Source organism: Triturus cristatus, chromosome 7, assembly GCF_964204655.1.
Source record: "Triturus cristatus chromosome 7, aTriCri1.1, whole genome shotgun sequence".
Taxonomy (NCBI): domain Eukaryota; kingdom Metazoa; phylum Chordata; class Amphibia; order Caudata; family Salamandridae; genus Triturus; species Triturus cristatus.
Window position 1 is genome coordinate 1,637,643,708 of NC_140590.1, and position 288,358 is coordinate 1,637,932,065.

General features: G+C 46.0%; 1 protein-coding gene across 1 annotated transcript; it reads left to right on the forward strand.

Annotated features, from left to right (window-relative positions):
* The first annotated feature begins 20,917 nt into the window (after window positions 1-20,917).
* Window positions 20,918-230,757, forward strand: OPRL1 (opioid related nociceptin receptor 1). The gene is made up of 4 exons (XM_085614608.1): window positions 20,918-21,026; window positions 105,182-105,433; window positions 210,790-211,145; window positions 228,467-230,757. Exons 2-4 carry the CDS (start codon window positions 105,207-105,209, stop codon window positions 228,988-228,990), a joined length of 1,107 nt encoding a protein of 368 aa, XP_085470734.1. The 5' UTR covers window positions 20,918-21,026; window positions 105,182-105,206; the 3' UTR covers window positions 228,991-230,757.
* The last annotated feature ends 57,601 nt before the right edge of the window (window positions 230,758-288,358 follow it).

Consider the following 288,358-nt stretch of genomic DNA (forward strand, 5'->3'; position numbering starts at 1 on the left):
GTTATTGGAATAAGCCTGACCTTTCACAAACATAGAGGATTTTGGATCATAGCAAGACACTGTGCAGGTTAAATCTCCATTGGACCATGGACCTGTGTAGATTGCCAGTGAGCCTGCAGAGCCGAAAAAACTATGAGGAATCTCATTGACCCACCCTGGGCTAAGTCATTGGTAATGGGGTACAGTAGCTACTGCAAACTGGGTTTTAGCATAGCACATTCCACTCACAAAAACGCACACACACACTCACAGCCAACAAAATGTGTAGGGGTGACCCTGTGAACTTTTTCTCCATTGGTTACGGCATGTCCAGGAGTCATTCCTGCCCACTACCCTGTGCCAGGCCTAAATGTGGCCCTTTCAGTCACCCACTTCAGAACACTGCTGAAGCCAAGGAACGACAGCAGAAAACTGCATCTGCTATCTGCAACCTGAAAGGACTGGACCTGCTCCCCCTTGTACCCAGGATAAAGAAGTGGACTCCAAGAGTCATATGGCTGGCCTCCTGTTCATGCTGCAGAGCTACACCAAGCCACAAGAGACCTTTCCTGCAACTTCCCAGCTGACCAGTGGCAAATGAACTGGGACTTGACCCTGCTGTTGGCCTCTGCCTTACACCCTGTGAGTCTCTATGTGCCCCCCCAAGGTGGGACTTTGGAAGTGTGCCTCTGTGATGGTTTGAGACTTAAAGGGCTGGACATATCTGATTGGTGTATCTGGCTCCATTGCGGTCAGCTGCAAATTGCATGTAGGTCCTGGTCTACTGCGACCGGTGATATTTTTGGTACTATTCTACTTTTAAAAAATTACATTCATATCTCCCATTCCCATATTGAATTTTTGTCATTGTGATCTCTTTTTGTTTTACTCTATTTGCCTAATTAAGTTTATGATTTTTATTGTTTGGCATTTTGATTTTATTACTGTTTTGGTAGTGCATAAATATGTTGTACATTGCCCTGAGTTAAGCCTGTCTGCACTGAGGTATAGCTATCAGGGAGGTGAGCTATTGTTAATTTAGTGACTTTGAAGATGCACCCTGACAAGGGTGTGATTGTTCTTTGAGCTGGGTTGTCGCCCACCCCAGATATTAATCCAATTTCTTGCAGGGCTAATAAAAGCCTGCATTATATTCTTTGAAACTCTTCTTGAAAAGTACCCAATCCCCATATACCCTGCCGGAGAGGCAAAGTACAGCCCTTGTGTTTCTAAGGTTTTGGGTGAATGAGAAAGGTGCTCAGCAGTCCATCAAACTGTCCCCAGCATCTGATGTTCTCCCAGGAGCTGCCAAACCATTTAGTTTGAATACACTGTTGCAGTGGGTAAAACACACGTGAATTTAATTTTTTTTGCTTAAAATCTGTGCATGGAAATGTGCTGTCAGAAACATAGGAATGTAAGATCATGAGAAAATAGTATTTAAATAGTAGGTCATTAGCACAATGAGAACCTTTGCTAGGAGCAGGACTAATAATCACTCGCACATATATAACTTCTTTGGAAGCATATTGTAAACATCATGAATTGACAAAACATTCATAACTTTGAAATTCAGTCAACTAAAACCATATCTTGCCACCATACCCGTAAGTAAGTGTCAAGTGTCAAAGGTCATAGATCATAATAACAGAGTAGTTACAGTTTGTTACACAAAGTGTAGGATGACCTGAATAAGTTCCCAGCCTGTGGGAAATAAAACTTCCACTGAAGGCATATTGAAATTATAGAAAAACCTCATTAGTGGAAGTGACAGCTAATTATGGCTGTGGAAAGACTTCCAGGGGTGAGTAGACAGAATGTCAGAATCAAAAATATCATGGGACAAATTTGGACCCAAAATTAACATGGGACAAAATATTGTGTCAAGAATATTGAGGGCAAAAATATTGTGAAGGTAAGTTTCTATAGGTAAGTAAAGTTTTTCTATATATAGCTTCACATACATGTACGTTGACAATAGATATATATATCTTCAAAGCACGTAGATGTGGAGTTAAGAATGGTAAATCTTTACTTAGCTATTTTCTGTTTCATTCTCGATATTCTGGTCCTCAGTATTTTTGACATGATATTTTGTCCACACAATAATTTTGGTTCTGATATTTTGTCAGTGATCTACTTCCATCTTTGAGGCTTGTGAGAGGGGAAAATGGGATATCATGTGTGTTTAGATTGGAATATCATTGCATGAAGGTATATACTAGGCCTGGGTTACATTTTAATTATGCTTGAGTAATTTGTGCAATTTCTGAAATGTTATGCCGTAGGGTGGTCTTCCCCCAAATGTTTTTCCGTACTCCTCCTGTTTTCCTGGACTCATTTTTGTGAGGCTTAGGACTTGGTCCCTGTACCACTGCTAACCAGTGCTAAAGTGTTTGTGCTCTCCCCTTTAAACATTGTGAAATTAGCTTACACCCAATTGGCTCATTTAATTTACTTGTAAGTTACTGATTAAAGTGATATGTCATGTACCCGGGGCCTTTAAATTAAAAGCTACTAGTGAGCCTGCAGCACTTATTGTGCCACTCACTTAGGTAGCCCTTTAAACATATGTCAGGCCTGCCATTGGAGCATGTGTGTGCAGTTTTAATCTTTTGCCACGCTTAAACCTTCCTATTTAATACATATGTCACACCTACAGTAGGCCCTAAACAGCACATACTGCAGAGTGCAGTATGTTTCAAACTGTGGACATGTACTTTTGACTGTCACATTTCCTGGTAGTGAAAAACTCTCAAATTCATGTTTCAATACTTCAAGGCATACCTCTACAACAGGATAACATTTAGTTACCTTATTACATTTAATAAGTGAGAACTTTAAATTGGGAGCAGGTAGGAAAGTTGAGTTTGCTCTCTAAGCAATTGTAATTTAAAACTCTTTGATGGTAAAGTTGGATTTTAAGTCATAATTCTGAAAATGCCACTTTTAGAAACTTTGCATTTTCTTGTCCCAACCCTTTGGTGTCTACAGCATGTATCCTGGGTCACATGACAAAGTGTAGCTGGCAGTAGGTCTTTTGTGTATTACTTGCAGACAGTGATACAAAGTGGGATTAGGTATTGGCAGACTGGGCCATCTCTGAATTGATAGGGGGCAGAGCCGTCACCTATTACACTTGCACATCACAAAGACTCTGCCACAACACACTCACAAAGGGTTTCACACGTCTTTTGGGCCCCCAGACAAGCTGGTGTAAGAGCATGTAGGCAAGAAATTCCAGATACCTCTGTAGGGGGAGGACTCCAGAAGCTTCTTCCATTTCAAAGTGGGCACCATGTATAAATATTCGACTCTCAGATCCAACTCTTTAGTACACCTCTGGAACTGTGAAAGGCTCAGAAGGACTCCTGTGCTGCTCTGCTGAAAGAAGCACTGCTACTGTGCCTCTCTGCTGCTCTTTTGCCCTGCTGCCTTAGTGAGAAGGACTGTCCCTACATCTTGATCACTAAAGTGACTCTGACAGCTATACCTAGCCCTCTCATAGAGCCTGATGGACAGAAATGGCTACAACCACCATGAACCTTGTACCTGGACTCTGCCTGCTGTGAGTCCTGCCCCCCAAGTAGTGCCACCCCCAGTCCTGAACCCTTGGAGGTGGCCTGAAGGTGCCCTGCCAGCCCAGCTGTGGTTCTAGCAGAACCAATGCAACGCAGCATATCACCTTGCTGCTCCGCATTGGAACCCCGGCTCCGCGATCCATCCCCGATGCTGGATCTCGCTGCTCATCAGAACCGCTACTGCACGACACATCCATGGCGCAAGACCCTGCATTACAGCCCGACGCTCCTTGGAACCACTGTTGTGGGGCACATCCTTGACACAGGACCTCACACCTGCTGCTGCGCTACGCATCCTCAAAGCAGGATCTCGCAAGGCTCTACAACCAGGATTTGAAGTACTTTGTTCTGCAGTCCTGACTTAGTCCCTCTATCTGGCACCCGCTTCATCGCGGTCAGCCTGAACTAGTGACTTTGTCCTGGTCCGGTGTGACCAGCTAACCACTGCTGGAGCTTTGTGCTTTTAATAACTATTTTTACCTAAAACCTTTAAACTTGTGAATCTCCGGTTCTACTAATTGCAATTTTATCATTTTGGTGTCAAATTATTTTTTTTAATTCATTTTACTCTGTTTTTATAAATTGGTGTTGTATTTTTCTTGTGTTGTGTTTTCACTTTACTACTATTTGAAGTGCTGTATAAATACTTTACATGTTGTCTATAAGTTAAGCCTGACTGTTTTTGTGCCAAGCTACCAGGGAGTTAAGACAGGAAAATTTGGGGTTTGCTTGTGTTTCACCTTGTAAAGAATTGAGGTTGCTACTTGAGTAGGGTTTCACCCTCCTCAACCAGTAACCCAATGTCCTACATGCTTGTGAGTGAAATTCATGAAATTACTTCATTATGCCACTTTGCCTAATTATGTGCCATTTGCAGTAAAAATGTATTGTAAATGGTCAATTCACTCTACCAATTTACTGCAAACACACGGGAACAACAGAACGTTAGAGACAGTGGTTTTCAGTAAGGGTGGGCGTAGTGGGCGTAGTGGGGCTACGTGAAGCAGCACGTAGTGTGCCAAAATCTACGCACACTACGTGCTTCGCGTAGCCCCACTACGCGCCACCCGCCTCCCGCCCGCCCTCCTTTTAAATCAAACCCCCGCATTTACAATAAATACTAAATTAAAGAAACTTACCTGAAACGCGGCGTCTCCGGGGCTCCCTCTTCCATTTCAAACTTCTTCTGACAAATGCGCATGCGCGGAAGCCCGCGCATGCGCATTTCTTGCGAGAAATGCGCATGCGCAGGCGTCCGCGCATGCGCATTAGTCAGAAGAAGTTTGAAATGGAAGAGGGAGCCCCGGAGACGCCGCGTTTCAGGTAAGTTTCTTTAATTTAGTATTTATTGAAATTGCGGGGGTTTGATTTAAAAGGAGGGCGGGCGGGAGGCGGGTGGCAGCGGCAGGCAGCTACGCTTCGCCCTGGGTGTGCGTAGCGCTAGCCTGCTTCGCCTACTTCGAAAACTGCGAAGCAGGCATCGCTACGTACACTACGTGGGCGAAGCGTAGTGTCTCGCCCAGGGTTAGTTTTCAGTGCATTTGTCTAAATGCGTCCCGCACCCAAAATTGATGTGAGGATGCACTTTTCGCTTTTTCAGTGCACATGATATTAATGAAAGGTTTACAGTGCTAAAATCACCATCTTCCCAGCTTTTAAGGAACAGGCAGGCTTTTGTCAGAAAAGCAATATTTTCTTCACATCTTTGGCATTTTACTGGGACATAGCCTTTGCCTATTTTTTTATGCTTTCAACTTCCTTACAGTTAGTGGTAGAAATGGGTGTGAAATCAGTAATAGATTCCAGGAAGCTATTTATTTCTGAAGAGTAGACAAAAGTCTGAATTCACTAAGGGGTCATTTGTGTAGATCCTTCCAGGTTTTCCTATAGAAATGAACAGTTGAAAAAAAAAGAATATTTAAATTGAGTTGAAAGTTTTCATATGTGACTTCTCCTAGGTATGACGGAGTTTTAAAAGCAATATACCGTTATGTCTGCTGAACCCTTCTGATTTCAGAGATATATAGGACTTGTAGGTTCACTAAGAACACGAGGTTTCCAGATACAATAAATGAGCTGCGTTTTGCAATGGTTTTTTCATTGTGTTCCAGGTATACAGCAATTCATTTGGCAAAATATAAAGAATGAAAAATAGGTATCAAGGAAACCTATGTATTTCCAAAATGGGCACATAATATGGAGTTTAGAAGCAGTGGTTATTTGCACATATCTGAATTTGTGGTTACCCATACCAGCATGTTCTACTATTCTGTGTTCCCCTAAGACTCCCGATAAAAATGGTACCTCACTTCTGTTGGTAGGCCTAGTGCCCATGACAGGAAATGGCTCAAAATGCAACGTGGACACATCACATTTTTCCTGTGAAACCTGACCGCTTTTTTCGCAATGTGCCTAGCTGTGAATTTTAGACTCTAGCTCAGACAGCACCTATGGAAATCTAGCAAACCTGTAGATTTTATAAAACTAAACACCCAGGAAAATCCAGGATGGGGTGACTTGTATGGCTCTCACCAGGTTGTGTTACCTAGAAACCCTCGCAAACTTAAAACTTTGTCAAAAAATCAAATTTTCCTCAATTATCTGTGATAAAAAGTTCTGGAATCCGTGGGGAGCTACAAACTTCCACACACCCAGCATTTCCCCAAGTATCTTGATAAAAACGGTACCTACCTCGTGTGTGTAGGCCTATTGCGGCGACAGGAAATGGCCCAAAACACAACGTGGACTCATCAAATTTTCCCAGTGAATACTGACCCTTTTTTGCAATGTGCCTAGCTGTGAATTTGGGACCCTAGGTTAGCCGGCATCTAGGAAAACCTAGAAAACCTGTATATTTTTTTGAAATAGACATTCATTAGAAATCCAGGTTTGGGTGACTTGTGTGGCTCTCACCTGTTATCCAGAGTCCCTTGCAAACATCAAACTTTGTCAAAATGATCCACATTTTCCTCACATTTCTGTGATGGAAAGCTCTGAAATTTGTAAGGAGCCAAATGCTTCCACAAACCTAGCAATCCCCCAAGTCTCCCATTTAAAACAATACCTCACTTGTGTGGGTAGGCCTAGTGCCCGCGACAGGAAACTGCCCAAAACTTAATGTGGACACCCGATTTTTCTAGCGCCCCTATTTTCGCAATGTGCCTAACTGTGGGTTTTGGATCCTAGCTCAGCCAGAACTTGGGGAAACCTAGCAAACCTGTAATTTTTAAAACTAGACACCCAGGGAAATCCAATACTGGGTGACTTGTGTGGCTCTCAAAAGGTTCTGATCCCCAGAGCCCCTTGCAAACTTCAAACTTTGTCAAAAAAACCCATTTCCTCAAAGTTCTGTGATGAAAAGTTATGGAATTTGCAGGGAGCCACAAACTTCCACCCATCCAGCATTCCTCCAAGTCTCCCAATAAAAATGGTACCTCACTTGTGTGGGTAGGCCTAGTGCCCGCAGCAAGAAACAGCCCAAATCGCAATGTGGACCAATAGGCCATGTTACAACGTGCATGTTTACAAAGCATGCCATTACAACGTAGTCATTACAACGACTGTATTGTTACATCACATACCATTACAACGCAAGTTGTTACAACGACTTGGTGTGAGGGGGCACTGGATTTTAGACTAGTATAATTTACTATTACAACTCCAGTGTGTGCATCAGTAGGGAAGGTGTTGGATTTAAAATCCAACACCTTCTGCCCCCTACAGCAAGTTGTTGTAACAACTTGCGTTGTAATGGTATGCGATGTAACAACGTAGACGTAATAATGACCGAGTTGTAATGGAATGCGTAGTATCGCATTTATTGTTAACTATGTTTACCATTTGGACACATCACATTTTTCCAGTGAAAACCGACCCCTTTTTCACAATTTGCCTAGCTGTGGATTTTAAACCCTAGCTCAGCCGGTACCTAGGGAATTCTATCAAACCTGTACATTTTTTAAAATTAGAAACCCAGGGGAATCCAGGATGGGGTGACTTTTTTGGCTCTCACCTGGTTCTGTTACCCAGAGTCCCTTGCAAACCTCAAACTTTGTCAAAGAGAACCACCTTTTCCTCACATTTCTGCGATGGAAAGTTCTGGAATCTGCGGGGAGCCAAAAGCTTCCACACACCCAGCATTACCCCAAGTATCCCATTTAAAATAGTACCTCGCTTGTGTGGGTAGGCCTAGAGTCTGCAACAGGAAACTGCTCAAAACGCAATGTGGACACCACATTTTTCCAGTGAAAACTGACCCCATTTTTTCAATGTGCCTAGCTGTGGATTTTGAACCCTAGCGACCGAAACCTAGCAAACCTGTACATTTTTTAGAACTAGACACCCAGGGGAATCCAGGATGGGGTGACTTTTTTGGCTCTCACCTGGTTCTGTTAACCAGAGTCCCTTGCAAATCTCAAACTTTGTCAAAAAGAACCACATTTTCCTCACATTTCTGTGATGGAAAATTCTGGAATCTGTGGGGAGCCAAAAGCTTCCACACACCCAGCATTACTCCAAGTCTCCCGTTTAAAATAGTACCTCTCTTGTGTTGGTAGGCCTAGAGCCCGCGACAGGAAACTGCCCATAAAGCAATGTGGACACATCACATTTTTCAAGTGAAAACTGGCCCTTTTTCGCAATATGCCTAGCTGTGGATTTCGAAACCTAGCTCAGCTGGTACCTAGGGAAACCTAGCAAACCTTTACATTTTTTAAACTAGACACCCAGGAAATCCAGAATGGGGTGACTTGTGTGGTTCTCACCAGGTTCTGTTACCAAGCATCCCTCAAATGTAGCCAAATAAAAATCATATTTTTCCTACATTTTTGAGTGGGAAAGTTGTGGGATCACCAGGCCTACACAAATGTCCTACCACCCAGCATTTCCCCAGGTCTCCCAATAAAAATGCTACCTCACTTGTGTGGGTGGGCCAAGTACCCGCAACAGGGAAGGGCCCGAAATGTATTGTGGAGACATCAGAATTATCCATCACAACATGACCTGGTTTTGCAAGTGGGGCACCTGCCGTTTTGGTCCCGGGCCCGGCGGCCTTTGAGGGAAACCAACCAAATCCAGACATTTCTGAAACCTACACACTCGGGGGAATCAGGAAGGTGTGGTTTGCATGGATTCCCCAATGTTTTCCTACACTCCCCTGCAAACCTCAAATTTAGTTTAAAAAATCACATTTTCCTTACATTTATTAATTTTATTTATTTTATCAATTTATAGGGCGCAACAGCTACCCAAAAAGGGTTTCCCGGCGCCTAGACACAGCAAGAAATGAGGACAGAAAAAGGAGGTGACTGTTAGGCGGTTATTGTTCATACAGCCAGGTTTTTACAAGCTTTCTGAACCTACAATAGTTTTCTTCCTTCCGGATACCTGGGGGAAGCGTGTTCCACAGGGAGGGTCCAAGATAGGCAAAAGATCTGCCCCCTGTTCTTGCACGTTTAAACCTTGGTATACAGAAGCAAGCTGCTGTCTGAGACCGAAGGTTTCTCTTGGGCGTATAGAGGCAGGCAAGGGATTGGAGGTATTTTGGTGCTACTCCTGTTTTTATTCTGAACATGAAGTTCAGGGCCTTGAAACGAATTCTGCTCTCTATCCTGAGCCAATGAAGATCCCGACGATGATTCGAGACTCCAGAGTTCTTTGGAATCTTGCATAGGAGTCTGACCGCAGCGTTTTGTGCTACCTGCAGTCGTCCGATGACAGATTTATTTGCGCCCAGATAGAGGATGTTGCCGTAGTCAAGCCTTGATGTGATAAGGGCATTGACTACGGTCTTTTGTGTTGACATTGGCAACATCCACAGGATCTTCCTCAGCCATTTAGCTATGGTGAGACACAGGCCGGTTACTTTACTGGCCTGTTTGTCCATGGATAAGGCATTGTCCAATACAAAGCCCAGGTTTCGAGCATGGGACACCGGGGTAGGAAAAGTGCCCATCTGGTCCGGCCAATGCGCAGGGTTCCAGAGAGCTTTATCCTTTCCCAAAATCAGTATTTCCGTCTTGTCACTGTTCAGTTTTAACTGGTTTGTTGTCATCCAGTTCAGTATTTTTAATAGTCCTTCCTTGAGTAACGACGGGGAGTGGGGACAAGATTCAGATAGGGAAAAAATGATTTGGGTGTCATCGGCATAGTTCATAAGCGTTAGACCTAGCTTTTCAACAAGTTCTGCCAGGGGTTTGAGATAGATATTAAAAAACAGAGGGCTCAGGATGGACCCCTGAGGCACTCCATGAGATGCAGGTAAGGTGTCTGACACGGCTTGTGCAGATGCGATCTGAAAGGTTCTGTTTGCCAGGAAGGATTTGATCCAATCCAGAGCCTTTCCTCTTACACCATTTATGTATAGCTCTTTAATAAGCGTTTCATGAGAGATGGTGTCGAACGCCACACTTAGGTCCAATAACACAAGTGCGACCGTCTGGCCTTGGTCAAGAAGTTTTCTGATATGTTCAGTGACACCTAATAGGGCGGTTTCCGTCGAGAAGCCAGCCCTAAAACCAGATTGCGAAGGATGGAGTAAGGAGTTTTCTTCTGCAAAAGTGGCTAAAGTAGAGTGTACGTGTCTCTCAAGACACTTTGAAAAAGCAGGAAGTAGAGATATAGGTCTATAATTGGCCAATATTTCTGGGTTTGCATTTGGCTTTTTCAAAAGGGGTGTCACCATGGCATGCTTCCATAAGGCTGGGACAGTGGCGAGATCGAGGGATGAGTTTAAGAGATTGGCAATGATATCCAAAGACTGGTCATCCAATTTTTTAATAATTTTAATAGGGATGGGGTCCCTAGGGGAGCCGGATTTGACAGTTTTTAGGATTCTTTTCAAATTCTCTAATGAAAGAGTCGGCCAGGATTCCAGTAAGCTTTCACCCAAAGCAGTGGGTTTAGGCAGAATAGGGTCAGAAGGAGGGGGTGGGTCGGAAATAGAAATTTTAATCTTGATGTCTGAGATAATTTTATCGATTTTCTCAGTAAAGAAACAAGCTAGCGCCTGACATTGTTGAGTGCTTAGGGGGGGTGCAGCAGCTGTGGTATGTGCGCCCGCCAATTCCTTAACTTTGAAGAAAAGAGTTTTAGGCATGTTAGTTGCTTCGATAATTGTTTTTGAGACGAAAGCAGCTCTTGCTTTTGTACAAGCAGCATGATAGTGATTTCTGGCTTCATGATAGCTTCTTTTGGCATTGAGGTCGTACTTTTTACGCCATTTGCGTTCTAATACTTTGCATTTTGATTTTTCAATTTTAAGGCTGTCGTTAAACCATGGGGCCGGGGGACGATGCCTACTCCCTTTGGTGCAAGTAGAGGGCAGACAGTTATTTGCTGCACTTGTTAGCCAGTTTTGTGTTTCAATTGCTGCGCGGTCCATGTTGGAGTTAAGGCTTGGAGGGTTTTGTTTAAGTGCCGCATTTAAAGCATCGATGTCGACTGACTTCCAATTTTTTCTGTAAGTGGCATCAGTATTTTGTTTCACACTGGGGGAGGGTGGGAAGGTAATGCTAAAATTAATGAGATGATGGTCGGACCAGCCAGAAGGTACGGTGGCGATGTACGTGAGTTCCCTGATGTTAGATATTATGGGGTCCAACAAATGGCCCGCTGAGTGAGTAGGGCTAGAGTTTATTATAGGCAAATTTAGTGCAGCTAGATCTTCCAACAGATTATAACATAAGGGGATGGTGGGATCTTCAAGGTGTAGAATTTCTGTCTGGGATCACCACACCGGCACAAATTTCCTACCACTCAGCATTCCCCTTAGTCTCTTGATAAAAATGACACCTCACTTGTATGGGTGTCTGTTAGAAATGGGATCTCTGGTTGGCTAAGGCTTGCACCAAAGCCAGGCAGAGTCCACCACTCTAGTCAGGGTGAGGGAGTTGCACGCCAAAGATAACCCCTGCTCACTCCCTTGGTAGCTTGGCACAAGCAGTCAGGCTTATCCCGGAGGCAATGTGTAAAGCGTTTACGCTAGGCCTGGGCGGTAAATTCCGTTCCGCTCGCGGAATTTGCGGAATTTATGTAATTTCGCGTTCCGCGGAGAACGCGAAATTGCCCAAAATTCTGCTTTCCGCAGCTTCGCGGAATTTTTGCTTGTTCGCGATCTCAAACTGCGTGTTCGCGAGATATTTCCCCCCGAGCACGCAAACAGCGGTCGCGAACAGGAAAAAAGCATCGCGAACAAGCAATTCCGCGTGTTCGCGGAATTTCTGCGTGTTCGCGGAGATTTTAAACCATTTCGCAGAGATTTGCGTAACGCGACTTCGCAAATTCCGCCCACCCCTAGTTTACGCACGCACACAGCAACAACATACCAGGCACACCACAAAAGGAACTCCACACAAGGTTATATCAAAAATAGCCTTTGTATTCTCATTACACATTAGAATAGTAATCACATAATATACATTGTGCCCTCTGTCATTAGGTAATATCTACGAGGGATTATATACACATGACAGGGCCAATTGGACCACTGTCAGAACCATCACTTAGTGAACTTAGTAAATGTAGGACATATCATAAACGTAGAACACAGCCAATAATCACTGGCAACCACTGTACTCAGCATCATCCTGTAACATAAACCATATTATGCACAGTATCACACTTAGGCGTGAATTACATTCTGTGCCAACCTCACCAGCATAAACACATTATGCAATCATCTCATAAGTCTAAACGCATTAGACCCTAACCTCCTAAGCATAACTCACATTAGGGGTAAAACTCACAGTAGGAAATAAGCTCACCAGCATAATCACATTATGCAAATAATCTCATACTCAAACACATTTAGAGGCATGAATCACAGTAGAGAATCACATTTCCTAACATTACATAAATCTCTGACCCCCCCTAGCCAACTGGCCCTCTCTAGGGCTCAAATGCCCTCTGTCCAGAATGTCAGGGCGCTAAGCTGCCACTTGCAGCTAAAGCAAAAAGTGCACCATTGCACAGACCTAAACGGTGCAGCTGACGCTAATTGCCGTACAGCTGGGATCATCACTGGCACTCATTGTGCCTTCCTGTCCCCCTCAGGGACTCTAAAACATATGGGCCAGAACTGTTGCAGCTGCCAGCGCTGGTGCGGCGCAGCTTGGAATAACTAAACCCTGGCACCCACGTACCACCTGGGCCCCTCTCTGAGCCTCTGTAAACAAAATTGTCCCCATTGTTGCAGTTGCCCAATGTCAAGCAGGGCAACTGTGAACGTGGCCAAAGCACCGGAAATGTGCCTCGAGAGGCACGGGCCCCTCTGCGCCTTCTAACAACAAGGAGCCCCCCCGTTGGGGCGGGCACCGACAATGTGTCCCGACGCAGTGCCTCGGACAGGCACCAACAACACTGATGAAGCCCTTACTCACCGGGCTTGGAGGTTCTCTTCCCGCTGGACTCTCCTCTCATGCGGGCTCTCGCTGGTCTCCTCAGGGCTGCTCCCGACTTCCACCATGCCCCCAAAGAGCTTCCACTCTCTTTGCCTCACTTCGCCCGGGCCCCCTCCTGGGACCGGGACCCCCTCCTGGGACCGGGACTTCGCTGAGTAGCCCACGAGGCTCCCGACGGCTTTCCAGGCCGCGACTTCCACCTTATGCCCCGCCCACAACCAGGCACGGCCGCCTGGCTTCCGGGTTGCTCCAGCGGCAGCTCCTTCGTCTTCTTTGGCGGCACCATGCGGGGTAGGCTCCCGTCATTTCAAGTAATGCACATGCGGGATGGGCACCCACCATCAAAGGTGCCTGAGAGCGGGGTGGGCTCCCGCTCCGGGTAAATAATGCGGGGCACCCGCCAAAGAGCGCACAAATGCGGGGTGGGTTCTCGCTCCTCCAGACACATGCGGTGTGGGCACCCGCCAACAGGCACCATAAGGCGGGATGGGCACCCGCCAGTTTCCACCTCTATCAAGTGGGGTAGGCTCCCGCTCATCCTCACAATGGGGGGTGGCACCCGCTTCTCTCCCCTCCATCAGGGGGATTCCCCACGTCAGGGTTCCCTCATGAAAGCTTGCAGCTCCGCGCTGCGCAGCCCTCGTGCTCCTTTTCCTGGGAGTAAATTTAAATAAATCGCTCACAAGGCGATAGAAGCAGCCCAAGCTCCTCTTGGGTCCTGGAGGATCACAAGCAAAGGAAAAGGTCCCAAAAGTCTTTAGAGATGCAGGGGCAATGCAGTGCCCAGGGAGGCAAGCCCTCATGGCAGCCCACCCTGGGCCCCAACAGCAGCATGCCCTAGCAGGATTCAGGAACAAAAACTGCCCACATCATAGGGTCACAGCCCCTCTACTTATACCACATAATCCTTTGTCTTAGTGCAGGACTGGGGGAACCAGATGTAACTGGTTAAGGGGGATTTGGAGCACTTTGTTTTGCAAGCTCCTCTTCACCTTTGTCAGGTGGGGACTAAGTGATCATACACACCACAGGGGCGGAGCCAGCATTCACTAGGGCAGGCACCATCCTATTCAGAGTCAGGGGATTACCCCTCCCACTACTCCCAGCCCAGATGTCCTATTCATCCCAGTGCTGACTCACCCTGCCCCTCCTGGAGCCACACACACCTCCCAGCCCCTGTCACTCACAGGCCAGACATGCAATTCACATCAGGCAGGCAGACACATAGCACACAGAAATGCCAACTTCTAAAAGTAGTATTTCCCAAGTAGTCATAATAAATCTGTGTACACCATTGCACAGCATTTATTCTCACAATTTCATACATTCTAGACTTGACCACACTGCTCCTCTCATACCAGGAATTACCACTGACACCCACTTAGCAGGAAATCCCCAATGCATTCCTATGGGAGGGCAGGCCAATCTCACTAATGTACACAGAGAGCGCATGCACTTTACAATGGACCACAGTGCTAAAGTGCCCAGAGGCCTAAAAGTGCCCAGAGGCCTAAAACCACCAACATCATGTCAGAACTTAAGGCAAAAAGTTTAGGGGTGACCTGCGAAAAAGGGCCAAGTCCAACAGTGTCCAATGCAGAGTCAGCCTGATATAAAAAATAAATATAGTGCTTAGAGCTCACTGTGCTATCCCCTCAATCTCAGAATGTTTTGCCCTTCCCATTCAGAGACCCTTGGCCCACCCACACAAGCGAGATATCATTTAAACTCAGGCGACTGAGGGGAACGCTGAGGGGTAGGAAATTTGTGCCAGCACAGGGATCCCCCAAGGAAATGTAAGAAAATTTAAATGTTTTCGCTATATTTGAGGTTTACAGGAGATTCTGGGTAAGAAAACGTTGGGGCATCCATGCAAGCCACACATTCTTGCACTCCCCCGGTGTCATCTTTTCAGAAATGTCTAGGTTTTGTAGGTTTCCCAAGATGGCCGAGGTACCCTCTTTTCAAAACCAGGCCGTTTTGTGATAGATAATTTTGATGTCTCCACAATATGTTTGGGCATTTCCCTGTCGCAGGCATGTGGCCCACCCATACAAGCAAGGTAGCATTTTTATCGTGAGACCTGAGGGAATGCTGGGTGGTAGGAAATTTGTGTCAGCCTGGTGATCCCACAACTTTCCCACACAGAAATGTGAGGAAAAGGTCATGTTTTATGCTAAATTTGATGTTTGCAGGGGATTATGGGTAAGAAAATGTTAGTGTATCCACACAAGCCACACCTCTTTGGACTCCCTTGGATGTCTAGTTTTCAGAAATGTCTGGGTTTGTAGGTTTCCCTCGATGGCTAATGAACCCGGGACCAAAAATGAAGGTGACCCCTTTGCAAAACTAGTTTGTTTTGTGATCATTTTGATGTCTCCACAATATGTTGTGGGCCCTTCCCTGTCGCAGGCATGTGGCCCATCCACACAAGTGAGGTACCATTTTTATCAGGTGATCTGGGGGAATGCTGGGTGGCGGAAATTTATGTCATCCAGATAATCCCACAACTTTCCTACACAGAAATGTTAGGAACATGTGCTGCTAAATTTGAGGTTTGCAGGGGAATTTGGGTAGGAAAACGTTGGGCGATCCATGCTAGTCATACCTCCCTAGACTTCCCCGGGTATCTAGTTTATATAAATGTCTGGGTTTGGTACACTTCCCTAGATGGCTGCCGAGCCCGGGACTAAAAAGCAGGAGCCTCCTTTGCAAAAACAGGTTGTTTTGTGATAGATAGGGGGGCACCTGAGCTGTTGTTCCCGAACTTGGCGGCCATCTAGGTAATCCTACCAAACCCGGACATTTATGAAAACTAGACACCTGGAGGAGTCCAGGGAGGTGTGGCTTGCCAGGGATCCCCCAATTTTTTCTTACCCAGAATCCCCTGCAAACGTCAAATTTAGCTAAACACATCAAATTTTCCTCACATTTCTGTGTGGGATCAGTGTGCCAACACAAATGTCCTACCACCCAGCGTTCCACTCTGTTTCCTGATAACAATTACACCTCACTTGTGTGGGTATCCAAAGTAGAGTCAGACATGTAAAAATAATATAAAATGAACAACTGAGGGGGAACCAAAGCGTATCCATAAGGCAAATTTTTTATACGTTTTAGGCGGAATCTGCTTTGGGCACCCACACATTTGAGGTATCATTTTTATCAGGAGTTCGAGGGGAATGATTTGTGGTAGGAAATTTCTGCTGGTGCAGTGATCCTTCAACTTTCCCACACATACATGTGAGGAAAATGTGACTTTTAGCTAAATTTGTGGTTTCCCGTGGATTCTGGGTAAGAAAACGCTGGGGATCCATGCAAGCCAAACCTCAAGCCAAGCAACAGTCCAACCACACTGCCAGCCAAGTGCCAGTCCACGCACACTGCCAGCCAAGCACCATCCAACACACTCTCCCAGTCAAGCGCCAGTCCACACACACTGCCAGGCAAGCGCTAGTCCACACACACTGCTTCCAAGCACTAGTCCACACACTTCGCCAGCCAAGAGCAAATCCACACACACCGCCAGCAAAAATGGCAGTACACACACAACCAGTCAAATGGCAGTACATGCATACTGCTAGCCAAACTACGGTTTACACACACAGAGAAACTTTCCCCGGTATTTAGTGGTGTTCTGCGCCCCTTGGGGGCAGATGAGCATAAGCGTATTGCTGATCTGCCCCCAAGGGGGGCAGAAACTGCTAAAATGTGTGCCTAAAAAAGGTGGAGTGACCCTTGACTATGGGGCCGCTCCGTAACATGCCCATAAACATATTGCTGGTGCCTAGTGGGCTTTCTCCCCCACCCAGGGAGGGCAGATTGGGTGTAATAACCACCATTAGTCCACGGGTGCAGAGACACTGTGCCAATTGTTTTGGGGAGGTAGGGCATCGGCATGCCCATTCTGGGTAGCCCCACCCCTGCACAAAGTAAACTTATTCCCTGGTGTCTAGTGGGCTTTCTGCCCCCCCCCCCAGGGAGCAGAGCCGGGCTGTTGTTCATATCTTCCCCCAGGGAACAGAAAGACTGTGCCCTATTTTTGGGGGGTAAGGGAATCGGCATGCCCCTTCAGTGAAGCCCCCGCACAAGGAAAAAATAGTCCTGGTGCCTAGTGAGCTTTCTGCTCCCTAGCAGGGTAGATCTGGGGGTATTGCCATGATATGCCCCCAGGGGGAGCAAAAAAACTGTGCCCAATGTTTATGGCAGGGTGGGGGCATTGGCATGCCCATTCTGGGCAGACCCAACCCCTACACTAAGAAAAGATAATAGTTCCTGGTACCTTGTGGGCTTCCTGACCCCCCAAAGAGCAGATCGGGAGCTATTGCCCCCATATGCAGCCAGAGGGCACAAAGTATTTTCCCATTTTTGTTGGGGGTGGGGACATTGGCATGCCCATTCTGGACAGTCCCCATTCCTCTTTTATTAAACAATAAATCCATGGTGTCTAGTAGGCTTTCTGCCCCTCCCTTCCTGGGGGGGGCAGATTGGGGGTAATAACACCCCTCTGCCCCTCAGACTTCTGAAAGACTGTCCCTTTTTGTGTTCGGAGGAGGGAGCACTGTCATGCCCATTTTGGTAAGCCCCACCCTCTTTTATAAAAATAAACCCAATAATCCCTGATGCCTAGTGGGCTTTCTGCACCCCCCACAAGGCCACATCGGGGTAATAACCCCTATCTGCCCCCACCCCCAGGGCAAAAAGACTGCTGTTATGCTGTTATTAGGGTCTGGGGGTGGGAGCATTGGCATGCCCATTGTGGGCAGCCCCAGCCCTCTTTTATATAAGAAAATCAAAAATCCCTGGAGCCTAGTGGGCTTTCTGACCCCCAGGGAGACAGATCATGGGTAATAACCCCATCTGCCTCCCAGGGCAGGTGGGGGCATTGGCATGCCCATTTTGGGCAGCCCCCACTGCTATATTTAAAACAACAAAAAATCCCTGGGGCCTAGTGGGTTTCAGATCAGGCGTAATAACCCCCATCTGTTTTTTAGGGGTTGTGGGCATTGGCATCTCCATTTTGGGCAGCCCCCCCACACCTATGTGTACAAATAATAATAATCCCTGGGGCCTAGTGGGTTTTCAACCCCCCCCCCCCGGGCATATCGGGGGCTATTGCCCCCATTTGCCCCCAGGGGAGCAGAAAGACTGAACATGCCTACACTTATTGGGGGAGCAAAGGACCTTGCCTAAGGGGCCGCTTCCCCCTCCCTAGTGTCTAGTGGTGGATCCCTGTTTGGGGATCACCCTCCTGCAGCTATCCCCAAGCAGGGATCCACTATGGAAGGGTACCATTGTTAAGTGGAGATTCTCCCCTTTCCAATGATACCTCTACTATCAGCCTACATGCTCTTAGGGCTGAGATAGCCCCATGAGCACATAGGCACACAGATAATCATTACACTGGAAACAGAGGCCTCAGGAGGTTGGGAAAGCTCTTCCCCAGCTCCCGAGGCTCAAAAACAAAAACAGAAATCCCTCTGCTATTTACAACAGAGGGATTTGGTGCTCGTGTGCAGAGGACGGAATGGTTCCGTCCTCCGCACACGAGCACCGTGGCGCATGATGGAACCATTCCGTCATGTGCACACAATGGGTTAAATATGGGGGGAGATCACAAAACATTTTTGACTGTGGCTATTTTGTGTCTTTGGTGATAAGTTAAGGCAGCTTTCAGTTCAAATACCTTTTACCAGCACATTATAAAAGGAGATTTTGGTGGTTGTAACGTCTGATAAGAATGTTTGTGGAAATTTGTTGTGTAGCATTTTCCTGTGGTGATTTGTTCTGTTATTGTGCTGCTCTGTTTTTATGTGGAATTATTGCACTGATGTTGTTGTCCTGTACCATGGTTGATGTGTTTTGACTGCATTTGTGTGCCCTGTTGTATTTTAATTCTGTTGTGTTGCTTTGAGTATGATATACCATTAAGTTATGTTGTTTACTTTACATATGTCAACAAATGCTGATAGATTTCCAGTTGAAAGCAACAAGTGCCTTCAAAGTTCCTGTGACAAGCAACTATTTCCCACTGTCTAAAGTGGTAAAATATTGTGGCTCGTGCTTTCCAGCTAGTTAAGACACCTTTTAGACAAAAACTGGGTCAGAGGCTTGTCTGAGCACTTTTGATGCTCACTTTATGAGATACAACAAAAACTTTCCTGGAGGGATTATTTCAGTAACACTTCTGAGTCTTGTTGGCCCATGAATCCAAAAATGTATGTATGAACGCATCAATATAAAAAGACTGTCGCAGCCCACATGATCCAATGACACAATTTATCCAATGTTTCTTTAAGGATCACAGGAAAGCAATAAACCCTCCTAACCAAGACTGTTCAAAGAAACAGAGTCCAGTGTAATTATTCATACAGAGTCCCAATATGCAGCTGGACTAACCCAGTAACAGGACATAACCTGTTTTGAACTGTGTCCTGATGACGGTCTCAGGGATATAGTGACCATGCTAGACCGAAACATCGACGACCCTCCCTTTCTAACATCATTTGGCTTATTGCTACATCAATTAGTCTGGCTGCACACTAAGGTGGCATAGTGAGCAAAATAACAATGGAGAGGGATGCAGCCCTAGCAAATTAACAATGGCTGAGTTTAATGCAAGCATTCCATCCAACACTTTTTTGTATTATGTAGTGTGTCACCCTAAGGGGGGCGGGTGGGTATGCCCAGATGTGGATCCGGTGCACACTATGCCATTGAAACCAAGCTCTACCTGGTTAATGAGCCCTTATCAGGGCAATATCCAGGTGTAACCCGTGCAGGTAAGAGCAGTGGGGTGGAGGGGGTGGGGGGAGAATCGACATACGATGAGAGGGAAACATTTTTTTTTTTTAAGCAAACCATTTTTAAAAAAAAAAAAGTTTCCCTCATCATTGTATGTCGAACCCCACCCTGCCCACCCACCCCACCACTGTTACCTGCACGAGCTACATCTGTCAATACTGATTCTCGATCACTTATCTTCCAGTTCTTGGAGGACCTGGCTTGGCAATTCAGGCTGAACTGTTCCCATTAGAGCAGAGTCAAGACTGATAGCTGGGTCCAAACTGAGTTGGCACTGTGTGCCAAATAATGATGGAGTGGGATGCAGCCCCCAGTAAATACCAGCGACTGAGAATAATCCAAGCATTCCACCCATCACTTTTTTGTATACTTTAGTGCGTGGCCCTAAGTGGGACTGGTCTGCCCAGCCGTTGGTCCTGTGCACACTGGAACCAAGTTATCCCTGGATGATGAGCACTGGCTATAATGTGGTCCCCTGCTCTGCACCCTTACTTTTTACCTGTTCACTGAATCAACCCGTGCATGTTCCTGTCTCTGTCTGCCACCTCCACTACATCCTTAGGAGACGTTGTCTCTGTTCATCCCTACTCCGTGCTCTCTGCCTAAGGCAGCCTCTGCGCCGCCGTCTCTCTGTATCTGCCTTCCCCATCAGTGACTGACTGCGTCCACCTCGCACACTGTCGGTGTGTCCGCTCAGCCCATCTTTGGAGTGCCTGCCTGTCCCTCCTTTCCTCTGCCTGTCTGTCCCTCCCTGTCTCGTCGTCTCGCTTGTCTCCATCGCACTGCCCCTTCTAGTGCTGCGCGAGCACTGGAACAGGGACAGCTGTGGGAGCGGGTCAGGCGCCGCCGCAGCATCAGCACCGCCGTCAGCTTCAGCAGCACTGCGAGGCCAGGAGCTGCCGCCTGTGCGCCAGGGTGAGGCTCGGCTGGGACTCCACTCCATCCCCCCTTCCCCCGCCCCTCTCGTCCCTGCTCTCGAGAACCTGGATCTGCCTGTATATGCCCCCGCCCAGTGCACACTGCTCAGTGCAGGTTCGCTGCCTGCCAGCACGTCTGCTTGTGCACATAGCGCCACAACGCGCCACCTGTGCGCTGGTACCGGTGCCACCTGCCTCTCCCGCCTAGGATCTTATTCGGGGGGGAATTGGTGGAGGGTGGGGGAGGAGCGGTGGAAAGGCACGAGATCACCGCTGCGGCACAGCTAACGTCTGCAGGGAAAGTACGAAGCGGGCAACCGGAGGAAGCGCGGACGCCATCTGCCCAGGTGGGTAAGCCCTCAGGGTCATTTTATGTACCTAAGTGGGTGGTGCACAGAGCAGCTTCGTGTGCCCGCTGGGTAGCGCACGGGCGGTGTGCACGCCCAAGTGAGCAAGGCGCAGTGTGATTTTCACGTCTAGCTGGATAGCGCGCAGTATTACGTGCACGCGCAGGTGGGTAGCGCGCAGTGTGATGTGCACGCCCTGGTGGTTAGCGCGTTCTTTGATTCGAAACTCTGGGTGGGTAGCGCGCAATGTGATGTGTACGCCCAAATGGGCAGCGCTGCGTGTTTTGCACGCCCACGTGGGTAGCGCGCGGTGGGATTCCGCACGCCCAGTTCGGTAAGTGCAGTATGACTAGTTTGCACGCCCAAGTGGGAAACGAGTGGAGAGATGTGTAGTCCGAAGTGGGAAGAGTGCAGTGTGATACGCACACCTCAGTGGGAACAGTACAATGTGCAGGACAAACGGGTAGCCCACACTTTTAATATTATTTTTGCCTCGTTGAGTAGTTCGCAAAGGCACTCTTTGGTAAGGTAGGGGAGGCGCATTGCCGCTGTTCACCTGGGTAATGAGAAGCGTGGTTTTATGCACACAGGTGGCCAGCACCAAAAGTTGTTTACTTTGTACTGGTGGGTGGACCGCACGGTAGTATTTTGCACCAGTTGGCGCTGCGTCGGTCTGTCCACCCAGGAGGCCAGCTCACAGCGTAATTTGGACCGCCCGGTGGGCTGAGCATCGTCTCCAACTTTCTGGCGCCGTTGCTACCCGCCCCCAGGGCCGCAGCGGCTCCACAGGGACCCTCGCTGGGGCGGCAGCGTGTCTTGTGGTTAAACCAAAAAACGTATTGGTTTGCGACGGACGTAGGCGAACCAGAGACCCCGAAGCGGCGCCTGCGAGCCCGTAGAGGGAGAGCAGACCCATAAAATAATAACAGCAAAGAACATGCGAAGGTGTGTGAAGCGGGCGGTTTGGGAAGCATCCGAGAAACACTGTCGCCTCAGCGATCATCTCTGCGCGCGTGTGCGTCCACAGAGGGAGCTCTGTGTGTTCGGGAGGCGCCTTGTCAGGGGTAGTAAGCGCTATATAAATGCAATTACGTGTGTGGTTGGTGTGGGTGTCTCAAATGTGGGTGGCCCCTTGTGTGTGTGTGTATATCGCCTGCGCCTGGCATGTATATGTGGTGTGTGAAAAGCGTTGTGTGCGCGATCGCGTTGTATTTCGTGGCCCCTTCATCTACCTATGAATAGAGTGTGGTGTTCTGTGCGGGTGATGCTTTTGTGTTTATATGGCACTAGGTGAGAATCCCTGCTTGTATATGGGTCACGTGTGCGTGTGTCTATGTGGTGTGGTGCCAATGTGTATGTTTGTATACGAGATGGGACGTGTGTGTTTGGCGTGATGTGTTTAGCGCGTGTTTTTGTGTTCAGTTCAGATTCTGAAGTGTGTGCCAGTACGCAGAGTGTGCTGTTGTGTGTTCACATGAATATACAGCGTGCGCTGCGTGTACGACCAAAAGGCGGTGTGTCGGTGCACAAGGGCTACTGCTCGCATACATAGACACGCACACGGTGCACTCCGTCGTTGAGAGAGTGCACAGCCGAGGCTGCACGCGTGAGCTGCTGGTGCAGCGCGTGCCTTTCTTTAGGTGTGCGGGTGGTGCGCGTCTTTGTGATGGATTCTGTTTGTGTACACCTGGTCCTCAGTGTCTCTGGTAGTCAGTGTTCTATAGCTGGCGTTCAGTGTACCTGTGCATAGTGTGCGAGTAGCTCTCTGTTTACTTTTCACAGCTGTCACTCAAGAGTTGACTCACCCCAAGGGTGTTGCTTCATCGCTCCAAGGAAGACATGAAGGTGTCTGAGACCGTGAGGGGGAGAGGAGGGAATCGGCGCTTGTGTATTGCATATGTGCATCAGCACAGTATAGTACACCGGCTTATCACAATAAAGGGGTGAGACTGCACTCAATAGCACGCGAGAATGCACTTTTCATGTTTGCGCGCACTGTAAACTGACATCGCCTCTAAGCGCTTGAGCATTACTGCTGTCAAAGAGGGAGGCTCGAGGGTGCCGAAACAGAACGTCTCCTGTCGGGTGTAGGCTCGTCCATGCAGCCTAACTCCAGTCCTAACCCAGTGTGCCTTTGTGCCCTCGCACCTCACCCCGTCTGCCCATCTGGCACAGCCCCTCCCTCAGTCTGCCCGTCTCTCATAGCTCCTCGTCTAGTCCATGCCTCTGTCCTCGTGCCTCAAGCGCCTCTTCCAGTCTGGGCATGCACCACTGCTCTCCACCCAGTCTGAGTGCACAGCTGTTCCTCCAGTCTGGCTGCCCAGCTCCGTCTCCGGTCTGCCCGCGTGCCACAGCTCGTCTTCCAACCTCGGTGCCTCTTCTCTGCCACGACATTTCAGCTAAGTGTCCACGTGTCCCAGCTCATCACCCAGCCGGCCCGTGTGCCCACCTCCTCACCTAGCCTGTCCGTGTGCCCTCGCTTCTAATCCAGCCTGTCCGTGTGCTATAGCTCCTCATCCAACCTCAGTGCCCCTTCTTTTCCCCGACATCTTAGCTAAGTGTCCACCTGCCCTAGATCCTCATCCAACCTGTCCACGTGCTGTCCCTTCTAACCCAGCCTGTCCGTGTACCCCAGCTCCTCATCCAGCCTGTCTGTGTAGCCCAGCTCCACCTCTTGCCTGTCCGTGTACCCCCAGCTCCTCACCCAGCCAGTGCTTAATTTGTAAAACTGTTTTAGTGCCAGGGCCCTCGACAGGAGGACACTAGAGCTTGCACTATCCGTTGCCCCTGTCAGCACAGCCAATGACCGCACCAACACACTACTAATCATCACACTCTTAAAAGTGTGACAATTGATACTATTACAGGCCCCCAAAGTTATAAGGATGGCTTTAGAGGCAAATACTAATAATTGGAAATTGAAATTGGAATAATAAACAGAAGTTGTTGTGCTCATACCTAAATTGGCAGACACCACTACCATGCGCAGATTGTCTTAAACCTCGGGGCTGGCAATTAAGTGCCGGTGCTGAGCCCCAGAAAGCACTGGCACAAATTAAGCACTGCACCCAGCCTGTCTGTGTACCCCAGCTCCTTATCCAGCCTGTCTGTGTACCCCAGCTCTACCTCTTGCTTGTCCATGTACCCCAGCTCCTCACCCAGCCTGTCCGTGTACCCCAGCTCCACCCCCAGCCTGTCCGTGTACTCCAGCTCCACCCTAGCCTGTCCCTGAACTCCAGCGCCACCCTAGCCTGTCAGTGTACCCCAGGTCCACCCCAGCCTGTCTGTGTACCAAAGCTCCACCCCAGCCTGTCCGTGTACCCAAGCTCCACCCCAGCCTGTCCGTGTACCCCAGCTCCTCACATCGCCTGTCGGTGTACACCTGCTCCACCTCCAGTCTGTCCGTGTACCCCAGCTCCACCTCCAGCCTGTCCTTGTACCCCAGCTCCACTTCCAGCCTGTCTGTGAGCCCCAGCTTCTCATCGAGCCTGTCCATGTGCCCACCTTCTCACCCAGCCTGTCCGTGTACTCCACCTCCACCCTAGCCTGTCCCTGAACTCCAGCGCCACCCTAGCCTATCAGTGTACCCCATGTGCACCCCCAGCCTGTCTGCGTACCCAAGCTCCACCCCAGCCTGTCTGTGTACCCCAGCTCCTCACATCACCTGTCTGTGTACCCCTGCTGCACCTCCAGCCTGTCCGTGTACCCCAGCTCCACCTCTAGCCTGTCCTTGTACCTCAGCTCCACCTCCAGCCGGTCCTTGTACCCCAGCTCTACCTCCAGCCTGTCTGTGAGCCCCAGCTCCTCATCGAGCCTGTCCATGTGCCCCACCTTCTCACCCAGCCTGTCCGTGTACCCCAGCTCCTCACCCAGCCTATCCGTGTGCCCCAGCTCCTGAGTGAGCCTGTCCGTGTACCCCAGCTCCTCACCCAGCCTGTCCATGTACCCTAGCTCTTGAGTGAGCCTGTCCGTGTACCCCAGCTCCTCACCCTGCAGGTCCGTGTACCCCAGCTCCTCACCCAGCCTGTCCATGTACCCCAGCTCCTCATCCAGAATGACCATGTACCAGGCCCGGCTCTAGCATTTTTTCTTTGGGAGGGCCGTAAAGAAGCATGGGTGGGCCATGAAGGTGAGTGGGAACTAGCCAAAAAACAACAACGTATTTAATCGATCTGATATCTTAGGTATTGGCATTTGTCCGCGTTTGACATTTTTAACACAATAATCAGCACTCAGAGAGCTACATACTTTGCTTTCTCTCATGTTCTCCCTGCTTTGGGGAAGGGGAGGGGCGCAGCTTGTCATATCTTTAAGCTGGAGAACTTTACGACTGCAGCCTGCTCCTGGTCATGTGCAGCAGCAGAAATGTTTCTGCCAACATACAGAGCCAGTTTACAGCTTGTCATGTTTTTAAAAAACTTTGGCAGCTTTTTACTTTGCCAACATTGAAGTTTAAACATATCATGCAGTAAGCCCAGGATCATAACTCATTGGTCAGGATATCCATGCTGGCCATTGGTGCATCATATCAGCTAATACATTCTACTGACTTTAGGCCTCTTCGCAGGACTGAAAGTATCCTGTGCCGATGGTGATAATCATTAAAATAAACAATATGGTAAAGCCCACGGGGTGCACGCCCCTGCGAAACGTTAGGATGAAAAACACTTGTTTTTCAGTTCTGAAGGGCCTTGGGTGGGCCAGGGTATTCCTTGGGTGGGCCTGGTCAACCCGGCCCAACCTCTAGAACCGGGCCTGCCGTGTACCCCAGCTCCGCCTCCAGCCAGTCCGTGTACCCCAGCTCATCACCCAGCCTGTCCGTGTACCCCAGTTCCCCCTCAAGCCTGTCCGTGTGTCCCAGCTCCTCATCCAGTATGCCCATGTGCCACAATGTTTGTGCTACTATGCCACCCTCTCAAAACTTCGCTGTCAGAAGGATGTTAAAATCTATCAGAGGCCAACCCCGAGGGCACCGTGACGTCATCTGGTACTGCCAGTAGCATCTACAGACCGCTCCATGATGACGGGTCCCTGTCCTTATGAAAGCCTAGACTAGATCACCCATAATGCATTTGGGATGCCTGTTCACAGGAAGTTATCTAGCACATTGGTTCTTAATCTGTGGTCCAAAAGGCCTAATCAGGGGTTCCACGGCTCTTTTACAAAATTAAAAAAATATTAAGATTAATAAAGCGTTTACAAATAAATAAACAACATTCAAATGTTGAAAACCTTTTCTATATTATGAATTAAAGAACAATATTTCAATATTGTAGCATTTTTTGGGTGTATACTAGTTTCTATATTTGTGTCTACTGTTTAGAGATTCAAATCATAGAAATTGCTTTGGCAAGGGGTCCCCTGGCTTCCAATAATGAGTCAGTGGTGATCCCCCAATTCAAGTAATGATTCGGGGGGGGGGGGGGGGTCCTCAGAAGCTAAAAGTTTAACTGCTGATATAGCATCCCTAGCCAACTGTGATGTTATCAATTGCTCCTCTGGTTCCGCAATATTGAAAGCTGTTACATCATCAAAGTCCGCTCTCGTTCCGTAGTACTTAACACAGTGATGTCATCAGGTGGTGACAGGCTGAGTAGCGGAGGCCATTGTAATGTAACCAGGCCCTTTTCGAGTTCTGCAGCTGAAAGCAAATTGAGGTAATCTAGCACAACTAGGGAAACATGTGATGTCACCAGATCCTGCTAGAGCTTTAAAACAGAGAACTTTGTGATGCCTTCAGGCACTTGGTTCTAAGTGCCCCATGCCATGTGGGACATGTCCTAACAACCATTCCTTAAACAGCAAAGCTCTGCATTGCTCAAAGTGTGAACTAATACATTATGTTTGAATTGGGGGTAGCAAGCATGTCCCTTGAGGTACCAGTGAACCCCTAGCCTTGTTCTGAATCTTTTTAAGGTGGGTGAGTTTGGAGTCCAGAAGGGCCACAGGAATGTTTGAGGGATGTCCAAGAGTCTTCTGCAGTTGAAAGAAGTACCACCTGGTTCTGAGACTGATATGCAAGTTCTGAATGGGGTTGCTGATGCTCACTGAGTCATACAAATGACGTCACAGGAAGTGACAGCTGGCCACACCTCTTTCTGGCATAAGCCTTAGACCAGGCTTCTCCAACGAGTAGCTCGTGAGCTTCTAGTAGCACTCCAGCTAACTGTAAGCAACTCCCCTCTGTTCAGCCCGTTAAGTTAGGAGCTTTTGCTTGGTTGAATTAACATACATATACCAAAAATGAGAGTGTATATTTGAGACGAAAATATCTTTATTTTCATAACTCGTGAGCTATTTGTAAAAAAATTGCTGAATTTCCCAAATATATTTAAATCTGCTATGTGATTGATAAATCATGTGGCACTGGGGAGACTTTTTACAAGTTTACTTACCTTGGGATCAGAGGCATTGCTGCTGTGGCTGCTATGTGTTACCCACGTAAAGGCATTCCTTTTTGGCAAAGCCTTTTTTGCTTCTGGGAACTATGCCTGATGCACTGAGGTGATCACTGGTAGTCATCTTACAAGTGGTGGCTTCTAATGTAATCTTGTCTCATGTGGTCACTATTACAACACTAATAATCCTAGTAGCTCTTGATGAGTTTCATTGAACGTAAGTAGCTTTCATTTCATAAAAGGTTGGAGACCCCTGCCAGACACTATGTCCTTTCTCCTCTGGCTTTTACCCTTGTGGTGGCAACACCAAAGGTGGGCCAGGCCTTTCACAATACCCATATAAGTTCTCTAACGTGCCTCAGCCCCCTGATTCAGCTTATTCTGGACAATGCACCCTATTCTTTTGATAACTTTGTTTTGTGAAAATCAAAGCCCACTATCATTGTGACATTTTGGGAAGAATTCATGCCTAGTCAGTTTTTTCCTTGCTCATCTGACATCTTGTGGTTAAAAATCCCCTTAAATATCTTCTCACACTGATCCTACCTTACTTTTTAATCCCTAACTAGATCTCAGAGTTATTACTGTCTTACTTGTTTTCAGACATGGGGGAAGGTAGACATTCTCCCATATGAAATCACACTGTTACACGAAACGTACTCAGTCCTCACGGGTCAATAAATCTAGTTTGGGCCTTATTATCTGTTGTCTCAGGGTTGTTTATTGTGAGAAACTAGCTGACCTAACATAGCCTTCTGAATCCCCTACCTATATGTCACACAGTAACAAATTTACCCAGCCCTCACTGCCTTAGACTTTCTTCAGATGTGCCAGAGGGAGAACCTCCAAAGTACCATTACTTTCCTCCTTGTGAATTTTCATGACCCTTTTAGACGTCAATGGATTTAGATGTGGTCTTTGATATATAGTTTCAATAGGGCCTGTTGGTTGAAACACAGAGGCTACTGTTCATTAATGAACAAACAGCTGTCTTCACTAAACCCTCTCTTACCTCATTCCTAAATTCTACCATTATAAAGCTCTGAACATCCTCACAGCCTTTGTTTCTGGACCACATGTGCTTTGACCCAGGAACTTGACTGCTACCTTTCAATACAGTTTTTCTTCAAAGATCAGTCCTCGGCATCTTTTACACTATGACCTCAATTCAGAACCCCATTTTCAGGCATTGCAGTATATATATAAGATCTTGAGCATGGGGGGCCTAACTATTATGGCACCTGCTTGCACTTGTAAACAACAGTCCTTCTATGTCCATCAATCCCTTCAGCCAGTGTTCCATGTCCCTATCCAGTTTGTCCATTTGCAAAGCTCCTCATCCAGTCTGCTTATATTCCACTGCCACTCATCACATGTTAATGCCCAGGTCCTTGGCAGTTCGGGCTGGACTGTTCCCATGAGGCACAGGGTCAGACTGATTTGCATATGGCCATGTCTGAACTGGTGTGGCAGAGTGGGCTAAAGAACGGTGATGGAGCAAACCCAGATCTGTTGACTGGGTGTGAGTGTTTGATTGGTTCTGATGCTCCGTCCAGCACCACCCCCTTTTGTACCGCAGGTCCTCTTCCCTTCTTCCCTCCTCCATCAACATTCTATTCTACAGGCAATATGGCCCTGTGGGTTATGTGGGATTTCCCTTTTGCATAGTGTAATATCCTAGTGCTATTGACTCATTTTTTTTGAAATTGTGAACTCTCCATGCAAGGTCAAGCCCCTGGGTAACCCTGGTTTATGGTGCGCGTGGACACCATAACCATAGGCAAGAGTAGGCCTCAGCATGTAGAACATTGATTTCCTTCCTCCTGTCTCTGTTTGAGATAGAGGACATGTTGGTCCTTTTGTTTGATGCTTAACTTTATTGTTTTCGACTTTATCAGATGGATCCAAGCCTCTGCCTTGGAATACAGACCCCACCTGCACAGTTTAAAGCCTGCACCGCAAGCAGCGTGGGTGGAAATGCACTACTCATTTTCAACCAACACAAACATTTACCTCTTGAGATTCATAAGTGCAGTAAAACCAGGACCTGCATCAAGGAATGATCACAAATATATCAGTCATTGTGAAATACCACTCAAAACCTTATCTGAAGTCTTGCCTATCTTTGCCCTTGAAGGCCCTCATGTGTCTGTTTTTGCACAGCTGCACTATGCTGAAATCCAACCCTTCCCATGTTATCCTTCACACTAAGGCGGGCCTAGGCACACCAAGGTGTATTTTTCACCTGTTTAGGAATTTCTGGCACTGTGAAAGCATGGAGAGATGAACCAGGATCAGCATTGAGACTCTGAAGATGTGGACCTCCCTAGCTGTAGAACACAATTCCCAGCCACAGGGGCATCTTAAGGATTTTGGGGGCCCTGGCCCAAACGTATTTTGGGGGCCCCTGCTCGGGATAGATTTGAATTCATGAACCAATTTCAGCTCTTTAATGCCCTCTTTGGTCAAGTCACTGAAAGTGCACAGGCACACTCCTCCAAATTCTAAATATGTTTACATCTAATATTCAGGGATAGTGACTTGTGCTTTCAATATTGTAACACAGCAGTTTGCTCGCTAATATTACTAGAAATAATCTCTGTGACACCCTCCCATTTTTCATATGTGAGGTCCTGTTTTGATCTAAAAGAAACTTCTTGAATGGATGTTGCATGAAAAACAAACAGATTTCTCTGCAAAATATCTGTAACAGACTCAAACACATCACCCACATTAAAAATAAATTAAAGCAAAACGGTATTTAAAACAATCTGTTAAAGAATTATTCAAGGTCATCAGGGCAAGACTCTTTGCAGAACAGAGCTGCCTATATCTGCCCCCCCCCCCCCAAATGGCTGGGGCCCTGGGTCAGAGCCCACTTTGCCCATGCCTTACAATGTCTCTGCCCATCCATAGCCTTCCCTAACCAGTCAGCTCCTCACAGAAATGACAATCTGCATGCGTTCAGGGCTTACATAAATAGGGGCATTGGATGCAGCAAGGCACATGTTTCCTTACTTTGCCCATATAATAAAACTTGTCACCTCACCATACATTTAAAGTGAAAGATTTGCACTTTATGCAGCTCAAATGTTCTACATCATCTGAGTAGATTCACTTATACTTCCCTATTTATTGGTTTTCAGGGGGTAGGCTGCTCGCTGGGGGTTGGGTGCAGGGTGGGTCAACCCCGGGCTGTGCACGGCAGAAGGACATACATGGTGTGGGGTTGGCGTCCTGTGGCTAACCCTATGCCGTGTGGTCACCATTTTGTAGTTGTAGTTAGGTCAGGTAAGGTTTCCATAGAAAGAATATTTTTTGTTTCACTAATAACTTAGGCGCAGTTTATTGAAGCTGCATGAAGCTTTTCAAAATGTCATCCACCTCAGGTCCTTCCTGAAAGGGTTCAGGGCAATCTGTAAAGGCGGGGCCTAGAAAAGTGGAGGGTTCATAAATGTTGAGTTCCCATGTTACTTCCCAATGGAAACTTTGCTGTCTGATACATAAAAAAAACCGCAGAGCTTAATTACACTAAATTTGACAGAAAGTTAGAACTTTCCTCTGAAAGAGTGGCTTCCATTATTTATAAACCTGTTCAGTAATTTTTGAGAATTGTCCATTAAAAGATCTGTTTGAGGTGAGCTTTAAGGGTTTAAAAAGTTAGGTAAATCTGGACATTTTGTCCCATGGTACAGTAATTCAAAAAATAGAGCCCTCTGATTGGCCGAGGGAGCTTTTATTACTGTTGTGTTTTAGTACTGAAGGGTTCGGACAGGTCTCGCAGCACAGAGCAATCTAATTGGACATCCACGACTCAGAAGAAAATGTTGCACCGACCATTACAGGACTCAGGGGCCCCACCAAAATGTAAAAAACACACAATGTGTGCGTCAGATACCGATGACTCCTGCAAGACCCAGCAGGGCCCAGTGAGGTACAGAGGCAGTAGTGGCTCCTGGAGAGAGTGCTGCGGGGCGGTGGGGCGGGGCGGGAGGAGCAGGGTGGGGGTAGTAAAGTACGGTGTATGGCTGAACGGAAGTAAGTAAACAAATAAATAGATGAAACAAATTTCATTGCGCGCGCTGCATCACCAAATGCGATGCAGCACGTGCAACTAAATTTGTTTTATTTATTTATTTGTTTACTTACCTCCGTTCGGCCGTATTCCCTAATTTACTACTCCCCACCCTGCGCCTCTCCCGCCCCGCCCCGCCCCACCGCCCTGCAGCACTCCCTCCAGGAGCCGCTACTGTACAGCGGTACTCTTGTGGGTACTCGTGTGGAAGTCACTGTTCAAGCTTCACGCCACAGTACAGCAGTACAGTGTAAACTTCCATGGATGGAAATTGCATTGCACTGTGGTACCAACATTAGAACACTAGTACTGCAGCAACCCTGCAGAACCCTAAAATAGAAAAAAATAATACAAATAAAATGTATGTTGGATGTCCGTACGGGAAAGGGTATCCACGGGTATAGACACAAGGCCTGGCCAAAGGTCGGGCCCTGCACCCAAACCTCTTCTGTGCATGGGCTTCAGTTCTGTGCAGCATGGGCGAGGGGGCTTTGGTTGCCTGAGTGGGAGTTGGGCCTAGGGCCCATCTGAGGCTGATGTGCATTGCTGCAGGCCATGTGCATAGAGCGGTTTGGCTACCTGTGGCAGGATTGGCCGTCTGCGGAGGGTTAAGTGCATGGCTGACCGCAAGCTAGGCCCTGTGGTCAACCACCCTCTGTGCACAGCTGAGGGCCCTGCACTGCAGGGGTTGGCCTTCCGTGGAAGATGGGTGGGGGCAGAGTCTGGCTCCAGGCCATGCTGTGCATCCAACTGGAGCTTTGCACTGCCAACGGCCATGTGCAGTGAGGTTTCACTGCCATTTGCAGGGCTGGGTGCAGGACCTTGCTGGAGACTGGAAGTAGGCCGGTTATGATGAGGTTGGCCCCTGCGTGGGGTTGGGGGAATGGCCTGGATGGAGTCCAAGCTCTGTGGCCAAACACCAGCTGTACACAACTAAAGGCCATACACAGCAGGGGTTGGCCGTCCGTAGTGGGGTTGGGTGCAGGTACTGCAGCCAACCACTCAATGCCAATTCTGAAGTCCTTGCACAGCTGGGTAGTTGGCTGTACATCAATCAATCAATCAATCAATCAATCAATCAATCAATCAATCAATCACGCAGGGGCTTATAAAGCATGGCTACTCACCTGTGAGTGTATCAAGGTGCCAAGGGCTGCTGATCCCTCTGGGGGTAAGATCATTTGAAAAGCCAGGTCTTGAGGACCTTCGTGAATTGGGTCAGCGACGTGGATTGCCTGAGGTGGAGGGGCAGGATGGTCCAGAACTTGGTGGCAAGGAAGGGGAAGGATCTTCCTCCGGTTCTGGTCTTGTGGATCCTGGGGACTGAGGCTAGGGTGAGTTGGGCGGAACTGAGTTGTCTGGGGGGCAGGTGGAATGTGAGGTGGTGGTTCAGGTATGCTGGTCCTTCATCGTGGAGAGCTTTGTAGGCATGTGTGAGGAGCTTGTAGGTGAACATTAACATGATTAAAAAGCACCGAAATTCACAGAAAGAAACAAAGGTTAAAGTGGCGATATTGTTAAGTATGGTAAAAAGAGTGTCTATTATGTTGAGACAAAACAGAATCCCACTAAAAAATAGAAAGATTAAAGCGACGTTATAGCTAACCATTGAAATAAGATAAAAATGATATTTAAAAACAAAACATTAACATTCACCAGTCATAGTTTACTAAACTCATTATAACTTGCACTCCACCCTGCATTACAGATGACCTCAATATTACATCACTCATGACATCTTAAATTACATATTTGATAACATCACTGATGATATCTAAAATGACAACATTGATGACATTATTTATGACACTATACAATCATTGTGACATCATCGTATAGGGTTTGTGGAGTGATTCAACACTAAACACTATGGAGAATTATCTGTCCACCTTAATGGGGTTCCCTGTTAATGACTTCACATGACCCACAATTTTGAGTCAAGAGGCTGACAGGTAGACGATACCTTCTCTCAGTCCCTAAGGACAACTCTCCATAGTTTAATAAAATACACTACACACATTTCTGAGATGGACATAATGGCATTAAACCTAGGAGGCATTCTTCCAAAAATAGTGTGAAATAAACCACTTCGAAATGAGTCACCCTTTCATTCTACACTATTCAATAATATGCAATGTCTCAAGGTCTTCAGCGAAGTTGTGGAACTTAACATCCACGCCTTATAAATCTCCTTAATACACAGAACTCCTCTATACCACATTATTACAACTATTTAACATATTCACATGCCCATATAGCCAATGGTGGTTAATATATTGTAAACAGAAAATGTTGCCTTTCTCACAGTTTTTTTTATATAGTCTTTGGTTTGAAGCCTCAACCTACATACAAACCTACTTTGGTGACTCACATAATATGCCCTCATCTTCTACCTTGTATAACACGGAGTAATATTTTGACCCCAAACTTTAGTAATTTGTAAACCATGCACCATATAATTTTCAATATGTACAATCTCACTTGCCTCCAAGGCTTACCCTACTTCCATGAAAGGACCCGCATGTCTACACTCAGTAGTTCTCTGCTTTATATGACTATGGTATTATCAGTAATTTTATTTGAGATGTCATCAGTGATATCATCAATGATGGCATTTAACAAGTTATTAGTGGTGTAATATGTGATGTCATTAGCAGTGCATGATGTGTGGCAATGCTTACTGTGTAAATATTAGGCGGCAAGTGCTTAGAAGTCGAAGGTCGGTGTTTTTGAATGATAGGGTGCCGAATACTGAAGGTGTCTAGTTGTGATTCCATCTCATGCCTCTTCGATCTGTCACTGTGCCTGTAGGTCACTCTTACAAGTTATTTTTCATACCTGCTTTCTCACCATATAACTGTATTTATGAATTTCTCTTCTTCCTTCTATTGTGTTTTTCTTTCTCTTGCTCTGGATCAAATTTGGTTGAGGAAAAATAAGAGTTGGTCCTCAAAAATGAGTGCCAGTGTGTCTCACCTGCAACCGCACACTCTAATTAAGTACTGGTGTGCCGACAGGCTATAGTTAGCTCAGTAAATTATAACTGGTGAATTTCAGTGATTTTTGTTTGTTTTTTAAATGTTAATTTTGTATATATATACCTATGCGACTGTATATAAATATGTAATATGTATATACACATCATTTATATCTATATTATATATCTTCATTTTTTTATTTTAGTATTCATTATTTCAGTATTTATACATATATTTATAGAGTTGATGAAGACGAGAAGCTGAAACGCGCCCTGAGAGACCGTTTTCTTGTTGGTGACTAGTGAAAAATAAATCCACTTGGAAATCAGCCCTGAGTGCCCCACCTCCTTTGTTTGATTGTTCTGTAGGATCGGAGCAATATATATGAACAAGGCTCGGACGAGCCGAAACGTTATGGCGACATACCGCACAAAATAAATTAAATAATTTGCACGTATTATTTGGTCCGTGTCCGTAAGTGCTCTGCTGCTGCTGCCGCTTGACTACGGAAAACCTTGCAAATTCACTTAAAAAAACATAGGTTTCACACACGTTATAGTTAGGAATTAGCATTTTAAAAATCTTGCAAATTCACTGAAAAAACCATAGGTTTCACACATGTTATAGTTAGCTGGACATTTCACTCGTAAAAAACCATTGAAATTCCCCCATTATAGTTAGTTCAGCTAAATATAACTCGCGCGACCGCAATCCACTGCTGATGACGTCACATATTACAGCACTCATGACAAAGTCAGTGACATCACTCATGACATCACTGATGACATCTCAAATGACATCACTGATGACATCACTGATGACATCATCCAGTGAATATGTGTCTTTCTGAAAAATAAATATTTTTTATATATGTATATCTAAAGGTTAATGGAAGAATAAATGGGTAAATAAGTGTCTAAATGGATGTTTTTTTTTGTAAAATTAATTGTATAACTGACTTATTAACAGTACCTTAGTGAATACAGTGATGTAATATGTGACATCATCAGCAGTGGATTGTGGTCGCGCAAGTTATATTTAGCTGAACTAACTATAACGGGGGAATTTCAATGTTTTTTTACGAGTGAAATGTCCAGCTAACTATAACATGTGTGAAACCTATGGTTTTTTCAGTGAATTTGCAAGGTTTTTAAAATGCTAATTCCTAACTATAACATGTGTGAAACCTATGGTTTTTTAAGTGAATTTGCAAGATTTTTTAAACGCTAATTTCTAACAATAACGTGTGTGAAACCTATGGTTTTTTAGTGAATTTGTAAGGTTTTTTAAATGCTAATTTATGTATGTGTTATTATATTTTTTATATATTTATTTTACAATAAACTACTTATGTATATAGTTATAGATTGACTGTATCCTGTAATATGGAATGACTCGTTTAACATTTTTTTTTTTTTAAGTGTTTTTCACCGTGCGCGCACGGTGCGTGCACCCCGCGATTTTTTGAAAGAAAAATAAAATGTTTTTTTCACCTTTCGGGGTCCTTCAGGGACCCCCTGACAAAGGCTAGGTGGTCAGGAACTCTCTCCCCTGCCCCCTTTTCACGTTCTCCACCTTTGTTTTTCACTGCCACACACAAAATGGCGTCCAACACTTCCTGATTTCGAGCGATTCGAATATTGACTGACATCTAACCACCAATCAGAAATACGCTCACGCACGGCACCGTGCGCGCACGGTGCGCGCACGGTGCGCGCATATAGATATTTATGTACTTTTAACTGCAATTTTCTCAGGAACTACTGAACGGATTGACACCATATATGCAAAAGGCACATCCCTGACCTGAGGACTACCTCTTTGCCAAATTTCAAGTAATTCTGTTCAGCCGTTCGGGCTGTACCTTCGACTAAAGGTCCTATGGGAAAATGCATGGGGAAAACGTGTTTTGGGACCCCCCTTTTTTCTCATCCCCCGTTTGATGAATCACCCCGAGACTTTCAGGGTAGGAGCTGAGCGGAGCACCCCATTAGTTTTGAAAATTTCACGAAGATTAGTCAACCGGCGCCAAAGTTTTTCAAAATAGACTTTTCAGATTTCCTATGGTAACTCGGTCCTAACTATAACTATCTACTGGCAACCGCCAGTAGATAATATATATATATATATATATAGCTATAATTTATGTGTATATACATATTATATATTTATATACAGTCACACAAGTATATAAATATAAATATATATATGTATATATATATATATATATTTACGCCCAGTAGAAGGCGGGAGATGAAAAGCTTCGGCCTGGGAGATTAATTTATTTGTTGGTTTTTGCACTTTAAACTATTGTTACTTCTTGGAACTATACAGAATGGTGATATAATAAAAAATTATCAATGACGTCATAGAAGATGTCATGAGTGTGCATTTTTCATGCTCCCACCCGCTGTAGCCGACTTAGGGCATCATTACGATGGCGGTCGGATACTCATCCGACCGGCACCGTAGTGGAAGCTGGACTGCCTGACAAGGCGTTGGTGGCCCGCTGCCCTTATTACAGTGCAACCGCATTCATGGCAGTTGAAAAGTGTATATTTTCCATTGTGGCTTGTGCTGCTGGTACAGCAAATGGCGCAATAGAAAATGTACACTTAAAAAATATCCCTGCACCATGTGGCCGGCGCCAAATACAATAAAAAGGGTATGGGGCCATGTGGCCCCATCCCCTAGCCTCATTAGGGTTGGGGGACCACACCAAACAGGGCCCTCTGCCTTTTAATAGGGAGGGGGGTCACATGGTCCACCTCCCCGAGCCTTAGTAGGCACTGGGGACCCCATCCCCTAGGGCATTTTTTTGTTAAAGGGAAGGGGGCCACGGGCTCTCCTTCCCAAACCATTATAGGGCCTGGAGAGTCCACTACTGGGGCTAAAACTTGCAAAAAAAGGTGGAGGGGCCACCCAACCCTTTTCCTACACCTTAAAAAGGCCCTGAGGACCCCATGCCCCAGGACCATGTATTTTTTTAAGTGGAGGGGAGCCGCGCCCTGGCAGTTTTTGTCTCCAGTGACCTTATCCCCCAGGGCCTGCATTATTTCAAAGTGGGTGTCCTGGTGCACACTCAAATGCCATCCCCCTCCCAGAGCCTTAAAAAGGCCCTGGTGGCCCCATCCCCTAGGGCCAGGCTTTTAATGGGGAGGGGGGCTTGTGGCCTCCTTACCCAAGCCTATTATGGCCCTGGGAAACCCATTCTCCAGGGCTATTTTTTATTTTAAAGGGGAGGGGGGCATGGACCTCTCTTCAGGAGCCATTATAGGCCCTTGGGAGCCCATCCCTGGGGTCAAAACTTTATAAAGAAAGGGAGGAGGCCACACAACCCTCTCCCCTTAAAAAGGCCCTTAGGACCACATCCCCCAGGGTAGTGCATTTTTTCAAGGGGAGGGGAGTCACGCGGAGCCCCCTGAACCATTTTCATCTCAAGTGACTTTGTCCACCGGATCCCGCAATATTTTAAGGTGGGTACCCTGCTGGTCACTCAGAGCACCCATAATCCACAATGCTGTGACTCAAAGGGAGATCCCCTGTGGCCCCAGCAGGCTCCATGCATGGTGTGGTAACCAGCATTGCTCTCGCCCACAGGGAGCATCTACTTAATGCTGTACTCTCCTGTGGGAGCTGGCTCTTGGTCTTTTGAAACAGGTCAAAAATCTGCTACCAGCAGGGAGAGCAGTTTCAAAGCTCCGGTCCGATGGGCGCAGACTTTGTGTTTGCTCCAGTGTGGTGGGAGATTAAAAAATGCTCCCCCAGGAAGGAGCAAACACAGGTTTACCTGCCCGTCTGATGCAGGCAGGGAAACTTCTGTGTCCAAGGGAGCGGGCTCCAGAAGTGGGGGCTGCACGCCTGAGAGCAGCCTGCGGAGGGCGGCAACATGCTCCCTCCCCATAAAATTAAATGTGGGCCCCAGGCGATGAGGTACCCGGGGATAAAAATGATCTGGTTAGGGGGTCCTTCGTGCCCCCTTACCTGAAAAATATGTTGGGGCCCTGGGGGATGGGGTCCCCAGGCCGAAAAAGGCCTGGAGAGGTGGGCCGCAAACCACCTCCCCTTAAGTAAGCAAACAAAATATGGACCAGGGCTGCCATTTTTTCCCAATCTCACAGGAGTTCCCCGGGATTGCGGCAGAAACTACTGAATCTTTGGTAGCCTCCAGGGGTGTCCCTCTGGGTTCCCCCAATGAGGCCTAGGGTGGCAGGGTAGCCCTACCCTTCACCCAAATATTTTTTTGAATTTCCTACTTTCCTACTTCGGGACAGGGTACTAAATCTGCAAGTCCTATAATGGCTGCAAGCAACATTTTTCTGATGTTGCCTGCAACCAATCAGAGTGCTCGCTCCAACTGGAGTCTAACTTCTGTGGGAGCAAATTGGCCCAAAGGAAAAATGCTCCCTGGGCTAGTCAGAATGCTCCATATTTAAATTGGCACAGTTTTGAGCCTCTCGCGGACCCAATCATCCAGATATACAGTTATTTATAAACCCTAATTTCTCAAAAACTATGGAACCAATTTATACCAAATCACCATCAGCACAATCTGTGGACCAAGATCTAGCTTCCGGCCAAATTTGGTGTAAATCTGTTCAGCAGTTTTTATGGTAGCCCTTCTTAAAGAAGTCTATAGAAAATGTACGGGGATTTTGTGTTGTGGGACCCCCTTTTTTTCTACGCCCACACTTAACAGATCACGCCAAAACTTTCCATGCACAAACTAGTCAAAAAGTAGCACCATTTTGGAAAGTTTCGTGGAGATTCGTCAAAGGGGGCCACAGTTATTAGCAACACAATAAATGTTTTTCCTATGGAACAGCTGACCTAACTATAACTTCCCATTGGCGACCACAACTATATATATATATATATATATATATATATATATATATATATATATATATATATATATATATATATATATTTTTTTTTATCCAATGGCCCACCCTTTTTAGAAGGCACTCAACAGCTCCCCCATTACTCAGCGGTACGATGTCTGATATTCAGCCCTACGCGTTTCGAGGCCATCCGCCTCTCTTCAGGGGATCGCTTCACAGTTCTGGCGCTTGCGACGTCTCTATGGTGCATGCAGTTTATTCAATTGATGACGTTAGTACGTTGTGAACTGTAGTTGCATGCTGGGACATGTGGTCCCTTAGAGATATATTGTTACCCTTAGTGGGCTCCATGCGCCAAACACGTTGAAGACACTTTCTTCCTATGTAGGAGCTCCTCCCGCTTTACGGCCCGGATCTGTTTCCACCTTTTGGGGCTTGGACGTTGGGGACCTGAGGGAGTCTGTGTCACTGCATTTACGGGGTCACCTGCCGCTACACGGCCCCCCCTTTGTGTGGTATTTTCAGCGCACATGCAAATAACTTTAATCCTGCTGTTTTACCAATACTATCTGGTGCATGCTGGGAGAAGTAGTCGTCTACTAGACTGCATCTGCCGGGACTACTGCAGGCTCAGCTGATCTCCCGCCAATGGGAGTACCCGAGCATATTCAAAGAGGGGAGGAGGTGACAGCCAGTAATGAACAGCATCTGAGGAAGGCGTAGGTGCCGAAATGCATTATGCTGTAATTACCTGTGAATAAAGTCTCCCGAAGTGATCCCCGCTGTGTCCCTGGATTACTTCGCAGCAAGTGGTCGGGTGGCATATTTTCCGCGTCTGCCAGGAACGCGGTACAGGGATCCGTTCAACAAGCGTCCAGGGACTTTTCTGGCAAGGAGAGAGTGTAATCAAGGTATTGATTGTTCCTCGGACCGCCTCGGAAATGGACCAGGCAAGAGGCCGCTGTCAGTGACAGACTGTGATTGCATGGGGAAGCGGGTTGAGCTCCTCCCGCTTTACGGCCCGGATCAGTTTCCACCTTTTGGGGCTTGGACGTTGGGGACCTGAGGGAGTCTGTGTCACTGCATTTATGGGGTCACCTGCAGCTACACGGCCCCCCCTTTGTGTGGTATTTTCAGCGCACATGCAAATAACTTTAATCCTGCTGTTTTACCAATACTATCTGGTGCATGCTGGGAGAAGTAGCCGTCTACTAGACTGCATCTGCCGGGACTACTGCAGGGTCAGCTGATCTCCCGCCAATGGGAGTACCCGAGCATATTCAAAGAGGGGAGGAGGTGACAGCCAGTAATGAACAGCATCTGAGGAAGGCGTAGGTGCCGAAATGCATTATGCTGTAATTACCTGTGAATAAAGTCTCCCGAAGTGATCCCCGCTGTGTCCCTGGATTACTTCGCAGCAAGTGGTCGGGTGGCATATTTTCCGCGTCTGCCAGGAACGCGGTACAGGGATCCGTTCAACAAGCGTCCAGGGACTTTTCTGGCAAGGAGAGAGTGTAATCAAGGTATTGATTGTTCCTCGGACCGCCTCGGAAATGGACCAGGCAAGAGGCCGCTGTCAGTGACAGACTGTGATTGCATGGGGAAGCGGGTTGAGCTCCTCCCGCTTTACGGCCCGGATCTGTTTCCACCTTTTGGGGCTTGGACGTTGGGGACCTGAGGGAGTCTGTGTCACTGCATTTACGGGGTCACCTGCCGCTACACGGCCCCCCCTTTGTGTGGTATTTTCAGCGCACATGCAAATAACTTTAATCCTGCTGTTTTACCAATACTATCTGGTGCATGCTGGGAGAAGTAGTCGTCTACTAGACTGCATCTGCCGGGACTACTGCAGGCTCAGCTGATCTCCCGCCCGTGGGAGTACCCGAGCATATTCAAAGAGGGGAGGAGGTGACAGCCAGTAATGAACAGCATCTGAGGAAGGCGTAGGTGCCGAAATGCATTATGCTGTAATTACCTGTGAATAAAGTCTCCCGAAGTGATCCCCGCTGTGTCCCTGGATTACATCGCAGCAAGTGGTCGGGTGGCATATTTTCCGTGTCTGCCAGGAACGCGGTACAGGGATCCGTTCAACAAGCGTCCAGGGACTTTTCTGGCAAGGAGAGAGTGTAATCAAGGTATTGATTGTTCCTCGGACCGCCTCGGAAATGGACCAGGCAAGAGGCCGCTGTCAGTGACAGACTGTGATTGCATGGGGAAGCGGGTTGAGCTCCTCCCGCTTTACGGCCCGGATCTGTTTCCACCTTTTGGGGCTTGGACGTTGGGGACCTGAGGGAGTCTGTGTCACTGCATTTACGGGGTCACCTGCCGCTACACGGCCCCCCCTTTGTGTGGTATTTTCAGCGCACATGCAAATAACTTTAATCCTGCTGTTTTACCAATACTATCTGGTGCATGCTGGGAGAAGTAGTCGTCTACTAGACTGCATCTGCCGGGACTACTGCAGGCTCAGCTGATCTCCCGCCAATGGGAGTACCCGAGCATATTCAAAGAGGGGAGGAGGTGACAGCCAGTAATGAACAGCATCTGAGGAAGGCGTAGGTGCCGAAATGCATTATGCTGTAATTACCTGTGAATAAAGTCTCCCGAAGTGATCCCCGCTGTGTCCCTGGATTACTTCGCAGCAAGTGGTCGGGTGGCAGATATATATATATATATATATATATATATATATATATATATATATATATATATATATATTCACTGAAAAAACCATAGGTTTCAGGGGTGTTATAGTTAGCTGGACTTTTCACTTGTACAAAACCATTGAAATTCCCCCGTTATAGTTAGTTCAGCTAACTATAACTCGCGCGCCCGCAATGCACTGCTGATGACGTCACATATTACATCACTCATGACATGGTCAGTGACATCACTCATGACATCACTGATGACATCTCAAATGACATCACTGATGACATCACTGATGACATCATCCAGTGAATGTGTGTTTTTCTGAAAATTAAATATGTTTTATATATGTATATCTCAAGGTCGATGGAAGAATAAATGGGTATATAAGTGTCTAAATGGATGATTTGTTTTTGAAAAATTGATTGTGTAACTGACTGATTAAGTGTATCATAGTGAATACATGGCTTAGTGAGTAATGTTTAAATATGTAAATATCTGTATCAGTCTCTCACTTTGTGTATAAGTGGCTGCATGGGTTGGTGAGTAGCTACATGGGTGTCTATATAGGTTATTAGTTGGTTTTTTGAGTATCAGTCTGAGTGGCTGCATGGTTCGGTGGGGGGTATTACGTAGTGCATAGGTGCATGAATGAGTGACTCACTGTTTGTATGTGTTGAACACAGCATGTGTGCAGGACTGTATGGGTGGATGAGTGTGTGTATGGGTGTGTTAGTGAGTGAATGACTGTCTCAATAGTGTCTTTATGAGTAACTACATATGTTTTAAACTAGTATATGTGACTATTGGTGTATATATGTGAGTATATGTGAGAGTGAGAGATTGAAAGAGTTCCTGTATGAATAAGTATGTGTTTCTATAAGTGATTGTTTAAAAGACTAAGTATGTGTAAGTTTCCGTAGAAGTAAGTGTGGTGGTGTGTGTATAACTATATATGCAAGTAAATATATGTTTGATTCTTTATTAGCATGAGTGACTATGTGTGTGAGTAACTCTAGGGATGAGTGGCATTGTGTAACAGGATGTATAGGTGTATGAGTACATATGATGAGTGAGTACATGTATGAGTGACTGTATAGGACTGTTGGTGAATGAGTGGATGTGTATGTGGATCTTAGAATTACTGAAGAGGTTGTTGTAACTGGTATTGGTATGTCCATTGTTTTGAAAATTTTAGTCTCTATTTTTGAATGTGTGTATCAAAGGTTATATTAGGGTGAGAGGAGGTCTGCCACTCTATCACAAGGATGATGTCATCAGTGATGTCATCAGTGATGTCATTTGAGATGTCATCAGTGATGTCATGAGTGATGTCACTGACCATGTCATGAGTGATGTAATATGTGACGTCATCAGCAGTGCATTGCGGGCGCGCGAGTTATAGTTAGCTGAACTAACTATAACGGGGGAATTTCAATGGTTTTGTACAAGTGAAAAGTCCAGCTAACTATAACACCCCTGAAACCTATGGTTTTTTCAGTGAATTTCTGAGGTTTTTTAAATGCCAATTCCTAACTATAACGTGCCTGAAACCTATGGTTTTTTCTGTGAATTTCAAAGGTTTTTTAAATGCTAATTTCTAACTATGCCTACAGAGATAGGACATGTGAAGAAAGAAGAAAAAATGCACCGAAAGAAACAAAAGAAGTGCAGAAAGAAGCAACAGAAGTCCTCAAATACGAAGATAAGTGCAGGAAGAAGGATAACGTGCAGAAAGAACAAAAAGAAGAGCAGAAAGAAGCCTTGTTGCAAAATCATCCTGTACCCTCAACTTTTTCAGACGGATACTGGTGGTAACTGACTCTGACTAACCAGTCCTAGAGCCAGTGCTATGTTAAAAGACACTTAGAATACAGTGAAAACACCTACATACACTAGGGAACATTATGCGTTGGGGTCCCCCTGTGATTAGCATGACCTCCTCTGTAAGCCCCTAGTATATAATAGGGCATGGGGATTAAAACTACCTCTTAAAACAGGCCACAGGGCGTTTTTGCACACGTTAACTCAGGCCCCGTTCCCTCCCTTCACCACTGTGTAAACACGCCCTGTGTCCAGTTTTAGTTGGGAGATTAAGTTCATTTGAATCCTGAGGGTCCCTAGGGTCCAACTAGCCCACTAGGTACCTTCAGTAAGTGCCACAGAGCTGCGTTGCAGAGAGGTGTAAAAAGTGGCACGGCCTGGACCACCTCTCTGCAATGCAGCTCAGTGGCGCTTACTGGAAGCACTTGGTGGGCTAGTTAGCCCCCAGGGGCCCTCAGTATTGAAGGGAAATTATATCCCCAATTTAAAACGTGCCATAGTGCGTGTTTGCACACGTCACCTCAGGCCCCATCCCCTCCCTTCACCACTGTGTAAACGCGCCCTGTGGCTGTTCTAAGTTGAGAGATTAAGTCCCCTTGAATCCTAAGGGTCCCTAGGGTCAAACTAGACCACTAGGTACCTCCAGTAAGCGCCACAGAGCTGCGTTGCAGAGAGGTGTAAAAAGGGGCTTGGCCTCAGAACACCTGGCTGCAGCGCAGCTCCCTGGCGCATACTGGAGATGCCTGTTGAGGGCGCGTTTGCAGAGTGCTGCACGGAGGGGGCATGGCCTCCGGCACGATGCCAGTCTTTTATTTATTTTAGTTTTTTAAGAAGGGGGGCTGTTTGGTTCCCCTTCTTATTCTAATTTATTGGCCCTGATGACCCCATCCCCCAGGGCCAGTCTCCTAATTATATTTTTTTGACCCCAATCCCCAGGGCCGGCCACTGTTTTTTATTATTTTAAAAAAATATATATTTATAGACACACCTAGGACATGCTGGACAAACCGTACGTACCTATCACCATGAAGATTTGCGTGATATTCATTAAAAGGCGACTATGCCTGCAATGAATCCACGTGGAATGTATTTACACCACTAGTGAAGCTCTGACATGTCTGATGCCCTACCGTGCCTAATCCCGGTAGACACCCTTGTTGTTTATTTATACAAACATGGGTAGCTATTGACGGGCACATTTAATACACATGCACACCAAGCCATTCAAAGGGGATTCGACAAAAATTCGACGAAAACTATGCAAGAAACCCCCCTCAGGGTTAATAAAACACACATCCACTGCCGGATGTGTAATACTTTTTATTTTACTCTCTGGAAAGGGGACGAACATCACTTGAGAGTCACAGCGCGCTCCTGACAGAGCCCAATGCTGTGTTACACCCACCATTGCCTGCCGAGTGCCACACACCTCTGTGTTGTATTCCACTAGCTAGTGCATATGCTATGACACTCTCTAGCCCATGTGCACTGTAACACCACCCCGTGAATATGTCATGCCACACTTGTCTTTGCACGGGTTATATTGCCCCATCTAACGTGCCTTTCTCGATGCCTATGTTATAACGCACAGTGCTATGCCATACATATTACAATCTGGGATCCATATCTTTGTCACAGTGCATATGCAACGTTACACTCCCCAGCACATATTTTATATTACAACTTTAGAGACTAGTTAGGTTACACAACACTGCCCTGTGCATATTACACTCCAAGGCGCATATCGCATAGCACGCGCTAGTGCCTGTGCTATCTCGCGCTCTCCAATGAATCTGTCATTGCACACAATGTATTGCATATTATATTTCACGCCCGGTTCATCTTATATCTCACTTTTTGGTGCATAGTTTATACCATACACTATATCTAGTTTTCATTTTTAATCGTGCTCTCAGGACTATGTTCTATATAACACTGCGTTCACCTACCCTTTTCACAGGCATTACATTTTGCGATAGGGGGTGGAGGGTCAGGGGGTGTTTCTGCCAAGTGAGCCCGGAGTCACAGTCACAAACGTCCTCTTCTTCCTGAATAAAAGTGAGATTATGCTGCATACTTGTTCATATTTTAAGTAGTTCGTACAGACACAATGTTTTAAAAACAATAAAGTTCCTAATACCCGCCTTCTCTGAACAGTTAGCTTGCTGCCCCATCCCCCTCCTCCCTATCCTCTGTTGTGTGAATCCATGGACTAGCCTCCTCCCTCCTGCCATGCATGGTCTGATGTGCTGCCACTGCCCTCAATTTAGTATGATGTACCAGTCCACTCCTCCTGCCCTCCATTGCCCAATTCTATGCCCCATCATTGACCTCCTGCTTAAACTCTGTGCTTAGCTTGCTGCCCCTATTCTCCTTCCCCCTGCCCTCCGATGTCTTTGTGCATGCCCCTGCTCCATCCTTTTTGCCCACCATGTCCCATGGACCTGCCACTCCTATCTACTCTGAGTGTTCTGTTGAGCTGCCACTCCCCTCCCACCTGCCTAGCATTGTCAGATGACTGTAACCTGTCCCTTCCACCTCCACCCTGCCTGTCCACATGCCATGCCCCTATCCTCTTCCTCCTGTCCTACATGGTCCATTGTACTGCCACACCCTTCTGCCCTCCCTGGTCTGTTGTGCTGCAACTGCTCCTCCTGCCTGCCCCGTGTGGTCTGTTGTGAGGTCCCTTCCCCTGAACTTTCTTGTCTGTGCACAGGTCCTGACCCCCCCTTCTATCCTCCATCGTCCTTTGTGCATGCCCCTCCACCCTCCTTCTTGCCCATCATAGCCATTGTGCTGCCACTAACCCTCCCACTTGCCATGCATGGTCTTCTGTGCTGCCATGGCCCCTCCCACCTTCCCTGTGTGGTCAGTTAGCTGCCCCTGACCCCCTCCCACCTTCCCTCCATGGTCTGTGTGTCTGCCATCACAGTCTCACTGTTGCTCTTCATGGTGTGTCATGCTTCTAGTGCCCATCCTGCCTGACCTCCATGGCTATCTTGCTGCTCCTGCCCTGCCCCCTTGCCCCCAGCCCTACTCCCTCCCTCCTGGCTTGTCTGTTCCATTGTAATGCCCCTGATCCGTCCCTCCTGCCCTTTATGGTCTGTTATGCTGCAGCTTTCTCTCCTGTCTGTCCATTATGGTCAGCTAGCTACCATTGCCTCTTGCCCCTCTGTTCTCTGTTGTCCATGTGCATGGTCCTGTCCCCTCCCTCTTGCTTTCTATGGATTGTTGTGCTGCACTCCCGTCCTGCATGCCCTGTGTGGTGTATTGTGCTGCTGCAAACCCTGATGCCTGCCCTGCAGGGTCAGTTTGGTGCACCTCTTCATGTCCCTCCTGTCCTCTGTTATCCAAGTCCATGTCCCTATCCCATTTCCTTCCATGATCCAATGTTCCATACTTGCGAACATTTTGAACTTGGTAACAGGGAGATTTTGAAAAAAAACTGGGGTATTGATTTTCCCCTTTGAGTTACATTGAAAAAGAGGATATTGTAGACAGGAGACAGATCAAATAAAGCCCATTTGAGCTTAAAAACATTGTAAATTGTAAATTGATACTTGTATAGCGCACTACTCACCCGCAAGGGTCTCAAGGCGCTTGTACGAATACCGCTGTGGAACCCATCCTGGCTTTCCCTGTGAGGCGTCCACTCCTGGGCACCCCCAAGGTGGAGGCCAGGCATCCTTAGCGTTGTGGGGGCCGTTGTGGAGATTAAGCAAGCTATTGCCCAGAGTTGCAGAGTGGGACTCCAGGATTAGAATGGCACCGAGGCGAGAATTATCAGGTCCGTGGAATTTTTGAGCCCAAGACCCGCCGAGGCGGGGAATTGAACCCTGGTCCCGGGCTAGACCTCTGCATCAGGGTCTGCCGCTCTAATCATTGAGCCACACTTCTCCACATTGGACGTTTCCTGGCTGAATCGGGTCTGTTGGCATGTATGGTTGTACTACCATTGCCTCTTCCTTCTGCCCACAATGGTCTATTACATTGCCACAGCCTTGAAGGAGGGTAGATTTTGTATCACAGGGGGCCCCTGGCCAGTTCTGTCCACACCTGAAGTATGAGACCCTAGTCCTTGCCCTGCCAGCTGCATTTGTAGGCCGTATTAAATTGACCGGCGGGTCCTGTGTTGCTATATAATTATCCTGAGACATCCTTACCACTCAGCCAGCATAAAACCCCTGTGTAGGCCCTTCTGTTCAATATGTAGGCCTCTTTGTTAAATTGACCATAGCTCTGCAATTTTAGTGTATAGCAGTCTGAAGGCAGGTCTGCGAGGCCTTCTGCTCCAAACTAGTAGCCCCCACCCTACCCGAGTGCTCCGTGCTTGGTATCAAAGTTCAACATCCCCCTGAAGCTGTCGACATACAGTAGGCTGCATCCTGGACTGGTACTTGCTTCCTGGGCAGGTTTCCCGCTTTTAAGGAAGTGGCAACCGCAGAGCGTCAAGTTAGGAGAACTGAGGAGATTTTATACATGAATATATTGAATTCCCGTACAATACCCATTATTTTCTGCTTGCTCTATGGAACTTACGATAAGCGATTGGCCTGAGAGACTGACCGTTTCACCCAGTCCATTGTCAGCATTAAGTGGGTAAATGACGAAATGTCTGGTAAAATCTGCAGACGAAGCTTTTGGGTAGCATACGTAGGTAGATGTAGCGTGCAAAGGAGCCCACAAAATGATATAAAAAGGGAGCACCCACAGATATCGACGGACTACCTCGCCGTCTGTATGTAGGTTAACAGGCAGTGCAGGTTTTCCCCAAGAGCTGGGAGCTCTTGTCTTCCTTTGCTTAAAATGTCTTGCTCTGCTTTGCTTGAAGTATCTTATTCTATTTTACCTATATGAAATGTCATGTTATGTTTAACCATTGTTCTCTTTACTTTTGCATTTAAAAGATTTTGTATTGTAATTGCAGGAATGCTTGCTCTAAGAGTAAACGTGAGTGTTCCTAGGTAACATTTTCCTTGGTGTAACTTGTTTCTCATGATGCATTTATAGATGTGTTTTCTCTCTCTCTCTGTCAGTACATTAATTGAGATACAGAGAATATCATGACAGCTGTATGATTATCTGGATTCTGTATTTTGTACTTTATGTCTCTATTCTGCGGTTTCTTTGAAGTTGCATCTTCTCATTAAACTGCCATTGTATTCTGCCTCCAATTCCATGTCTCATATGTCTGTTTTCTTCATTTTTGGAGCAAGCGTTCCTAGGCACCCCGGCTCAAATTAAGGTGCCCCTTTTGTCCCTGACTCACTCTCCTGCTCAGTTCTGTGGTGGCTCCCGGGGATCTGGGGACCGCCCCTAGCTTCCTTGACCCGTAATAGATCTTCCCTCCAACAGCCTCTCTTGCAAGTCCTGTATTGTTGGTTTGTTGCCCCTGCCCCCCTTTCCACTGCCCTCCATAGTCTGTTGTGCTTCCACGGCCCTTCCTGCCTGCTCAGTGTGGTTAAATTGTTGCCTTTGCACCCTCCTACCTGCCTTCAATTTTCAGAGTCCGTGCCCCTGGCCTCTGCCTCTCAACAGTATCCTAATGAACAACTAGATTGCTAACATTCTATATTTATTACAAAAGTGTGGAACGCCTGACATCATCTTGATGTAATCAAAACTGTAATACCTAGAGCATTTCCTTTAGATATTACATATATGAGAGGGTCTTATTGGCATCAAAATTATGGTTAGTGCTCTAAAAGACTAAAACAAGGACATATTTTCTGAGTTTTTAAATAGCGACAAAGCACTTTTAAATTATTTGTTATCTTTATGTTTTTTTATCCAGTTGACCACTTGATTAAATGTTGCACTTAGGGGAGAGGATGTGGTGTTACTTCCAGAACTGCAGACTTTGCAACTGGGGAACCAGGTTGAAGTTTCTGCTTCAGCTCGACATTCTGTGATTCTGGTCAAATCACTTAGTCTCCCCATGTCTACAACCAAAATGAATTTGTTCTTGTGTGATGTAACCAATGCTCATGTAAAGCACTCCAATACCTGACAAGTCTGCACTATATAACACTGCAAAAACACAAAATAATAAGTGTTTTGCACACTTCTGTCATTGGGCTATATTTGGGCTACATCTGGGTGATTTTGGGCTACATTTGGGCTCTTTTGTCTCCGGTGGCCATCTTGGGAGATTTATTTGTTATGAAGTTTCCTAATTTCCTCATGTACTGCAGTCTCCTCAGTAGGAAATGCTTTCAGTTTTTTACTTTGATTCCATTATGAAGGTATTCAGATATGTCACATATTTGCCATAAATTCTGAATGTTAGCACTCTAGTTGCTCATTAGATCACTGTAGTAAAACTACTGCACCATGGAAGTCTGCTCCTGGTATTAAAAGTGCATGTTTCAGTCTGCATGTCAGAATTTTTTAATGAAATAGAAGAGGATTTGAGAAGTCACTCAAAATGTGCCCTCATTTTCTTTCTTCAGCATTAATCATAATTTCTATGGCAAAATGAACCCCCTCATTGTGTTCCTTTTTAAATTAAATGTTTTAAGTGTTACCAGTTTATTCCAATCAAGATGGCTTCAGGTGTGCCATACTTTTGTCATAATGAAGACAGTAAGCGCTCTAGTTGTTTTTAAGAACATTCTGGGACATTCTGTCATTGGGCTATACTTGGGCTACATCTGGGTGATATTTGGGCTACATTTGGGCTCTTTTGTCTCTGGTGGCCATCTTGGGAGACTTATTTGTTATGAAGTTTCCTAATTTCCTCATTTACTGCAGTCTCCTCAGTAGGAAATACTTTCAGTTTTTTACTTTGATTCCATCAAGAAGGCATTCAGATGCGTCACACATTTCCCATAAATTCAGAATATTAGCACTCTTTTTGCACATTAGATCACTGTAGTAAAGCTACTGCTCACCAGGGAAAACTGCTGCTGGTATTGAAAGTGCATGTTTCAGTCTGCATGTCAGAATTTTTTAATGAAATAGAAGAGGATTTGAGAAGTCACTCAAAATGTGCCCTAATTTTTCTTTCTGCAGCACTAATCATACTTTTTATGGAAAAATGAACCCCCTCATTTTGTTCCTCTTTAAATTAAATGTTTTAAGAGTTACCACTTTAATCCAAGCAAGATGGCTTCAGGTGTGCCATACGTTTATCATAAGTAGGACTGTTAGCGCTCTAGTAGTTCTTTGGAACACTCGGGAAGCTGCAGTAGAACACAAAGGAATCAACTGACAGTCTCTGCCCTTGTTGGATGTACATGTTATACTGAGAATGTCAGACTTCATTCTCACATGACTGAGAAAGATAATGTGAATTTACAGAAAATAAGCTCTCAGTTTAGCCTATAGATCACCTTCCAAACCTCTGTGGTAAAAGCATGAGAAAATATTTTTCTCTCAATCATGATATCCCAGCAGAAGGCTTTTTCACATGGTGAAATCACCTTAGAACATACCACAATTGCTAAAATGAGTATGGTACCATCAACAAATGATTTATAATGTAACTAAAGTCTTAAAACCTTCTATTAACTGCAATGCTTTTTAATGAGGTGCTATCATGTATATTGGTCCCAAGATGGCTGCCAACACTTCTTGGATGAAGTGCTGACAGCCAATCAGATCTCAGGATGAGATGTGTGGTTAGGCTCCGCCCACATATATATATGCTTTTAAATGCTATTTTCTCAGGAAATACTGAACAGATTTACACCAGACCTACAAAAGGCACTTCCTTGACCTGATGACTACCTCTCTGCCAAATTTCAAGTTACTCTGTTCAGCCGTTCGGGCTGTAGCTGTGTCTAAAGGTCCTATGGAAAAATGCATGGGAAAAACGCGTTTTGGGACCCCCCTTTTTTCTCAGCCCCCGCTTGACGAATCCCCCCGAGACTTTCAGGGAAGGAGCAGAGCGTAGCGCCCCACCTATTTTGAAAACTTCGCGAGGATTCGTCGACCGGCGCAAAAGTTATTCCAAATAGAATGTTGCGCATTTCCTATGGAAACGTGGTCCTAACTATAACTACCTACTGGCGACCGCCAGTAGGTAATATATATATATATATACATATATATATATAATTTTTTTTTATCTAATGGCCCACCCTTTTTAGAAGGCACTCAACAGCTCCCCCATTACTCAGCGGTACGATGTCTGATATTCAGCCCTACGCGTTTCGAGGCCATCCGCCTCTCTTCAGGGGATCGCTTCACAGTTCTGGCGCCGTCTCTATGGTGCATGCAATTTATTCAATTGATGACGTTAGTACGTTGTGAACTGTAGTTGCATGCTGGGACATGTGGTCCCTTAGAGATATATTGTTACCCTTAGTGGGCTCCATGCGCCAAACACGTTGAAGACACTTTCTTCCTATGTAGGAGATCGTCTGCCGGTACACTATCCTTTAGTAGTTGGGCTCACTGTGCTGTTCGGTCGGGCTTTGTTCCCAGCCTCAGCCTCTTTGTGTTCAAGATGGTGCTCTTCTTCATGGCTGGACGGCCGTGTAGTATTTTTTATCCAATGGCCCACGCTTTTTAGAAGGCACTCAACAGCTCCCCCATTACTCAGCAGTACGATGTCTGATATTCAGCCCTACGCGTTTCGAGGCCATCCGCCTCTCTTCAGGGGCTCGCTTCACAGTTCTGGCGCTTGCGACATCTCTATGGTGCATGCAATTTATTCAATTAATGACGTCACGTTAGTACGTTGTGAACTGTAGTTGCATGCTGGGACATGTGGTCCCTTAGAGATATATTGTTACCCTTAGTGGGCTCCATGCGCCAAACACGTTGAAGACACTTTCTTCCTATGTAGGAGATCGTCTGCCGGTACACTTTCCTTTAGTAGTTGGGCTCACTGTGCTGTTCGGTCGGGCTTTGTTCCCAGCCTCAGCCTCTTTGTGTTCAAGATGGTGCTCTTCTTCACGGCTGGACGGCCGTGTAGTATTTTTATCCAATGGCCCACGCTTTTTAGAAGGCACTCAACAGCTCCCCCATTACTCAGCAGTACGATGTCTGATATTCAGCCCTACGCGTTTCGAGGCCATCCGCCTCTCTTCAGGGGCTCGCTTCACAGTTCTGGCGCTTGCGACGTCTCTATGGTGCATGCAACTTATTCAATTAATGACGTTAGTACGTTGTGAACTGTAGTTGCATGCTGGGACATGTGGTCCCTTAGAGATATATTGTTACCCTTAGTGGGCTCCATGCGCCAAACACGTTGAAGACACTTTCTTCCTATGTAGGAGATCGTCTGCCGGTACACTTTCCTTTAGTAGTTGGGCTCACTGTGCTGTTCGGTCGGGCTTTGTTCCCAGCCTCAGCCTCTTTGTGTTCAAGATGGTGCTCTTCTTCACGGCTAGACGGCCGTGTAGTATTTTTTATCCTATGGCCCACGCTTTTTAGAAGGCACTCAACAGCTCCCCCATTACTCAGCAGTACGATGTCTGATATTCAGCCCTACGCGTTTCGAGGCCATCCGCCTCTCTTCAGGGGCTCGCTTCACAGTTCTGGCACTTGCGACGTCTCTATGGTGCATGCAATTTATTCAATTAATGACGTTAGTACGTTGTGAACTGTAGTTGCATGCTGGGACATGTGGTCCCTTAGAGATATATTGTTACCCTTAGTGGGCTCCATGCGCCAAACACGTTGAAGACACTTTCTTCCTATGTAGGAGATCGTCTGCCGGTTCACTTTCCTTTAGTAGTTGGGCTCACTGTGCTGTTCGGTCGGGCTTTGTTCCCAGCCTCAGCCTCTTTGTGTTCAAGATGGTGCTCTTCTTCACGGCTGGACGGCCGTGTAGTATTTTTATCCAATGGCCCACGCTTTTTAGAAGGCACTCAACAGCTCCCCCATTACTCAGCGGTACGATGTCTGATATTCAGCCCTATGCGTTTCGAGGCCATCCGCCTCTCTTCAGGGGATCGCTTCACAGTTCTGGCGCCGTCTCTATGGTGCATGCAATTTATTCAATTGATGACGTTAGTACGTTGTGAACTGTAGTTGCATGCTGGGACATGTGGTCCCTTAGAGATATATTGTTACCCTTAGTGGGCTCCATGCGCCAAACACGTTGAAGACACTTTCTTCCTATGTAGGAGATCGTCTGCCGGTACACTATCCTTTAGTAGTTGGGCTCACTGTGCTGTTCGGTCGGGCTTTGTTCCCAGCCTCAGCCTCTTTGTGTTCAAGATGGTGCTCTTCTTCATGGCTGGACGGCCGTGTAGTATTTTTTATCCAATGGCCCACGCTTTTTAGAAGGCACTCAACAGCTCCCCCATTACTCAGCAGTACGATGTCTGATATTCAGCCCTACGCGTTTCGAGGCCATCCGCCTCTCTTCAGGGGCTCGCTTCACAGTTCTGGCGCTTGCGACATCTCTATGGTGCATGCAATTTATTCAATTAATGACGTCACGTTAGTACGTTGTGAACTGTAGTTGCATGCTGGGACATGTGGTCCCTTAGAGATATATTGTTACCCTTAGTGGGCTCCATGCGCCAAACACGTTGAAGACACTTTCTTCCTATGTAGGAGATCGTCTGCCGGTACACTTTCCTTTAGTAGTTGGGCTCACTGTGCTGTTCGGTCGGGCTTTGTTCCCAGCCTCAGCCTCTTTGTGTTCAAGATGGTGCTCTTCTTCACGGCTGGACGGCCGTGTAGTATTTTTATCCAATGGCCCACGCTTTTTAGAAGGCACTCAACAGCTCCCCCATTACTCAGCAGTACGATGTCTGATATTCAGCCCTACGCGTTTCGAGGCCATCCGCCTCTCTTCAGGGGCTCGCTTCACAGTTCTGGCGCTTGCGACGTCTCTATGGTGCATGCAACTTATTCAATTAATGACGTTAGTACGTTGTGAACTGTAGTTGCATGCTGGGACATGTGGTCCCTTAGAGATATATTGTTACCCTTAGTGGGCTCCATGCGCCAAACACGTTGAAGACACTTTCTTCCTATGTAGGAGATCGTCTGCCGGTACACTTTCCTTTAGTAGTTGGGCTCACTGTGCTGTTCGGTCGGGCTTTGTTCCCAGCCTCAGCCTCTTTGTGTTCAAGATGGTGCTCTTCTTCACGGCTAGACGGCCGTGTAGTATTTTTTATCCTATGGCCCACGCTTTTTAGAAGGCACTCAACAGCTCCCCCATTACTCAGCAGTACGATGTCTGATATTCAGCCCTACGCGTTTCGAGGCCATCCGCCTCTCTTCAGGGGCTCGCTTCACAGTTCTGGCACTTGCGACGTCTCTATGGTGCATGCAATTTATTCAATTAATGACGTTAGTACGTTGTGAACTGTAGTTGCATGCTGGGACATGTGGTCCCTTAGATATATATTGTTACCCTTAGTGGGCTCCATGCGCCAAACACGTTGAAGACACTTTCTTCCTATGTAGGAGATCGTCTGCCGGTTCACTTTCCTTTAGTAGTTGGGCTCACTGTGCTGTTCGGTCGGGCTTTGTTCCCAGCCTCAGCCTCTTTGTGTTCAAGATGGTGCTCTTCTTCACGGCTGGACGGCCGTGTAGTATTTTTATCCAATGGCCCACGCTTTTTAGAAGGCACTCAACAGCTCCCCCATTACTCAGCAGTACGATGTCTGATATTCAGCCCTACGCGTTTCGAGGCCATCCGCCTCTTTTCAGGGGCTCGCTTCACAGTTCTGGCGCTTGCGACGTCTCTATGGTGCATGCAACTTATTCAATTAATGACGTTAGTACGTTGTGAACTGTAGTTGCATGCTGGGACATGTGGTCCCTTAGAGATATATTGTTACCCTTAGTGGGCTCCATGCGCCAAACACGTTGAAGACACTTTCTTCCTATGTAGGAGATCGTCTGCCGGTACACTTTCCTTTAGTAGTTGGGCTCACTGTGCTGTTCGGTCGGGCTTTGTTCCCAGCCTCAGCCTCTTTGTGTTCAAGATGGTGCTCTTCTTCACGGCTGGACGGCCGTGTAGTATTTTTATCCAATGGCCCACGCTTTTTAGAAGGCACTCAACAGCTCCCCCATTACTCAGCAGTACGATGTCTGATATTCAGCCCTACGCGTTTCGAGGCCATCCGCCTCTCTTCAGGGCTCGCTTCACAGTTCTGGCGCTTGCGACGTCTCTATGGTGCATGCAACTTATTCAATTAATGACGTTAGTACGTTGTGAACTGTAGTTGCATGCTGGGACATGTGGTCCCTTAGAGATATATTGTTACCCTTAGTGGGCTCCATGCGCCAAACACGTTGAAGACACTTTCTTCCTATGTAGGAGATCGTCTGCCGGTACACTTTCCTTTAGTAGTTGGGCTCACTGTGCTGTTCGGTCGGGCTTTGTTCCCAGCCTCAGCCTCTTTGTGTTCAAGATGGTGCTCTTCTTCACGGCTAGACGGCCGTGTAGTATTTTTTATCCAATGGCCCACGCTTTTTAGAAGGCACTCAACAGCTCCCCCATTACTCAGCAGTACGATGTCTGATATTCAGCCCTACGCGTTTCGAGGCCATCCGCCTCTCTTCAGGGGCTCGCTTCACAGTTCTGGCGCTTGCGACGTCTCTATGGTGCATGCAATTTATTCAATTAATGACGTTAGTACGTTGTGAACTGTAGTTGCATGCTGGGACATGTGGTCCCTTAGAGATATATTGTTACCCTTAGTGGGCTCCATGCGCCAAACACGTTGAAGACACTTTCTTCCTATGTAGGAGATGGTCTGCCGGTACACTTTCCTTTAGTAGTTGGGCTCACTGTGCTGTTCGGTCGGGCTTTGTTCCCAGCCTCAGCCTCTTTGTGTTCAAGATGGTGCTCTTCTTCATGGCTGGACGGCCGTGTAGTATTTTTTATCCAATGGCCCACGCTTTTTAGAAGGCACTCAACAGCTCCCCAATTACTCAGCAGTACGATGTCTGATATTCAGCCCTACGCGTTTCGAGGCCATCCGCCTCTCTTCAGGGGCTCGCTTCACAGTTCTGGCGCTTGCGACGTCTCTATGGTGCATGCAATTTATTCAATTAATGACGTTAGTACGTTGTGAACTGTAGTTGCATGGTGGGACATGTGGTCCCTTAGAGATATATTGTTACCCTTAGTGGGCTCCATGCGCCAAACACGTTGAAGACACTTTCTTCCTATGTAGGAGATGGTCTGCCGGTACACTTTCCTTTAGTAGTTGGGCTCACTGTGCTGTTCGGTCGGGCTTTGTTCCCAGCCTCAGCCTCTTTGTGTTCAAGATGGTGCTCTGCTTCACGGCTGGACGGCCGTGTAGTATTTTTATCCAATGGCCCACGCTTTTTAGAAGGCACTCAACAGCTCCCCCATTACTCAGCAGTACGATGTCTGATATTCAGCCCTACCCGTTTCGAGGCCATCCGCCTCTCTTCAGGGGCTCGCTTCACAGTTCTGGCGCTTGCGACGTCTCTATGGTGCATGCAACTTATTCAATTAATGACGTTAGTACGTTGTGAACTGTAGTTGCATGCTGGGACATGTGGTCCCTTAGAGATATATTGTTACCCTTAGTGGGCTCCATGCGCCAAACACGTTGAAGACACTTTCTTCCTATGTAGGAGATCGTCTGCCGGTACACTTTCCTTTAGTAGTTGGGCTCACTGTGCTGTTCGGTCGGGCTTTGTTCCCAGCCTCAGCCTCTTTGTGTTCAAGATGGTGCTCTTCTTCACGGCTAGACGGCCGTGTAGTATTTTTTATCCAATGGCCCACGCTTTTTAGAAGGCACTCAACAGCTCCCCCATTACTCAGCAGTACGGTGTCTGATATTCAGCCCTACGCGTTTCGAGGCCATCCGCCTCTCTTCAGGGGCTTGCTTCACAGTTCTGGCGCTTGCGACATCTCTATGGTGCATGCAATTTATTCAATTAATCACGTTAGTACGTTGTGAACTGTAGTTGCATGCTGGGACATGTGGTCCCTTAGAGATATATTGTTACCCTTAGTGGGCTCCATGCGCCAAACACGTTGAAGACACTTTCTTCCTATGTAGGAGATCGTCTGCCGGTTCACTTTCCTTTAGTAGTTGGGCTCACTGTGCTGTTCGGTCGGGCTTTGTTCCCAGCCTCAGCCTCTTTGTGTTCAAGATGGGGCTCTTCTTCACGGCTGGACGGGCGTGTAGTATTTTTTATCCAATGGCCCACGCTTTATATATATATATTAGGGGTCAGCAGAACTCGCAGAGTATCATACTGAAGAATTTTGCAGAGTTACATAAAAACTCTGCGAGTATCCGCAAAGTTCTGCGAGTGGGCGGAATTTGGCACGTCGCCCTGCTTCCGCTGATTTTTAGCACCAGGAGCTTGTTCCACACTGTAAAAGCAGAGTGAATGGTACAACATAGTGCACTAGAGGGGGCTGGTTGTTTGTGCCACTCGGGTAGATTTTCTTCTTGAGCAGCAGCTTTCTCAACTCGCATGGTTGAAACCTGCTGCGACTGCCCACATTGAGGTATCTCTCCGGGAGGCGTTCTAGCACCCAAATATTGTGCTACAGGATTCAAATTCAAACCCGCGAGAAAAATGGCAGATTTTTGCCGGAACTCCACATTTCAAGTGAAGCACAAAGTGGGCAAAACTCTGCGAAATCTGCTTGCAGAGCAGAATTTGTCACCCATCCCTAATATATATGTATATATTGAAAGCAAATCACGTGAATTTCACAGGTAGGTAGACAGACAGACAGACAGACAGACAGACAGATAGATAGACAGACAGACAGACAGACAGACAGACAGACAGACAGACAGACAGACAGACAGATAGATAGATAGATAGATAGATAGATAGATAGATAGATAGATAGATAGATAGATAGATAGATAGATAGATAGATAGATAGATAGATAGATAGATTTTTACATAAGAAGGGTTGGTGATGGGGCTGTGGGTGGTAAGTTTTGAAGGGTTGATATTGGGTTTCTCGGTGAGAACTAGAATTTGGCCTCTTTCTATGGATCAAAACTCTTTATTGTGGGTTTTAGACTACAGCTACCAACACCTGCAACGCAGGGGCCAGGGAAAACTGAAAGAAAACAAAAAATAGAAAAACGCCCATTCTAGGGAGTTGGAGGGTGAGCCATACACATCACAGCTTTTCAATGTTTTCTGTTTTCTTTTTCTTAAAGTATGGCTTTGATGATCTGTTTCTTGGCTTTGCATTCTGCTTTGAGGTTCGCGAAGTTCTGTGGTGGTTTATATTTGCAGCAGATATATTCTAGTTCTGTTATATTTCTTTTGTTTTAGTTACGTTCTTGTTTGTACCCACAGCAGATTTTCTGTGTTCTGCTTGTTGGTGAGCTTGGGGGATTGCGGGCGTCAAGACAAGATTGAAAAAGGATGGGAGTCTGTTAAAGATACTTGTTGATAAAGAAAATCATTATTTAACACAGTTCGGATTCGCAGTTTCTGATGTCGCTTCTGGGATCTACAGAGAATGAGATATTAGGCTGCTGAGTCCAAAGGAATCTGGCCCAAGTTTGTGACAATGGACAATCTAGAGAAGGGAGGTATTAGTATATTTTCTTTGTAGTGTGTGGGTGTAGTGGAGTTGGAGTTGAGTAAGAGGGGATTGATGATGTCCATGAAGGTGTTTTGCATGGCTTTACTAGTGTGTGGCATGGGAGACGGAAGTCTCTAAAGAAGGAGCTTGAGGACAAAAGCCCTTGCAGTGCCATGGTGACTGTGCCATCCTTGCCTTATTCGCTTTATTTCTGTCCACCCCATGCTCAGTGAGACCACATACATGACCTCAGATTGGCTACAATGCCGAGCAGTGCCCTAGTCTTTGGGTTGTCTGACACGTGGCCTCTCAATAGACCATCAGAAGGGCTACTTGTGATTCCATCTAACCCAGCGGACATAGTACGGGAGAAGTCTGTAAAATGCTGCCTACACTGGTTAACCAAGAAGTTTGAGTCTGATGATTGTACACCTTCTGATTAGGCCGTGCTGTCTCATCAGAATTCCATAGGTGCTTCTCTGAAATTTGGAAGGAGGCACTTCAGCTGATGAGACGACATGTCAGAAGCTGAATACCCAACTGCTGGTCTTCGCATGCCTGATACCTCACAGAAGAGCCGAAGTGAAGGGGCAAATCGTATACCCTCGCTTGAAAGAAGATGAACTAGTCTTTGGAGAGTGTATAAAAGCTGCCCGATCAACAGGAGATAGAGCCTTCTCCAAGTTCATTGACACCTATGTTGAGAACCAATCGGAGGAGAATCTTCCCAGGGGCCAAGCGCATCCCATCAGGCCGAGGCCGAGACCAAACCTCAATCAAAAGCATCGCCATCACAAGAAAGTTGAGGCTGTTGACCTTTGCCCTTAACCCTTGCATTCCCACCCCAATGTCTTTAATATACATCCAGAGGGTGTGGACAGGGTCCATGACCCATAGGGAGACACTGATTATGCCATTAAAGAAGTTGCTGCAATACATAACTCTCCTAATTTATCCCACTGACCTGATATCCACTGGGAATTTCCAATATGAATTTTGGTTACCTTCAAAAGAATCACTTATTACAAAAATACGGGATTGCCTAGCATTTGTGAACACGCAATCATAAGGTACAGTGTCTTTTCTCAGTGCCCAATGGGATCTCAAAAAGTATAAGGTCCAGCTTGTGATCCAACTGGTTTTCCTGAACTCTCTCCAGACTCCCATCACTGGCGTGGGAATCCAGATGGTACTTATCTCTGTGATAAAGATGTCTTGAGAAGTCTGCTATGTCTGAGATAAGTGAGTTGTGCATGAGTCAAAAGGGTGCTGCAGAGAAGGGTGAGTGGTGGATGATGGCGGTTGTATGTGCACTAATTTTTTATGAGATGACTGCGAGTTGTGGTGTGTCCTTTGTGCTGCTTCACAGGTGGGTGTTTGTATTGGGGTTGCAGGACAAGTAAAAGTAAAACAGGATATTGCACGTCACCCAGAAGTTTTGTGCTGATATACATAAATAAGATTCCAGAACAATGTCCATCATATCTCTGAGATGGCCTTGGAAGAATTCATTTACAAACAAGGACTTGGCGCGTGACGAATGTGGCCTTTGAGTACACACTCCCATAACCCAACTGGGAAGAGCCAGTCTAAATGAGATTAGGAGTGAATCAGAGTGTGCATTCGAATCAGCCTGAAAACAGAGGCCAAGGACTGCTTGAGCGGGGAGTTGCAAATCCAGTACACCTCTCCTGCGCTCTCAGTGGGGGATAGTAGGGGGAGAAGCTGCTGCAGGTGGGCAGTAGAGTGGTTGTATTAAAGACGAGTACTGGTGAGCAAAGCAAGATTCTTGCCCTGGTGAACACCTGTGAACCTCGTACTGATGGGTTGTGTTGGAAGTTCTAACTGAAGGGCAAAGTGTGACACTCCCTGGTGGCCATTGTGTGGACATCACGTAAGTTACAGCGCTGACGCTTGCGCTGGTGGGCTAGTTTGATACTTGCACCATTGAGCAGTTATGACACTTGCACTAGTCGGCAGTTGTGAAGCGCAGTGCAAGGTGCATTTGTGAAGTGTGCGCAGGTGAGAAGTTTGAAGGTCAGAGTGGTGTATAATTTGTTAAGTGAATTCCCAGATGTGAAGCTTGCATTGGTATATTCTTGTGAAACTCATTCTGATGGGCAGTCGTGAAGCCTAAACTGGTTAAGTGTGACACGTTCTTACTGATGTGAAACAAAGAGCCCCACAACTAGGCCTGGGCTAAAATTCCGTTCCGCTAGCAGAAATTGCGATAATTTGACATTTTCGCGTTCCGCGGAGAGCGTGAAAATGTCAAAATTTCCGCAATCCGCATTTTACCGGAAATTTTTTGCTTGCTCACGCTGTAAAATAATACATTCTCGCGTGCGCGCGATCGCCTTACCTGAATCCCCGCGTTCGCCGACAAGTTTTCCCGATCCGGTCGCGTTCTCCACGAGATGTTGGATTGTTGGTAGCCATTTGCGCTGTCTCGCGACAGTTCGCGCCTGCAGTAACGTCATTCGTCGCGCGATCACGTCTTTCTTCTCGCGATCATGCACCGCGAGATAAGTGAAAACAAGATGGCCGCGCCCGCGAGCAACCGCATGGGTAAGTTGGCGAGCCGCGACCACGCAGAAAATACCGCGAACGGGCGGGAAAAAAACGTCCGCATCTTCGCGATATTACCGCGTGTATGCAGAGATTTTTAACATATTCGTGATAATTTACAAAAGTGAATTTCGCAAATTCCGCCCACCCCTACCCACAACTCCAAATATGGCCCCTTTAAGGCTTCAACTCCACACTCTGAAACGACCCATTGTTCTACAAATTGTTCAGATTGCATTCTGTGCAGAAAATAGAAAAGTGTTGCAACCTAAAACTAGCAGCCATGTACTTGCAATATAAAATGTAAATTTGACAATAACATCCAACCGTCTTATAACATTCGAAGAGAACAATAAAGGTGCTTCATATTTGGCAGGGGTACTTCCAACAGATATAAAACCCTTTTTGGTTCTAATGAACATCACCGGAAATTATGATTCGATTACTGCAAAGAAAAAGTACTATTGTCTTTCAATTACTGTAGTGCCATGGTGACTGTGCCATCCTTGCCTTCTTCGCTTTATTTCTGTCCACCCCATGCTCAGTGAGACCACATACATGACCTCAGATTGGCTACAATGCCGAGCAGTGCCCTAGTCTTTGGGTTGTCTGACACGTGGCCTCTCAATAGACCATCAGAAGGGCTACTTGTGATTCCATCTAACCCAGCGGACATAGTACGGGAGAAGTCTGTAAAATGCTGCCTACACTGGTTAACCAAGAAGTTTGAGTCTGATGATTGTACACCTTCTGATTAGGCCGTGCTGTCTCATCAGAATTCCATAGGTGCTTCTCTGAAATTTGGAAGGAGGCACTTCAGCTGATGAGACGACATGTCAGAAGCTGAATACCCAACTGCTGGTCTTCGCATGCCTGATACCTCACAGAAGAGCCGAAGTGAAGGGGCAAATCGTATACCCTCGCTTGAAAGAAGATGAACTAGTCTTTGGAGAGTGTATAAAAGCTGCCCGATCAACAGGAGATAGAGCCTTCTCCAAGTTCATTGACACCTATGTTGAGAACCAATCGGAGGAGAATCTTCCCAGGGGCCAAGCGCATCCCATCAGGCCGAGGCCGAGACCAAACCTCAATCAAAAGCATCGCCATCACAAGAAAGTTGAGGCTGTTGACCTTTGCCCTTAACCCTTGCATTCCCACCCCAATGTCTTTAATATACATCCAGAGGGTGTGGACAGGGTCCATGACCCATAGGGAGACACTGATTATGCCATTAAAGAAGTTGCTGCAATACATAACTCTCCTAATTTATCCCACTGACCTGATATCCACTGGGAATTTCCAATATGAATTTTGGTTACCTTCAAAAGAATCACTTATTACAAAAATACGGGATTGCCTAGCATTTGTGAACACGCAATCATAAGGTACAGTGTCTTTTCTCAGTGCCCAATGGGATCTCAAAAAGTATAAGGTCCAGCTTGTGATCCAACTGGTTTTCCTGAACTCTCTCCAGACTCCCATCACTGGCATGGGAATCCAGATGGTACTTATCTCTGTGATAAAGATGTCTTGAGAAGTCTGCTATGTCTGAGATAAGTGAGTTGTGCATGAGTCAAAAGGGTGCTGCAGAGAAGGGTGAGTGGTGGATGATGGCGGTTGTATGTGCACTAATTTTTTATGAGATGACTGCGAGTTGTGGTGTGTCCTTTGTGCTGCTTCACAGGTGGGTGTTTGTATTGGGGTTGCAGGACAAGTAAAAGTAAAACAGGATATTGCACGTCACCCAGAAGTTTTGTGCTGATATACATAAATAAGATTCCAGAACAATGTCCATCATATCTCTGAGATGGCCTTGGAAGAATTCATTTACAAACAAGGACTTGGCGCGTGACGAATGTGGCCTTTGAGTACACACTCCCATAACCCAACTGGGAAGAGCCAGTCTAAATGAGATTAGGAGTGAATCAGAGTGTGCATTCGAATCAGCCTGAAAACAGAGGCCAAGGACTGCTTGAGCGGGGAGTTGCAAATCCAGTACACCTCTCCTGCGCTCTCAGTGGGGGATAGTAGGGGGAGAAGCTGCTGCAGGTGGGCAGTAGAGTGGTTGTATTAAAGACGAGTACTGGTGAGCAAAGCAAGATTCTTGCCCTGGTGAACACCTGTGAACCTCGTACTGATGGGTTGTGTTGGAAGTTCTAACTGAAGGGCAAAGTGTGACACTCCCTGGTGGCCATTGTGTGGACATCACGTAAGTTACAGCGCTGACGCTTGCGCTGGTGGGCTAGTTTGATACTTGCACCATTGAGCAGTTATGACACTTGCACTAGTCGGCAGTTGTGAAGCGCAGTGCAAGGTGCATTTGTGAAGTGTGCGCAGGTGAGAAGTTTGAAGGTCAGAGTGGTGTATAATTTGTTAAGTGAATTCCCAGATGTGAAGCTTGCATTGGTATATTCTTGTGAAACTCATTCTGATGGGCAGTCGTGAAGCCTAAACTGGTTAAGTGTGACACGTTCTTACTGATGTGAAACAAAGAGCCCCACAACTAGGCCTGGGCTAAAATTCCGTTCCGCTAGCAGAAATTGCGATAATTTGACATTTTCGCGTTCCGCGGAGAGCGTGAAAATGTCAAAATTTCCGCAATCCGCATTTTACCGGAAATTTTTTGCTTGCTCACGCTGTAAAATAATACATTCTCGCGTGCGCGCGATCGCCTTACCTGAATCCCCGCGTTCGCCGACAAGTTTTCCCGATCCGGTCGCGTTCTCCACGAGATGTTGGATTGTTGGTAGCCATTTGCGCAGTCTCGCGACAGTTCGCGCCTGCAGTAACGTCATTCGTCGCGCGATCACGTCTTTCTTCTCGCGATCATGCACCGCGAGATAAGTGAAAACAAGATGGCCGCGCCCGCGAGCAACCGCATGGGTAAGTTGGCGAGCCGCGACCACGCAGAAAATACCGCGAACGGGCGGGAAAAAAACGTCCGCATCTTCGCGATATTACCGCGTGTATGCAGAGATTTTTAACATATTCGTGATAATTTACAAAAGTGAATTTCGCAAATTCCGCCCACCCCTACCCACAACTCCAAATATGGCCCCTTTAAGGCTTCAACTCCACACTCTGAAACGACCCATTGTTCTACAAATTGTTCAGATTGCATTCTGTGCAGAAAATAGAAAAGTGTTGCAACCTAAAACTAGCAGCCATGTACTTGCAATATAAAATGTAAATTTGACAATAACATCCAACCGTCTTATAACATTCGAAGAGAACAATAAAGGTGCTTCATATTTGGCAGGGGTACTTCCAACAGATATAAAACCCTTTTTGGTTCTAATGAACATCACCGGAAATTATGATTCGATTACTGCAAAGAAAAAGTACTATTGTCTTTCAATTACTGTAATCTGACTACATTGTTCAAAACCACATGGGTGATTTAGAAAACAAAAGATCTGAGGAAGAAAATAAAAAATAAAAAAGTCAAAGTAAAGAATTCGTCCTAGCACGGATATGCACTTCTTTCTACAAAAACACGAATAAGAAAAATACAACCATTTGCAATACAAGACAATGGATTGCTGGAGTGGGCTGTCCATTTGTCCCATGCTTGTGCAGAAGAAAAATGTGAATGACAGTTGAACTGACCAATGTATGAAGACCGTGGACCTAAAGCCTGCTATATATGTACTATGTTTATGTCATTTTTATTCATTTTGTGGGGATTACGGGGCATATCAGCAACACCCGGCGATAATTATCGCTCAGCGCTCTTAGCTTGAGGATAATTATCGCCGGGTAACGTGGATTGTTATCGCTGAGATAGCGTGCTTTTAGCAACGCTTATCTCCTCAGCGATAAAAATCCTCACGCTAACTGCCTAACGTGAGTTTATCGCTGGAAATCTCACGCAGTGTGGCGTTAGCTTGCTGATAGGGACTCACAAACTTAGCCATGATATCCACCTTCCATAGGATATCATGGCTAAGTCAGTCCTGAAGCAGGCGTAAGGAAAGTAGCGATAACAGGGGTTCTCGCTACTTTTCCTGCCGCTATGCTTCATAGCGTGGGGCTTGATGATAGGAGAAATGTCGCTTAGCGACATTTCTCCTGTCATGTTAGGTCAGGAATGCCCACTTTGCATCTCATTAGAGATGCAAAGCTGGGCGTTAGGAATCCCCACGCTAAAGCAAGGTTTCACGCGTTAGCGTGGCCTTGCTAATTAGGCGATAAAATTATCGCCGCTTTTACGGCCGAAAACGGCCGCAAAAGCGGCGATAATTTTTTATCGCCAGCTTGTAAATATGCCCCTGCATGGGGCTGGATGGCGAAACAGCTAGAGCTTCCTTAGAGCAGTCCTAAAAAAGCTCTCACACTTCTTTCATAGTGAGAGCGGAAGCAGGTCGTTAAATGCCACCTGAAAATAAAAAATCACCAACTCTTTTATGGATTCAATTTTATGATTCCTGCTCATAAAAGGTAAGTGGTGGATAATCACTTGGATTAACTAGCAGCAGTTTGACACCTTAAAGTGCTCGGCAATCCGAGAACGATTCTTAGAAAACATACCCAAGGCGAGCGGCACCATTGGCAGCCACTATGTGTTTTTTAAATAGATTTCCAGGTTTTTGGCATAGGAAAATGGAATTTTACACTCCTGGGAGTCACTTTACCTACACCGGTCCATTCAATCTCTTGGCAATACTAGCATGATTTTTATTTAAGACACAGATCCAGAGTTATCCTTGTAGTGCAGCGCATGCTTTAAATTTGGCCTGCGTTTAGCAATTTTTGTTTTAACTTTCCCATAATACAGGCATGCTTGCACGTCTCAAGTTGCCTACGACTTGGAGCCAGCAGAGACGTTTTAAGGCATGGGCAAAAAGGGAGATGGCCCAAGACCCCCATCTTTCAAGGGACCCCTGCAAAAGACATGGCATCTTCCTAAACACCCCCTCACAATGTGCGGGCTTCAATGGAATTGTATTCAGGGGTTTGCTTCTCTCCTGAACCAATGTTCAAAGCAAATCAAACTAAAAAAACACCTCAAAAGCAACACCAGTCTCACATGGAGTTCTCCAAGAATCTATCCTGTCTCCTGCCTCATTCAACCTCTATATGGAAGCCCTTGCCATTATCCTGAAACAAGCCAGAATCGCCTACCACCTCTACGCAGATAACACCCAACTCGACATTGAAATCTTGTCAGTTAAAGACATCCAGCACCTAAACAGCACTCTCTCCACAGTTCCATCCAGGCTGACCAGCAACCATCTTAAGCTCAACCCCAACAAAACCGAACTCCTCATCCAACCGAAAGAAAAGTCCTTTCCTTAAATATTTGGCTTGGTAACCTCGATGCATTAAACTGCAAACTTTCCATCTCCAACTCTGTCAAATCTCTGAGGATTACACTTGACTCAAACCTGAACATGAAAGAGCAAACCAATGCCTCAGCTAAAAGTGCCTTCTGCATGCCGAAACACCTAAAATATGTCAAACCCTTCATCCCCGTTGAACACGTAAAGATTGTTGTGCAATCCTTAGTCCTCTCCAAGCTGGACTATGGTAAAGCAACAATCCTGGGCGTCCCAAAGACACATGTAGCTTCTTTGAAAGCTACATTCCACGCAAACTACTGTTGCGGGAAAGTTGCTTTGACCACATCACTCCCGGTCTCAAAAACTCCACTGGCTACCAATCGAAGCAAGATGTATACTAAAAATGGCCTGCCTGACCCACAAAGCTCTCTACACAGAAAAAACAGTCTACCTCACAAACAAACTATCAAAAGCTGGCCAATAGAGACCTCTTCAAAGCTCAAACACTCTACTCTTGATTCCACCCAAATTCAGTTCTGGCTTTTCTGTGTGGCAAAATGATCCTGACCAACCAATTTGGTACCCAGTTCCTTCAAAATGTTGCAAATTCACTCTTGTGGAGTGGTGGAGGAAGTAGATGATTTTATTGAAATTCAGAGGATTGCAAGATTACTCATGGAAAGGAATGACAGTTGTAGTTTCTCAGAAATTGTTTTGGAATTTTTATTTTTTTCATGAATTCCAAGTAATTTAGCCTAAGATCATTTTATAAAGCAAAGGTTAAGCAGATACATATTGTGCCAAAGTGCAATTACATTTACTTACATTTAAAAAATAAAATAAAATATATAAATTTATATATATATCTGCAAACAAAACACCGTTTCCCATGCACAAACTCATTTTGCTACAACTGTGGCACCTTTAGAGCTGATTCCACCCCATTTCCACCCTGAAAACACATTTACTCATTCCCTCACATGAGTAAACCTTCAGCCATATCCACAATTATAATCTGTTTTCCAAAAATATATTTATTAATTGAGGCAGGCATTCTGGTTCATTAACTTCCCACCCAACTCCTGGTAGCAAATGTACCCTCATATAATATTAAAACCCCAAATGCACCATAGTGGCCTAATATTATGTCTAAGCAAGTCCATTTACAGATGTAAACTAATGCATTTTAATGTAAAAATGTTTATCTACATCTACTGCATGTTTGCAAAGGGAAATATGATTAAACAAGTACATTTTCCTTTCAGGAGCAGTTGATAGATATGTTGTGTTAAGTGAGTGCTACATTGTGCTGGATTTAAATCACTCTTAGGTTCGTCATTTACCAATACAGGAGCTTCCTAATTTTAAGTCAGAATGCCATTCGTACTCATCATAATTGATCTTTATGAATTTATGAGAATCCATCTGGACCCTTCCTATTTTATTGTACATTTTCGTGCTTATGGTTGTCTGCAAAGTTGCCAAATTCGTGGATCGAGCAACCTAAAAGCAGTGCCAAGATCGTTACCAACGTTGATTTTTTTGCTTTTTTTTTTTAGAAAATTGCAATATGCTTGGCGGTATACCGTCACTGTATCATGTGTTATTGTGCATTAATAAAATATCTGATTCATTATTCAACCTGACTACTACATTAATTGATAATGTAGGGAAGTTGATGTGGAGGTAGTTTAGTAATTGTATACTAATTTCAAATTCTATCACTCAGCACCCCTACAATAGTGACAGAACTCCCATGAGTCTCTTAATGTAAAGAGCGGATGTGAGTTTTATTTACATTTTACTCATGTAAAGTATAAAACAGTTAATCCATCCAAAATCCTTTTGATGAACAGTCAAGCTGAGAATTGGATTCATTATAAATCATTTCTTTTAATTTGATACTAACCACAGTGTTGTAGTGGTAGGCACTAAAGTGGATGTCATATCTTTGAAGGTTCATTTGTACCTCGATGTTGTGCTCTACAACTGAAGTGGCACCTTTTGCCTGCTTCTAGAAGCCCTCCATCAGAAGGGGACAAAATATATAGGGGCATATCAAAAAGGGCTTTATCTCTGCTTTTTTTGGATTTAAAAGCCAAAAAAGCAGAGATAAAACTATCAGCAACAGGGTGCTAACACGCAAATTCGCATGTTAGCACCCTTTACTCTACGCTTCCCCTTGCATCTCTAATGAGATGCAAAGGGGGCGTTCCAGAGTAAAATAATAGGAGAAATGTTGAATATCGCTAACCCTGTTAGCGATAAAAAAAAGCAGCGCTAACCGCAGTTAGCGCTGCTTTTTTACGTCTGGTATTTTTCTGACTTAGCCATGATATCCTATGTAAGGTGGATATCATAGCTAAGTATGTCTATCCCTATCAGCAAGCTATCGCCAAAACTTGTGGGATTATCGCTATATTTCCAGCTATAATCTCACAATTGGACGCTTGCGCTCTGAATTTTATCGCTTTGGAGATAAGCGTTGCTGATAGCACGCTATCTCCGCGATAAAATTCAGAGTTGGCCGGCGATAATTATCCTCATGTTAAGAGCGCTGAGCGATAATTATCGCCTGCCCTTGCTGATATGCCCCAGATTTTGTTAATAGAGTTTCACGAATTGTACAAATGTTATGCCTTGTGGTCACTTCAAAGTTTATCAGATTCAAAATACTTCACATGTGAATGAAAATTCCTGCAAATATAGTATTTATGGAAGAAACCTCCCTTTTTAGGAGAAGATTATATAACAGTTACTTTTTGCAGGTATTGATTTAACAAAACACATGTTTGCAGGATTTTTTCAAACAGAAGCATTATACTTTGCAACCTTTCTTAAAGTTTGCAAAGCTTATGAAGTTTTGGAAAACCTTCACTAAGTTTGCCAATGAAGAACTTTGCAACTTTTTCCATCCGTATTAGAGTAAAGCCTCAAATAGAGAGTTTAAGGGCTGTATTATGGAAGTTCCCTGGGGGTGGCAACAGATATTTTCACTAGGGGTGGGCGTAGCTCAGGCACTTACGTGTAGCATGATCATGTGGAACTACCTAAGAATTCCGCGAGATTACGCTTGGTCTACTAGAGAAGAGTTGTTCTGTGTTTAGCACTATTTCCTAGCGCAGAAATTCCCCCTCATAACCACAATGAATGCAAAGATACATTTTATGCTAAGAAATATTTCTAAATGCAAAAGGACATGAATAGTGAGTGTGTGCAGCCGCTCGTGCTCGCTAAATTTGCTCTTGGAGTATGATTTTCCCCAAAGTTACTACTGGCATTTAGCCCTGTTTTATGGATGGTCGGTTTCATTTTACCCTAAGAAACAGCGCTAAACGCTGCAGAACATGAATAGCGGCTGCTCGCATTCACTAAATGTGCTCTCGTGGTAGGATTTTATCTGCCAAATTACTCTTAATTACCTGATCAGGAGTAATTGCTTAATTATTGGTAATTCTGTGTCAAAGAGTAACGCTGAATTCCCGAATTTACTGTGATAACACCGGCATAGTCTAAATTATGCTAAGGCTCAATTTTCAAGTGCTTTTTGCCCCTTGAGACCTTCTATATTACAGGAAGAGAAACAGACTCTTGTGTGAGCTGTTCTGTAATACAGGTAGGTGGGTCATACATTTTGCACCTTTGCAATGTCATGAGGGTGTGCATTGCCCCAGGCCTCACACCTTATTTCCAACGAGGCAGATATGCAAACAGGCTGCCATGAGCCACTCTGAATGGCCCCAGATGGGAACTGTTTACAATCAGTGGGTGCCACTTGGAAATGGAAACAGGGGTTCCAGGAAACCCCCAGGCATTGAAAAGCAGGTGGCTCCTCTCACTAACTGCACCCTCCAGCAGGGGGACCTCTGTCCCCTCAAAGTCCCAATGGGCCCTCTCCATTTAAAGATGGACTTTCAGTTTCCAACCACTGTCTCTCTTTCAATTCTGTGCTTTCCCCGGTTCAGGAGTAGCGGTGGACGAGCCACTGAGGGCACAAGCATATGAGGATCAGACATGCCTAATCATCAATCAGTGACTTGGAGTCTACAAATAGATGTATGCAGCAGAAGTGGAATGTACATCAGCTATTCTACTGTGATCTAAGGCAGGACACATGCATAACTCTACCACAGAAGCATTGACCTTACCAACTCTACTAGAGGGTCATTGACGGAATACAAAAAGGATTCCAATAGTGATGTGTAACCTGCTTATCTATAGTGCTGGCTGGGTTGTTGGAAATTGTCAGTCACACTGTTTTTGTTTTGCACAAGATATCTTGACCATCTTGAAATTCAATGATACTGCCCTGGTGAGATACGGGCTTTCCTATTGGAGTGGCCGCCACCTGGGAGGATCCGGGTGGGTCAAAGTTTAAGGGTCACAGCAGGAAAGGCATTTTTTTATTTTTATGGTTCTCATGACAATTATATTGCTGCCCTAGGTCTTCCATTGGCAGTTAGAGCCAGACCAGACTCTTGGCTCTAACTCGACTCTTCCCATCAGTTCTGCAGGTCACCAACTCTATGCAGACGCAAGTTAGTTTATGCACCAGGGAGAGCTTATTTTGGTTGGGATATGCCGTGCTATCCTAATATGAGCCAAATTTAGGGTGTGCCTGTGATGACCGAGACAGCACCATTTTTGATAATTCAGCTCCAGGCATTATGGATACAATTGAGTTGCCTTATAACGACTTAAAATGGTCATGCATCCAGGAGGACAGGGGGAATTGAGTTTTCCATTCAGACATCATTGCCAGTAGCAGATCATATCTTCACAAACATAGCTGACACTGTGGAGCATGTATAGGAAACCCTTGTTCCTTTCGGGGACAGAGGCCTGTTAACTGGAATGGCAGGGAGAAGACACCTGCAGTAAACCATGGCTCTTTTCACTTTTAGGGGACCAAAGGTTCCCTCAACGTCATGTGCCCCATAGAATAATAAAGTAATGAGGTGGCCTTTCATGCATGCCCCTCTGCCCAAAAAACACTGAACTTTCAGGGTACATTTGTGATGCCATCTTTGAACTGGAGCAAACACAAGGAAATGATGGACGGAGTGCTGAAACTTTTCAGACACTCACCTCAGTCACAGATCTGGGTTGAATCCATCATCGTTCTTTAGCTCAGTTCGCCACCCCAGTTCATACCCAGCTATATGCAAATCAGTCTTGACCCTGTGCCTCATGGGAACAGTCCAGCCCCAACTGCCAAGCCAGGTCTTCCCTGGACTGGAAACAAGCATCCTGAGACCGGTTTCGGAGTAACACCCATCATCAGCCAGGCTTGCTTGAATCCAGTGGCAAAGTGTGCAAGGGACCCACGTCTGGGCATGTCCTGCCAACTTAAGGCAAACAAAGCAAATACAAGGAGATGATGGACGGAGAGCTGAAACATTTCAGACACTCACCACCAGTCATAGATCTGGGTTGAATCCATCATCGTTCTTTAGCTCACTTCGTCACAGTTCAGGGTATGCCCAGACGTGGGTCCCGTGCTCTCCATGCCACTGGAGTCAAGTTATCCTGGCTGATGAGGGGTGAAACCCCGAAACCGGTCCTAGGATGCTTGTTTCCAGTCCAGGGAGGACCTGGCCTGGCAGTCGGGTTGGACTGTTCCCATTGGGCGCAGGCACAAGACTGATTAACATATGGCTGGGTTCAAACTGGAATGGCATGGGGAGCAAAAAACCAATGGATTTAGGCCAAGATCTCTATACTGGGGTGAATGTATGACATTGTTCGGCATACTGTCCATCAATAGTTCTTTTTGTCTTTGACCTGGAGCTCTTTCCGGTTTGACACTCTAGTCTGAAAAGATTGCTGTCCTTACTTGGCTTTACGGATTGTCTAAAGCTGGTGGCTGGTTCTCTCTGTGAAATTCTACACAGAAAAGTGGAGGCGACCCCACAGTAATATTGGGAAGACTGGCTGAGAGGACTGCCTGCTTGCGCCCCACCCTCCTTCTTGACACCCAAGGGATGAGATGGCAGATTTCCCCCATGACTCATCGAAGCAGAGCCTGGTGCACCACAAACAAGGAACTCTTGGCAGCATTCATGGAAGAACCACTAAGGTGCAGCCTAGCAGCACTTAATTGTAAAAGAATGGGTGCCGGTGTCCAAAGCTCTGCTATTTAATGTGGGTGCGCCAAATACGAAGCCTGCTAGTATTGAATTCACCTGAAGTCTCTTTAATCCATTTCCAGATGCTTTCTGCCCCTGTTGGACTTGGCCCTTTTTGCAGGGTCATACCTGAACTTTTTGCCTTCCTCCTCTATTTTATCTGACCGGTTGTTGGCTGTTTTATGAGTCTGGGCACTTTACCACTGCTGACCAGTGCTAAAGTGCATGTGCTCTCCCTATGGTAAATGAATGTATGAATTAGTGATTCCATGATTGGTTGGTTTGGTTTACCTGTCAGACCCTAGTACAGTGCACCAGGAGTGCCCAGGGCTGGTAATCCAAATCCTGCTGGTGGGCTTGCAGCACTGGTTGTGCCACCCACAGAAGCAGCCTGTAAAAGAGTATCTAAGGCCTGCCATTGCAGAGCCTGCGTGCAGTCTGGTACTGTCATGCTGACTGGGCAAGGGCACCCACTTGCTAGTCCCTAAAACTTCCCTTTTCTTCATATTAGACACCCCTATGGTAGGCTCAATGGCAGGGTGCATTGTAAGGATAAGGTAGGACATGCCCTGGTGTGTGTGGCATCTTCTAATAGTGAATTACAGCCATTTTCGTTTTTCACTATTGCAAGGCTACCTGTTCTTCATAGGCCAGAATGGGCAGTTTGATTATTACATCCTATAATCCTAACTGACTCAGGGAACATGGTAGAAATTCGAATTTAGTATGCCTGAACTCAGAATGATAAAATACATCTTTTAGTGAAGTTTGGTTTTAACATTCTGTGTTTGAAAATACCACTTTTAGAAAGTAGGTACTTTCTTGTCTAACCATTTAAACCTGCCTCTGCTAGGCTGTGTATTCCTTGTCTGGAGTTTGAGTGACAGGGCTGGGGGATTCCAAGAGACAGGGTGGGTCAGCCCAGTGATGAATAGAGAGATCTGCATCTAGATGGGAGGGAGGAGTTGCACCTGGGACCTGAATAGGGCTGGGCCTTCCCTCCACAATGTTGGCTCCACCTTCTGTGGTGCGTCTGATGTCTCTGCCCTGCACTCTGAAAGGAAAGAAGGATTCATGTAAACAAAGTGCTCCAGGACTGACCAGAACTGGTTTGGACTACGCAAAGGCCTCTCTTCAGAGAACAAAGAGAAATTTGGTATAAATATTGGGACCCCAACCCAAGAACTTTAGATCACTTTGGGAACAAGAAGAAACCTTTGCTGAGGAGTGGAACCACAAGAAACTGAGGAGAGACTAACCCTAAGCTGAAGTCCTGCTTGGGGGATTGGCCTGCAGTGGTTGCCTGACTGCCAAAGAAAGGAGAAAGGACTTTGTGTGCATTTTAATTTAACTTGTGAAGGATCTCCAAGGGCTTGGAAAAGAGCTTGCCTCCTGCTGAAGTCTCAGGGACAACAGACTTCACCCACCAGCTCCCCATAAGCTCTCTTGAAAAGCCTGCAGTTGTGCTGGACTTCTTGAGGACTTGCGTGTCGCAAGGAGCTGGAAGCTTGACTCTAGAACAAGAAGCGTGTCGCCAAACTGCCGCTGCCGCTTCACAACACGAAGCGCCTCGCATCGCCGTAGAAGAGGATCGACGTCGCAGCAGACACTGCCGCATCACTGGGAAGCGTGTCGCAGGGCCTGTCGCGGCTCATCGCAGGAGAAGAGGATCGACATCGCTGCAGATGCCGCCGCATCTCCGAGAAGCGTGTCGCAGGGCCTGTCGCGGCTCATTGCCGGAGAAAAGGATCGATGTTGCCGCAGACGCCGCCGCATCACCGGGAAGAGTATCGCAGGGCCTGTTGAGGCTCGCATCATTGTGGAAGCAAATCGCATTGCCAGGGGAGAGGATCGACGTCGCCGCAGACGCTGCCACATCACTGGGAAGCATGTCGCAGGTCCGGTCGCGGCTCGCATCGTAAGGAAACATCTCACATCACCGGAGAAGAGGATCAACGTTGCATCAGTCACCGCCGCATCACCGGGAAGCGTGTCGCATCAAGAAGAAAGCGCCATCTTTGTTTATTTGCACCGGATCCTCAACGCATCACCGTCCCTGCAACACTTTTGTTGCCCTGCGTGTCGCATCTGAAGGTACATTGAACTCTGAGTGTCGCATTTACCATCCTAAGAGAACTAAGCTAAATTCTACCATTTTAAAGTAACAGTATTGTGGATTTTTGTCGTTTATGGTCTTGTGTTAAATCTATATAAAGAATACATATTTTTTATATAAAACCTGTGGTGTCCATCTGTTGTGTTGTCACTTGATTACTGTATGTGTTTACAAATGCTTTACACACTGCCTCTGAGATAAGCCTGTCTGCTTGTGCCAAGCTACCAAGGGGGTGAGCAGGGGTTATTTTAGGAGTGTACCCCCTTACCCTGACTAGAGGCAAGGGTCCCTATTTGTCACAAGTGCATACCTGTGCCAACTAGAGACCCCCAAATCAAACAGCCCCTTTATCTCACTCTTGCCGGTCTCTGCATTCTCCCTTTCTGATGTTTTTCCTCGCCATTTTTTCTCTTTCACGTTTGCGTGTTTTCCCTCTCATGTGCTCGGTCAATATCTAATGAGGAAAAATAACTGCTGGACCCCAAAAGTGAGTGCCGGTGGAGCCCACCAGCAACCACTGGCTCAAATTAAGACTGGGATTTTGAAATCTCAGTTTCCTTCAGGTGCAAAACACTTTGGTAGTGTATATTTTCCTGACAAGATGGTGCATCTGAGGGATTTGAAAGACCAGTAAGATGGGGGCAGAGTCAGTAACACTTGAAGTAGCATAACGCAACTATTCGAGCACGGAATAATTGTGATGTCATCGATGGGCGATGCTGCAATGTCACAGCTGGGCACTCCTAAGTATGACATCACAAGCAGTCAGTCCAATGGAAATAGAGGAGTTCATAGTCTAATGTTTAAAAAAAGAATTTGAAACACAACCAAGTGGAAGATTATTTTAGGAAAATGGACCCTTTATACGGAGAACAAAATCACCGTAAATATCTGAAATACCCACATGAAAAAGTTGCAAAATGGAGGACTTAAAATCAAGTATCTATTCGGGTAGGGACATTTATATAGCAAACATTTCATACTTAATTAAAAACCTATTCTTTGACTTATTTCAAACATAAGGCGCTTATTTCCTCCCACAATCTCGTGCCTAAAAGCACAACATGCTCATTTGCATGCAACAGATCAGAGGATGATAAAATATTTTGATTAAAAGCAGTCCTTGTCATCTTGCTGTTCCTGTCAGAAATCTGACACATGCTGTGCTGCAGGATGATATTCTGACAGGCTCGTCGCCGGGGAGCCGTGGTCATGTTCTGATAGATGTGTGTTGACACTTGATCACTGGGGTCTGAGATTGCGATATGCCTTAATCTTCACGCAGTGGCATAACATCAGCTCCCACAGCCTCCGTGGTGCAGGGGGGCTCCAGTGCTTGACTGGGAACTCAAAGCAGCCCGGGCAAATTTGGTCAGACCATCCCTCATATGGTGCGTAGCGAGCATGCGCAGTGAGCGAGCGAGCCTAACCACTTCAAGCAAAGTTTGAGGGCAGTTCTCCCCCCCAAAAAATGGGGAAACATATAACAAAAAACAGTGCATTCAACAGCACATTTTTCATTATATATTTAAATGTATTAACTTTTAGAGCAGAGTAAATGATGGCCTTACAGAGCACGAAGATCAAGATACCCAGTCATACCCACAGACATTCTTAAAGAGAACCCAAAAAAAGCAGACCATACAGAGCGCAGCGAGTTATCCAGACCACTGCAAGGGAGGTTCTCCCTCAAGAACATTTTGAAAAAAATGGCAAAAATTGAGTATTTTGAGACACAGTACTCATTCTATATTCAAAGACATTAAGGGGCATATTATCAAGACACGGCGTTAAAATTATCGCCGCTTTAGCGGCAGAAAACTGACGGTAAAGCGGCGATAATGGGCTTGATAATATGCCCTTGAGAACTCCCCTAGAAGCCCATGTTTTGGTGTCATCATTGGCTTCTATTGGAATTCTCTGCGGCATATTATGAAGCCCATTATCGCCGCTTTAGCGGCAGTTTTCTGCCACTAGAGCGGCGATAATTTTAACTCCGTCCTTGATAATACGGCCCTAACTTTTAAAGCATAGTAAATGATGACCTCACAGTGCACCAGGAAACCCACTGAACTCTGTTTTATTTAATCTATTAGAGCGTGTTTGTCAATGCTTCCTATTTTAAAACATTCGGTACTGCACCGAGCTGCAATCTAGGTACTGCACAAAACTGAACTGACAGGTCTCCCCGAGAAACCCTCTTGCCATCTATTATACATGAAGAACGAAAAGCACTGTTCTTGGGCAAGCCTTTTTAAATAAGGGTTCTCTTTAGTGTATAGTTATTTTTAAGAAAAGCCAACTTTGAGTAAGTATTTGAGATGTAAAAAAAGACCCCATTTAAAAAGAGTTTTGTTGCAGATTTATATCTATCATATGGTGGTGAAATCACCTCAGTAACCTACAAGTAATAGTGCTGAGCATCAGTAACGGCCGGCACAGGTCAGAGTGGTGGGCGGAGCGAGGGCTGGGGTCGGGTAAGTCGACATATCACGGGAGAAGTAAATTAAATAACAAAATAACAAAACCACTTACCTTGCACTCACTGCATCGCCGAGTCGGCAATGCGGCAAGCGAAAGGTAAGTGGTTTTTTAATTTTAATTTTACTACTCCTGTCGTATGTCGACTTACTCGACCCCCACCGCGCTCACCTGTGCCGCCACTGCTGAGCATCATCCAGGAGTCAAAGAAGCATTATTTCTAATAAAGTTGTTAGACGCAGAAGCTAAAAGGTAGCCATGATTAAAAGTAGCATTGAGAGTGTGGAGAATATGGGAGTTTCAGAGACATTATCATAAGGTAGAAATATCACAAACAGGATCATGTGCGCAGGAAGAGAAACCTTATCACAGGCAATATGGCCCAACAGGGAGCATTTAAGGCTAGCCATTGTGACCCGTCGGTTGCTCAGATGCAGTAGACGAGGTACACTGGCTGACCTACTATAAAGCTTTGAAGCAATTCCACCTCACATCCATCCCAATGAGAGCTCAGCCATAACGTATAAGACTTGAAATGTCACTCATAGGTACACAGAGTATAGACATGTCACTCTTATGTGAGCTGAGGTTGTCAGTTCGCAGAAGAGTAACATTTCTACACTTTCAGTTGGCAGCTCTGCATACACTTACCGTGGCTGTTGCTGACCTGTTTGCGTGGGGTTTGAACTAGGCCTGTATAACCATCTATGACTGCATGCACCACTGTCCATCTTTTATTCCTACTACATCAGTCATTGTGGAAATAAAAGACACACAACTGCGCTGGAAAATGACTCAGTGAGTGGGCTGCTGATTTTGTTACTGGAAGCCAGATTTGCAACACTGCTGCAAAATTGGCCCCCAGTAACAACACCACCCCCTCCCTTCCAGCCTCCTATGGAAACACCCAATGCCTGGTACTGCTAGTCTGGCAGTGCAAGACAAGAGCATTTGCCACCGAGCTGCATCTCAGGGAGTTCCAAATTCGACTCCTGGAGAGAAGCTACCTCTTCTCTTAAAAGGGAGACAGTATTGTGACATCTAGGGGCATATCAGCAACAACCGGCGATAATTATCTCTAAGCGCACTTAGCGCTAGGATAATTATCGCCGGCTAGCGTGAATTTTTATCGCTGAGATAGCGTGCAACGCTTATCTAAATAGCGATAAAAATCCTCACGCTAACAGGCTAACGTGAGATTATCGCTGCAAACCCGGCGATAATCTCACGTTACCTTGTTGATAGGGACAGGCAAACTTAGCCATGATATCCTCCTTCCATAGGATATCATGGCTAAGTCAGAAAAATACCAGACGTAAAAAAGCAGCGTTAACCGCGGTTAGCGCTGCTTTTTTTGTCTCTAACAGGGTTAGCGACATTCTTGATAATAGGAGAAATGTCACTTAGCGACATTTCTCATATAATTTTACTCTGCAACGCCCCCTTTGCATCTCATTAGAGATGCAAGGGGAAGCGTAGAGTATAAGGGTGCTAACATGCAAATTTGCATGTTAGCACCCTGTTGTTGATAGGGCGCTAGTTTTATCTCTCCTTTTTTGGCTTTTAAAGCCAAAAACGCAGAGATAAAGCCCTTGTTGATATGCCCCCATGTGTCTTGTATTTTTAGCATAATACAAGACAACCTAATTTTCCACAAGAAAAAAAGAATGTTAGGGTACCACAATAATTTAGCTTATATATCCTTGAAACCCACATGAGACGGATGAGAATTCGAAGCAGATACATAAACCATTGGTGGAACCAGCAGGTGTCAGGTTGGCTGAAGGGATGCCCCCAGCCGGGCAGATCTACCGCTCCCATCAAAGGCAGGTAATTACACTTGCTGTATAACCTGTGCTCACAATTAGGTAGGTTGGCTCTGAGTAGTCAGACTCACTACAGAGGAAACGTATAAAGCAAAGGCACAGCAGCCACTCGTGATAAATACACCGAGCATCACAAATGAGACTTCACACAGGATGTATGTAAAACGTTGATATTTAACACACATATTCAATCATTATAACATGACCATCATATACTTTTGGGCGTAAAACACATTCGGAAATAATACTAGCAGTACTTGGCCCACTTATATTGTTATGATATCTCTATTATGCACACTGTGGACAATTTCTGAACTAATCCTCCACCCAATTGAGAAAGAGCACCCTTATGGGGTGCATGACATCAAAATGATACACATACATGAAAACAGAACACTTATTAGCAGCACCACGAGCCGGAGCCACATAGGAAAAACCAATGTGAAAAGGGATTGTGCTTTTGGCAACTATCAACATATAATGCAGCACCGCCAGCCAGTGTTGTGAATCCCAGGTGGTCTACACATGATCACTCTCACTCGCGCATCCTCACTTCACACCACAACGCAGTACAAAAGGTATAAGCCAGTCTGTACCGAATGCTCCTACACACACATATGTACTCAGCACCCTAATGCAGTGCCACTGGTATCCAGCAGGTCAATGGTTCACCCTCTGCAGAATCCGTGTCCCAATCCTCCCTCCACCCCCTATTTCACCCCGATTGTCGTATACCCCCGGATGGAAGGTAACCAGCCCCGCCTCCCGGACACTGGGCCACACGTGGCTGAAGTCACACCGGCTGGGTCCTTGGAAAGCAGGTGGGAATATGCAACAGTTTTAAATTAGGAGGTAGATGTAAACAAGGGAGAGGTTAGCAGCCACTTGAGAATTTCACCCAAAACCCAAAGGAGTCATGCAGTCTCTTGACCCGCTTTCGAACTGTCTCAGAAGCATTTCTTCAACCCAGCTAATCTCTCTCCCTAATTTCTTGTGCCAAGACCTCTTTGGGAGGGGCCAGGTGTGGAGACGGCAGTTGATCCGCCGCGATTAAGGTTACAAAGAAACAACCGATGAAAAGGGAGTAAAACAGGGGAGCCTCACGATAGGATAAGGCGCCCCGATCGGTACACGATGATCCAGGCCATGCTCAGGCAATGTGGGCACAACACTTGGTGCTCGTTGGTATGAGTCACTCCAAGCAGATTTTAAACGCGATTAGTTGTAAATTCTGTGCCTCCCGGAATAGGAGGCACAATGACGGGGGCACATTGAGATAGATTGCACCAGACGAGTTCAGTCAGACACAGTGCAGGGATGCAATTCCATTCCTCCCTGGAAAGGAGGCACCACGTCCAGTGCACAATGACACAGCTGCACCAGGCCAGTCCAGTCACACACATAGGTGCAAGTTCAGCAGACTTACATGAGGTTGAATAAGGCTCTACTCTGGTACACCCCCACCTCTGAGGTTCGCAACCTGTGAATTAGATACAGCATGCAATGAGCATGCAGTCGGCATGTCACACAAGAGAGATGTGGCACAATCAAGTAAACAAGCCACATGAGGTCCCACAACCGGTGAATCCGCTAACCACCAACTAGACGCTTATGAGTGTCGGGGTCCCCGCAGTACAGGAACCGCCCATCTTAGATTAAGGTATGATTTATGGGGCTCCACACTAGACAATCCGGTCTCTAGACACAAGTCTTAGTTCCACGCTCACATCACACTACCAGTTGAAAATCAGTAGCCGAGGTGGGCACCTGAGAGGGCACAGCTCTCCAGATCTCACAGGTAGAGGGTGTAGGTCCCTTCACGGAAGAGCTTTGACGTCCCCGAGTTCCCGAAAGAACAGGAGGCCCGCAGTCAGGCCCTTGGAGATCACACTTCGGGGTGCCACACTTCATCAGGTCCTCGGCCCAGGCCAGCCTCTATTCAGACAGTTATCCTGCATGTGCAAAACAGAGTTCTCCGACAATGTGCACCCTGCAGTCTGGGTTCTCCTGTCCCACATCCCGACAAGCGTATCTCACCCTTTGCAGAAGGATGGCACCCGCAGTTATGCTGTTGTGAGTCTTTGAATTTCAGGGTGGTTTAGGGGTTCGCCCTTTGAACCACTGGTGTCTCCCTTAAATTGTAGGCCTATCCACCATGGGGCTGTGGAATGCAGATCTTAATCTCTAATGGGGCCATGATCCATCCCCTAGATGCTAAGTGTCACAACCTCTATCTTCAATCTATCCCTATCGTCCCTCAGATGGCAGAGTTCTGCCGTTCCCGTGGGATGCCCACTGGCTGTTGATTGGGAAATGCACAGATGTGCTCCCCCTGATCCCTGGTGTCTACTAGAGCCAGACACCATGGTCCCTGAGACTCCTGGAGCATAGAAATGGCCATATTCTATAAATGGCACTTCTAAGCGAGTCATGCCAAAAACCCCTTTGCCAATGGAAAGGGTTTGGCGCTGTAAGTTCACTGATGTGAAACATCATGAGACTGCTCTACTGCAATCCACTATTGTAGTCTGAAGTAATGTCAACCACTTCCCCATGTTAACCTATGGGACGAGCGGGCCTCATAGGTAGTGAAAACACACATAGATATTATTCACTGCTTGGGCACACATGCACTATTGTGCAAGCTGACCTGCGATGGAAGGAGAAAAACATAGTTCCCAGGACCAGTGGAGCAATTGCACCAGCCCGAGCTTGCACAGCAGACCAGACATGGGTTTAACTAATGCTTGTGTCTGTGTGCACGCACAAGCCTGTGTTGGCAGGCGGCACACGCAAACATGGGCACCATAGGTGTGGGTGCATACTCATGCTGCCCATAAGTTCCACTATAGATACCAGTCCGCACCCACCGGTCCGCAATGACAGATCGGACCAAGTTTCAGAACATGGAATCAGCACCACTTCCCAACATGGATAGGAAGGGCATGAGTGCTTTCACGTGGCACGGATAGGTCGGGCACATGGTTTACCCAGGTCATAGTACCTTTGGTGCAAGTGCACACACTCTGACCTGCTCGGACCAGCCAGACATGGATGGACCCCCTAACGGGTGCACCCGCGCACTCCAGGCCAGCGACGGCAGACAGGGCACTTTCCTTCTAGCAACATTGATGCAAATGTGCAGACCCAGGCCCGTACTGGCAGACTTGACCCAGAGGTTAGAACACCGGGATGCAGGTATACGCTCATCAGCCCGCGATGGCAGGCCGGGCACCTATCCAACATGCCATAGTTGCCATGGGGCATCCTTCAGCCTGCCACTGAAGGTGGAACATGTACTCGAAACAGCATCAGTTCATGGATAAGGGAGGTGCACTCAAAAAGAAGTCATTCAAATACACAAGTATAATCCATCAATCTTCTTTATTCAAATTGTCATTTTAAAACCGGCACATAGCCAAAACGTTTCGTTCCTTGAAGCCAAAGGAACTTCATTAGGGCTTAAAAGTAAAATGCAGATTAAATATTATGACGATCAATATATAAAATCTGTATCGTCCAGATAGTAACGTCACATGAAGGTAAAGATTATAACCAATAGTATTAAATCAGGCTTCAATTCTTAGGTGTATTTCGATTGCGTGTATACCATCCATATATTAATTCGACAATGGAAATCAAAAGAGTACCGAGATTCACTCACAGTCAAAGAGGAAAATATTTCAATTCCTACTGCGCAATTTGTACGACGCAGGAGGTACGAAGAGCAGCATGATAACGGAAACAGCATCAGGACTGGTGTGCACATTCCGGTCTGCATTGGCAGACCAGCCCTATCTGGAACAGTGTGTCAGAGCATCTTCCTAATCTGTGTAGGAAGGCGCATACACTTCCACATGGCCTTGACAGTGAGGATGTGTGCAGGGCCCTGAGGCCACTCCAGAGAATCAGCAACACCCCAGAAGTATTTATGGGTAGAACCAAACTCTAAGGCAGGCGAAAGCATATTTGTGGGGTTGCTCACTACCTGGGCAGGGCACAGCCATATGTCCCTGCCTGGCCTTCAGCCAACCACCCGACCTGGTGCTCCAAGGGCTTCCTTAGGGGGAGGACAGCATGGTATGGGTAGATCCACTCAGGGTTGGCGGAGGCATAAGCAATGCCAACCTAGGCAGTGGCTCAATGTCACCTCACAGACCTGTCATGGTAGACCCGATATAGGGTTGAGGGATATCCGGTGGGTGGCACACTCAGTGCTACATCCCACTACTAGCCAGGGCCTTACCCTCCCAGGGTATGTGGTGTACCTGTTACCAGGGCACACATAGGTACGGCACCTAAAGCCCATCGTATACGCACCCCTTGCCTTATGCGGGCAAGGCAGACATGTGCACCTTTCCTCTGCCGTACAGGGGGAAGGCATCCAGTTTCCTACGGTTAAGCAGAGAGAGTCAGGAAAGACCAGGAGGAAAAAGAGAAAGGTTTCGAGGTAATATAACCTAAGGAGGACATGTGCAACAACCATACAGGTCATCTCCATCCCACCTTTAGATCAGCAGTGGGTGGAATCACAATACAATAACCCGTATGAGGGCAACAGTAGTAATGTTCAACAGGACTCATGCAATAATCTCAGAAGGATGCAAAGGGGAATGGTAAAAAAACGTAAGAAAGAAACGGCTTACCTGAAGTCAATTCAGCAGTCACCCATTAAAGGTTGATTCACTCATATCTTCCTCAGAAGTTTCTTGAAAACATCACAGGCCCTCGTACCACCAGCATGACAATAGTCCAATACGGCCTGACTGCTCCACCTTTTTCTTCAACAGTGGCATAACAGAAACAGCGCAGAAAAGTTGTGTTGCCAATAACATATCGGGCTATATTCTGAGGATGAGCAGACCCCTACAGACTCTGAGACTGGATTAAACGATGCCTGTAAACAAGCGGGCTGTGCACTGCTACTCACCACTAAAATAAAATGAAAAGGACCATCCATCTACCCAGGGTGGGTCCAGGAAGACTCACTCAAAGCTGCAAGGCTCAGAGTGCCTCAAAGAGATCCGAAGCACCACGCATGCACCTCAATTGCCCTATGCCCAAATCCCTATTCAGGGAATACGAAAGGCCCATTCATAAAAAGTTGTTACATTCCCTTCTCAATTAATTATTTATTAAAGAGAGAGCTTTTTTTCATGGTGCTGGACTAACACAACATGTGTGTTTGCAAAGTGGACGCCCACTCCCAGGGTCTCTTGGAGATGAAACAACAGATGTCTATTGCTGCACCACTTAATGGTACTCACTTTATTGACTTTGCAAGCGTGAAAAGCTGAGTGGACCCTATGGAATAAAAATCAGGAACCATAAGATCACCCTCAAAAGAATGCATTAGTCTTCTGACCCACAGACAAGGGCTCCTTGGCTGAAAGATTATTTTACGGAAAATATAGAAATATACCTAATTACATAAGTTATAAATAGGGATCTCTCACCTGTCAATGACTTCCAGTTTATCACCAGGTGGGCCTCAGTAACCACCCATTCTACTGATCTCCATCAATAAGTACTAGAGCTAGAACAAGAAGCACCCATCACACACACTTTTCCCTACGTGGGCTACTTTACACAGAAGAGGAGACATTTCGGCTGCCTACCACAGGAAGCTAGGAGCAGCAACAAGTTGATTGAGGTCAAGACAAATAGCGCCCCCCTGCACTGACCACCGCAACAACAAAACAAAACAAGCATTTACAATGCAACGGTCTTGGCATTGTTAGAGTTAGAGCTATTGGCATTGCTCATGACATTATTTTTGTTTATGTTTTTGTTTTTAAAACATTTAAAGAAACGGCATTGTTATTTACAATGTCAATAGCTTAATCTCTCTCAAATGCGAGACCTATTGCATTTGCACCCACACACAGAGCCATACACAAAACCACCCACACACACAGAGCCACCCACACAGAGCCACCTACGCTAGCCGAGACCCAAAAAGGGCCACAGTCAACTCTTCCGAAATGCAACTTCACATACACGTAATAAAAATGTTCCATGCCGCTACTACCCAATTGGTGTATGTGTAAACCATATAAAGAGCGCTGGGACCTCACGGCGCTATAGAACTTCATTGCTACCCAAAGCCCGGAAGGATGAGCGGCTGAGAGGCCCCGTCAGGATTTCAATTCCCGGTGGATGCATTCGCCCACTGAGCTCCGTGCCCCCTCCGTAGATGAAGGCCCGTGCAGTAAAATGTAAATGCGCCTTCAAATTTTAACTAGCCCCCGAACTTCATCTACCCACTGAATACCAAGTTCACAACGTTAATGTCCTTTTATTAAGAAGTCTCCACTTGCAGATTTAGAATGAAGATTTTATTAATTGTGTATGTGCTGTTTCATGGCAGCTTAACGCAAACTAATAAACAGGTCAGTCCGAAAACAGGCCCAGGATTCCACCGGGAGCACCCCTATGTTTCATAGTAAAACTTCAGCGAGAAAATAGAATAAAGAGGGATTCATCGCGGATCTCTCGGCGCCAGCCTGACAGGAATGAGTAAACCCTTCCCAGACAAAACAAGAGGCGGGAGGGCGATTCACAAAAAAAACACAGCCACGCTCGAGTTGGCCAGCACATTTTCTGACTTGGACTAAAATATATATTAACACTCGCCACAACAGGTGCCAATCCAGTCAGAATTTTTAAAACTATTTAATTATTTACCTTTTACGGGTCCTTTTGCCTTGATTTTAATTCAAAATGCTTTACCGAGGCAGTAAATAAAGTTACAAAAATTACTTCCCAGCCTTCGCCTTCATTTCTCTATACTTTGTGATGTTTACTTTGTGCCTGAACACGCCCTTCTCAACACATGTTCAAGGGTAAATTTATGCTTGGTTAATCAGATATAAGTTGTGTGGTCTACTGTGTGTGTGTGTTTGGGTGGGGGCAACAACTCAGAAACGGTAAACGCATAAGGAGTGGGGAACAGGAAACACATGATCGCGACACAACAAACAGAAATGGGTCTCCGAAGACAGGAAGACAGGCACTGCAAACACACAAGAAAACCAGTCTGCGAGCAAACACCATTACCCAGGAAAAGCAAACACATGGACTCAAGCACACGAAGCACAGTTAAACTCAAGCACGGCAAAGACGAAGGGTCCAACGCACACACGTAAACGCACACGAAAACGACACAAATTAACCCAGGCATGGAAAATATAAACGCATAGGAACGGTAAATAGACACAGACTCGAAGAACAGCAAAAAACATGTTCAGCACAGCAACACCGAGGGACATGGGCAAAGCAAACATGAAGGACATGTATAAACGAAGGACTCTGGGGAAAGCAAAAGACACAAACCACAACATAACAAGCCTCATTATACACCATATGACGCCATGAACACCACCGCCTTTCTCCGAGGTCAAGCAGAAATGCCTCGGAGAAACGCAGCGGCATTTTCGGATTCGGGGGCGTGTTTTTCTTTATCTCCTCTTGCCATTGGCTGGAATGTTTACATTCCAGAGGAGAGAAAGAAAGTAAAAAACACACCCCCGAATCCGAAAAAGACGGGGCTTCTTTGGAGAGACAAAGCTCTTCTCCAATTGCTGACCAGCATTTAAGAGGCCAACCAATGGAGAAGAGGGGAGAAGAGGGGCGGGTTCAAGTCCCTCTTCTGAAAAACGTTAAATCTCGGAGCGAGACTGCGCATGCGCAGCCTTCGCAGCCGAGACCTTAAAATGAACTATCGGGGGTGTTGTCAAGTAGGCCTGTGTACGAGAAGAAAAACAAGAAAAATAAAGATACGCTGTTAAATTCATCCCACCGCCAGAACCTGCAGTGCCCACAAAATTCACAGATATGAGCTGCAGAACGAGTCTCAGGCAGACCTCTGCAACACGTCATGAAATAGGGTGAATACAGAGCCAGCACGTTGCCCACATGAACAGAGAGAGCCCCTGCCCACAATTATTTTTAGCATTAATCATAAAGTATAACAGACTGCCAAAGCAATACCCATTGTGCCTGAATTGGAAACAAAAAACTAACGACGCATCCGTGCAGCCCAAATGCCTTTTATTTTCATGACGACTCATGTTGTAGAAATAAAAGATGGACAACGGGGCTAAATTTAGCTTCTTTGGCTCGGACTTGGCATCCTCCTGCTAAGCCAGTCATGGCATCACGCCATACTCTGGGAGGCTGGAAGGTGACTCAGTGAGCGGTGGGCTGCTGATTTTATAACTGGGGCCGGCCAATCTTGAAACATTGCTGCAAAATCAGCCCCTAGTAACAAAATCTGTCCCGGCCCCCACTATTCCAGCCTCCCAGGGAATTACCCAGTGCCTGACACTGCCAGTTCAGTGATGGGGGGATCCTGAGGTCTAGGGAGCCTCCTTTGGCACTGTGCATGGGTGGCAGACACCTAGCCTGACAGCTTCTGAATGGGTCCGGGGGGCCCCCTCCATAAACTTTACAGGGGGTCCCCTCAGGTTTTGTTATGCCGCTGTCTTCACAGGGTATCTTTGGATAGGGAACTGAACACCTGAGCTGGTGTCTCACATGTTATTTCTGGAGGGTGGAGGGTGAGAAGGACTCGAAAGAGTTCACTGGTGCAGTGGGCATGGATCCCACATTTTGGGCCTCATTACGATGCTGGTCAGACTGACCATCCAACTGCTGTCTTTGCATGCGCTTTCCAACCACTGAGGTCGGGAAGTTTCCCCCCGCAGTATTACGATGCAGTTGCTGCTACAGCGGAGGTCGCAGCTATGATCGAGCACATATCCACGAATATGTTGCTGCAAATGTGTACAAAACTTACAGAAAGCATGTGAATTGTACACACATGCATGATATATGTAGGGATATGCTTTGTGCATCATGTACCCCATTGCTGGAGTGTGGCAGAAGGTACACAGTCCATTCAAAGGAGATACACACCGCAGAAGGACTTACCTGGATTCCGGTGCCCACAGAATGGTAGTCATCAGGGTTCCGCTGCCCAGGTGTAGGGGAAACCTGGAGGAAGAGATCCATGGTGGAGACTGCTGGAGAGGAGTGGATTGGGCTGAGCATGCACCCCAAATCCTTTGTGTCTGCCGACTGGAGGCAGCTGGTCAGACCACCATGGTCAGGTCGTTGGAAAGTCACATCGTGATCCAGACGGCAGTCAGAGATCCCTGTACTGTCTTATGGCTGCTGTTTGTCTCTGACCCCAATCTTGGCAGTCTTACAGCTGTCGGTCGGAGTACAGAATGCATGTATCATAATCTGGTGGTCATACCGACTGCTTCCGACAAAACCTTTGGCGGTCTGACTGCCTCCAACAGGACCAGGGAAGTCAGTCCAATTGGCATTGTAATGAGGCCCTATGTGTTGAAGTGAGTGGCTCCTGCCTGGCTCTCACTGTTAAAGCTCCATTTATGCAACAGGTATATAGTGAAATTGTATTCATTTTTTGCAGTTTTATATTGTGCACTCAACCCGAAGGTTCTGGAGCCCTTTACAGCAGCACCAGTTACATCACACGTTCATTTTTTGTAGACACAGGGAGATTTAGTGATTTGCCCAGAATCACAGGATGTTTAGCCAACACCGATACTCGTTCCTGGTTCCCCGCTCCAGAGTCAGTAGCTCTTGCCATTACACCTCACCCTGTCCCCAAAAAGCAAAAGAAGAGTTATTTACTACCTTTGCTATTTGTGCACCTTCAATAGTGCCCCCTCCTTATGTGGTATCTTACCTGGATTATACTATAAGGACATGCTCACTAGCTTGCTTAATCTCAGAAGGGAACATATGGAGGAAGTGTCATGACGTCCTCCAATAACAGCTGTGACTCGGGAGGTGTCATTCCACATGTGGCCAGTCAGGAAATATCTACTACAAGCTGCCCAAAAAAAATAGCCCGCTCAGCAACCACTTCACTAAAAGGAATTGTTCTAAAAAAGTCCTTGAGAAAGGCTCCTCTTAATGATGTCCTTCAGGGATAACCTTTTCTATAAACTATCTTTGCAAAAGTGTGCCACTACAAGCGTTGCTGCAGGCGGAAAAACTCCCTCAAGTTAGAAGACCCGTTTCCATCTCTCGTCTAAAAGGAACCACTATGAAGCTACCCTGTGATAGGCATCCTCTGCTATTGATCCCTCAGGAAAAACCCTTCTGGAAGCTCTCAGCTAAAAGGTGCACATCTGAAGTGGTCCTCGAGATAGTCTTTATATGCAAGATATCCCGCATGAAGAATCCTTCTACAAGCTCTTGTCTGAAAGGATCCACTCTGAAGTTGTCCTTGAGATGGGCCTCATATACAAGATATCCCTCAGGGAGAACCATTCTGCAAGCACTTGTTTAGTAGAAAACCCTCTAAAGATATACTTGAGCTAGGCCTTGACTTGTAGTCGTCGTGGGAAATAAGGAGTTGATGTTTTCCTATGCATGAGAGGTTCATCTGTGAGGCAATGTATGTTAAGGGTCCTTTCAGTATTGCATGCACTATAGTTGGCGTCCAAGGTCCTCAAAGTCTTCTTTTATGTTATTCTATGCTTGAAATGTTCAACTAAGATACAAGGGGCCAGATGTATCACTGTACTGATTGCAAAAACTGGTCACAATATTGCAAACCAACCTATGTACTAATAGGTCAGTTTGAAAAATTCAGAATCACAGTGGGTTGCAATCGGACCTTACTAATTAATAAGTATTAGTTAGATTGCAAATGTGTTTTACTTAAAGTTACTCTGAGAGTTAGCATTGTTCTCCTGGACTACTGCCCCTCCCCCCCAGAAGCTTTTTAAACCATTCACAAAAGTAAAGGGGTCCAAAGAGAATCCCTTCTCTTTTGTGAAAAAGTTACCACCCCAACTTAGAAGTTGGAAACTTTAATGGTTTGCAACTGGAAATCCTGCCATAAGCCAGTGATGCACTTGGTTCTGAATCAGTATTTGGAAAGGACAGCCAACACATGCGTCTTCCAAATATTGAATAGTATCCAGTCACAAAACCCATTGTAGTAGCCTGTAAAACTTTACCAACTTCTAAAATGGGAATGATACATGGACCGAACACTTGTTTACAGTCTCAAATCCAGAATTGGGATCCCAAAGAAAATGTGTACATCTTGCCCACGTTTAGTCAATTTAGATTCAGCAAAGTCGCTGTCCAACGTCCTGACACTCTGCCAAAACTTGGTTTGGAAATGTATGATTTCTCCTAACCATCAGAGGTTTTGCAGATGAGCCCACATCTCTCTGGACCGGAGGAGGGTTCCAATGGCATACTTTGGTTTTGAAGGGAATGAGGTGTTGAATAATTTCCACAATCTTCGGTGGTGACCCACTAACATGTATCTCTGAAGGGTTGTGTGCATGCCAAATTTTAGTACTGTTTTTAGTGGTCACACAAGGTTTGGATGTTTGGGTTATTGCTGAATTTCTAGTGGGGAAAGGTGTTAAACAAACCCCCCATCACACATCCTGGGTAACCGTTCTAATACTGTATGCACAAACTGATCTATTTCTACCTACAACCAAGTTGCTACCACACAGCCAGCGGCCCCAGAAAAGGCTAGTCAGTGTACCTCTTGCAGGCAGGAGCATCTGGTTGTCAATCAAATCAATACCACACGATAACAGACAAAAACTTTGCAAATGAGTTTGGGGAGATCAAATACACACCTGGAAGCTCTATGAATATCCCATGTCTGAATTGCCGGTCTCACAAATCCTACCTGAAATAGGTGTGTTTGGTTTTCTGGATCACTGATTAACCAAATATTTCTACAGGCAAAGTTTATCTCTATAGGATTTGTTCCTTCGCATAGCCATCCTTTCAGTGTCCACGCCAAGATTAGCTTTGCTCAATTTTGTTTTGATCTTGAAACGAATATTATGATATTATGGTCAGTCCATTAGGAGGGAAATTGTCACATGAGCTGATGCCTTGAAAGAGTCAGCAAGCTTAGAACTCAAGCTAGGTGCTGCTAGCTTTTCAGAGACCGATGTAAAAGTGACACTTCTGCAAGCTCCATTCATCCAGCAAATTGCTCAAGAGACCCTTTTTTAAGAAATTGGGTTGTTGGTTTGGGGGGAGTGAAACCCTCCTCAAGCAGGAACCACAATCCTTGACAGGGTGAAGCCACAAGCATACCCATCTTAACCTGTGCTCAACCCTCTGGTAGCTTGGCACAGTGCAGTCAGGCTTAACTTAGCGGCAATGTGTAAAGTATGTGCAACACTTCAAACAGTGATAAAATGAAAACACAGCACAAGAAGAATCCTACAGGATTAGAATAGAAAAATGGAGTAAGCTTTAATAAATAAAACAAGAGCAAAAAAACAAAAATCCAACCAGTGGAAGCGGAGATATGCAATTAAACAAACTTAAGTCAAAATAGCGCTAAAAAGCACAAAGCGCCAACTGTGGATACCTGGTTGTACCAAACTGGGACAAAGTCACGAGTTCAGGCCAACTGAGAAAGAGTGCGGGTCAGCTACAGGGACCCAGTTAGGCCCACTGAACAAGAGTACCTTAAATCCTGGTTTCAGGAAGCTGCAAGGTTCTGCATTGAGGATGCATCGCATAGTCGAGACAATGTGAGGTCCTGGTCCGAAATTCATTGCGAGGCTGCAATACGAGCTCTTGTGTCATCATTGAGGAGGCTGTCGATGAGGGGGAGCTTGCGATATGAAGTCCTGAGTCGAAGATGCATTGCACACCGGCTGATTGCTGAAAAACTGCAGAGTTTGCAATGCAAAGACCTGTGACATCATCAAGGCTGCCGTCGACAAGGGGCTTGTGATGAGAAGGCCTAGTTAGGGGATGCATATGCAGTAGTGGTTGCAATGAGGTTGCGGGCTGCTAGGTAGAGATGCGAAGTCCTAGCGCTGGAAGGATTCTTGCCTCAAAGGTGATGTGTTGGTTCTGTTTAGGGCTTGCACTGTGCAGCAGAGGAGATGCCTTGGTTCTGCTGGATCCCCAGATGGGCTGGAAAAGCACCTTCAGGCCAACTTCCTAGGGTCCAGAACTGCGGTGGCACCACTTGCAGAGTCCAGGTGCTGGTAGAAAGAGACTAGCTCTTGGAGTCACTCTGGTGGTCCTGGGTGAAGGTTGCAGGTCCAGTCCTTCTCAGCCAGGAAAGAAGGCAGCAGGTCAGCATAGCAGGCAGCAGTCCTTTAGGGCAGAAGTCTATCAGAGTGGTAGTCCTTTGGGAAGCACATTAGTCCTTCTTCCTGGAAGAGTCTTCCACATATCCAGAAGAGTACTTGAGAGTTGGTGTCTGAGGTCTAATATTTACACCTGATGCCTTCTTTGTGGTGGGACAAATTTCTAAAGGATTTCCTTTGAAGTGCTCAGGTTTCCTAGATTCCTTGCCCTGGCTCCAGACGAACTACAGAGGGTATGCAATCCTTTGTGTGAAAGCAGGACACAGCCTATTCAGGTGTAAGTAGGGCTGTGCCCAGCTCCACCCTCCCACCATGCCAGTAATGGCCCATCCAGGCAATACAATTCCAAGGACACCAAACAGCAACTGTTTTGTGTTCCCATTTGGAAGATATCCTTATTAACTGTAATAAGGTAACTCCAATGTTATCCCACTGGAGAGGTTGGTCTTGGAATAGTGAAAAACGAATTTAAAGTTTTTCTTTATCAGGACATGTAAAATGTTTTTTAAACATTTCCCTCTACCCCGTAGGTTATTTGGGGCGGACCCAAGGGGTGGCTTATATGTATTAAAAAAGAAGGTTTAGGCTTGGCAAAAGGTTTGTATTGCCAGGTTGAAATGGCATTTTAAAACCGCACACACAGGCTGCAATGGCAGCCTGAGACAGGTTTGCACGGCTATTTAAGTGGGTGGCACAACAAGTGCTGCAGGCCCATTAGACGATAACAATGGGAGTTAGGCCCAAGGGACAAGGCGCAGGCTGGGCCGTAAATACGTATTAAACAATTGGAGTGTGCCTGATCCTTACGTTATTTATAAACGTTATTCAATTCACGTTGGAGTCAAACACATAACTTTTGTTTGATCCGGTATTTTCTTTATACCTTTTTATTTGAATTTCTTTTTTGTTTTTAGTTATACATTTAAGCATGAAAAAGACAAGAGTCTAGTCATATCTAAGTTATATACATTCATAATTCAATCATTACAATTGCCTTTATGGAACTGAACACTTTGTGAACACACATAAATACAAAACATTACTGTAAAACATAAAATTACATTGAAAAACATCCGATACATTAATACTCTTGAACCAAGTGGTGTACTGTAATACTGATCCTAGACTGTCTAAAATGTCTATGTCAGGTATCCAAAATCACACAGGGAATACTGCATTGTCTATAACAAGGAAAATTCTCTTGGTTTGCAGACTGGAATTTCATTTTTCATTCCTCCGTGTTTATGTCTTATGCCAACGCGTTTCGAATCCGGGCATTTAGTAAGGGGACTCTCATCTTTTTCATGCCTAAATGTATAAGTAAAAACAAAAAAAAAATCTAATAAAAAGGTATACGGAATATACCGGATCAAACAAAAGTAATGTGTTTGACTCCAACGTGAATTGAATAACGTTTATAAATAACGTAAGGCTCAGGCTCTCTCCAATTGTTTAGAAACATTTAATATACCAGCCCTGGGTACATGCAGTACCTCTCTACTAGTGACTTGTAAGTAAATTAAATATACCATTTTGGAGGATAAGCCAATGATACCATGGTTTAAGGAGTAAGCACTCACACTTTAGCAATAGTTAGCAGTGGTAAAGAGTCATAAGAACAACAGAAACGAGATCAGAAAAATATGCAGGATTAGGGCAAAATCTTTGGGGAAGGAACACCCTAAGGCTGACAGAGCTAACACCCTTCCTTCACCTATGTCAAGTTATTAAGCGCAGCCAAGGCTGACAGCCAGTACCCTAGGCATGCCAGTTGGTATACCAACCACAGCGCTTTGTTCCCCTCATACCTGGATGAAGCAGGAGGATAAAGTCTCCAGAAATGTAAGAATTCTGTCTGTTCTCTCCTCTTTCCTCTCCTTGTCCCCCTCTAACCCCTCAGCAAGAGTTCAAAGGCTCTCAGGGTGGTAAGGGTGGGGCATGAGGTCCACCTTATGATGTTGCCAGGGGTCCAAAGTCTCATGATCTTACTGCCGCTGCACCTGGCAATTTGGTGAATCAGATTCCATGATATTACATTTTCTTAACCTTCCTGCAGCACAGTATCCTTCGCTCATTGACATCTTTTGAAAGCCTGGTGCACATAATTGACACCGAGCATCATGGACAATCTCAGGTGAATGTTTGTTGTACAAGGGTTTAGCATTGCATGAGTCCCAGTCGTTGGGTTTTCTTTTAGTTCACACCATTTTAGCGTTTTTTTCTCAACATTTTCACCCAATGGTGCATAACATACTTTGGGGGAATTGTGGAATTGCATGCGTTCTGCACCAGCAACGTTCACATAATGCCTATAGAAATGATATGGAAGATACATTGTGGGGGTATCTCGCAAGACTTTTGTATTCAAGGCTTTCCTGGCATCCAGTTCTTATACAGTTGATAACCAAGTTAAGACACAGGAAATAATTGCCAAATGCATAAGGGTGCTAGTCTTCGTTTCTGTTTCCTGTTGAAATTCAGTGCCTTTTAGCGGAGTTGTTTTAGAAATTTCACTGTATTAGTCTAGTGGTATATATATGCATTGATTCCACATTCCAAATGGAATCTTCACTCATGATGCTTTTTGAAAATTCAGCTATGTCAACTGTGCAGCCACAGAGCAAACCATCCTGTACTACCTGAGGAAGGCGGAAGCTGAAACATTGTAGAGGAAATATATTTTTGTTCTTTGGTGAATCTATCTGTTTGAGTCACTTCTTTCTTGGATAATATATATATATATGTATATATATATATATATATATACATATATCTATATGTCATAGGATTCGCCTCAAACAGCTGCTCAGCTGCTCCAATTCCTTGCAGGAAAGACGAAGAGCGGACCCAAGATTCTTGGTGCAATTTGAGTAAGTGTTTATTGAGTGCCGAGCATATCCGCCATGACGCGTTTCGACCCCAACTCGGGCCTTGATCACATGACGCGTTGCTTCGAAAGTGGTCAACATTTAAAGTGACAGTGCAGGAAGTAACGTGATTGACTAAGGTGAACAATGCATGGAAATTGAAGAGTTACTAAATTCCATATAGCAAGAGGTTCACTGAGTGCAAATACACATTGAAATAAATATCACAATAAATACATAAATGTATAAATATAGTAATAAACAATGCATATATACTCAAAATCATGGTATTAAAAATTCATATTGAAAAAAGGTAAACAACATTTAAAATCTATTACAACATACCAAAGTTGGTTTTGTAAAAAGCTAAAAATGCCTGCTGTACCAAATTGTATTAAAAAATCCAAATACCATCATGATTATTGCACTGAAATTCTAAAAAACAAATGGTGTACAATTCCAATTTCTTGAACGAAAGTATTAGTACACTTTTAGCGTGTCATGATGATACACTCCTTGCTGCTGTGTATAATCGAATATATATATATATATGTATGTATATATATACATGTATGTATGTATATATATATATATATATATATATATATATATATATATATATATATATATATATTCACTGAAAAAACCATAGGTTTCACACACGTTATAGTTAGGAATTAGCATTTAAAAAACCTTGCAAATTCACTGAAAAAACCATAGGTTTCACACATGTTATAGTTAGCGGAAATTTTACTGCTAAAAAACCAATGAAATTCCCCCGTTATAGTTAGTGCAGGAAACTTTAACTCACGCGACCGCAATCCTCTGCTGATGCTAATACTGTATTTAGACACTTATTTGCCCATGTCTTCTTCCATAAATTTTTAGCTATACATATATTACAAATATTTTTTTTCATAAAGACACATATGTCATCAGCAGAAGATTGCGGTCGCGTGAGTTATAGTTTCCTGCACTAACTATAACGGGGGAATTTCATTGGTTTTTTATCAGTAAAATTTCCGCTAACTATAACATGTGTGAAACCTATGGTTTTTTCAGTGAATTTGCAAGGTTTTTTAAATGCTAATTCCTAACTATAACGTGTGTGAAACCTATGTTTTTTTCAGTGAATTTGTACGTTTTTTTAAATGCTAAGTTACTTTACGCCATTCGTGGCGTGCGCGCCCACTTAACGCAGTTCTTTCCGTGCGCGCACGGTGCGCTTCGCGCACCGTGCGCGCACAGTGAGCACGCGGTGCGCTTCGCGCACCGCGCGCCCACTTTACGCAGTTAGTGCCATGCACGCACGGTGGGCACGCGGTGCGCTACGCGCACCGCGTGCCCACGTTACGCTAGATGGGCCATATACGCACGATGCGCTTCGCGCACCGTGCGCACATGGAGGACATATGATGCGCTTCGTTGTGAAAGGTAATATTTTACTTTTTCGAATATAAAATATGCCATGCACAAATAGTGCCCTTCGGGCACCATTTGCACATGGGGTGGGGAGAGTGTGGATACTTTTTTTTTTTTTAATAATTTTTTACCGTACGCGTACGGTAAGCTTAATCGGCGAAATTATCGAAAAAATTAAAATTACGTTTTTGGCCTTGGGGGATCTTTGGGGACTCCCTAATCATGGCTAGGTGCTTTGGAGCTGTCTAAACAGCCGCTTTACATGTTTTTGTCCTTTGTTTTTTATTCCACACTCTGCGTGCGAGAGAGAAAATGGCGGCCGCCGCTTCCTGGTTTCGACTGATTCGAATGTTTACTAAGATCTAACAGCCAATCAGAATCGCGCTCGCGCACGTCACCGTACGCGTACGGTAAGCGCACCGTAAGCGCACCGTAAGCTGGCTCAGATATATATATTGATTTAAAGGCTATTTTCTCAGAATCTACTGAACAGATTTACACCAAACCTACAAAAGGCACTTCCTTGACCTGAGGACTACCTCTCTGCCAAATTTCAAGTAATTCTGTTCAGCCGTTCGGGCTGTAGCTGTGTCTAAAGGTCCTATGGAAAAATGCATGGGAAAAACGCGTTTTGGGACCCCCCTTTTATCTCAGCCCCCGTTTGACGATTCCCCCCGAGACTTTCAGGGTAGGAGCGGAGCGTAGCGCCCCACCTATTTTGAAAAATTCGCAAGGATTCGTCGACCGGCGCAAAAGTTATTCAAAATAGAATGTTGCGGATTTCCTATGGAAACGTGGTCCTAACTATAACTACCTACTGGCGACCGCCAGTAGGTAATATATATATATATATATATATATATATACTGTACTATCTTGTGCCCGATAGGTCTGCTCAAAGTCTAATATTTTCACCTCCTGAGTCCGAGATCAACGCCTTACTCAAGAAACCCAAGGCGAATCCGAAGGACCTCAAGAACTTCCGGCCCATCTCCCTGCTGCCGTTCCCGGCGAAGGTCATCGAGAAGATCGTCAACAGACAACAGACCCGCTACCTCGAGGAGAACAACATCCTGGACCAATCCCAGTCCGGGTTCCACAGCATCCACAGTACCGAAACTGCCCTCATTGCCGCCACTGATGACATCAGAGCCGTGCCGGACAACGGCGAAACCCTCATCCTCCTGGCCCTATCAACCGCCTTCAACACTGTCTGCCACCACACCCTACGCACACGCCTCCACAACGCAGGGATCCGAGACAAGGCTCTGGAATGGACCACCTCCTTCCTTTCCGGCAGAACCCAGAGTGTCCGCTTCCCCATTTCCGTTCCGAAGCCTCCGAGATCATCTGCGGCGTACCCCAAGGATCATCCCTCAGCCCGACATTGTTCAACGTCAACATGGCACTGCTCGCCCACGTCGCCCGACTGCACGACCTCGACATCATCTCTTACGTCGACGACACCCAGCTGATCCTCTCCCTCACCAAGGACCCCATCACCGCCAAAACCAACCTCCACGAAGAAATGAAGGCCATCGCCGAGTGGATGAAGAACAGCCGTCTGAAGCTGAACTCGGACAAGACGGAGGTCCTCATCCTCGGCTCCACCCCCTCAGCCTGGGATGACTCCTGGTGGCCGACCGCACAGAGAGGAGCACCGACACCCACCGACCACCCACGCAACCTGGGGTTTATCCCCGACTCAACACTCTCCATGACCAAGCAAGTCAACGCCGTCTCCTCCTCCTGCTTCAACACCCTCCGCATGCTCTGCAAGATCTACAGGTGGATCCCCACCGAAACAAGAAGAGCGGTCACCCAGGCCCTCGTCAGCAGCAGGCTGGACTACGGAAACACCCTCTACGCAGGAGCCTCGGCCAAACAAAGGACTACAACGCATACAGAACGCCTCTGTACGCCTGATCCTCAACATCCCTCGCCACAGCCACATCACACCCCACCTGAGAGACCTGCACTGGCTTCCCGTCAACAAGAGGATCACCTTCAAGATCCTCACCCACGCACACAAGGCACTCCACAACACAGGACCAGCATACCGCAACAGATGACTCACCTTCTAAACCCCAAACCGCCAGCTCCGCTCCAGCCGACCTCACCCTCGCCACCGTCTGAAGAGCAACCACCGGCAGCAGATCGTTCTCCCACCTCGCCACCAAGACCTGGAACACCCTCCACATCCTCCTAAGGCAGACCCAGGACCTACTAACCTTCAGGAGGCTACTCAAGACCTGGCTATTCGAGCTGTAGCAGCACCCCCCTCCCCCCCCCCCGGCGCCTTGAGACCCTTACGGGTGAGTAGTGCCCTTTACAAATGTTCTGATTGATTGATTGAGTAACATACCTCCTGATTGTCTGACATAGGTTTATTAAATATTGGCCTGTCCCTTTAATATTATAAAACGATCAGTTTTAGTATTCATTTATTGTGTGTTTTATCTGCTTTTACGGCCTATGTTAGCCAAATAAAGTTTTCTTTGAATTGATTTGAGTACCCAAGTGTAGTTTGCATGTTTCCGTATTTTTCATAAAAATCACATTATGAGTATTTCGTGTGCCTGGTGACACTGCGCTATACAAGTGCTTTCTCAATCAATCAAAAAATTGAGCTGTTTCGCACACTCCTGTGAGCTATTTATTCAATGGACCCCTTTCCACAAATTATAAACAAAAAGCTGTCATTTCTTCCATACCCAGGCCACCTAAGGCCCCAAGGGAGGAGATGAGCAGCCCAAGGCCACAGCGGTTACCTTGGCAACCAAGTTCGAAGCCGCTAAAACAAACATTTGAAAAGTGCCTTATTGGCCTGTCATTTTCTCTTGTTGCTTTGTATCATCGATTTATTGACCAGATAATGTGCCAGCATCTACTCTCTTTCCAGATATGTTGACTTATATTATCTCCCTTAGGCCAGGAAGAACCCCTCCCAAGTGGTTATGAGTGTCATTTGATGAGGACGAATCTGGGAGAGCCATAGGGGCAGTCAGAGGTTTGCTTTCCTTCCCTTTGTCCTCTGTGCAAATCTCGTCATACACATTTATTGTTAGGGGAGTGACAGGTCCTAAATTAAGAAAGATTCTCACTACACCTTGATGCCACATGCCATGCAGGCTGAACATTCCTGAGTGATATAACCCAAAAAAAAGCAGTCTGTAAAATGATTTCTTTGTAATAGAAAATCCAAACTAGAGGTAAGGTTTTCTTGAGCAAAAGTCCATTCAATAGAATTAATTGTGTTCTTTTTCAGAGTTCTTTCTTTTTGCTCTTTCATAATGTTGGCAAGTCAACACCCCAGATAGCTGATGATCACTCCATATTTTACCAATACACCCAGCCACTGTGTTTCGTTACACTGGACCTTCAGGGCTCCTTTATCCAGCAAATGAATATGACTTCCATCTTTATATACGAAATCCATTCATCACGCTTTGTTATAAAATATATAATTATTGTGAAATCTTTACGGGCAAAGAAGCCAATGAGGGTGAGTGCCCTAATATTAGTATGTCACGCTATGCCAGCAATCACCATATACACGTCCATTGCGTTGTGATTTGATTAATGGATAACCTGGCTATTTTTTTATCTTCCTTAGCTGCCCCCTTCTTTTTGTTTTTTTCTTCCTTCTCTATTGTATCCGCTTAGCGCTGGCACACCACAGTTGGTGGTAGCCGCGCGCTCTATAAATGCAATGGAATATCATGCTTAAAGATGGAAGCCGTTTTGTTTGATTAACAATGGAGCCCTGACGAAGGTCCCTAGTGGAGCGAAACACGTTGGCTTGTAGTATTGCTAAAATAAATAATGATTATCTGCTATCTGGAGACTTGACTTGTCAATATTATGAAAGAGTAAATAGAAAATCTCTGAAGAAGAATGCTAATTCCATGGAATGGACTTTTGCTAAATAATAGTTTAGTCAAATGTACCTCTAATTTGATTGAATTTTCTATAATTAAACATTTGTTTTATATTTCTTTCTATAAGGAGCTCTTTTGACAGGCCTGGGTAGCAAGGAGTATTGCAGCTATTCCTTCTAACGTGCACCGAAGTGTTTGATTTACTTCTGAAAACCATTAGAGGGTACACTAAGAGCTGAGCTGTTCTCTATTTGTTGGGGTCTCTAAAATGAGTTCAGCTCTTAATCCACAATTGTGCCTGACAGCATGCAAGGTAGACCCTGTGTCTTCTATGGCTCCAGATCCTTTCGTCTGCTCAGCATTAAAAGAACATTAAACATTATGCTTTTGCAGCGCAATCATTGAAAAGTTCAATAGGATTTTTAAATACTGAGCGTGAAATGTGTATAGGGGACACACTCATTGTATAGCATAAGAACAGTCTTTTCAATAAGAGTGAGATTGTAAACCAGAAACAACAGGTGCCCATGCATTGATAGTACCCTGCCAGGCTGGCATTGGTATGCTGACATTAGTTTCTAGAGTTTGCCACAGAATGTTAGAGTAAAGGGGAAGTTGCAGCTAGGCCTAGATTTACTATATCCCAGCTCGGGCACTCTCGCAAAACATGGCCTGGCTTTGCAAAGTTGATCAACTTCACTTTGCAAAACCTTTTTTGTGCTGAAATTTGAAGACGCTCTGCACTAAAATCGTTTTGCACTTCTGTTTATGCAAAGGAACATAAGGAGTGTGAAAGCACAAACACCCAAGCGAGATCAACAAATATCGTGTGAAGTGGCTTTGCATGGAATACTAAGGCCACAGTAAACCTGGCGCAAACAAGGGCCAGGCGGAATATGGCTCTGTATTCTTCTTTTTAAGATCTGCAATTGCAAGAAAGCTCCATATAGTTCATGGCTTTGCTTTCCCTTTGGAGGTCCCCTTGCATTCAGATTTGCACTGGAGGGTTTATCTCGAGTATACATCTCTTGCAAGGCATGTGTGGATTGCCTTTGTGCCGCAGTGCGCTTCGTTGTGCTAAGGTTGTGCAAATACTCAAAGGTCCTACTTGTTGACAGGTCACATACACAACGCTTTTTTTGGGACAGACAAACTGCAAATACTCACCACTCTACCATGCATCTCTAGTAGGGGCCCTCTCGCTTTGCTTCACGCGCTCATACTCATACATCGCTGTCTTCTTTTGATGCCGTGACCTGCTTCAAGAATCTTCACCCCTCCCCCGTGAGCAGACATTGCAAGGTCCTCTTTACAAGATGCCCTGTGTTAGGATTCCTGGGTTGGACATACCCATCCTGTCAGTAGCTCTACCTCTAATTCAGCTTATCATGAGGTAGACTCCTCAGAATGGGGAATAACCAGTCAGATATATATCACCAGGTTCTTTTCCTAATGTTCTATCACATTTATCATCATCTCAGAGTAACAGTGATGTGGACTGTGGGGAGTGGTTCAGGGCAGGCTCTGGAGCTTCTGTGGGACGCTGCATGCTCCTCTGGCACTGGGGGGGGGAGGGGGTGTTGGGGCGGTGGGAGCACATGCTTATTACCTTTCTCCTAGAGCCCCAGTGATTTTACTGAACACATTTTTCCACCTCATAATGTTAGACCAGATACTTCCATTGCAATATCTCGGTGCAGGAATGCTGGGCCTCTCAAGATCACTGGGATGGTGTCCCCATTGGGATGATGGTTCATCTGACTCAAAATGGGAGGGCAAATCTCCCTGTCATATTTCGTCTCTGATCTTACAAATCCAATGCTCATGTGCAGTGGCGCCCTGAAGCCCCTGCTTTTGCAGCTCTAGCTGGGGAGGGCGGCTGTTGACACATGCAGTTATTTATAGCCTTTCCTCTCTGCAGCTCTCAAAACAAAAGCTCTTAAAAAACAAAAGTAAGTGAAAATGATAACACAAGATATGGATTCAAAGTTAATCACAGCTAAGAAATGAAGAGAAAAAGAGGGAGAAAGAGGGCTGGAAAGAAGAGTGAAAGAAAATACATGAAAATATGGAACAAACTGTGACAAGAAGGAAGGGTCAAAGGGATGAAAGGATGGATGCGGGGTGAAAAGAATGGTGGATGAAAGGGTCAACAGCAAGTCCATGAATGGACCAAAAGAAGTGGCTCAATGAATGGGTGGATAGATGAAAGGGCATCTGAATGGATGGATGAACAGATACATTGGTGGATTGATAAAAGGGGGGTGTATCTGTAGCTGGGTGAAAAATATTTGATGGATGGTTGGAAATGTGAGTATTAGGGTGGAAGGATGGATAGAAGCCTGTCATGATGAAAGGATGGATGGCTGGCATGGTGAAAGGATGAATGGATGGGTGGATAAAAAGACAGATGAATCCATGAAAAGGCTCAAAGGATGGAGAGGTAGATGGACAGAAGGTGCGAGGAAGGGACTATCTAAAGTGAATAGCGCTTACTCCGTTTATTCACCTGATCATATGGATCGAATTGGGGGGGGGGGGTTAACTTTCTAGCTACTCCATTGCTCATGTGTTCGTGAGTTTGTCGAGCAAGCAATGCTGAAAAGTAGAGAAACTCACACAGGTTCAGTCAAAGACATGGAAGAGAAACAAACGTTAATTTAAGCAGCATTTGCAATGTGGTACATACAACACAGGGGCAGATTTACAAGCCCCTTGCGCCATTTTTGCGCCGCTGTTGCGTCACTTTTTGTGACGCAGAAGCAGCGTAAAAATTAGGCCCATTTACAACGTGACACATCTAGGGAGATGCGTCATGTTGTAAAGCCCTGCGTCACATTATACCTGCATCAGGTATAATGTATGCAGGGTGGGCGTACCTACGCAGGAAAGCCTCGTAAACGTGACGCAGTGAAATCTACAAGATTTCACTGTGTCACTTTTAGGACGCCACTGCGTCAAATTCTTACGCCTGCTTGAAGCAGGTGTAAGGAGTGACACAGCACAATGAGGATAGGCCTCCTCCTGCATTGCTGGAGTTGCGTCGTGCTTGTGACACGACTCCAGCAATGCGTGACTTTTGCGTCAACAGATGTGTCCGAATTTCTGACGAATCTGTCAATCGTTGCGCCATGCTGCGCCATATTGTAAATACGGCGCATCCATAGTGGCGCAAGGGTTTCTAATGGTGGCGCAGGGAAAGTCATGCATCTTTACAGATGCGTCACTTTCTTGTAAATCTGCGCCACAAAACCTAATTCAGCAACACCGGCCTCATATTGTGCTACTGGTCGCTGGATGCTCTTATATGTGTATTACCTTGATTTTACTTCTTCCTAACCCTTGTTGGTGATTGAGAGGATTTCTTCAGCATATTTTTGCTGCATATGCGATATTACTATAAATACTATTAATTAAATGTGTGAAATCTCTGATATCTTTTTAATGGGAATGCATGTCGAAAACGTCACCCTCAGGAAGCCCGGAGGCATACTGCCAGAGGCAAGAGGTCTAAACATCCCAGACAGCTCATTAGAGCTAGGGTTTGCCTTTAGAAAAACCATTGGTGAGTTCTCTTACATTTATTCTGCATATTTCTAGAGGCAACAATTAGAGTATCATGTTGAGTTCTGGAGACCACATGTGCAAAAGATGCAGTTTAGCAGAAGGAGCATTAAGAGCTACTGAGATGTGCAACATTTTCTCACGAAAACGTATGCAACGTGCAAATATGTACTTTTGTATTCACTGAGAAAGTGTGAAAAAGTCAGGCATGATGCATTAACTTAAGAAATGCATACAGCATTTGGTGCACGGGCAAGGTGTCATGAAAGGAATTGTAATTGTATATGGGAATTGAACAGATGCAAGGCAGGGGTGGCAGATATAGAGTAAATGCTGAGTTTAAGATGAGTTGGATCAAAGAATGTGGCTGCATGGAGGAAAGAGAGCGGACTGGATGGGTCTTGGCAATATGTTGATTTGTCAACAGACAGAGATAACTCCCTGAAAGATGGTGAGGTTGTGGCAGAGTCAGGCAAATGGCAGACGTATTCCCTTCAAAAGTCCACATGACTGGTGCTGAGTCATTCCCAGGTCAGACCAGACCTGGTAGGCTATTCATTGCTGGATCCCTGACAGTCTTTCTAGGCAGTTGTGAAAGTGACCCATACATCCTCCTACTCACAATCTCACCGCCTCTTGTGTTCCAGGCGCTCCTGCCAAGCAGACCCCACGATGGACACCCATTTCCCCATTCCGTCTTTCGAGGCGTCCTACTTGAGCAATCTTCTGAACGACTCTTCGGCGATGAACCTGAGCGCCCTGCCGAGCGGCTGGTACTTCAACTCCACCTCCGACACCTTCCTGCCCCTTGGCATCAAGCTCACCATTGTGATCGTCTACCTCATTGTGTGTGTGCTGGGACTGGTGGGAAACTGCGCTGTCATGTTTGTCATCGTCAGGTAAGGCAAAGCAGCAAGCATCCTGCCCAAGAGATGCACATGTCAAAACTAAAGCATGTCTATAAGAGTTCATGATGGCTTTAGACTTGGTTCCATACGACAGCGGCACTATGTTTCCAGCCCTGGGATTTAATTGAAAAAACTGATGCAATCCCACAGCTAGACTTAAGTTGAACCAATAGGAACACAGTTAAAATTCTATGCAAAAATGAAATTGAAGGGCTCAAAGTATTGTGACTACCCGTCATGGAGTCATCTGTGACCATGGAGTCAGCTGTGATCATGGGGTTCATCTTTTACATGTGCCAGTTTCGAAAAATGGAAGCATCAGGTGCCTTTTAGTGTTCTTAAACTGACGAAAACAGCGAATGCACAGAAGATAAGGACATTTTGGGGCACGTGGACAGACAAGGTGCGGCAGATAGGGCAAAGAAAGTGTGAGGAACATTAGTTTGGGGGACAGAATGCAAAAGTTGTGTGTCTCACGAGCAGGCAGAGTGATAAGCTTGGGACAGGAGCACAGCAGAGTGGGGTAGGATTGGGACAATGGACCAGAAGTGGCTCCTCCATCTGAGCAGCGGAGCAGCGCCTCACAAGACCCCGAGTTGAAAAATAAAATGGTAAACTAAAAGCTTATTTCTTACCATTTTATTTTTCAACCACCCGTCACAAACTAGAGGTGGGGTCACTACTGCTGAATGGCAGCAGCGGGGAGTTGTGCACTTCAAAATGCGCTTGCCTCTTTGGCCGGCCATCTTGGGACGGCCAGCCAGAAATGCGCATTTTGAACTTCTCTAACCTAGCTGTTTTGGCAGCTAGGTTAGGGAAGGCGCAGGCCTCCAGTGCTCTTAGAAGCGCTGAGAGAGCCTGCTCTATCCAATCCTGGTGCGGCTCTCTTGCTGTGAGAGCAGCACCTGGATTGGGTAGTGCAGTTTCCTGCATCCGGAGCTTCCGGAAGACACAGAAGGGAGGAGGACATTGCGCTCTACGTTAGAACGGTAAGTCTGTATATTTATTTTTTGTGCCACCCCTGCCTCACTACTCTCGGTGCATGCCAGCCACCACTGACATGGACAGGCAGGATAAGGGGTGTAGACCTATGCTAGACAACATAATGAACTTAGGGCTCTCGGACAGACACTGTGAAAGTTTCAGGATACATGGATCAACACTGTTCAGCTGGGTGTGCATAAGGAGGCAATGTGAGGCACTTAGAGCAGATAGGCGATGTGAGTGGCTGAGGGATCACTGAGACAGTGGGAGGAGGGCATGCGTGGGAAGCTGAAGGCACATACAATGGGAAGAGCACCAGTCACATGACTAATGGGTCAGTAAGCTTTGGCCTCTTTGACTGAAATGTTAAAAATTTTAGCAAAAAGTTGCAGGAGTTAGCAGAACATGGACTAACAGTGTTAAGAGTTTGGGGCCAGCTGGTGTAAAGAGTTGAGGGTACATATGTAGAATTATTAGTGGCTTTGTGCACATGGATAGACGGTTTTGAGTCATTTTAGCTCATTGATAGAAGTGAGTAAATTGCAATTAAATGGCTGACTTAAAATATTAAATCATTAATATTATAAAAAATGATATAGTGTATAACCCTAACAAAGTTAGAGATATGCAGTATATCTCATTATTTTGCTTACTAGACGTCTCTCTAAAATACATATGAAAACAGTAACAATCACTACATAACACCCCCTGTGTCTAAAGAATTCTGAATTTCTACTCCAGACAAAAAATAAATGTAATTTTTCAGAAAACCAATGTCAATATGTTTCCGCTTAACTGATTACTTTATTCAATAACGTTTTTTGGCATGTAAACATTTCTAGCAATAAAAATGAGTTTTCTTTTATACCTTGAAGAGTAATGAAATAAGAATTTGTTTGTAAGATTTAAAAAAATAGGTAGTAATATGCGCAAAGAGTTTGCAGAACAGAGCATAATATTTAAATACTGGTCAACGATTAATTAAAACATGAACACTGATACGATTGCAAGTAATTTCACCATACTTGATACCTGATTTAGTTATCGGCGGTCGGGCCATTGTTCTATCAGGCCAGTGGAATAAATTGCTCTGTCGCCCTGGCAGCGGTCCCGACTTGCCAGATTTATAAATGACCGCCAAGCTGGTGGTCATTTATGAAGCATTGGCAGGCACCGCCATCATAGCAGTCCCTGTCAGTGCATTTCACTGTTTGGTGCTTGCACTAATCTGTTTTCTCTTTTTTTTTAATTCTCAAAAAGAATATCCTGAAATTGGATTTTCTTGTTGAAAATTAAAACGATAATGCCCCCCCTGACCATGGGAGTAATCTCCTATGCTGATGGGGGCATTATTTATTTTTTACTGTGCCTCGCCACCAGGGTTTGCCTGGCAGTGACGGACAGTGAAAGCAAAGACGGATATACGTTCCCCCATCCTAATTGGGTGGATGGGCGTAAAACCAATTCTCCAATGGCCCGACTCAGTTGGAGGGTCTAACCATGGCAGAGACACAGTAGCCATGGTTACACCAACGATCCACCTGTATATAAATCAGATGGGCGGACCATTATCTTGGCGATAAGGATACTTCATCGCCATTGCAATGGAGTATTCTTACCATCAAGATATAAATCAGACCCTATGTCAGTACATTGTATTACAAGTGATGTTAGAGATTACATTTTCCCAACAAGAAAATGTAAACAAATTCCAGTTTGACAATGTAACGTGGTGACCCTTGACCTTGTTGGTAGATCGCTCCCCCACCACACAGCTCCGCCTGTGTGTCCTGACCCTGCCCCAGCTGCCACTGCTGTAGAAGTTGAAGTTGAGGCCCTCCTCCACCCGCAGGCTACCACCTGCGCCTCATACCTGGTGGCCAGTGGTAGGCCTTAGGTTTGTATCTCTGTCGCTGTCTGTCTGTCTTCCTTGTACTGCCCATACTGTCTTCTGGTGTCTGTGACCGCTGTTGCCTGTCTCCCCCCTGTGCCTGCATTCTTATCTGTGCCCGTTTTGCTTGTTCCCCTTGTTACCTTCATTCTGTGTCCTCTTTTGCCTTCTGTTCCACCTCGCTGCCCCTGATTTGTGCTCGTTTTCTTGCCTTCTGTTCCCCTCGTTGCCCCTTCATTCTGTGCCATCTTTTGCCTTCTGTTCCCCCTCGCTGCCCCGATTTGTGCCCGTTTTGCTTGCCTTCTGCTCCCCTCGTTGCCCCTTCATTCTGTGCCATCTTTTGCCTTCTGTTCCCCCTCGCTGCCCCTGATTTGTGCCCGTTTTCTTGCCTTCTGCTCCCCTCGTTGCCCCTTCATTCTGTGCCATCTATTGCCTTCTGTTCCCCCTCTCTGCCCCTGATTTGTGCCCGTTTCCTTGCCTTCTGCTCCCCTCGTTGCCCCTTCATTCTGTGCCATCTTTTGCCTTTGGTTCCCCCTCGCTGCCCCTGATTTGTGCCCATTTTCTTGCCTTCTGCTCCCCTCGTTGCCCCTCCATTCTGTGCCATCTTTTGCCTTCTGTTCCCCCTCGCTGCCCCTGATTTGTGCCCATTTTCTTGCCTTCTGCTCCCCTCGTTGCCCCTTCTTTCTGTGCCCTCTTTTGCCTTCTGTTCCCCTCGCTGCCCCTGATTGTGCCAGTTTTGCTTGCCCTCTGGTCCCCTCATTGCCCCTTCATTCTGTGCCCTCCTTTGCCTTCTGTTCCCCCTCGCTGCCCCTGATTTGTGCCCGTTTTGCTTGCCTTCTGTTCCCCTCGTTGCCCCTTCATTCTATGCCATCTTTTGCCTTCTGTTCCCCCTCGCTGCCCCTGTTTGTGCCCGGTTGCCTTCAGTGCCCTCGCCGCTCCCGTTCCCGCCGCTGCGTCCCCTGCGGCCCCACCCCCTCACTGCCCATTCGCTGCCCCTGCCTCCCGCTTCCCAGCTGCTCCTCCCTCCCACATCCCCATATATGGTGGCCACTGCGCAGCCGCGCCGCTGACGCGGCCAAGGCATGATTAAGGCAAGCCTGTCTGCGCCCATCCGCACCTGGACCGCGCCCAGCGCCAGAACCCCTGGTCCCCGCACCCGCCACAACGACCACCACTGCCACGATGCCAGCACACTCCACGCTCTCAACCCCGGATGGACCCACACCTGCTTCAAGGCCACCCCAAAACGCACACACGGTCCCTTCACCTGCCAAAACTGCAGCTACACCAGCCTCAGAGCCCCGAACAACCCGCCAAGAAAGACCTCAACCACCTCCGATGCATCCTCCTGAACACCCGATCCGCACGCAAACACGCCGTCGAGCTCTGGGACCTGCTCGACACATCATCCCTGGATGTCGCCTTCCTGACAGAGACCTGGATGAATGACTCCTCCACACCCGACATCGCCATAGCCATCCCAGACGGCTACAAGATCAGCCGCAGAGACCGCACTAACGGAGTCGGAGGAGGAATCGCCATCATCCACAAGAATAGCATCAGACGACACTCTCAGCACCGCCGAACACATGCATTTCCAGATCCACACAGACCCCAACTCCACCCTCAGAGGCACCCTCGTCTACAGACCGCCCGGACCCTGACCGCAGTTCAGCGACTCCATCGCCGACTTCATCAGCATGCACGCCCTGACCTCCATGACTACATCCTCCTCGGAGACCTGAAATTTCACCTTGAGAACAACGACAGCAACTCGACAACCTTGATCGATAACCTCGCCAACCTTGGACTGAGGTACCTCGGCACAACGCCTACCCACTCCGCTTGACCCCATCTTCTCCGCAAGCCCCCACGTCTCCTTCAGCCACACCACGAACTCCTCTGGACCGACCACCACTGGTCCACTTCACCTTCCAGAAACCCACCACACACCACCGCACCCAACAGCTCCCTCGCCGCTGCTGGAGAAAAAATCACTGAAGACCAACTAAACGCAAACCTGGCTCTCAGCCCGCCCACCGAACCTTCCAACACCAACGACACTGCCCACAGCCTCAGACGCTGGATCGACGACTGCGCCAACACCCTCTCCCTGCTGTAGAAACCCCCCCACAGAGACACCAGCAAGAGGGCCAGCTGGTTCACTGCAGAACTCCTAGCCTCCAAGCGAGCCTGCCGGAAACTCGAGAAGAAATGGCACAGCGAACAGACTCCAGACAGCCACGCAGCCCACAAGGACGCCATCCGCAACCACCATCACCTCATCAGGACTGCCAAGAGGACCTCCTTCAAAGACCGCCTCGACAACAATGCACACAACAGCAAGGAGCTCTTCAACATCGTGAAGGAACTCTCCAACCCCAGCTCCAACACCAACGACATCCCGCTGTCACAAGCCCTGTGTGACTTCCTTGCCACTTTTTTCCACCGCAAGATAGCAGACATCCACATCCACGACAGCTTCAACACCCAGACAGCCCCAACAGACAGCAACACAACAGACTCTCCGCACACCATCGATTACGACCCCCTGCTTGCCTGGAACAGCGTGAGCATAGATTACACCATCAAGACCATGAGCACAATCCACTCCGGCCCCCCGTCAGACCCATTCCCGCACCACATCTTCAACAAAGTCAGCAGCTCCATCGCACCCCACCTGCGCAACGTCATCAATCTCTCCCTCGAGACCACGGCCTTCCCAGAGAGCTGGAAACACGCCGAGATCAACGCCCTACTCAAAAAACCCAAGGCAGACCCTAGAGACCTCAAGAACTTCCGGACCATCTCTCTGCTCCCGTTCCCGGCCAAGGTAATCGAGAAGATCGTTAACAGACAGCTAACCCGATACCTCGAAGAAAACAGAATCCTAGACCCTTCCCAGTCAGGGTTCCGCAGCAACCACAGCACCGAGACTGCCCTCATCGCCGCCACCGACGACATCAGTACCCTGCTGGACAACGGTGAGACCGCAGCCCTCGTCCTCCTGGACATCTCCGCTGCCTTCGACACCGTCTGCCACTGCACATGACGCGCACGCCTCCACACCGTAGGGATCCGAGACAAAGCCATGGAATGGACCACCTCCTTCATCTCCGGCAGAACCTAGAGCGTCCGCCTCCCCCCCATTCCGATCCGAAGCCTCCGAGATCATCTGCGGCATACCCCAGGGATCCACTCTCAGCCCGACACTGTTCAACATTTACATGGCCCCGCTCGCACATGTCCCCCGACAGCATGACCTCAACATAATCTACGCCAACGACACTCAACTGATCCTCTCCCTCACCAAGGACCCCATCACCGCCAAAACCAACCTCCATGAAGGAATGAAGGCCGTCGCCGTCTGGATGAAGATCAGCCAACTGAAGCTGAACATGGACAAAACGGAGGTCCTCATCCTCTGCTCCAACCCTTCAGCCTGGGATGACTCATGGTGGCTGACGGCACTGGGGGGATCCCCAACACCCACCAACCATGCACGCAACCTGGGAATCATCCTCGACTCAACGCTCTCCATGACCAAGCAAGTCAACGCCATCTCCTCCTCCTGCTTCAACACCCTCCGCATGCTCCGCAAGATCTACAGGTGGATCCCGACAGATACAAGAAGAACAGTCACCCAGGCCCTCGTCAGCAGCAGACTCGACTACGGAAACGCCCTTTACGCAGGAGCCCTGACCAAGCTCATCAAACGACTGCAATGCATCCAAAATGCCTCGGCATGACTGATCCTCGACGTACCACGCCACGAACACATCACCCCCCACTTGAGAAACCTGCACTGGCTGCCCGTCAACAAGAGGATATCCTTCAAGCTCCTCATCCACTCACACAAGACACTCCACAAGACCGGCCCAGCATACCTCAACAGACGACGTTCCTTCTACATCCCCAGCCGCCAGCTCCGCTTTGCCGACCTCGCACTCGCCACCGTCCCGCGCATTTGAAGAACAACCACCGGTGGAAGATCCTTCTTCCACCTCGCCTCCAAGACCTGGAACACCCTCCCACTGAGTCTACGACAGACCCAAGACCTGCTGACCTTCAGGAGGCTGCTCAAGACCTGGCTGTTCGATCAGTAGCCCCCCCCCCCCCAGCGCCTTGAGACCCTCACGGGTATATAGTGCTCTCTACAAATGTTTGATTGATTGATTGATAATAGTCACAGAGACGAAAGAGCCAAAAATAACTTTATAGGGCACCATTACTGAATGAATCCAGAATTGAGATAATCTTGCTCTTTGAATGTAATTGAATGAGTAATAGAATAAACTAATGTGCTATGAGTAGACCTAATCTATTATTGATTTACAGAATCTTCCGTTCTAAGCACTGCTCCCAATGCAGAATTGTTTGGCAATGCCTCTACTCAAATTCAGTGTAAAGCATTCTTAACAGGGTAGGAAGTTTCGACCCAATGCAAAAAACACAAGTAAATGACCTGTTGCCTACATTTTCTTATAAATATTCTGAAAACTACAGTTACAAGAGTAATTCAATTGTGTCAATGACTTCTTTGATGAGTTTTCTCCTAAAAGGTCCTGTTTATCCTGATAGGCAGATACCTAAAACCAACTTTTGTCTTCACCAACATAGGCTTGGACTTCTCTGAATCACTCCAAATTTCAGCTTCGAACCTCCACAATAACTCCATCCCAGAGTAGTGTGATAGAAAGAGAGCAATGACCGTGTCACTAAATTCAAAATAGTTATAGGGTTACATGGTAATACATATTAAAAGCTGAATTTTAGCAGAAGAAATGCAAAGCTCTACCAGGGAACAGCAACCTACTAAAGAGGGTGAAGAATGAACAGCGACAGTCACCAATGCCGGTCAATGCTGAATTTTGTAGCAAAAGTGGTAAAATTTACATAGTATGATATGATGATGAAAAATTTTTCTACATAAGTCTTTTGTCAGAATTTGGACACAATTCCTATAAATATGAAATGTGTGGGCATAAGTGAAAGTCCCATGAAAATAATCTAGAAATGCAAAATGTACAACCCTCTAAGGCTCTTCTTCTGAGTTGCCCACAAATCCTGATCCAAACGCCAACATCCCATTTGAACCCACATTAGCATTCCAACTCAGGTCATAGTCGCTTACTTGACTTTTTGCCTACACAATTTTTCACCAGGTAGAACCTGGACCAAAATTGCACGGGAATACAGAGCACTTTATGAGTTTCTAGGCTTCTCAGAATGAGGACTTGAACAGGAACTTACAATTTGAGCAGCAGAAAGGAACATAAAAGAGATGTTTAGAAGAGAAGCAGACTGGTAAGAATCAATTGTGTTTTTTTTTATAATTGTGCTAACATCCTTGAGTGAATGAAATCTAGAAATTAAATGCACAAGCCAAGAGCAAATTGATGGGCTTTTCCCCCAACCTACTGAAACCTGGGAGTGCAGAGAGGCAACTCATGTCAAGGTAATCCTCGTGTCTTTCCCTTAATGCATTGTGTATATTCTGCATAAGAGAAGGACATAAAACCATTAGATTCCACTCTGCAGCATCTTACTGAGACTGAAATGTGGTCCAGCTATCAGTCAGTTCTGAATTGGATCTCAAAGATGACTATGAGTTTTGTAAAGAAGTGGTGGGCCACAGTTATAAATCGTTATGCCAATGATGTGCAGTCATGCCAAAACCCAAAACATGCAAGAATAGGACCTAGATAACATTTCCCCTGGTATCCACCAGATCAGAAACGCAAACAAGTAGAAACTCGCATTGTAATCATTGTTGTGCCTACAATTGAAGAGAAACAATACTGGGCGATATGTACAATGAAGTGGCGGAGCGTGTTATTAGCCTCTTGGGCTCAACGACACACTCCGCCACTTTGGAAATGCAAGGCTGCACCATATTCACAAGAATGTAATGCAGCCTTGCGTTTCCCCCTGCGATGGCGCTAAGTTTAAGAACTTAGCGCCATCGCAGGCACCCTTGCACCAGTGTGCAAGGGTGTCTGCGTGCAGGGGAGGATTGTTTATGTGTAGGAAGGTGTCCCTTCCTGCACATAAATAATACTGAAATGCCATTTTGTAACTTTCATGTGTGCTGCTTTATGCAGCACACATGAAAGTTACAAAATGGCATTTTTTAAAAATGTTTGTTTATGTACAGGAAGGGACACCATACTGTACATAAACAAACCATGGCATATTGGTTTTTCCATGTGTGCGGCACAAGGCAGCACACATGGAAAAAAGCAAAAGTGAGGAGAAATAATGCATTTCTCCTCGTTTTGCCATCTTAAGACCAGGATTTTCCTGGTCTTAATGTTGGCGCTGCCTCCTATGTACGCCACCCTTGTACACAGGGGGCAGCGTCAAATGCAATGGGTGTTGCGGTGGAACACCCACTGCATGCCCCTTTCACGCTAAACATAGCGTGAAAGGGTGCCTTCTGTACAAGGCAGCGTTAAGCGGCTTAACCCTGCTTTGTACGTAAGGCAGGGCCCCTATCGCCACGGGAATGTCACAAAACGTGACGTTCCAGTGGCGATCGGGGCTTGTACATATGCCCCACTGTTTTTCCATGTGAAGAGCTCTGAATTCTTTTACAGTGCCCTCAGTGAAAATCCATCTTTGTTCGTTTAGAAGCAGGCCTGTGGGAAATTTTAATCACGCAGGAGTAATTGGTATAATTTTAGTAATTACGCATTACTGGCTATGTTAAATTACATTCATATTGTTTCATTTCCTTTAATTGTTTACAAATAAGGGACTTTTGATAGTTAATACATATCAGTGAATGATATTTTTCTTATTATATCTGCATAGTTCACCTATGGTAGAGCCGCACAAACCACATGGGCACTGTTAAAGTACACTGCACCCGTGGTTACACAATTTGTGTGGCTATATAATGTGTGCTCAAGTGTAAAGCTTTTGGTTTCAACTGTGGACGTACTGGACATGCTGTTGTGCTCTTAAAATGACTGACAATTAGAGGCATGCCATATAGGCTAATGCCACCGATTTTGGTGCAAGGTCAGGAACAACAGATTTTATCCTCACTGGAAAGAATTAATTAAATTAATTCCTAAATTGCTTTGAAAAATGGCGATTTTAAATGGCTTCTCTAAAATATCATGTAATTTTGTAGCAAAAACCTCATAATCGCCAACCAGCCTGCAATTGTGCTACAGTCTTACATGTTGCACAAAAGAAAATGTTCTTTACTTTGCATTGAAAAATTTGCAACAACAGAATTATCATGAAGGACATCCTCTTAATTTATAAAAAAAAAAAGCGTCACTTACTTCACTGGAAATCAATACGTTTAACAATTAAGCCAGCAAAAAGTGTGTTCATAATTAGGTATGGATCCTGAAATTCGACTCCAGGTTAGAATATCTGCAGTAGAATTATCGAGATATTGAGGGTAATATATCAGTGTTGATGTTTAAATTATTGTTAATTCAAATATTATAACTTTTACTGTATTCAACATTGTGTTTGTTAATGCGATGCAGTGTGTGTAAGGAAATTGTTTAAATTATTTAATTACTTACCTTACTATCGTCCGTTGTATGTCCATCGTATGTCGGACTCTACTACCCCCCAGCCTGCCCCCACCCTGCCCCTCCCCCGCCCCACTCCACCGCCCCACAGCACTCCCACGGCGAGCCACTACTGAAATTAGGTCGAATTTGGGAAGCTTGGCTGATTTATGCAGAGGGTAAGTTTTCTAGATGTGTCAAGAATTTGCATAATTTGGACGGTTTTCTTGCAATTTCATGAAATTTCAGGGGAGGAAAACCCATGAAAAATTATGCGTAATTACCTGAAAATCAAAACCAGTATTTGGCACTATATTTTACCACGAAATAAATATATATATATATATATATATATATATATATATATATATATATATATATATATATATATTCACTGAAAAAACCATAGGTTTCACACATGTTATAGTTAGCTGTACATTTCACTCGTAAAAAACCAATGAAATTCCCCCGTTATAGTTAGTGCAGGCAACTATAACTCACGCGACCGGAATCCTCTGCTGATGCTAATACTGTATTTAGACACTTATTTGCCCATGTCTTCTTCCATTAAATTTTAGCTATACATATATTACAAATATTTTTTTTTCATAAAGACACATATGTCATCAGCAGAAGATTGCGGTCGCGTGAGTTATAGTTGCCTGCACTAACTATAACGGGGGAATTTCATTGGTTTTTTACGAGTGAAATGTACAGCTAACTATAACATGTGTGAAACCTATGGTTTTTTCAGTGAATTTGCAAGGTTTTTTAAATGCTAATTCCTAACTATAACGTGTGTGAAACCTATGGTTTTTTCAGTGAATTTGTACGGTTTTTTAAATGCTAAGTTACTTTACGCCATTCGTGGCGTGCGCGCCCAGTTAACGCAGTTCGTTCCGTGCGCGCACGGTGCGCTTCGCCGTAGTGCCGTGCACGCACGGTGGTCACGCGCTGCGCGCACCTTGTGCCCACGTTATGCGGGATGGGCCATGTACGCACGATGCGCTTCGCGCACCGTGCGCACATTTGTTAATTTCATAGCTCTTATATGCCATGCACAAATGGTGCCCTTCGGGCACCATTTGCACACGGAGTGGGGAGAATGTGGATAATTTTTTTAAAAAAAATTTTTTACTGTACGCGTACGGTAAGCGTAATCGGCGATTTTCCGAATTTTTTTTTTTTTTTTTTTGGGCTTGGGGGTTGTTTGGGGACCCCTATATCAATGCTGGGTGGTTAGGATCTCAAGAAACTGCCTCTTTACACATTTTTGGGCTTCGTTTTTGCTGCCCAACTCAGAGAGCGAGAGAGAAAATGGCGGCCGCCGCTTCCTGGTTTCGACCGATTCGAATGTTTACTAAGAGCCAATCAAAATCGTGCTCGCGCACGCCACCGTACGCATACGGTAAGCTTACGGTAAGCGCACCGTAAGCTGCCACAGATATATATATTGATTTAAAGGCTATTTTCTCAGAATCTACTGAACAGATTTACACCAAACCTACAAAAGGCACTTCCTTGACCTGAGGACTACCTCTCTGCCAAATTTCAAGTAATTCTGTTCAGCCGTTCGGGCTGTAGCTGTGTCTAAAGGTCCTATGGAAAAATGCATGGGAAAAACGCGTTTTGGGACCCCCCTTTTATCTCAGCCCCCGCTTGACGAATCCCCCCGAGACTTTCAGGGTAGGAGCAGAGCGTAGCGCCCCACCTATTTTGAAAAATTCGCGAGGATTCGTCGACCGGCGCCAAAGTTATTCAAAATAGAATGTTGCGGATTTCCTATGGAAACGTGGTCCTAACTATAACTACCTACTGGCGACCGCCAGTAGGTAATATATATATATATATATAGATATATATATATATATCAAAACACAAGTTCCAAAAACTGCTCCTGCTTGAGTTATGTTCATTCACTTTGTTCCCATGTGCTCGCTCTACGTTTGTGCAGCAAACAGTATGTATTTACATATCATATACGTTTTGGTAGTTTCATGTCTTAAATTGCTAGAATTACATGAGATTACGCCAGCATAATGTAAATTTAACCCAGACCTAGAATTTAATTCTGACGCATCTGTTGGCGCAAAAGTCACGCATTGCTGGAGCCATGTGGCAAGCATGACGGAACTCCAGCAATGCATGGGTGGTCTATACTTATTGTGCTGTGTCACTTCTTACACCTGCTCCAAGCAGGTAAAAGGTTTTGACGCAGTGGTGTCCTAGAAGTGGGGCAGTGAAATCTTGTAGATTTTACTGCGTCACTTCTATGAGGCTTTCCTGCGGAGGAATGCCCACCCTACATGCATTATACATGACGCAGGCATAATGTGGGGCAGGGCTTTACAACGTGACGCACCTCCCTAGATGTGTCACGTTATAAATGGGCCACAACGTGGCACGTTGTTTACGCCGCCGCTGCGTCACAAAAAGTGACACAACAGTGGTGCAAAAGTGACAAGGGGCTTGTAAATCTGCCCATGTGTGGTTTAGCCAAGAGGTAAACAGATAGCTTGGATGAAAGAAGTCTGTACACCTCTGGTATACACTGTGCTCCGTTTTTGCTTAGAAACCCAACAAAAGGTGTGTTTATAACTGTACTTTTTTTCAACACTGATAGATTCATTATTAATTGAAATATATCTGAGGACCTGAATAGCATTGATTGCTGTGTGCAAATATGTTTACTCACCTTGAAAAATCAATGAAATACCACGGTGTAATTTAAAAAAGAGCAGCTGAGATCCCATCAACGACAGATTCAGAGAATATAATTAGTGCTATTGATTGGATATCTGTACTAGTGGTTCTTAATCTGTGGTCCACGAAACCTGCTCAGGGCATCCAGGACTGCTTAGAATATTAAATAACATTAACAGATTAATAAAATATGCATAAATAAAGAAGGAAAATGTGCACTTGAAAATTTTGAAATGTTTTGCAAACTTGAAGGATTTTGAACCTGGAAGGTAAAAATTAAGTTTGTATCCTCAGATTGTTCTAAGGGAGCAGTGCAAGTGCCTCAACCAAAATATAGGATGGGCGATGAGCGGCCTCAATTGAATTTAGAAAATCTCCAGCCTTCCCTTTAAAATTAAAATGTCAAGTTTTATAAACGTATATTTGATAATGAATTATAACAAATATTTAATCATTTGTATATTTATTTGATGATCTCTTGTTTCCATATTATTTGTTTATATATTTTGTCATTCAGAATGACTCAGTGGGGTTCTCCTGGTTCCAATTATGATTACAAGGGGGGGGGGGGGCGCTGGCTCTAACAATGATTAAGTGGGGGTCCACAGAAGTCAAAAGGTTAAGAACCATTGCACTATACAGAGAAGAGGGATCCTTCCTATAGAATCTATGCACACCACCAGTCCCCGCTAATCACATAATGGAATCTTTCCCCAAAAGTCCTCATTCGCCCCTTTTGCTTCACTACACACCACAGCACTGTGGGGGAAAAAACATGACAACATAACTCTAATTCTCACAAGGGGCATGATGTAGGCCCCTGTAGGGCCCTACAGACCCTGTAGTGCTTATGGATCCCAATCCATCAGGGGTGACATTCAAGCCAAGGGATATACTGTGAGAAATGGGGGGGGGGGCTTCATCACAATTGGCAGTGTGGCCCAATCCTTTTGCTTTATGCCACTGGTTGTCACACATGACATTACATCACTTTTCAGTAAGACCACGTGACAGGCACCATTGGAATCATAGCCTACCTCAAGGTCACATGCTACTCGTCCACAAACGTGCCTTGGCGCTGCAGCAGGGGTTTGAAGCGTTACATGAAGCCGCTATAAAACAAAATAATGTGCTTGTCTATCCCTTTCTCTGTCGGATGTGACTGGGGTGGGAATGGCCGAGCTGCCCTGGGGCAGACGGATTCCAAGCCATTATGCAAACCTGCTTTGGAATGGATTGCAAGGGACAGCTGAACACAGACATCCCGTTAAATGTCGACAGAGCTGCCTCTCAGCTTTAATGCCCTGTTATTTTCCTGGCAGAAATGCAGGTCGCTTGCTGTATTTATCACTCTCTGACATTTACCACGCGCGCCAACATGAAAGTTGTATACAGTATGTAATTCTTTTGAAGGGTTTTTTCCCTGTGAGCGTCTGGCACAACTTACTCACAACCTTCTTCAGCCGGAGGTGAGAGGAGAGGGGGCAAGCCCAGATTCTACCCTTTCAGGAAAAGGCTTAAAACTCATCTATTCAAAGAACTCTACATCGTGACGTCGTAGGAGACATCTTTCCCTCCAGTGACTCCCTACATCCCTCTCCCCTCCCTGTCAACATTATTGGATCGCCTTTCTGAGTGCATATAGTGCTCCGCTGCCTTTGTTACGGGGGTTATGTGGAGTTAAGAACAGCAAAGACAGACAGACAGACAGACAGGCAGGCAGGCAGGCAGGCAGGCAGGCAGGCAGACAGACAGACAGACAGACAGACAGACAGACAGACAGACAGACAGACAGACAGACAGACAGATAGATAGATAGATAGATAGATAGATAGATAGATAGATAGATAGATAGATAGATAGATAGATAGATAGACAGACTGACAGACAGACAGACAGACAGACAGACAGACAGACAGACAGACAGACAGACAGACAGACAGACAGACAGATAGATAGATAGATAGATAGATAGATAGATAGATAGAGAGAGAGCTAGCTAGCTAGCTAGCTAGCTAGCTAGATAGATAGATAGATAGATAGATAGATAGATAGATAGATAGATAGATAGATAGATAGATAGATAGATAGAGATAGATAGATAGATAGATAGATAGATAGATAGATAGATAGATAGATAGATAGATAGATAGATAGATAGATAGATAGATAGATAGATAGATAGATAGATAGATAGATAGATAGATAGATAGATAGATAGATAGATAGATGTTATTGTTTCATGTTATTCAACACCATCATAATATAACAAAAGCCTATAGGAAAAAAGTTAAAACAGCATGATGTCAGATCATACCTTGTTTAGCACAGTCATGCTTCTTTCAATCGAGTACATCCTAAAAGTGTGTGACTTTAAAATCAGATAAAAAAAAAATCCTACTTCTTGAAATGGACTGCCAATAACACGAGGATCCTTGGATACCATGGGCCGATGGTTACCCCTTCAAGTCATATGGAAACATAGGCCAGAGAATAAGGCAGCGGCTAAAACAAAAACTGAGCTTGATAGTACATAGTACATGTCTTTATCTCCAGATTTTATTTTTGCGATGTTGTCCAGCAATTTTGCAGTTACCTTCGGAAACAAATTTTGGGCGAAGATGTTCTGGGCTCCAAGAGATTCGATTGAGTTCCTCAGGCAGGGCTGCCACTGGAGTTTTTTTCTATCTTGGATGTCTTGTCCTATCATTTCTTTAATGGTCCTGTGGGGGCATCCTTGAGCTTTGCATAATATCCCAAGAAGCAAGCCTTCAGTATATGCGATTGTTTACAAAGGCTGAATTCCAGCCATATGTGGGACAATGGTGCAGCGTCCGGAAGGTTGAGCAGACGTCTATAGCATCTTGTTTGCGCTTTATTACGCTATGTGGAGATGGGGTCTTTAAATATCAATGAGCCATATGTGAGAGATGGCTTGAGATTGGCCTCGATTACTCTGCAGATGTCAGCAAAGTCTGGACCGTGCATCTTTTTTGCCAATTTTTTGAAGCTCACTGGCATTGACAGGTTGGTTCCTTGTAGTCTGGGGAGCTGTGTCACATGAGAACCACGCTGATTGAAGTAAATGCATAGATATTAAAGTTTTGACACTGTGCTCCAGAATCACGTTGTTCATAGAGAGTTTAAATTTGGCGGGGCGGTTGTTTCTAGCTCTGTATACCATGATTTTCATTTTGGTGTGATTAACAGCGAGTTTATTTTCCTCGCAATAGAGTATGAGTCCCTCCAAAGATCGCTGAAGCCCTACTGCCGTATGGTTGAATAATAGTATGTCTTCTGTGCACTGAAGGCAATAAATGTGTGTGCCAGCGAATTTTGGGTGGAAAGGTGTGGGCTTATGCCAGCAAGTTATTTGTATCCACCAGATAAAGGTTAAACAGAAGTGGGGCTAGGATGCATCCTTTTTTTACACCTGAGTTAGTCCAGATTCTTGTGGGTTGCGATTCTGTTGGCCGTGATTTTCACTTCACCAAAATCCAGGTGCATAGGCTCCTAATGACTCTCAGTAGGTTTTCCGGAATGCCCCAATTGGACAACTACTGACAAAGTCTCTGTCTGTCCACTTTATCGAATGCAGTGGAGAAGTTGATGTGACCTAAAGCGGCTGGGCATTTTTGGTGTATGGTCTCGCCTGAAACCAGATAGAGTGATGGGTATTAAGGCCTTGGTGTTAGACCATTCCTCTAGACCCTTGTTCAGAATGTTTGCGAAGCATTTGCACTCAACATCAAGGAGGGTGATAAGCCTAAAGTTGGCTGGATTGTTACTTGTTCCTTTTTAGTGGATTGGAGTTAATTTAGCACTTCTCCAGCTGCCCGGCACTTCATTCCCTCGAATGCAGTTCATGAAAAGCAGGCTTAGCATGGAGGCTCAGTCCCCAGGTGTTGTTTTAAATATTCTCGTAGGTAGGCCATTTTGTTTCAGGACCAATGCTGCTCGAAAAGAAAGAACAGCAAAGTATACGTCCTGTACATACTAGCCTTGACGATACTTCCTGTACGTACAAGCCTTGAAGATGCATCCTGTATGTTCTAGCCTTGAGAATACGTTCTGTGTATTCTAGCCGTGACGATACTTCCTGTATGTACTAGCTTTGACGATACTTCCTTATATTCTAGCCTTGACGATATTTCCTGTACGTACTAGCATTGATCATATTTCCTATATATTCTAGCCTGGATAATACTTCCTGTATGTACTAGCTTTAACGATACTTCCTTATATTCTAGCCTTGACGATATTTCCTGTACGTACTAGCCTTGACGATACTTCCTGTATGTACTAGCCTTGACGGTACTGCAGTATTAGCCAATATTGTTGTAGGTCGATATTGATGATCTTGATATTCTGACATGGACCCCTGTGGTGAGATGTGTTTTATACAAATGCATACAAACATATATGCATACTCTTTCATAACGTGGTATTCATAGGACAGAGAGCCACCTGCTGCTTCAGACCCCCCCATCCCGGAACCACAAATCAGCCACCGTCCACATCGGTGTGCCATCTGACGGAAACCTAACAATTTATAAATGAATTAGGAAATTGTTTAGCAACTTGATGCCCCAGTAGGACTAGCAGGCCCAAAGGAAGCAAAACTAAGTTTTAACAAGGGCTAATAGAAAGCAACATCAAATATTCCCCCATGTCAACTGTTCCCCAACCAGTATGGCATGTTTGCTGTGGGGGGACTATCCATGGAAGCCTTCCAGGCCCATGAGGACCCGACCGGAGCCCCGGCGACCTGTACCTGAAGGGTGGGTCTTCTGGAGTTTCGAGGATCGAGGTCTCCTGGTGCCAGCGGGGACACCGTGTACAGGCGCCACTTGTGGGGTCTCTACCGCTGGCCAGAGGAGCTCATCAGCGAGACGCTGCCTGCTTATACCAATCGACATCCAGGAGGACCCGACCGGAGCCCCTGCCACTGCACCAGAAGGGTGGACACTCCTCTTCCTCCCCCGGAGGATTGTCGCCCAATTTCTGCAGGGGGCAATGTCTACCGGGATCATTTGGCATCTGACGCCATTTTGATGCCTCAGGCACTGCTGCTGGCTGCCATAGTTCCGCATCCAGGACTTCCTCCTCCCCGCCTTTTCACCGAATTTCCCTGGCATCCAGTGTTCGGCGGATCCCATCGCAACGCTGCCCATGCCTCTGTATTTTCTCCGGTGGCCGCAGAGGAGCCGAACTGAGGCTCTCTCCCCCTGACCCTCCCCCCGCCTCTGGACCTGACTGCCGCTGCTTTTCCCTACTGTTAGCCCACCTGCCTCGCCTCCCGTATGACGTCTGGGACTATTTGGAGGTTTATTCATTTTATTTTGATTTGAGCGAAGGTAACAACTACTCTTTTGAATTCATATGCACCATGCCACTTTGGGACCATCAAGTAAAGACACTCTTGTCCTATCCACCATCTTAGCATCCTTGGTTCGTACCTCCGGTCCCGCCGGTCTCCAGCTGGGTGACCTTTTGGATCTATTCCTCGTTTGTGAATATTGCGGATGCCCCTGAACCCTTCACGTTGGGTCATTCCTACATCCCTTGAGTACCCTCGTGTTTTAATGCCATGGTTCTTACTGTGAAACATTGTATTTAACCTCTGTAACTCTGTGTAACTTGTTTCTTACCAATACTCTTGTAAAACACTCTGATACCTCCGGGTCCAGCCAATATCCCTGGTGATCCTGCCTATACCTGCCTGACCTCAAGATGGCGGACGAAATTTCCCCCGGTCCGCTTCTTCCCTTTTCTAACCCCAACATTTATTTCCAATGTTACTGCGGACTCCATAGTCTGCTAACGCTCTCTCCACTCTATGGCCACCAACATTGGCTGCATTGGGGCAGCGGCCTCCCAGGCTACTGAACCAGCGTCCAAACTCTCATTTCCACCAATCTGCAGTGAAAGTCTTTTCTCTACCAGCCCGACTGTCCATAAAATGGCCTCTATGAATGTGCTCCTTGCCAAAGCACTCCTTCTCCCCTTGTTGGGGAGGGATCCAGCATTTATGACCTGGAGTCTCAGAGACCCCTCTGAGAGAGTCCACACAGCGATAAGGGAGTCACACATAGCGGAGGATTGGTAATTGTTTCTGTAGCTCATGTATCTCATGTAACTACGCTCCAGAAACTGAAACTACCAGCCCGACTGTTCCTAAAATGTCCTCCCTGAATGTGCCCCTTGCCAAAGCACTCGTTCTCCCCTTGTTGGGGAGGGATCCAACATTTATGACCTGGAGTCTCAGAGACCCCTCTGAGAGAGTCCACAGCGATAAGGGAGTCACACATAGCGGAGGATTGGATATTGCTTCTGAAACTCATGTATCTCATGTAATTACGCTCCAGAAACTGATATAACGTTGTAACTATGCTTTGAAAGAATTGTCCTTCCTCATGTAAAGTGCTCTGATACCTCCGGGTCAAGCTGGCGCTATACAAAACTTGTCAAATAAATAAATAAATAAGCCTTCTCTCAGAACAATCTCTTCTCATGGAAGCCTCCTAAGATCCACGCTTTGGCTTGTTATAATCAGCTGTTACATGTGTAGCACTTTTTTGCAAAAGCACTTTGCATTTGATGTCTGTCAGTAGTGCTCAGGGATCCTATAAAGAAGAGCAAGAGCTCTGCAGATACTCCTGTCATGTTAATAGGTGTATTTTTTGTCTTTACAGGTATTAAATCGTTAACAGATGCAATTAACAACATATGCAGATATATTTTACTATCCATTCAATTCTTTATTTCGGTTATAATAACCATAAAAGAGTACCGTACAATATAAAAACAATCATTATGACAAAATGCAGCATTCTAATGGGTACAAATAATCCATACATAAATACAATATACAATATAAAAAGTTTTAAATATTAATTTGTACACAATATTGGTTTATCAACCATTTAAAATAAGGGTAAAAAATTTAAGAACCAGGGATAATGATAGTACCATTACATTTTTTGACCATTCCTTTTCCTAATTATCGCAACATTAAATAAAAAACGACTCAGGCTAAATACTATACTCTGTGATGTGTCGCCCTTAAATATTCTTTCCCCATCCTGGACACGCCGAAGACCCAAGTTTAAGCAGATAGGTTTGATCCATTTTATCCTTGCCCGCATATATGCAGGGCATATAAATAGGACATGGGTCTCATCCTCCTTTGCGTCCATATCGCACAATTTGCACAGGTCAGATTTATTATTGTTATTGTTGGGCGCCCACTTCGATGTTCTAAAATTAAGTTGCAAAATGCCATAGCGATACTTTAAATACAGTGATTTAGCCAAGGGGGGTTCAATTTCATCCATAAAGTATTCGAATTTGCTTCCACATTTAAAATTTAAAACTTTAAGGGTCAATGATCCAAGTTTGGGGTTATATAATACAGAATTATAAATATAGTCCCAATATGTGTCCTTCAGCAATTTTTTGGAAGAATTGGTAAGAGAATCAGGATCTGTCCAAAAGTTGCGTAAGCCCAACTTTGTGAACCAGTTTTCAATATACGCTAACCAAACCAGCCGAGTAGCATTCTTTATTTGAATTATTTCCTTCAATGCATCTCTGTAGTCTGCAAGCTCATCGGTTGACCACAGGCGCACCCAGTACAGTAATGGGCGTAAATGGGCTTGATCGTCCAAACGACGTATATTCAAATCCCAAAATAACGGGACAAGGGGGGTGCAGCCCGGGATCGCTAAAAGTTGCCTAAAAAAACTGTTTTCTTCGGCTGAGAAAGAATCACGTGATACATAGCCCCATAGTTCTGCCCCGTATAGGGTAGCTGATTGGACTTTGTATTTAAAAAGTTCAATAGCAGGTGATATTGCTTTAGTAGGGCTACTTTTAAACTTCCTGATTATAGGGGCTTTATTTTGTATTAATGTTAACCTTGATTTTTCTATTTGCGGTTTCCAGTTCATTTTAGTATCGAGGGTAATACCCAAATATTTAAAATTATTCACTTGTTCAATCTTTTCCTTATTTACATTGAAGACTTTATTAAACCCTCTATGGGGGTTAATCGTCATAACTTTCGTTTTGGAAGCATTAATTTCAAGGTTTTTATCCAAACAGTAGGCCCGAAATTTGTTCAGGAGATTTTGTAGTCCATTAGGCGTCTGGGAGATTAAAATCGTATCATCCGCAAATAATAAGGCCGGAACGGCTTGACCACACAACTTGGGAGAGTCATGCTCGCAGCCCAAGAGGGTGTCAGGGATGTCATTTACATAAAGAGAGAAAAGGGTTGGTGCCAAAACGCAACCTTGTCGGACACCTCTCTTTATATTTATTCTCTCCGATAGCTCTCCATTAGGGCCCCACCTTACTCTTGCATAATTACCCTCGTGTAGCCTAATCAATTGTTGGCAGATGTCCCCAGGGGCGCCCATATCCCTCAGCCTTTTCCATAACTGCCCCCTGGGAACCAAATCGAAGGCCGCTTTAAGGTCCACGAAGGCTACGTATAGATGGGATTTCCTTATATTAATATATTTCCATGTTAAACATAAAAATCTAAAAACCTGGTCTACTGTACTAATTCTGGCTCTAAAACCTGCCTGGTATTTGGTAAAAATAGAGTGATCCTCAATCCACATGTTCAATTTATTGAGAAGTTGGCGCGCATACATTTTTTGCAAGACATCTATCAAACTGATAGGTCTATAGTTTGATGGGTTGGATCTATCCCCCTTCTTAAAAATGGTCACAATTTCTGCACCCTGCCAGGTTTCTGGAATTGGGGCACCTCTTGCAATATCATTGCTTAGTAAATTAATATAGGGGGCCCACAAATTGTTCTCGTGTTTCCAGAGGTCCCCAGGGATTTTGTCTGGTCCTGGGGCTTTACCTTGTTTAACTGAATTAATGGCTAGTATGGTATCTGCCAGGCTAAATGTTAACGTTGTATCACAAGTGTTTTGCCCTAGGTATTCATTTGTTTTTCCTTCCTCCTCCCCTTCACATGAGTACAATGTGGAGAAGTGTTTGACCCAGACTTTTTCTTCTAGAAACCTATCTCTGGATTGCACACCTTCTTTGGTGCCCTTTGCTATAAGGTTCCAGAACAACGTTTGGTCTTTTAATTTACAAGCTTGGAGTAGATCTGCCCAGACTTGTTCGTCCCATAATCTTTTTGCTAATAAAATAGTATTTTTATAAAATGTTCTCTTTTCTCTCAGGATATTTATTTGCTTCCCTTTTATAGCCTTTATTAGTTCTAATTTAGCCTGCCGGCAGGCTTTGTTATACCAAGGTCCCTCCTTAGGCCGGTTAATCCGACAGGGTTGGCCTTTGTTGACCTCTTTTGAAAGGATTTTTCTAAGTTGCTGCATCAAATTCCTATGTACTAATGTTACCGAGTGTTCCTCAGTATTGATGTTGACTAAGGGCGACATAAGTTTTACATAAAGTACATAGATTTCTCTAATTGTTCCAACATTACCCATTACCGCAGGCCATTTTAGAGACCTGCAATTGTTGGACTCTAAGGGGTCATGAATGGAATTGTAATCACTAGGTATCGATACCTTAGGGAACATGAACAATGAGCCAATGATAGTCAAAAAAAGAGGGAAGTGGTCACTTTCAATACGGTTATCCACATTCAGATCTATGAGCATTGGCCATAAATTCAAGGAGACCAATATGTAATCGAGATGGCTAGTAGAACAACCTCTTTCAAAGGTCGGTTTGCTTGGGCAATCAGAAGGGAGTCGACCATTACAAGAGCGTAGGCCATGTTCCATAGTCAATCTTAGCATCTGCAATGAACCATTTGTGCAAGGTATTATATAATTTGCGTCAAGGCTTAGGGATTTCCAAATCTTGGGTTTTAAATAATTTTGGTTCCCTCCCTTTTTGTACCGCTTCTATTATTTTCCTCTTCGAAGCCCCACCAGTTCTTACTCGATTAGCAATACGTCTATTGATCGTTTTGGGCAGTGGGGTTTTGGTCGTTAAGGGTGACTCTTTATATGGCCTCATGTCATTGTGATTTGGGTGACTGATATTCCCATTTGCTAGCAAGGGTGGGGACCTATCTAAAGCAGTAAGGCTCCCACTCTTGTTCAATGACGCACAGGGGGAGAGGGCCAGGTCCTCCGTGGCCGCTGGTTCAGTTGCTAAACCATGTGTCTCTACAAATGTATCCTGGTGCTGTGCAATTGATATATGTGGCGCACTAGTTACACTTGTTGCAGAAAGAGACATTACGGGAGAAGGATTTTTTAAGAATGGGATATTGTGGCTTCCCTCAACTCCTGGAAGCCCTACATAAGAGTCCAGAAATGTGGATCCAGGTGAAACAATTGGCTGTTCATTAGAGGTAGGATTTAGCGAAGCAAGGCGCATGTTGGGGGGAAGTGATAAACGTCTCTCTGTGCTCTCTATAGCAGTTACAACAACACCTATGGTTTTCTGCAACATCCTATCGATCGCAGTCAGACTCGGCAAGGGGACCTTAGTATTTTTGGTCTGCAGATCCATAGATCGTTTCTTCGTGATGATTTTTTTCCCCATAATTCAAGTGCCGGGTCGGCCTCCTAGACGGTACAACAGTAATACCTTGTCAATAGGATACTGGGTGAGCAGGGATGCGCCTCGATAGACTTTAGGGAGTGGGCCCCAGCCCAGCCTCCTCCGGCCACAGACGGTCCCGCCCTTGTCCCGGGCTTCTCCCGGCGCTACCCGCACGCGATCCCGCGACGCGGGAGCAGCGCCGTGATTTTAAGCGCCTCCTGGCGCGCAACGCTCGGTCACGTGGTTCGTGACCGCTAGGGCACCTGGGTCTTGTGGTCTTGTGGTCCGGTCTCCCCACTGCGGCCGCGCGAGATGGAAATGCGGCGGCGGGAGACCGGAACGGCAACAGGCAACAGGGAAGCAATGGCAGACAGCGGGAACCACGGATTTTCCTCAGGGCCAAGATTTCGGCTTGCCAAGTAGGTGGAGACAGAATCATTATAATGACTGACACCGGAATTGTCATAGTTAAAATTTGGATTTTCGATATACCTTATATATATCCCTCAAACTGTGGTTTACTCATCAAAAAAGAAGATATGTCACATAGGTGGGAAAGTTAGACCGTTTTCACAGAAAAGTTTGTAAAGAAATATTATATCCCTGTTGAAATTGATACCATGTAGTGACGTGTGACAGCAACACATGGCGCATGTGCAATTCGTGGGAGGAGTTGAAAGGCTGAGGGGAGGCACTGGGTGTGTACGTGTCGTGGAAGGGGCTGACTGCTGTGAGGATGCGCGGAGCGTGTGCAAGTTGTGGGAGGTGCTAAGGGGAGGCACTGGGCGTGTGCAAGTTGTGGAAGGGGCTGACTGCTGTGAGGATGCGCGGAGCGTGTGCAAGTTGTGGGAGGTACTGAGGGGAGGCACTGGGCGTGTGTAAGTTGTGGAAGGGGCTGACTGCTGCAGGGATGCGTTGCGCGTGTGCAAGTCGTGGGAGGTGCTGAAAGCCTGAAGGGAGTCACTGGGCATGTGCGAGTCGTGAAAGGGGCTGATTCCTAAGGGGAGGCACTGACTTAGGTGGCTTAGCTCAGCTGCCAATAGGAGAACACTCCACCCTGCCTTTCCTTTCTAAGGGCCACTGACCTTGGTTATTTAGCATCGGGTGCTCAATCTGGTGTAAGGGGATACACTAAGTAAATAAATGATGGATGGAAATTATTAAATGAATCTCGACCGCTGGTGCATTTCAATCCATCATTTTTCGTTCTCTTTGCAGACAGTGTCAAACCATGTGTATACAGTGCTTAATTTGTAAAAAATGAAGTACCAGGGACCTTCTCAGAAGGCCACTGCATCCTGCACCACCAATATCCCGCCAGCGCTGCCAATGGCAGTGTCAACATAACATCTAACCATCGCACGCCTACAAGTGTGACAATTCAGACTATTTCAGGCCACATAAAGCTATAATAATGGCATGAGAGGCTGGTATTATTTATTTTCGATGTATATTAACTTAATAAACATGGTTGTAGTGCTCATTTCAAAATTATAAAAAGACAGCACCACCATGTGGTGGACTGTCGCTAGTGCTGACAATTAAGTGCCAGTGCCCAGCATCGGAAACCACCGGCACAAATTAAGCACTGTGTGTATATCAGTCTAGGCACTGCCCCAAAGGGACAGTACAGCAGAACTGCTAGACCACACTGCCTTTGAACGCCATCACCTATAACCCACGGTGCATTTAAGACAGATTTGCATGTGGATGGGCCCTGTTGATGGTACAGAGAAGCCAAAAATAAGGTAATGGATTTCACCTTGAAAATGTACCAGCGGTTCTCATTGATTCAGGCATTTTCATTCATTGTGTTTGCACTTAATACCAGTCAATAGGCAAGTACAGGGAGCTTCAAATAAACTCTCTTAGCACACTCATGTCAAATGAGCAGAATCAGCCGGACAAACAATTAATAAAAAAATATTTCTAAATAAAAATCATATACATTAAAATAGGTAGCCCGCAACGTATCGATGCAGATTGCAATTACAGCTAAAAGGGAAACTACATCATCAAGGGAAGTGTAAACGCAAAACATTATACCCCGCTCCCCATGGGGTAGAATCATATGCGGCGCTGGCGATGAACCAGTACATTAACTCAGGAAAAGCTTAAGGGCTACATGTGTGAGTGTTTGTATTTCCTATTAAATCCTGTGGTGACTTTAATGGAGCTGGGCTAATGAGGGCTTGAAAACATCATGACAAACAACATGGAACATGCGTCATCATGGAAACGACTGCGCCGGCAGCTTTCTTGCACAGGAGGGAGTACCCTCACGTGACGCTCATCCCACGGAACTCACAGTGAGGGTGTCAGTACTCTCACCCCTTCCACACACAGCCACAATGTGTCACATTTACTCTGACCACGCATGCGCGGCAAAGTCCTTTGCACTTGCTGTTCCAGGATGTGACATGGAGGAAGCAGGATATCAAAGGGGGAAGGGTGGAGGAGATGGCTGCAACCCTTGTGATCACCAGTAGGTACTGATCAGGGCAGGACTGTGCTGGTGACTCTGTCCGTTGTGGGTATGTTTGGCTGGAAGTTGGCATTTGAGGTGGGTGAGTGGGGTGTGTCAGGTGCACCAGTGCAGTTTTTCAAACCAAAAGGCACCTCAGTGAGGTGGACTTGGAATCTTGGACGTGTTTTGAGCTGGGGTCTGAATGTGGACAATAGCCACAGTTGATGCAGAAGGAGCACTACCTGTTGGCAACTAGGGGTGTGCCAAATTTGTGTAATTTACTTTTGTATAAATATGCGAAATTTCTGCAAAATTAGCTGAATTTACACATTAATTTAGCAAAATGCAAATCCATAATTTAGCACCACATTTTGGTGCAAAATGCTTTATTGTTTCATTTTTAGACAATGCATTTCAGACTAAATAAAAGTGCCAAAAAAAGAAAAGTCATGCAAACGATAGATTCTCTTTTTCTGTTCTTCCCATGGTTTTTCAGTACATTCTTAATGTGAATGGCATGTCATTATGCGATGTGGCATAATGCCATAATGACAGGAATTTTTCTGTAGGAAGCATAATGGAAAATTACAGAAATTGTACCAATTGCCAAGCATAATTTTCACACTGACGTCTGGACAGTTCTTGTCAGTTCAATGCTCTCAGACCTTGACGAGAACTCTTACCTGCACTGTTTGAGCAGAGGGATCACCCTGTAGGTTTCCACTGCTCTCGAAATTGGAGCACAATGCTCAGAATGAATCTTAGGCTTACCCTATCTCAGGTCTTACCTTTTTTAGAAGGATTCTAAGATCCTACAATTGACAATAATTCAGTTCATTTGACCTTGTTTCATTGTAATTGTCAATTTATTGTTGTCTGTTTATCAACATAAACAAATATGAATTCTATTACACGTATGTCCTATTTTACAGCTGCAAAGTCTGTACATGTAATGTTTTGCCTCATTTATGTATATGTACACATATATATGTTATGTGATGTTATGTTATTCGGATTTGTATAGCGCACAGGTGCCCCAGCAAAGGGGCGTCCTGGCGCTGCAGCACCATATGTGGTATTTCTATAGTGCAAACCTAGCCAAAAAAGTCAATGGAGTGCTGTACAGGGTCAAAGATAGCCTAAACCCAGCAAGTGATAGGTAGTCTGGGCTATGGGGGTGAAAGCATTGTGGTGGTTCATAGTGTAAGCCTGTCTCTGATACTTTCCTATATTGGAGCAGTGCTGGGCGGTCCTGATGGACAAGAGGCTGTTGTTCCAGATGCTGGGTTTCTTTCTAACACTTTTTAGTCTGCAGTCTGATGGTATCCTGAATGTGGGTATGACGAGAAATACTAGAGATGATGAGCTTGTGTGCAAAACATGCAGTTACCTGTGGGTCTCTAAAGAAAATTAATTAAAAAATACAGAAAAAGAATTTGCAATCGGTCTGGTCTTGGTTAATTAGGAAGAGCCCCGTCCTAATTGCGAAGGGTGTCACTGGAGGACATGTCAATTTCTTGAAGAGAATGTATGATCCTCAAATTGTGCTCAGGGCCCAATGTTTCCCGAAGCTTATCCTTCACTGGAGAAGGTTTACTTCAAGTTTGATTCCAAAAAACTCCTGGGGTGTGCTTAATCTGCTGTTGTGGGGTACAACTGATATACGGCTATACAATGGCTGTGTATGTGGACCACTGCCCTTCTGGGAGGCGTCCTCAATTAGACAGCAAGCGGACAGTGGTTAGAGAGTCTCCTAGGGCGTTCATACGGGGTTCAACATACTATTGTTGGGTGATTTAGGGTAAAGTCCCTCACCAGTAGTGGAATGTTCCCTAGTAGAGAAAGGAGGTGTAGTCGGGCAAGGGGATTAGCAAATACCCAAACAGTGAAAACAATATCTGGCAATGTTCACTTTGACAAGACCAATGTGCCATAGTTGGACGACTGAATTTATCATCATCAAATAAAAACAATATTGGTCTGGGGGATATTTAAATTATGTCGATGTACTATGCTTAATTTTGGGAATTTTGGGTAATGCCTGTTACATGAAATCCCTGAAATTATGCCACGTTGTGTAACTATGCCACTTTTACAGCAAAATGATAGTGTAGGAACAGTGAGAATGACCAGAACACAGAGAGCTTGTTCACAGCACTTGTGTTGATGGTGCTATTGATTAGCACCAAATGCCTCCTCATTACTAAAGTGGTCATGAGGGCTAGTTAAGTGCTACAACATAGTACAGAGATCCAAATTTAAATGTTATGTAATTACACGTAGTTTAATATAGTTTTCCCAAACTTTTGCATAATTACACAAAAGCAAATTACTCAACTTTACACACACCCTTAAAAAGCCAAGAATGAATGCAGCTGCAAACCGTGTAATCCACATTTCTGATCCAATGCCTAGGAGTGGATTCCGTCCACCACTGTCTGGGCACATTGATGGTATAACCTGTTGAGAGCTTGGGTTGAAAATCGCGAATCCAAAAGAATGGCGTTGGTGGAGAGTGCTGTGTAGAAGAGCAATGAAAAGGTGTGGAGGGAAACACAAAAGAGCCCTGGTCCCATATAGAGAAAGGAAACCAAGACCTTATAAAACAGGGAAGGATTTCAAGATGGAGCAAGTATTTTTGATAAAAATTAAAGGGAAAGAAACTCTATTTTTCTTTAGACTTCAACAACATATACACTGCAAAAAGATGACATTATGTGTATTTGTGTAGCGCACAAGTCTCCCGAGAGTGAGTCCTGGTGCTGAAGGAGGAGCTGTAATGACGAGCCAGTGTTGGGGCTAGGTGAAGAGCCAGATCTTCAGTTTCTTGCGGAATTCACGAGCTGAGATAAGAGTCCAGGATGGTCCATACCAACGAGGAAACAGGATGGTCCATACCAAGGAGGAAATCTATTACTCCGAGTATTGTGGGCTTGGCTGATGAGGCATGGAAAGCACATGACCTGTACATCTATGGATAACAGGCATCCATCTTCCAAGTATGATCTATTTCAGATATATGCTAAATGCAGCAATGCAGTGGATGGCAAAGGCACCTTAACCAAAAGGGCTGAAGGCTTTTCCCTAAAGGTCCTAATAGTGGTCATGATACCACCCTCTTACGCAATGTTTGCATGGAATACAATTTTGTTTGTTTATCTTACTCTGAAATCGAGATACATATTATAAATGTAATGAATAACTACAAAGCTACCCAAGGGTGCCTGAAGTCTTGGCTGTTGATTATATCAGACCGGTCATATACTGGGGGTGATCTAGTTTCAATATTCCTGCAGACAGCCTTCATCTATCCAACATGGACAACATCAACGCGTCTACAAGGAAAGGAGGCAGATACGCAGACAGCCTTCATATATCCTACATGGACAACATCAACGCGTCTACAAGGAAAGGAGGCAGATACGTAATAGACAGAATAAGGCTGGCTATGACAAGGGGCCTGCAAAGTCTTTTTACACCAGCACGGCAGTTTTACAAAATTCCGAATTTTTTAAAATAACAGGATTTAGGTAGCTTTGCAAATTTTTGGTGTGCATTGTGAGATCATTTTTAACACATTACAATAAACTTTTTACTGCACTCAAACTCAGCCAAAAATGAAAACCTATTACCTCCCAGCCCGGGCAAGTTTACCTGTTTGTTTCTAAGCACAGTGGCAAATGTATGCAGATGTTTCCTCCCTAGCTTTACCTTTTGCAACTCAAATATTCACAAACGTCATGAATGTTATGCAAATGTGGGAAAGTTTGTACATTGTTTCATTATAACTTCGCGAAGGGTGTGAAAGAAATACAATGCAGGGTCAATTATTAAATTACTATACCTATTCCTCAAATTACTATTTATTATTATTTAAGCTTATCTTTGGTTACATTTTAAACTACTCCACCAATTGTCATTTCCCCAGGGCTCTGGCTCCATAACTTTGTACCCTAAGCAGAGGTATCTTTATCTCCTTCGGGGATGAGACGGATTCAGAAAAGATGGTACCTGCCATTTTATATTACTAGCACCATATATTCACCCCAAAGCGCGCGCTATACATAGGTGTATATATGTGACATGAACAGGACGATAACTCTTAACCCTGTCTAACGTGCAATAAAAATTGGGTTTGTAATAAAATGCTATAAATTACACCTCATGCTAAGGTATAATAGAGATTGACTATGCAATAAAATGGCATAATTATGGTCTCTCTTACTAAAATGTAGTAAATTTTACCATTGTAATGCAGGGTTGCAGATTTGTACACCGCGTGAATTTTCTGCAATCAATGTCTTGTATAGGCAAGACCACTATGGTATGTCGGTGCAACGCAAGGCAAGAATTGGCATCTTGATAAATAATTTTATATTTACATGTAAAGGTCTTTCTGATGCAAATATTTGCCATACACTCTCCAAAAATCAAAAGTGTGCCCTTGGGGTGTGCAATATCATTATTCAATCTCCAGAATTTAGCAAAGTTAACAAACTTTGCAACTTAACTAGTTTGCAAAGTTCTTCAAATTTGCAAAACTGCACTTGAGGGCATTATTTTTGTGAACGATGTATCATGATTTATCATGCAAATTGTTTTCTGGGTTAATCGCCTGCAAAAAATGAGGCCTATAAAGCATTTTTATCCTGCAAAAAAGGACTTTTTGCCTTTTTTTCACGAAATTGGGGAAGTTGAAGAACTTCTAAAAAGGGCTGAGTAAATTAACCAATCTGCCTGCGCAGGGGAATATCTGTGCACTTTACAAATCCAATGCCGCTTGCATTTTGTGCTCTAGTCGGCCCGGCGGAGTGTAGGATCACTTCTCTTCTCAATTGTTGGTTAGCTTCAGAATCATCAGAACAATCTATTTGTTTGTGGGAAACACTCTAGTGAGTGTGTTGCTGGGTATGTCTGAGGCAGTTATCTCCTAATCTTTGTTTCTTCAATTCACCAAAATGCTGGTCTGAGCACTTCATCAGCTCCACCAAGTTCTGTAATTTGCCAAAAAAGGGAGCACCTAGAAAATTAAGTATCAGTAGTGAGCACTATATGAAATAATGTGTTTTATCTACTAATGCCCAACTTTCCTCACTTTCTTAAAAAACAAATCCAATAGAATGTGTAACCTTTCAATCAGCATCACCCTATTTGCAGAGGGAACAAGGTCTCCCTTGTATATTTATTTATTTTACAGAGTTTTATATAGTGCAAACTTGACCAGAATCGGGTATCAGAGCGCTTTACGAAGTACCAGTTGCATTACATGGGAACAAATTCATTTAAAAAAAAAAAAAAAAAAATGTTAGGCACGGGGAGATTAAGTGATATGCCCAGAATCACAGGATGTTCAGCATCATTGCCGAGACGCGACCCCGGTTCCCCAGATTCAAGGGCAACCGCCCTAGCCGTTAGGCCAACTCCTCTCCCCTATCAAAGCAGTTTGAGGATATTTACATTACTGAAGAAACCCTTGTTTGGGTGTCCACACATACCTGCTAAACTAGAATTCCTGCTTATAGTGATGCTGACTGTATGAAGCATCATTTTTTCGACGCAGCAGGAGAAGTCTTCTTACTAAGTATTGCACCCCACAGACCTACTCCCGTGGGAAAACTGGAAAGTGAATTAAACTGAGGAAATGGCAATACAGGAAACTGGTTTTCCCAGTTCGGAAGGAAGCATGATAGATCAACTTTACTGCATATAGATCAGTCCAGTTGGGTGTGTCGGCTTGTAAAAATTGGGTTTAATGTTACCATTTTAAGCTTTTTATCCCCTTTTTTATTGGTCACTAGGGGCACAGGTTTTAAAATGTTAGATGTTGTGTAAACGGGTCGCACTACCCAGCAAAATGAGACATTAATAATGTTTAGTAATGCACTTGCACTTTAGCCCTGTACTAATAGGAAAAATGTATTTAACATTGGAACTTGTGTACCTTTGTTCTCTTTTTGTGCACGTTCATTCGTGTTAAGGATGTGTTAATTTTTATTCTTCTATTTAGTCCCAAGAGCACGTACAGGGTGCATTTTATAGTTTTTCTCTTTTTATTCTGAACATTGGCATTTGAGATTCAAGTGCTTGTCTCTTTTATGGTGATGCAAAACCGAAATAAAGATTTTGATAATGATGGCAATACAAAATGATACATTTTCCCTTGTTCCAATATTTTTCCCTACACCAATTCCTCCAACTCATACTCAGAGGAACTTGTGCAGGGAGAATAAACAAGCAGTTGAAGAGCCAATAGGTTGCTCTCATGCGAAATTTATTGGCTTTCTTAATTATTTTTTTTCCATGTTGCTCAGCAGTTCAGCTGTTGTGCAACATGGGTTAAAGCAAAAAAAAAAATAATAATAATAAATAGCGCTGATACATGGCCAGCGTTGACTGCGTCATAGTGCTTTTTTCTTTAACCTTTAAGATATGTTTATTAGGCCTGGGCGGTAAATTTCGTTCCGTTCGCGGAATTTGCGATATTTTGACATTTTTGCGTTCCGCGGAGAGCGTGAAAATGTAAAAACTTTTGCAACCTGCCGCGAAACTGAAGTATTTTTCTTGTTTGTGCTTTAAAAATGCATTCTCGCGCGCGTGGTCGCGACTTACCGGGTCCCTGCGTTCGGCGATGAGTTTTCCTATCCGTTTGCGCGCACCACAAGATGTTTGATTTTTAACCGCAGCCAGTGCTGTGCAACCTGTAAATCAACTGTGCAGGGGTGTTTTGGTGTAGAAGGGGGGTGGGTCAACACATCAGAGACCAGAGGCAGGGGCTGGGAATTTGTGAACACTACACTGTGTGCACACAAAACAACACATACCACATATCAAATTTGTTAACATGGTACACACAACCCACACCCCACAGATAACGCACGCAACAAACAGGTAAACAGGTAACACACATTACAGATCACACGGGCTCGGACCACCCACAACTCATGCTTCTCAAAGGAAAGGAGCCACTTTAGAACACAGCACATCGCAGCCCTTAAAAACTGCAGAAGTGCTTTTGCAGCGCCGCACACCAAAACTGCACACCGCAGCTCGAGCTTTCTGGCAGTAGAAAGGGCTACGGGTCCATGGGGCTTTGAAAGGTTGGGCTTTTTACGATCACATTTTTGTTAGCCCAATAAAACTTGAGGACATGCATTGCTTGCACTTAACATGATCAAGGCACAGTCTTTGACGATTAGAGTGAGCTTTCATGTTAAGTGCAAACAATGCATGTTTTCATTGCTTTATTCTTCTGCTGAAGAAAGCAAGGCTCGGAGAGTGGGGAGAGGATTGTGGCGTAATGGGCAGAGCTGCCAACTTTGGAGCTAGGGAGCCAAGTTCGAGTCTCGGCGTGATCTCAACATTCTGTGATCCTAGGCGAATCACCTAATCTACCCGTGCCTAAAAAACAAAGCACAAGAAGCACTATTTCAGCGGTAAGCATGCCCTCTACAGCATCCGCTGTTCTCTTTGACGGTACAAGTTCCAATTCTTTTGTTTGGCGGACGGGAGAGCAAGAGGGGGCATGTGGGTGGTGGACAGCGGGAGAGGGGAGTAGGGTGGGCAGGCAGGCAATATGAGGAGGGGTGAGGGAGGAGGTTTTGGCAAGACCACAGGTGGCAGGAGGGAGTCAGGAAAAGCACAGACAGCGGGGTTGGACAGACAGTCTACAGACACATGCACTCTTGGAGAGTGCGTGTGTAAAAGTAAACAAAGTACCCAGGGTATCATGCGGCTAGTGGAAGGACACTGGCCATAGGAAGTAATACTTGGTACAAGCCCCATCGCATGGACGAAGACTCCATGCACTCCAAGCCCAGGAGGAAGATGATTGAGCCCAGGAGGAGCAGTGACCAATAGGAAGCAAGGAAACTAGAGTGAGGTGGGAGCCAACCAATCGTAAGTAAAGATAAGTAATGGCTGAGCTCTAAGCCCCTTTAAACAAATGTACAAGGGATTTTGCAAGCACAGCACAAGCGCTGTGCAGGTGAAACCTAAAAAGGAGAGTCAAGGCAAAATTACTGTTCTGTTGGGAATTGAAAATTGGGTACAGCTCAGTCTAAGTCCTGAGTGAATCAAAAGTCTTGTGCAGTCAAGGCTTGTGATCAATTGTGTACCCACCATGGACCCAGAATGAATGTCAAAGTGGGTACCAAGGAGAATAACCACAGATTCTACTGCCTGTCTGAATTTCTGGGACACCAGTACTTACTCCAGTTTAAGTCCCACTGACAGGAAACATGCCCCTTTGAATAATGTCTTATTGTTTTACCCGCCCTCAACAAGAGGAGTCAAGCGGCTCTTTTCTCATCGGTCACAAACGGAAATTACGAGAGATCTTCACTGTACTGGTATGGCTTAGGAGGGGGTATTTTCACTCTGCATGGAGGGTTTAGGAGTTGGCATTCCTCAGTTTCACATATGGAACAGGAGGTGGCACTCTACAGAGCACAGACAGAGAGGAGATCAGGAGGTGGTACTCTTCACAGTGCAGATATGGATTAGCAGGTGGCATTCTGCACTATGAAGACTGATTATGAGACATCATTCTTCACTGTACACAAATGGATTAGGAGGTGGTATTCGTCACTGTGCGGATATAGATCAGGACATGGCATTCTTCACTATGCAGATAGACAATGAGACAGTATTCTTGATTGTGCACATATGGATTAGGAGGTGGTATTCGTCACTGTGCAGATATAGATCAGGACATGGCATTCTTCACTATGCAGATAGACAATGAGACAGTATTCTTGATTGTGCACATATGGATTAGGAGGTGGTATTCGTCACTGTGCAGATATAGATCAGGACATGGCATTCTTCACTATGCAGATAGACAATGAGACAGTATTCTTGATTGTGCACATATGGATGAGGAAGTGGTATTTTTCACTTGGCAGATATGGTTTAGGTGGTGGTATTTGTCACTATACAAATTGATTATGAGACATCATTCTTCATTGTGCACATATGGAGTAGGAGGTGGTAATCGTCACTGTGCATATATGGATTATAAAGGGGCATTTTTCACTATGCAGAATGATTATGAGACAATATTCTTCACTGCACATATTGATACGGAGGTGGTATTTTTCACTGTGCAGATATGGATTAGGTGGCGGTATTCATTACTGTGCAGATATGGATAAGGAGTTTTTCACTGTGCAGATATGAGCTAGGAGGTGGTATTCTTCACTGTGTACATATGGATTAGAAGTTGGCATTCTTCACTGTACCAAAATGGATTTGGAGGTGGTACCCTTCACTGTGCAAACAAACATCAGGACATGGTATTCTTCACTATGTAGATCGACTACGAAACAGTATTCTTCATTGTGCACATATGAAGTAGGAGGTGGTAATCATCACTGTGCATATATGGATTATAAAGGGGCATTTTTCACTATGCAGATTGATTATGAGACAATATTTATAAAGGGGCATTTTTCACTCTGCAGATTGATTATGAGACAATATTCTTCACTGCTCAGCAGACCAACATGTCCATGATTGCCTTTAAATGAATCTTTTTGTTTTAAATCCAGCCCGTTTTCCTTAAAGGAAGACAGGTTGTGTTTAAAAAAGAAAAAATGTAAAGTTTTCCATGGGACCACTGTCTGCTCCTAAAAATATTTTTTACGAACCTTTACAAAGGGGAAGGGGTCACTAAAGGACCCCTTCCCCTTTGTGAAGGTTCGAATGGGTTACCACCTACTTGAAGTAGCTGGTAAAATGTGAATGTTTTGCGACCGCATTCCGGTATTGGGAAAGTATGCTCAGGGGCGTAGCTTGGTCAGTAAGTCAGGGAGGTGGGGGGTGAGCTTCAGATTTTCCAACAATCAGGCTGGCGTATAATGTTTAAATACATTATAGGACACGCAGGGTGCATCAGAGGGGCCTGAGAGACAGTGGAAAGGGAGAGGAATGCGGGTTGGTAGGAGTGCTAAGAGAGAATACACAATATTATGTAAAGTAATCAATATTTTTTAGGACTTTCAAAATGAGAGGGAAGCAGTGTCTGTCTGTTTTTTGTCTGTATTTATGCAAAAATCCCTGATGAAATCCGACTGACCTCTCACAATACCCGATTGAAAGCACCTGTTGCCGACTGTTTTTCAGAAATTACATTTATTGGGGGGTGTAACAACCGAAACTCACACCCTAAAGCTATGCCTGTGAGGGTGCCCTAAACATGCCTCTTTCTAATACTGAATAGGTTGTATGCACAATTCCAAATTGCGAATTAGGAACATGTGACTAAGTCATAAATTGGGATTCTGAGAATCGAGCCATTTGCGACCAGTAAAATGCATGATATACATGGCCCTTGATTTCGGTAAGTCTTACATTACACATTTTTAAGTGAGGTTACATCTTTCCTAAAAAATCTTGTGATGCACCAGCAGGAGGGTGGATTCCTCAGAAAATGTCTTTCATGGTCATTTTCTGCTCAAGCCAGGCTCCTGTCCATATTTTGCAAGACTTTTGAAATTGAAAGTCCGCACTCATAAAAGTCAGACGAACTACCGTCAAACCACATTTTGCTCTCAGAGTGCATGTAATTTTATTTTATTTTGTGAAAATGTAACGGAACTTTATTTACTTTTTGAAATAAAAATATGAAATTTCCAACATCCTAGAGAAACCCAAGGACTGAGCAGAGTAAGTGTACTGCAAAAAAGAGAATATATTTCAAAAGAAAGACTTCGGCCAGCTTGTGCCACTCTTTCAACAAGAGCCCGTTGCCTTGAATTGAATGTTAGCGCGAAGAAGGCAACAGCGAGGAACAGAAGCGGACAAAACTAGGAACTGCCGAAGAAAAACACCAGCAACTGCGCGGATTAATGAGAGCGTCAGTGGCGTCAATGCAGCTTCCCTTTTTAAAAGAACACCTCTGTGTGGAACAAGCCTTTTGTGAAACGATTGCTATTTCTCGCTATTCCTAATGACTTCTGCGCGCCGGCTTTATGCTTGTTATGACCACTAGCTACTACCGAACCCCGGGGAACTGCTTTTAATGACCTTAAACATCGTGTACCCCCCCTGCCCTGTGAGGTAAATTGCTTTCATTTTCATCTCCTGGATTCTTTTTTGGCAAAAGTGTTATTTTTTTTCCTGCGTTTACGACACCCGGTAGGTTCACTTTATTATCCTTCTCTGATAAACTATAGATTTGCTGAAAATATAATCCATGATTTCTAATGCACTATACACGTGACCCCTAACAAGACAGTGCTTAATTTGTAAAATATGAAGTGCAGGTGCTAACATTTTTTAGGAGGCCACACCCACTTCCCTCGGCTCCACCCTCTTCTACCAGTGTCTCCACCTACTTACTCTAGTTGCCTCGCCCACATCCTCAACTGGCACTTCTGACTCTCAAGTACCAGAAAACTAGCATATGGTGGCAAAGGTTCATGTAGTGGACCCTGGACAGATGCAATGGCAATCAGCAACTCCCCTACCGAGGAAATTGCATTGGCTCCCCATTTCCCAGCGCTGGGCCTCATCTTTAAAGCTCTGCATGGCAACAGTCCCGTATTCATAAACAGCTTGCTTCTTAGGCACACTCCATCACGCAATCTAAGATCTGCCCACCTCGCTCTCCTAACTACCCCGGCTTTCAAACGAGTACATCTAGGCGGTTGCAGATTTGCTACTCTCGCCCCTAAACTCTGGAACTCCCTCCCACTAGCAATACGGTCCTGTACTGACCTTCTGCAATTCAGGAAATCCCTTAAACCGTGGTTATTCTCTCAAACCTTCAATTACCTAATTCATTCCAGCATATTGAGCCTTGCAGCGCCATGAAGCCACCCGGTGTACGTGTGCTCTATAAATTATCATTAACATTAACATTAACAATGTGGTAGCTTCCATGCAAGGCTGAAGTGAAGCAGCATGACAGTAGCAAGTATTGGGTCTTCCACAGTTCCTATCCCAAAGGAATGTAAGAGAACCAATGTTGAAAAGGAGATGCCTTTTTACTTTTTTAGGTCTGTATTACATGCTATCACTTGAAAGGTCTATTTCTTTGTTCACAGAATGTCAGCACTTCATGCGGATCTTCAGTGAGCAGCTCGCTGCTCAGTAAACATTATGGTTCCTCATGGGTTTGCACCTCAATTTAAGACCATTTTAGTCAGCTGGTCTTTTGTCTTATATGATGTGGAAAATCCACTATGTCGCAGTTAACTGAATAAAGTCAAGTGGGGTATTGGTGTTCTCAGCTTTGTGGGCGGCATGCCGTCTATAATTGCAAGCACGAGAAGGGTTCAACAAATCAACCCGCACATCTCAATTGCTTCTTATTGGAGCAAAAACTAATTAAAGGGATGGAAGAACCCAAAAACAAATTAAATATAGATTTTTAAAGCGTTCTCTTAACAAAAAGTGTGCATCCACGACCTAGAGATGGAGGAGGAAGGAAGTTGAAAGTCATTGAAAAAAAACATTAGAAAAAGGAATGAGAGCAGTGCAAATCTAAATTCAATCGAGAGTAATTAAAACAAACATATGCTATTAGAGTTATTATCAGTCTATAATATAGCTTTAAAAAAGAGACATTGCACTTAGTATCATCGTGCTTGGAGGTCCTGAGCTCTTTTACCTCCCGTCTACTGTGAGGCACTCCCTTTTCACAGCGTCTTTCGGTCATCATTTTGAAAGACATCCAGGAAAACTTTGTGGCTAGACCTCCGGATTCAAAGCAGTGAAAACCACCTTCCAAAGCTTGTGTGTTGGGGGAGCCAGCCTTAGAGCACATGGCTAGGAGCTCTGCATGGGTTTAATGCATGAAGCTGCTGTTCACAGGTCTGAGAGTGATGCACGTACCTGAGAGCATTGTGCATGTGGGTGAAAGATGATAATGTGTATTAGCGACTGTAGCTCAGAGCTTAAACCAGGGACACGCACAGTGCAGGCCTGTGGTGATTTCATGCTCCCGCTTCTTAGTGCAGACATGCTCTGCTCCCGCAGAGGAGCAAAATAAACTCATCGGGACCACATGCCTGATGGCGCTGATGCTGTCGGTCTGGTCAGCTCCCCAAGGCTGAACACCTCTCACAGACACAGCTAATCCTAGTCACAGCCTCGCCCACTGACGCCTCACTCCCGAGGATCGCAAAAGTGATACATGATGCAGTTTGCCTCAGTGCTTAATTTGTAAAACAGTATGGACTGGTGCCCAAAGTTTTGCCCAAATCCTGTAGGTGGCAGTATGAATATTGGGGATGCCGCATAGCAATGCTAAGTATTCTTCATTCCACATCATGCCTATTTCGTCAAGCACAAGTCACCCTTTTCACATTGCACATTCTTTTATGTTACTGCTTTCTTCCTGTGTCACCGTTTTTCCATATTTCTCTTCCTCTTTCTTTCCCCTTTTCATGTTTTTGTCTCTCTGCTTTGGCTGAAAGTCTGATTAAGAAAAATAGGTAACAGTCCCCAAAAATAAGTGCTGGTGGGCCCCACCTGCAACAGCCAGCTCAAATTAAGCATTGGAACAGCATATGTAATCTACCTTTCCATCGCAGTTAAGGGCACCAACTTCCCAACTAGGTTTAGGCTCCACACTAACCAGTACTTATATTCATATATACCCAGAATGTGCCAGCGCTCATAGGGTTAACACATAATAAACTCAGTAACAGTCGGTTTTGGTGAAATGGAGAAGTATGTGAAAAGCCAAACATTGCCATACAGTAGATAAAGCAGTAAATGTAGGCACTAAAAGAGTAGCTGCACGGTCTGAAATTAAAGACAGGAGTAATTTCAGGAACTCACTATGGGTGCCCTTCCAGGTATATTGGAAATTGTGCACAAAGGCACGTGGGCTAACTGCAGTCTCACTTAAACTGGCTGCACTTGCAGGCGGTGGAGCGCTTCTCCATCACAAGTGAACGAAACGTACCCAGGCACTGCATACGACAGTGCGTTAAAGATTGTTGAAATCTATCCACTAATGTCAGTCAGATCACAAACAGAAAAATAAGACGCTTCAATGTAAGGAACTACCAGGCTGTGGATTAATCTGCACCTTATAGCACCTTATAGGCAGAGGAATGCACTTACAAGCATTTTGACCTAATCACAAGCCTTGCTAATGTTTTTGTTCTTTTTACAGACTAACATAGATAATTTCTCCACATAACATCACAGATAAACAGAATAGGCCAATCAAGAAGGGAACGATGACTTACTTGTACTTATTTTTATACTTTACACGCAAACTGCAAACATCAAAATGGCACACAGAAGTAAAGTTAAAACTGAGGCCCTGACTCAACTGTTTTATCAGATGAAGGAGGTTAATAAAGAGTTAATGAATATACCCTGTAGAAGTTAGGAAGGAGGAAACATCTGGATGATGAGTTTTAAAATAATTTATACGTTTAGCTTACCTTTGTGAACAGCCAAACTAAACGAGACAAGCAGACTGGCTAAAATGAGGGTGAACGCCTGGGTGAAGCAGCGGCCTTTGGAGCTCATGGTGATGAAGCCCAAACCCCGCAATGGGATCTCCGCTGCTCCGAAGATCTCCTGCAGCAGATATATATCAACGCGGATATTCTGAAAGTCCATAACCAGGGCAAAGAAGGCAAAGCTGCTGGGAAATGCGTGTGGGGGGTGGGGGAGTCGAAAGGGTCCTATCAACATGCTCTGCTTTAAAACGCACATTTTGTCAAATGAGCTACATGAAACTGCAACAGGCGTATTCTGAACAGGACGTACAGCACACTTGGTGGGAAGCCCAGGCCATGAGCATAGAAAAGGTCAAAATAATTACGTATGGCCGGCTTCAGCTGGACTCAGTTGAGTGCGTGCGAGCTGTTTAATAAGAATGGCACACATTTTTAATTCACTCCGTCACATTGAGTTTGCGCAGTTACATGAACTTTCCCAGCCTGCATCACAACCAGCTCACCCATCAGCCCGCCCCCTAACCACAATTATCTAACGGAATGACATGCTCCTGAGTGAAAGGCATGAATGAACTGCTCACATCATGCGCGTGGTGGAGTCATGCCTGGATATGGGATATTGGCCCTACCATCTGGCTGGGGGTACAGGATATGGGGGTAGGTAGGCCTGGCATTCCTTTGAAGGTCAGTTTGATTTAACCAGTCCCCTGACCTGGTCTGTTTTTCTGCAGCTGAAGGAACTCCTTCCATTAGATAACCTCTGCTCCATGCTGGCCACTTATCACCTCATCAAAGCAGCCTGGCTAAGCCTCTTAGGGCTGACCAATCAGCAGAGACTGCTAGAAGGCTGGATTTTGGCTTACAGAAGAAAACATTTTGCAACTTCTTTTCTGTACTAGTTATGATAAATTCAACAGTGGCAAGTTGTTGGAATTATTATTGCCCATTATTTAAGTCTTTGAATGACATGTATAGCTTGTTCCTAGCAACATTTGTAATTAAATAAGACATTCCGATGTTAGCCTATGGAGTTAATAATCTTCAATGTGGGAAAATGTAATTGCCAGTTGTGCCCTCGCCAGGGCATATACAACACCTTTTATATTGTCCCTGCTAATAGTTAAATGGTAGCCCACCCCTGCAGCACCTAGGGGAGACATTGGAGTTGACTTATATGTAAAGATAAGGTAGTCTAACACTTTAGAAGTACCTGTACCCTTAAAGTCGAGTTTGCATGTAATTTACTTTTTAAGACAGTCTGCAATAGGCACACAGCAGTGCACACTCCTGTGCAGTAAATCTTCTGGACCCCTAAACTCCCTTACCCTATTATATACTAGGGACTTATTAGTTTGCACCCCATTGCCCTATTATATACCAGGGACTTACATGGTCTGTCCTTGCCAATTAAAATTACTTTACCATATACCTTTTTCATCAGTGAACTGGCCCAGGGCCCGATGAGCAGAGCGCAGGGCACAGTCAGACTCAGTTACAACCAGTATCAGTCAAAAGATGGGGGTGAACATGGCAAAAAGAATGATTTTCTCCCAGTGTCTATCGCTACCTTTCTGATACCTACGTTACACAATGGAGAGATTGGAAGAAGAGGATGATGTGAGCACTGCACCGTCAATCGCTGCATGGCAGACGGGCCAGAAAATGAAGATATATATATCTCTGCAGCAGGTTGGCCTCGGAAAGAATGTTGGTAAATCCAGACTGACAGTCAGTGAGCTGCAGTCACTGCAGAAATCTGCCTACAATACACAGCAGTTCATGCTGAGGCTGGGCTGCTGCAGTGCATCAAGGAGCTGCCTTATGGTACGAGACTGGTTAGGGGCGAAGAATTAGACTCCATTGAAGTGTATAAGGCCAGTGAAGGAAGAGGAGTGAGACTCCATCGAAGTGTAAGAGACCAGTACTGGAAAAAGTGTGAGACTCCACTCAAGTGTGTGAGACCATTATAGCGGGGTAAGAGTGGGACTCCTTTGATGTATATGAGACCAAAAATGAGGTATTAATGACACTCCATTGAAGGATGTGCGACCAGTAACAGGGTAAGAGTGAGACCCCAGCCAAGTGTACGAAACAATCACTTGGTGAAGAGAGGGACTCCATTGAAGTGCATGAGAGCACCAACCTGAAGAAGGAGACTCCAATGCTGTGGAATAGGAAATGAGCAAAACTCCCTCGGAGGGTGTGAGACCAGTAACGGGGAGCAGTGAGAGTCAGAGGAATTGCAATAAGGCAGTGATAGTAAGTGAGTCAGGCCTTAGAAGATAGAGCGGTGATTAAGGAACAAATGAGAACTCTTTGCAGTGTGAGAAGCTAGTGACGTAGGAAGGCTCAGGCCCCAATTAAATGAGCTAGCTCAGTCATGCATGACGAGTGATTCTCCTTTTAAATGTGAACGCTTTTTTATGAAGAGGTGTGTGAGGCATCATTGACATGTGACAGCTCAGTGATGGTGAGCTGGGTGGTACCCCACATAGCTGAGATAGTTCAGATAGGTCACTGGCGGTGGTCTGGGTGAGATTCCATTGAAGTGTCTTGGCTCATTGATAAGGAAGGGGTTAACACCACTGAAGATTGGTGAAAAATGAATGTGGGCGGTTGGGTGAGACTTCACAGAAGTGACAGAGCTCAGTAGAGGAGGGCTGGGTGAGACATTTAAGTCAGATAGCTGAGTGTTGCTGGAAGATTTGAGACTAATAAAGTGGGAAAGCTCAATGATGGAGAGGTAGAAGTAGTGTTTTGAATTCTGTCTGAGACCCTAATGAAGTGAGGTAGTTCAGTGGTGAAGGGATGGGTGACTATAGCTCAGTAATGGAGGGATGGGTGAGACCCTACTGAAGTGAGATCGTTCAGTGCTGAAGGGATGGGTGACTATAGCTCAGTGATGGAGGGATGGGTGAGACCTTACTGAAGTGAGGTAGTTCAGTGGTGAAGGGATAGGTGACTATAGCTCAGTGATGAAGGGATGGGTGAGACCCAACTGAAGTGAAGTAGTTTGGTGGTGATGGGATGGGTGACTATAGCTCAGTGATGGAGGGATGAGTGAGACCCTACTGAAGCAAGACAGTTCCGTAGTGAACAGATGGGTGACTATAGCTCAGTGATGAAGGGATGGGTGAGACCCTACTGAAGTGAGATAGTTCCGTAGTACACAGATGGGTGACTATAGCTAAGTGATGAAGGGATGGGTGAGACCCTTCTGAAGTGAGATAGTTTGGTGGTGAAGGTATGGGTGACTATAGCTCAGTGATGGAGGGATGGGTGAGACCCAACTGAAGTGAGGTAGTTCAGTAGTGAAGGGATGGATGACTATAGCTGAGTGATGGAGGGATGGGTGAGACCTTCCTGAAGTGAGGTAGTTCAGTGGTGAAGGGATAGGTGACTATAGCTCAGTGATGAAGGGATGGGTGAGACCCAACTGAAGTGAAGTAGTTCGGTGGGGATGGGATGGGTGACTATAACTCAGTGATGGAGGGATGGGTGAGACCCTACTGAACCAAGATAGTACCGTAGTGAACAGATGGGTGACTATAGCTCAGTGATGAAGGGATGGGTGAGACCCTTCTGAAGTGAGATAGTTTGGTGCTGAAGGGATGGGTGACTATAGCTCAGTGACGGAAGGATGGGTGAGACCCTTCTGAAGTGAAGTAGTTCGGTGGTGATGGGATGGGTGACTATAGCTCAGTGACGGAAGGATGGGTGAGACCCTACTGAAGTGAAGCAGTTCGGTGGTGAACGGATGGGTAACTTTGCTGTAGTGCTATAGTTCAGAGATGGAAGGCCGGTGAGACCACATTGAAGTGAGCTAGTTTGGTGACGAAGAGATGGGTGACAGCTCAGTGATGAGAAAATGAATGCGATTCCATGGAAGGGCAATAAGTCAGTACTGTTGAAAGGGGTCAGATTCAGTTGTCCCTAATATCCTCCCCTACATCCAAGTAACCGTACATCTGCATAGAAAGAGGCACGGAGCACTCCACTGAGGAAGGCCGCCTCTCCCTGCTCTCAGCATCTGCCTACGGAAGTGACGTCTATTCAGCCCAGAGCATGCCCCAGGGGACTCATTACCTTCATGGCCCACTTCCCCAGATTCTGCTTCAGTTATATCAATGTCCTCAGGATTGAATACGGAAGCTTAGTGGGCGAGAATGTTTTTTCTCTTAAAGGCCCACTTTCCTCACGTGCATACGGGTACTGCAGATGCCTGCACTGAAGCCTAGCTTTGTGCTAGGCCCTAGGGAATGGAGACACGCGTGACTGACTCCGCCTCGGCCCCATCGGCCTTTCACAAGTACGACCAATGGAACATATAACAAATACCTTATTTGGGGCTGCACCTTTTGATATGATTGAAATCACAGCTCCTTCCCCGCCCCATTTACTTTTGAGGTTCGGCTCAGTACAATTCGCTAACCCCCAGCCACTCGACCCAAAAAAGTGAGAAGTGTCGTTCAGACACTTGTAAAGTGTCTTTTCCCATTTGTGTTTGCCCCGCCCTGTTATTTGAGCGTCGTTTCTAACCCTGCCTCACCTGTAAAGCCTTTTCCATTCATAAAGATATCTTCATTAAAAAAAGGTGTGAAGTGTCAGCGAGAGAAGTGCCCACACGCCGCGATGTGGAACAAAAGAGAAGGTTTTGGTTGCATGTTTGTAAATCTCAAGTGTGTTACATACAAGTATGCTGTCAGAAAGACTGTTTATTCGTGAAATATCTGAGATGCACCATGAGGCCACACAATAAGCAGGCGGTGCTAGATAAATGCTCTTTCACATGAAAGATTCCTGTGCAGCGATGTCCGGGCAACCCAAAGCAGGAATCTACCTTACAGTACCCTCTGGGATAGGCATGGTGGTTGGTTCTTGGACCTGTTGAGCGTTTTTTGTCACCTCAGACCGAGCATCTTATGCTTACTGAGACTCTAGTTTCCATCTGTCTGCTGAAGATTGGATGCTTTTTTGAAATGTTGCAGCTGGTGTCCCAGGACAGGCTGATGATTGGTTGGGTGGTGGAGAGGCAACGTCTGATATTGTCAGACTGCCCATGTTTACTCCTCAGAGACGCTGGGTGTAGTTCTGTCACGTGTTGCTGGTTGGTTGGTTCTCCGTGATGCTGCATCCGGTGTCCCAAGACAGGCTGATGATTGGTTAGATCATGGAGATGCACAGTGTGCTGTCGTTACACTACCATGATGGGTATAGTTTCTGAAGTGTTGCTGGTTGGAATTGGTTCTGGGTGATGTGGGAGCTCTATTTTTCCCCGTGCATGCCAATTACTGGCTCATTAGTTTGTGGAGATGCTAAGCCAAGGGCTCTATGTTAGGTTGTTTGTGATGATAAGCCTCTGGTAACCAAGCAGTAGTGCTGTTGTTTAGATGGCACTAGGAGTTGCCAAGTCCAAGCTATTCTGATGTTTTTTATTCTTGGATATGCCAAACATAGTGGACCAATCAGTCTATGCTGATGGTTGTTTGTTTCTTGGAGATGTCGACCCTGGTGTTTCTGGCCATGATTATGTTTTTTTGGGTCCTTGAGACACTTAGAGCCTACTGTCCTAGTCAGTAGCGGCTGCTTCCATTCTAAAATGGTGGGGTGGACATTTTGACCCACTTATAGGCACTGTGAGAAACCAGCAAAGCTCTCACTCGTGTTCCATTATAAAGAGTGTTTATAATGGGCCAGTGCTGGAGTTGAGGCTGAAGCTGAGGCAGTGCAAGTTCCTCACACTGTGTGCAAGTGGGTATAAAAGCAGTTATTCAAATTAAAACAGCTTACTCACCCACTACCTCGTGTTCCTCTTTGATCTTACAGTTCGAGGATCCAAGGCAGCGGGGAGTCTCAGCGCCATCCACCTAACCAATCCTGACGGTGGTCTCATGCTGCTGATAATATTACCCAGCATGTGAGAAGTGCCAGGATTGGTTGGCGCTTCTGACCATTGGGGGGGACTGTGTCTGCTCCCTACCCAGCTGTCCAAGACAGCTGGGGGTGGCGTTAAAATGCACATGTCAGACTGGCAGCCACAAGACAGCCGGCCAAAGTGACATGCACAGTATAAACTGGAGCAGCAACCACAACTACTCCCTGCTGCCAATCAGCAGCAATGGCCGACCCGCCCTGACAATCGGCTTGGGCCGCACTGAAAAATAAAACGGTAATAAAATCCCGTTATTACCATTTTATTTGTCATGTTTGCTGCACTGGCAGCAGGGGTGACGCTCTTCTGCCCTAATGGATCAACCACTGCTGGCATCGGTTCAGCAGGTGCTGTGGCACTGGGGCCCAGAGCCCTGAGCGGCCCATTGACACCTGATATTTCCTGTATCTACCGCCCCAACTGCAGTCTAAGGGAGAATGTTCCTTGCTTGCACCGGGGCCTCTGGTATCCATGCTACTCTAATGCTCTACTCATGAGGTGCTCCCGCCAGGTGATAGAGCTTGAGAAGTAGCTTTCTCGGTCTCCTCTGATCTTGTTTCTCTCTAGTGGCCTCTGCAGCTCCGATGGAATTGCCGTGCCAAGGCACCTGGCTGAGCCCTTAGCATTCAGCTTTGAGAGGGATCCTTCTGGGCAGCTGAGAGGGAGCATTTACATCTACAGTAATGACACATGCTTGGAAAGGACATTGGGGTGTATTATCAAAGGCAATATTGCTGCGTTAGCTGCACTTTCGTGCCACTAACGCTGTATTTTGTTATCGCCTTATTTACAAGCTCGCGCTAACCCGTGTTAACGCTAGTTTCTGTGAGTTAGCTGCCGGTTTTTTATCGCCCTGCATGCCATCGCTAAAGACATGCAAAGTAGGCGTTCCGGAGCAAAACAACATGGAAATAGTCGCTAGCACAGCTTCGCGGTTTTAACAAGCCTGCAGCAGACACGCGAAGCGACATGAAAAATCACGCTATGCACCCATTATCGCAGGTATTTAACGTTTGCAAAATTTCTGACTTAGCCATACATATAATGGGAGGTGGATTGTACGGCTGAGTTCACATCTCTCTATCACCAAGGATTAGCTTATCGCTGCAGTTTTTACGCTGGATTTCCAGCGATGTGCGTGGAATTCACCGCTATTACAGGATTTATTATCGCCGTGGAGATATGCGCTGTTAATAACGCGATATCTTGGCAATAAAATCCTGTGATACGCGGCGTTAAACAAAATCGCGCTAAGCGTGCTCTATGATATTTATCGCAGTACTTTGATAATATGCCCCATTGTCTTCTGGGGGGTTTCAGTACATCTTCTGCCTCTCACCTTCAAAGTGGATGTGCTCAGCGGCGTTCTGACCAAATGTGCGCCAATAAAATGCTTCTATGCCGCAGCATAGGCCAGGTTTAAGAGCATTGGGTGAGCAACTAGTTGGCACACAGGGACTTCCTCTTTAAAGATGTTTCTGAAAACTGAGAGAGGGAGGCGGTGCGTCCCTTGCCATAGAGCCAGTCACCCTACTGACTCACCCCAAACCACTGCTTTTGGCAGATTCGCTGGCATAATATGAGTCGTATTCGTCACTTGTTGCCTCAGCCTTCCGTCACATGACTCAGTGGCGTAACAAAAGCCCCCACGGTGCACGGGGGAGGCGAGCTCTCGGGGACCCCTCCAGCACTGGCAGGTTCCTGGACAGAGAGCTCCGAACTGGATCTGGAGCGTTGGGGGGGTTGGTCCATGTACTTTGCAGGGGGGACCCCTCAAGTTTTGTTATGCCGCTGACATGACTAGCACATCCCCAGGTATGCCCACCTTACAGAGACACGGACTTAACATGGGTGATCCTTTCCCGGCCCCGCTGGCCTTCTTGAGGCAATGTTGCGTTAGAGAGAGAAAGGCTACTGAATCACACTAATAGTATAAATGTTCTAAACAAATCCACATAACATAACAAGTAGCTTGTCATGCCCCAGCCATATAAGCCTCCTAGAGGCAATGTCCTCACATTTGACTGATTCTTTAAGTGCCATCAAGCTACACTAACAGAAATGTAATATGCAATACAGGTGGGCGTGACTTGCATAATTCTGTGTTGTGCAATCAAACAAAATTGCCTATAAATTCACAGAAATTACATTTAATTATATGAGAAGAGTAATTCTGCATTTAGCGTTATTTTCTTAGCACAAAAATGCCCCGTCCTTCTGAAATGGACACAAAGATGCAATTTGTTCTGAGAAATAACGCTAATTGCAACAGAGCATGAACAGCAGCGCGAGCAGCCACTCACGGTCCCTAACCGTGCTCTTGCAGTAGTATTTCTTCTTCCAAATTATTCTTAATTACACGAGTGGGCGTAATCGTGTTATTATCGGTAAATCTCCGTCTAAGAGTAACACGGAATTACTAAAATTGCTCCAAATACTCTTGCGTAATTAAAATCACTTCTGGGCCAAATATGCAACTGAACAGAGGCAGAGCTATCAACTGTGCAGCAGGTGCACTAGCACCAGGGCCCAGGAGGTGAGGGTCCACTTTGCGCCAATTAATGGCTGTATTTTGCTACAAAACCAATGGAGGAAGGGGGCAAATTCCTTGCTTACCTTGGACTCATGGCACTCTTGGAGCGCCACTGCAAAAGCGCATAACATAACACACAATTGGTTCTGCCCAAGCTACGTAAGCCTTGCAGAGACAGCGACCTAGCGTGACTTATGACTGACTCTGACCCAGCTGCACTGGAACACCAGAGGCACTGTTCTAAGGTAACTGACTTTGATCCAGCCTTATAACCCTTCTAATGACTCTGCCGGAGACATAATTAATCAGCCCAGGCACAATAGCCCTCCATAGACAGCTGTGCTATGTGAAAGTCTCACAAGATCACAGTAATGGTAGGAATATGTTATACAAATGTATGTATCATAACAAGTAACTGACTTTTCCCCAGGTACATTGGCTATCCAGAGGCACTGACCTAATATGTGACTGTTTCAGGCTCAGCCACACTGGCCCACCAGAGGTACTACTGTGTCATGCAATCAGTAGCGGCTGCTACCAGAACCGTGTGGTGAGCCGGGGTGGGTGAAAAACCTTTTTTTTAAACCACTTACCTGTGGCGGCAGGCCGGCCGCTGCCTCTCCTCCATCCTCCTCTTCCTAGTCTGGTCCTGCAGCAGGATACAAGTAGCAGCAGGAAGCACCCGGCTCCCAGGCTTCCGATAGCCAATCACTACGCTGCAATGCAGTGCTGTGGTTGGTCTTAGCACTGTGGAACGGCGCTCAGCCAGGGAATGGGGGCCTGGGCATGTTCTTCATGCAGGCTGTAAAACAGCCTGCATGGAGAATATGCGAAGTGCGCATGATTGTTTTGGGCGGCCCAAGAGGGCTGACCAAACAGTCATGTGCACTTAGGAAAGGGCCAACTACTCCTCCCCTGCCCTCTGTCCTCGGTGCAGCCCCGCCCAGAAAGCTGCTGCAGCAGCAGGAAACATGAAATGGTAATAACATGAGAGTTATTATAATTGTATGTTTCCTGCTACGGAGCAGTGAGGCGACGCTCCTCCGCCTTAATGGAGGGCCGCCACTGCAATTGACTCTGATCCTATAACACCAGCTTGTTGGAAACATGGAAGGGATGTAACTGATGATGTCCCATGTGCACCAGCCTCCAGGCGCACCACGAGTTCGAGTCCATCACCTGGGGCATTACCTAGGGCAAAGCCCCCGCTGAGTACCTGCAGGGGAACCAACTATCTTGGGCCACAACTGTGCCACCATGACTGATCCCTCGCCGGACAGGTAGGACAAAATCACTACAGCTGTAAGTAACCCGAGGTAAGCTTTTTCCATGAATGTGGGATAACGCCCCCGCCTTCCCCTGTTCCGGCTCACCCTTTCATCCATCCTACAATTCCGAAAAGAGCTCGAGACTTCCTTCTTCAAGGATAAATCAATGTAGCACATTTAAAATTCTGCACAGGCACGCTACCTGAATGCTAAATAAACCTAGGCAAACCCACCTATCTATTACTTACAGTGCTTAGAAACAATGGAGAACTATATTAAAAAGATACTGTTGTTAAATGGAACTATGCTGGAGATACTTACCAGTGAGAAGCCAAGCATTGGCAAAGCCAAAGGGTCCAGAAAACTTCTTTGTAAGTTCTCATTCATTCATTTAGCGATATTGCATACCCACCCTTCGTAAATAAATTAAGTGACTGCCCGCTCCCAGCCCCCACATCCTTTCTGAGGCCTGGGCCTGTTTTCGAGCCGCCTGATTTCCCCGTAGTCCAGTTCACCTCTGTCAGGCCCCTCCGCTCGAAGTGAGCCGGTCCATTTCAAACCCATAGCTCATGTATTGATTTCTCCTTAGGTTTCCAGGCGCGGGTCGTTAAACCCCGTCATCCCGTCTTCTTGTTTTTAATTGCTCCGAATTCTGTTGAGAGACACACAGGGCAGCGCTGATGTAATTGGACAACGCGGTCCCCTGACACAGTGCCGCGGTAGCTCCGCGGATAGGGGCTGGACGGAATGAAATATTCATGTTATATTGGCGGGGCTGGACACCTGGCCCCGGACCAGCCTGTCACGCGGCCAGCTCCCCCGAAGCCTGCTGGTCTTTCAGAGCAGAGCTGCGATTTTGGCTCTGACCACGGTCGAAGGAATTGAAGAAGATGGGGCTTATTTACAAGCCTCTTGCGCCACTTTTGCATCACTTTTCCCATGTTAAAAGTGACGCAAAAGTGGCGCAAGGGGCTTGTAAATCTGCCCGATATCTGTAAAAGGTGGCGCAGCAAGCCTGGGGTTGGGGTGGACCCTAATGCAAAAACAAGAATCTTTGGCCTCATCCCCTCCTCGTTGGCTAGTAAAAGACAGCTGAGATGCAGCTGAGATGCAGCGTACATTGGGGCATATCAACAACAACCGGCGATAATTATCGCTAAGCGCACTTAGAGCTAGGATAATTATCACCGGCTAGCGTTGATTTTTATCGCTGAGATAGCGTGCTATTAGCAACGCTTATCTCAATAGCGATAAAAATCCTCACGCTAAGTGGCTAACGTGAGATTATCGCTGGAAACCCAGCGATAATCTCACGTTAGCTTGTTGATAGGGACAGACAAACTTAGCCATGATATCCTCCTTCCATAGGATATCATGGCTAAGTCAGAAAAATACCAGACGTAAAAAAGCAGCGTTAACCGTGGTTAGCGCTGCTTTTTTTGTCTCTAACAGGGTTAGCGATATTCTTGATAATAGTAGAAATATTATTTTACTCTGGAACGCCCCCTTTGCATCTCATTAGAGATGCAAGGGGAACCGTAGAGTAAAAGGGTGCTAACATGCAAATTTGCATGTTAGCACCCTGTTGTTGATAGGGTGCAAGTTTCATCTCTGCTTTTTTGGCTTTTAAAGCCAAAAAAGCAGAGATAAAGCCCTTGTTAATATGCCCCATTGTTGGGCCCGGTGCCACTGCACCTACTTCCCTAATGAGAGGATGTGGCCTAACGGTTAGAGTGGTCGATCTTGAAGCTGGGCAACCGGGTTCCATCTCGGCAGGGACGCTCAACATCCTGTGATTCTGAGCAAATCCCGTAATCTCTCCGTGCCTAACAAAATATGAATATCTCTGTAACGCAACTGGTGCTCATGTAAAGCGCTCTGATACCTTCGGGTCTAGGTCGCGCTATATTAAAAAAACAGAAATTCTCAAAAAATGTAAACCCCAACCCTGGAGAGCAGTAATGAAATCATGCCATGTGCATCTTATAATAATAATAATCCACATTTGCAAAGCGCGAACAATCACCCGTAAGGGTCTCTAGGCGCTAGGGGCCGTCGGGAAGATTAAGCAAGCTATTGCCCAGAGTCACATGGTGCTGGTCTAATCTGCCGCTGGCGCCGGGGATCGAACCGTGATCCCCAGATTCCAGAGTCAGTCGCCGCGGCGCCACACCCCTTCCCTTCCCATCTCGATGTTGGAAGGGAGGCTTGAAGCTGCATGTCACACCCTGCGCTTTTTCTATTTCCATGGCAGCATCACAAATTCTGGCATGTCTCATGGTCCATAGTTTAAGGGGAGACCAAGTACCCGTTCTGGGGCTCCCCAGTATAGCCCGGAGTGTTCCTGGGAGAAGGAACGCCACAAAAGCAAAAGCTTTTCTGCTTGGGAGCACCAGCTCTTCATTAATCTCTTGGCCTCTGCATGGTTGGTGGAATGTATAATTGGGGGCTCATGAACTATTTTTTTAATATTCCCCCCATGGGTGAGATGCTGGGGTCTTGAGGGGCCAAGAGCACCACAATCAGGCATGTGCATTATCATATCATCTAAGAAGCTGGAAGGGAATTCACCTTGCTTGCCTTCAGGTTGGTGGCATCTTAATTTCCCCACTTCCTCACGACCTGTATTGAGGCAAACAGCCAAACACATGTTTTAAAACACACAATCACACGTTTTTAAAGGAGTTTGTGAATTTACAGGAATTCTATTCTGAGAGCCTGAATTGTAAGGGGGTGGGCCTTACAGACCCTGGCCTCAGGCAGGAGAGCTCTCACACAGGCTCTGGTCTCACCAAGGAGATATATCCTACAGGCTCTGACCTCAGGAAGGAGATTTATCCTATATGCCCTGACCTCAGGAAGGAGATCTATATTATAGGTTTCTGGTCTGAGACAGGGGAACTATCTTCCAGACTGTCCTTAGGGAGGTACGCTGCCTTACAGACCCTGGCCTCAGATAAGAGAGCTCTTACACGGGCTCTAGCCTCATGAAGGAGATCTATCCTACAGGCTCTGACCTCAGGAACGAGATCTAAGATACAGGCTTCTGGTCTCAGGAATGAGATCTATGTCACAGGCTTCCGGTCTCAGACAGGAGAACTATCTTACAGACTGTTCCTCAGCAGGAAAGCTGTCTTACAAGCTTTGGCCTCATACAGAAGAGCTATTTTACAGGACCTAAATCAGGCAGGAGAGCTATCACAGTATCTGGCCTCAGTTCGGAGAGCTATCTTGCAGGCTTTGGCCACAGACCGGAGAGCGATCTTACAGGCTGCAACATCATCAGAAAGGAGACTTATCCTATAGGCTCTGATTTCAAACAATAGCAGTATCCTACAGGCCCTGACATCAGGCAGGAGAACTATCTCACAGGGTTTGGCCTCAGAAGTGAGAGCTATCAGACAGACTCTGGCCTCAGAAACAGAGCTATCTTATAGACTCTGTCCTTTGGCAGGATGGCTATATTACAGGCTCTGGCCTCAGGTAAAATAGCCATCCTACAGTCTTTGGCCTCAGGCAGGAGAGCTATCTTACACACTCTAGCCTTCGGCAGGAGAGCTATGCTACAAGCTCTGGCCTCAGGTAAAAACAGCATTCTTACAGGATTTGGACTCCCACCGAAGAACTTTCCTACAGGCCCTGCCATAAGCAAGACTAACATCTTACAGGCTCTGGCCTTAGACAGGAAAGCTATGTTGCAGACTTTGACAGGAGATCTATCTTACAGATTCTGTCCTCATGCATGAGAGCTATCTTAGTCTTTGGGCTCAGAAAGGAGAGCCATCTTACAGGCCCTGAAATCAGGAAGGGGAGTGAATGAATGAATGAAACAGCACTTCTATAGCACATAGCTAACCGGAGGCATTCCAGCGCTGAAGCGGATAACTGAGGCAGAAGAGAACACTTAGGGGAAAAGCCATGTCTTTAACTGCTTACCGAAGGCCAGATGGTTAGGTTCCTCTCGTAAGTACAGAGGAAGGGACTTCCATAGTCTGGCGGCATTATAAGAGAAGAGCCGGCCGCCACTTCTGGCCTTCTTGATCCTAGGTACAACTGCCAGATGGAGCTCAACTGAGCGCAGCTGCCTGTACCTCCGATAGGGCTGAACCATAGAATGATTGATTGGTGGGCCATTCCCTTCTAGTGACTTATGGGTGATGCACAGAGCCTTGAAGTTGATTCTCTCCTGAATAGGGAGCCAGTGGAGAGTGGAGGGACTGCATGGCGGGCCTTGCAGATTGCCAATTCAAGATCCCCATGAGCATCCTTGCTGCGCAGTTTTGCACTATCTGACAAGTTTTGGTCTAAAAAAGTAGAGCTATCTTACAGGCTTTGGCCCGGTAATGGAGAGCTATCTTACAGAGCCTGTTGTCATGCAGGAGAGCTATCACACAGGCTCTGGCCTGAGGCACGAATCTTATGTCTCGAGTGACATAGAGTTGGAAATCTGAGGTATAAGAGCTACAGGCTCAATCCTCACAGAGCAGGGCCATCTCTCAGTTACATAGATGCTGTCAGCATTAGCTTTGGACAGCATAGTTATCCGTGATGTTGCACAGATCTTACAGGTGGCATCATTTAGAAAGGATAGCTGTATCCCAGACTGGGTGAAATTTAAATTAAGCTGGGGTAATCTGCACATGCGCTGTGATTTTGCGTTACACTTGTTGCACGAAATTCCTCAAATTTCACCATTACATAAAAATGTACTGCGGAATGCGTATTTTGCGATAAAGATTTACCGGAAATGCAAACAAAGAACGGAATGTGGGTGGCTGTTGGGGTGTTAATTTTTTTTTTTTTATTCAGAGTTTTATATAGCGCAAACTTGACCCAAAGGTATTAGGACGCTTTACATGAGAACCAGTTGTGTTACACAAGGCCACGTTCATTTTTATTTGTTAGGCACAGGGAGATTAAGTGATTTGCCCAGAATCACAGGAAGTTGAGCGTTGGTGCTGAGACTCAAACCTAGTTCCCTGGGTTTGAAGTCGACCAACCTAGCTGTTAGGGATAAATCCGCTCCCCAAATGCGTCCTAGCACTACAATTTGATACGAGGACGTATTTCACGCTAAATTGTAGTGGAAATGACACATTTGCATTTTGCGTAATTTTGAGTAATTTTGCTCATAATGCAAATCACACAAACTTTGTCCACCCCTAACTATATCTAAGGTTTATCTAACAACTTTCCTCTTAGGCCTTAGACAGAATAGCTATCACTCAAGCACAGAGGGCGCGATTACGATGAGACTCTGAAAGCCTCCAACCTCAGGTGAGAGGCTCTAGCCTCCGTCCTCAGGTGGGAGGCTCTCCGAGCCTCAACGCGGTTTCAGTTTCGACCGCTACATTATGATGCAGTCGAATGTGAAACCGGATGCACTTTCTGGCTGGATTCTCTGGGCTCAAGGAGCCCATCGGCCAGTCGGAGACTGGCAAGTAATCGTATGGATGGCGTTTCAGCCGTAGGGTTTACAATGTTGGTTTCCAACAGGCTTTATATGCCAGGCTTTCCAACAAGGAAATCCTGTGGGAAAGTAACTTTGGGGGCCCCTCGCATGGCCCCATTCTCCCTGCGGCCTCCGGTTTGGGGCCGAGGGGACACATATGGTGCCCTCCAGTGAATTGATGCACCGTGTGGCAGGGACCGTGTGGTGTCGGCCACACGGTGCAGGGATTCACACAAACTCCCATTTCTCTATGGGAGCTTGTGTTATGGCTGATAAATGGCCACAGCACAAGCTCCCATAGGGAAATGGGAGTTTGCGACCGCATCATGTACGGTTGCATTGTAATTTTGTACGTGGAACCACCGACTAATGGTCGGGTGGTTCCCATGCGTCCGCCTGACATCGTAATAAGATCCAGGATGTGCATTCTTTGGTTTTAGATCAAAATGCTACCTACCCTCCTCCCTCCCCCAGTTCAGCACATTTGACCAATTTAGGCCTTAGACAGCCAAACTACCCCTTGATATGCACAAAGTATGCTGATTCAGATCCCAATTTGCAGAGCTATCTCCAGGTGAGACAAAAAGTAACAAGCTCAGGCCAAAGGTAGCATCGCTATCTCACAGTCTGAGGTCTAAAAACACAGTCATCTCTCAGGCTACACATATCTGATAGTCATTGTCCTTAAAAAGGAGAATAATCCATCAAGTTATGCTTCTTTTCTATGGATGATTAAAGATATTATAAACCATCAGAGCGATTTACTCATAATCATGTTCGGATACACTTCCACTGGCCACGGTAAACGTGGATAATCCCTCAATCAAAATGGGTATTAGCTGCATTTCCATTAGGGGTTTAACCCATTGTCCCCAAAAATATGGCCTCTGCACCACTTCCATTGACGAGCGGCACATCCGCCAGCAACACTCGTAATCTGGCGGGAGGCCGGAAGCCTTGCAAAGTAATCCCTCTGTTTATGCTGCATTTGAATTGACTGAACTGCGCCGCGGGCGGGAGGAGTCAAGGATGCGCAGGGGGAATTTACAGCTGAAGGTAATGCGCACTTATTCACAGGGATGTAAATCTCACTGCCCTTTGGAGTGGCTCCCAGATGATAATCAAATCAGAAAACTGTTAGGGATGCATTTCACGAGCGCGTGGCTTGGGGGCTTCTCTCCGGTTTTATATACTCTTTGCCTTCGCTCTTCGTCAGGGCCGTACTGGGAACAGCAACCATCCCTGGCAGATAGCCGCTTGACCGGACCTGGGAGTGAAGGGTGCTGGGGGGGGGGGGGGAGGAAGGGGGGGGTGTGCTAGCAAGAAGCACCGCTCCCGCTTTTGTTAAAGGGGGCCCATGTTGCAGCACTGCTGCAAAACCTGCCCCCAGTGACACTCCAGCCCTGCTCTCCGTCCTCCAGACTCTGTTCATCTGTTCCCTGCCAATCTCACAGGGTCAGGAGTGGAGGAGGAGGGGTCAGTGGCAGCGACGGCTCCTCCGCTAAGGCGGAGGAGCGTTGCACCACTGCTCTAAGAGCAGTACAAAGGAAAAATAAGATGATAATAACAGAACTTTATTATCATTTCATTTTTTGTATGCCTGCAAGCTCCATGTTAGGGCGGGGCTGGGATAGCATGACATAAGAGGGAGGAGGAGTGGTTACTTCGCAATAAGTGCGCATGGCAGTTGGGCGAATCGTCTTGGGCCTGCCAAACCATCATGCACACTCAGCATGTTCTCCACCTGCTCTATTGTACCGCCTTGGTGGAGAACATGCACAGGCTTACAGTCCCTCTCTGAATGCTGAACCACAGCACTCAGACTAATCACAATGCTGATGTCACGTAGCGTCGCGATTGCCTTGGCGAGTCTGGGTGCTTCCGGGAATACAGGATACAGCAAGGACAGAGGAGAGCCTGTGACTGGTGACCCACAGGTAAGTCTTCTTTGTTATTTTTTTCTACCCCCACCTCTGCCCCCTGCCCTCATCCCCTACCAGCCTCCACTGGTCAGTGGACCTCTGAGGTGAAGTTAGGTGGTGCTAAATCCAAACTGGACCATCCCTTCACTTAATAAGACCCTCATTCGCCCCACATCTACTACGGGAGGCTTCTCTAGGTCATTCATTCACAAAGTTCTCCTCTCTGGCTTTGACTTCCAGACACCCCTCACATGTAGGGCTTCAACCCTCTTCAGCGCTACAACCCCTTATATGCCTATATTTGCGTAACAAATCTGTAGGGGGTCTACATGCAAGAAAAGGGGACAGGGCCCCCACATCACTCCCATCTCATCCTTGTACCACATCTTCCATCTTCATGAGGTCTTGCAGAGCCAAGCTCTCATACATGTTACACAGTCCCACAGGCTCTGGACTTTGACTATAGATCTATCCCACAGGCAAGACTCACCTTCCAGGCTCAGGCCTCACAAAGCAGAGCTGTCTGTCAGGATACACTGATATAAGAGTCTCAAACCTCAGATAGGAGAGATATCCCATCAGGGTAAACTGCTACTGTCGCTTGACTGCTTAAACATCACATAGATCAAAGACTGAGTTGCCTAACCATTCTAAAAAAGTGCAAGTATCCTACATTCCCTCAACCCTTCCCCTGCATGTTTGGCGTATGATCCATCAGTGATCGCTGATCATGAAGCCTTGCTGGGGCTCCTTTGATTAACTGTAATAGTTTCACTTGTGCAGCAAGCCTGGATGCGTGGTGCATTGCCACTCAGGCTAGCATCATGAGTTCCACCATAATTCGGGATGGAATAACTTTGCGCCAGGAGTTATGATAAAGGCCTCCTCCTTGGGAGCACCAACTTAGTGCTGCCAGCAACAGTGATGCTATGGACATTGTTGCTGGCCAACACTAGATATTAGGATATTGGCAAAACTAAACCACATGTCCCTGAGGAAGTCTAATTTACCCCCAGTCACGCTCTCCATGAACATTATTGAGCATGGCTGTTTGCATCCCAAACATTGGACTCAAAACAGCATAACATGATCAACAAGGCGGATATCCTTACCTTTCATGGATGTGCCAGAGCCAATTCAGCCTACTGCAACCTCTCTAAAGGCAGCTGCTTCCTCGTGACGATAGATGATTGCACCAATTAGCTTAAGGCTGAGCTCCTTCGGACCATTTGCACTCAGTCATCCTTATATTGTAAAAGTTATGGCCTCCTTTGGGCTTGTACAGAATCTGTAATAGCCCATAGTTCCGGGTTGGAGATTCACAAAATACACATAGCCTCCCTAAATTAAACACCACAACCCCACAACGTTGAAGCATTATGTACACTAAACTAAACAATCTGCATCACAAGAGCGGGGAGCAACATGCTGGAGGGAGCCATTCACTTATTCCAGATTGGCTACAGGAACACGCCCCATGTGGATGCTCACGGCACCCCAATGTCCAAGAGCATGTGCAGCTTTGTCAATGATTCGGTCCATCATCATCCCACCTCAGAACCTGTCCTTGTTAATTATTGGGTCCTATAATCAGTTAGGGAATAAACAACAAGCGGAACAGTGTACCTCCTGTCAATCAGATCTCCATGTTTGGTACTTCGTATTAGCATATGACATTCACATGTATGCAAGTTTTAGATGTTCTTCCAACCACTGAGCTGGGTCATATTTGCATAAAATATTACACAGGTCACCGCCCAGAGAAATGGCATTTGGGAGTACGCGTTCACCAAAGAGATACTGACTAAACTCCTTACTTCCTATTGCCTTGTCCATAACCCACCTGTCCAAGAGGCAATGATAAAGACAACGGCGACCTGTCCACACACGTGACTACCATGAGATGGAGCCAGAGGTCGCCCCTTATCTATGTCACCAAGGCTCTACCCTTGAAATATAGTCAGATTGTTGGTTGGTGGTGCTCAGTCCTGATATCATCTGAGGTGACACCATGGTCTGTCCCAGAGCCTCAAGAATTACCCTCAACACCCCACTGAAGTATTTCTGGGCCATGCATGTAACTTATTTGTCTTTACAGATGTATCCACCTGTGGTTACCTTCCATCCTTCCTTATTGATCCCCATCAACCGTTCGATTTTTGTTTCCAAATGCCACTGAATAAATAGGGGCAAATAAGCACTGGTCTGGGTGATAGAGTATCTACGGATTTTAGTAAAGGCGGTCTTGTTTTTTGGCTTGATTACTCAGCCAAGGTCATCTCTTCGTGTATTAGGAACTAAGGTCCTTATTTGGCATTTGGAAAACTTCAGAACACTGATGAGAATTCATGAGCTTAGGGGATGGTGTACTTGGAAATCTGTATGAAGTCTAAAGCTTCCATGGAGTGATGAAAATAGATAACAACTCTCTAGGAATGAGTTCATATGGGTGTGTCATTCATGACCTAAACCTACCCACTCCCCAAAGGGACCTGCCTATTTAAGAAAGATCTTTGGACCCCTTAGTAATATCCAGAATCAAGCTATGCTTGCTCCCATGTCCCCATCAAAACTAAGCTGCTAGGCTTATACAACGGGTTGCTGACTTTTAATACTCAAAGAACATAATATTAGGGTCTCAGAGAATGAGCGTACATTTTATCAAATAATATGGACCAATCACTTTTCTAGAAAATAAGCTAATCGTTTTGCCACAGGTACATGAAGATTATCATATTATATCCACTACGGCAGAATTAATTCATGACATTAACAAAAGAAATCCTACATACCTTTATAATGTGACAGATCGTGTCTATGTTTCGCAAGAACATGCCTATTTACCTATTGTTGTCTCCTTTGTCTCTTCGTGTCTATCTTTTCTCTGTCTTTCCTCCTCCTCTCCTCATATCTCTCTCTCCCATTCCACTGTTGTCCTATTGTCAAAGCTGCCTCGTGTTCCTCTCGCCCCTGTTCTGTTCTTCAAATTCCTTCATCCTGTTTCCTCTTGTGTATCCTGTTCTATTTTTCTAATTTCCGGCCTGGGTCCCCCATCTGGTTATCTTTCAATCCTCCCGCCTGCACCTGCCTGACCTCACTCTTTTATGCCACCCCTACTCTTTCTCGAACTCCACTGCATCCACTAGGGGTTGCTGCACAGATCTCTGGTGATAGCCTTTCCCTCTTTACTATCTAGACCAGTTTTCTTTCAGTGACATCTGTTGGAACAAATCAGCTGGATGTGGCATACAGGGGCGTAGCCAGCCTTGGTGCAACAGGTGCAGTTGTACTGGGCCCGGGACCAAGAGGGGCCCACTGCACCCCAATTATAGCCACCACTGGGCCAGGGGCACACTTTCCTTGCCTAAATTAGGGCCAAGTGTACCCAGGGAACCTAATTCTAATCTCTGCTTTCGCATTTGACTGAAAATAATGTGATTCTAGTAAAAAAAGAAAACATCGAGGGGCATATTTATAAGGGTATAATGTCCCTTTTTCCGACGCTCCGGTGGCGCTGTGCCATATTTACAAGGTGGCACTAAGCCACTTTGTTTGGCTTAGCACAGCCTTGTAAATATGGCCTTCCTCGACGCAGTTTTCTGTGGTAAAGGGGTGTGCAATGGGCGATCCCATGTAACACCCACTGCTTTTTGACACTGTCCCAGATTTACAAGGATGTTTCAAAAGAAGGCTCAAACGTGGCACAATGAGGAAGAATACTTATATTTCTATTTTTTTCCATTCTTTCTATGTGTGCTGCATTTTTCTCGTTTTTTACTCTTTCTAGGTGTGCTGCATTTTGCAGTACACATAGAAGGAGCAAAATGCCATTAATTACTGTTTTTGTGCAGGAAGGTGTCACCTCCTGCACAAAAACAATCATCCCTGCAATGTAGGCACCCTTGCAAGGGTGTCTGACCTGGTGCTTGGCATATTTTTTAGCGCCGGCGCAGCGGGGAGCACAGGGGGTTGCCGTATTGTTAATAATACGGCGCATCCTTGCGAATCTGAAATGAGGCAGCTCGGCACAGCTAAATTGCCTGTAGCACTGCGCTGTGCCATTTCATTGTAAATATCCCCCCTAATCTCTCTGTGGCTATAAATTGTAAACTTGTAAAGCATGATGTGCATGTAGAGAGACACAATCATAATTCAAGATGTGTAAATCTCCCCTTGATGCGTACAGCCTTGCGTCATCTCCCTCCTAATGCTGTTTTTCATTCTAAACTGCATCCCAACAATTCCTCTTCCCATCTATTTAACTTTCTGCTCCTTACCCCCTTCCTTCTCCCAGCACCTTCAAAGAGAATTTTGACTTTGAAATGCATATCTCCTACTTGACTCATTCGACAGCCCTGCCTGCCTGCTTCAGGATGTTCAATGTCCGCTCAGTTCGCCAATTATACATTTCACTCCGCCAATATCTATAATAAAACTTCAGTCCTCAGCAGATTGATATATTGCCCAGCCTATTCTGTCTCACTGTTTTTTGTATTCCAATTAATACATTTTTTTCTAGTCACGCAGATTAACTTTTCCAGATTCACCTCACTCCTCTGAACTCAGGACTCTTGGGCAAGCTGTGCCACAGGCCCTCCTATAAACCCCTCAGACTACAGTTAAGATCCTACCAAGCTCCTCAGATGGTAACCCTGCTCTTTCCATGGTCTTCATACAATTAGGCATGTCTCCTTCATTGAGAGACCAAGAGCGCTTCCTACATCAACATACTCTGCTCCTCATTGTTATTTAAGTTATTTCCTCTCCAGTCACCGAAAATCTTCAATCTACAATGTCTACCCCTCTCCCCCCAAGACCCTAACCGAGGCCCTGAAGATGAAGCCATGAATTCAATGACCAGCCCTCCTTCACCACTTGACGTCGAATTCCTTGAGTGACCGCTGGTCTTTCCCAAGTCGCTTTGAAGTTTCATTGTGAACTGCTGTGCTCTCCTTGCCCTTCCTCATCCTCACATCCTGGTGCCTGTGATCATACCCCTTTTTTGGGTTGGATACCCAGGCCTCCATTACTCTTGTTAACTCTCCACAGGTATCTCTGGTGAAGGTTTCAAGACTTACTCTGAGAGGCAATTAGTGTATAGTTCAGATCCAATATGGCATGATATTGGCACTAAAAAAAAAAAAATGACGCCAAGCCAGATGCATTTATTTCTTGAGGAACAGTTCCTTTCATCTAAATTCATTGTTGAACAGGAAGAGAAAAAAAATCACATATTTATCTTCCCAAGATCAAAACGTCAAGACAATAGCAAAGCAGTCCAGCATAACCAACCACCTTCCCAAATCTGGCTGTGAGCACCTTTTCCTTATGCATTTATTGCATCGTTCACAGAGCACAAAGTTCTCTCAAATTAATGTTTTAATAATGCCATATTGCAGAAGACTTCTATAAGAAAGGGGGTTGTTGATTGAGGTGGGTGAAACCCTACTCCAGCAGCAAAACCCAATCTTTGTCGGGGTGAAGTCACAAGCAGACTCAAAATGAACCTGTGCTCAACTCTCTGGTAGCTTGGCACAGAACAATCAGGCTTAACTTAGAGGCTATGTGTAAAGTATTTATACAGAAGTTCACAAAGTGATAAATTAACACCCAACACAAGAAAAATCAATAGAGCAAAATGTAATTAATAATTTAAGACCAAAACAACAAAAACTCCAATCAGTAGAACCTGAGATATGCAATTTTAAGTATTTTAGTGAAAATACCACCAAAAAGATAACTGTGGTTATCTGGTCACGCTGGACCGGGACAGAGTCATGTGTTCAGGCTGATTTTTAATAAGCATGGGCCAGCTACAAGGACCAAGTTAGACCAGCTGAACAAGAGTACCTTAAGTCCTGGTTGTGAAGCGTTGCGAGATCCCACATTGAACAGCCTAGGTAATGCGTGTTCCCGGCATTATAACCGGATCAACCATACCTATCATTTTACCACGTTTCGAGAGCTGATCCCTTCCAATAGCCTCCTATCTGCCTACTGTTACAACAACAATCCAATACATCATAACGTCCCGCCCCCCCATGAGTTTCGTTGTCAGTCAATTAGTCCCCCTACTTCAAGATCAAAGGCTTCTCAGAACATCCACCATTTTTATCAAGAATACCATGAAAAGTATATCCAAAAAGTATACATCACTCCTTTTGACTAAAAGAAATCTATTAACACTAGAACAAGTCGATGGCCATACTGCTTTTTATGAGGACCACTATTAACCGCAGTAAGTTAATGACTAGATGCGAAAAGTATATATTATACAAAATAATTGCTCTCTACTATAAAAATGAACTACTTCATTGTCCGATAGTTTCAAGTTACTAGGATCTGAAAACTAGTCTCTATCTAAACTCTCAGTTGGTAAATGTATGCAAGCCATATCTTTGTGTCCAAGTGTTAAGCATAATAGGTGCACAAAGTCATCCCAGCTAAAATTAACTGGTGCCATCGGATAATATTATAACAAATAATGCAACTCTTCCTCATTATTGAAGCCATGATCAGATGCAACTAACTTATAGATCTAGAAAGTCTCTCTTTCAAGCAATTTTAAGATTTTGTCCCCTTCTTCTGTGACTCTTTATACTCTCAATCACCACAAACCTAACTTTATTTAAATTGTCTTTACACATGAAATTTGCCAGCATCGGATATTTCTCTGTTGGATTTCTAAATGCTCTTAAATGCGTCTTTTGTCTCTCTCTCACATGCCGTATAGTACAGCACACATATTTTCAGACAGGAACACATTATTAATTATATAAAAAACGTAATACTGCAGTTCTAGGACTTTTGTATGGGGTAACTTTATGGGGGAAGGCAATCAAAAATGTTGTCTGTTTTCCATTAGTGAAGACACAACAAATATAATTCACATATTTTAAACAACCTACAGTGTCTGAAATAGTTTATTTTCTATTGGCCAACTTAGAATACCAAAAATAATACAACCTTCGAAGACTGGCCACATCTAAAAGTAATCTCTACCTTATTATTTATATGTTTTGAAATAGCAAATGCCAATGTATCTTAAAAATCTGATAAATCTCAGGGCCTTCATGGTTATACCTGGTTATAAATCTGACTGTAGTAGCTCTCTTGCCTTTAGTTTTTAATTAATGAGTAGATTGCACCTGGTTTTGAAAATATAGGAATTGAATTCAAATTTGTCACACCTGCCTGAGTATTATTGGACTTACATAAGTCTTCAGAGTGATATCCACCTCAAAAACAAGGTGACCTTGAATTCTGTCTGTCTGTAGTAGAGGGGTTAGCACAACCATTTTTCTTGGGGTCCTCAGTCTGAATTACAATTCCTCACACCCGCCAAGTTTGGCTTTTCGCACATGCTGCAATAGCAGCCTAGAACATATTTTACAGGGCTACTTAAGTGGGAGGCACAATCAGTGTTGCATCCCCACTAGTTGCATTTCATTAAATGCCCTGGGTAAATGGGGTTCCACTTTACTAGGGATCTTCCAGTCAATTAAATGTGCCAATTGGGTGTAAGCCAAATCTACAACATTTAGGGACGAGAGCACATGTACTTTAGCACTGGTTAGCAGGGGTAAAGTCCGAAGGCTAACAAAAACAAATTCCCAAAGATAGGAAGGGTGAAGGCAAAATGTTAGGGGGAAGACCACCCTGAGGCTGACAGGTCTAACAACTCCCAAATTCATAATAGCAAAAATCTTGCTTGATTTATTCTAGGTGTTGTGAAATGTGTGATTTTCAAACATTTGGATGCTTTCTGGAAAAAAGATAAGCATGATAATATTGATTAAATGTATGGAAATGACATACACTCTATAGAATGATTAGACACCGAAATACATATTTGCTAAATTTCAGAATGGTGAAAAATTGCTGTACAGGTAAAGAGGATTCGAGTAAAATGTTCCAGATTATCATAAAAGGTCCATAATGTTGTAGGCTGTACAATAGATTTGACTCAAGTCATGGTCCAATCAATGGAAGTTAGGCCATGGCTTTCCCTTGCACAGCACTCCTAAGAAGGTGTTAAGTTTTACCTTAAATATGTCGAGAGTAGGTTCTTTACTGGAGTCGTTGGGAGTACCCAGAGTCTAGGCGCGCTGTTGAACGCTTGCCTAAGGATCTTCAGTTTCATAGCTCTTGGGGTTTCGAGGCACTGACCCCTCAAGATATCTTAATCTTCCATGCTAAATATTTGACTTTCTTAAAGTAGACTACATTGTAGTTGGTAGGATTAAGCTTAAATTGGTTTCTGGTTTGGATAGCTGACACCTGGTTGGACTCTGGGTCAGACACCACCCAGGTGAAACATTTTACTTAGATGGGGAACAATTGAGATGTTTCCGGAAAGTGCCGGAAGCATTGGCCCTGGGACCTTATAGTACCTCTGACAGTACACTTGCTTGAGATGTACGAAAAGGGGTGATTGCTGTTTCAAAATGAAAATATATTTAGAGGAGTAAGCAAATAAAAGCCACACATCCCTTATATTGTATTAAACAGGCAAAGAGCAAAGTAATGGATTCTCTCGATGGGGAGAATCAGGGGAGTAGTTACCATGAGTGTGGCAGGTCAGAGACTGGGGGGACCCATTGAACCCTGATAACTGCTTTATGTTTCTACCTCAACAGCATTCAAAGGGGAAGTTTTCTTTTTTTGACCAGGACCCATTGCATCTTTGCTGCACAATTGGGGAGAGGGTGGCAACCAGTGGTGGCCAGCACAGATCTGGGGAGGAGGGGCGGGGGATAGGGGTAGGGGGTTTAAAAAAAGAATTAGAAAAACGTACCTGATGCAGCGTCTCTTCTCCGTGTCTTCCCCTGGGGCTGGAACAAGAAGCATCCAGGATCCTCTGAGCCAATCACAATGCTGCACAGTCTCACTATACAAATGCACTCCTCCGATCAATACAAAATAATAGGAGTGACAGATGCGACGTCAAATAATCTGCTAAGGCAGTAGAGAGACAATAATGCGGCTAGATGGATTTTTTCCCCTTCTTGGCACACAGGAGCAGACAAGAAGTGTTTAATCGCTCAAGGAATGAAACCAGGCATGTTTTCTGTCCATGGTCTCATTTTTTCTTATTTATTTACGCTGCCAATTCCAATAAGCTAGCTGCACAGTGGCCTCAGATGGGAAAATACCAACCAAAATGGGGTCAGTTTTAATGAATATTAGAACATTGGAATGTTGAGAGCTCCATTGAAGACAATGAAGTGCTCTGGGCTTCTAATGGCTGGTAGAATCCGGGAACCTCAACATTCCAATGTTGTTTTTCAAAGCTGTTGCTATGAAGGAAGGCCCCAGGGAGCCCGAGGGGATTTTAATCCCCTTGGGCTCCCTGAGGCATTTGTTTTATTTGCTGAAAGATTCTGCCCTCTAGTGGAGGAATGTTATATAGACTTATAGCTCTCCGTAGTTGGGCTGGACCTGCATTCAAGTCCTGCTCTCTTGTTAAAGGCTTGGGCCATTAACACTGGAGTGGGCCTTTAATGGCTGGTATAGCCCGCAACAGCAGGCTAGAAGGCTTTAATAAGTTACTGCAATCACAAAACAGTACATGCATTTAGCATATTATAGGTATAATCAGCAACACTTTCTCTAACAGCGGTCGGGGGCTGCATTATTTACGGTCTGGCTTGACATTTCAGCTGTCACCAGAAAAGTATGTGAGCATCACTAAAGAGGCACTTTGGCTCCACCCACAAGTTGGGAGCCAGGAGACAATGTTTTGATGGAGCAGAATTTGTGTACTTCCACAAAAAAGTGCTTGCCACAAAGCTGTGAACATTTTTCTTTATTTCTCCAACAGCCTGACCTTGAACTTTCAGGGGCAAACAAATGGCATTGTAAGGCTAATAAAGTATTTTAGACAACTAGATCATTTAGGGTGTTTTTCTCCGGCAACAGCAGAGATGGGAGGAGGCCAGTCATTAATCTACATGGATTTTTAGGTCAGGCTTGCCCGTGCAACTGTCTGACACACAATTTTGCAGATCTGCTTCCACCTGCCGCAGCTGAAATCATGGAGCGAGACAGCAAACACACTGCCCAAGAACCACGAGTTTCCTGGATGGAGGCCAGTTCATGTGGTCCTCTCTGGACCACATTCTGCTGGCCTTGGAGAAGCAAATGAACTGCATGAAGTGTGCAAAACATCTGAAATCTGCCTTTTTACCCTGCCAAGCTGTTTTTGTTGCCTGAAGTCAGTCCACAAATGCATTGAAACAAATGGCCAGAATTCATCCATTTTGGAATGGACAAAATGGGATTAGCTGTCCTTTCTTGTAGCAGGAGGTGCCCTTTAAGATAAGACTTGAAAATGGGAAGCAATGAAAGTAAATGCAGCTAGGAGGTATGGAAGTTCTAGTAGAGAGGAACAATCAGCCGAGGTCCTTCAATCTTGGGCTCTCACTTCTACTATGCTTATTCTGTGCTATGGTGTGTAAGGAGACAGTAACTACACAACTACTAACAATCACACTCTTACAAGTGTGACAGTTTGGACTATTTCAGGCCCCCAAAGTTATAAGAATGGCTTGGCAGGCGCTTAATAATCATTTTTAATGTATATTGAGTTAATATTTAACTGTTGTTGTGGTCATCTCTAAATTAGCCACACAGTGCCATCTTGTGGCAGATTGTTAAGCTAAGGTGTTGACAATTAAGTGTGGGTGCCGAGCACCAGAAACCACAGGTTCAAATTAAGCACTGTGTGTAAGTATTATAGGAATGATATGTCCATTGCATTGTGTAGCAGAAAAAGACTCACACCAGTGATATAAACAGAGATCTTCACAAGGAAGTGAAGGTCAAATGTTGGATGAGGAAGGGGTGATGACCTATTGCTCACCAATAATGTCACTCCCAAGATTTATGAAGGCAGGAGTACAGTGTGTGTATCTCTCCCTGGGTCATTGTAGACCTCTTGCTTGGGTAGTCACAACCAGGTGAAAATTGAGAAACATGGTGGAAATGTGAGGTATGTCAGCGATACGACAACCTTCAGATTTTCTTTCAGGAAACTTCCCTTTTGGGGAAGAATGCTGTCATTTCCATAGGAACAGTCCAATAGCTTGAAGGTGCTAAGAATCACACAGAGAATCAGCAACAGGACCATGAGCTCTGAACCTCAACCAAGAGCCCTGAAGTGGGCTGTTCCCCTAACCCTCCCCACGCCCCTGAAGAGGTGGGGGCACATGGTACAAAGCTTTTTTTGTTTGTGCTGTAGACAGCCTTAGAGACATTCTAGGAGGAAGGGGCCACCACCTTTAGCAGGGGGTGGGCGGACAATATATTTTTGCATTTTGCCACTAGAGCAGTAGCCACTGCCGAGCCTGGAAGTAAGACTGTTATTCCTTTACATTCTGACCACTCCCTCATTTTCCGCACCTGCCGTAATAGAAAATGGCTTCTTATTATTAATCCTGTTCTTGTTTTTTATGTTCCCTTTTGAACAACATGCAGGAAGATCTGGATTAAAGCACTCTTTGCCCCCCACACAGGCCTCCAATATTGTAGTAGCTCTTTTATGACACATTTCATTTTAAAACGCTCCAGTTAAAGAGCTTGTAAAACCCAGGAGTGCTTCTTCCCTCCTGTGTGAAAGTTTTCCGGCGCTCAATATAGATTCAATTATTTATGAGCTTCCACAGGGAAGGACAGGTCGTCTATCCACAGGACGCTTCTGGACGGGTTGCAGAGAGCATCTCGCCCGGCTGCGTGCATTCCAGGGCATCCAGTGCCGTCTTAACGCATGGGCATAATGGGCAGTTGCCCGGGGGTCCCACGAGCATAGAGGTCCCATGCAGACCAGAATTTAACACTCATTTTCCGTTAAACATTTTTATTCCTGTGAGTGGTTGTGTAGGCAGGGCCCAGTGCACTGCTTTGCCCCGGGGGCCTATAATGCTGTTCAGACGGCCATGAGTGCATCCCGTCTTGCTGCTCCTCTGCAAGTGCAATTTTTGTAAAACAATAAGTGCTGGGGCCCTAGTCCAGAGGCCACTGCAGTTTGCACCACCCATTGCCCGTGCCAGCACTAGCAATGACAGCACCAACACAACTACTAACCATTACACTCCTGCAAGCGTGACTATTCCAGGCTCGCAAAGCTTTTGGAATGGATATTAGTCATTTTTTATGTATCCTGAAGTAATAAGCAACTTGTTGTGTTCATCTCTAAATTGGACAGACAACACCACCATGTGGCAAACTGTCATAAGTGCCGGTGTTGACTATTAAGTGCAGGGCACCGGCAGCCACCGGCTCATATTAAGCACTGTCCTCTGACACTTAAAATCAACCAAGACTTGCAGCCTTTGCCCCGGATAGAATAATAGCCAAGTCCTACCGCAGGCAGCTGTGAGTCCCTCTATTCCACTCTTGGCCTAAGCACAACTACACAACCTTAGCAACATGATCAGTGCATTTCTCTACTCCTCAAGTCACAGATGCAAATTAAAATGAAGTTTGTATGTTCTATGGCCCATTTGTCTTCCCTCCATTACATGCTTAGGTGCCGTGATTAGTGATTGATTTGTGCCAGTGGCTGAAGGTGGTGGGCACCAACACTTTTTCTGGCGATCAGGGCATATTTTTCATCCTCGGACTTTGACCCAGAGGATGACAAAGGCAGAAAATAGAGAAAAAAAGAGGAAGAGAAAAAGCAAAGCAGAGACAAAGGGAGAAGCAGGGATGAAAAAGAACCTGAAACACTGAAAGAAAGACTGGGAGTATAGGAAGCTGGAGCAAAGAAAAACATACCTTCTCTGTTGATGAACATAAAATATATATATTTACGAGTGCGAGGATATATAGAAATTTACGTTCATCGATAGAGAATTGACTTAATAGGTGTGACTCCAAGGCTAGGTTGCAGCCAGAGCTTGATTTTAATAAAAAAACATGAACATAGGGGGGCAACGTTTGTCTTTGGAGCCTTCTGCCAGTGCTGCTGAACATCGGGGTTAGCGAATTCCACGCCGTCCTTGTTCTAATTTCAGCTGATGCTTCAATAATTGACCCACCTCACCCTAACGCATCATGTTGGTAGTGCCAGCATAACCTCATCTCACTAAACAAAAAGTGATAGTGCCAGCATAACCTCATCTCACTAAACAAAAAGTGATATCACACCTTCGAAGCCATAACAGTCATTATCACGTGACTAGACCAATTTACCCGCAAGACCTCATGACCTTCTGCAAACGATAAAAAACATGGCTCTTCAGACAGGTATTTGAGTAATCACGAGAATCAATTTCCATCTTTCACCTTCCCAAGCAGCGCCAAGAAACCAACCTGGTGTATGTGTGCTATACAAATTAGTTATAACATGACATGACAAGACAGCAATGTTCATAAGCCAACTCTACCAGCATTCTGGAGCTCAATCGTACACAAGTCATCAGACCTTGAAATATTACAAGCTCTGATGATGTGTGCACCAGGAAAAACTAGCCAGCTGGGACAGTTAGCATATGATGATTGCCATTTACTTTTGACACACTTTTCTTCTTGTAATTTTCATGGATAGTCAAGTGATAATGATTTTTATGGCTTCTAAGTTGTGGTACCACTATTTGTTTAATAATATGAGATTACATTGACACTACCAAAATGATGCTTAATGGTTTTACTCAAATGGTGTAATTTTTTTGTAGTATTTCTATTTACTTACAACTGGGATGTTACTGGGAAATTTACGTTTATCAATAGAGGACTAAATTCAATGTGGGGATCGTATTTTTAATCATTTTCTCTTTTACTTCTTGTGGATATTGACCAATCACTTTTATATTAAAGTCAAGTACTCACTTCTAATGACTCACTTCACTTCACTGAGTTACTCAGATGTTGATTTTCATTTGGATCAACCCTCATCTAGTGAGCTTCTGTCTTTTCTTTGAATTCCTAATTAGACACTTTGCAGGACCCCAGGGTGCAAGCGGACTTTGTACATTGCAATGAGCTGCTCCAATGATTATGGTGTGGCATAAGTGATTGAGCATGGATGGGTTTTTTCTCTTGACTTTGGGTAACACTGAAGAGCTACACTGGTGAGAAATAGGGATATTCCAAACTCTTAGCATGAGTCAAAGGTCCGGTTGACTATGTGTTTGGTGATGGTGTTCGGTGATGGTTGTTGAGTGATCTGGAGACATTAAGTTCATAGCAGTGGATTATATATGTTTTCTAGCCCAGACGATGTCCAGGCGATGGTGCCGGATGAAACACACGTTGGTTAGTTTCTGTTGAACAGAGGAATAAAGAACCAGACATTGGAAGAGATCTGAACTAACTCTACACGCAATGTTTTGAGGGCTCACAAGGATTTTTTTTTATTTACATTTGGAGCAACCCTGAACTTGAGGGGCAATAGTGTGGCCACCCTTCCCTTTGTGTTGAGCATCTTAAAACTTCCCTTAACCATAGAGTAATATTTGGGGTCAGCTACATCGGCATATATTCGGGCCACCATTTATGTACATACATCTCTACGTGTACATCACAAAAATATATTTTCCTGCCAGTGATTTTTCTTCCACTTAGCCCTGTTTCTTAAAATGTCATATATTGGGCATGTGCTACAAATGTCACATATTTCACATTTCAAATATTGCTAAGGGGATATTCTCATTTCTGTCACACACATTCAGTCCTCCACTGCCCCCATCCTTCACCCACACCACATGCTCCATTTTCTTTTCATCTACTTTTTTATTGACCCTGGACCATAAAGCACATTGCACAATAATAACCAGCGGAGGGTCGAACCTATTACACATTCACTGGAATCATTTACTTCAATTTCTCCAGCACCAGACTGACATATAATCATTTTTTCATTGCAAAGTGAACCGGAGCTCTGAAAACATATAAAGATGCAGCAGAAAGATTGAATAATGTTGGAAAGGCCAAATACAGACACCGACAGCTGGCACAGATTCAGGGACTGAACTCTCAGCGCCCGAAACAGGAAACAGCAGAGGTGATGAATGAAATATAGCGACAATTTCACTAGTTATAAATATCAGAATGGAAGGGAATGGTGTCAGGGGCCCAGATTATCCATCCATCCATCCAACCCGCCCGCCCGTCCGTCTACCTACCTATCTATCTATCTATCTATCTATCTATCTATCTATCTATCTATCTATCTATCTATCTATTGATCGATCGATCTATCTGTCCGTCTGTCTACCTATTTTTCTTTCATCTATCTATCTATCTATCTATCTATCTATCTATCTATCTATCTATCTATCTATCTATCTATCTATCTAGCTATCTATCCATCGACATATTGAGAGAGATATTTAGATATATATGATGTGCGTTCATCTTCCCAACATCAAACATGTTTCCTCACACACAATATCACAATGCATAAGGCGAAGTATCACAAATCAGATATGGCTACTGGGGTGGGAGTTAAGACATAGCAAAGACAGCTAATGTAAAAGTATTATCTAATTACCAACAACTGTGGAAGGTGTAAATACCTTCTGAATGAGAGACTGAATATAAATGTGGATGAGTGTCTTTTCATGAGTGTCTTTTCATCATAGATATAAGGTGTGATAGTGTGCATTATGTGCTGTTGTAGTTCATGTATGGAGTGAGGTTTTATGTTGGGGTAAGAGACAAGGCCGATTGAAGACTGGCGGTAAGAGCTACGGTGTAGGTATTGCATACCATCCATCTCCAGTGCCTTTTGACTAGGTTTGCAGCATACAAAGACAGCATACACACATATGGATGTATTTACCAGCATACTTAAATTACAATAATTTGTGAATTGCCTCTCCTTCCAGGATTCGTATTGTAATGAATATTACACCCTGCCAACCCTAAATCCAATTAATTTATTTCAGAGAATTTCCCAGTTTTTAGGTTGAGCATTCGAGACCTCTTGTATATAATTTACTATACACTTATATGTGTATGTATTTTGTGGGCTCTGGAGATCAGCCCTAGGACTTGTCTGTGTCCGCTTAGGGACTTTTTTTACTGTTCAACTGCCTCTATTGAACTGTCTTGATGGAAAACAACCAGTAGAAGTCGGTAAAATACCACAATTGCTTTCTGCTTGTTCAACTGCCTCAATTGTTATTGCCTTTTCATTTTTCTGTCAACTGCCTCTATTTCTTGATAGAAAACGACCAAAAATGGTTAGTAAAATGCTAGAATCATTTTAGCTTTCTCTAGATTCCAGTCTATATTGTCTTCCACAAGCATCCGTAGACAATAATGTTTTTTTCAAATCTTGTATTTTCAGTGGTATGACCACTGAAGGCCCTTATTTCCTATTAAAAACAGAGCTTTGGACTATACCATTTACCGCTGAAAGGCAATATTTCTCTCCATGTGTTCCCATACCGAGCGTGTCACACATTTTGGTGCTTACTTTCCCTTCATGTTAAAGAACAGTAGATGTTTCAGCACCCAGGCTAATGTGCTGCATAGCTAAATACATATAAGGTCCCAAAGGCGAGACTAATTGCATTGCAAATGCTTGTTTTGTGTTGGTATGGGCCTTCTTGTGTTATTGGGGAACAGGGAACGTGTTCTGTTGTCTCCTGTCCCAGGCCCTCTTGTGCTATCAAATATTGAGGTCAAAGGTGAGCCTTCTTTTTTTAAATCACATACACTAACAGGGATCCGAAATGATCCATTGTGGTCACCGCAGCTGGGCAGAAAAGCATAATTCCTGAACACAATGCTCTCCGACAGCACAGCAAATGCGGCATTCATACTAAAGGTGGGTGAGCCACCATAATAACAGGAAGAGTCGGGCCAGAGCCGAGCCAAGAGTCTGGCTTGGCTTCAAGAGCTGTGCATGAGCCGAGCCAAGAACATGTTTGCCGTGTAAAGCATGGAACAAATATCCTGAACAAATATGGGAAAGTCTCTTAAACATTTGAAAATATGTCGTTCTTAACATATGGGTACAGGTTTTACCTTAGTATATTAGACTATATCGCTGCACTGAGAAGCATTTATTAAAATTGATAGTTTTAAACATGAACTTAGAATCTTTCTTGCCTTGAGAATGCCATGAGTGAACTAAGAGTCAAGTAGGTTGCCATGTGTGGCCCGTATGTCACATATATTCTATAGTCAGAGCAACATTACAGTCTATTAAATCAATATTAAGGAGGGGGGGGGGTTACAGGGCACGTCCTGAAATCATGATTCTGAAGGTGCTGTCATGTGCAACACTGACGAAATAGGAGTCCTCAGTGAATGATTAATTCCACGTGTCTCTAAATTTGACTGAATGTAAAACTGCTGTCTTGTGATATAAAGCAACCAATATACTTTGTATGCTCACATTGTACTTCACCCTTCCGTCTTTGATTTCGGTTTCGGTTTGTCTTTTCACCTGGGGCGCATTCACTCTTCTTTTCTCTTTAGAGAAACACTTATAATTTGTTTTTTTTTCAAATAATTTACTTTTACTAAAACTCAGTTCGGCTGAACCGCAGTTGTTCATAAATACTGGCTGTGCTGAAATCTTTTTTTAACCCCTTGAGTGCCCCGCCCTTACCCCGCCCTGTGCCGGCCCTTTCATTAGCGGGCGGGGTTCATGACAAGATAGTCTCGTCATGGGCACAGCGCAACCGCGGCCCATGACGAGACCATCTCGTCATGGGCACTCAAGACGCTAAATTTGTTTTTCAAGGCTACCATGTATTACACATGTTAGTATAATAGATGTACTCTACACAGAAAGATCTGTGAACAAAACTTTTTCTAAATATGAGTTCCATTTGAACGCGAATTCCACGCATAACTGGCAAATCTAGGGCTACGCTATCTCCATCAGGAGCTGTTTCCACCAACCATACAAGGACATCTGTGTATTGGTGCCACGAAGATGTGCACTTTTAGTCAAGGATATCCATGACCACTCCCCATGCCAGCCTAGTGGTGCAACGTAAGCATGGGCAGAGGAAATGCTGCTGCCCAAGCTTACATTGGTGTGCACGTGGCATGTCAAGAACTACCACCTCATTGAAGCGAGGACACAAATCAAAGTGGTCCTACGAAATAAACACATGCGATGGAATCATAGTGTTCGAAAATATCCTTCCGATCATGATTTTCTTTTCATTCTAATAAAGGCATATATGACTTAGGTTGTGTATCCACAGCAAACCTATCAAATGCAATGGGCTTTTGACCCAATAAATGAATGAAGAAAAGTTTTTTTTTAATTCCTTACTTTTGGCTGTAATGACCATGAGCACAAATGACAGACTGCATTTTGATGAAACATGTCAAATTAATTCTAGATGCAGCCAGGCTTTTAAAAAATCTTCACTAATGTTACATCTGAAATACAAAAAAAATGAAAATATTACTTGGCTGGACAAGTAAAATGTGTAAAAAAGAAACTTTGAGTATAGAAATTGGTAATACAACAGCTTATGGAGGAAAATGAATTATGTTAATATGATCTTACAAAATAGCCAAGACTACTGTTTGCTGGTGAATAAAAAATATGGCATAAAAATAATTGAATCTCTTTGGATCAACAAAGAATTTCTAACTGAAACCGCTATGAAGAAAATGGGCGAAAGACCGGCTGAAATTGATTGAAAGAGGGAGTCATTACCAATTCATTGTGAATGTAATAGGCACTATTAAAGGGTAATCAAGAAAGAGACACATTGTACTGTGAGGAAAGAAAAATTGACAAAGGCATCAAAATTACTCTTAATGGGCTATTGAAATATACGACAAAAAATACTATTTTATTCTTTGGAATAAGTAAGAAAACATCTAATTTGCAATTAGAGTCAATTCTCATGCTTTTAATCAGTTTCCCATCGGAATGTACAGATGACAGATTATCAATACCTGTCATAGCAATTACTCAGAACTCTTGCATAGTCATTGCAAATCAGATTTCTGTTTCTGTGAAAAAGGCAAAAAATATATTAAGGAAAATGACATGCATTAAGGCGTCAAAGTCAGATGAGATTCATACAGGAAGTATTAAGAACGATCCTAATATGTTTTCCATTGGTATTTACAGATGAAAGATGACCAATACCTGTCACAGCAATTACCGTCCACTCTTGCAAACGTGCTTCAAATCCAAATTCTTTTTCTGAACCCCCTCCCCCCCCAGAAAATAGGAAAATGGCACGCATTGTTTCATTTTATTCATGTATGCTAGATTTTGTGGTGATATACAGTATCTGACGGAGGCATAAGTTCCTTATTTTTTTCTACTTTGAAAAGACTACAAAATTCCCTAGTTTAAATTTACCCTTTCCATCACAAAGGTTTTCCTTGAATATACAAGTATCTTTTCACTGCATCACAAGATAATTTTCAGTTTAATGACACTTATCTAGTATGGAAAATATATGCACTTTGTTTCTTTACAAGATTCCTTTAGTAACATAACCTGCCCTAAAAGTCTTTATTTTCACTCACAGTGGGGAAAAACTTTACACATCTTAAATGGTGCCCTGCTAGTTAAAGGCACTACTACCCATGATAGGTATTGGGGCTTCCTGTTTACTTGTAATGTCTCAGTGCAGAAGTACCAACTCTCATATATAACAATAGTAAATGTGCTCTCCATGCTGTAGATTGCTGAGTACGGTGTACCCATTTCCAGAGGCCCCTGTCATTACAGCCCCCCTCCGCCTACGCTATTTTTGAGAATAGTGGGGACCGAATCCCTTGCACAGGGGTTCAGTGTGGGAGCAAAAGAGCATATTTCTCAGTATATTTTGCAATATATTAGGTCCTCAAGCAGTCTTCTGATAGGCATAGCCTGTTGTCCCCACCGCCTGGCCTCTTTGAGCTTTGCCAGTTGTAATGCTATTGCCGCATATTTCCAAACTGCATTAGCACTTTGTTTTACGTACCCTGTAGACATCAGCTGGGGGATGGAGGTACATCCTGATATATCATTGCAGAGACTTCAGAGAAAATCTCAACCCAGAAGAATGATATAGGGCAAGCCCATGCCAATGCATGAAGTTTGCCTCTGAACCTGTGCAGTATCTGTATCTAAACCAAAGGATTTGAGTTTAACACCAAGTATTAAAGCCTATGCCAAAAATTAAAATTAGAATTCAGAATTCTATGTTAGCCATTGTTCAATATTTCTCTAGTTTGCTTGCAGCAGTATCGCCATTTTTCATCTGATATCACCTCCTCCATATCCAAATCCCAGTCATGCCTGGCTTCCAACATTATGGGCCCCTTTCTCTTAGGATGCACTCATAGAGGTGAAAGACCAATGTACGTGGACTATTGCTAAACCTGTGTGAGCACCTTGAAATCTGGCATCTCTGCAAGTTGCAGGTTGCTTGGGAATCACTGGTAGTTGACGCATATCTGGAGGGTGGTGTACCCCAATGTCTTGAATCGTACCAGTGATATAAATGTGTTCTCTGGGTACAAATCCCCATCCACATATGACCCTGATTGGTCAGCTGACAGTTTACCTTTGGTTTTGACATGAGTGGAAGACAAGGGTGTTCCATTAACTCGAGCTCGGGTGAATACACCATTCCTACCTCAATAGGTTTGAACAACCAATGCTAAGCCCAATTCGCACATGCCGCCACACTCACACTTGTCGTACACTTTGACATCACAATTACCAATACCGCATCCTAGGGACACAGAGCTACCATATCCCTTTAAATCTCTAAGTGTGGCAGGGGCAACATCAGGCAAGAGCAATAATAAGTAAAGCTTGGACAACACAGTAACAGATCTCAAAATGTAGTACTGAAAACCTCCCAGTTTACACGGTGGTGTTAACACCTCCCAACTCTGCCTTAACTGCTTCCCTGCCCAACCAGCCTAATTAACAATGTATGTTGTCTCTCAAACAAGGTCCAGGAAAAAGATGAAGATATATTGAGAAAGAGTTGAAGGCGTTTTGTTATGTTATGTTATGTTAAATCCTTTTATAGCGCGCAATAGCTACTCCAAAGAGTGTCCCAGCGCTGACAAATCAGCCATCTAAATTGGTGCAATCCTTCCTTTCAACCTTTTGACTCCGAGGCCGATAATTTTTGTGCAGAATTACATGCGGGCTACAATAATATTGCTCAAATATTGCTCATCGAGTATTCAAATTCAATGGGGCCATCTTGGAGATGAGAGGGGATCTTTCTGATTTTGTCCATTTGATTTGGAGCCCTGAAAGTCCACCGAATCTAATGAATTCACAAATAATTGTAGCTGGATTTAGATGTGGCTCATGTTTGTATAAGGTATGTCACCGGCATAGAGGGAGAGAAGTATTTTATGCTAATGAAAGTGAATATTTACGTCTGATAGATAATTCCTGAAGACACAGACCAATAGCTCAATTAAAATAGAAACAAGCATTTGCATAGCCAATAATTCTCAACCTTTAGAAAAGTTGGCTTTGCCAATGCTGTTTGCCAATGCTGTGAACAATGCACCGGTTTGAGGTGACGCATGCGGGCGGGATGGGACGCTCGGCTGCTGAATGCCACGCACCTGATAATGTAGCACTGAGTTCGTGTGATGGTACCCAAATTGTGATGATCTGCTTGATGTGGAGGCGTATCGTCATCGCTTGTCATATGTACACAACAGTGAGTGATGTTGTTTTGTTTGTTTTTGAAAACTGCAAATAAAAAGAATTTTTAAAAAAAAATGCTGTGAACAATGCGGGCAGCATCACTTTTTAGTGCTATATCTAATGGGGAAACCCTGTGTTCCTCAAAACCTGGGTAGGTAACCAGATTAGTCACAGGTGGTTCTGTCGGAACTGATTTAACATTTTTCAAACAGTATGATCCAGGCCACACATTGATCCTCATCCACATACATTGCTTTTCATTAATAATAAACACAGTACTCATTGTTTGTTTCCAAAGTATGTGCAATATTGTTCAACCAATTGAAATTTCTTTACTGTAGCAATGCAACACATTTTGGACAGGGTGTGCTTGTGCAAAAAAGACCAATAAAGTGCTTTTGTAGTGCAAAACAGTGGCTGAATCTAAAACAATCCTTCATCAAATATTTACGAAGATTTACAAAACTTGGCATCATTTAACTTGATAGCACCCTATGTGAGTTGGATCACTGTCATCCACCTCTTCCTAACCAGCTGCATGTAGTACAAGCTGTATCTTCTAAAAAGCCATTGTTTCGACCACTGTTATCAATGTTTGTTACTGGGAACATCTAATGGGGTCTTTCTCAGGACAAAAACCAGATCATATAAGCCCACCCAAATCATCCTAAAAGACATATAGGGCAGATCTCTGGGAGGCCCACTGCGTGACTTCTCCACGCGTTTGATACATCATGATCAGAGGATTCATTGATTGAGTGGCTCTTTTGCATGATGGGGCATAAGTATTTATGGCTTGTTTTTACCTAAAGCCACATCTATGTACCGTGAAGATATTTATATCTTTAAGGTATATAGATGTGAATTTAAGATTAATAGATCTATACATTCCTCTGTGCACTTACCTTTCAATATTGTGTCCCTCAATATTTCTTCCATGATATTAGTGTGCTAGGATATTCTTGTAGCTGACCCCTGTTGCTGCTATGTACTTGTGCCTTTTTGTGATACATTATTTTGAATCTCGATGAGTACAACATGGCATCTTCCATCTCTTTTTGCAATAGCTTCTGCTTTACAGTAATCATATGCATTGTAAGTAAGGGTGGGCGTAAGTGGTTTAATTCTCTCTTGCGAAATTATTTGCAATGCAGTATGCATAATTACTTGAGAAGTGTAATCCAGCATTTACAGCCATTTTTTAGAGCAAAATGCACCCTCACATCCCAGATGGACCAGAGGATGGACTTTGCTTTAAGAAAATAGCACTAAATGCTACAGGACACAAACAGCAGTAACCAGCAGCCTCTCGTTTTCTCTTAGATCGTTGTTCTTGTGCTCCTGCAAAAGGGGTTTTCCCCCAAATTACACTTAATGATTAAAGCTGGAATAATTGAGTAATTTCAGTAATTTCGCAGAGTAGTGCATAACTACTGAAATTGCTCCCATTACTTCAGTGTAATTAAAATATCTCCAAAGCTTAATTGTAAGAACAATGAAAACGCCAGTGTCATCCTTGCATTCAATGTGGATCTCTTCTCTCTTGCCTTCCTCAGGACTGCATGATGATCCCTAGAGTTTAGGAGGTGTACCAATGCAGGAAGGGGGGACTAGCTTGAGACACACTTCTAATGTATGGTATGCTTGTTGATCTATAAGCACGGCAGGATACTCTCCTCTGTAGAATATTGCTGTTAGTAGATGTTCCACATATGTTTCCCTTAACCAGTGTTGGTCAAATCTTCAGGACCTGGCTTCAAAGTCTTCAAAGCCGCCATTTTTGGTTCCGATTACTTCAAGGAATTTGCCCGTTTTTGGTAGTTTCCCATTGCGTACATTTGTCTCATCCTCCATGTCAGAGATTTGCCTTTCCACTATGTCTATGTCTCTTGTTTGCATAATCTCTTCTTCATTTGACCTATTAGAATGGTGATAATGTCTATGTTGCATACACAACAGTAGTGCTGTCATATCACCATCCCTACCACTCACAGCTGTTTTGTGCACTGAAGTTTCAGAAGGCTCCATCTTCTCCTCTGTCACCTTATTCACCCTCTTTGCATCAAAGGACAGCTGTCACAGTTGCGTGTCACCTTTTCCCCTTGCATGGTAATCCCACCTGCCACAGCAACAGTACTCTTCCTTGGACAACACGTGCTATCCCAGAGCGCCAGTTCAAAAAGCACAGTAGGCGTAAGCATCAACCTATTCCCTCTGTGTCAGCACTCATCAGGTTTTATAGGACCTATTTTGTTCCTATGCAATAATCGAAGCAAACTCCCGTGAGCACTGATATTTGTATTCCACTTTGCTATGCATGGGCTCGCGAAGGCACAATCCAGGGCTGAATTTTAGGATTGAGTAGCCCCATTGGTATCCGCTTGTTGAGGTAAGACGAGCCAATATTCTCCAGTAGTTCCAATGAGTCATGTTTCTGGCGCCCTACAGCTCAATACCCACCAGGCTACATGGACACGGCTCTGATCATTTCGCAGTATTTAATTTGATTAATTCAGTAGGTCAGAAGAGACAGGCTCACAATACAAGAAATGCCTGGTCTAGGGTGGTGGTGGTAGGAGGGGATTGCCAGATTCTTCTCACCCAATGATAAATATGATGTGGATCAAACCTCCTTCACCACCTTGTCGTGTCTAAGGGATTGCTAATCTTCCGGTCAGCCTTCTTCTTGATGCGGTGACGCATGCGCACGTAAGAGGCAAAGGAGTTGGGGATAGGACGGGGTTGAGCACAGATGTGATTTTGAGCACTCTCCATCCAAGTTGATTGTTGTAGCCTCATTCTTGGATCAGTGGACACAAAGAGAGCTGAAGCTGAGTATTAAGGGTCGTATTTGCCCTAGCCAAATCAAGAAGAACATGCTGCATATAGTTACTGTCTGTTCATAATTAGGGGTCGCAGCGGCCTACGTATGAGAGTGTAATGAGACAGCGTACTCAGCTTTCTCACCCTCCACCTCACCGCTTATTGGTGCAAAGCAGTTTAGGCACAAAGTCCAGCTGAAGTCTTGGTTGCCTGGGATGCTCCTGCAGACAACATTGTCCTCACTGGTCACTCGGATGTCAGTGATTCTCCTAAGACCTACTTCACATAATGCTGGTTTAACAAGGTCCCCTCTCTCCTTAGGGAGCATTCTGTTTCTTTTGGCGCAACACACCCCGCCAATTTAATGAGTAGCCCGTGGCAGGCATCGCGCTCTGCACGGACTAGAGTGGTAATTCTGCCACTCTTGTATTTTCCCAGTGGGCTTCAGGCTAAAGCGCTGCTTTTAGAGCAGGAAGGGCTAGTATGACAACAATTCTACCTTCAAAGTTCAGCCTCCTGGACTGTGGGACTGGTTTGAAAATGTTTGCCAAGTCCATCCCTGCACCCCTCTGGAAGCCAAGGAGGGAAGGGACCCTGCTTTTACTATAGGATTGCACAAAATAGCTTCAGTCTTCATTAACTGCTACTTATCTCACAGCACAAAGTGTCATTCATTGCGTCCCCCCCCCCCCCTTTTGTTTTGCAGACTGACAATACCCACCCAAGTAAGAGATTCAATTTGATGTTGTGGAGGGCCAATGTAGCCTTCTCCCTAAATGACCTGGTCGCTGACTCTCTGGCATCCCACAATACATTATTTTCTATGTTAATCAAAAACAACTTAATTGTGAATGCAAAGACACAATGTTATCATGTCTGCTGATGATAGGAGATTGTACTAGCTAAATTTCAAAGAGATTCTGGATAGATCTGGGTGAAATGTAAACTACACAGGCATAATATGCATAATTGTGGGAATTTTGCTTACAACTTCTTAGGCAGAATCCCCAAAATCTTGTCATTATCCCACTTCGCATAATTACACTCTATTCTCCAGGTACCCTGGAGTACCTTATTTATCAGGTGGGGTAAACAACATCTGTTATGGGTTTCTTGGGAATAGCACGTAGATGTTTGTGCTTACGGCACAGAAATCCGCACGCTAGAGTAACTACAGTACACTTGTTCCCTATTAACTTCCAGCAGGTTTAACCTGCGTAAATTTACGTAGGGTTAGATATTTAATGCAACATCACCATGGGGACCCTAGGAGAGAAATATCAGACCACTAATATAATCTCCTAAAGATAGTACAAGCTGAAGGTAGCAGTGTGGGCTACAGCCGATCTATCTAAATAGTTCCCTCTTTCTCACAGAGGTTTGCACCCCACACTGCTACAGCCGGGTAAGACGATGAGAAGAGGCCCTATTATCAAGCATTCCCCTCAGGGTGGGTGAGGGATTTCGTCCTATAACTGTACACCATGGGCATAGACACATTAGAACTAACCCCAATACTGTTATACTCTTCTAGATGTTCCTACACCAGTCTATTGTATTTGAGATATTTCATGTACGCTACATGCAGAAATTTGGTTTCACCTTATTGCGGCAGTCAATATCCTGGACTCAATATTGCAGTAAAATACCATTGCATCAATGGTTCTTCCAGGTGGAAGGAAATTGTGGCATGTGGGGAGGGAGAAGTTTTTGAAACTTTGAAGAGTGACCTTCTTGACATAGAACATTTGCAGGCTCTTGTTTTCTTTGAGGGACTTTTTGGCTTGGTTGACATTTTCAGATGTGTTGAATTGTTTTTTAAATGCATTTGATTGGTCATTCTGGTGCCCCCACCCGCCCTATATATGTTTGTGAAACTGCTATAGGTTGTTTATTCATTTGGCTTTTTCTGTAAAATGATCACTCTGCCTTTGTTTTGGTTTATTTCTGGCATCATATGTTAGAATAGTCTTGCACTATGTTAAGGCTCTGGAGTGAGTCTTACTGTCTTAGGTATTTAAGTACTATACCATTGCGTGAAGCTGGCACCTAATTTGTGTCTCTCTTGTTGTCTTTCACATCTCAACTATTTTTTTCTGTATCACAATCTGTCTCCCTTTCTATCTTTAGGGATCTCTCGTTCACTTGCTATCACTCACTAACCTGCTCTCTGTGTTGCTCACCGTACATTTTATTCTCTGTCTGTCTTACTTTCTCTCATGTCCTCTGTACTTCTAGAGTGCACAAAATGTGCATAAATTACTTTCACATAATTGCGAGAAAAATATACTTAATTACACTAAATGCAAATACATCATTTAGTGCGATAATTTGACACGAAATGTGTCCCTGCATCAACCTTTGACACAAGAATGCATTTCATGCTAAAAAATCTTTAAAAAAACAAATGCTACGAATAACAGACACTCGCATTCTGGTAGTTCGGATGCTTCCCTCGCCCCTGCGCTATAATTTTGCTGCAAACCAGGTCGTTATTAACAAATGTGACATAGTATGATGATTGTGGGAATTTCGCGTACGATGCCAAATGTATAGAATTACGCAAATTCCCCTTGTGTAATTTCGATTTCAGCCGGACCAAGTTCCTTTGCTTTCCCACCAGTTTTCACCTTTCTAGCTTTCTCGTCTACACTCGTTCTCTTTCGGTCTTTGCTTTTTTTCTTCTTCTGCCATGCAGCACCCCCCCTCCCCCCCCCCCCCCCCCCACCAGAGCCCAGATCATTCGCTCTTGTGCTGTTTCCCCTCTAACTCTATTTACTCTGTGCCTGCTATAGTCTAGTGTGCTTAACAATTCAGCTGCAGTCTCAATGCAGTATCTGATACTGCGACTTCCCTGCTATCTGGGGTCTCTTATATCTGTCAGTGTCCCCCCAAGTCTGTTTGTTCTCTGCAGCGACTGCCTGTGATGGAAATCGCTTTCTTCAGGACGGCGTTAGATATGCAGCAAAACAATGGAAGCCAAATGCCCACATTTCAATTAAAACGTCACAGTGCATTTCATTACCAAGGGTGCGCAAAGTTCTTGTAATTTCCGTTTACATATTTATGATGACATTTTCGAAAAATTATGTGAAATACAAACCCAGCATTTAGCGCTATATTTTAGGGTGAAAATCACACGTGCCGATTTTGGGCGTAAAATGCATTTTGTTCTAAAATAGATAGCTCAAGAACACACAGTGGCAGCGAAGAGCAGCCGCGACCGTTTCTGTTCATTCGCATTGTTCCCGTGCTAGGAATTTTATCCAAACAGCCTTGTAATTAAAAGATGTGGCGTGGTGGCATAATAACCTAGGGATGTTTGCTTAGCAAGCCTAACGCGAAATACAGGACATCATGCAAGATTAGGCACTTTTCACCTAGGCCTATTGACGACTTAGCTTTTCAAGCTAACCAATGGTATTTAAGAGCTAACCACAAGAAGTATTGTTAGGCGCTGAGACCTGAATGTGGTGTGACCGGTGTTGGGGTAGTGAGTGGGGAACGCTGAGATGCACAGGTAATTAGGTGTACTTTTTGATAGTGACCACACTGTCATCCGCTTCAGTCAACACGCATACACAGACATCACCCAAAGATTGCACTGACACTTTATTTGTGGGTGAAGAACTGCTGCAGGTTTATTTCATACAACACAGTATGATAATAAAATTGGGTTATCTTACGGGCGATCCAGGGCAGGCAGCCCCTTGCTGCCCGCCCGCCTGGTGAGCCAGCACACACGGTGGGTCGATGCCCGGCAGTGTGGCACATAAATATTTGCAGATCATCCACTGGGTCACGTGATCTGCCTCCTACTCCCGCCCCTTCTGACAGGGGCGGAGCGTGTTGTGGCCACCCCCGGTTGGTCAGGCCCCCCAACCGCCCGAAGGACTAACGGGGCGCCGTCGCGGTCTTCCCAGAACCCCCTTCGGCTCCTGGACCTTGGCTCGGGCACCCTTACTGTGCCGGACAGGGGTACCCTTACTGTACCGCCTGTCGCAGAGGTACCCTTACTGTACCAGTCTGCATCCAGATCGCCCTGTAACTCCGCCTGCAACGCAAAAAAGAAAAATTAAACATTCCAATAACGCGCTGAGCCTGACACGCGGGGTAAGAGGAAAGGGTGGGTGAACGCGTGTCCAGGCTGGTGCGGCGCGCAGGAGACAGAGGAGGAACTGGGCGAGGGAGCCCACTAAGTAGGGAGTAAGCCGCACCCCCCGCCCCCCCCCCAGCCCGCCTCCAGCTCCACGCGATAGGTGGTTTTTTCCAAGTGGGCGTAGGCCTCGCGCGCGAGGCAGCAAGGGGGGGAAGGCTCCGACGGGCGGCCACTAGAATGCTGCCCTGCTGATGTCCCACTGCTTGGGACGCGGGCAGCGGCATAGTGACCACACCGTCATCCGCTTCAGTCAACACGCATACACAGACATCACCCAAAGATTGCACTGACACTTTATTTGTGGGTGAAGAACTGCTGCAGGTTTATTTCATACAACACAGTATGATAATAAAATTGGGTTATCTTACGGGCGATCCAGGGCAGGCAGCCCCTTGCTGCCCACCCGCCTGGTGAGCCAGCACACACGGTGGGTCGATGCCCGGCAGTGTGGCACATAAATATTTGCAGATCATCCACTGGGTCACGTGATCTGCCTCCTACTCCCGCCCCTTCTGACAGGGGCGGAGCGTGTTGTGGCCACCCCCGGTTGGTCAGGCCCCCCAACCGCCCGAAGGACTAACGGGGCGCCGTCGCGGTCTTCCCAGAACCCCCTTCGGCTCCTGGACCTTGGCTCGGGCACCCTTACTGTGCCGGACAGGGGTACCCTTACTGTACCGCCTGTCGCAGAGGTACCCTTACTGTACCAGTCTGCATCCAGATCGCCCTGTAACTCCGCCACAGCTCTGGGGAGGCTACCGTCGCTGCCAGAGCCCCCCTCTCCTACCAAGTGCTAATGATGTCCCTTGCCAGCCAATGCCTCTAGTACGTCCAGGAGGAACATGTCCATGCCTACCCTAGACAGGTGCACCCCGTCAGCCTCATAATACCCCTCAACCCTTTCTTGGATCAAAGCATGTCTGATGAAGCCCATGCCCCTGCGCTCCAAGAATTTCTGCATGGACCTATTAAGCCTCCTACGGGACCGCTCTACCGCAGCCGGGGACCTGGCCCCTCTCCAAACCCTGCGGGGGACGATTTCAGACCACCAAAACTCACATGACCCCACGGCTTGGCTGATGGCCTGTAAGTCAGATTGCATCGACAGTAGCAGGGCCCTCCTCCCCCTGGCCACCAGGTCATTACCCCCCAAGTGCAAGATGATAACATTGGGCTGGACCCCTGCAACTGCCAGGCGCTGCTCAATCATGCCGCGAGCTTCACTCCATTTCATGCCCGGGGAACCCAACCACACAAGCTGTGTATTGGCAAAGTTCTGCGACCAGTTCCTGTGGGCTGCCCAGCGTTCCATCCTCGAGATGTAGGAATGGCCTACCAACCATACCCGGGAACCTGCCAATAAAGCGATGAAACGGCCTTTAGGTAAGCTTATCTTTATTGCACACACAAAACGATGCTTCATGACAATGGACAGAACAAAAATTTTGAGCGGGAACAACGCTCCGGGTTGTGCCACAGCATTACGGACGGACATACTTCTTGAAACAGTCCGATTCCCAGCGGCCTACCCCTTTTACTCCCGCAGGGCCCAAGCCGGCCTTGGCCGCGGAAGTAGCAGCACCAATCCTAAAGGAGTGCGAGGAAAACCTGCGCCCGCACCCCGCTAGACCGGCTCTTGCCAGTGAAGCTCCCAGCAGACGCTCAAACTGAAATTTAGTGAGGGGGGACCCGTCCGCGTGAATCAGAAAGGGACCCGGGGATTCTGGACGCAAGGCAAGGTATTCCCTGACCCAGTGAACTGGGCAATACCTGTTATCCCCCAAGGTCTGCAACACCACTGTCTTCCCCCTCCCCAACTGGTCTGTTTTGGATCTGCGGATACGTAGCTCCAGTGCTGTGTTGAGGGTCACATCCGCAATCCCCAGGGCGCAATTGGACCGGTCTTCCTTAGATTTGGCCACCAGCTCGCTGACCCTGAAAGCGCCAAAGAATGCCAAGCAAAAGGCTGTGGAAAACAAGCTGGCCTCAAACGGTGAGAAAGTCACCAGGGGCAACACATCTAAGAGGAGTTGGAGGTCGCTGTATTCAATGGGTGCCCTAGTGTCTGGTTGTCTGACCTCCTCCCTGGCCCAGCCCTTCAAGGCCGCCCTGATCTTGGATGATCCCGCGGGGTCGCCCCTACCATCTAGCTTAGCTTCGTGGCGCACCGCCGCCAAGTGACCGCTGACCCAAGAATGCGATCTGCCGGTCTCCCTGGCCCATACCACAAAGGCCTCCACATGATCTTCCGCCCCTAAGGCTGAGGCACCCAGCGCCTCTCTCACAGCTCTGAAAGTTGCTAGCTGCGCGTCGTATTTCCGCCGTGTCGCCGGCGCCAGGGACCTCTCCCCCATCTTCCTCAGTCTTTCTCCCACTGAAGCAAGCGCCAGAGGTGGTCCGGGAATGGTGTCATCTCCGCCCTCGCCCGCGGCCAGGCCTCCCGGAACAGGAGCCACTGAAAGCGAGAAAGAGCATCAGCTGCCACATTCCGCACCCCCGCGATGTGCCGTGCCCTACACTCGACATTGCTGCGCAGGCCCTCCCTGACTAATTCCCTCAGTAGGCTAAGGACCAGTGGGCAAGAGGCAGTCGAGCCGTTGATGGCGTGGACAACCGCCATGTTGTCCGACCAGAAGACAACCTTCCTATTGCTCAGCGCCGCCCGCCAGAGGTGCAGTGCTACCACAATTGGGAAGAGCTCCAACACTGCCACATTCTGCGTCACCTTCTTCTTACGCCAAGCATTGGGCCATCGCATCGCGCACCATTCGTCCCCCAGAATCACACCAAAACCTTCCCTTCCAGACGCATCCGAAAACAAGCAGAGCTCCTGACTGGCTATCCAAGGGGCCCTCCAGATCACCGTCCCGTTAAAGTCCCTAAGAAATTCCGCCCACATGGCGAGATCAGCCTTCACACCTGCGGTCAATCTTACAAAGTGGTGCTTCCTGGTCACCTTAGCCGTGGCCCCTGCCAGTCTCCTTGAAAACACTCTGCCAGCTGGAATCACTCTCGCTGCAAAATTCAACTTGCCGATCAAGCTCTGGACAGCCCCAAGGGTCGCTTTGTCCTTGCCCTGCAGCGCCTGGATGTCCTGTAACAAGCCCAGTACCTTCTCAGCGGGGAGCCTCGATTCGCCCTTTACCGTATCCAGCTCCACTCCGAGGAAGGTCAGTACCTGCGCAGGGCCCTCGGTCTTACCTGGGGCAAGGGGAACACCCAGGAAATCTGCCAGCTCCTCAAACCGACTCAGACCCACTGCACACTCATCCGACCCACTCGCGCCAAAAAATAGGAAGTCATCCAGATAGTGGGTCACCTGCGTGATCCCGTGTAGTTCCCCCAAGGCCCACTGAAGGAACGAGCTGAAGGCTTCGAAGTAGGCGCAGGATACGGCACAGCCCATCGGCATGCAGCGGTCATAAAAGAACTGCCCTGCCCACTTGAAGCCTAGCAGATGTTGACTAGCTGGATGAACCGGCAGCAAGCGGAATGCGGATTCAATGTCCGCCTTCGCCAGCCACGCCCCCTGCCCCACTCTCCTGACCATGTCAATGGCCATGTCCAGGGAGCAGTACACTACAGAACAAAGACCCTCGTCCAGCCAGTGGTTCACCGAATTTCCTTCAGGGTAGGACAAGTGGTGGATCAAACGGTATGTGCCCGGTTGTTTTTTCGGCACCACCCCCAGGGGGGACACTAAAAAGTTGTCGAGGGGCGGGCTGCTGAAAGGACCCGCTATCCTACCCGCCAGCAACTCCTTCCCCACCTTTTGGTCCACCACTCCGGGCAAATCCCTAGCTGATTTAAGGTTCCTAGCATCCCTAGACTCCATCGGCCCCTTGTAGGGAATCCTGAAACCATCGATAAACCCCCCCGCCAGGAGCGGTCTGTCCCTGAGCAGTGGATACCTCCTAATGAGTGGAAGGATATTTTCCAGGATGATGGGTGAAGGACCTTTGACAGGGGCCATGTCGCTCTGTGGTGAGCCTTGGAAAGCGGGGTGCATGACTGGTGTGGGAGGGCGGGGTGCTATCGGGGAGGGGGAGGGCCCGGGTGTGGTCTCAGATGCGGGCGTCATTCCTGGGTGCTGCTGTGGGCTGTGGGGCGCTCTGGCTGGAGGAGCAGTGTTGGACAGGCCACACGAAGGGCTTGCTCCCTCCCCGCACGACAGGGCCCGAGCTCCGGCCCACCAGGTATAACCCACGAAAAGCACCCGTACCCCGTCTCCCGACGGATCTTCTGCCCTCGGACCTCTACTCATCACGGGGCCCAGCCCCACCGGCTTCCCCGGCCGGTTCAAGCCGCCATCTTCGGCCCTGCACCACGAGGCCGCGTGGCCTCGCCCCGACCCTAACCCCGGGCCTGACCGGCCCCGACATCCCGGCACCACCATCCACCCAGGAGGTGAGCGGACCACTTGGCAGGTCAATGGGAGGACGAAGTGTCAAGAGCTCTTCCCCCGCCAGGTGCCGATCGCCCCCAGCTCCCCCAGGCGCTGGCTCCACCCCCTGCTGGGTGTCTGGACACCTTCATCCCGGGCCCTCCGACCTCCAAGTGCGAGGGTCCGGACATCAAAGAGCGCCTGCCCTATAACTGGGGCAACTCCGGAGCAGGAAGGCAGTTGTATCCTGGAGTCGAGAGGCACCGAGAGAACTCAGCCTTGACGGACTACTGGCGCTGCCGTAGCCCGCTCTTGTGAACCATCGTCCTGCCTGCTGGCGCTGCCGCGGCCTTCTACAACATCCATCCTCGTCGGGACCTGCTGGCGCTGCCGCGGCCCGTTGTAACGACCATCCTCGTCGGGACCTGCTGGCGCTGCCGCGGCCCGTTGTAACGACCATCCTCACCGGGACCTGCTGGCGCTGCCGCGGACCGTACATCGACCATCGTTCCGGGACCTGCTGGCGCTGCCGCGGCCCGCACCAACTAAGCTCGAGGATTGTGAGCTAATCATCATCTCATCCAAACTACCTGACTGGTAGACAGACTGTCCCGCTACCCCTTACCCTGCTTTGAGAGACTTGAATCGAGGGGACCCCTGAGTCCAGACCTCCTTGTACCATTCAACCGTACCTTAAGAAGTGCTTATAAAGAACACTGAACCTTATCCTTGTGTGGTATCTGTCTGTGGGGGGGAAGTTACTTATCTGTACGATCGCTGGAGACGGCTCTCCCCGGAGACCTCTCCTCTTGACCCCGGCCGACCCTCCCGGTCCATCTATCCTTTCTAACATTGGTGGCCAGCGGCGCGATCCGAATCAACGCGTAATCGTACAGAGAGTAGCTCACCCCACGACAACAACACGATGTCAGCCAAAGATAGCAACTCCACCGAGAAATTCCAAATGGAGAAATTAGAAGAATACAACCACCGCGAACTGAGACAATTCTGCATAGAACTTGGCATTGCTACCACCGGCCTGAGTACCAAAGAGGATCTAAAGCACGCCCTAGAGTCGTGGGCAGAAACTGGGGTCGCCGGACCCTCCGACCAAAGCAGCATCACACCAGAGGGGAACGCCACGGCTCCCGAGGAGCGGGGAACGGGCCTCTCGCAGGAGGAGATCCGAGAAAGAGAAAGAACCAGATTGCACGAGTTGGAAATGGCACGACTCAAGATGGATGGGGAACTCAAGTTAGCTGAACAGAAACTCAACCTCGAGCACATGCGGCTCCGAGATGAACGAGAAGAGAAGCAGAGACAGAGAGAGCTGGAGGAGAAAAAAATAACGCTCGAGCACGAGCGCAAACTGGCGGAAATAGAACTTCGGAAACAGAATAAAGAACTGGGGGTGCCTGAGCGACCACTCACCCCGGGGCCAATCGAGAAAAAAGTCCACATCCCCAAGGATGTTGTCCGCGAGTATGTCTGAGAAGACGACATACAACAGTGGTTTAAAACCTACGAGATCGCCATGACCTCCCACCGGATCGACCGGAGTGATTGGGGGGCCGGACTCTGGGGGAGGTTTATCAACGAGGGGCGCGATGCCCTACTGCAGCTCCCAGATCACCAAATGTCGTCCTACGACCACATGAAGGCTGCCCTCCTCACCCGCTACGGCCTCACACCCGAGATGTACCGCCAGAGGTTCAGAGATTGCACCCGGATCCCAGGTACAACTTGGGTAGAATACGTGAACTATTTCAGCCGTGCCTTCGAGGGTTGGATAAAGGGGAGCCAGGTCACCACCTACGAACAACTCTTTAACCTGATGGTATGGGAGCACCTGTCGAACAACTGCTTCGTCGAGCTCAGGCAGCACCTCCTCGACAGTAAGCTGACTGACCCCCGGCAGCTCGCCGCCGAAGCTGACCGATGGGAAAGCACCCGAGTGGGCCGGAGGGGGCCACACGAACAGAACAGAAAAAACCAAGGCCAGCACCGTCCTCGGGGAGGAGGAGGGGGCCAGGGGCGAGGGAGAGACGCCTTGCCCGCAACACCCGTGGCCAGCACCCCGGCTCCGGCCGGTCGGGGCAACCCCCCGTGGCGTCCTGGGGTCCGAGCCAACGTCACGTGCCACCGATGCCAGCGAGTCGGCCACTACGCCAATGACCCGAGCTGCCCGCAGAACCAAACACCCAAGCCCCGCCAGGTAGCTGCCGCCGCCCTGGGGGAAGAGCGATCATTGGAGGAACCAGAGGAGTATGAGCCGGCCCAGCAAGAGTGGGAACCGGCCGCCATGGTCCTGGCGTGCTTAGGGGGAAGAGACATGGTCCCGCGGGCTCCCCTACCCGCTAACACCAGGAAATATGGTCAGTGGGTGACCATTAATGGACAGCGAGCCGAGGCCTTGCGTGACACAGGCGCCAGTGTGACGGCCGTCCGCTGTCACCTGGTGAAGCCCGAGCAGATCCTGCCGAACATTCTCTGCCCCGTCCGCTCGGCAGACAACTCTGAAAGTCTGTGTCAAATGGCCTGCGTTCCATTCGAATGGGGAGGGGTCTCCGGCCTGTTGAAGGTGACGGTCCGGGACGATGCCCCCGTGGACTGCCTCCTGGGAAATGACCTCGAGAGTTCCCCGTGGGCCACCGTTGAGAGAAGAGAGCACCTGGGGATGCTGGGCCTCCCGGACTGGGCCTGCATAACCACCCGGTCCATGGCCGCCCGTGCCGTCCCTCGATCAGAAGAACCAGAATGGCCAGCACCTCCGCCCCCAGTCGCCCCAGTAGAAGACACCGACGAGGCCAGCCTCCCAGACCCGACGGCCGAAGGGGACGCGCAACCCCAGGACCTTCCTGACCTGGCTCAGTGGCGTCAAGTGGGGGGGCCCACCCAAGCACAGTTCCGCCAGGAACAAAAGACCTGTCCCTCCCTCGAGGGACTCCGCCAACAAGCCAGCGCCCAGAACGCAGGGGACTCCACCGGAACTCACTGGGTCTACTGGGATAACGACCTGCTATACAGCGAGCAAAGAATCGCCGAGCTGGGGGCCGGTCGAGTACTGGTGGTACCTCTCCGCTTCAGAGACTTTCTGCTCAACCTGACCCACGATGTCCCCCTGGCTGGACACCTGGGCCAAGATAAAACGTACAGCCGCCTAGTGACCCACTTTTTCTGGCCGAAGATGAGGAATGACGTCCTGAACCACTGCCGATCTTGCCCCACATGCCAAGCCAGCGGGAAGAGTGGTCGGAAGCTGAAAGCCCCTCTGCAACCCTTCCCTGTGGTCACCACCCCGTTCGAGAGGGTGGGGATAGACATCGTGGGGCCTCTGGACCCCCGCACGGCACAAGGACACAGGTTCATCTTAGTACTGGTGGACCATGCCACCCGCTACCCCGAGGCGGTGCCCCTACGGACCGTGACAGCTCCGGTGGTTGGCCGGGCCCTAATGGGGATCTTCTCCCGGGTAGGCTTCCCCCGAGAAGTCGTCAGCGACCGAGGCACGAACTTTATATCCAAATACATGAAGTCCCTCTGGCAACAATGCGGGGTCACCTACAGATTCACGACCCCCTATCACCCCCAAGGGAACGGACTAGTGGAGCGTTTTAACCGCACCCTCAAGGGGATGATTGGGGGATTGGAAGAGCCCCTCCGTCGCCAGTGGGATGTACTACTCCCGTGCCTCCTCTTCGCCTACCGCGAAGTTCCCCAGAAGTCCCTCGGTTTTAGCCCTTTCGAACTCCTGTACGGGCACCCTGTGCGAGGGCCCCTCAGCCTAGTAAAAGAAGGTTGGGAGATGGCCCCCCTAAAGACCCCTCCAGACGTCTTCAAATACCTCCTGGCCCTACGCAATCAGACCCGGCGCTTCAGAGAGATGGCCAAGGCGAACCTCGAGGCCAGCCAGGAGGACATGAAGAGGTGGTATGATCACAATGCCTCCTCCGTTGAGTTCGAGCCTGGACAACAGGTATGGGTGATGTCCCCCACCGAACCATGTGCCTTGCAAGATAAGTGGACGGGGCCCTTCAAAGTGGTCGAGCGCAAAAGCCCCGTCACTTACCTCATCGACCTGGGGACCTCCCGGAACCCCCTTCGGGTCCTCCACACCAACCGACTCAAACCACACTTTGTGCGCTCAGAACTCAGCCTCCTGATGGCTACGGACAGTGGGGCAGAGGAAGACTCCGAACCCCTCCCGGATCTTCTGAAGACTCAGGAGAATGACGGCTCCGTGGACGGGGTCCGGCTCTCTGACACCCTCACTTCGGAGCAACGCCAGGGCTGCCGGAACCTCCTGCTGCAGTTCGCTACCCTGTTCTCCCTCACCCCCGGGGTCACCCCTTGGTGTTTGCACGACGTGGACACCGGGGACAGTCCCCCTGTCCGACACCGGGCCTACCGCGTACCAGATCGGGTACGGGCCTGCATACAGGAGGAGGTGGCCAAGATGCTCACAATCGGGGTCATCGAGCCCTCGGACAGTCCCTGGGCCAGTCCGGTTGTATTGGTCCCCAAAGCCGCTGCCCCCGGCACCGCACCTGAACTGAGATTCTGCGTCGACTACCGGGGCTTGAACGCTGTCACCCGGACCGACGCTCATCCGATCCCCCGAGCAGACGAGCTGATCGACCGGCTGGGGGCCGCCCGCTACCTCAGTATCTTCGACCTAACAGCGGGCTACTGGCAGATCGGCCTCACACCCAGGGCTCAGGAACGGTCAGCCTTCTCTACCCCCGATGGCCACTACCAATTCAAGGTCATGCCCTTCGGCATGAAGAATGCCCCCGCCACGTTTCAACGCCTCGTGAACCAGGTCTTGGCGGGGCTCGAAGAGTTCAGCGCTGCCTACCTGGACGATATCGCTGTGTACAGCCACCACTGGCCCGACCACCTCCGTCACCTCCAAGAGGTCCTACAGGCCCTCCAGCGGGCCGGCCTCACAATTAAGGCCGGCAAGTGCCAAATTGGCCAAGGGTCTGTGACCTACCTTGGGCACCAAGTGGGAAGCGGGCTGGTGGCCCCGCTACAACTTAAGATTGCTGCCATCCAGTCCTGGCAGCCCCCCGTCACCCAGACCGAGGTCCGAGCCTTCTTGGGGATCACCGGCTACTACCGGCGGTTCGTGAAAGACTACGGCAGCATCGTGGGGCCCCTCACGGGTCTCACGTCCAAGAACCAGCCGAAGCGGATTAACTGGACCCCCGATTGTCAAGCGGCCTTCGAGAAGCTGAAGGCCGCTCTATGCACCGCCCCTGTGCTCCAGGCCCCCGATTACAGTCGGGAATTCATGGTACAGACCGACGCCTCCGACCACGGCATCGGAGCCGTCCTTTCTCAGTTAAACCCCGAAGGTCATGACCAGCCGGTGGCCTTCATCAGTCGACGTCTCCTGGCCCGAGAACAGCGCTGGAGCACCATCGAGAGGGAGGCCTTCGCAGTGGTGTGGGCCCTCAAAAAGCTCCGGCCCTATCTCTTCGGTACCCACTTCCGGGTACAAACCGACCATCGACCCCTGCAGTGGCTGATGCAGATGCGGGGGGAGAACCCAAAACTCTTGCGCTGGTCCATTTCCCTGCAGGGAATGGACTTCACTGTGGAGCACCGACCAGGCCAAGACCACGCCAACGCGGATGGCCTGTCCCGCTTTTTCCGCCTCGACGAAGAGAGTCCCCAAGGAGATGGGTGACTCTCCCCGTCTTCAGCTGGGGGGGACGCATGTTGGACAGGCCACATGAAGGGCTTGCTCCCTCCCCGCACGACAGGGCCCGAGCTCCGGCCCACCAGGTATAACCCACGAAAAGCACCCGTACCCCGTCTCCCGACGGATCTTCTGCCCTCGGACCTCTACTCATCACGGGGCCCAGCCCCACCGGCTTCCCCGGCCGGTTCAAGCCGCCATCTTGGGCCCTGCACCACGAGGCCGCGTGGCCTCGCCCCGACCCTAACCCCGGGCCTGACCGGCCCCGACATCCCGGCACCACCATCCACCCAGGAGGTGAGCGGACCACTTGGCAGGTCAATGGGAGGATGAAGTGTCAAGAGCTCTTCCCCCGCCAGGTGCCGATCGCCCCCAGCTCCCCCAGGCGCTGGCTCCACCCCCTGCTGGGTGTCTGGACACCTTCATCCCGGGCCCTCCGACCTCCAAGTGCGAGGGTCCGGACATCAAAGAGCGCCTGCCCTATAACTGGGGCAACTCCGGAGCAGGAAGGCAGTTGTATCCTGGAGTCGAGAGGCACCGAGAGAACTCAGCCTTGACGGACTACTGGCGCTGCCGTAGCCCGCTCTTGTGAACCATCGTCCTGCCTGCTGGCGCTGCCGCGGCCTTCTACAACATCCATCCTCGTCGGGACATGCTGGCGCTGCCGCGGCCCGTTGTAACGACCATCCTCGTCGGGACCTGCTGGCGCTGCCGCGGCCCGTTGTAACGACCATCCTCACCGGGACCTGCTGGCGCTGCCGCGGACCGTACATCGACCATCGTTCCGGGACCTGCTGGCGCTGCCGCGGCCCGCACCAACTAAGCTCGAGGATTGTGAGCTAATCATCATCTCATCCAAACTACCTGACTGGTAGACAGACTGTCCCGCTACCCCTTACCCTGCTTTGAGAGACTTGAATCGAGGGGACCCCTGAGTCCAGACCTCCTTGTACCATTCAACCGTACCTTAAGAAGTGCTTATAAAGAACACTGAACCTTATCCTTGTGTGGTATCTGTCTGTGGGGGGGAAGTTACTTATCTGTACGATCGCTGGAGACGGCTCTCCCCGGAGACCTCTCCTCCTGACCCCGGCCGACCCTCCCGGTCCGTCTATCCTTTCTAACAAGCAGGAAGAAGCGGGGTGCTGCGCGCCGCACTTGCTGCAGCTGTGTGTGAACTTACATGACCTGCCCCAGGTGCAATTGCCCCCATTGTAAAGGCGGCACGTCCCAGAATTGAATCTCTTGCCCTGCCGCTGGCCCCGCCCCCTGCCACCCCGAAAAGGCTGCCTAAAGGAGCGCTTGGGGGAGTAGTCTTTCCTTTTGTCAGCTGCCTCACCCTGCCCTTTATATCCCTGGTCCTTCTTCTCCCTGGTGGGGCGGCACATGTGTTCTACCCAAAGCTGAATTTCTTTCTGGTCCCACCCCAAGTCTGGGCATAAGGCCATTCTTTTCCTGAAATCTTGGTCATAGTAGAACCACCCTAACCCCCCCGAGAGCCTCGCCTCCTCTTGTATGGTGCTGGCGTACTGCATTAGGGCCTCGCTCTGCTCGGGGAATTTCTGTACTATAACCGCTGCCAATATATTGAATGCAGATGTCCAGTTTTCGATGGTCTTGTCCGGCCACCGCTGGTACCTGACCCTCTCCTCCTCCTTGCGGCCCATCTTCCTCGTGTCCGCCCCAGCTGACCCATGCATAATTAATGTTAGGATGTCTATATATTCCCTCCTCCAGATCCCTTCCTTTGCGGCCTGCGGCACCAACCACGCCAGGGAGCAACGGCCTGATGCCAGCGGTGCCTGTGTAACTAGGGGCTTCTGGACTTGGGTTGCACCCTCCCCTCCGGAGGCCGCCACAACTGTAGGTGCAACGGGCACAGGCTCCGCGGCAGCGGGGGCGGGTGGTATGGTAACCGCCTGTGCGGGGGGGGGGGGGGTGCCGCAGCACCTGCCGGGGGGGTGCTTGCCGCCGTGTTTGCGGAAGGGCCGGCCTCCCCTGGTGTTAACAACCCCAACGCTCCCCCCCGCTCACCAATGCTCCGTTCAGTGGTTGAGCTCTGGCCAGCCCAAACTTGTAGTACGGGCGCCTGCGCCGGTGAGAGGGCCGGTGCTGGTGGTGCGGCCAGTGCGTCGAGGCGGCTCTGAAAAACAGCCATGAGGCCAAGCATCTGGTTCATGGCTTTACCCATCTGGGCCAAGTCAGTTAGTCCTGTGGCCGACTCGTGTAGCGGTGTTGGTGCGACCACCGGGGGGCCGGAGCGTGGTGCGGTCGCCTGCCGTTTCCTGGCCGGCTGGGCCTCCGGCATGTCCTTTGATGTGGGCTTGCGCACCCGGGTGGATCTCCAAGGCTCAGACCCGGATAGGCCTGGGGCGCCCTCGGGGGGGGGTTACGACAACGCCCGAATCCTCCGCCCTGCGACCCTCCAGAAAACCTTGGGCCCAAGCCGTGCCCTTCTCTCGGGCGAACGCCATAAAGTCCGCCCAAACCCCTTCCTGTGGTGCGCTCGACTGAGTCTCCTCGACCGACGTGTCCTGGGAGAACAGTGGACCCGGTGTCCCGATGTTCTCCATGGCGATGCTCCGACAGTACAGCTACGTGCGTCCTTTTAGCGCCTTTGCCTCGTTCCTAGCCCTACACGCGCGGGCGTTCCCTCACCGATCTGTAATTGGAAAAGGAACGGTGATTAGTACAATGGCCAGCATCAAGCGTACACACAGCAACGTAGCAGCTACCAGCCCTGGAAGGAGGAGAAGTAGTCAAGCCTGGACCCCTTTCGCAAGCACCCAGTGCGCCGGCTTTGCCCTGACGGGGGCAGCCCTAGCAATTGCGGCAGAGATGGGCCTAGCGCCTTGGCCCTACCACCCAAGAACGAAGGGGGGGGGGGAGGGGGGGGGCAGATCCCGTTCCTGGGACTCAACGTGGAAGTGCGCCCGTGCGCCCCGCGCCATCGCTATTTCGTAATCCTTAGTGCATCCCCCGCTGCCCCCCCCGCTGTGCAAGCCCGGCCCTCCATGCCGGACCCCGTGGTACACGAAACCCGCCTCAAGAACGACCACCCGGCCAAGCGATGAGGCAGCCCTTCACTCGCGTGCGCCTCGTTACACCGGAAGCATGAAACAGGGGACACGAGGGCAACCCGGTTTATGAAAATTGCCCCGCTGCCAGGAGGTGCTGCTGGGTGGCTGGACGCGTTACCCGGCCCAGGCACCATGCTATATACTCGCAGCGCTTTACACAGCACTAGTTGCGTTATATACGTGAGGACACGCTCGCTCGGATATGCTTGGGGGGGGGGGGGGGGTTGCGTGAATTGGCCAGGATCACAGGATGTTAAGCGTCATGGCCGCCTCAGCCGTTAGGCCCACTGCTCTCGCCCGCAAACTGCGGCCCTGCAAAATGGATTCCCCAGCCAGCGCCGGGGGTCGCCTCGAACCCTGCCCCCCAGCTCCAAAGCCGAATACAGCTGCAGTCAGGTTACGCTATCCACGCCGAGAAAGCGGCACAGGAGGGCTTCCGAATAAAACCCGTGCCCGCGTGCCCCACAAGGAACCCTCTTACCCTCGCAGGCAGCAGCTGGTCCTCGCTCCCTAGGCTCTCATCCTACACCCCACCGCGACGCTTGACCCCCAATTCCGCCGCACCTACGCCGATGCGCCGCCCGCTCCCCACATTCGCTCTGCTCGCAATGCTTCTAAACGTGAGGGAACTACACTTTGGCAAAATTACGGAGTTTCATTTAACGCGAACATGACCCGGTGTGGGGTATCAGGGCACTATTAACGCACCAGTAATGTTACATGAGGGCGCATTCCTCCTTTTTGTTCGGCACGGGATGATTAAGTGATTTGCCAAGAATCACAGGATGTTCAGCGCCATTGCCGAGGCTCGAACCCGGTCCCCCAGGTTCGAGCGACCGCCCTAGCCGTTAGGCCAACTCCTCTCCCCAGGTGTTCGTAAAACCCCGACTGCTTGCGCCCAGTAACCAAAAATGGCATGCACCGCAGCGGCACCTACTTATAGCCCAGAGAGGAGCGAGGCAGCGCTCAGCGAACCCCCAGCCGCAGTTGTATCAAGGTGAGTGAGTCTGCTCGGGCAGCACTTGTGCCACGCGGCCACCTAACACGGTGGTCCACACTACCGCGAACCAACCCATTCGAGGGGGGGGGGGGGGGCACCCGGCGGCCTCAATCACGAAATCCCAACTTTGCTCGCCTGCGTTCTGTGAGCGTTCAACGCGTAGAGGTACGATCATGCGTTTCCCGCCAAGATATCCCGCGCATGCCACGGGGCGGGGAGAGGCGGCACCCACACCATCGCCGGGCGACGCGACGGCACCGGAGCCACGTTTTCAGCCCCGGCGCAACACTCGCAACATTCCGCATGGCCCGGTCCCCGAGTGACCCCCCACTCGCTCTGCCACCCCGCAATCGCACCCTGACACCCAACTCATCCCCGTATTGCCCGCAGGGACACGGGCCACTGCTTGCGCCCCCCACACCCATGGCCATCCGGGCCACAGGGCCCCGTCAACCTGGTCATGCCCAGGGACAGGGCCGGGGTGGGAGAGGTTAGCAAGACTTACCGGCGTAAAGATCTCCCGGAAGGCACGACGACGCGAGGAGGTGGGGGGCCGATCCGAGTACCGACGTGAACGCGTGTCCAGGCTGGTGCGGCGCGCAGGAGACAGAGGAGGAACTGGGCGAGGGAGCCCACTAAGTAGGGAGTAAGCCGCACCCCCCGCCCCCCCCAGCCCGCCTCCAGCTCCACGCGATAGGTGGTTTTTTCCAAGTGGGCGTAGGCCTCGCGCGCGAGGCAGCAAGGGGGGGAAGGCTCCGACGGGCGGCCACTAGAATGCTGCCCTGCTGATGTCCCACTGCTTGGGACGCGGGCAGCGGCATTCCTCCTTCTTGTTCATTTCTTTGTCCTGGGTAGCCTCGCACTTTTAAATGTTGGTGCCATGAAGACCGTCGGGCGTGCACATACTGTACAGGTAGGCAGTGAATGAATGGATACCTCAAAAAACGTGTAACCAAACACTACTTCAGCAGACAAATGGGGTGTGGAAAGGCATGTTTTCCTCCCCCTAATCAGGATTCCAGGGATGTTTCATTTGTCCAATTTTGGAGTTTTATATTCAGTTTTCAAGCCTTTTTGTGGAGATTTGTAACAAATACTGAAATCCATATCTGGAATGTTTTTTTAATTCTGGAGGTCTGGGCTCTGGTATTCTGTCCGTTTGTGCCTTCTGCCCTGAATCCTTTTGCATCTCACTCCCCTCCCCCCGAAGCCGCCCTTATACTAGACGTTGAAACAACGCTTTGTAATTAGGTTTACACCATATAAGTGTCATACTGTACGATACAACAACCTGCCCACCAGGCCATGCTACACAATACCAGAGCATATCATACCGTGCCAACCCACACTAGCATATACCACAGCACACCAATAATATCAAACCAACCCATCCCATCCCATACGATATTGTACTGCACCATACCATACTATGCCATGCAGAGGCGCAACTAGAGCCAAATTTCGGGGGGGGGGGGCTACGAAAGAATTTCGGGGGGGGGCTGAACCTTTAAGCAATAGGCAGAGTGGAGCTGCAGGGGCTCTAAGAAGGGGTGAAACAGCAGCGAGGCCTCATTAACATGCAAATGGTCTGTGTGTGTACCCGGGAAGCTGTCTCATCCTGGGCTGAACACACACACACACAACGGGGGGGCTGAAGCCCTTTGAGTCCAATGGGTGTTGCACGCCTGATGCCATACCATATCAAACCCATACTAGCTGACACCAGACAATATCAGGGCATAAGGGCATAACACACCATACCGTACCGTACCATGCCATACCTATTCGGGAGTGCAACTAGACCTGAACATCAGGGGGGGCTAACATTCCCTAGCACTGGTCGCACACGGTGCAACAGTCTTTTCTGACCTTATGAATTTGGGTGCGGATGTAAGTGCAGAGTGGGACGAATGAACGCATGGTTAGTGATGGGATTGTTTGAGTGAGATTGCAGATTGAGCAGTGAGGGGGACAGATGATTGAAGTGTCCCATGAGTGTGACTGCAGGTGAGGTACAGGGTGAACAGTGCAAGTGCATTGTGAGTGCAGAGTTATCACTGTGAGTGCAGGGTGACTGAGTGAATGGTGTGAGTGCAGGGTGATCAGTGTGAGTGTATTGTGAGTGCAGAGTCATCACTGTGAGTGCAGGGTGTGCTGAATGGTGTGAGTGCATGGTGATCAGTGTGAGTGCATTGTGATTGCTGTGAGTGCAGAGTGAGCGTGAAAGTGAACAGTGAGAATGAGGAGTGAGTTGTCTGAATGCAGGGTGCATTCCCAGACACTTGTAGTAACTCAGCTTGTTATTGACGGTGGCGTAGGGTATCAGATATAAGTTAAACTATGGCTAGTTTGGCATTAATCTGTGATCGAGAGTGGAGGAAATAAATAATGTGTTGATCCAGCAACAAACTTCCAGTCTTATGATTAGGGTTGCCAGCTCAATATTTTAATGTTTCAGACGTTAAAAAAATAAGCAATCACCTAAAGCCGTATTTTCAGCACTTTTCTGTGCATACACACTTACTTATCTGTACACACTTCGAACAGCAAATATAAATAGAAAGCACTTTTAATTCTGTTCTAGGGCTACCTGAATGATCCATGACTGATAATTAATGGGAACAAAGACATAAAAGTCACATTACAAATTAATACATACTTTTTTATTTGTAACCCTATTTAGTATCCAGACGAGGCCTTTGCAGGCTCTTTAAACAACACATGGCTGGCATTTTTCTTTTGGCAATCCCACTTTATATTCCTTTTCATGAAATGCATTCTCACACTATGACATTTAATGTAAAATATGAATGTAAGGCAGATTGAGGGCCCAGGGGGTACTGGAATCAGAAAATAAAATTAAGTCTTGGTAACCAGTTTATAAAGGTATGTACATTTTCAAATGGTCTATAAAGACCTGTGAAAAACTAAGGCGTGCCGGAGATAAGACTCCAGACACTGCCCAGCCGAGCCCACACCAGCTCGAGCTGCAGCAGCAGCCCGGACTGACACACACAAAGGGGGGCTGAAACCCTTGTATCCCTATGTTCGTTGCGCCCCTGTAACTTATTGTATTATTCCATACCATACCAATCTAGAACAAATCATACCATACACTCACACCATATTAGACCACAACACAGCTCATTAGACCATCCCATACCCCACCATGCCATAACATATCACACAGTTTCAGACCATATCAAATCCCAACACCACATTATGACACAACATAACAACCCAGCCATATACAACAATACCATATGTTATGTTATGTTTTACAGACTTATATAGCGCACGTCTACCCATAGGTGTCTTGGCGCATACCATGTCATACCAAGTCATACCATACCACGCCATATAAATCTACAGCAGACCATAACATACAGTATCAGACCATATTAGACCACAACAACACAGCACATCCACCTGTAGCATACCGTACTACAGAGTACCAACCCATATCAAATCACAAAACACCATACCATACAACATCAGACCCTACCACTGTATAGGAGGCATACCATACCGTACTATGCTATGGCATACCATTTCATGCCTTACTCTACTATACCAGGCCATGCCATATAATGCAATACCATACCATAGCATTCATAGAACTCATTTACATCTAGAGTAGTTGTTCTCTTCTATTGAACATATTTTCAGGAAGATAAAAAAAACTGAATAAACACACTTATAGTCAGGTGAGCAGGATGGTTCTTGACTTAAAACCCAGGTGCTAAGAGAGACTCAAGGATGTACACATGTATACCCCGGAGGGCCAGTACAGGGGTCCTTACCTGCCACCGTGTCGTTTATTTCCGCTCATTTGTTTACAGTAGAGAGCAGACTAGTCCCTCGTGGGGACGTGTCCCGTTGCAAAATGCCACTTCTACCCTAACAGGAAGTTTTGGATGATAGGTTTTTTGTCCATGTTGTCTATATTCTATCCTTGTCTAAAATGGATTGTCTCACTTGAGAGGCCCGATAATGGGATGGAAATGGCGCAGTAGTCCCTCCTCATCCCAGAGAGGAGATTCTTAAGGAATACCAGATGAATTGCTAAATGGAAATTCCCTCACTACCTTTCGAAGCCTCACCAGAGAGAGGCCATTGACTGAAGGAGCAGGGCAGTCATACATTTTCAGATAGATGTAGTACATATTGCAAGAAAATGATGGGAAATTATTTTCCCAACAAAACAATAACAATGAATAGACAAATTAAAGCTAATTACATAAATGTTGCAGAAAAGGCATTGTTGTATTTCTTTCCTGAAATGCACAGCATATACTGGGTGCAAGAAGTGTGTGCATGTCAACATGTTTTCTACGGAGGTCAGCAAGTTGTGTTTTACACAAACTACTTTACTCTCAAGTGCAAAAATGTCAGTGCTAATAAAATGTTGTTTCTGTGCTTCCATGTTGGATGAAATCAATAATTGTTCATAAATTCAATTTAAGGTTCCCTGAGTATGCATAATTTATTTTGTAAAGAAATTCAATTTTCTGGAACATTTAGATCCATTTTGTGTAAAGGTTTAATAAATGACAAAATACCAAAAACAGGACCACCTAATAATCCTCAGAATGTATCTTTTTTGTCTCTTACTGTCCCTTCCCTTTGCCACCACATTTATTCTGTCCTAATACATAACTTGTCTTCCTTAGATACAGAATTGCAGTATTAGCCTCGGTTTGAATTTGCAATTTCAGACAATCAGCAAAATGTGTCTTGTCATTTTTCCAACACCTATATGCTGTATAGAGAGAAAGTGTCCTCCAGCTGTCCCAAAGGTTATAGATTAATGTACTTATGAAATGAACCTCAGCCTGTATCCGTCCTTAATGTCAATGATAAATGGCCGAAAGAAATATCTTCAACATTTCTACTACTATGTCCATGTCCTTCTTTCAGATACACCAAGATGAAAACAGCAACCAACATTTACATCTTTAACCTGGCCCTGGCGGATGCCCTGGTGCTCGTCACGCTGCCCTTCCAGGGTACAGATACCTTCTTGGGCTTCTGGCCCTTCGGCAATGTCCTGTGCAAGATCGCCATCGCCATCGACTACTACAACATGTTCACCAGTACCTTCACTCTGACCATGATGAGCGTGGATCGCTACATCGCCATCTGCCACCCTGTCAAGGCGCTGGACATCCGTACACCACACAAGGCCAAGATCATCAACGTCTGCATCTGGGCGCTGGCGTCCGTCATCGGCGTGCCCGTCATGGTGATGGGGTCGGCTGAAATGGAAAACAATGGTGAGCTCTTGGGTCTTGTGTGTAAAGGGTTGTGGAAAGCAGCGGTGTTGACTGGAATGGGACTGGACATCTTCAAGATGGATGTCTCAGGGTATGAATCCTTTATTGCAGCGGAGACGGGGTTGGTCAAGCAGCCTACTGCAAGGGAAAGTTGCCAGAGGAAATGCATAGCTTCCCAGCACTTAATTGCAACTTTAGTCAGGGGCTTCTTTAAGGCAATGTTTCTCTAGCCTCCCTACCTGCCTTTTCTCTGTTAAAGAAAAAGCTCAAACCCAAATGTTTTCCTATTAAGTTCAGGACTTCATCCCTGTCCCACAAGAATAGTATTCTTTGGGTAATGTCTTGTCCTATTGCCTGATTAATGCTCAATAAGTGGCAGAACCTCCCCTTATACTTCAAGGCTTAGTAAGAAGACCTTTCAGAATTTTTTAACTATGCGTCAAATTCATGAAATTTCTCAAAATTTTGCATGACGTGAAACGTGTCATTTTTTTTTTTTACCTGAGAGCTTCTTTTGTTAAAAAGACTAGCATGCCAAGAACAGACATTTTGTTCTAAAACCAGTCTCCTGCAGGTATCTGATGAAACGTCTTAATGTACGATGCCTGTTAGAGTAATAAACATACCGCAAGATACCAGCAAAGCACTCTTCACCACAAAAGTGTGTTTTCGTGAATGAATCATGGAATTTCACCAAATTTCGTGAGAAAACAGGATCCAATTTCACCAATAAGTCCATTGCAGGGTATGTAAAACTCCCTGTTTCCCAATATGGTTGGATAGAATGGCGGCCATTCAGGTCTCCCAGCTGAAGGCTGCTTTAATCTGTTAACTTGCAGCTGAATATCTCAAAAGGGACCTTGGCCATTTGTTGACGTCATTGAGCAGGCAAGCTATAGGATACACAGATCATAAAAGTGTAGATTTCCTGCTCAGGGGGTAATTTCTGAGAAACGTTTGCTTCAGCAGAATGTCTCCAATGAGGCGCCTGTCCCTGGGCTGATAAGTTTTCTGCTTTCATATTACCAGAGAGATACAGACAATGCGTTGTCTCGCGCCAAGGCAAAGACAAGGGGCATGCATCAGGCTGGTGTCACATAGGACCCAGGAAGTCATCTATCAAGTGTGCGTAGCTCTTCAAACCTATTTTTAATTTACATTCAGCACCTTGTAGCATTGCTGCTGCATTTTTTTTTATTAAACTCTTTTTATTAGATCCATGCTGATCACATAGTACAAACAATCGAAATATCTCTTTGATGATGATACATACATGGTGGTTCCAAAGCGCACAGTACTTGTTGCCGGATACTGGATACCATCAGCCCAAAACAATGCACATTATCTAGCAACACTCAGCCAGCAGGCCCCCTATTCCATATTGCTGCTGCAAATTTAAACCCTGGACTTTAATTTCGAGAATGCAACAAAATCAAGGACTTAGGGGCATATGTACAAGCCCCTATCGCCACCACAATGGCAACTATAGAGAAGTTGTGGTGGTATTAGGGGCTGCGCCTTATGTACAAGGCAGTGTTAAGCCACTTAACGTGGCTTAACACTGCCTTGTACATAAGGCCCCCTTTCATGCTATGGTTAGTGTGAAAGGGGTGGGCAGTGGGTGCTGCAGTGGGTGTTCCATCGCAACACTCATTCATTTTGACGCTGCCCCCTATGTACAAGGGTGGGGTACATAAGAAGGCAAAACAAGGAGAAATTGATTATTTTTCCTCGTTTTTGCTTTTTTCATGTGTGCTGCCTTGTGCAACACACATGGAAAAAGCAAAATGCCATTGTTTGTTTATGTGTACGAAGGTGTCCCTTCCTGTACATATACAAACTTTAAAAAAAAAATTGTCACTTTTATGTGTGTTGCATGAAGCAGCACACATGAAATTGACATAATGACATTTTACGATTGTTTATGTGCAGAAAGGGACACCTTCCTACACATAAACAATCCTCCCCTGCACTCAGACACCCTTGCACCATGGTGCCTTCTAGCACCATCGCAGGGGGAAACGCAAGGCTGCACCACATTCTTGTAAATATGGTGCAGCCTTTGCATTTCAGAAGTGGCGGAGAGAGGAGTTATGGCAGGAAGGATAACGCCTCTCTCCGCCACTTCACTGTACATGTGGCCCTTAGAGGGTCTCTTATACTCTATAAGGTCACCTGTAGCACCCATTTAACAGCTTCTTTGAAAGTGCAAAGACCAAACCATATATATGCTTCCTGACATCAGACACCCATTGACATAAACAAATGACAGCAAAGTCCTACCTCACAAAGGCCAAGATTCTTAAAGTTATGCTATATTGGACTAATAGCCCCCATGGCATCATTTACACGTGTAAATTCGTATTTTATTATCAGTTGAATTGAATTTGTACTCAAAGCCTATTTTCTCTGTCATGCAATTAAGTCAATACTCTTTACATTTCTGTTCAAGAAAATTGTCATCACAGGATCAGGGATTGGGCCTTCGAGGGCAGGGATGCTTTTGAAAGTAGTGGTTGGGTATTCGGAAACTTTGGCAAGTCACATTCCCATCCTTAAGCAGAGGGGGAAGTTTAGAGCTGTCAAGGGCACAGGCAGGACTGCATTCAGGGTCAGAATACAGAGGGGCCTTGGTGAAAGAGGCGGTGAAGGGATTTTTCAAGATGAAAACAAATTTGAATCAAGAAAAACAAATAAAAATAATTTTAAAGTGCAAAGACACTTTTATAGACTATTTGCTACTGAACAAATTTACACCTGCTACATTTGGATATGTTAAAATGCTTTTTCATTTGAGAAAAGTGGAATTCATGAAAAGAACTCCTGGAAACCACAACTGTAAAAGCTTACCAGCTATACTACTTGAATGCTCCGTGAACTTTAAAAAAAAAGGTAGGTCATTTGATACAACTATAGACTCAAGCATTTAGAAGTACAAATTTCACTTTTTGACAACTGTGCTCAATATGCCATTCTTTGGTGAAATAAAATACCCTCTGTTTTAAAGAGCGTCTTGATATGTACTCAGGCAGTGATAACGCTGTACGGAAATCATTTGTCAAAGGATCACATTCATTCATCTATCAGTCAACCAATCATTACAAGAATCTATCTATCTATCTATCTATCTATCTATCTATCTGTCTGTCTGTCTGTCTGTCTGTCTGTCTGTCTGTCTGTCTGTCTGTCTGTCTGTCTGTCTGTCTGTCTGTCTGTCTGTCTGTCTGTCTGTCTGTCTGTCTGTCTGTCTGTCTGTCTGTCTGTCTGTCTGTCTGTCTGTCTGTCTGTCTGTCTGTCTGTCTGTCTGTCTGTCTGTCTGTCTGTCTGTCTGTCTGTCTGTCTGTCTGTCTGTCTGTCTGTCTGTCTATCTTCCTGCCTGCCTGTCTGTCTGTCTGTCTGTCTATCTTCCTGCCTGCCTGTCAGTCTGTCTGTCTGTCTATCTTCCTGCCTGCCTGTCAGTCTGTCTGTCTATCTTCCTGCCTGCCTGACTGTCTGTCTGTATATCTTCCTGCCTGCCTGACTGTCTGTCTGTATATCTTCCTGCCTGCCTGTCAGTCTGTCTGTCTATCTTCCTGCCTGCCTGACTGTCTGTCTGTCTATCTTCCTGCCTGCCTGACTGTCTGTCTGTATATCTTCCTGCCTGCCTGTCAGTCTGTCTGTCTATCTTCCTGCCTGCCTGACTGTCTGTCTGTATATCTTCCTGCCTGCCTGTCAGTCAGTCAGTCTGTCTGTCTGTATATCTAACTACCTATGTACAAACCAGCAGAGAGCATGGCAAAGTGAGTTAAAGAATCGCTATTGGGAATTATAATGAGCTGAAGATCACATTGTTGAATCCAACCAAGGCCAACTCATCCTTCCATTATTCAGGGGTCAGTAAATAGAATACCATTAAATTAAATAATAATAATACACCATTCACAGCGGTTAGAAATAGTGGTGTGGAGCACCATATGGAAGAAGTTATTATCTCTCTGTATGTCTCGCTATAGATCTATGTGTTTATGATCCATTCCTCCAGCAGTCACCCATCCACCTATTTCTGCCTGTGCACCTTTCTCCCTGTCCCAGGAGAGTTGTATAGCTCTTTAGATGGTGAGTTCAACATACGTCAGAGTGCTGGGTAGCAATTGTGATGTTGGCAAGAGGGGGAGTGAGTTGAAGCATCTTTTTTTGTAAGTGGATAGGATTTAGGATCTGCCTGGATGAGCAGAAATATTTCCAAAGCTAATTTGCCAGACAGGGTTTCCTGGCTGTTCTGAGAACCAGGACTTAGGATGAAATGACTTGGAATATAAAGATTGCACCCCAACCCTTCTTGAACAAAATACCTTCATACACTTTCATCTCATTATAGCTTTTGTTTTTTAGGAATATTCCATTTGCTTCATTTCTCACCAACCTGTCACATACTGTTTTCTGAACAGTAAGTGTATGCACAAATCAGCACTGTTGGGACATGCAGCTGGGACTCTGGGAAGAGAAGTTTTTCAGGGATAACGAAACGAGAGGCTTTAGGGCATATTTACAAGGTGACTGCGCCACCGGGACACCACCTTTTTCAATATTCCGGTAGAACAATGCCTTGCACAATATTTCTTACGTGGTATTAAGCCACTTTGCATGGCTTAATGCCGCTTTGGAATATGGTACTCTTTCAACGGGTATCTGCGTGAAAGGCGCGTGTAATGGGTGTTGCTTGGGCGTTCCACCACAACATCCATTGCTTTTTAACTCTGCCCAAGGATCTGTAAATCTGAGGCAGCGCCAAAAACGACACCATTCAAAAGCAGACTTTAGATTGGAGCAACGAGGAGAAATACTTTTATTTCTCCTTGTTTTTGCTGTAGCACACATACATAGAAAGAGCAAAGTGTCACTAATGATTGTTTTTGTGCAGTAAGGTGTCCCTTCCTGCACAAAAACAATCATTAAATAATGGTGACTGCTACCTCTATGTGTGCTGCAAAATGCAACAGACAAAGAAGCAGCAAACCACCATTATTGATTAGTTTATGTGCAGGAAGGTATCCCTTCCTGCACATGCACAGTCATCCCTGCAATGCAGACCCCCTTGCACTATGGTGCATGGGAGTCTGTGTTGGCACTAGGCAGCTATTGTTTTTGCCAGGGAAAACACAGGAGTGCGCTGTATTATTGTAAATACGGCGCATCCCTGCATTTTTTAAATGACACAGTGCAGCGCTGCACCATTTCCTTATACATATTCCCCTTAGATAGTTCCCTATTTTAGTGCCTTCTCAAAGCACAAGCCTTCCTCACATGGACCCAGATTGCTTGAATAGTAACTTCTCACCTGACAGTTCTGGATTTTGTAATAAGCATCATTAGTGAAGAGTCCATTTTGTGCTTTGTAATAGTGAGGGTACAATTGCAAGCCTCCTGAGATTTAACTAAGTAGTTCCCTCATCAATAAGGCATGGTTTTCAGGAGTGTTGAAAATGGATTCCCATTTGCATTGTAGTTTTTCGTGGAGTTTGTAATTTTTTTTTTTAGGGGAGAGAAGGGTATACATTTTTGAAGTGCGGTGATCCCTTTCAAGATTTGTCTGAACTTGAGAGGTAGGTTTGCTCATAGGGTGGATTATAGGGAACTTTTAATTTTGAAAAAGGTGTACAGATCAAGGTCAGTGAGGGCAATAGTGTTCTTAATTGTTGAGAAAGGAATGGGGTTGGAGTATGAGATGAGGTCTCTTGTGAGATTCAATCCTTTGTGAGCCGTGTCTTTGTAGATAATGTTCTACCATCTATCTTGATGTTTTGATTGTGCCAGAGGGAGGCATTGGAAGAGTGTTTCATTTTATTCAACAACCTATTGTCTAAGAGTCTAGTAGCTTGAAGTGTTCCCAAGAGAATGGATACCGAGTGTTCAACATTGAAAAGTTTCATGTAATGAGGGCTATGAGAGTTAGAGGTTGAATTAGTTCTTGTTCAATTTCTAGTCAAACTCAACGGTTTGTATTGTTTACAATCCAATTAATTGCTTGTTGACAAGGAAAGCTGCCTGGTATCTGAGATATTCTGGCATGTTACACCATCCAGTTTTTTCAAAAAGTCTTAGCTTTTTTTATAGCAATTCTAGATTTTCTATTTGAGCAAAGAATTGAGAGATAAGTAAGTCTATTCCTATCTTGTATTCCAAAGGTTTAATGCACAACTATCATCTTTTACATGCTCTAAGAACTACTGACTTACTTATTCTGACTCAATTATAGCCAGCAATAATACTCCTTGACATATTATCTTAGCCAGATGCCGTTATTTATCCAGATTTTCTTCACGTCATCCACCATTACGCTTTTGTACATGATCAACCTTACTTGTCCATCAAGTTATGGTCAAGACAGCACATTGCTATTATGGATGGGGACCAATGCTGTCCTTATCTACATGCACAAGTTTCTATACCACCATCACTCTGTAGTTTTGTTTGTATCTGCTTTACATTTTCAATAAAAAATATTTGAAATTAAAAAAACTAATTGTGAAGAGTCTATTTAGAATGTAGGAACAAGAGGTTATGGTAATTCATGCAGTCTCAGGGGGTATAGTCATTGATGCTGGTTGATTGGCAGTAGAAAAAGCAAAATAAATATTTTACCATGTAGATACCAGTGTAGATTTTGGAAAAAAATGCCTGTTGTTTTTGATAAAACACACATTCCGTTTGTAGAAGGGGGGATTATTGAAGCTGTTCTCTGCAAGGTTCAGCTAACAATGTACAATGATTGGAACTGGGCTTTGTTACCCTTTTGAAAATATAAAGGTGATTAAACAATGAAGAATTGAAAAGCTTTGCAAAGTGATTCAGGGCTGCCTCTATGGTAAGGATGCACCTATTTTACAGAGAGACATAATAATGAATACTATTTGGCTACAGGTGAATGAGGCAAAAAGAGAACTAATGCTGTTTGGAGAAAAACCTCAGCTGGACTGTTTACATTTGGGTGATATCTTGCCTGTTCTTTAGACAGACTATACAACCAACACTGAAAGGAAGACAGTTTGGAGATATGTTAGGTAGTGATCACCCCACAACTTTATAGGTTTGTTTGGTGGCCCTTTTAGGCCGAGCGTACAACACAGCTTAAGCTCTCTAGTTGCAAAAGACCCATTGTCAGCTTACCAAAAACTTACAGAGGGCTTAAAGCCCAGCCATTACTTAGCATTTGTAGGCTTTATCGTCACTTTCATTTGCGTTCATCTTATTCAGTGTCTTGCCTTGTCCTTCTTCTCTTCCCTGGCTCCCTGTCTCTGAAATTCCCCACCTGACCGACTTCACTGGGAAAAGCACCACTGATAATTTGTGGCATTATCCAAGACCATTCTGTTTTTCTGAGCCATCTTTTTTGGAACCAGGTATAGACAGCAAACATTAAAGTGCCCTGAGAAGTTTTTTCAAACTGTGTACTATATAAATGTAATCAGTTATACAATAAAGTTAGGGAAGGTTATCAATAACCATATCCTAAATGAGGAGCAGTGGGGTTTGGTAGAGACATAACTCTGTAGGTGCCAGTTGACAGGAAGATTCCTCAAGGAGCAGACCAAAAAACTGCATGTATTCTATTTCTCCTCACATTGAGAAAGCCAAGTTAGCCTGGGCTTCCTGTCTGATGTTGCCCTGTATATATGTCCTGGGGTTAACACTGTGTGGAAGGTTTGTAGTTTTTTCACCAGTGGCAACTCCACCTTGTATTACTTGTCCATTCTGTTTCCTTCACAATGTCTGAAGGTTTTGCCTTGGTCCCCTCTCACTTGGACATTTGCAAGGGATTTTTTGGGTCTTCCCTCTTTTATTTTGAATAGACTGCTCATATTTAAACTACTGGAACTAGACTACTTCTTGGATTGAAAACAAATAGATACCGTGTATCCAGCTGTGTACAAAGTTCTATGGTAACCAGTTTATAAGAGAGTAACTTCATGGCTCTATCTCTCAACCATAGAGCATTCTAGACAACAGAAAGTCTCTAACTGTGGCCTGAGTCGAACATTCCACTCTTCTGTTTCCATACCTGCTACCTGTGTCACAACTGAAGCTGGCTAGAGTTGGCAAAGTTCTTTCAGAGTCTAGGCTGCAAAAATAGGGACCATAGAAGACCATTAGATGATTAAATGTGAGCAAAATCAATTCTGTTCTTTCTACAAGGATGTGTCTTTGGTCATACCCTTCTACATTTATTACTTACTTATTCTTCAATTCAAAATCTGACAATGCCCTCACAGTCACCAGTCACCACAGAATCTAAAGTTATAGACTCTTCTTTCTATTACTTACGGTTCAGACAAGAAATAAGTGAAAAAACATTGATGGCTGATGCACAATTGAAAAGGCCTGACATAATCTGTTTTCTGTTACACACAGTGCTCATGTGGAGGTTAATGATTTAGTGCAGCTGCTTTGTATATTATTTGATCTAGCAGAAACTGCCATAATTCATTCTCATTGCACATGACCACAATTTCATGTCGACATGTTTCGACCATTTATTCTATTTGACCAACCATTTCAGGACAACAAGGACCTAATTAGAAGTAATTGGGTATTGCCTTATCATACCTGCTTTACTCAAGTATGCTTTTTGTACTATCCCAATGGATAAATCTAATGTTAGATTGTAGAAAGAGTTCTAATGTTACTATAATGCAAATTCTATTTTAGGATACATGGCTCGCTGACACAGTTGATCTTCCAAATACCTTTAGGTACTAATACTGCAGCCCATTCTCTGGTGCTCTATATTAGCAGCAATTTCATGCACAGTTCTAATTTTTCACATTTTGCATTTTCAAATAATGAATAATTCATAGACATGTTAGAGAGCATAGACCCAGTATAGCAATATTTTCAGTTTACATTCCTCTGGGTTTGTATATGCCTTGATTTAACAAGAACAACAAACAGTCATAAATGATAACATATACAGTCCTTAAGACATCGCAGTTTAATGAGTAAGGCTTCTGCTTTTATATAGCTCGTCACTCTCTTCAACTGATTTTCCGTAGTGTCATGCTAATACCCTCAGGGTGAATGTGCACTATACAAGTACAAAGAAACACAACACTTAACACAACAACAACATATGACAACACATAACATTTGATAGATATAGTACTTATGCAGCAGCCTGATAAAGTCTAATTTCAGAAGCAACTTTTAATTGCTAGGGAAGATGAAACACACAATCAGCTGATGTGAACATTAGTCCATGGCATTTTGTAAGATTCAACAGAAAATACATTATGTAAGCTATGTTAATATGCAAATGCAGTTCTTAAATTCACTTCACAGTGCTTGGACTGTACTAGTTTCATTATAATAATTTGAGGACCCTGAAGCACAAAATTGTCACCATAGATAACAGACCCCTCTTGGCGCCTACAGCAGATGATGCTGGCATCACGCACAATTGTCTTTGAAGGGTACATGCAGTCCGGTGATTGATGGCTAATATAAACTAGTGTTTCCTAATAGCAGTCTAGACCTATAATTCTGTTACATAAAAATGGATTATGCAGAAGGGTAATCCAATTTTGTTACCAGTGACTTACTGGCTGGTTAGGTCTGCAGTATGTATTATATTGTGTATAATAATACAGTGTAGACCAAATACATTTGTTTCCAATTAGGTGTATAGCTTTGGTGTCTCTCCCATGTGCTTTGCCTTGGATCAAGCTGTGTGTTGTCTGGAGCATAGAACAGCCTTCAAGCACAATAAAGTACTTCTTTAATCCAGTTCAGTGCTTCTGTATGTTACCTGCATGTGTTCTCTTTCTCCATACTGGAGTCTGGACTCATTGTCTGGTGTAGACCTCCCTCCTCATTGAAATGTTTCTGACATTCAGTACATTGAGAAAGTATCTCTGCTATGTGTGGTGTGCTCTCTTTCTCCTTCTACAGCACATGCTTGTTGTCTGGTGTGTAGACAAGTTGTAAAGCCCTGAACCATTCAGTCTGCCAACATTTGGAGCCACAGAGGTGGTGGAATTTAAAAAGCATCAGCGGCCAGAACTACAAGGGCAATGTCCCCACTGCTGCAAAGGGCGGGAGGCACAGAGCCTTATGCATGCTACTTTGGCTGCCACTCGCAGTATCGTCTCGGGCGGGACATCTGGCAGAGGGCAAGAGAGATGACGAGATGCTAGGATGTGACGATTGTGTTTCACAACTTCCGCTCAATCACAGTTCCTTGTATTCTGAAGTCACATTTATGTGTTCCTTATTTCCCTGTCTTGTGCAGGGTGTCTCAGCCAAGCACAGGGTGTCAGACCCATGTCCAGACTGGCCGTAGCGGGCATCCGACATTTGCCCGGGAGGTTGGAAGGGTGGGGGACAGTTTTGGAGCGGGGTGAGCAGGTTTTGGAGCAGCGAGGGCCGGTTTTGTTACTGGGGGCTGTTTTTGCAGTAATGCTGCAATATCGGCCCCAGTAACAAAATCAGCAGCGCTGAGGGCCGACATCACACAACTCATACTCTCCCTCTTGGACAAGACCCCCAACCCAAGAAACAAATTTACCGCCTGCAGGTCCAAAGTTGCTAACTAGATGAAAGTCAACTGTCTCAAGCTCAACACTGACAAGACAGAAATAGTGGTCTTGGCAAGACCACCTTACCATGGGACTTCAACTGGTGGCTGGCTGAACTTAGACACACATCCATAATCCATGGCAGAATCTTGGAATAATCATTGGCAGCAAACTGGACATGACCGCGCAAGTCAACACCATCACTGCATCCTGTTTCCACACCCTAAAGATGCTTAGGAAGATCTTCAAATGGCTCCCAAGCAACACTAGAAAAACTGTCACTCACACCCTAGTCACCAGCAAATTGGACTATGGGAACTCCTTTCTAGGCTGGGATCATCAAGCAACTCACTAGAAGACTACAAAACACCCTGAACTCGACAGCCAAACATCCTCAATCTCCCACACAGAATTCTCTTCATACAACGCCTCAGGGAACCACACTTGCTCCTGATACACACAGATGTGTTTAATTCAAACACCTCAAACACACTTTCAAAGAACTACACAACTCAGGCCCCACCTTCCTGAACAGTCGCATCTTCTTCCACCAACCACCCAGGCACCTCTGCTAAGCAGGACTCCTGCTCTCACACATCCCAAAAACACACAGGACCAGATCAAGAGGATGGACGTTCTCTTACATCACTCCTAAGATGTGGAATGACCTCCCACTCCTCATCAGAGCCTCCTCCTTTCTTCTTGAATTTCACAGGAAGCTGAAGACCTGGCTTTTCAATTAACCAACCTACCATAGGCACACCTGCTCAGCACCAGGATAGCCTCATGGGTTATAGTGCGCTTTGCAAATAGACAAATATAACATAACTTTACATACTCCTGTACCACTTTAGGAGGATCCTTTTCCCATGTCTTAGAGGCATTTGGTGAGATTAGCTTCTCTTTGAATGTTGCAGGGTTGATATCGTTAAGGTTTCTTCTTAATATTATTGATTTTATGGCAGCAGGAGGGAAGAGTTGAGGTGAAAGGGGAGAAGTATGTGATCTGATCACTCCATTTGGGCTGGACATCTATTTGCAATGAACGGGGACAGAAGAGTGAAGCAAAACTCTGAGTTGCTGAAACATGGGAATCTTGGCTTGTTTTTGTGAATTGTAAAATACCCCTGATACAGAGAACATTATCCCCACACATTATAACTTTTCTCTCATTCATAGATTGATATTATGTTCTTGCAGTTTGGGTTGTATTTCTGCAGCTTTCTAGATGTGTGACAGTCCACGCATAGTCTCAAATGTTAATGATGAAAAGAAGCAAGATAGGAGACTCACTGCACCTAACGTGGATTACAGACCACCCAACTCACACAGTGCCACCGTATGTCACACAATTTCAGCTCTGTTCACATGGTCACCCATTGAGGAGCTGAAATCACACGGTGACAGGGAAGACAAGCTGCAAACCACTGCACAAAGTGCCTTTCCAGCTTGTTTTTTGTGGCTGTGAGCACCCAATGTCCATTAAGACGCGTGAAAACACCCCAAGGCATCGGAGACTGCCTCAACGACCTTTTGATTTTTTGAGGGGGCTTGGGGGACTTGGTGAGGGGCAGAGGGCCTCTTAGGTAGCCCCTGAAAGGAGGACACATCCCCTTCAAGTTCCAGCACCCCCTCCCTCACACAGTGACATTAATTTGTAAATTTGCAGGTATGGTGTTACTGCTTACCTAGAGCCAGGAAAACATGCTGCCATTTTAGGAACACTTCCACTCTGTGACTACAGATGTAAGGCCTTCTTCGAAAACCTAATATAAGGCAAGACAACACAAACTAATTAGATTGATAAGTTGAAAAAGCCACAACTACAATATTGCTTCAATACCGAAGGGACACCCAGATAGCAAGCTAAAACGATTTCCAGAAAACAAATAAATTGTTATCACATGAGAACTCACATAAGCAAGGGATTGAACAGTGGTTGCTAGGTAATGGAGATAGAAAAAACACGACTGTTAGGGAACATAAAAGTATTGCTTTTGAGTTAATATCCCAACATCCACACAAAGGATGAGTGATTCGCTTATAATGGATCACAGTGTGCAACAAAACAATAAAATGGGCCTGATCTCATTATATGTTACAGGATTTCAAAATACAAACATCCAAGTATATTGAAACATTCTTCTGAAAAAGGTGACATACAAGTATGTGCAATAAGCTTTCTTTGCAGAGGAAGCATTGAGAACAGCGTTGGCTTTTTCTGAGAGACCATTATAATGCAGTTCATTGGCATAATGTGCCCAGACCAAATAATAAATATCGCCCACAAGGTATTAGCAAAGGAATGGACCAGCGATCAACCATTCCATTGTCCAGTCTTACCTGCGCTCAGACAATCTGCATCTGGCCGTCGTCCCCAGGATTAAGTAGGCCAGAATTGGCGATCGCCTATTCTCTTATAATGCCGCTAGGATGTGGAACACCCTCCCTCTCCGCCTATGGAGGGAACCCAGCCATCTGGCCTTTCGGAAACTGTTAAAAACTTGGCTCTTCCCTTAAGTGTTCTTAGGATGTTCTCTCCGTTACTGCATCAGCGCTGGGATGCCCCTGGGTAGCTATGCACTTAATAAATGCTGTTTTCATTTCATTTTCTTTATCAGTCCTCATCTTTAAGATATTAACCCTCTGAAACATAATTTCCCAATATATATTGAATCCTTCTGGAGACTCCTGAACTAATAGTGTCAACGGATGATATTACTGACCGTCACACTTTTTGGTGGGTGACAAAAGCAGGTATCAGACAGTCCTAGATTTGCTTTCTAAGGTGCATCAGTTTTCCTTATTTTGGGGGTTCCTGAGATTTCAATGTTGCTTCTCTCCAATAGCAATGAGCCTTCATGCTTCACTTCAAGATCTCAAGGTGTCTTGTAGACAGCAGCCACCAACATTTGAAGCTCAATGGAGTCCAAAGACCCAACAAAATATGCTGACTCTAGTCTGACAGTGTGATGCAATTTGTGTCTTGATTATTATATTGGAAGTGGTGGTGGCCAATCCCTTCCCAACAAGGTGATGGTGAGGCTATTGGTTACATTATATAGGGTTGTAAGAAGTTGCAGCTGGTGAGGAAATCTTGCCTCATGCTACGATTAACGTTGTGTATATACTCAATTAATATAAACAGGAAGGCCCTGCATTAGATACACTTTGAAGGAAATAGCTACTTTTATTCAGTTCACTCAAACTGGGCAAAAACAGTTTTTGAGGAAGACTGTTTTCAGCGAAAAAAACTTGCAAATAATTGAGCCTTTGAATAACACGCTCAGAAAATGTTAGCGTTGCAAAGAAAAGGTCTGCATACATATTCAGGTGCGATTAGAGGGGAAATTATATTTCAATGTGGTGAGAATGATCGGCAAAGCGCAGAAAAATCAGGTTGACGATAACCTTTGCAAATTCCAATCAATTTCAAGTGGAGATTGAGCAAAATAGTTTGTTTTTCTAACGAAAAGTTAATTCACTAAGGAGCATATTTACAAGGGCTTTATCTCCGCTTTTTTGGCTTACAAAGCCCAAAAAGCGGAGATAAAACCAGCGCCCTATTTACAAGAGGGTGCTAACATGCATAATTGCATGTTAGCACCCTTTTACCTGACGCCTCCCTTTGCATCTCCAATGAGATGCAAAGTGGACGTTACTGGGCGTAACCACGATGGACTACCTTGCAAATATCGCTGATGTTTACATCGCGATATTTACAAGGCAGCCCACATGATTTTAGCACACATTAGATTTTAGCGAAAACGGCCATTTTCGCCAAAATCTAACGTCTGCTAAAATCCTGATTTAGCCATCCCTTACATAGGGGGTGGATTATGCTGATACGACCCTGTGGGTCGTATCAGCAAGGTTATCGCCGTTTTGCAGGGAACATCGCTGGAAAACCAGCGATGTTCCCTGCAAAAGGGCGATGACCTCGCTATCTCTGGAATTTTCATCGCCCTGGAGTTACGCGTTGTTAATAACGTGTTACCCGGGCGAGAAATTCCAGAGATAGACGGCGATAAATAACAAAGCGCTAAGCGCGCTTTGCGTTTATTTATCGCCGTCCTTGTAGATGTGCCCCTTTGTTACAATGTACAAGTGAAACAGTTAAACAATTAGCTGGCACATGCATCAACAATGCCATTTGCGATTCCCTATTAGCGAAAAATAAGGATTCGCTAATAAGGAATAGCAAAAGGCTATGCATGTAGAAATCGCTTAAAAAACAGCGATTTCTAAACATTCCTTAATTGCGACTCGCAAATTGCGAGTTGCAATTAAGGAATACCTCCCCATTCATTTCTATGGGCCTAGAGGCCCCTAGGAATGAATGGGAAGACATTCTCAATTTGCGATTCTCAATTAGAGAATCGCAAATTGCTCATGCAATTTCAAGGGTGCCAGGGTGTCAAAAGGACACCCTGTTGCATCCCTGAAATCTGCATATGAGTACATTTTGCACACACACATGCCCCAAGGGCATGTGTGTGTGTAAAATGGAACTTTGAAAAATGCACTTTAGTGCATTTTTCTAAGTTTTTGCAAATTACCATGAAGTTCAACTTCATGGTAATTTGTTCCCCCTATTAGCGAAATCGCTAATTTTTTTACTTTAATGCATTGCATTTAAGGAATCTCAATTTGAGATTCCTTAAATGCAATCGCAATTTAAGTAATCCCAAATGCAAAAATACCGGTCGCAAAGGGGCAGATTCTGAGAATCTACCCGTTTGCGACCGGTTTTTGCTTTGATGCATGTGGGCCTATGTGAATAACTGACTGAAAAAATTGCGAATAATTATTAGAAAAATATAACAAGAGTCCTCTAAAATGGACACAGTACATATGCTCAGAGAATTATTTGAAGAGTAAACCAGGGTGTTTTTCGAAAATAAAGAATGATTTCTTTAAAGTAGTGAACATCAACTTTTGAAAAAAATGTAGAGACATACACAAAGTTGATTGAAAAGTAGGCAGAGAATTATTTAGGGAAATGTATTGCATCTTTATTTCGAGAGCAAACAAAGAATTAATTACGTCTGAAAAAATAAGTGGAATGGTCTTTGAAAAATATGCGACATTGCCATAATATTAAAAGCGTAATATCTTCGTAGCATGCAATAATCTTTGGTATGCAATGCAATCATGCAAACATCGCCCTGCAAGAAAAACACAGATAAAATAATAGAGTTGTGTGTTGTATGTTGTTGATAAAAATGTGATAAAAATATAATTTGTTTTATTTTCAAAAATGCAGAAATTGGCACAGAACCTGCAGGGGAAACATCCATTTCCATGCGGGCATTGCATCGCAATGCCTTAACATCGCTGGTAAAACAACGCAAGTCGTTACAACGACTTGCGCTGGATGATGCTCCAACCTCAGGAATAGTATGATTTACTATTCCAACACCTTCCCTACTGTACGTAGACTGGTGTTGAAATAGTAAATCATACTATTCCTAAGTTCAGCGCCCTCCAACGCAAGTCGTTGTAACGCCTTGCGTTGTAAAAACTGCGATGTAACTTTCCGCGATCATTTTGATTGCGTTGTAACGTCACATATTCAACCTGCAGTGGTGTCAGTGCTGAATTTGGAACTGAAAGGCACCATTTGTAATTCAAGTAAACATGATCTTTCTCCCCCCAACTTCCATTCCCACACGAGCACACTGAGCTGAGCACATCGAGACCAAGGAGGACTTAGTGTTTTACAGTCCCTCAAACAGCCTAAAAGAAAAATGTAATATTAGCGAGCAACCTCCTTTCACCCTCGTGAATGCAAAAAAAGACCAAAGCCTTCAGAAAAACTAACAAGCAGCACACTGCTATTTAACTAGGGCACAGAAGGATTGGATACGATTTGCTCTATTTCTAGATGAATTAGTCAGCAGAGAATAATAGGTTACAGGGTAAGGAGGTGCATGGTAAGTATGACAGAATTCCATAAAAGAGAGGGGGTAAGGGTTGGGGAGTGAGAGATTATAGATTGCCCTAATTCAAAAAATAATATTATTATGGTGTTGTATGTTATGAAACATTATGGGCCTGATTATGATGTCGGTTGAGCCTCCGATCGCAGGACGGAGGCTTTCCGACCGGCATTGACGGTCTTAATTCCAACCGTTTAATTTCAATTTAGGCAGTCGTAATTGATACCGGACGGTCATTCCGGCTGGCTTTTGCCAGTCGGAACGGGCACATAATCCCTATACGACGGCTTTTCTGCCGTAGGGATTACGATGTCAGTTTCCGACAGGCTTTTCATTTCGGGCTTTCCGACATGGAAAGCCTATCGGAAAGCAACTTTGGGGACCCCTAGCAATGCCCCCTTCTTTCTGCAGCCTCTGGTTGGGGGCCGAGTGGGCACCCATGGGGGCCCCTGCTAATGTGGTGAAGGGATTTACATAAACTCCCATTTCTCTATAGGAGTTTGTGCTAACGCAGGTTTACAGATGCAGCACAAGCTTCTATAGAGAAATGGGAGTGCGATTGCATTGTAACACTGCGGTCTGGAGCGCTGACCGGTGGTAGGTCAGTCCCGAATCTGCGATGATGTCGGTCGTAGGCAACTCCAACTGATATCATAATTAGGGCCTATTTGTCTAATGGCAATTGCTTTACATTGAAATATCATTCATTTTAACATGTTATTCATTTTGTTTAAATAATGTTATTTTCAGCATGGAAATGAATACTTGATCCTACATTTCCAGGTAAATGCACTGAGCCTTGTGTTTTTTTAATTATATTTCCATACAGAGGTGGAGTGCCTAGTGCAGATTCCAGTTCCAGAAGATTACTGGGACCCAGTCTTTGGGATCTGCATCTTTGTCTTCTCCTTCGTCATTCCCGTCCTCATCATCACCATCTGCTACAGCCTGATGATCCGGCGACTAAAGAACGTGCGTGTCCTTTCGGGCTCCAAGGAGAAGGACCGCAACTTGCGGCGCATCACTCGCCTGGTCCTGGTGGTGGTGGCGGTCTTTGTCATCTGCTGGACTCCCATCCAGATCTTTGTGCTGGTTCAGTGCCTGGGCGCCAAGCCAGACAGCGAGGCCAAGGTGGTGATCCTGCACTTCTGCATTGCGCTAGGCTATGTCAACAGCAGCCTTAACCCTATTCTCTATGCCTTTCTGGATGAGAACTTCAAGGCCTGCTTCCGCAAGTTCTGCTTCCCCACTGCCTTCAGGTCTGAGCTGCAGATGTCCAACCGCATGTGTAGCATTGCCAAGGATGTGGCCTATGCATGCAAGAACTCTGAAGGGACTAACAACCCCGCATGACTAGGCCTGGAACTGCCCATGATGAGTTCAGACCAACAGGGTCCCTCCAATGAGCAAACCGAGTTGACACAGATCACCGCCCTTTGATACAAGTTGGTCCTGCCCATGAGCAGGGGCTAACAACCACTTCAGATGCCAAAGGGGGAGAAGGTTCTTGCCGCTGGCTTGCCAAGGTATTGTTTGTGTGCCTCAAGTTGAATCTAGAGTAGAGGAAGGTCACAGTGGCCTACATCAACTAGCAGGCATGGACTCTTTTAAGGTGTGGCATGCACTTGAAACAGAGTGTTTTTGTGAACATCTATAGGTGAAAGCCTGAACACACCATAACATGGCCTTAACTATGCCATCCTATCTTAAACACAGAGTAAAGGCAAATGGCCTATTTCGTACAATTCATATGCCACCCAAGATGCAAAAATGTAAGATATGTAGATACTTAAAATGACTTATTTTAAAGGTCTCTTATTGCAGACATTTGCCAAAGTGACAATGCAGAAGAAAGTACAAAGACTGGAGAATGTTGTCTGGCGATGAGTCTGTCATCTGGACAATAGTAAAGGGGTTCAGGATCGGTCCTGGAGGTTCTCTGAATTGATCATGTGATCCTGAGGGTGATGGAGGGGGTGACACAGGAGCTACAAACCAATTTTGTTCCCCAGTGTACCACCTAAAGGAGCTTGTAAGACAGCCCGGTAGGTTCTCTGCAAGCAACAACCTAAATTGAGTTGGGGGAATGGAAAAACCCACGTGTCTGGAACCTTCAAATATGCTGACTTGGAAAAGAAGTGGCCTCAAGGTTTTAATTGCACTAATAAGTAAGCGGACTGTGTAGAGTTGTAGGTCCAGGTCTTCAAGAAGGGCATGTGCATAGAAACAAGTCATCTGTTTATTCGGGGTGGGGGAGATGGAGCAAATGTGTGCCTAGGATTGTCGAGTGGACGCAGGGAAATCTTGGCTGAGGGTGGGCAGGCATGGAGAGAGGAGGGACCCTCTAGGGAGTGAGAGAGCACATTGTTTGCACATAGATGGTGGGTCCCAACTTAGAGGACCCTGTCCACAGATTGTATATGACATAGTCTGACCCACATTTGTGGCCGGTCTCATGACGTCGTTTTTGAGCGTTTCTCCATGCATGCATGTAACGGTGTCTTCAGCAGGTAACATTTCCTAATATGCAGGTGAAGATTAGGTTGCCTTCTTTATACGAGCCAAGGAGGCCTGTTTTCCTACGTACAGTTGAGAGGGCACCATGTAAAGTCAGTGCAGCCCGAATAAAAATAGGAAGAGGTGGCATTCACAGGGGGTGATTCACTGTACAGATAACATCAGCTCTCTTCTGTAGGGTGCAGGTGAGAGACTGACTAGTTGTATATACTGAATGAATGATTTATATGCAAACCTCACTCTCTTGTTATACTATAGCATAACCTACATGCCTTGGGTCTATATGGGCTATGCTGGCTTTCCCATACAGAGTGAGAGAGTTGTTTGGGTTAATGTATGTACATACCAAATATCACCAGGGCGGTCCCAGAGAAATGCTTTACTGGGCCTTCAGTTCTGATATTTAATTCAAAACTGTACCAGTGCCAGGACTAACAACACAGAAAATGCACTAATTGACAATGTTTACACCTAGCTTCCCAGTAGCAGGTAGTCTTCACTTCCAGATAGTATGTGGGAATGGTGCATTAATATTTAATTATACAGTGTGTCCTGTAATGACTCTGTATTCCCTACATGACGTATCTACAGACTGTCCAATGCCCTTCCCCACCAAGTATAATGGGGGGGGGGGGGGGGGGGGGGACTTATCGGGTCCCTTCTTATAGCCACTGGCACAACGCCCTATTATCACATGAGAGCACATGACTCAGGAGCACAGGAAGAATGAGGCCGAAGGGTTTGCCAACGCCTGAGTGCTTCTCAAAGAGTGCTACAACCGAGTCAGACACATTTACACGACAGGCGGACATAGCGATCAAAATACTAGAGGTGAGTCTCCCTGGTTTTTACCGACTGAGCCACCCTTCAAAATTGAGGCAACCAAATGGAATGTGATGAACTGTGTACTGGATTACTGATGTATTTATGTTTAAGCCTTATTGAACACTCTCAACAGCCTTCAGTGCTGCACGGGGCATGGCTGCCTGTTCCACCCCTTTCCCAGAATGCACCTCTCTACCCAATGCCCTTCCGGCAGGGACTGCTTCCTTCTTCCGCTTGTCACGTCCTTATCTCAGCTTTTATGGCTGACACGCTTATTCTGTCAACGCTGTGGCCTTTTTCCGTGTGCAAACATGCAGGTGTGGCGGGCACGCAGTCTTTAATGGCCGGTCAGCCGTTGCGTGTTCACTGCCCGCCTCCCACGCCCATCCCTGGCATTGGAAGTGTTTCTTCACTGTCCTCAGGGGATGGCGACAGGGCAAAGAAAGTTCTTCGCAAAGCTGTTGTTTTGTTCTGCTTGACATGAATGCAGTTCTTCTAAGAGTTGGATGCTTATGAAATATATCACGATGAACAACTGAACTGTGTCCGAGTCTGTTTCTTCTGCTTAAAAAGATAATGATTTGTCGTATCTTGTCTGATTGTGTATTTATACTTTTGAAAAGAAAAGGTCAACAAACCCAATGGCGTTCATGTAGTACCAGGGTGAAGCTGAAATGACTTGACGCCGAGACAGGAAGATTTAAAGCGAAGCATTTATTGAGCGAAGTCCAATAACAGGAACCCACGGCTAGACAGCATACAAGCAGGATAGCAAAGCCTCAACTGACCATTGCTAGGCAACCCAATCTCCACCCAGGTTCCAAAGAATCAGAACCAAATGACATGCCAGGGTTCTGATAAAGAAACAAAGCACAACATACCCACATAATACATACCACGTCAACCCCCTTCCTCCCAAAACCATAAATAAATTATTATTAGCTAAGAACATAATCATGCAACTTAGAAAGCAGCTTATTGGTACAGTGGCTGCAAGAGGATGAACGCTCACCAGAAAACCTGGATTGCAACAATGAACAGCTTGAGATTTGAACCTGAGCTGCCAATTCCATGTCCAACAAGTGATGAAGGAACATTCAAATCTACAACTTCAGATGAACCATGCTCAAGAACAGCAGGATCAAACGTAATACCAGTATGGACATCATTCAGCCAGACTTGAGTCACTCTCATCCTCTCTGTCGGCATACGTATGCCTGAATATGTCTACCTGATCGTCTGTGAGCATCACCACACGATCATTATTCCACTAACCTCTCCCTTGTAACAAAACAGAAGGCTTAGTAACCCTTATCACATGTGCCGGAAGAGAATATCTAGACTGTCCTTTAGAAACCCTAAATGGTTTCTTAATGAGAATCCAGTCGTTCAGGGCTAAATTCTCAACTCTGACTCCTGACTTGCTGTTATAAAATTTATTTTACATAGGTTGTTTGTAAAGAAGCCTATCTCTAATAAGATGTTGCTCTTCCCCCAGATGCCATCTACTGACTAAAGCAGATCCAGCAGCTAAATTGGAAAACCACTCAGGAATTAGTTTGGACCTTGCTTCTCACCCCGAGTGCTGTGAAAGGAGTGACTCCAGTGGCAGAATGAGGCGAAGTGAGATTTGCCCAAACCCTTTCCTGCAAATCATCTGCAACATCATTATTGTCTGCAATGGCAGTCTGAATGCCTTGCTTCAAAATACGATTTGCCCACTAAACAAGACCATTAGTGGCCGGACTGTACAATGAAACTTGACAGTGCTTGATATCAAACTTTTCCCAAAAACCTGTAATTTGTTTCGAGACAAAAGATAAACCATTGTCAGTAACTATGGAGCATGGGGCGCCTTAAATCTTAAAAATACTCTTGAGAAAAGAGATCACAGTGTAGGAATCAGCGGCCTCTACAAACGAGTAATATAGCCATTTAGAAAAGTAATCAATAGCCACTAGCAAATACCTTTTGTCAGACGGAAGAAGATTCAAGGGTCCAAAGAAATCTAAGGCAATCTTCTCCCACGCCATTTCAGGAAAGGGAACAGGACACAAAGGTTTCTTGTTCAATTTCCACTGTTTATCAGACACAACACATTGTGGACATTTGCATCAAAATTGGCAACTTGTCCATCCAAACCTGGCCACCAGTAAATTTGCTAGAGCCTCTTGCCCGTAGCTGAAATACCCATATGCATGCCCTCATGAGCAATGTCAATAATCCTCTCCCTCAAGCGTACTGGAGACACAAACAACCCATTCCTTATGCAAATACCATTTTCAAAAGATAGTTTGTCACTGGTTTGTGCAAAACTCCTCAATTTGCCACTGAGTGCTTTACTAGCAGGCCATTTAGTCCTAATATTAAGCTCCACTTTCATTCATCAAAACTTCATCATTCCGCTATAGCTCCCAGCCAATCGTCCTGAGTGATGCTTTGGTCACAGGCACACACAGCATCGACCAGACCAGCTTCACAGTCATCGGCAAAGTCATCCACAACATCTGTATCACAAGGTAAAGGAAGACAAGATAAACAGTCTGCACGGATACTTCTTCCACCTAGATGTACTTGACCACAAGATCATAATCCATTAATATGGATAGTAATCTTACTAAGGGTGCCAAGGCCTTGCCCAAATCATTTCCAGCTAATAGGAAAACTTAAGGTTTGTGATCAGTAAATATTTCACATTGCTTGCCCCAAATATATGTTTAAAATGCTTGCACCGCCCAAACAATTCCTAACACCTCCCTCTCAATGGCGCTGTAATTACTCTCAGCCCCAGACAAAGCCCTTGGAGCAAAAGCAATGGTGTTCTCTTGGCCTTCAACCCATTGTCCAAAAACAGCTCCCAGGCCTTTAAGACTGGCATCCACAGTTATGAAAGACTTACCACTAGGAACAAATGAGCGTAAAGCAGGAGCATTGACCACAATTAACTTCACCTTCTCAAACACCTCATGAACGGAGTCCCTCCTGTCAAACTTAACTCCTTTCTTGAGTAGACATCTCAAAGGTTGAAACATTAGGGCATATATTGTAATAAATCTAGTGTAGTATTCGCAAAGGCCAAAAAAAGAACGCAGCATATTCTTGTCCCTGGTTTTATACCTGGACAAATTGGTCCTGAGTGGCAATTCCTAATTTCAGGTTTATTAGCTTATAATTGGATGGTAGTGGTTCATATTCACTGCATGGTAAAGGTACATTTGCACTGCAAATATACTGTTACTCCGGTACCTTCAAACATGTAATCACTGCCTCTGTGTCATCCATTGTGGAAATAGCCTCAGGATTAAAGTTCAGAAAACATGACGCTTTTATGCTTATAAAAGAGAGATATATAAAATTGAGATGGGAGTTACTCAAACAGAAATCCTGGACCCTAACATGGATGAAAATGTAGGGGTCTATTCAGTACTTGCAGGAATGATTCTCAGACAGAAATAACCCCAATGAACCCCAAAGACAGTGGGGCTCTTCCATGAATGTTGAACATCTTAGAGAGATTGTTACAAAGGATCACTGAACTTTGAACAATATTCCTAATCAGACCTGGCATGGGCCTGTACACCTAATGAGTTACAATGATTTCTGTGCAGAATTTTTGTTCATAGCTACTACTTTGGCAGACATTTCAGGTAAGGGTGGGCGTTACATAACTCAGTGTAGTGTAATCACACAGAATTACCTAAAAATTCAACAAGATTCCGCTTGAATTATGCAAGAAGAGTAATTCTGCATGCATAGCTAATTCTTATTGCAAAAATGCCCACTCACATCCAACATGTTTTGAGGATGCATTTTGCACTAAGAAACAATGCTACATGCGTCAGAACACAATTAGCAAGCTTGAACGACCCCTCGCAAATGCTAAATGTGCTCTTGTGTTGGGAGTTTTTCTTCCAAATTACTCTTAATTATTTGAGGTGTAATTGTTTAATTATCAGTAATTCCACATCAAAGAGTAACACAGAATTACCGAAATTATTCCAAGTCTCCGGTTTGATTGAAATTTCTCCCAGCCCTAATTTCTACTACATTCTTTGTTTATATTTTATCCAAATTGCAAAATAAACAAAGTTGATCGCATTTTATATAACAACAACTTAACTGAAATGGGCATAAAGTCAATTATTTAACTTTGCACAACACTAGATTGCAGTCCTTTATTGGGCAAGGTGATGTTACTGTCACTACGAGTAAGTAAACCAAGCCTGATATGAAAATACATTGTTTTTATACCAGAATTATTGCTATAACCGGATCACGCCCCTTAAGCAGCTCTCTAGATGGCTCAACGAGTTGCCTTCACTGTTGACCTCAGATGTGTTCTGGGGGTCATAGATTTGAATGATGGCATGGATAACTCAACATGCCATCCTTTTTAAGTTAATAAATCGAGTATCATTACTTTGGGCAATGCGAACACCCATTATTTACAATGCTTAGCAATGGGAAAATGTATGGTATGATTAGCATTGCAGTAAACAAGTCCATATTTTTACTATATTAATTCTCAAATTGAAAGGATCAGAAAAAGAAAGAAAAATCACAGGATGATCACTATATACTTATTTCAGCATCAAAACCAAATACCATAATCTCTTGTGAACCGTCTGGAGGGAAACTTTTCTGAAGGAACAGTGACACAGGGTACTGAACCTTTCATTCTTAATTTAAAGTTTCACCCCTTTCCTCTCCCACCAAGTCCAAACACTTTTTAACCTTCCCTTCTCAACAATTGGATTAAGTGTGGAGTTTAGAGTAAACACTGGGCCTTCACAATTAAAGGTTCTCATGAATAGCCAGACCCACAATTTCCTCTACTGATGCTTAGGAGCAATAGGGGTACCTTTTGGTCTGGAGGGCCCCTGGTCTGGAGCATGCAGAGTGTCATCAAACCTCCCTTCTATGAACCCCCTACATCTTTCATTGCCCAAGCCAAAGTGGCCTTATTCTAGCTGCTAGACACAAGTTTCAATATGAACAATAGAAGTGCCCAAAGGCGACTCATTGGGGGGGCTCCAGGGGACAGCCCCCCTGCCTCCTGAGGGGCTCCACATTCTGCACCTTGTCTCTCCGAGTGGACACCTGCACATTACTTAATTTAGCAGTGTTTACAAAAACACGACTTTCGTATTTCCATGAACATTTCCAATGCACAGGTCAACACTGTCAGCCTCTGTCCAGGGTCCTGATGACAGGAGAAGGGGGAGGTGACAACTGAGGCAAATCCAGCTACAGAGCACTGTCAAAAGACAACACTCTATAGATGGATATGGATCGCGTATGTCTGAGGGGTGTAGTTCAACTAAGATCCCCTCGCACAGGCATAAATGATTTAATTTAGCAGACATACTGCGCTTGCCTCAGGTACTACAGTATATCTGCTAAAATGGATCTGTCAGAGAACTCAGTGCATCCATGAGGCCAATGAAAAGCCAGAGAAAGCAGCAGGGGCGGGACCAACGCTCTGTCCTAGCTTCTCATAGGGCTTTGAGATTGAGGTGTGTCTTTCCCATTTCAAACCTGCTCCTGCTGCTCTGGTGGTCTCCTCATTGGGAATCTTAGCTTGCTGGTCCCAGTGTCCAGCGCCAGATTCATATTCTGCTGTAAAGGAAGTAAGGTGAGTGAAAAAATGTTGTTTCTCTGTCCATGCATTTGTTTGTGAGTGAGTGAAGGGTAATAGGATTGAGTGAAAGTGTGTGCGTGCGTGTATAGAAATGTTAATGAAAGTGAAAGAGAGTGAGAATATGAGTTTGAGAGCGTGTATCAATAAGTGAAAGTGGAGTGTGAGTTCAATGTAGTGAGTGAATGGAGATTGTTAGACGGAGTTGAAGTGAGTCAGGGGTGTAGCTAGCAATGGTGTAGCAGATGCAGTTGCACCAGGGTCCAGAGTCAGTGAGTGTAAAAGAGTGAGTGTGTTTATGCATATTTGAAAGTGAGAACAAGAAGCAGTGAGTATAAGTACATTTGTGTGTGAATAACTATGAGTGTGAATGAGTTTGTGAGAAAATGTGAGATAGAGCAAGTGAAGTGGAAGAGAGTACATGTGAGAACGAGTGAGTATGAGTTACGCAAATTTTGAAAAAAATGTGTTTACCTCCTGGCAGGTATTACACCCAACCACTTTCGAAGATCACCAGCTGGCACTGGAAGCACCATCATAGACCAAAATCAGGGCCAGTCCTCTTGAAACACCTCCAACAAAACAAGAGGAGCAGAAGTGCAGTTTGCAAAACTGCAACTCCGAGACATGAGGATGCACAGCTGGTCCATTGACTTCCTAGTCACTCACATACCACATGTTTCTAGGAAACTCTGAGCCATATTCACAAGGACATAACGCCGAATTAATAGCAGTTTATCGCAGCCAAAGTTGCGATAAACGTATCGCCCCAGTTACAAGCTGGTGTTAACAGCCCACAGCACCAGTTTACCCGCGATAGCAGATGCAAAAAACATCGCAACAGATGACCCCCGCAACTATCGCTAATGAGATGCAGAGTAGGCGTTCCCGTGCCGATAGCCATTACAAAACCACTCCACAACATTCACAATGAACAGCCAGAACTGCGATAAGAACACAAAACAGGAGATAAGGCGCGTTAGCACCAGGAAAATAACACCGGCTCTGACCTGGTGCTAAGTCGGACCACAGCCTGGACCACAAAAGGGAGACCAGCCCAGAGCCACACCTGAAGAACAACAGATGCACCCGGTCAACTGAACATGCAGCCCGGAGGGCAGAAAGGGAAGGAAACAACACCCGCCGCAACCACCCCCAGGACCCCCCCTCCCCGGCACCCCCCTGACCAAAGACATGCCACATCAGCTACACCCAAACACGTACAAAATAATCCGCCTGATTGTCACAGAATCACAACTAGTGACATGCATGTGTTGTCACAAAAATGAGCACCACTCATTCACTTCCGAAGCAACAAATCCAACTTTACTAAAATGAACACTGAAATGAAATGAAGACACCTTTCGGCTCCCTTGGGACAATCCGTAGGTCACAACCTGCAAGACAAAGATCATGATGAGAAGGTGTGTCCTGCGCACATCAAAGGGCAGAGAGAGAGCACAGGGGAGAGAGAGGAAGAGAGGGAGAGAGAGAAGAAGAGAGGGGGGAGAGAGAGAAGAGAGGGGGAGAGTGAGAGAGAGAAGAAGAGAGGGGGGTGAGAGAGGCAGAGAGAGACAGAGAGAAAAAGAGAGGGGGAGAGAGAGAGGGAGAAGAAGAGAGGGGGAGCGAGAGAGAGAGAGAGTGTGTCTCCAACCACCTGCCGGTATGTAGTGCAGTTCATTAGGTCACACATCTGAGACAGACCCGTCATCTGAAACAGAGTCCAGATACTCAATTGCACAAGACAACATCACCTGTCTGCCCATGCACACCCAGACAGAGGAACCCCAGCCCCTCCCGCCGCCCATCGGAGCATGCCGCCCATGCACACCCAGGCGCACTGCTCACCTTCCGCCACCGGCTTGCAGACAGGAGGTCCCACCACGTGCCGCTGCAAGCCACAAGCCCGGGACCTGCGAACATGGCACACTCCACACCATGCTGCCCCGCTCCGCAGGCCACCAGGTCTCATGTTTGGTGCTGGGTCTTGATTACTCCATGGCAGAGGACATACCAGTACACAGGGCATCATCGCAGGCTGCACACCCGCTCAGCCCAATAGGTGCCACTACCTCTGTGACCCGCGAGGCCATGCCACGTGGTGGTAGGCCCATACTGCCCGCTGACTCTGGCCTACACTGCTGTCCAGCAGGTCACACAAAACCTGAGCTGTCTGGACCGCCGGGACGGGGCATCATCGCAGGCTGCACACCCGCTCAGCAGCTCAAGGTGCCCCTTACTCAGTGCACCCAAAGTCACCGTCCCGTGGCGGGGTGCCTGTGCCAACTGCAATGCTCCAGGTGCCACTAACCCTATGCAGCCCCAGTCAGCGTCACATGGTGGTAGGCCTATGACGTCCGCAAGGCCTCAGGTGCCACTAACCCTGTGCGCAACAACTCATGGGCCCTTTATGATTGAGGAGCATGGAGCGTCCGCCATCCCGTCACTACCGGCAGAGGGGAATGTGATGTCGTCGGCCCCTTATGTTGGCGGAGTCACATGACCTGTGACGCCTGTGCCTGATGGGTGTGTGTTACAATGGTAGGAAGTTGAATCCAATGATGACCAGAGGTAGCCAGGAAGTATAACACAAGTAGAAGGTTTATTGGTTGGTTCAGTAGAAGTATATTACAGGTCCCACCAGGAGCAGCATCTTTGCTGCTCAGCCCACTCTCTCCAACTGCCACTCTCACCACACAAGGAGGCACACCAACATTCCACTCTCTCTTTCATCAAGCGTTCCAACATTCCACGCAGACATCACATTCATACTGGCTGAGCAGCTAAGGGGAGGATGCATTTGAGGGAATTAAGATACAACATATCCCCTTCCCTTGGACAACAATAAACAACAATAATTTGCAACCTTGCAGCAAGAAAGTATGAATGATGGTACTTGCATCGTTGCGCACAATAAATATCAGAGGAAGAATGAGGAAGAATGAAAGTCCAGTGACAGGTAAGAAAGATGTGAATAAGTAGTAGAAAGTGACTAGAATGAAGGGAGGGTGAAACAGTGTGAAAAGCTTCAAGATGCACATCCCCTTCCCTTGGGAAAAACAATTAATAGAAATAATTCAAACAATGGATGTAAAACGTTGCATGTAAAATATTGCGTGTAACACGTTCGATTATAGCGTCATAAAAGTAAAGAGAGAAGAGAAACAGAATATAAAGGAATAATAAGTGTGATATGTAAGTAAGAGAAAGCAGAAAAATTGATGTAAGAGAAAGGTGCAAGGCGATAGAGAAAACGTCACAAAATATTGAACGTATAGGGTTCACTGCCCAACATGTGTATGGTGCAGTGCCCATTGTGCATAAATACTAAAGATGGGTACACTGCCCATTATGGATTTCAAAATAAAGTATGGATACACTGCCCATTGCGCATTGAAACTAAAGATGGGTACACTACCCATTGCGCATTAAAACTAAAGATGGGTACACTGCCCATTATGCATTTCTAAATAAAGTATGGGTACACTGCCCATTGCGCATTAAAACTAAAGATGGGTACACTGCCCATTGCGCATTAAAACTAAAGATGGGTACACTGCCCATTGCGCATTAAAACTAAATCTGGGTACACTGCCCATTACACATTTCTAAATAAAGTATGGGTACACTGCCCATTGCGCATTAAAACAAAAGATGGGTACACAGCCCATCGCGCATTAAAACTAAAGATGGGTACACTGCCCATTGCGCATTAAAACTAAAGATGGGTACACTGCCCATTACACATTTCTAAATAAAGTATGGGTACACTGCCCATTGCGCATTAAAACAAAAGATGGGTACACAGCCCATCGCGCATTAAAACTAAAGATGGGTACACTGCCCATTGCGCATTAAAACTAAAGATGGCTACACTGCCCATTACACATTTCTAAATAAAGTATGGGTACACTGCCCATTGCGCATTAAAACAAAAGATGGGTACACAGCCCATCGCGCATTAAAACTAAAGATGGGTACACTGCCCATTACGCATTTCAATCTATGCAAAAAAAATAAAAGAAGGCGGGAGGTGAACGACTATCCACACAGCTAGATAAAAATGTAAAGGATAGTGACAGTAACACAAATGCTGGGCACACAAAAGGCTGTATAGGGTAAAATCAGTGTAAAGGGTGTGCACTACCCTCACTGAAAGATAAAAACAAGTGTATGGAGGCCAGCTCCATACAATAAATACCCTAAAGATGAAGTCTAATAACCTGAAAGTAACTGTGGCAGCAGTAAATATTATATACTCCCAATAGCGCAAATGTGTGAGTAAAAATAAATGACCCTTAAACACACTAAAGAACAATAAGGCGAAGCATGAATCTCAATGAGGTGATAGTAAAACAGTAGAGTAGAGTGCTTAAATGATAACACACCAACTTTCTTTAAATTCGAACATGTTCTGAAAAGCAATCTTCTAAAAATGGAGCACAGCTATTAGAGTAGAAACGTCACCCATAAGAGATAAACATATTTGGCAACAAAATCAACCAAGTAGAACAAGACCATGACTAGAACACCAAACAACTTACACAGCGAAAGGTAAACAAGTTACAGGGCATGATGACTCAACATGTATGGCATAAAGAAATACTGTGAGTAACGTAAATGGAAACGTGTATGAGTCAGAGGCCAGTTAAACAGTCTTTTTGTTCCACTCAAGAAACTAACGAAATAGTCAGGAACAGCGTCAATTGTTGCAGTAGTAGTATGATTACCCCAAAAATTGTAGCACCATTTCATAAAGTTGGTAGTAGGCATCGAGGGTGATTAATGAAATCACTTCACTTGTCTTGGTGCGGCGAGGCTTGCCTGAAGCTTTATTGTTCTGAGCATACACACAAAAAAACTGTTGGCAAATGCTCCGAATTGATTGTAATAGGTAAACGTGGATGGCAAAAGCACTGAGTATGGTTCACGGTGCAGATCCAAAATGGAGGCACGCAGCACGACGGAGAACCGGGTGGCTCTCATCACGTCCATGCATGTAGGCGTCAGTAAGCAGCAGACTTGAGAAATGCAGAGGCAATGACGTGAAGGACTGAAACATCGTAAAGTTGCCAGGACAACACAGAACAATAAGGTGAGCCACTGAAGTGCTGTGTCTCGCGGCACCCATTCAAATGCTGCTGAGTGTAACTGCAGGCTTTAAATAATAGTTAAAAATTCACCAAAATACAGCAGTTTGATGAACGAAGGAACGGTTTTTCCGGATATCAGATCAGGATACTAAAGTAAACACCACACTTGGAGCTCACGAACTCCCTTTGCAAAGTACACGGAGCAATCTTCCATAGATTGGCCCCCCGATCTCATGGCAAACAGTCGTCAAGGGTCATAAATAACGTTGACTCTCAAAGTTGTCTCCGCATTTTTAAATACATTGCTGTACTCTGTTGAAAAACGAACATCAGGTGCAGGTGGATCAGTATTTCGAATTGTCAATATTGAAAGTGAAGAGGTTAGCGCTGTATATTTTCTTGAAGTAGACAAGTATTGATGTAAGGAACGTGAACCGCCCTGGGCAGGCTGTCCAGACGGTGGAGGACACTGGTGGGACTCGGTAGGGTGTACTTTTCCTTAGTTTTAAAGTTGCTTTGCTTTAAGTAGTTTAATGAATATATAAAGTTCTGTAAAATTGTAAGTTTCCTCACCTGCCGTAGTCTTGTGGCCAAAGCACGCAGGGTTTCTTCCAGATCGTCGCCAATGTTACAATGGTAGGAAGTTGAATCCAATGATGACCAGAGGTAGCCAGGAAGTATAACAGAAGTAGAAGGTTTATTGGTTGGTTCAGTAGAAGTATATTACAGGTCCCACCAGGAGCAGCATCTTTGCTGCTCAGCCCACTCTCTCCAACTGCCACTCTCACCACACAAGGAGGCACACCAACATTCCACTCTCTCTTTCATCAAGCGTTCCAACATTCCACGCAGACATCACATTCATACTGGCTGAGCAGCTAAGGGGAGGATGCATTTGAGGGAATTAAGATACAACATATCCCCTTCCCTTGGACAACAATAAACAACAATAATTTGCAACCTTGCAGCAAGAAAGTATGAATGATGGTACTTGCATCGTTGCGCACAATAAATATCAGAGGAAGAATGAGGAAGAATGAAAGTCCAGTGACAGGTAAGAAAGATGTGAATAAGTAGTAGAAAGTGACTAGAATGAAGGGAGGGTGAAACAGTGTGAAAAGCTTCAAGATGCACATCCCCTTCCCTTGGGAAAAACAATTAATAGAAATAATTCAAACAATGGATGTAAAACGTTGCATGTAAAATATTGCGTGTAAAACGTTCGATTATAGCGTCATAAAAGTAAAGAGAGAAGAGAAACAGAATATAAAGGAATAATAAGTGTGATATGTAAGTAAGAGAATGCAGAAAAATTGATGTAAGAGAAAGGTGCAAGGCGATAGAGAAAACGTCACAAAATATTGAACGTATAGGGTTCACTGCCCAACATGTGTATGGTGCAGTGCCCATTGTGCTTAAATACTAAAGATGGGTACACTGCCCATTATGGATTTCAAAATAAAGTATGGATACACTGCCCATTGCGCATTGAAACTAAAGATGGGTACACTACCCATTGCGCATTAAAACTAAAGATGGGTACACTGCCCATTATGCATTTCTAAATAAAGTATGGGTACACTGCCCATTGCGCATTAAAACTAAAGATGGGTACACTGCCCATTGCGCAATAAAACTAAATCTGGGTACACTGCCCATTACACATTTCTAAATAAAGTATGGGTACACTGCCCATTGCGCATTAAAACAAAAGATGGGTACACAGCCCATCGCGCATTAAAACTAAAGATGGGTACACTGCCCATTGCGCATTAAAACTAAAGATGGCTACACTGCCCATTACACATTTCTAAATAAAGTATGGGTACACTGCCCATTGCGCATTAAAACAAAAGATGGGTACACAGCCCATCGCGCATTAAAACTAAAGATGGGTACACTGCCCATTACGCATTTCAATCTATGCAAAAAAAATAAAAGAAGGCGGGAGGTGAACGACTATCCACACAGCTAGATAAAAATGTAAAGGATAGTGACAGTAACACAAATGCTGGGCACACAAAAGGCTGTATAGGGTAAAATCAGTGTAAAGGGCGTGCACTACCCTCACTGAAAGATAAAACAAGTGTATGGAGGCCAGCTCCATACAATAAATACCCTAAAGATGAAGTCTAATAACCTGAAAGTAACTCTGGCAGCAGTAAATAATATATACTCCCAATAGCGCAAATGTGTGAGTAAAAATAAATGACCCTTAAACACACTAAAGAACAATAAGGAGAAGCATGAATCTCAATGAGGTGATAGTAAAACAGTAGAGTAGAGTGCTTAAATGATAACACACCAACTTTCTTTAAATTCGAACATGTTCTGAAAAGCAATCTTCTAAAAATGGAGCACAGCTATTAGAGTAGAAACGTCACCCATAAGAGATAAACATATTTGGCAACAAAATCAACCAAGTAGAACAAGACCATGACTAGAACACCAAACAATTTACACAGCGAAAGGTAAACAAGTTACAGGGCATGATGACTCAACATGTATGGCATAAAGAAATACTGTGAGTAACGTAAATGGAAACGTGTATGAGTCAGAGGCCAGTTAAACAGTCTTTTTGTTCCACTCAAGAAACTAACGAAATAGTCAGGAACAGCGTCAATTGTTGCAGTAGTAGTATGATTACCCCAAAAATTGTAGCACCATTTCATAAAGTTGGTAGTAGGCATCGAGGGTGATTAATGAAATCACTTCACTTGTCTTGGTGCGGCGAGGCTTGCCTGAAGCTTTATTGTTCTGAGCATACACCCAAAAAAACGGTTGGCAAATGCTCCGAATTGATTGTAATAGGTAAACGTGGATGGCAAAAGCACTGAGTATGGTTCACGGTGCAGATCCAAAATGGAGGCACGCAGCACGACGGAGAACCGGGTGGCTCTCATCACGTCCATGCATGTAGGCGTCAGTAAGCAGCAGACTTGAGAAATGCAGAGGCAATGACGTGAAGGACTGAAACATCGTAAAGTTGCCAGGACAACACAGAACAATAAGGTGAGCCACTGAAGTGCTGTGTCTCGCAGCACCCATTCAAATGCTGCTGAGTGTAACTGCAGGCTTTAAATAATAGTTAAAAATTCACCAAAATACAGCAGTTTGATGAACGAAGGAACGGTTTTTCCGGATATCAGATCAGGATACTAAAGTAAACACCACACTTGGAGCTCACGAACTCCCTTTGCAAAGTACACGGAGCAATCTTCCATAGATTGGCCCCCCGATCTCATGGCAAACAGTCGTCAAGGGTCATAAATAACGTTGACTCTCAAAGTTGTCTCCGCATTTTTAAATACATTGCTGTACTCTGTTGAAAAACGAACATCAGGTGCAGGTGGATCAGTATTTCGAATTGTCAATATTGAAAGTGAAGAGGTTAGCGCTGTATATTTTCTTGAAGTAGACAAGTATTGATGTAAGGAACGTGAACCGCCCTGGGCAGGCTGTCCAGACGGTGGAGGACACTGGTGGGACTCGGTAGGGCGTACTTTTCCTTAGTTTTAAAGTTGCTTTGCTTTAAGTAGTTTAATGAATATATAAAGTTCTGTAAAATTGTAAGTTTCCTCACCTGCCGTAGTCTTGTGGCCAAAGCACGCAGGGTTTCTTCCAGATCGTCGCCAATGTTACAATGGTAGGAAGTTGAATCCAATGATGACCAGAGGTAGCCAGGAAGTATAACAGAAGTAGAAGGTTTATTGGTTGGTTCAGTAGAAGTATATTACAGGTCCCACCAGGAGCAGCATCTTTGCTGCTCAGCCCACTCTCTCCAACTGCCACTCTCACCACACAAGGAGGCACACCAACATTCCACTCTCTCTTTCATCAAGCGTTCCAACATTCCACGCAGACATCACATTCATACTGGCTGAGCAGCTAAGGGGAGGATGCATTTGAGGGAATTAAGATACAACAGTGTGGTGTGCGTGCAAAACTGCCCTCAGGGAGTGGCTGTAAGATGCTGACAACTAGACCAGTGACCTGCACACCAACAGCGAGTACGCCTGTGACAGGTAGCAATGAGAGCCCCCCTCAGAGCGTAAGAGGAGTGGTCTGGTCTGCCGTACGCCAGACCAGCGCAGGGCTTGCAACAATGACTCGTGGGATCTGGGCGTGGTTCAGTCCATGTCCGGACATGGAAGTGACTGATGCATGTGTCCCTGTTCACGGGACCCGGTACACAATATGCAATGTAGCACCCTCTGACTGGCATCCCACAGGATGAGCATAATTGACGCAAGGGAAATTACTGTCCCTACATCCATCCACACATTCATACATGACTGATGAAAGACATGACACAGCAGTGCATCACTGGATGTTTAGTGCACATCCAGTGGAGTTTTGCAGCTGGAGCGGTACAGGTCCAAGCCAAGCAGACCGCACAATATGGGCTCGTGGAGGGCCAGCCAGAGTCCACCCGGGGATGACAAGTACTGCGGAAGAGGAAGGGTACAGTCCGCAGTCAGGTCGCCGTGTCATTGGTCATCAAACAGGACATGGCAATCCTTGTCGCTGTCTGAGGTGAGTGCATCGGAGTGTATCAGGGTCAGTGGAAGGTCATGGGGCCATGTGCGGCACCAAGCTGGAACAGGCCAGGTGGCAGAAATGAAAGCTAGTGCCTCCTGATCACAAACCCATCCACGTCCTTGTCCGCGGATATGTGCTCTGCCCCACCTGTGGGTGCTGCCGTACCGGCTAAGGCACTGTGTGCCACTGACACATCAGGGGCCGGAGGAGGGTTGTCAGCCGCACTGTGTGGCAGTGACACATCAGGTGCCGGAGTGGTTACGCCTGCCGCACTGTGGGGCACTGACACACCAGGGGGCAGAGATGTGGATGGTGTGGGGTCAGCAGCATTCATCTGCACCACGCCTTGTGGCACCAATGCCATGGTGATGATCTGCAGAGCATGGTAGATCGATGCTACATTTCACTGGTGTGCAGCGGTGGCTGCTATCCTTTCCGCCTCCATATGCACCATGTCCTCCATTAACCTCCGTATGTGTGCCAGCTCACAGCTGGGATCGCTGGAGCCACTTTGAGCAGACAGGTGTTCTACTCTCCATGTCAGGACTCCAACAATGTCAGTCAGGGTTCGTTGGAGGCCATGGAGCGGTTCTAGATACCCATGGATGGCGTCCAGTTTGGTAGCCATGAGGTCGAACCCCACCTGCACCTGCTCAGCAGTCTCCCTCTGGGCCTCCAGCACACGGCGTTGGAAGGCCATGTGTTGTTCCCGGGGGGTCTTGGGAGACTGGCAGGGCTGTGGATGTCTCCTGCTGGGTGGTTTGGGTGGTGGGTGCGGTCTCCTTGATGCAGCTGGTCAGCCCTGATCCTGGGGGTGAGTCGCAGATGATGTCAATGATGTCTAGGAGGGCTTGGGTGTCGATGCTGGGGTTGTGCTCCTCGTCAAAAGTGAAGAGTGGCTGGGACTGCTCTGCAGGGGGTGTTGACACTGGCCCTGCAATGTGAAGGGGAGATGGTGTATTGTAATGTGTCCACATGTATGTAGCCGCATGGGACATGTTGACATTCAGACAGCATGGCATTGTACATTGTGACAGTCTATGGATCTGGGCGATGACCCAGAGTCATTGAGGGTGTGCACTGTGCTCTGCTTGATTGTGCATGTGTGCCATCATGGCCATCTCCACCCATCCCCCCAGTACCTGGTGGTCACTCACCCTGTTGCGGTTGTGTTGTGTCCTGTCGAGCAGTGTCCGGTCCCTCGACTCTGGCCACAGTATCCACACTGATGACTGTCGACACCAGCTCCTCCATGTCATCCAGCTCGAGCTGTGGTGCTGGGCCCCCACCTCCAGTCTGCATTGCTGCCTTCTGGTTGGCTGCGAGTTTCTCCTTGGTCTTCCGCTTGATGTCATTCCATCGCCTCTTGACCTCGTCCATTGTCCTCTTGTGCTCTCCGACGGCATTCACCTTGTCCACGATGTACCACCAAATTCCAGTTTTGGTGCCCAGTGACACGTTGGAGGTGATGAACAGTTGTTGATGGTGTTCCATCACCTCCGTGACTATGATCCTGTTCACCTGCGGATTGAACTTCGTCTTCCTCTTCTTCTTGTCCTTGCCCTTCCCTGTCCCTGAGGTTCCGGGCTGGTCTTCCGGGGTGCTTGTGGGGTTGCACTCGTCCTCTGCACCTGCTCCGGCTGCCTCCATGGTGCTTGGGTGTTGGTCAGTTTGTGTTTGGGTGTTTGGGTGTTTTCTCTACTTTTCTGGTCATTTTTCCCGCTGGCCAGGTGTGTGTTGCAGGCCTGGCACTGCTTATCGCTGATTTCCTCATCCCGCTTTGGCCCATCGCAGGTTTTTTGGTGTTGTGGTTTGTGTTTTTATCTCCGTCGAGGTGGTTGTATCGCGGACATTGTCTGCGGTTTAGGCAGACTATTGCATGGTACCGCCTTGTTGTGAATTCCACGTTGACACCGGGTTATTTTCCCATGATAGGCTGTGATGTGTAAAGTTGCGTTAGCATTTCTTGGTGATGTTTTACACACGTTCTTGTGAATATACCCCTCTGTGTACTGCCATTGGAATGGAATGTCTGCCTCTCTTGGTTTGGAAGATTCCTCAAGGATCGTCCTCTTGAAGTAAACTCTGTCTTTCATTTAGTTTGAGTCAAGTGTTTATTGCAAAAATGTCTGCGAATCACAGAGCACACCTACAACCATATCATGGCGACAAGTTTTCCAAGCAAAGGCAAAATGTAAATGTATACCTTATTACATACGGTTCAAGTATCGATCATGGCTAAATTCTTACCAAGAATAAAAGCAAGCACATAGCAGAGCTCAAGTCCTTCATAAGCACCAAGAATAGAAATAAATTTGGATGAGCAAGCTGGGTTGTGAAACCTGCATCAAGAGTGTCAAGTGGTGGCTTGCTGCTGACATGGGTACATCTTTTGAGCAGATTTAACAAGAGCATAAAAACATGGTAGTTACGGTTTACTATAGTCAAACATCAGAATTTATAATTGAACAATTTTGCAATTTTTATAACTTTTGCAGTACTATTCTAGTACAACAAAACCTACTACAAAATGCAGTTTGTGAATAGACCCCGATTCTAGTCAAACAGTAGATCGAATCCACAATGATCTGCACATTTGTGAAGTGCATTTGTTTCCTATTTTGACAGAGATAAGTTGTTTTTGCTGGTCCTACTAACTATACATGTGCACAATCTAATGCACCCAGAGCATGCAGAAAATGTGCTTTCTGATGAAACCCTTGTTTCACCTGTGTTAGTTATTTTACAGTTTTTGGAAGATACAGATGTTCAGTGATTTTAATAAAGGAATCCAGGAAATTTGGCCACTAAAAAGTGGGGACTGTGTGAAATGTCAGCGAACCCTTCACATGTACTGTGAAAGGATCCAGAACACAGAAGATGTAGTAAACACAAGCACTACAGATGCAGTGCTATGGCTTATGTGCGAGCAGTGCTGGGCTCAAAATGTGGTCCAATTTTGACGGATAGAGCCATGATCATTTGCCCATTCAGTCTAAGATATTTTATGAGATCCTCATCCCTGTGGTCAATCAGTGTGACCACTTATTTATTAAGACTCAGGGGAGGAGAGGTTGGTTTATCCGTCATACATTCTTGCTAATTCTAAAGCACACAAAGTGTGACTTTCTGGGTCTATAGCTGTTGACAAGATTGCTAGTGATAAGCTGTCTTTTAGGCTGCATCTAGGATAGTCCCAATACGGAGTGCATACATTGTTAAGATACAGGGACCCTCACCTGCTAAGGTGTCATGCTTCATCATTGGGCCCTGCTCATAGTTGGGAGGGTGTACATTACCCAATGGACTCCTTTTAGAGAATTTTATGAAGAACATTTATACTGTGTTCAAGAGTCAGGGTGGCTTGTTGATTGTCCCCTTTCTGAGGGCATTTCTTATGTCCAAAAGGTTGATAAATTAATATTGGGCCAAGAAGGACTTTCAAATTATCTATGGAAATCTGTAATCAAATGAGTTTATTAGCAACTAGATTCCATGATAATCTCAGTGGCCTTGAAGTAAATCTCGAGGCGCTCTACCCAGGCCAGGCAAGGGGCATAGGATGGACGTCATGCTGGGGCAAAAGCTGCACCCAGGGCCTGGTGCGGGGTACTCACAAGTCTTTTGCACAGGCACCTGCACATCTTCTGGACAATTTTCCGTAGGAACCACTAGGAGGAGGCAGCCGGCCTAGGAGGCTGCGGCTGGTGGGAAGAAATGGTTCCCAGGAGACATCAGATCATGTGAAATGCTGGCATCAGGTCCTGGGCATGAAATGTAGCAGCTAAAAGGTGTGGCACCGCAGCTCTGTAGCCTAAAGAGCTGGCGGCGCAGTGGGTGGTGGCCACCTGGTGACAGAGCTCCAGCGTGAGCAGAATTGCCATGGAGCGGATGAGAGGAGCTTCCTCTGAGCAGCGCGTTGACAAAGGTTTGTCCACCTGGGCTGCAGGAGCAGGCCGCTGGGTAAGAGCATACGGGTCTTGAAGGCCTCTGTGTGTGCTGGCTGATGGAAAGCGGGCATGTTTCCAAGCCTCTGCAGTGAGTGCAGTGATGGGCCAGTGTGGTGGGCAGCATGCAGGAGAAGCGGGGGCCGTGCTGCGTTCTGCCCCAGCTCACGGGGTGCTGCCTCGGCAATCAGGAAAATGCTGGCATACTTGGAGGGTCTGTGTGGCCTCCTCGTCGCCAATGTAGTGTGGTGCACACATGCTGTTGTATAAAGAAAGACACAGGTTCCAGTAGCGAGCAGTGAGGTAACTGACTCCGGCCATCTAGCTGCTATATTTATTGATTTTCTGATGCAGGATGCAAGGGATTACCAAAGGGCACACGCCTGTGGGGAATGCCTGTAAACCCCCTTCCTTGGGTTTCCCACATGGTGGCGCCTGAGCATGATGCAACAATTCCTCCATGTTACAGAATAATTTTTTCAAACAGTTGTGATTAAAATGAATGCTCCTCATAAGCTTAATCTGTATTGGTCTATTATATGTATAAAGCAAGTATGAGAGTGATTGGGCTCAAAGAGTCATATATCAAGGCTTCAATCTGGACAGGTATAGTGATGATGAACAGGTTATCATCAAGGGGGGTTAATAAACATGTATTTAAAGGTAAACACACAGGTGCCTATTCACAAAAGTAAGCTTACACATTTACTCTTTTGGTATTCACAAACTACAATTTAACGGGGGTGAAAAACTCCACACTGAAAATTATAGGAAAAGCCTTTGCTATAGTTCTTCTGTTCATTTACATTCTCATCTGAACTTGTATCACCTCTATTAAAGGTCTTGCAAGAGGCAAGGGAACTTCCTCACCTTACTATATAATGGTTTATGTTTACATTGATGAAGATTAACTTGATGAATATTGAGTTGCTTGATGAGCAACGTTCTACAAAATGCTGTTCACAAACTTACATCCACTTTTCCTATCTTTTTCTGTATGGTGATCTTCACCCCAACTGTGGAGTCTCCCCACATGTACATTTATGTTTTGGTAGTAAATGTGAGAGGGATCGGAGGGGGTAGCTGGAGCATGGGGAATATTTATTGATAAAGGGATGCATGGCTTTACAGAGGAGTAAGAGTATGCAGTGATGCACTTCTAATCTGTTGCTTGACAACTGGTCCACATGTTCATCGTAAGGTAGAAGGGCGGAATACTGCTCTCCTTTATAGCTTTGCCAACCAATTGCATCGCTTGATGGTGCGGTGCTGCCACAGCATCATTAGAAAAATCGGTCTTGCTTGGAATCTTCCATTGCGGAGAGATGGTCTCCACTAATTCAAGAAGCCTATCTACTTCCACCAAAGAAAAAGGGAAGAGGTCAAGCTCTAACATTTTGGCAATTTGCCATTGTTATGTTATGTTATTTTAATTTGATATCGCACACAAATCACCCCAATGGGGGATCTTGGCGCTGCAGAAGGACACAACAACAGGACCAAAACACCAGAGTTTAAATAGAAAGGTTTTCAATAATTTCTTTACATTTGTTGTTCTCAGGGCAAATATAAATTTGAAAAGGTAAACAATTGTATAAATGCACTTTGTCATGGGTTTGGTGGTACGGTGAGTCCTTTGAGAACATAGCCTTGATAGTTGATTGTTGTAACTGCTTTCATCATGATACTGGTTCCCTGTTCCATGTTCTTACGTGTACTTACGTGGAACCAAGACTTCGTGGAGTTCTGGGTCTGTCAGTTGGCCCAGCTTGACGATGGATGGGGTTATGAACTAAAGCCTGTCGTCTGTTTCATCTATAAAAGGCTTCACTCACTTTATTTCACTGGCGACGATTGCGTGGGATGCGAGGAATATATAACCCCAACATCGGAAGCAACTGAGTTCATTTTGGAAGGCATGTCTGGCTCGAGAGACAAGTAGAGTGTTCTGTAAAAGGAAAAAGCAACCTCTGCCTTCGTCTTGGAAGATCAGCAGACATAGCACGGAGCGAGTGGATCGATTGCACCGGTGTACATCCTGAGAGGTATTGTGGTTTCAGAAGGTGATAAGCGACGTCATTTGAAACGCAGGATCTATCTGTGTTCCACGGTGAGTGACGCGCATGTAGGCAGTGCCCAATTTCCTCTAGAAACAGGACCGAAGGTGAATTGCTCACTGTGCAGCGAAACAAGCCCAATTAACTGTAGAAATAAGGCCAAAGGTTTGCGTGAGGACGTCGGCGGCCATTTTGAGGCAAATTTTACATTGTTTTTTTAAATCAAGCCTAATCAACCATTGAAACAAAGCCAAAGATTTACGTAAAACCTTGGAGATCATTTTAAGCTTTGGGGAAGGAATTAACATCACGGTGACAAGCACACCTAATATACAGAGTTTAAAGGTTATTTCTGCAAAGTAAAAGGCTTGTCATCACGGTGATAAGCACACCTCAATTGGAAAGAACTTAAGATACTTATAAAAATTTACTGGGAAGTCATTGTAAGAACATTGATACAAAAAAATTAATGATTTTTTATTATTTTTTTTTGGTTGAAAAAAGATATAATTTATGTAGGTATAATTGTAAGAAAATACAGAGAAAAGTTAGAATGAAATTTTAGGGTGTTGTAAAAAAAAAAAACATCTTTGTGAACTTGTTGGAAAACAAACGTTGAAGGGCTGTGGAGATGCAAAATGTAACTGCACCCCCATTTTTTCTGTTGAATCCAGGGGAACCAACAGTGAAGTGGAAAAAATGGAGGAAAATATTCGAAAATTATGCAAGAGTTTGTGGCACTAATTTGAGTGCAGGGAGGAAACAGGCATTATTACTTCACTGTTTAGGTGGCGAGAGGCAGGAGGTGTTAGAGAACTTGCCACAGTTGAGCCCTGCGGTTCAAAGGGGGTTGAATGAGTATGAGATATGTATCAAACAATTGGATTTACATAATCTGCCTAAGGTTAGCACCATCATGGAGCGTTATTATTTTGGGTTAAGAGAACAAGGAAACAGTGGAGAAATTTGTGACTGCTCCACGCAAGTTACCTTCAAGTTGCCAATTTGGAGAACTTGTGGAGGAGAGAATAAGAGACCAGTCTGTTTTAAGATGCAGCAGTGATAAAATAAGGGTAGAACTTTGGTTAAAGGATGAGCCGCCGTTAGACGAAGTTATGATTATCGCGAAACGTGTGGAACATATGCTTAAATGTGTAGGTGAGTTGAGTAAAGTGGGTAAATCATCTACTCATGAAGAGAAAGTAGAAGAGATTGTTTGCCAGGTTTAACAAAAAACTTACACAGTCAACTCCAAGGGTAGAGAGGAAGAAAATAGGTTGGCAAATATGTCTCATGAAGAAAAAGGTATAATGGTTTTTCAGGGAACTTGTTATCGATGTGGCAAATTTGGTCACAAAGCAAATGCAAGGGAATGCTCTGCTCTCAAGGTAATGTGTAGTTCATGTGGGAGAAGGGGTCACTTCACAAAGAATTGTCATTTTAGGAACAAAACTAACAGCAGAAATGAAGTGAGAGAGGTCTCTTTTCAAGTGAATGAGTGTGGTATGGAACATCCTTCCGAGTGGGTCAAAGTGGGAGATGTAAAGATTAAAATGAAATTTGACTTGTGCTGTCACCCCACGTTTATATCTAAGGGAGATTTTGAAAAGAATTTCAAAAGTAAGGTCAAATTAGCAAAATTAGATGTGAAACCGACAGGTTATGGGGGTTCTCCCATTAAAATGTTGGGTTATTTTTTGAGCTGTGTGGAGTACAATGGAAGGTTTACTGATGCAAAAGTATATGTGGGGGAGAAAGGAGACAATTTATTGAGTTGGACTCACCAAGAACGTCTGGGTATCATCCTCAATCCTAGTAGTGATTCCCCTGTGCAAGTGCAGTCAATTGAGAATGTTGATAACAAGTTTGTAAAGAAGTTTGAGGGTTTGTTTAAAGAAACTTTAATAGCCACCAAATAAAACACAAGCTTGGTGCAAACCCATTGCAGCCAAGGTAAGGACGATTCCTATCAGTGTGCAAGAGGCAGTTCAAAAAGAGATTGACAGGTTACTTGGTACAGGTGTGATAGAGCCAGTAAAGGCTACAGAGTGGTTTGCTTCCATAGTCGTAGCAAGAAAGGCCAACAATGAGATCCGTTTATGTGTTGATCTTCGTGCTCTCAATAAGGAAGTTGTGGTGGACAGGTTTCCGCTTCTAATATTGATGAAATGGTTTCAACCTTAGAAGGTGTTTGTTATTTTAGTACTTTAGACTTGGCATTGGCATATCACCAGGAGCCTCTCAACAAAAATTCACAGGAGCTCACCGCGTTTATAACTCCCAAATTTCTTTACAGGAATATGATTTTGTTTTTTAATATATTCCCGGGAGTACGAATGTGTCTGCTGACTGCCTCTTGCGTCTGGTTGACATTGTGGATTCAAATGATTTATTTTGTGAGGAGGGGCTGGAGGATGAGTTTGAGGTAAAAGCGTGTGACATCACTTTAGGGGTGATCAAAGACGATGAGTGGAAGGAGGAGTTAAAGAAAGATCAAGAAATGTTGAGTGTGATGAAGTTATTATCTCAAGTTAAAGAAAACAGACTTGAGAAGCCCTGGTCGTTAGTGTCTAATGAATTAGCTATCGTTGATGGTATTTTAACTAGAGGCACCAGATTAGTTCCGCCCGAAAGTTTGAGAAACAATACTATTCAGATGGCACACGAAGGGCACATGGGAATTTCTAAAACCAAAGAACGTATTAGACATGATTATTAGTGGCCAGGTCTGGATCTCATGGTGGAACGGGCAGTGCGTGATTGTGTTCCTTGCTCTTTGAGTGACAAAATTCTTCAGACCAGACGACCACCTATGGTTTGTAGGAGATTACCCATGTGTCCTTGGGATGAAGTAGCCATTGATATTGTTGGTCCGCTTCATGGTGAACATCAAGCTCCTTATTTGATTGTCTTACTAGATCTATACTCTCGGTGGATTGAAGTGAGTTCAGTAAGAGACATAACAACACAATGTATAATCAAGTTTTTGGATTCCATTTTCAAACATGAAAGCTTTCCTTGTTCTTTGCTATCGGACAATGGGCCACAATTTTTTTTCACGTGAAATGGAGGAATATTTACTGAAGTGTGGAATTGAACACAAGAAGATTTCTATGTATCATCCTGAGGCTAATGGCGCCATAGAGAGACTGAACAAAACATTGAAAGAAAGTATACAACTGGCGAGAGATAACTGTTTAAACTGGAGGGATGAGTTACAATGTCAAATTTCTGCTTACAGATTTACACCACACTCTACAACTGGGAAAACACCTTTTGAGTTATTCAAAGGCAGAGCTCCGAACACCATTTGTGTCCTGGGTGGATGACTCTTGACAAAGGTTTAAAGGACAATGGTATTGGTGAATGGAGGGAAAAGGAATTAAATCTCCAATGGAAAAGGAAGTTCTATTTTGACACTCACAAGTCTGGTAAGATTGTTAAGTTCAAGGTTAGTGACATAGTCAAAGTCAAGTCTCCAGTGGATTGTCAAAACTGGTCCAAATTCACTGGTGTTAAGAGTGTGGTGAAGCTATTCAAGAACGCATTCAAAACCAGTGATGGTCGTATCTGGAATCACAGTCATGTTGTTCAAGTTAGACCAAGTAATGACAAAACCTGTGATTCAGAGTTTTCTGATGGTGTCTTCTCTCGGTTGGAATGTGAGCCTACTCATAGGAGTGTTAGGGTTTGCAAAAGCCCAAGTTATTTTAAGGATTTTGTGAGAAGTTAATTGTATTTCTAATGTGAATGATTGTCATGTGCATGTTCTGTATTTTTACTGACATTCTGTTTATCATCTTATTTTATTCATTTAAGAAATTATGGGTTATGTTTGGGGTTGCTTAGTGGTTCTTATGAAAAGATGTTTTTCAAATGTAGGAAGAAAGAAGTGTGATAATGCTCTGGTTCCACGTTCCATGTTCTTACGTTGAACCAACACTTCGTGGAGTTCTGGGTCTGTCAGTTTGCCCAGCTCGACAATAGATGGGGTTATGAAATAAAGTCTCTCGTCTGTTTCTTCTATAAAAGGCTTCACTCACTTTATTTCAGATACCTCAATAAGTGACCTACAGAGAGGAGGTAGGCTTCTTGGCTGCTTTGGGGTGAGTGTATGACTCCCTCCCATGTGCCATTCTGAGGGTGCTGCAGTTGATGACTGCACACTACGAGCAGCAGTCACAGCTCTGCTTCAGAAGCCACTGACAACCTTGTCTTCTTAGAACTTGCTGAGGTGGAGGTTGGCGGTTCTGTTGCCCTCTCTCTACGACGAGCTGTGACTGCAGCAGTGGTGCAGGTTTTAGGGTCTTCTTGAAAATATGGAGGCAGGCAGAATTGGTGGAACTACATGACACGGAGCAGGTTGAATAGAGGTGAGATATACTTCATCTTTGCCACTCTCCACACTAACGATCACTGGTTCATCATCACCTTTCTCACCTTTATCCTTGTATCTCTTGATGGAATTCGGTCAGGGTCCAATCCATGTCATAATCATCAGGAAGATGCCTGGAAGAAGATGGGGGAATGCTATTTCTTTTCCTTGCAGGAGATTGTGATGCTGATGTGTTGTATGGAATAACAATCACAATGACATCTTGCAAAGCAACAAGCTCTATTTTCTGCTCTGGTCCTACACCCAGAAGACCAAGTGTTGCTACTGTAGTTCCTTTTGTTAACTTTACTGTGAAGATTCGGTTTCCTACTGGACAAATCCATTTTTAGACTCACTGTCAGTCTCCATGACATGCCTGCAGATGAAAACAATCAGCCACAGGCACAAATAAATATATTTTAAAAAAACAAAAGAGGAATAAATATTACATGCACTTCTATCAGAATTACTAGAAAATGGCTATTGAAAGTGGGAAAAATGATTTAAACATACAGTAGCTGCACAAAATGATGGTTGCTCATCACTACCACCTGGCCAATATAGGAGGAGGCAGAGACAAAATAGGTAGCACCGACCCACAAACACACACATATACGTATACACACACACACACACACTCTCTCTCACTGGCCCCACAAGCTGGTGGTCAATGAATGGCCAGCAAAGAAGAGGCATGGAGAAGAGAGGCAAAATGGTGATCACACACATGCACACAAACACATATGCTCACTAGTTCTGGAAAATGGTGCTCACTGTAACACCAGCAAAGAATGGGGCATAATCAACAATTAACATTGTTACCCTATCCTGCCTAGAGCACAACCTCTTCACCGCTCAAAAAATTTATGGAGCATTGAAGGGTACAGATTGCACAAATATATACCTAAAATGTGTCTGGGCCTACCCATATGATGGTCCTGTGCTTTACCCATCACCAGTAAATCATTGGTGTAGGATAAAAAAATATACTTTACTAATAACACAACAACAAACAGTTCAAGGCAACATCAAATGTATCCTCCAAAATACCTTTAAAAGTTGTAGAAAACCACAACAATCAGTCATCTCACTCACACACAAACTCATAAAAAATAGTGGGCAAGCACATGGCGAAAAGAAAAGCTGAGAACAAAGGGGAATTAATGTCTGGCTACATGGGCCTGCACTCCAAGAACACCCCCAATCCTTCCACTAACAGACACATCCAGACCAAAATAACCTACATTTTTCATGAATACAAGGCCATCCACAAGCTTTTAAAATAATTGATATAGCATAACAGCAGTGCGAATGTGAAACATGCAGTAATACACTCAAGGCCTACTGCAGGGCGGTGCATGCGCCAGACTGTAAAACAACAACACAGTAAAATGATTTACAAATGTCTATAAAATTCACAAAAACACAAGGAAATGGAAAACATTCTATTATGACTTTAGGTCTCCACCATCCAATAAATCTGAAAAACACTATCCCAGAAAAAGCTTAATCCCACAATGGTCTGTACTGCAAACTCCAGACCATCCAGTAAAACAGAAACAACCAAAAATGAAACAAAAATAGTGGTGCCTGCACTCCCAAAATCATCAAACTTTTTGCAAAATAATAACTTCAACTTACTTGATGCTTCCCAAAAACTACAGATTCGAAGTGTGTGTATGCAGCAGAGATTACAGACAAAAAGGTAGTGATGCTTTCTAGTGAAAATCCAAATCCAACATGACCAGGTCCTGAACAGAGGGAGGAGTTTTAGGTCAGGGAGAGAAAGTTGCTACTGTACGTACAGTAGCCCCTCGGTCTCTATTGTACATTCTTCCCAGTATAAAATGTAAAAGCGTTTTGAGCTAAAAAAAAAAAAGAGAAAAAGAAAACCCAAACAAGTTTTTTTAGGTAAAAATGCAACTTGAAAACGTATGTTTGAATGGATTTTCACACATCTGTGTTAAAAGAACTAATGTGTGGTCTGCTGAGGTTAAAAATCTACCTTAAATTCGTGTTGCCTATCCACGATAAAGAACTATTGTTAGCATTTGTAAAATGCTGCTCTTGTTAAGGTTTTTCCCCTAAACAGAATTCTTAATATGCAACGAGGCGTAATGGTGTTATCCAGATAATTACGTGTAGATTTTGTTATGCAAAATTGGCAAAAGTATGCAAATAAAGCCTGCTTAATTAATGTTTTGCCCTGGCCTAGTTGGTTTGAATAAATGTGTTTTAGGTTTGCATCTATACATACAAGAGAAAAATGTGAATTTATGGAAATTTGCATTGAGATATTGGACTGTTAGCCGCCCGCCAGATTACGATGCTGGATCCCCGCAAGCCTTTCCATGGCGGTTCCATGTACTTTGGGGGCCCACTGTGGTTCCCCCCTTGACCAGGGGCAGTTCGTGTATGCACTTGTATGCTACATTTCCCTGCACCATGTGGCAGGCACCACATGGTACCTGCCACGTAGTGCAGGGAAATGTTCAAGGTGCATTTTTAACATTGAGGCAGGTGCTGCAGCTAGTAGCACCAGCCCCAATGTTAAATATTGCAGATGCGACTGCCGTGGTGACGGTTGCATCATAATTCCATGTGTGGCATCGCCGCCTTATAGGCGGGCGGTCCCTATTACCGGGACAATGGTAACGAACTTCAGTCCATCCGCCATCGTAATGACCCCCTAAGTTAGTCCAGATGCAATAGTTATCTTCGAGGGTTCTGCATCAGGAGAATTACAAAGGGATGGGTTATTAGAGGATATATGATAAATAACACATGATCATCAAGGTATAGCTCAGAGCTGAGCAAAGTGTGCCTACAAACCAACCAATGGCCTAGATATTAACTAACACGGATTGATAATATGCGTGCCAAAAGTATATATATACGTGTGTCTGTAAGTGGTATTTGGATAGTGCAAACTTAGCCAAAAATTGGCCCAGTGATCTGCTGTACCAAGGATACAGATAAGGTAAATGAGTGAATAGAGATTCTGTTGGTTCTGAGAGCAGAAGGTATATATGTCACCAGGAGTGTGCAATAGTCGTGTAATGTGCATTTGAATAATTGCATCAAATTTCGGGAAAATTACACAAAATTAAACATAATTATGTAAAATAATGCTATATTTTATAGCAAAATATGTCCTTCCATCCAAAATCAAAATATTGTTTGCTAAAAAAACACAAGCATCGCAAAAAGCAGCTGTTCTCGTTCTGGTCGTTTGCATTGTTGCAGTTCCTGAACACTAGGGGATCTATTAGCATGGCGGTTGGAAAACCGCCCCAACCGCCATGGAAGCGGAAATCAACCGCTCGTCAGTACTGGGGAAAAACCGGCAGCCAAATTAGGGTCAACCGCCAAAAAACACCGACCGCGGCGGAACGAGGCAAAGAAAAAACACCCGTAGCAGGCGGAGATGGCTAAAACCCATCTGCGGCGGTCGCTTTAGCGGCAGAAAACAATCAAACTGCCGCCAGGACAGCGGAGACACTGCACGGGAAATTAGGATATCCCCGATGGTCCCGCGGTACGTACCACTGTTTCCGACTGCCGCAGTTGCGAACAGTGAACAATGGGAGAGCCGGCGTGAGAGCTGCAGCATAGCCACCACTGCGGACGCTCCGTAACAATTATGGCGGTCGACAGAAATGCCATAAAGTGCACACAGCAAACTAGCCATGCCACCCAAAAACACAAACACATGGCAAAAACAAAAATACAAATCCCAGGACAAACCACACAACACACCTGACAGCAATACCCCATTTGGACACACCCACATAGCTGAGTATAAAACCAGCCCCTTCCCTGACCACAATCCTTTGCAAAACTCCACAACTAAAGGTCCCAACACCAGAGCACAAAGGAGAGGCAAATCAACACACCATCACCACTCACACCGCACACAGCACCACCACCACCTCCACTTCTGCACCTCTAACCCCCTGCACATCACACACCATACACATCACCACCACCCCCACCACTCACACCTCTGCACCCATAACCCCTTTGCACATCACACACCATGGCAACACAGAAAATGCCCAAATTCACAGAGAGTGAGTTGAAGGTTATGGTAGATGAGATAATCAGAGTGGAACCACAACTGTTTGGTATCCTGGTTCAACAGACACCATTAGCCACAACAGCACAAATGTGGGCAAGGATAGTCGATAAGGTCAATGCAGTAGGGACCACCCCGCGTTAAAAAAAGGAAATCGTGAAGCGGTGGCATGACCTGAAGAGGGTTGTGAAAGAGAAGAGGAGCAAGAATCGTGAGCTGGCTCAGAGGACTGACGGTGGCCCTCCCATCCCACCAAAAACATTCAATGCATGGGAGGAGAAGGTGCTTGCCATACTGCATCCAGAGAGTCTCACAGGAGTAGCCGGGGGAGTGGAGGCTGGTAAGTACAAACAAATAACTACCACCACACTGCTATGTACTGTCTTGCACAACTACACAGCTACACCTCCTAGGCCCAAGTACATCCATCTGCACCACACACTCCCCAACACATATCAAACATTCACTCCCTCACATTCACCCCAAACGTAGCTAGCAACATTACTGTGGGGGCATGGGCACAGGCAGCCAGCACTGCAACTCCCACCAGGCCCCCTTGTCCCACAGCTCAGCAAGATGGATCACTCCCCACACCCCACCCAGAAGCATGTGGCAGCCATATCATTGCTCTCTTCAAACTGACAGGTAGGTAGCCATCTTCACAGGGAGGGTGTTTGTGGGGGTGAAGACTGCACTACAACTCCCACCAGGTAGCCCTGTCCAACCCCTGACAGGATAGAGCACCACCCCTACCCAGAAGCATGTGGCAGCCATTGCATTGTTCACCTTCATCTAACAGGTAGGTAGCCATCTTGCCATGGAGGGTGTTTGGGGATGGGAGGCCTGCACTACAACTCCCACTATGCCCCCTTGTCCCTAGCTCATCAAGATGGAGCACTTCCTCCCACCCAGATGCATGTGGCAGCCATACTATCACTACAAACAGACTAACAAGTAGGTAACCTTCTTGCCATGGGGGTGTTTGGGGGTGGGAGGGCTGCAGTACAACCCCCACCATGCCCCCTTGTGCACTAGCTCATCAAGACGGAGCACTTCCTCCCACCCAGATGCATGTGGCAGCCATACTATCACTGCAAACAGACTAACAGGTAGGTAGCCATCTTGCCATGGAGTTTGTTTGGGGGTGGGAGGCCTGCAGTACAATTCCTACCATGCTCCCTTGTCCCCCAGCTCATCAAGATGGAGCACTTCCTCCCACCCAGATGCATGTGGCAGCCATACTATCATTACAAACAGACTAACAGGTAGGTAGCCATCTTGCCATGGAAGGGGTTTGGGGGTGGGAGGGCTGCACTACAACTCCCACCAGGCCCACTTGTTCCCCAGCTCATCAAGATGGAGCACTTCCTCCCACCCAGATGCATGTGCCAGCCATACTATCACTACAAACTGACTAACAGGTAGGTAGCCATCTTGTCATGGAGGGTGTTTGGGAGTGGGAGACCTGCAGTACAACTCCCACCAGGCCCCCTTGTCCCGCAGCCCAGCAAGATGGAGCACTTCCCCCACCCCACCCAGAAGCATGTGGCAGCTGTAGCATTGCTCTCTTCAAACTGACAGGTAGGTAGCCATCTTCACAGGGAGGGTGTTTGTGGGTGGGAAGACTGCACTACAACTCCCACCAGGCCCCCTTGTACCACAGCTCAGCAGGATGGAACACTCCCCCCACCCAGAAGCATGTGGCAGCCATAGCATTTCTCTCTTCAAACTGACAGGTAGGCAGCCATCTTCACAGGGAGGGTGTTTGGGGGTGGGAGACCTGCACTAGTATTCCCACCATGCCCCCTTGTCCCCCAGCTCATTAAGATGGAGCACTTCCTCCAACCCAGATGCATGTGGCAGCCATACTATCACTACAAACAGACTAACAGGTAGGTAGTCAGTTACCAGGGTTGTACTGTTTGTGGGTGGGAGTCCTGCACCACTACTCCCACAGAATTATATTGAGTTCTTTCATCTGCATCGCAACATATTTAACACAGAACAGATAAACAGTGACATCTTCTCATCTACAGAATTTACCGAACTCCCCTCCTTACCCAAGCGACGCATTATTTTCAACCATTATCCACGAGATATACAGTATATCATTATTGAAATCACAAGAGGATATTGTTTTCAGCATTCCACGGTATATTACCAGCGTCCTATCATCATGGGCATTTGAGATTGCTTTTGAAATATCGCATTGCCTTTTTTGATTGTTCAGCATTATGGGTTTCCTACCCATAACAAAAGCAGATTCTTCAATTGCCTTTACTGTGGCCCTCTTCCTGACGAAGGCACCTCAGCTGTGCCGAAACGCGCGTAGAATTCCACCAGTCATTTGAATATGTGCCACTCTATTCTCAATTGACAGTGTACTTTACATTTTGTGATGATTTGTCATTTCATGACAATGTGTTACCATTTCAACAATGTTTTTAATTTATTTCCAGTATGGTTGTGAGTCCGTATGATGGATATGAAAGTGAATGAGTGATTTTCCTATTTTTTCCATTCTTTATAAACTTAATAAATGCCAACATTTGTACTTTTGATAAATTTATCGCTGTCTTTGTTTTTTTTAAATAATTATCGTGTATGTAGGAGTATCAATAACGGTCTACATTTTGCTTGCCTTAAATCTGTACACTTATTGACTTTTTCCCTACTTTAAGGAACCTTTTCGGAACTGTAGGGGGCTACTTCTTTGCGCTTATCAATGGCACCAACAACATCGGGAATGTGTCTAAGGGGATAAAAATCTCCCTTCACAGCCGCCAATTCAGGCCCCCTGGGGAAATGGATATATCTGTCCTTGTAGATCATCATAGCGGACAGAACATCACGCAGCACCATGTTGAACATAGGTTGCGACATCCCACCTGCGCTGGACATCGTGTGCTGGAATGATCCAGTAGCAAAAAAATGCAGGGCCACCATCACCTTAGACTTTGGGGTGAAAGCTGTTGGATATGTTCTGTGAGGCAGCAGGTGGGGCTCCAACATAGCAGTAAGGGTCTTAGGGTTGCTTTATCCAGACGAAATTTCTGGATGATCGCCTCATCCTCCATGTCTGCCAGCACTGTGAAGGGACGATGCAGATTCGTTCTCCTCCTAGTTGAGATGAAAGTGGACACATGTCAATGCAATACATCATGAGATGGGCACAGCATCTCACGTTTTGGCTGACACAACGCCAACAATGACTGTCTGCAAAATTGAGTTACAGACCAGCTTACATGTAGGGACACCTTCAGCTACACTAATCGTACACTTGTCAACTTACACACAGCAAGTACCTCCAAAACAACCTCGGTCTATGAGAATGCACATAGGGATATGGCCACATTTACCATGAGCACACCTTTGAGTATATCATCCAGCATAAGTGTAAAAATGCAACACCACTGTCTCCTACCTAGCTGCTGTACAAACACCTTCAGGCATCAGTTGAACCTGGCACACATCAACAACACAATGACGAGTGTGTGCATGATCAAACATTAGAGGACAGGCAATTCTGAACATTCTTTATTGAGACAAACATCGCTGTGATTCTCACTGCACTTCAACACATTGACATGTGTACACATTGGAGAGTCCATAACAACACTGTCCTGTGTACAGGCCCATCAATATCACAAATTACATGTGTGGGAGTACATGCCAATCTTCAAAATCACATGCACAAACATGGCATGTGTAGTCAGCAGTGGGGTAAATGGAAAATTGACATTGTGTGCACAATGATGTGCCATTAACCATGTGGCCACTGTGCACTGTTGATGACTGCCAGACAGCATGATGTGTCCATTGGTGCTGTCAAAGTGATCCGCCACCCAATTCCCGGCCACCCATATCAATGTATGGCACCCAAATCCCGGTAGCTACCGCCTGGCACCTGTGGTGTGTCACCGCCATGGACCATGCCCTGACAGCGAATGGGATGCGCAATAGCTGTAGCATGATGCAATTTTGAAAATAGCGGAAGGTGTGCTCTGCCACCGGGGGCCGGTCATTGAATGCAATTGAAAGATGCACTACTGTGGTAGCGCCCGCCTGGCCCCTGCGGTGTGTCACCGCCATGGACCATGCCCTTACAGCCAATGGGAAGCGCAATAGCGGAAGCCTGATTAAATTTAAAAAATCGGGGTAGGCGTGCTCCACCACCGCAGAGCCAGTCATTGGATGAATTTGAAAAAGGCAGACCTGGAACACCAATTGCAGCACCTTAGCACCACTGAAACGACCCCGGGGGGATATATATGTGTGGGAGAGAGCCTAACATTTCCACTGCTCCCAGAGCCAGCTGCCTGAGACCCCTCACCTGCTGCTGCTTCCAGGGACTGCTGGCTGAGACCCATCACCTGCTGCTGCCTCCAGAGCCTGCTGCCTGAGACCCCTCACCTGCTGCTGCCTACAGGGACTTCTCCCTGAGACCCCTCACCTGCTGCTGCCTCCAGAGCCTGCTGCCTGAGACCCCTCACCTGCTGCTGCCTCCAGTGACTGCTACCTGAAACCCCTCACCTGCTGCTGCCTCCAGAGCCTGCTGCCTGAGACCCCTCACCTGCTGCTGCCTCCAGTTACTGCTGCCTGAGACCCCTCACCCGCTGCTGCCTCCAGGGACTGCTGCCTGAGACCCCTCGCCTGCTGCTGCCGCCGCTGCTGTCTCATGTCCACAGTGATGGCAAGGGCTGAGACGATCCGTGCCAGTCCCTTCACCAGCAAGGAGCTGGAGGTTCTAGTGGACAAGGTGCTCACACAGTACCCAAGGCTATATGGTGCCCCTAATGCGTGGTAAGTCTTCAATAGCGGGGGTGAGAGTGCAGGGGGAGCACACATGTAGTTGGTCTGATGCAGTATGTGCCTGAGGGTATGGGATTGTGTCATGCACTGCCTAACATGCTTTCTCCAGGGGGAAGTGGGGTGTACCCTATTCCACATGTTTCCCTGCCTGCACATCAAGATTTGAGGGACATGTGTTGTTTTGTCAGCCATACAGTGACACTGCAAGTTGGTATTGCCGGAGTCAGGACAGTGATTGCTTGTGTGGGTCTCTGTTGTCCATCTCAGTGTAAGCCCACATGGCCTGCACAGTCACTGCCCAAAATGACAAGGACAGATCACAGAACTTACAGAGTTTTACATGTGTCTCATCTCATTGCACTCCAGCAATGAGCCATCTCAGCCCTGTAGATTGCACACGACAGGCCTCGTGAGAAGGGTGTGGGTTTGTGAGATCATTTCCCTCAATGTGACATCCATGACACAGTGAGCTATTCACAGGACAAGGACATTGAGGGCTGCGCAGTGTTGGACACAGTGAGTCTACCCCCAAACACATGTTGATATGTGATGTATGTCTTGCTCAATCTAGATATGGACAGTAGATGTGGGCAGACTACACATGGCTTTCTGTGCTGGCATCCTGCATGTGTATGAGATGTGCAGGCACTGTGTTTCCCCTCACACCTGCATGCATTTACGTGTGCTTGTCCCATGCAGATGTAGAATGTGAGATGCATTTTTGTCTCAGAAAAACAGATCTGTGGATTTGGAATGAGTCATTATCATGCTAATGTCCTCAGGGATTTTGTTACATAACACTGTGTCACTGATGTTTTCCCCCTCTTGTCTCCCATGCCTGCAGCTCAAAGTACACCAGCGTAAGGCCGAGTGGAGGGCCATTGTGACTAAGGTGCGGGCTCTGGGTGACTCAAATTGACGGCGCACACACTGCCACAAGAGGTGGGACGACATCTGCCGGCTAGTAAAGAACGTGGCAGAGATAACACGGGGGCTGCTTGCAGGTTGGCATGGCACAGCATGATACCATTGATGGGCCGCAGCTTGGCCATGACACAGCCTGAGCTGGATGCACGTTTGAAGGAGCTTCAGCAGCAAGCTGGGGTGAGTATTCTGGGAAGGGTGATTTTGGCTGTGAGTGGCTGCATGTGTACACAGTCTGTGCCAGCGCAGGCCTATGTGATGTTGGTAGTGTGATGCAGTAGCTTGTGAGTGGCCTCTGTGCTGGGTGCAGCTGTCATGCATTTACCCTACCTGTACTTCCTAATGTAATTTGAGTACTGGGCATTTCCATTGCATATTGAGTCGTGGGCTTCAGGTAGCGTATGCATTGGGGTAGTCTGGGAAACCCCATGTAAGTGAACAGCAATGTGCTTGTTCTGAGTGTGCTTTCATCAATGCGTGCATTGCCTGTCCTCAGATTTGTGAGGCATGGACATCTGACGCCAATGTGCAGCAGAAGTTGTGCCCCAAAGGACAACATGGTGGATGGCATGGGCTCATGTCCATTTTGGAATGTCATATTGTAGTCTGTATCTGTGTTGTCTCCTCCTGCTCCATCCAGATCTGATAGTGGCAACATGTTGTAGGCTTCACCCTTGCCCCCATCCTGGCCCTAGGTGTGCTCAGAGCTATTTGTGTGTCTGGTTGAACGGAGCCACCAGCTGGCTGTTGTGCTGTGTGGTCATCACATGGCTCACTTATGCCGGGTTTCCTGTTTTGAGTTAGCACAGTGTCATTGCACAGGGTGGTGTGCAACATGTAAATTTTGTCATCTTCAGTGATGCTTTGCTTGGATATGTTTGTAACGTTGCTCACACTGAATTGACCCTACTTCTCTCTCTGATGTAGCATCTCCCGTGGTCATGGAGGGACAGGGGATGGACACTAGTGGTGGGGAATCAAGCACAACAGCTGGACACGAGCACAGTGACACAGATGTGACCAACACCTCGGAGGGGGACAGGAGCCTGCTGGAGGAATCACAGCCAGAGGTGCAAAGCTCAACTTCATCCGATGCCAGTGGTGATGCTTCCATGTTGGCGGGCACAGGGGATGGGGACTCTGCCTCATCTTCTACCACACAGCGAACAGTGCCAACCCTCCCAGCCACTTCCTCTGGTGCTGCCCGTGTTCGCCCCAGTAAGAAGGAAGAGTGTCCTTCACCCCAGGCACCGCTGCCCCTGCACCTGCCCCCCCTGCTGCCATCAGTGCTGAGTCTGTGGACCTTTTGCACCAGCTGTGTGTGGGCCAGACAGCTCTCCTCAATGCCTTCATAGACCATGACAAAAAATTGGCACAGGTGGTTGCTTTCATGGAGGGCATACATTCAGACGTGGGTGGGCTGCACATGACTGTCCAGGCTTTGTCCTCTGCAGTGACGGTAGCCCTTCAACTGGCCCAGTCTGGTAGTCCAGCTCCAGTCCCTTTGTCCACCCCCCTGCCAGTGGCCATGACTGACGATAGTGACCATGCTCCACAGACCTCAAGGTCACGATACAGCACACAAAGCACACAGCAGCAGCCCAAGCAGTCCAGGGCACAGACACCATCCCCACAGAAAACTAAAGCCACCCCAGAGTACAAAGACCAAAGCCTGTCAGGCAAAAACAAGGCCCAAAAATCAAAGAAGCAGACCTCAGGGTCACATGCCTCAGAGGCATCCCCAGCCAAGGACTCTCCTGTCCCAAAAGCCTCTCGCAAAGACAAGCAGAGAGTTTCCATGTCCACTGAGAAGGTGGTGCCTGCCAAGGGTACACATAAGAAGGGCTCAAAGTTAGATTCACCCACTACCTCGACTCCCATTCCAATCCCAGTGAAGCAGGGAAAGGAGAGCACTGTAGGGGGAACACCTGCTAAACAGGGGATGGAGGGGCAAAGGCAAGGCCAGGCGAAGCGAAGCGTACCGCTGTATCCAGCACGTCCCCAGAAGGAGTGCCAGCGTTTGCACCTGATGCAGCTTTGGTGGTGAGTGTGCCTGTTGTGTCCACACCACTTCCCATTGATCCCAAGTCAGGCAAGCCATTTAACATCCCCAAGAAGTGGAAAGGCACCCCTCCACAATCTCCCACCCACACTGTGTCTCACGTCTGCATGACTCCACCTCCACGTGCCACTACACCATCTGGTCCAAGCAGCCCCCCGGCTTCCCAAGCCACTGATAGCTCTACCTCAGCTGGGCCTCTCGCTCTACCCCGTCAGGTGCTCCAACTGTCCCCGACACACAGCCAGCTCCCAGTCCGAATAAGAGCCAAGTCCAAGTGGAATTCACCCTCACACACTCATATCTCCCACAGCTGTGCCTGTACTGCCCATTGTTACCCCCTGACTGTGTTGCTGACCATTGCAGGGTACAGTCGCACACATTCCCTGTGCAGCTTCTCATGGACTCACTCTGCACTTTGTCCTGCCCACTGGCCTTGTCGTTCACTGCTGTGTGCCCCTTGTCTGTGCAGCTTCTCAAGGTCTCACTCTGCACTTTGTCCTGCCCACTGGCCTTGTCGTTCACTGCTGTGTGCCCCTCGCCTGTGCATCTTTTCATGGTCTCACTCTGCATTTTGTCCTGCCCACTGGCCTTGTCGTTCACTGCTGTGTGCCCCTTGCCTGTGCAGCTTCTCATGGTCTCACTCTGCACTTTGTCCTGCCCACTGGTCTTGGCGTTCACTGCTGTGTGCCCCTTGCCTGTGCAGCTTCTCATGTTCTCACTCTGCACTTTGTCCTGCCCACTGGCCTTGCTGTTTTTCCCTTGCCTGTGCAGCTTCTCATGGACATACCCTGCACCTTGGACTGGCCACTGGCCTTGCTGTTTCCCCTTGCCTATGCAGCTTCTCATGTACATACTCTGCACCTTGGCCTGGCCACTGGCCTTGTTGTTTTCCCGTTGCCTGTGCAGCTTCTCATGGACATACTCTGCACCTTGGACTGGCCACTGGCCTTGCGGTTTCCCCTTGCCTGTGCAGCTTCTCATGGACATACTCTGCACCTTGGCCTGGCCACTGGCCTTGTTGGTTTGCCCTTGCCTGTGCAGCTTCTCATGGGCATACTTTGCACCTTGGACTGGCCACTGGCGTTGCTGTTTTCCCCTTGCCTGTGCTGCTTCTAATGGCCATACTGTGCATTTTGTGCCTTGCTCTTCTCTAATCTTGCTGCCTATCTGTGCAATATGTGAATAAAGGCAGTTGCTCCTGTTGTCAGTTTTGTCAGTGTCCTTACTAAATAAAGTTTTTTCTGTGTGTATATGGTTTACTGTGCCACATGCTCTGTGTGCCACTTCAACATTGCCAATGGCTTGTCTCACTTATTCTGTTTTTTACAGGGGTGACAGAGACTTAATTTCTTCCTGACTCTGATACGTATGGGTGCAATGATGTTGTTTTTAGAGGACATACCGTTATCATTTTCATTCTTACATGACATATTGTACAGATGTCAGGTTTGAGGGCACTGCCAGCACATAGTGGGATTCTATCCACAGGATTGCAGGCAGGCTTGCCAGGGTCATCATGTATGTGTGTTTGTGCTTTCATGTGTGCCCAGCAGTGTAGGTGTATGCTTATCTTGTGATGGTCAGTCATACTAGTCACATGGGTTACTTTCAATGTGTGCACTTGGGTGGTCAAGAAGTGTGCAGTGTGAAGGGGGTGACTTTGTCGGGAGTGTTGATGTGTGTGTGCCCCTACAATGTCAACTACACACATGTGTCACCCATGAGTTGGTTGCCTGTTGTTTGGATTGTTCAGCCCTGTGATTGTAATTGTGTGTACATGTCTGAGTTGTATGTTGTGCACTGTGCAGTGTGTTGGTGTGTCCTTGCAGTTCTGGCTGACTTCTACTTGTTGTTGTTGGCAAGTGTGAGTATGCAGAGTGTGTGACTGGCAATTCAGTGTTTTGTTTTGTTGATCAGCCATGTGTCTTGATACTGTTTGTACTCACTGTGCAGACCTGCTGATCCACACTGACATTGTGGGTGTGTTTTCTCATGTATTGCTGTCTTTATTGCCTCCAGTATGGCATGTTGTGTATGGTATCATACCATCCCCTATCTGTGCTTCAGATGCCTACCCATTGTGAGTCTGCACTCCCTCTTTTTGTGTATGGTACACTCCTGCCATGTCCACTACTGACATGCACAACACTTCACTTTGATGTCAGCTGTCCCCTTTGTTTGCCTGTGTGTGTGCCTCCCCATCACTTCATTTGCGACACTGTGCTTTGTGGAGCAGATCTTTGCCCAGGAGCAATGTGCCACTCAGGACATTTGTCCAATTGGTTATATGTGATGTTCTTGTACTGTTTAGCCATCATGGTTGCTCATATGCAGTTTAGCTGTTTGTGCTGCCCAATCCTCTGGTCAAGTTGTTTCCAGTTTTGTGTCCCAGAATTGTGAATCTGTGGGTGTTGTGTTGGGTGTATGTGTGTATGCTGAGGTACTGCTTGACTTCCTGAGTGTGATGTTGTCAGTGTGCTGTTTTGATTGTTGTTGTGGGTGTTCATGGTGTGTCACTCATATCTGTGTGGGACTGTTATGTTTTGTGTGCACACACTGCTTGTTGTGAATGCAGTGCTGTGGGTGTATGTTGCCTTGTCCTTGCCTGGTGTGTATCCCCTGATGTCCTGCTGTGTTTGCTATGTGATTTCTTTGGCCTGTGCATCTGTTGTGTGTTCGATGTGGCTGTGTTGTTCTGTGATGGTGCACTTCTTGTCTGTGTTGTGGTATGTTGTCTGTGCATTGTTCCTGACTGATGAGGTTGTGCACTCCTGTCCTGTGGGTGCTCTCATTGCCTTTCCACAGTTTTACTGCACAGGTCATGTCTGGTCTTGTTGTGGTACTGTGTGTGTTTCTGTTGAGTTATGTGTTTGGCTATTGTTTTTGTGCAGACACTGGTTCTTCTGGCATCCCTGTGTGTGTGTGTGATGTTTGTGGATACCCCTAGGGAGCGTGATTGTTTGTCTGTGTATTGACTGGACATTATTGACACTCTTCTGTGTGTCTGGCACTGGTGTTGTGTGCTGCAAGTGTGAGGGGGGATTTGTGGAGATTCCTACATGTGTTTGCCAGTCATGGAGTGTGTCAATGGGCCCTGTGGGTTGTGCTGCTGGCATACTCCTCTGAAGTAGTTGTAAGCATATGTGTGGCTGTTCACAGTTTGACTTCAGGGCCTTCCTTTCATCCCTGTGCCTATACATGGGTTACCTTGCTGTCTCCCTGAGCTGTTGCTCTGAGGTGACTGTGGTTTGACTTCACTCACTGTGCCAGCCATGTGTGCTTTGATGGTCTGAGGGTGTTGTTTTCTGTTCCTTGTCTTGCATGTGATGTACACATGCTTTGTGGTTATCTCATTGGCCTTCCATTTGTGTCCACGTCACTTTGGCTTTCCTATATGTTGTGCTCCATTGCTGCTGGCATGTGGTCTGTGTATGTGGCTGTGTGTCAGTGTGGGGTATGTCTGTGTGACTTGTCAGGCTGTGTGTCCAGTGGAGTGGTTGTTCATTATCTGTGTGTGTTCATTGTGTGCTTGGTCTCAGTTTTCTTGCCATATGTGTGGTGTTGTGATGGTGTGTGGGTTGCCCTGGGCCTGCCCTTCTGTGCTGTGTGTTCCTCTGCAGCCACTCCTGCTAGGGCTGGCTCCCGAGTTGTTTGTTGTGAGGTGCAGGGTGTGGATTTACATAGCTTGTTGTTGTGCTGTTGTTGTGCATGGTGGTGCACAGGAGGTGCACATGGCATGTCCCTTCATGTTGGGGGGGGGGGGCTAGTGTGTGGAGGGTGGAGTTGTGGCCCTGTGGTCTTTGTGCACTGCCCATGCCTGGTGCTGGCCCTGCCATCTGCGTTGTGCGCATGTTTTGCCGCGTCTTCACCGCTACAGTGACGTGACCGGGACATTACTTCATGATCGCGATAGATTGGTGATCTGGATGCGGAGGGGTGATTTGGTGCCACGTAGGACATGTGTGGGTACACTTGTGGATGTGTTCCTTTCGCCACCAGTGTGTCTGATGTAGACAGAGACCCTGTATCAGCCCATGAGTTGTGTGTTGTGGTTGTGTGCGGGATTGTGTTATTGCGTACCTGCAGCGGCGGCAACGACGGTCCATGATTTGCTGGTGATGTATCAGGTACAGCACCAGGAAGACAAGTAGAGCTGGATCCATGGCGGTCGGGACCGGATGGAAGGGACCGGGACTCTGGTATTACGCTCCACTGTCGAGTTTCCGCCGTCTCTGATTGGGCGGTTTCTCTGCTGCGGTGCGACTGGCTGTTTGGGGCATCCTGATTTGTACAGCGGAGTAGATGTCATTCCGCACGGCGGTGAGTCTCCATTGGCTCCCACCGCTGCGTTGACGGGCGCACTTTGATGGCGGTTAGTGTCGCACCGCGGCGGACGGGAAATGGGCTATATTTGGCCATGCTAATATGGTGGCAGTGAGGACCGCTGCTGGCGTGCGGATATAGCAAAACCAAAGGGGATGATGGACGGAGTGTCGAACATTGCAAGCACTCACCCCCAGTCAACTGATCTGATCTGATAAGGTGTATATAGGAAAAAGGTCCTACAGTTATTGGTGGAGAGTACTGGGCTGTCACCAACAGATCTGTCATATACATGAGCAATGTGGATTTGATGTAATAGGACTTTATTCATAGAGCACCACTGGCATGGGTTGGTAGGCACTGGGAGGTTACTGCTTACCACAGCTGTAAATTTTTCTTGTTAATGTGTTTCGGCCAAGATCTCTAAGGACGACAGGACGGGGTATCCTGTAAATGTTCAAAGAGTTGTTACAATGGAAGTCATGCATTTTCTTCTATTTCTTGGTATATTTAGTTCATAAAGCACTTGTAACCTTTAAAAAGTATTAAAAGAACTATCCCATAAGGGGCAGACTAGTTAACATAATGTGTGAACAACATGAGTAACCTGCAAAGAGTCAGGACTTCAACTTTATGTGAAAGGTCCGGTGATGAGTCTGGTGAAGGGAATGAGTTCTATAATCTTTATATCTCAGTATATATTTCATGACACCCCTCTACATCTCTCTGTTCTTTATAGGATGTTCTTAAAATTAAAATTGTTAGCAGACTGTCAGAGGCAGAAATAAGATGTTGCAAGGAACCTAATGTCTGAAATGTTCAACCAAGCATGCTATTCAGTGGGTAGATGATCCATACCTAAGGCCTTATATTTAATTAGCAGCTGAACAGAAAGCTTAGCCAGCAAAATATTCTCTTGGCAGTCAGTATTGGTGGCAAATGATGCTTCTGATTTCATCAGATGATATAGTTGTATCAGCTTCACTCGTGCAAACCCTAGAGGAAGATTGTTGCAGTAGTCGGTGATGACAGATGAAACCACTGAGCAGTGATTGGATGGTGGCAGACTAAGCAGCACACTTGTAAGAATGTAATTAACAAAGTGAAAGAAATTAACCACAGAGGCCACCTGGACTTGAAGAGACAAATTATCTTCATTGAGGTGTATGCCCACCTGGCAAACAAGAACAGCGAAAATGTCCATAGTATCAAATTTTCAATGTGATATGTCAGTATTGACCCGATCACCATCAGCCATGTGGTTACACTCACTCATGAAGGCCAGCAAGAAGAGTCTGATTCCTGGACTGATCTAAAAGCTGACTGAAGGAGGAGGAGGAAATAATTGATCTTGAGAAATATCTGTAATTGACGCATCACTACACTCTCCAGTATTAGGGGTGTTGGTGAATGGACAGTCATTGTTCAGTTTTTGTGTATATGTTGTCCTTTTGCTTTCTAGAGGAGTTATGGCTGTTTTCTTTAGGTCAACAGGTACCTCTCTATCCATGAAATCGGCTGTGCCCAGTCGGTATTGGGTGCAGGGTGTGATCAGTCACTACCACACTACCACACCGCAAAAACCCTCTAGTCCGTGGACATGAGTACATGGAGAGGGTGTATTCTTTGGCTATACCATATGCCTACTACCATTGCCAGGGCCCGACAAGCATATTCTTTGCCTTTAGTTCCTATTAAAGAACTCACTATCCAGGACCACACTGCATAGTTAGGGTTAGGGTTTAGTGTTAATGGCTGAAGAAGGTTTGTATATGCTACAGAAATCTTACAATTTTTAGGACCCTATAGAACATAACATGGACCACCTTAATCTTGGACATTGTAAAGGAAGAGAATTTATTCTACCTACACAGTACTTATACAATCACAATACTTGTGCAGAAAGATGGCCTACTGTATCAAAATGAGGTGGCCTATCATACTAGAAAATAAATTAGCTAAACACTTGTGAGCTATGAAATACCTAGATACAAAACAATGAACAAAATTAGCTGTGATATGATGAGGACGTTGAATCCAGCCTAGATGTGTTGTGTAACACATCAAAATAGTGGCATATATCAAGGGAAATAGTTATATATTGCATGACTATTTACATCCAGATCTCAGTGTAATTTGATGGTTGCAATCTGAGGTAAACAATGTCATTTTATATTTTGTTTGCATTGCTCTGATAAGACTCCCACACACCCAACTTAAACTTGTTAACATGACATATTACATGTATCTACACAGCCCAGATGTGCTATCTAGTCAGGTGTTGGTTCACTGATAACACATTGACACCCAAAATATCCCCATACCACAATATTGAGTCATAAATATAGATGTCAAAAATATTGACATCCTAAACTTATAAAGGTAAGTACAAAAATATCGAAACGAAAATATCGATGACATAAATATAGATGTAAAAAATATTGTTTGTATGCATATATATATATAAAATAAAATAATAAATATATTAAATAATAAACTTAATTTAAAAAAAAATAGATTTATTATACATTTTAACAAAAATAACAAATGAACTTTACCTAAAAAAGTTAAATACACATATATAATGATTATTATGGATATTTACTGTAAAATAATAAATAAACTATTCATTTAAATGTATTTAATAAGTTTAAAAATATATAAAAATGTAACAAATAAATATATATATATATACATATACCAAAATATATGTTAAAAAATACTCTATTATTAATTAAAACATTAAGGTGCCGATTTCCGATCGGGAAAAAAAAATTCCCGTACGACTCGTATCTGTATATTTTTACGTACGAATCGTACAAGTCCCGTCCCACCGGTGAAGTAGGATTTGTACGTGAAAAATACATACGATTCGTATCGGGAAAAGGTCTACGAGACGTACCCGGACAGTTTTACGTACAGATCGTAAAACTGAAGTCCGAGCGCACAAGTACGATCCGTACCGCCCTTCTGAATACACAAGCGTATGTAAAACATCCCGTACGTAGCGAACTCTGTACCACTCGTATCCCGGGTAAATTTGTGCCCGGGATACGAGTCGTACAGCCCCCCCTCCCCCCGCGTATGTCCGCACGTACCCCCGTATGTCAGCACCGTACCCCCCGTATGTCAGCACCGTACCCCCCCCATGTCCGCACCATACCCCAGCCCCGTACTTGGACGCACCGTACCCCAGCCCCGTACTTGTATGCACCGTACCCCGGCACCGTACCCCAGCTCCATACTTGGACACACCATACCCCAGCACCGTACCCCAGCCCCATACTTGGACATACCGTACCCCAGCCCCGTACCTGTACGCACCGTACCCCAGCCCAGTACTGGTACGCACCGTACACTAGCCCCGTACTCGTACACACCGTACCCCAGCCCAGTACTCGTACGCACTGAACCCCAGCCCCGCACTTGGACGCACCGTACCCCAGCCCCGTACTGGTATGCACCATACCCCAGCCCCGTACTTGTACACACCGTACCCCAGCACTGTACCCCAGCCCCGTACGGACGCACTGTACCCTAGCCCCGTATTTCTACGCACCATACCCCAGCACCGTACTTGTACGCACCGTACCCCAGCACCGTACTTGTACGCACCGTACCCCAGCCCCGTACTTGTACACACCGTACCCCAGCACCGTACCCCAGCCCCGTACTTGGACACACCGTACCCCAGCCCCGTACTTGGATGCACCGTTCCCGAGCCCCGTCCCCCAGCATCACGTATGTACGGACCTTACAACAACATTGCGTATGCGAGCACGGTACAACAACATCGCGTATGTACGCACCTTACATATGCGAAAACAACTCGTACTGAAGCAGGACACTGTAAAACAGCACAAGGAGGGTCAATTCGACTCACACAACACCACAAAACACGTCTACAGTAGAAAAAACATCAAAATGACTGACCTGGCACATCTAAACAGGCAAACAGAGGCCCAAACTCACAACCAAACTCAGGCACACCCACAAATGGACCAATAAAAAGGGCCCACACACACAAACCATGAGCCTTTGTTACAGACTCACTGCAGCTACAGAGCACACCCCAACAACTGCACCCATACACCTTAACATATACACCTTCACACAAACTCCTTCACACATACCCCCTCTTTACATTCCCACACACACCTTCACATTCTCACCCACACACCCACAACCATCAACACCCTCACCCCACACCATGCCCACAGACAAGAATCCAAAGTTCACAAGGGAGGAGCTGGACATCCTTGTCAACGAAGTCATCAGAGTCGAGCCACAGCTCTTTGAAACATTGGTCAGACAGACAAGCATAGCCAAAAAATCACGCCTGTGGCAGAGGATCGTCGATAGGGTGAATGCTGTTGCTCCCATCAGAAGGACCAGGAATGAATGCCAAGCCAGGTGGTACGATCTGCGGATGGCAGTCAAGCGCAAAATGAATGAGGACTACGCCCAGAGCAACATAACTGGAGGTGGGCTGCCCCGCAGACCGGTACATTACCATCCCTGGGAGGAGATGGTGATGGCCCTGCTTCCGCCGGTGGGAGTACACGGACTTCAAGGACTTCCAGAGCCTGGTGAGTACACAAACAACTCATGGAACATGGGGGGAATGGCATCCACACCCCAACTACACAAAATGCACGCAACTACCCCCAAGCCCTCAGCGGACACAAACACACTCAAAAACAATGCTCATGCCACTAACATGTGTATGCCCCATTCACAAAGCAAGGCCATGCCATGTCCCAGGCTTCACGAAGCACTAACCCAAGACTGGATGTCCGGGATGCTGGGAGGGTGGGGCTCACAAAACACATTGTTCAACTCTGAATCAGACACCATTGCCCCCAGCCCATATGGCCCAGGTACATACCCATGCACCATGCTCAATGCACAGGGACTGGCAAAGTACTGACAAGGTAGCTGACACTTGGCCCTGCTGTAGGCAGCACAAGGACCTCCTGTGACCACTGCAAACTCAAACACCATTACAACAAGCTCAGATATCTAGGACAGGAACTCACACTCACTGTCATGGCAGCATGCTCCATGGGGGGACAGATATATCACCTGGGAGACCCACTGCCAAATCACACTACACCCATCAGCAGGCCCTGTCACACACACCCCTTACACAAGCACACACCCCCGGGGCAGGCAATGGATTTACCCACTCTCACAATGGACATGTGACACAACAAGATCAATCCACAGCCAAAGAAGAATCCAAGCCAAAAATCTACATGTCAAACACTCAGGAGAACATATCAATCTGTCCCCCGCAACATGCCCATCCACAAGTGAACATTGAGGAGAATGCTAGGCACATACAACTACCTGGAGGAACTGTGCCAACTTGAATATGTATGAAACATGGATGTCGCATGAAACAGCATTAACATTGTCTCTCTCTCACACACATGGCAACCTGATGGATCTCCCCCCAACAATGGGGGTGAAGAATCACAGTCCCAGGCTCGGGAGGAACCTGAGCCCACCGGCAGCGACGCCTCTCAACACTCCGTAGATGACCCCAACCCACCTGGACCCTCTGGTGTCCAAGCCCCTGCAGCACCTGCTTCAGGAACATCTGTGCCAACCACCACCCCCATTTCTGCCACATCCCAGGAGACACCCAGGAGCCCTGCCCGCACTGAACAACTGAGCCAGTCTGACCTGGAGGGACAAGGTTCGCCGGGCACCCAGGAGGAGGCAGACAACCCCGCAACTGCCAACCCTCAGGGGTCTCGAAGACCCGATGTACCCACAACGGCAGGCCAGGCTCGTGTGGGCAGGGGTGGTGGGAGTTGAGGCAGACGGAGGCGAGAACCTGACCAGCCAGCTGAAGGGACCGGTATGTCACACATACGCAACATCATGGACGCATACCGGCTTGACACCAGGGCCATCAGCCAGGTAGTGGAGACCCTCACAGAGATTAAGAACCAGCAGGCCGAGCAACACGCCAGTCAACAAGAACACCAAGGACGGATGGCTGAGCTCCTGGCGGTGCAAACGGACATAAGCCGTTCACTCCGTCGGATCGCCGACAACATGGGCAACCCTCCCTGTGCCACCAGGCGAAGACCACCACCAGCCACAGGGAGGCAGGAGGAGGAGGATTCGTCCGACGGAGCGTCCCAAGCATCGTCAAGGCCTGCATCTGAGGGTCCCGCAAGGAAGGTGGGTCGTCCACGGAAAAGACCGTGAGAGGCAGCGGACCATCCACATCTCCCAGGTCACCTGGCCTGGCACTTGGCCTTCATGTGCAACAGCATCACCTCATTCACTGACATTCTCTGCCAGATGGACTTGCTGGTCACAGTCTGACCAATGATGACAAACACTGTGGGGCCGATTCACAGAACTAACTTAAGACAAAATCCTAAACTTACTACTTTTGGTATTCACAGAAGTTAGGATTTTGTCTTAAGTTTGTCTTAAGACATAAGACAGACTTAAGACAGACTTAAGACAGACTTAAGACAGTCTTAAGACAAACTTAAGACAAACTTAAGACAGACTTAAGAGAGACTTAAGACAGACTTAAGACAGACTTAAGACAAACTTAAGACAAAATCCTAACTTAAGTCTGTCTTAAGTCTGTCTTAAGTCTGTCTTAAGTTTGTCTTAAGTCTGTTTAAGACTGTCTTAAGTCTGTCTTAAGACTGTCTTAAGTCTGTCTTAAGTTTGTCTTAAGACAATCTTAAGACAAAATCCTAACTTCTGTGAATACCAGAAGTAGTAAGTTTAGGATTTTGTCTTAAGTTAATTCTGTGAATCGGGCCCTGTGTTCTGGACTCTGATGACTTCAAATGCCAAGGATCCCATCTCCCCCTGTGAACTTTGGATTCTAGGCACACTGTATAGCACCTATTTTTTCCCACAAAACACGCCCCCCACCGAGAATAAAACAAAATTTCTTTAATTAGATTTTGCAGTCATTTTGCATGAGTCCACAACATACGTGTGGGCAAATGTCAAACTATGCCTGAGTGTTGAACTAACTCCAGCCATCCATACCCTGGGATCTGAGTCCGGTACAGGACGCACATGGGTCACAATGTATCATCCAATACAGACATGGAGCACAATACTCACCCGTGATGGCCTCAAGCTGCTGAGGGGGGGGCTTGCAATACTGTGCGGACAGACCTATTTGGAAGAGTATCATTAAGGCGTAGAGGTCATGGCTCATGTGGAGGTTACCGGGGAGAGAATCCCAGGTATGTTTGGCCAGGTGGGAGAACTATCTCCTGCATGCTGGAGTTCGGTGGATGTGAAGAATGGTGGCCAGGGCAAAGTTGGATGCATGGAGTTGGCCCAACGGGGTCTTGGATGACTGACGTCCAAGGTTGGTTTGGGGTCTGGGGCTGTGGACTGCCTCCTGAGTGTGGGTGAGGAGTGTGAAGGTCATCCTGCAGCAGACAGTGATCTATTGCAGCTATCTCAGGTGGACGGTGATGTGGCTGGGGCGCGGTATGTTGAAGCTGAGGTGTGCAGATGCACCATGGATGTGGACAAGTTCTTCGGGAGTTTGGCTGTTCTTGCTCCGTAGAGGGCGGGGCTGTAGTTGACACGGCTGGTGTCGTGGACCTGGGGGACGGTCTGTCTTGCTTTGGAGTGGATCTATCTGTGGATCATGTGCATCATGTGGAGGGTGTTGCAGCATGAGGTACAGATGCTGGTGAGTTGCATGGCAATTGTGAGCGACGAGTCCATGATCCACACCATCTTGCGTGCGTGGCCACTGGGTGCTGGTGCAGTGCCCTGGGGGGTGGGACACAAGGAGTTGACCCAGCTGTAAGGGGACAATCTTCAGATGATTACCTCAGTCCTGGCCAAGTCCAGCCTCAGGTGGCTGATGTTCAGCCATTCATCAACAGACCTCATGCCTTCTTGAAGGTTGGAACTGGCAATGGCTGTGTCTTTGGTGAGGGTGAGGAGCAGCTGGCTGTCAATGGCATACGAGATGATGATGAGGTTGTGTGCGCATGTGATGGTGGAGAGGGGGGTCATGGACACATTGAAGATTGACACGCTGAGAGATGAGCCCTGGGCCATGTGCCAGATGACGCCACTGTACTACATGCTTAAGGCTTGAGTCCCACTCCCATGGCCTTGCTAGTGAGCTACTTGGTGATTTCATCCTGGTCCATCCTCTGGATACCAGTGTTGGAGATGTGTGAGCTGACAGTGTGTGAGCACATTGTGTATAATGCTGTGGAGAGGTCAAGGGGGGTGGCCTCACCATTGTTGAGAAGGGCAAAGTTGTCGGTGTTGGTGGCAATGATGACGGTTGCAGTGGGGTGATTACTGTGGAAGATGGTCTTGTGCAGGTTGCCTGGAGCTCTTTGCATGGAGGAAGTTTGTCAGTTGCTCGTTGACTGTCTTCCTGGTGACATTTGCTGGCTAGGGAAGCACGGTGATGTTCCTTGAGAGCCTGCGTTCCTGCCGTTCGTTGTCTAAGAAGGGCCTGGGTCACTGCATGCCTCTATCTACCATGGAATGTGGCTAACTCCAATGATACATACATGACGGGCTGGACGCAGGCTACAAGGATGGGGAATGATGTGGTTGAGATGTTGTGTGGGAAGGGGCCTGAAGGAGATCCCCAGGGGGTGTTGCACATGAGCCGGGTGTTGTATTTCCTGATGATGGAAGTCCAAAACCTGAGGGGGGTTGGTTAATAGTGCGTTCTGCCTCTGTGTGCCAAGGATTGCGTGTATGTCCATGAGCTTGCAGTGGTAGAACGTTGCAAGGTATTGGCTCAGCCTTGCAAGGCGTGGGGTGTCTTTTAGATGGAGAGCTGATGTCAGTGCACTCACAATGCTGATGAGCTCCTTGATGTCGTGCGTTTTTTTGCCTCGGCCCCATCTGAGGGATCTCCAATTGTCCTTGCTGATGATATGGTGATGGCTGTGTGTGCCGTTTTCCAGGGTTGTAAGGCCACTGATGGTTATTTGTGTTGCAAGCTGTGCACAAGAGTCCTGCTAGATGTGTATGAGTCTAGTAGGTCTGCCTTGTCCCAGGTGGCTTAATTGTTGTTGTGCGTCACAGGAAAGTCCGTCGATGTGGCTAGATTGTTGGATCAGTTGCTGATCCAGTGTGTGAGGTTGCAGGGTGTTGCAGTGGTGTTGGTTCCAGTGTCCCACACAGCATGTCTGTGTTGACTTACATTAAGCATCTTTGGGGGATTGGTAGCGGGGTGTGTGGCAGTGTGTTGCTTGTCGGAGACGTGGATGCTAATGTGGATGGACCAATGATGGATGATGGTGTGGTTCTCATCCAGCCAAAAGTTCCTGGCCCACAGCCACATGTATCCTGCGGATTTGAGGGCGTGCGTGAAGATGGACGTGTTGATGGCTTTGCAGAATTGTGGATGTAGGCCTGGAGATCTGTAGATGAGTGTTACTCTGAGGGTTTGCAGGGGGTTTGTGCCAAACCGGATTTGTGACCCTGAGTGCGTACTTGTGAATAGATATCAATTCATCCTCCGGGATTGTTAGTGCCGTCCTTGCGGATGCTCTTGTATCCGTCTGAGATGGCAATGAAGAAGTTGTGTGCTGAGGATGCTTTTATCCAGGTCACTGTCATGAAGGTGATGTGTGGGCCTGTTGTGTTGAGGAGGTAACAGAGTCCAATGGCGTGCTGTTGGACGGAGCCGGTGTGGAGTAGGAGGGACATGACCTGGTTGGTGTGACAGGGCCTGGAAGGCGGGGCAGCGCTGTGCAGGCAGTTGGAGTTGCACACTCAGCATGCGAAGGTGTCGTGTGTGCGCTTAGGGTATGCCTGAGAGCAGGCGGTTGATTTTCGGTTGGACATTGCATAGAGGGTGGCTCCAACATGAGACTGTTGTGTGATGTGGGTCATGCAAGGACATGAGGGTCGTGCAAAGTGCACGTTGCATGCGCTGACGGTCCTGTCTTTGGCACGGCGTGGCCGCAACAGTGGCACAGACAAGCTGATGACAGCCTAATGATTGGGTGGAGGGAGGAAGGGAACAGCATCTTGGAGGCGTGTGGGTTGCAGAATCCGGGAACTTGGTGGGCCCTTGCCGCAGGGGCCGCAGCAGCAGGCGGCATGTACTGGAAACTAGGCCGAAAGTAGCACACAAAGAAAAGGATGTCAGAAAGGACAACTGCAACAGGCGTACGTAAAGGAAGGAGTGTCAGGTTACTCATGGCTCACCCATAGAAAATGGATGAACAATCACCAAAGATAACTGACATAGGATCAGGAAACAGAAGGCCGAGCTGCGCACAGGAGACACACCATCAGCAGGCGTTGACGGCCCGTTGGGGGGAGCAACCTGCCCAAATACATACACAACCATGGACGTCATGCACAATAGAGATTATTAGCCATGAAGAACTGCATGCATGTTGCTGAACTACGCATACACTCATATGCACAATCTTTGACAACTATGCCAGAGATGACGCATGCAAAGTGGTAAGAGACCTGCATTGACAGAGATGAGGCACTTTGGAGGGTGAGGAACACCTTTATTACTCAAACTCACACTAAGGGAAATGCATCAATATGAACAGACTCACAGGTCATTTGACTGAACATGTGGGACCTACGCTGGACACCCCCTTCACAACACGGATGTTGTAAATCCAAAGGAACTGGCACACACGTTAAGGGGATGAGCTAAACACCTCCTGCTGTACACGGAGAGGCTGCAATTCCCCATTGAGCCTGTTATGGGGATGTCCCACACTATGTCCACCCGTAGCATCCTGTATGTTTCAGAGGGAGGTTTTACACACATTGATGCCTTCATCAGAATCCAAAATCCATTACAGATGACTGTCACGAAGGGTGACTATCAATTCATGGGAGTCATGCTACATGTTATGTGCCCCATGGTGAGTAGACATGTATGCATGGTAACACAACATGCACAGAAGCAGTCCCCACACATTCCAAACATGTACCACCCCCAAAATGCCTTGCTGCAATCCTTACCCAAAATGACATTTCCCCATGTCCGTGCATGGAACGCTGATTCAGCACACGTTGCAATACTCATGAGGAATAGCAGGAGGACAACGATGACACGAGCAGACAACATGCGCAAGAACCTGGGAATGACAGACACACAAGAAGTCAGCTAAAAGATTTTTCTCCGCATACATGATCATTTACTAAACATGAACAATGTTGTCCCCATGCAAATTTAAAAGAAAGTGTCTCTGCTAAAATGTTTGGAATGACATCATCACTCGAGTGACACATCAGAACACACATCTAAGTCACTTAGCATACAGTTAGCTGGACACACACATTGCAACACATGCCACCCAAGGCTACAAGCGTGCACACTCATACCCAGTGACTCACCATTATGAGAAGAAGTTGCGTATGAGCTGACTCCGGATATCCTCCTCCTCACTTGCCTCGTGACCAAGCCCTTCATCCTCCACGGGTGGATGTTCCTGCTCATCCTGCTCCAGGATGAGTGGCACTGCCTTCTCCACTGCCATGTTGTGCAGCATGCAGCACACGAGGAATATTTTGCAGACCTTCTCCGGTGCATATGGGAGGGACCCGCCTGTCTTGTGAAGGCACCGGAATCGGCTCTTCAGGAGGCCAAACGTCCTCTCAATCACTCGCCTGGTCTGCCCGTGTGCATTGTTGTACCGGTGATCTGCAGCTGATCTTGGGTTGCGGAGTGGTGTCATCAGCCATGGCATGTTGGGATAGCCAGAGTCCCCTACATGGAAACATCATGTAAGTAAGTGGGTCAGGAGATGCCGTAAGAGCCAAAGATACTGCAACACACTGGACAAACAGAGTATACCCACCAACAAGACATGCTTGTTTGTTGTGCAGCCGCAGCATCATTTGTGGCACCCTGCTACGCCTCATGATGTAGGCATTGTGTGCTGACCCTGGAAAACGTGCACAGACATGGGAAATCAGCATGTTAGCAAGACACACCACAAGGGCATTTATCGAGTGGTAATGTTTACGGTTGCGATAGGCTACCTCCTGTGCCTGTGGTGGTACCAAAGCCACATGTGTCCCATCAATGGACCCAATGACATGGGGCATCCCTCCCAGGGCATAGAAATCACCCTTGACACCTGTCAACTCCTCAGGAGTAGGAAAATTGATGAATTCATCAAGGTGCTCCAACATGGCTGCCAAAACATCACGCAGGACACGGCTGAACATTGTCTGTGACATGCCACCAACATCAGCTATGGTGAATTGAAACGTACCTGTGGCAAAAAAATGTAGGGCTGACATCACCTTCATCTTGGGTGTCAGCGCAGTAGGATACCTGTGTCGCGGTTGGAGGTGTGGTGCCAGCTTGTCGGTCAAGTCCTCAATCAACTGTTGAGTGAATCTGTAACGTCGGATGTAGGCACGTTCCCTCATGGCAGCCAAGTCTGGCATTGGTCGGGGGACAGTCAGTGCCCTGCAGAAAATTGTATTGAATAACGAAGATTGAGAGCATAACAACATCAATGTCAATGAACAGAGCACAAGCTAAACTGCTACTACACATCAGTTAAACACAGAGTCTGCTCTGTGCAATACCTCCAGGACACGTATGCCAGCTTGGTGATACTCCTACGAAAAGCCAGATACACCCGTTGATTGGCAAGTCTACATGACATGCCCTGAAACGAGCTGGGGGCCAGTCTGAGTGAACAGCCAGAGACATCACAGGAGTGACATACATCCACATAGCTGCATTTAAAGGATGTCATCTCATACAGGCAGCTGACGGCAAGCTAGACGCACAGGTCACATGGAATGTCAAATGTACAGATCAAACACATTGCGATGAAGGGGTACACGTGAAAACCGAAAACACAGACATTGAGCCGATGCAGATATGTCCTCATGTGAAAATATGATGTCCGATGCATACAGACCCTGCTTACGTGGGAATCCACATGTGGCATGGTGTGCATAGATGTGTGCCATGCCCATCTCCACACAGACACATGTTGGATGCAGCAACAGCAGATGTAGTTGACGGAAGCTCATGGGAACACATGACACACACATGACATAGTCACATCGGGGCACGCTGATCGTGAAATGTCAGTTGTTAGTGTCCCTGTCCCTGGCATCAGGGGACAGTTGCGGGTGGTGGTGACTGTGCCATACCAGGGATGCTGTGCTTGACACGTTTGTACTACAGGCACACATGTGCAAAGTGTGAAGGGGAAGTGTGCCACATAGTGCCCCATCACACATGACATGTGTACACAGGTCATCACACATCAATTGTGCAACTACATGAGAAGACATGTGCAATATCACTACCTGACACAACTAGGCCCTGCACATGAAAGTCTGCAATGACAATGACTTGATGTACAGCCTTGTGCGAGTCAGAGACCTCCATTCCTTTCATGTGCGCCTCCTATCACCAGTGTAAGCGTGTGAAACGCCCCGTACACACGCTCTGAGAGCGTGTGTACGGCCCGCATCACTATAGTAGTGGTGCCGTAGGAGTACGCGTGGTATGGACCGTACACACACTCTGAGAGCGTGTGTACGGTCCGTACCACGCGTACTCCTACGGCACCACTACTATAGTGATACAGGCCGTAGACACACTCTGAGAGCATGTGTACGGCCCGTATCACTATAGTAGTGGTGCCGTAGGAGTACGCGTGGTACGGACCGTACACACGCTCTCAGAGCGTGTGTACGGCCCTTATCACTATAGTAGTGGTGCCATAGGAGTACACGTGGTGCGGACCGTACACACACTCTGAGAGCATGTGTACGGCCCGTATCACTATAGTAGTGGTGCCGTAGGAGTACGCGTGGTACGGACCGTACACACGCTCTCAGAGTGTGTGTACGGTCCGTACCATGCGTACTCCTACGGCACCACTACTATAGTGGTACATGCCGTACACACGGTCTGAGAGCGTGTGTACGGCCCGTATCACTATAGTAGTGGTGCCGTACGTGTACGGGTACGTGTGAAACGCACCGTACATGTTTTTTGGATTCAAAAATTACATAGGGAACAAGTATTAGGCCCAAAATGCATGCTGGTTGTCATGGATACAGAGATTTCAGTTGCAATGTGGCCATCATGTGGGCTTGTAAAGTCAGTTGGCCCAAATATTACAATGTTGCAAAGTGGTGTTTGCCTTGCTATGATGCTCAAAATTTGAACCATGCAAATTCGTGTCATTGGTGTATGTTTAAAGGGATTGGAGGAAACGCAGGATGCAAATGAGTCTGACCAATCACTCTGTACTCCTGTAAATGAAAGCCCCCAGCAAGACAGATATAAGTCAGCGAGAACCCATGAGAGGGCACTTGCCTGCACAACTTTCCTGTCGAACACACTGCTGCTGTCTGTGCTTCCTCTGGCACCATGTCGCGTACTGTGGAGAGGGCCCAGCCATTCACACTTGAGGAGAATGAGGCATTGCTGGATGTCCTCCTCCCACAGTACCCCAAGCTGTATGGGAGACCAGGGGAGCAGGTGAGTGCTGACTCCACTACCTTTGACTGTGCACCTTTTTTGTGACTGTCCCTTCTGGCATTGTGTCCAGGTGTGACAGACATGCAATGTTCTTTAGAGTGGGTCCCAGGGGGGAAGAAAGGCTTATGTCTCTCATGCAGAGCATGATGTTGTTCCTGTGTGCACTCCTCACTTGCATTGTGCTTAATGTGACATTCACTGCATAGTGCATGACACATTCAGCCTGGCAAATCCTTGGTGGCATTTTTTGGCTATTGTCCTGAGGTGATTCAGTGGTCCCCCCGGTGTGACAGGTGACTGTACCCACAGATGTGTATGAGTTGAGTGGAGCTGTGGTGAGAGTGTCCAAGTGAGGTGTACGCCCTCCTGGACATTGATGTGTGTGAATGTTCCTTGTCATGTGGGTGAGTGTCTGTTTGAAGTGTTGCACCACAGCTGCATGGAGGAGGCAACAGCTCTAACCATCTGATGTGAGAAGTAAGCCGTGCTGTGTGTCTGACTTGCTGAGCTAGCTCGACACCTGTGACACCCCACATGCAAGTGGCACATGTGCAGAGTGAGGTTTGTATCTGCTGTTGCCAATGGCAGGTGATTGATCTGTGCCTGTGTGTGTCTGTGTACTCTGCTGAGGTTGCGTTAGTGGCCTGGGGCATGCAACTGCTTTGAGGTGCTGTCCATTAGCCTGCTGTTGCATGTGATGCACAGTGTGTGCCATGATCAGGGAGTGTGTCGCACCCCTCCTGCCACCTGTGTACTTTCAATGCCATGTAGTGCATTGGGGCTTCCACAGAGGCCAATGTCTATATGAGAAAGATGCAATTCCTTGGCAGCATCCTATGCCCTGTTCAACATATCAAAGATGTTCAAATGTGTGTCTCTGTGACATGGAGCAGGTGTAGGGATGTTGTCTCACTTTGTCATCCTCATAGGTAACTGCCTACGAGAAGGGGGGGATCTGGAAGGAGATCGTCAGGCCCGTGAGATCGGCGGGGGGTCGCAGTCGGCGCCTAGCCCAAGTCCAAAAACGGTGG

What these genes read in the sequence shown, in the direction of transcription:
- OPRL1 (XM_085614608.1), top strand. Translation starts at nt 105,207, where the DNA reads ATGGACACCCATTTCCCCATTCCGTCTTTCGAGGCGTCCTACTTGAGC. An exon ending in GTCATGTTTGTCATCGTCAG is followed by an intron (nt 105,434 to 210,789) that starts GTAAGGCAAAGC and finishes TCCTTCTTTCAG; the next exon opens with ATACACCAAGATGAAAACAG. An exon ending in GGCTGAAATGGAAAACAATG is followed by an intron (nt 211,146 to 228,466) that starts GTGAGCTCTTGG and finishes ATTTCCATACAG; the next exon opens with AGGTGGAGTGCCTAGTGCAG.